Raw genomic sequence first — 288,358 nt, forward strand, 5'->3', positions numbered from 1 at the left:
CAGAGCTGTTTGTCTCACAACAAGGAGGCACTCTTTACAGAACTGCTGACAATTTTGGTCCCACAAACATTTAAAATCTCATCAGTCTAGGCAGAAAGGCTCACAGGAAAAGCAATGTTGGTTGAGACCAAAATTTCAGGGGTAAAACAACAAGGTGGGAATGTTATATTACAATATCTGCAGTTGACCATTTATTAGCCTAACAATCTGAACTAAAATCATTGCTCTGTCTAATTGCCCTTCCCTCAAAACCTACTGGTAAAGGGAAAGAAACATGGACCACATCCTCAACTGGCATAGACAGACTTTTCTAGAATGTCAGCTTTTACCAGGAAAGGATGCCTTTGTTTAAATATATGGCCTGATACACACTTAATGAAGACAAGTAAACAAAAGCACTCAGTTCAGTTTACTACATAATCACACTTGCAAAATAAGAAAAAAAAGCATTGCCACATAAATTTTTTCAAGCGATGTATGACAAGGCAGATTAGCCCCTTGAGATGTCAGAGTTCAAAGAAGAGCGGAAAACCTGCAGAGGAGACGAGCACATAGCTTAGATTTCTCCTAATCACGATTAGCTTCATACTCCTGTCTGGGAAAAAAAATTTTCTTCAGTAAATATAGGTTGCCCACTAGCTCTGGAATGCGTTTTTACACTCACTGTCTGGATTTGTTTTCTCTTCTGCTATGTCTTTGCTCAATGATAAAGCCCATATTCATACAGTGTGAATTGTGAGTGTACAACCCAATTTGTATCAAGGCCTTTATATCTATGGTCGCCCACTTCATGCAGAAAGTCCAGTGTGTGATTCTTTCTCAGGCAAAACAATTCATGCTCAAATTTACATCTTTTTCTGGACCTAGTGAAGAAGATCTGTAGCAGTGTGGAGTGCACTGGAGGGGAACCTGTGGTTACAGAGCACTGTAAGTCACGCTTACAGTGGAAGACTTTCTTGCCCATTTGTTCCTGGACCAAACATGCAAGACGTGCAGCATGCTCTGAGCTTGCTGCAGTCTCAGAGCTCTAGATGTACAGAGCACTATTAGGCAGTTGCCTCAACTGCATGGCTTTGAGCTCATTTCACACAGACGCATTCAGATAGTTCATATTATACTGGATTCAGTGACAGAGTGGTGGTACTGTATGCAGATTATTTTCATCTGCTCCTGACACATCTGACGGGTACTACCAGAGGCACAACATCCATTTAAAGGACTCAGTGGCTGGATGCAGTTTGGTGGGTTCCATGGACTTGTTGGTGATTATTTGGCTGAAGTCCTAAGCCTCTCTGTTGCCCAGTCAAACTGAGGTTCAGTCAGGAAGCTGAACAGAAAGAATAGGAAGGGAACACATTGCTCCAGGGAAATTTTTCTGGGGCAATTTCTCTACAATTGTCCAAGAGCCTTCCCTTGGAAGCCCTTGCTCAACCCCTAACTACAGAGGCACAGGTGTTCCTACAGAAAAAGGAAAATGGATTCCAAATCCAATTCCAATCCTTCCAAATAAATGGACAAACTGTGCTATGTGTGGTGTACACCTGGGAGACGTGAACATGCACTTTGAAGGTGCTAAGTCCATCTGCACTGAAGGCAATGGCAGACTTTCCACTGGCTGTAATGGATTTTGGAGTGAGGCTGCAGACAGTCCCAGAGCCTGTGAACTACAGCTTCTATATTAAATATGTGGTAGGCCTTAGCAGCACCTGCACACCTTGTAGTGGGTCATTTGGTAGCAAAGATGGGAATTTAAGACACTAAAAGAAGGCTACATCATAAAGCAGTCTGAAAAACTGTCTAGCATTGTAGTGTATCTCTGACTTGAATCACCCTTTCTAAACTTGCTCCCATACTGTAAGTTCTTTGCTGAAAACCAAGCCTAAGCGCCATCATATTTACTCACTTTTGTGAATTTTCTGTTAGCATGTAATGTTAGCATATAACAATTTCTGTAATAACTAATGGAACTAATGAAGCCCATAATTTCTTGCTCTGTATCCCTGTCTGCATCTTTCACTGCAATAAACCCATTTTCCTTCATCATGTCTCCTCTGACTTTCCCTGCAATGCTTTCTCTTTCTATCCCTTCCCACATTCACAGTGCTCACCATTTCACAGCTCTTGTTTCCTCAGCTTCCTACAACAATGCTTCCAACTGATCCGCACCCCTTCCAACTAGCCCTGAGCAAGAGACAGTTTGTGGTCTGGCTGGTCATAGGCTGTGCCCATAGCCAATTGACCATGCAGACAGTTGTTGAGCCCATTCTGGTGGCCCACTGATCAGTGAGGACTGCCAGGTTTGGCTGGAACTGGCCTGTGCCGTGAAAGCTTCTGGGAGATGGTGAATGGGAGAGGAAAGAGGATGGAGAAATGACTGATGGTATGGTTAGATAACTCATTTCTTAGGGAAAATCAGATAAAAAGTAGTCCACGGGTGGTTTTCTGGAATACATTGGGAAAAGTCAGGCCTTTGGACAGTCTCAATTGACTCGGCAAAGTGGGCTTGTGACCTATATTCCTGCTGAAGTCCATAGACTCAACATACACCAAAACACTGTTACAGGATGCAGCTCTGCATGATTTTAAGAACTCTTTGGGAAAAAAAACAAAGAACTCTAGCAGGAAGATCTGTCATGTAAGAATTGAACATCCTCTTGCTCTAACTTTTTATCTACAATAGGATCGTAGGATAATTCAGGTTGGAAGGGACCTCAGGAAGTTTCCAGTCCAAACTCGTCCTCCAAGCAGGGTCAGCTGTGAGGCCAGATTAGGATGTTCCGGACTTTATCCAGCCTAGTCTTGAAACCTCCCCAAGACACATTCTGAACAAATTCTTTTATCAGTTCACAGCAACATTGGCTTCTATTACAGTATAGCTTCCTGAGACAAGGGCAGACAGCAAAGGGTGTAACAGGTGATATGCCTCCAAGTAGGTGACTTTCAAGATCTCCTCTCCTTTATGCATCGGCAATCAACCAAACCAAACAAAAAACCGCTCTCCTAGGCGGACCTATTTTCATGCCCTTCCTCTTCTTTTTCCATTTACATTATTTCTAGGCATACTAGTCCTCCCGTAAGGCTCTGCCATTCTTTCATGGTAATTAACATAGAATAACAAACTTGTAAACTCTAAGCAGATTTGAATTGGAACATGTTGATATATTTGACACCAGAAACTGGGTCACTGATTATATTCCCTCCATGCCTCTGGTATCTGTTGTTCACTTTCTGCTACTGTGCCAGGAACGCAGGTGCTAGAAATCGAACTCTATTGTTTCGGATTTATGAGTCTACATTGAATTCAGTGCACAGTATCTTAAAGTTTCACTTTTGGCAGAGTTATTATGTAGAATTACTACTTCCTAAGGTGTGTATCTCTTCTCTCTAACCCCCGAAAAAGGAAAGAAGTCTTCTAAACAGATTCTCTGCATAGGCAGAAGATGAAACAGAGAATGTAATCACAATGCTTGTGCGTGGCTTTCAGACTGACATCTGTACATTAAGAATATGTAAAAACACCAATTTCATGCTCTGACAACTTATTCTGCATTGGTGGGGGATAACACCATGGGAATGCCAAATGTTAAAACATTACATAATGCAAAGCATTCACACACTGTCTCATGGTCCATCACTAACGGTTCTTAAGGGAAAATTTCCAGAAAAATGAGAGAAACAGACTGGGAGCTGCCAAAAGAAAATGGAAATCATAAAGTCAGAGTTAAAAACTATTGGCAGTGCAACATCAAGTCTTTGAGCACAGAGCCTTTTCTGGCTCTGAATTGTCCTTTCACTTCTGTCAAAAGAGGAAATTCACATGTGTTCATTTCAGAAGATGCAGATAAACCCAAAACTGTTTTTCGCAAAGGATCTGCCCCTCCTCCTTCTGCCACTTTCTTTTAAATAAACTGTTCTGGCAATCTTGAACGTCCTGAAATGTAATGCTTTTCCTTAAGCACAATACGCTTAGAGCAGAGGGCAAAAGGAATGCTGCTTTCTAGTGGAGGATTGATCCAGGTGCAAAGAAAACACATGTACAGCGCTCTCCTCATTCGCTCAGTCCATGTGTCCTCCACTAAGACAAGTGACAGAGCTGAGTGAGGGAGGAAGACCTGATGATTCAAAAGGCATCCATCACGTCCACAATCCAGCTGTTCTCACAGCCCTCCACCCCGGCTCACAGTAACTGTGCTCTCCTCATTCTGCCCATTATCTCATCTACGTTCCTGATGGCATGACACTGACACAGTTACAGGGATTCTGCTGTCCTAGGACTTTCCCAGTGTGACAGGGTACCTAGGTGCCATCCCTACAAACCAGAGGAAAAGTAACTTTATCTTCTGTTAACGGTTCTGTAATGGTTTCACAATCGGTAAAGCTTTGTGGAGCTGACAGTGCTCAACGGATAGAGCAGAAGGGGTCCCATGTGTGTTCCACAGAGGGCTTTGGCTTTTTATAGGAGAAAAAAATTTGCTTTTTTGCCCTGCAAACGCTGAATATTTTTATTTGCTTGAATTGAGAGAGAGGGAGAACAGCTTTGTAACTATTTGGTCTTCCAGTGAGAAAACTAGGATGATTTAGGAGAGGAAATATTTTTTCTGAAGCAGGCCGAAATTCTGTGAAAGCCATACTGTCGTCCGGAAACCAATCCCCACGCAATTAGACTGAAATGCATTCACTGACAGTGACTGGATTCTGCGCCTGGGTATTTACTTGCACTGCCTGAGAATGTAGGTGGGCATGGCGTGAAGTGCAGAGAAGAGATGGCTGTGCTTTGGTCATGTCACAGCACATTATCCTTTGGTGCCTTACCCGCCTCTCCATCACTCACCACAGATGAAGTACACTGCTCTCCTCACTCAGTACTTCCTCCCCTTTCTTTTCTTTTTCTTCCTCTATTTCCTGGCTGTTTCCCATTCCCTGCTGTTCTTTTGCCTAGCAGCTGGCCCCCTGGTTCCCCCGGCTCTCCCTGCCTCCCCCTCCCCAGCCCTTTCACTCTGGCTTCTCTCCTTTACCAGCCCTTGTGGCTTCTTCCGAACTTCACTGAGTTCCTCCACCTCCCACATCTCCCTGTCCCCCCACCTCCCACATGCTGTTCTGTTCCTCCACTGACTAGCACAGCTGAAACTGTAATTAACAAGCTATGAAGCACTGTAGAGCTAGCTCTAAGGAGCTAAATAATTACACTCCCTCCCCTCTCCCGCTGCTCTATCTGAAGCTGCAAAGTGGAGCATTGGGAAGAGGAGGAGCAGATCAGGTGGGGGGGGGGGGGGGGAGGTGGGAATTTAATTAACTTCTGAAGTGCTCCTGTCCCTGCTGCACTCAGCTGAGGATGATGATGGGCTGTACCTCAGAATATTGCATAGGTCCAAATGCAGTGTGGTGATGAAGTGCCATGTGGTCTGCATCCAGGAAGGAAGCAGAAGACCTGATCCAAAGACCTGAGAGCTGTGAGGAGTTTGTACATTGCTCCTAAGATCTTTGAAGCGGGGTCCCCCTAGGGCATGCCACTGACTGACTACCTTGAGGTCTGAAAGAGTTCATTTTCATGTCATTTCTGTGCAGCCTTTTGAAAATGGCACTCCTGTGACCTGGGCAAGCTAGCGTTCTGCTAGGTAAGATATGGTAAGATATGAAAACAGGGACAATAGCAATGACAGACATCTGCCCCCTCTTCCTTTTCTTTTGTTAGTTGTTCTTTTCCTCCTTGTGTTTCTTTCCTCCTCCTGCCCTCTCCCTGCTTCTTTGTCCAAAGTTCCACGAACCATTTCAGCGCTTCTGCAGCTCCAATCCCCATCCGCTTTTATATGGGGCCTATAGGGACTGCGCTGAATGTTTCAGCCTGGTCCAGTAAAACATTTCCCACTTGAAACAGTTCCACATTTGAACTTCAAGGAACATGAGGGGTTCATTACCTCAAAGGTAATGTATTTTGCTGGATCAAGACAGAAAAAAATGGAGTTCACAGGTCAAAATACCCCAAACAAAAAAGACGATGAGTTGCAACTGTAGCACAAAAACAGTAGGATCGTCAGGAACCAGCGTGTCAGAGACAACTTGCCTTAGCACAAGTACTCATACAAATACAACCCACCTCATTCATTGGGCCTAGGTAAAAACAGCATTCATTAAGATTGCAAAGTTAAGCTCTCAAAAGCTAGGATATGATTGCCCGTGTATATCTAATTTGACCTTCTTGCACGTCTGCATTCTTCAGTCATGTATTCCTATTTCTTCGGACTGGAAAAAGATCAACAAAAGTTTTTAATGTGGCCAAGAATCACGCAATTCTCTTCAGCAGTGCTCTCGGACAGGCCAACTCATTCTGGAACTTATCAAAGAAATGTCATTTCAAGAAGCAGCTCCCTGAGGCTATTTCACCTCAAAGGATTCACACCTGTCAAAGTTATAAGCAATAGCAAACAGGATCTTAACATAGACCCCTTAGTAACCACCAGCAATGCTTAACTCGAATTCTGGATTTCTTCATGCAGTTTCCCACAGCACTTAGAAACAGGCTTTAAAAAGAAGCAAATGAAAATCAGGATTTCTCTTTCCCAGGATTCCTCTTTGACAGCTCTCCATCAATGTGGCAAAGCCCTTCAAACTGCCTGGGTGGTCATGAAGAGAGCAGATGCTGGAGATGCCCAGATGTAGCCATTTCTGGTGGGCAGGTAGGGAGGCTCACATAAAGTCTATCAACAATGCTGCACATTCTTGGGTGCCACCTACTGGCATTTGGACCGTAAACTGCCAATTGAGACGTGCAGAAAATTTCCCTATTTATTTGTCCTTCTCTTTTTTAACCACATGAGGCTTGTGGTGGAACAACCACGGTCTCCCCTGGACTCCTGAAATCTGCAAAGAATCATGGGGCACTAAACTGTCTCCGAGCCAGTCAAGACACTGCAAATTCTTTTTCTGAAACTGGTATAGATTTCCTCATAGATTCTGGAACGCCTCATGTCTTTCTTAATATGTGCCGTCATTTGGCCACTACCTAAAGAGTAGGCAAGTAGGAAGGGGAAAGACAGTGCAGGGATTTAGGGCAGTATTCTAGGGCTTGAGAGAATGAACACACCTTGGTTGCATTCCCAGTGACTTCCTGGGTGAGCTTGGGCAAATCACAAAGGGAATGTGGTGTTGGAATGACTGAAACACAGTCACCTGCCTCCTGTAGCAGAACCTGCTCCTTGGATTTCAGTGTACACACCGTGCTGCATCTACAAACTAAGTTGCCAAGGCTGCACTACACTGCCACTGCAAAAGATGCTTTGAGCAAGGATTCAGCTACAGCAGACCGTTTCAGATAGGAAAGAAACAGAGATGTTTTAAATGCCACCATTCTCTGGGGCTTTGGAGCCCAGTTCTGGTCTGCAGGAAGATGCCTCCTTCCACCTTTAACAGCTTGGAATCTCTTCTGAAGGGAGGAGATTCCTTTCTTTTATAAAAACATAGAAGAGCAGAAAGCTGCAAGCTGTGAGTTGTGGAAAAGGAGGAAAGGAGAACTTTCTCTCAGGAAAGAGTGCAGCTCCACAAGCTGCACTCGTGTTCAAGAACACAAAAAAAGTCTCATGGAATGAGTGATTGGATAAAAGGAGGGGACAACCCCCTCTTCTTCTTCTGACTAGGCATACATGTCAGAACCTGACTCTCTGTGTTTTGTGTGAAGTCCTCTCCCCTGCTGTGTGAGTGAATCACTAGTACACCAAAAGGGCTGGGCTGTTCAAGGAAGGAAGTGGAGGAGAGAAGGAACACCCAGTCTTGAAAGTCTGAACCAGGTTCAGGTGAAAGGCAGCTGTTTATCATTTACACTGAGAAACAGCAATCCTACACAAAGGCAGAAGTAGGACTCAATTTGCCTGAGAGTGAGAGGATGTAATGGTGAAAACGTCAGTGCCTGAGGATCACACCTAAATTTTGCATTTGCACCCCATGCAGGCAAGACTGTCCATTTCTCTGGAGCAGCTAAGTGCCCTGAAGCACACCTCAAAAGCGAAGCCATGGCCCTTCCCCTCTAGGATGGATGGAATCGGACAACACGACCTAAAAGCTCGGATGAGTTCTGTTTCTTCAAGCAGAGATAAACAAAACAAAGACAGACATGTAGCCATGCATTTGCTATGCCATACAAAGCTTAAGGCAGAAATTCAGTGCAGCACCTACACCACTGTGCTGCAGTCCTCTCTTAAAGCAGCAACTGCTGCCAAGTCAAGCTCATTAAAAGTCATCCTGGCTCCCGATGACCTCATCTGCATGCAGAATTTGCTGGACTAGAGAAGTTACAGTGGAAGAGCTTGAGAAGATATTAACCCCAACTGAATTAGACCAATAGTAAATCCTGCTGGAACTCATTTGATGGAAAAGTTTGCATTGGTTAGTTTGAATCCACCTTCACTGATGCAGATGAGAGCAATAAAAAACAAATTAAGACCTATCTCCAAGTGTCCACCACAAGATAACAACATATACACTTATGGCCCAGGCTAGCATCAGGGAACTAACAGAAAGGAGAAGTACTGATTACAGATAGGCTAAAACAAAGAGGATGTACTTCAGAAAAGCTCTGCACTGCTGTTGTCAGCTACTTCTGTGCTCCAAGGGGGTGGTGACACACTGGGACTGGCCAGACAGACTCTCCCTTCTGCTTGTTTCTCTTGCTGTGTCATATAGCTGGCAGTGTGAAATGGGAAGTGTATTTTCACTTTTCATGTGTACAGAAATAGCCTGAAAGCAAGCCCTGGAGGAATTCACTATCAGAACGCTGCTAAAAAGCATTCAGCGTCCCTTGCTTCTAAAGGCATGCCCATTTTAAGTCAATCTTACAGTTTCAGGTGGTGAGCTTTATGACCTTTTTTAATAATTGGGGTTGGCCACACTGTGTTTCAGACTGACCAGAAATGAACTCTTCAAGAACAAAACCCAGGGCTAGAGCTTGCATTTGAGGCTACTACAGATCTTGTTATAAATACTGGACAGGATCTCTTTTCTCCTGAAATAACTACCTTGCAGCACAGCAATACGTTATCTTTCACAATTGCAATCCAGAACTTACATGGCATATCTGTCAAAAAGGTGAGTAACTAGGAACAATCAAAAATTGGACAGGCCTTAGACACTACTGATCCTTCATATACATGGGAGTGCAGAGCTATCTTACACCTAAATAAACTGGACAAGTAAACTGTATGGGAGAGAAGCAGTGGCTAATACCAAGAGAAGTAACTGATAGTACCACAGTGTCCACACCAGCTGAAGATAACATGAACAAAGGGGGAAAAAAAAGCCTTATGATACAGAAAAGGAAGAAAATTAAGGCCACGTACACAGGTTATTGTGAACAAAATAAGTGTAGAAAGATATCCTGTGAATAAGAAAAAAGAATAGCCCAGCCCTATCATAGCATATGGAATACATGGTGGGGAACTGAGTTTTCAATTGTCTACTTTGGAAGACAGTGCTATTCAGCTAATCTGACGTACAAAGATGAAATCCTGAAAGCAGTTTGAGAACAGATGAAATACAGCTTCTAAATCCTAGCCAATCCTTTTCCTTAGAAATCTAAGTCCTTTTGCACAAGCAAGGAGGAGAGCCCTCAGATCCATGAGAAATGACTTCTGAAAAGAGGGGGTGGGAAACAGGCTCTTGCACCCTGCAAAGCTAGGAGTGCTGCACACAATAAGTCATTCGTCTTAGAGAGCTTGTATTGCAGGAGAGCGTTGAGCTCACACTCAAGCAAACTGTACTCAGGATGCATCAGAGCCAGACAGAAGCAATGACTTGTAAACAATATATCTGTGTTTTCCTTTTCTTCTGAAAAGCTGTCCACTGGGGAGTCACTGGCTTTCCTCCGTGAGGCCACCAAGGAGAAACATCCTTTCAAGGTCAAATTTGGCAAGAATGAATTCTTGCAAATATAAAATATCTCTGTTGTTAAGCCTGAACCCTCTAATCTTTCTGCTTCTGGTTCTACAAATACAAAATTTTGTTTCTTCAAAATAATCTGAGAAAAGTTTTCTGACTTAAGATCTTTCTCCAAACGTGTATTTTATACCAGCTTAGTAACTGCCAGGCTAAAACATTAAACTAAAAATGAGTGGGACAGCAAGGAGAAATCCACAAGAACATTTATTTCCTTGTTTTTGCTAAATCTCATTTAGTAATACCTGAATACTGATTGTGAAAGGACATTACTTTTATCATCTAACAGATGCAAATACTGCAGGGCCATGTCAGGGTTGGACACCAGCACCGCTACAGCATCACAGGGCAGGGACTGACAGCCCCCTGGGGGGACCCCGGGGGCTCGTCAGGGACAGAAAGGGCTGTCAGTGCTACAGTTGCACACTGCTTATCAATTCCATTTCTTTCTTCTAGTCACATCAACAGCAAACGTCCTATCACAGTAATGATTTGATACATTTGAGACACTTTTCTGATATCCAGAGGCAGTAAAAACACTTTTGTTTTGAAAACCAACAAAAGTCAGTTATAGAGGAGTTCTGTCTACCGTGTACATCGGGCGTCATAGTTGTGTTTCAAACTCTTTCCAGAGTCTGCTTGCTGTCAGAACATAAAATCTTTCGTACTTATGGTTCATTTTTTGTTCAGTTTCCTTCTTTCTTGACCCACAGACTAATGGCTCACAGGAAAGCATTTAGTCCTTCTAGAGGCACACTTCCAATCAACACATGCTAACTATGCTAAATTTCAAAGAGGCAAAATTCAGGCTGTAATTATGTGCCAGTAATGTTGAAAATACAGTACTAGAAGGGTATTAAGGAAACACGTGAAGTCTGAAAGGCCTATAAAAAGAGAAACAAAATAAGAAAGCTCTGGGTTCAGCAGGTACAAATGCACACATATCTGTTTACACACGAGTCCTGTTCTCCTCTGTTCACACATAGAACAGTTTGAACGGAGCTAGGCATACACCTCAGTCTGTCCTGGATCCGTGCTTTGGCTCTCAGAGGCAGGAAGGAGGAATTGCCCCAAAGCTGCAGGGATGATCTGCCACATGATTTTCCTCAGCAGCAGATCCAGCCAAAGTCTCTCATATATCTCTCCACCTCACTTACTCCTTCCTGTCCTCTTCTCCAACTTCTAAGATATCCATGTCCATTTGCTTTGCAAACTCTTTTCATTGCTCTGCACAGTGACTCCTCTTCACTACCTGCTATAGCTAAATATTAGGCCTGTTGCACCCATGAAAGTCGAAGCACACTATGCAGACTCTACTACGAGCTTTTTGTGTAGAGGTTGTTTAAACTTGGTATATAGTTCAAACGAGAGATATCCACTTTCAAGAGCATCCATCGACCCTTAGAAGAACTTGTTTTAAAATATCTGTCTCACTTGACGCCTTTTGCAACTTTCACCAGTTTTGACAGTTCCCTGTTACATCCAAGTCCATCCCTCTCAGAGCAATCGGCTTTGCTGTTCCTTAAGGTCTTTTAATCCAAACGACTTGCATAGTCAGTTCTCTGCTTTCCTCCAGGCAGCCTCGCATGAATTAAATTCCATCTCTCAGTTAGTTTGTGAAGATATCACACCATCTTCACCAAAGTTCTTTTTGGAGCACCTGATATGGTGTTAGTATGTGGCGTGCAAATGCTTAGCTCCCACTGGTCACAGAGCTGTGGCTCATATGGTCCTCTTCAGGGAGTAAAAAGGAAGGTGTCAAAGAGAGGAGACCCTAGCACTGCAGCAGTTGCTGGGAAGCCACTTTGATCTGGGCTTTGTTTCCAATCAGAAAGTTGCAATTAGTGAGACATACTGCTTGCTCCCTCACTGCTTTTCTCACCTATTACATTCCTCCATTACCCCTGCCCTTCTTTGTCAAGGACTGGGACTTCTTCTGGCCCTGGAAGATACCTAAACTGAAACAAAGAAGGAATACAGTGAAAACCACTCTAAATGTTCCAGGTCTTTGTGAGGGTAACCCTTCTAACACCTTGGGCTTCATCCTTATTGTTGTACTACCATCAGCCAGTAAGAAACATCCAAGCACCAAACATAAATCCATACCCTCCCCTTTCTTATCCAGCAACAAAACATTTTGAAACTGTATTGCTGGAAGAAAGTAAACGTCACTCCGATCTTCAAAAAAGGCAAGAAGGAGGACCCAGGGAACTACAGACAAATCAGCCTCACCACAGTCATGGAAAGTCCATGGAGGAGCTAATCCTGAATACCACTTCCAGGCACATTAAGAGCAAGAGGTTGGTTAGGAGTAGTTAGCATGGATTCATCACAGGGAAATCATGCCCAAACAACCTAATAGCCTTCCAGGATGCAATGACTGCCTGGGTAGAGGAGGGGAGAACAGTGGATGTTGTCTGCCTTGACTTCAGTAAGGCTTTAGACACTGTCTCCCACAACATCCTCACAGACAACCTGAGGAAGTATGGGCAAGAGCATCAGACAGTGAGGTGGACTGGGAACTGGCTGAATGGGAGAACTCAGACGTTCTAATCAGGCGTGCAAAGTCTAGTTGGAGGCCTGTAGCTAGTGGTGTCCCCTAAGGGTCAAAACTGGATCCCATCATGTTCAATTTACTCATCAGTGATCCGGATGAAAGGACAGAGTGCACCCTCAGCAAGTTTGCTGATGATACAAAACCAGGAGGAGTGGCTGAGATATCAGAGGATTGCACTGCCATTCAGAGGGACCTCTCTTTCAGGCTGGAGAGACGGGCGGGGGGAACCTCCCGAGGTTCGATAAAAAGAAGTGCAGAGTCCTGCACCTCGGGAGGAATAACCCCAGGCACCAGTACAGGCTGGAGGCTGACCTGCTGGAAAGCAGCTCTACAGAAAAGATCCTGGGGGTCCCGGCGGACAACAAGTTAAACACGAGCCAGCAACCAGCCCTCACGGCAAAGAAGGTCAATGGAATCCTGGACTGCATTAGGCAGAGTGTTGCCAGCAGGTCGAGGGAGGCGATCCTGCCCCTCTCCTCAGCCCTGGTGAGGCCACACCTGGACTACTGCATCCAGTGCTGGGCTCTGGTAGCTCAGTGCTGGAACAGGCTGCCCAGAGAAGCTGTAAAGTCCCCATTCTTGGAGATATTCAAAAGCTGTCTGGACACAGTTCTGGGCTAGGTAACCCTGTTTGAGCAGGGGGATTGAACTAGATGATCTCTAAAGACCCCATCCAACATCAACCATTCTGTGATTTACGATTCACTGTGATCATGTAATCTGTAGGTAGCACTGTAAAACAGGATCTTTACAGCCAAAGCTGGCCTGTGAGAGAGAGATAGAGGAGGGCTGACACATCACGTGCGGTCTTTATAAAAAGCTCAAGACACCTCAAAACCACATATGGAACATACTGCTCATGACCGGTAAAGTACTGCAGAAGTCCCATGAGCATTTCAATTTTGTTTGAATAAGACAAATAACACCCATTTAGAAGAGCACAGCTGAGGGGAGAAGTCTAAAGAGCATTTGCAAGACAGTGTGAGCAAGGTCATGAGTTACAGCAAGCAAGAAACAAAGCTCCCTTTTGAAAAGCAATTCACAGGGGGCGTCAGATTTTGGAACCAAGTGTGTGGGGCAGCGGTGAGAAACAGAAGGTGCTGCCGAGTGCAGCAGGTGTCACCATGTGCCCGAAAGCTCTTTGGCAGAAAATGCCACATAGGTATGACTCCACAGCTAGATTTGCATTTTGCTGCTGGTTTTTTCTCCATGGACCCTTGCTTATGTTTTTGTCAAGAATGTCCTTGATGGAATGAATTCTACGTTAGCTTCACCCATAAGCCTGCCTGGATTTAGAAGCAAATCCACATACTCCAAGTGAGCTCAGCTCACTTATGTCCAGGTATGCAGTGAAAGCAGATAAAGAAGTACATGCAGTCAATGGCAGCTAGCATTTCTGGAGAAGCCAGGAGCTAAGCCTGCCTCCTTCCAGCAGACTATGTGCAATTGCAGGTGCTGAGCTTCAGAAGAAGCCTCCCTCCCAAAGTGCAATGATTTGCTGGGGGGAATCAAGCAGCACACATGTGAGGTCTCCCACTCCAATGCTGGCTCTAACTGCATAAAATCCACTGCTTCAAAAGAAAAGTTGCAAATTTACATCTTGCTTCTTCCCATAACTGTTAGATATGGTCAACTGAGTCTATCAGTTCTGTACAGACATACATTTCTTGGCACAACACACAAGTGTTTCTTTGTTTTTGTTCTTTTAGAAACAGCCACATTCCTGACCTATATCTCCAGTAAATGATTTTTCAACCTGTACCAGTAGCAGGCAACTTCTGATGTTTAACAGAAGGTGTATGTCTCCATACAGCAGGACGAAGTCTACAGACAATTAGTTTGTCTTCATCCCCCAGCAATCCGCAGACCAACAATTGCAAACCACTCCCGCATTGCACTGGCCTGATGTGAATTTGTCTTCCAGCTGCTCTTGTCCCGGTAATTAATCCTAGCAGGTCACTCTTGGTTATAAAAATCTTTGAAGTTAAAGCCTCATTTCTCCAATAGCCCAAATGTAGTACTTAAAAGGGACTGAGGAAGCCAAGACACTTCCCCCCTCTGCCAGCAACTAAGAGGTTACAGAAATTAGCGATTTATATCCTGATATTCAAGGGCAGCGGATAATAGACAGGAGGGGGAGGAGCAACACGACTTTTTAAGAAGATGAATAGTTCTGCAATAGTTTATTGTCTTCATCATTTCTGGGTACACAACCATTCCGTGACTTAATGCTGAGGTTATACCCACCTCTTGAGTCTTCCGTGCTGAATAACTGCTCTAGCGCTTAGCACATTAAAAGCACCGCTCCACAGAAAAATGGACTGGCAGTGCTGACCCTGCCCCCGTCAGTGTGATTTTTAATTGCTGATTAATTTGCATCTCAAAACTTACTCTACAGAAGGGAAGTGGGAAGAACTGGCAAAGAAGAACTGAAAAAGTCACGGACGCCCCGGGACACTTTTCGGCCATCTCCCCAGCAGCGATGCGGACGCAGAAGGCGCGCTCTGGGTTCCGCGCCGTACCCCCCGGGCCGGCCTCCGCCTCAGAGCACACCCTGCTGTGCAGACAGCACCGCTGCAAGCACCGCCCCAGGCGCGTTAACACCACCTGTACCACCAGCCCACACAAAACGAAAGCCACCACCTTTTCCATTTCACACGCCTCTTCCGAACCAGCCCGCTCGAAACGACTGCAAGATGCGAAGAGCGAGAGAGGGGGCAACGGCACAGAAAAGGAGACGCAACACCGGCAGGGAAGAGCAGCGCGGGAGCCCCGAGAAGACGACGGGCGGCCACAGCCGCTCCCTGAGGCCGGGAAGGCGCCCACGGCCGCAGACCCCACGGACCAGCGGCCGGCCCGCTGGCACTCCCGCCCCGCTGCTCTCGACATGGCCGCCGCCGCCGCCGCCGGGTCACGTGCCCGCGTGACGCCGCCGCCGCCGCGCGGCCCCGCGCCCCTGCTCGCTTCTGCTCGCCCACGGGGGCGCGCCGCGCGCGCGCGCGATGGGGGCGGGGCCGGAAGCACGCGGGCCGCCGGGCCCGGGGCGGGGAGGAGGGCGCAGCGCGTGTTCCGGCTCGGGGCTTCCTGGTTGGCGTTTCCCGGTGCGGCCGGCAGTGAGTACGCGAGCGGCGCCGGCGCCGCCTGCCCCGGGCCCCTCTCCCCGGCCTCCCTGTCCCGTCTGCGCGCGCGCCGGCGCCGCCCGCTTCGCCCCCCGGCAGCGCCTCCCGCAGCCTGGCGCTGCTCCCGCTCCTGGGACCCCGCTGCCTGGGACCTCCCCCGCCCTCTCGGCCCCCCGCAGCTCCCTTGCCTCGGCGCAGCCCCCGCTCTACCTCCCTCGCCCTCACTCAGCCCCCAGGCCCCTCTCCAAGCGGGCACGCGCCCTCCTAGCGCCCTTCGCCCCCGCCGCCCTCCCTTCAGGCCGCCAGTGCGGCTAGGCGGCCTGCCCCGCTCCCCTCAGGCGCCCCCGTCGGCCGCGGGGCCCCGGGCCCCGCTCTCCCTTCCCAGCGCGGCCCTGGTTTTCTCGCGGGCGGTTCTGGTCACCGCAGGCCTGAGCCGTCCTTCCAGTGCCGCCAGGCAGCCCCAGCCGCGGCCCTGCCCGCCGCCGGCGGGCTCCCTGCCACAGCCCCAGCCGCGGCCCGTTGATACTTCTGGCTGCAGAGGTGCCTGCAGAGCCCGTCGCTAGCTCCCCCGAAGTTCACTGTGCTTCAGTCACAGCGTTGCTTTTCCCATACACCCGAACTGAGCACCCAGCTTGGTCTCCCGGCCTTGGTATCCCCCAGCCCTTGTCTTGCCTGTCTCTGTGTCTGGGCTTGTCTCAGGATGTTCCAGCTCCTCCCTTTCCAGCTAGGCCGAAACTGCGACAGCTGTCCCTGAAACGTGCAGTGTAGTTTCCACGCCCGCCCCTCTTTATTCACCTCAACGGGAAGACCATGTGGAGGTAGCTGGAGGTCTGCCGTCTGTACTAGTGCAGGTTTTAAATGTCTTTAATTTACACCTGCTTGCCATTAAACAACTACATTTGTCATTTATGTTAGTGTCTGTCTCTGACTGCATTGTGTCCTAACCTTTAAATGAGCTCAAGGACCAAAGGCACGTTAAATCTTTAGTGGCTCCGGTCCTGAACACAGTACTCTAATGGAGATCGTAAGGAGGGAGTTTGTTTGGAAAGGAGTGGATGCAGTTTCGTGAAGATCTCACTTAAAGTTTGTGTGGTTCACTACAGCCTAAAACACGGTTCTCAGTAGTATGCATATGGCTTGAATCATCATTTGCTCTCCTGTTGGCTGTTCCAGAAACTCCAGCTCTCTATTTCTTTTACATTACAAACATTTTGACTGGTCCAGCTGTGCTAAGGTCATCAGGTCAAATTCATCCTTGATCTAAGGAAAAGCAAATCTATTTATTTGACGATGACTGCACACTAAGCAACACACATGGTTCTGAAGATTGTTTGTCAGAAGGGAAAAATCTTCCAAAAAGCTTGAAATAAACTTAAAAGTGTTTTGTAACTTTTTTTTCCTCAGGGTTTTGGGGGTAGAAGACATTTTCCTGTGATCTCTTGAAGGTATTATTACTTCTTGTTAGAAAAACATTAACCTGTTTTCCAAAAGCTTTTTTTGCTTCTTTAGACTCATTTGCACTGTAGTTGAACAAATTACAGAAGAGAAACACACAGTAAATTAACATCACAGGAATGAGTCTGAGATCCCTTGGCGCTGCGCAATGCAAGTTATCCTCAGAAGAAGCTGGTATCAAAGTTTAGCCAGAAGTAGCTAGTACTAAACTAAAAGCCAGTGTAACCATTAGATCAGCTTTATGGTGCTGTCTGCCTTTTTCTTGGCTACTTGAAATTGGGACAGTAAGTACCTTTTAGGGCTTGATCCATGGAATTTGGCAGGAATAGCTTTCATGACACTTATCTCATGATAGCTATTTTGAAATGTTTCTCTGTGAGAACGTTTTTATTCCAGATTGAGCGTGTCCATGCAGGGCATTACTGTAGATATCTCAAGGCTGCCTGTCTTACCTTTGGTGACAAAAAATATATATATATATTTCTTTGTTACCTGGCTTGAATGCAACTTGGTTACCCCTCATGCCAAAATAAGAACTATAATATTTCATTTGTTACAGAAACATAAGTGAAGTAGAACTACTTCCTAACATTAACCTCCTGTAATAAGCATACATCAATTTAAACAAAAAAGGTTTTCAGATTTGGCATTTGCAACCTTTATAGGATAACAAGAGAAATAAATATGTGATTTTTTTTCATTTTGGCATTACACTGTACTGTTTGATTGCTTATCTCTCACAAAGTGGGATGTTACTTCTGATATTGGATACAAAACAATTATAGCAGTTTAAATTAAAGATTTCATTTAACTGGTTTGAAAATTTAAATTATTAACTAAACACGGATGGCTACGTACAATCTTTAAACTTTAATAAGCTTATTAGATGGGTGAATCAAGTTTTTTGTTAACTGCAGACGTGCAATATCTGCCAGTCTAAAGTACTACTCAGTTTATATAACACAAATATAACCAGACAGAAATGAAAAAAAAGAAGATTTCTACCTGCACTAAAATATAAAGTCTGTTGATAACGTCTGAATAGAATGGTAGAGCCTTGTGATTTTAGGAAGTTTTGGTAAGTTCCTCAGATGATCTTTTCTATTTTTTTGTTCTTCCTACCTATAACAGAGAGTCTGATGCTACTCTTATGTTTTGTCTTTACCTTGTAAAACAACATAGGATGCATTTGTTGCTGTACCTTAAATGCAGCCTTTTTCATCAAAAGTTAGATTTAACATTAATGCAAAGATCAAGCAGAGAGCAAGAAAAATAAGGAAATTTATGGAACTCACTGATTCTTGGTGGCAATATTGCACCAGTATTCTGAAAAGTTATTTTTGCAACACCAAAGGATAAACAGGTTTCTTATTTGCAATTAGTATTTTCTGTAGCCTTTTTTTTTTTTTTTTCAAGTCCTCAATATGGACTTTTTTGAAAGGGAACTCGAGAGTTTTTTGAAAGAGGTTTTGAAGTTAAGCAGAATGTATATTTCATATGGCAAGAGGAAAAGAGAGAAAAGTTACTGTATGGGCTCTGAAAGTTTTTAGGAGTTGAAGAAATAAGAGCAGTGGAACGAAGTTAAGCAGAGGAAAGGAAGAAGCGGTAGGGAGAAATAATGTGTACGAAGCAGGGATGGCATGGGAAAGATTGGCCCAGGAATCTTACTGGCATTTTATGCAAAACACCTTCTGCACGCGTGTTGTGTCTGAATGTACTTGGAAATTTTGGCTAAGGAAGCACTTTCCCGCGTGCAACTTGAAAATTGCTTTGGGTATTTTCAGTAGCTTATGTGCTTTTTTCCCTGACCTTCAAGTCAGCATCAGCATCTTGCTTCTGATTGTGACCGTATTGCTGCCAATTTTTGTTATTTTACCAAGTAGTGATGATTTTATTTTTAATAGACTAGACAAAATATGCTGTCAGGCACACTTTGTACGTGCTCTGGGAAACATTCTTCGACCCTCTCTCCCCAAAAACTTCTAGGTATAGCCATCTGGAGTTCTGTTGAAAAATACTTTAAAGAATCAGATGCGTTGGCTTTATTTTTTTTTTTTTTAAAACAACAACAGCAGCCCTTTACTTAAGGTGTCTTATTTAGGGCCTCTCAGAGATATAGTCAGGTATTTTTAAAGGAAAGTCTTGCTTGCACTGAAGGTTGTGCTCTGGGTTCAGTCAGTGGTAGGACTCCTGCTAATGAAGGGATGGAGTTTTCCTACACGCTAGGCTTTGAAGGGTTTTTTGGTATGTTTTTTATTTTTTAAAGTGAGGTAGGCCAGTTCCAAAGTGTGAAACATCTGGGTGTTATGCTTTCCACAGCCAGTATTACCTATAAAATCAGTTATTCTGTGCAGGATCAGCTTAATTTTTTACATGGTTTTTGCACTCAGACATGAGGAATTACTTTGTCATAGTCTAGCCGGTAGCCAGAAGATTTAGACTACTGTGCATAGTCTTTCTGCTTCCGGAAGGAAATCTGAATAGCTGAAGACTAGAAGTCAGAAATGTCTTTTTCTATTTGAGAAAGAGATTGCTTTACCTTGACAATCAGAAAACAAGCAAAACTTTGTCAAGCTCTCTTCACCTTTCCTATGGACATTATTTTTGTCTGTTGTGATTAGCACTTGAACCAGATTTTTCTCACTGTAGCATTAGGAGGTAGGATGTAGTTATTTGATGATGGTGAAAGGTGGAACTAGATGACTGCAGAATGTTTTTGGTATAGGATGTTTAATAGTGGCCTGAAATACATGCTGAATCAGAGGAAAAGAGCCCCTCAGTGTTCTGCTGTTCGGTAGATGAGAGAGAAGGAAGAACCATTATCTAGCTTGAGCTTCTGGAGCCTTAAGAGGGTAGATCAAAGCAACTGCAGTGCAAGGCTGCCTCTTCTTATTGCTGTCTTGTTTATGAAGTGTCTGTGAGTCAACTACTTTGGCATTCTTTGACGCTTGAGATCCAGCAGTCGTGTTTAGATATATGTTTTCAGTAATACCTCATTTGCTTACTTTGCCTAACTTTACCCAAGGTGGGCCAGGAGTAGAAGGAAGGCATGTTTGAATTAAGAAGTTTGCTTTTTGAGTATCACTGAAACTGCTGCCTGCTTCAGGGGGATTCTTTGATTTCTGTGTTATGGAAAGTGTTCTTTTTTTCACTTCCCATGACCAGAGATTAATAGTTTAAATTTGCTTGATTGGAGCCAGCTCTGTTTCTCTTCTCACTCTGTGGACCGGAACTGGTTATGATCCATTTGAAAGGATCACTCCACACATAAAGATGAGAGAAATTTTTAAACGGGGGTGCTTATTTGGTCTGTCAGCTGTCTTTCTATCTTAGTTTTTACTGCCTAAAACAGTTTCGGTGACCTAGGTTTTACTTTTTTCTCATATATACAGCATATAAATATAACTACTAGTATAAAATAGGTTTGCCATGTCTCTTATCACTCAGTTCTGACTTCATTCTTTCATATTTTATTTGAGATAATATATATGGCATATAGCTAAAAACTCGCACAGTGAGAGAAGCAGAGTCTAGTAATTAGCAGATATATCCATGTATCAGATTATCATTGCATATATTATATTGCTAAGTAGAGATCCCTATCAGGAGTTCTAGAAATCTGATGAGTTTCCAGGAAATTAAAGGTGTCCGTGTCTAATTCCTTGGTCATCGTGTGGATAGGAGCACTTTTTAAAGCAGATATTAAAATCACCATTGTTTAATTTTGAGGGTTTTGTTGTTAGATTAGAAATCAACCTTTGTTGTCTCTGATACAGAGGTAGCAAAGCTGTGAAAAGGTATGAATGAGTAGGATTCTGATGCTGTTTGAATTTGATCTCAGCAGATTATTACCAAAGTGACTTCATAGCTGTACAAGGAGGACTGAGTAGTGCATGCTGATCTACTTGAAGCCTAAACAGGACAGGAGTATACTGTATGGACTGTTAAGTATGCTTTTTTTCCTGCTTGTCCACTCATGTTTGCAATTTTTTATTTTGTTTATTTCTATGGAAAAAGGTATGTTCCTCTCCAGTTTGATTTCCTCGATTTAAACTTTTGTACTTGCGTATCTGTATGTGCAGGGCACATGTATATGTGCTCTGTATTAAGCAATACTTTACCATTTTCTTCCATAAGCAAGATCTCAGACTGATCTGAGTTCAGTTTGGCATTTATTTCATGTCCAGAAAAGTTTGTTATCATCCCCAGGATTTAGTGTAGCAAAGAAATAAAGAGAAAGTATTCTTTTTATTCTCCTCCATACATTATGTGGTCATGTAAAATGAAAAAATGTGGCCCGTGAATTACACAAAGTAACTTCAGAGTATCTTTGAATTTTCTGTCTTGTTAGGGAATGTCAGTGACCTTTTTAGAAATACTCTCCCTTTGATTGGGACCGTGGAATCACAGATAGTTGAAGGTTAGAAGGAACCTCTGGAGATCGTCTAGCCCAGCCCGCTTGGCACAAAGCAGTGTCAGCTAGAGCAGGCTGCCCAGGACCATGGTGAGTCAGGTTTTGAAAATCTCCAGGGACAGAAACTCCACAGCCTCTTTGAACGAGCTGTTCTAGCGTTTGACCAAAAAGTTTTTTCTTACTTTTAAGTGGAATTTCCTGTATTTCAATTTATATCTGTTGCCTCTTGTCCTGTCATTGGGTGCCACTGAGAAGAGTCTGGCTCCATCTTCTTTACTCGCTCTCCTATCAGGTATTTGTACACACTGGTAAGATCTCCTCTGAACCTGCTCTCCTCCAGGCTGAACAGTCCCAGCTCTCTCAGCTTTTTCTCGTGTGACTCCAGTCCCTTAATCATCTTTGTGGCCCTTTGCTGTGCTTGCTCCGGTATGCCCATATATTTCTGGTACTGGAGAGCTCAGAACTGAACACAGGATCCCAGATGTGGCCTCACCAGAGCTGAGTAGAGGGGAAGGCTCACCTCCCTCAACCTGCTAGCAGCAGGCTTCCTAAAGCAGCCTGAAATGCTGTTGGCCTTCTCTGTTGCAAGGGTGCATTGCTGACTCATGATCCAACACCCAGATCCCTTTTTTCCAGGTGGTTGGCTCTCAGCATGTCATGATGCGTGGGGCTCTACCTTCCCAGGTGCAGGACTTTGTGTTTTCCCTTGTTCAACTTCGTGATGTTCCTGTTGGCCCATTTTGCCCGTCTGTCAAGGTCCCTCTGAATGACAGCACAGCCCTCTGGTGTATCACCCACTCCTCCAATTTTGAATCGTCTACAGACTTGCTGAGGGTATATTCTGTCCCATCGCCCAGGTCTTATGGCACATTTGCCTGACAAGCAGTATTGCTGAGTGGATGAGAAGAGAAATTTGGACTTTAATCCTAGATCCACCAAAAAAGCCAGTAGAGGTTGTATATAGTTATTGCACAATTGGTAGCAGTACAGAGATCTCACAGCTAATGCTGAGTTGGGCGATTAAGTCCTGATGGTGTCTGCGGGTGTACTTTCTTAAGATCTAAGAGGGTTGTTCGTGGCGTAGTAACTCAGTTCATAGGTTCTTCTAGGAGAGTTCAACGTTTTAGTGTATGTGAAGGCTGCAGGTTTGTATACTACCTTTACTTTACTTTTTATACTACCTTTAGACCTACGCTTGTGCAGCAAGTGTCTGGGTACATCTGTACCATACCTGTTGCGCGTCTGGTTCTAGGGTTAAATTACAAAGTGCCAGCTTAGGTGATTCTACAACCCAGGTGTAGATACACTCCAGGCTACTTCTGTAAAAATACTGGTGAATGTTGCTTCTATGTTATTTTGGGCATCTATATAAGACATTACTTAGTAACATAAGCTGCAGATATCCAAAACTGATGCTAGTTGGTGGAGTGATCAAAACTGGGATTTGGACGTTTCAGTTTGGTTCCCAGTCCATACAGGAACGCTATATTTGAACAAATGGAAAAGTGCTGGGGAATCTGAGAGCAAACTAAATACAACTTTGAGAAGTCAAAATAGTTCTGGTTACAGTAGTAGCTGAGATTAAACAAGATGCTGCCTTAAGTAGCTTTTCCTATTGTTGTTATGAGAATTTATTTTTGCAGGTAAAATCTGCACAGCCCTGTCTTCTGTATAGAGAGCTCTATAGCTTTTGCTTTTGTGTGAGAATTAATTTTTGCAGCTGTAAATCTGCTCAGTCCTGTCTTCTGTAGCTAGAGCTTTAAGACTAACTTTTAGCTATTCCTGTTAATTTCAAAAAGACCAAATGTATCACTTGAAAGGTGCTTTCAGACATACATTCTTGATCATACTGATGTGATCTTTTGTTTTTTGTAGATAGAGTCTGTTTTCCTTCCAGAATGTTTGATGGATATGAAGACACAGAAGATATTGAAGTGTATGAAGATGAACTTTATCATGAGGCGTCGTCCAGTGAGCAGAGTGTGGATAGTGAGGTAGAATTTCATCTTTACAGCCAGATCCACTATTCCCAAAATCTTGGAGAAAACAGCAGGCTGGAAATAAATGAAGAAGCTGATATTGCAGGAATCGGGGGTCAGAGTTCAGTTTTGACTGAGAAATTGCATCAAGACAAGAACACTGTTGAATGGACTGATCGTGATGTCGTTCAGATTTCAGATGGCCATGAGATCATCATCTTGTCTGATACACCAGATGAAGACAGTGTTTACAAAAGCAAAGCACAGAAGTCAACAGGCTCTTTAGATTCAGCAGGGAAAAAATATGTCCATCCAGAAATTTCCACCCCAAATCATGCCAAAGCTGCCGAGTGTAATACCCTGGATCCGGCTGAATCGGTCACAAAAGTTTCAAGTCAAAGGAAAAGGGCTAGTGGGAAGCTTAACTCAGTTACTTCTGCTGGAACTCATGTGAAGCAAAAGGTGATGGTAATAGATGATAGCTCAAATGAGGAGGAGGAGAGCTTGCTCTCTGAAAGTGATAATGTGGAGAGCTGGATGCTTTTAGGATGCAGCGCAGATGACAAAGATGAAGATATCATTTTGAACCTTGAAGGCTGTGGAACGTCTGTCAGTGAAGGTTAGTACTTTTTTATTACTTTTGTCCTTTCAGATGAGGAAGGGTTTGGCTGCAATGACAGTGATGCCAATATTTTAAAGGGAAGATAAATAGAAAGTAAATTGGAGCGTATAATGCTGGGTGCAAACTGTGATGAAGCAAATAACCATTTATAGCATTGTTATTTCAATAGTGTCATATATGTAAGCGTACTTTGTAATAGGCTATAAAGACGGTGTTCTTGCTGTTAGAAATTTAGCAGTAGTATCAGAGTGATATGCACTGTGGACTTTCTGACTTTCCTTTACATTCCTTTGTAGTAAGGAGTGCGGGGGATAAAGAGGGGATACAGTGGCGTATTACTGTAAACAAAGTAAGTAGCAAAGAAAAGAGCTTTGGGACTAAAGAAATAAAATCAGAAGTAGGAATTACATAACAACAACAAGTTTTCTGAAAAATATAGCCGGGTAGGAACATAATCAGTGTTCATAACCCAGGGAGCAGGGTCATTCATCTTTTTATGTGATGAAACCAAACTGAAATTTCTGCCTCTCTGCTTCCTGTGCCTTGGCTCATTGCCCCTCAGCTGTCGAGACGCAAATGCTTTTTAAGGCTTTGCTATATGTTAGACCAGAAAAATTACAGCTGAAAAAGGGGATAAACTGTAACAGGAGACGGGAAAGAATAGAGGGAAGACTTTCTAAGCTGATTCCGCTTCTTGAGAAAGAGATTCTATAACCGTGCTTTCAAGACTCTGTCAATTTGGGCTGTTTATCTAGAATTTACCCTAACTTCTTGTAAGGATTCTGCATTGAATAATTCAGAGAGGTTCCCACGCAGCAAGATTATTAATATCTAACATTTTGGTATTTTGCAAAATCTGTTTCCAAATCACTGTAGAGAAAATGAGTAAATGTGATAGTTTATGAAGTAGATTACAGCTCTGTGTTTGTAATAAGTCACTTCTGTGTGAAGTGCATGTTGCAGCATTGGTAATGCCTTATGATGTCAGTTATTTTGTTGTTGAGAGAATGTGTATCCTGGCACCAGTGACTAAAAACTCTGTTATGTAATCTTCTTACCTTTTTTTCTTACCCATCAGTTTCTTGATGCAAAAAGGTCATTTTCAGAAAGAGCATATCCTGTCAGTTCCCAAAAGATAATATTACCTTAAGAAACATTTATTCAGTAGAAAGGCTAGCCGATGAGCTGCGGCAGTTGGGGCCTTCGATAGACTTCAGCATTAAAAAAAAAAAAGGCCATAATTTTATTTGGTGCACGTGTGAAAGTGTTTTTGGGGTGCAGGGAAATGGGATGTTCTGTAGTTCCAGTCTGTAGACTGACACTAGTAAAGTTTTTTCTCAGGATGACTATGTAAACAATGATATTGTTCACATGGTGGTGGTAATCTCTTTGAGAAGGGACAACTGAGAGATTTTCTTTCATTCTTTTCTGGTCAGACACCTGTTTCTTGCCATTTCAGTAACTTTTTGCCTAGAGTGTTTCTTGTGTATGTTTTTGCTTAGTTATCCATAGTGCTTTGCTAAATAAACTGTACCATGCACTGGATCTCAGACGGTTGATTAAAGACTTTGATGTGGTTGCCCAACTGTCAGATAATTAAAAAACGCTTTCTATGTTCCCAGTGCAGTACCAGAGGAATGACTAAGAATACAGGTGCCGTTGTGCAAACCCAGATAGTCACATTATATTTAGAATTTATGTAACTATTTTTCTCCTTTTAAATGTTTTAAAATATAAATATAAATTTTAATTAACTCAAAGTTGCTAAATTTTATTGATAGTTTTCTTTTTATATTTTCTTGTTCTAACCTTTTCTTCAAAACCAGAGCTAATCATTTTGTAATTTTTTTCTTAAAATACTCTCCCTATTGCGGAACAAATGTTTCAGGCCATGTGGTGACTTCTGTAACAGGGATACAGTTTGTGTATTGCACAGTTAATACATTTTCAGATTAGCTTCTGTTTTTCTCATAACTATTGGACAAGCAAATGACCTTGGGTTAGGTTTCTTTTTTTCAGATTACTCTATATATCTCCTTGGGTTTATGTATGGAAATTGCTGACAGTAGCCCTAAAGATCACCCGAAAATAGAAAAATGTTTAAACGCTTGTTTGAGCTCATATTTGAGCTTTTAAGCAAATTTCAAAATTACAGATCCATATTTTTGGAAATATTTTGTAATTAATTTATCAGAAAGGTTATGCATAGCATGAAAAGGTATAATATGACAATGAAAATTGTTATCTCTATTCTTTGTGCTTTCCTAATAAAGGTGTGCAAATGCTACCTGAGAGCAGCTTTTAAAAATTAATGTAGCTTTAATTTACTAGGTTAGTATCAGTAGACAGTTTTGCCTTAGTTGCGTGTTTCCATAACAAATATAGTAATATGTTTCTTATTTTGGCTTAGGTTTTGACAATAACCAAGCTGCATTCAAAGCAGATAAGCGAGAAAGAATTTTCCTATCCTTTATGAACTTGTCGAAATTAACAGAATTTGAATTTTCTCATTTAGTGTAAGAGACGTATATCTGTTTTGAGCTCCTTGAATTGGAAGTCACAGACATTCACACAAGAGGGTCATAAACATAACTTTCCACTTCTGCTCTGTGATTTTTGTTCTCCAAGCTGTTCCAGAACTACTTCAGCATCAAAAACCCTTCTTGCGTTTTGTGTAACATCAGTTATGGTGTGATCAACAGTAATATTGTGCTTGGAGGTTTAAGACTTGCAGAACAGTCATCCGTCGTACAGAGCAGTTTTGTACCAGGTTCTAGATTTGTATACCCATCTTTGTTTTCATGTAAGCTTTTTCCTTTTTTACATATATATTACTTTGCAGAAAGTCTTAATGTTTGCACATTTTCTTCTGAGTGTGAAGGAGGAAGGTGATGATATGTTGGAATCTACTGTATGTGATGGCTGGAACACAGCAGCATGCTCTAATGCTAACCCCTGACATAAGAATGTATTCTGAGATGTAAAATGTACCGCTCAATTGAATTGTAGGTTAAATCCGTATTTTTCTACTGTGTCTAAAATGTAAGTGACTGTTTTTCAGCTAGCTCCATTGTAGAAAGGTTGGTTCAATTCTTGCTTCATTTCTAGCTTATACGGTGATGAGGATGCAGAGACACAGGTCAGAAATAAATTTATTCCATTGTATGTATGTAATCAAAAGCCAAAACATCATCAAAATATTGATAATTTTAAACCTAGTTGCTTGTTTTAGGGAACAAAAGCCAGAAGTCTTAATTATGTAAAGTAGCCCTGATTGGTTTATTGAGCTTACACAGCATTACATGCCAAGTTACATAGACTGTAAAGCAGTCATTTGCTGAAACTTAAAAATAAAAAATTTAAATTCAAGGAAGGAAAGGAATTTTTAAAAATTATTTGTTTTAGAAAATTATCCTTTTAAAGATATTCTCTGCTAATTCATATAAATTATTTTCAGACAAGTGTAGTTGTATTTCCAGGCTTTCTAAAGAACAAGATCAAATATTTAGCAGATTACACACTATGTAAATTATTACTTTAAGGCTTGAAATATGAGTAAAGATGTAACGTAAAATTTGGGGCCTGGTGAAACCTTGCTTATTCCCTTCTCCATGGAGAGTGTTTATGGCTGTGTAAATGGGATGGACCTCCCGTGACAGTTTCATGGTATGTATAGTGTCCGGTTTGCTTCACATTAAAAAGGGAACTGAAATGTGAACGATGCTCTGACTGTCAAAGGAGCCTGTTGTGTCAGTCATTTGATTAGTGTTTTCCTGTCTGAGCCGCTGCGACGCTGAGGTTCCACTGGAATCAGAAACAATTGTTCAAGGAAAGGAATCAAGTATATCTCCTCATTGTGTTAATTTTTCTACATCTTACTTGCCTGCGCTGCTTTAAAGTAATAGCCTTGTAATTTTTTAATATTCTTTACAAGCATACTTTTTTGAATCCTCCAATACGGAGAGACTCTTCTGTGCATACAGCCTTCTAGCTTCAGTGACCACCTTCTCCTATTGTAACAAAAAGAGGTGTCCGTTTGCCTTGGAAAACTGAGCATTGGTTCTTTGATCATAGATCAAGATTCACCTGTATCTTTCTATCATCAGTGAATATTTTGAAAATTGTGGCAAGTCAGATCATGCAGATGAAAACTTTTTCTCCATTTTCTGGCCTTCCTCCAAATTACTTTTTTTGTCTTTCACTTTTCAGTTTTGCTTGTCTCGTACCACATAAGTAAAACTGCTTGTTCTCATATTTCTATAAAATGTAACTTTTAGTCATACATCTACTGTTTTTTCAGCAAACCTAATAGATTTGCAGGCTTTCGTTATTTGCGATATGAAGATGGATGCTGGCTTCCTTGTTTCAATACAGAGAAATCTCAGGGAGCAAGGGGAAAGTAGTTACTGTGTCTGTAGTGGTTTTGATGCACCTTACTCTGAGTTAATTTTCTGTGATGAGATGATGCATAAATTTGGACCTGAACAAGACTCTCAAAATTACATGCGATAAGCTGCGATCAAAGACAGATGGGCTATACTGACCATACCTGTATACTGTTTGCTATGTATATCACTTATACCCAGCTTGTCATCTTTTTGGATTTCCTTATATTGCGTTTATAAAAGTACACCCAGCTGTTTCCTTTTACTTCACAAAAGAGCTTCCCTCCAATCTGTCATTTCAAAATCCAGTAAATCTAGGTCTTTATTATAATTTTCCTGAACTTTTTAAGTGTTTGGAGCCCAGAGTAAAATGTAAAAAGTGAATCATTACAAATTGTACCATTTATTAATGTACTGAATTCATTTTTAGTGTCGGAAAGGTTCCAGGTCTTTGAAAGAGGGTTCTCGCCTCCCACCTCTTTCCTTTTCTTTGCAATAAGAGTATATATGATAAGAATGTTAATCTCCTGTAGCTGGAAGTCTTTCATCCATTCCTTCATTAAAAGCTTCCTTTTAATATATTTCCTCTCCCTTGTATAGCAGCAATCCTAATCTCTGCATTTATTTCCCTCCCGGCTTTTGGGAAGACAGTTTTCAAAGCTGCAGCATCGATGTCCAGCCACTAAGGGATACAGAAAACAATTTATCTTCTCAGTGTTTTTTATCCTTTGCACACCCAGTACCTTCCTCAGAGACAACAGGCTAATTCTACAGCATTCTCTGTCTGGCAAGTTTGTGGAGTGCAATTCATAAGGTTGCTTTTGAATCCAAAGTTTCTGTAAAACAGTGTATACTGTTCTCTGCTGGGATATTAGAAAGGGAATGTTTGTTTTCTTCTCCGTTCAGATTTTTTTTTATTAACGCAAGAGTGGGGCTTTTAAAAGGGTGTAATTGGAGATACTAGTTCTGGCACTAGAAATTGCTAATAAAAGTAACAAATACTGGTTATCAGTTTTTCCTAGTAAACAGCATTCCATTCAGATGCCCTTTGTGGTCATTGCTCAGCAGACTGAAAACCTCATTAGAAGCTCTGGAACCTTCTTAGCAGCTTTGGCTGCATTTTAATAACATTTTGAGATGTTGACGCAACATGAGATAGTTTGACTAATTTACATGTGTTCTGCATGGAGTAGATACTGTTTGGGGTCTCAGCACATGATAGATAGTTCTTGTCTTCCAGCAGCTGTGCTGCGGGCTAGATATCTGACATCAAATTTTTGTTTATATATAGTATCTATTTAATTCTAGCAAATATCAGTAATGAAACAAAAAAGCCTATGTACCACGGATAACGTTCTATGCTTTTATTTAATTGTTTTCTGCTATGATTACATGAATGCTTTACTTCTTATAGCTTTAGCTTTGGTGCTAAATTCAGACAAATGAAGAACAGAAGACTCAACAGAATGTACAAAAGTCAGCTGAATCTTGTGGGTTGTTCTAAGAAATTTGAAATCTGTTCATCAAATTATCTTCTAACTTTATGACTATATGAAGTAAGTTTCATATTTTCTGACAGATCGACTTCTGACATTAGCTAAAATATATACATTTTTAAGCTTCTCTGTAAAGCTTCTGAAAGAAAACCAACTTCCAAGGGATAAGTTGTTTCACTTTAGGCATAGAATTCTAGGCCAGCTTTTGCTGTTTCAGGGCCTGTAAAACTGCCCTGTACAGAAAGAAATAGTGACCATCAAAATGAAGTGGTAGTTAGTATTTCTGAAGTGTTTTTTTCAGCTTTATCCTTTGGCATCCATTTCCATCTAATAGAGAGGGTTTCGGGACCTTTCTATGCACTGTTCTTTATCCATAATAATCAAGTCTCTCATGTAGACAGTGAAACTGTAACAAAAATTTGTGTCTAAAATGAAAAAGGAATTTGAAAGCATTTTATTTTTGCATCTCCCTTCAAAATAATATCTTCAGTGTGGCATGGAGTTTTCTATTTAGCAGCAATAGCGGCAGCTTATGAAACTTAGTTTAGAGTCAAAATGGAAATATCAGCCTCAGAGAAATTAAACTTATTGTTGTATATCTATCAGCCATGCTCAAAAAAGGAAAAATCTTTTATTAACTATCAGTGTTTAAAATTGATTCTTCTAGATATATAAATGTTTAATTTTCTTTTAATTCTTCATGATGCTGCAGAGACTATTAAGAAATCTGACCACATCTGTATTTTTTCTCTATGCTGTTATTCAAATCCCTTAAATATATTTTAAATGGTTAAAAAAAAGTGCAAGCTTCTTTCAAAAATAAAAACCAGAAAAAATTACAATAATGATGTTTTTATTTTTTAATTTACCTTTTTCCTTGACAGGAAACCTGTCACACTTGACCTTTGCAGGATGTAGCGTGCTTGTGTTCTAGAGCCCTGGTATTTGTAGCAACAAGTTATTTTTTCTACGAAAAAGTCTACAAGAAACTTTTCATTCTGTTGCACCATAGAAAAAGCATTTTAAAGGGCAGTTTTTTCCTTTTCTTTTGGATGCCTAAGTTTGCAGAATTAAATTTCAGCAAAAGTTGCTTTCAAAATTAAAAATAATTTTGGGGGGAAATTAAGAAACTAAATATTTGTATTGATAAAATTTAGTTGTGTATGCTATATACAAAAAAAAGCAAGGGTTTACTGCATGGTAATTATGAGTACCTTTATATAATAGCATGTTGCTGCACACAGAAGATTTGCAAACAGCATACTTACCGTTGTTTTCTTTTCTTCAGATGTTTCACAGAAACATTTTACCATGGAAGCTTGGTGAATATTGTAGTTCAGTAGCTGTGGGCCGTGTTGTATTAATGTCTGCTCAGCTGTCAATTTTAAGTTTTTATAATTTAAATGATCCACTTCAGCCCTGAGCAAAATTTGAATGCCACCTAAAAATATTCCCTTCTCAACAAAGAGATTTAACCACTTAAGACTGGGCAATTGGAGGGGATTGGTATAAAGAAAAGAAAAAAAGACTCTTTGATAAAATGAATTTTCATGTGAAATTAGGCTATTACCACTCTTATTTTTCAGTATAATAAAAATCAGTTGAGATACTCAACGTAAGCAGAACAGTGCCTTCCCTAACGTGTTCTGCAGTTTCACCTGGATTTTGTTCTTATTGCTGTCACAGAGGTCCATGTCTCTTGAAGGAGTCAGTGTGGTAAAGGTTTGAGGCCTGGAATCTATGTGTCTTTGCAAGTCATAGCTGAATTCTGAGAGTTGCCTCTACAGACCAGTTTGTGAGACTGGGGCTCAATTGTGTGATTATTTATACGGAGAGGCTTTTAAAGTTAAGATAGAAACTGTGGAGGTCAGTGATCTTCCTTTCGGAGTTTCTGTGCGTGTGCTAGTATGTTGGTCTTTGTAAAGGTGCACTGTAGTTAATTAATAGTTCTATCTTTATTTTTAAGTCCTGGATTTCCATTTTATACAGTGTTATTCATGCACAGTGACGTAGATTTTGCGACTATATACTTATTTCCACAAATAAGAATTTAAGTTAGCAGAATTATACTGGATCACAGCAATTAAATTTAAAATTAAGGTTGATGTCACAAACTTTGATTTTTGTTTGGTTGTTTTTGTATTGCTGAGGTTCTTTGTCAGCTTGCTTTCCCAAAAGTGGACAAAGCTAAAAGCTGACGCTTTTCATGTAAGTTTGGGGAGGAGGGGTTCTTCCTTTTGTTTACTAGAATCTTAACGTTACTTAAATGTAATAGGAGTTTTTTGTGTACGAATTATTTCAACAGAATGCACCCTCGAGCTGTTATAAGCAGTGGGAATACACCTACCTTTTGGAAGAGGCGTGCATATTAATATTTTGATTAAAGAAAGAAAAGTTCTTCTTTATGGTGTAATATGGCTACACTTGAATCTCTTGATTATTAAAAAAATAAAAATAAAATAAAACTAATAAAATTCCTTTGGAAATCTGAGAAGATCTATATAAAGTATACCTGCAGCCTCACCAGGCCCTTTTATCTGTACAGATTTCTCTGCCTATTGTGGGCCATAGCTCTAATTTAAATTTCCCATGGCTTTGGGTTGCTGACTAGGTTTTCTGCAAGAGTGCCCATGCTTACATGGTCATATATTCTGGGTGACTTTTTCACTTTTTTTTTTTTCTTTTTTTGTTATTCTGTTGATTGTTAAAAGGGAGATTTTTTTCCACTCCTCTCATCGTTTGATCTTTCTTCCTTGTCCCTATTTGTTTGAGTTTCTTACAGGTGGGGAAGAAGTCTCACACTGCAGTTGAATTTTTGAGGAGTGACAGGAAACTCGTTTAGTCTTTTCAAAGGAGAAGTTTAAGATTTTTAAGTAATTAAAAAATGCAAATAATTTAGACATAACAAAAAGAATATACCGAAGGCAACAACCTTTATTAGAAAGTAAAAAAGTGACATTTGAGTTGACCTACAAAGGGACAGAGTTCACGTGGGCATGTGCATGGAATAAGCACAGAAAAAAATGAGTTTATATTAATGACCTTTAAACAAGGATAAAACTAATACACTAAAGAAGGACTAATAAGAGTCATAAAATATATTTATTTTAATAATTTATTATATGTGTTCTTGTTTATAGAAATACCTGGTGGAACTAATTTTATGTTTTAAAGTTGTAGACAATTGAGATTGATAGGAATTTGCAAGGATGGCAAAAGATTTCATTTTGTGAGCTCTGAGGCTATATTGGCCTGCTTCTCGAGAAATCTAGACCTTTTTACAGTGAAGATTTCACTCCATTTTTTTCTAATAGGAATGTGACACACTGAAGGTATGAAAACTGCAAATCTGTGAAATTACTGTCTTGTCAAAACAGGCAAACATGCAGCATTTCAGATACTTTTGAACACGTATTACTAAAAAGTGAAAAAAAGTTATTGCACAGTGGTACTGTCACAGTGACCATTAATCATTTGAGTATATTTATAGTTGGTATTCTTTTTTTTTTTTTTTTTTAATTTGGAGATGATATGAAAGTATATTCTTAGACTGCTACATTATCACCAAAAAGCCAACAAGCTAGCATATCTTAAAATGAATGCAGTCCTAAACTCTTTACTTTGTTAATTGGCTTCTTTGTTTCCCCTCACAGTGTAGAGACAGTTTCTAATCTCCAAGTGTACATCCGAAGTAACTCTTCAAATCTCTGGAGAAACTCTGGATTAATAAGACTTTAACCCTGACTAGAATCTGTCCAGTTTTCTGGTCCTCAGTTTGTTCAAAACATTCTGGCTTTCTCAGAAAACTCTCAGCATTGACTAATTTCCCCTCTTTTGATGTATCAGTAAACTGATAGGAGTCCTGTCTATTCTAGAGAAGGTAGGAGAGGCAAGATTGTCTGCCACCTCTGTATATAAATTGAGAACAGTTGTGGACAGTGGTTGTTTGAGTAGTTTTATATAAACTGTCTATTGTTCAATTTTTGTTCTAAGCACTTCTAGTGAATAGCCACATTCCTAAACAATACGAAATTTGTATAGTTGTTGAATTTAATTTTTAATTGTTCCTTTTTTTATGTATGAAAATTTTTAGCACCAGGAACATTTCAGTTCTGAAAGGTTGCACCTTTTCTCACTTTGTATGATGGTGATCTTATTTGTCAGTTTTTTGTTTAAAATCCTTTCTAATGTCTGTGATTTAACGTTTTAGGCAGTAGTGGTAAGGGTCTTGAATTACTGAGAGGTAATGACATGGTTAGACATCTGAAAATAACAAAGAAAAAGCTCTGTATATTCAAGTGGAGTTGTCTGCTGAATGTGGATGATGTGTGGCTTATGTTAGAGAAACACTAAAGCCATCACACCCAGCATATAGAAAATAGTAAGTTCATAAGTGGTTGCAAAGATTGTTTTGTCACCAATTTTCTGCTATTTCTGTGAATTCCTTTTTTGTCTTTGTACAATGTAGTTTGATACCTAGCTGTTGTTTTTCTTCTTTTTGACCACTTTTTTCTTGCAAATTATAGGTGATGGGAATATGCTCACACGGGCTGAAAAGATCTTACTGGATATAGCACATTTTGGTGCCAGATGGTCACAAAACTGTGCTTTACTCAGTGTAGGTAGATTTAGCTGCAAACACTTTTTTGTTATTGATCTCGTTGCATAGGCTATTGTAGCATGTTGTACTTTATTTAGAGCCCTGAAACATAAGAAACAGCAAAGTCCTTATCAGGCATTCTAAATACTTTATAAATCTTCTACCATCAGCGCCTTTTAAAAAAAAAAAAAGGCAGAGGGAGATTGAGGGGGGGGGGGAGAGAGAGAAAGAGACTGCCAGATGCTTTTTTCGGTTTCTTTTTGAAACTCTGTATGCACAGTGAAACACTAGAATTTTCTCTCCCTTTTAAAGCAGAAGCTGCGAAACACTTAGGGTTTTACTGCCATTGTGGTGGCGGTAATTGCTTTAACATTGTAGTTACTTCTCAGTCTAGATACTGCTGTGAAGGTAAGCTAGTAAAGACTGATAACATTATATCTTATACAGTGAAAACTTCTGCTTCAAAGATGTGGGGATTTTTCCCTCCCCTCCTCCCCCCCCCCCCCCAGTAACAGTGGTGGGCTCAGAGCGTGTCTTGAAATGTGACTATTTACTGAGTTTTGTGTAACTCTAATTTGTGATGGTATATTTATGTGTATATAAGTGTATATTTACAAACATGTATACACAAATATATATAAACATATATGCACATCTATAAATATTTGTACGTTAAACTTTAGCTTTACCATTTGAGTTGTGTTCATGTGAAATATCTACTATGTAGCCTCACAAAGAACTACAGTGAAAAAAGTTGCCAACTTTGAATACAGATTCCCCTAAATTTGAAAATAATCTCTTTAAGACGGGAAATAGCATTTCCAGTCTTTATCGAGATATCTCTAAAAAATGTGAGAGCCCAAAACAGGACGAAATTCTTCCTTGATGCTTACCTTTTTGTGACATGCAAAATTTCTTCATCAATTTAACTGTACTTCTGATACTTAGAGAAATAAAAATGAGTGGGCATATACTATAAATTCAGCCTTACAGAGGGCTCTTCTCATTAGATTTCTAATTATTGTAGTTTTGTTTTAACAGAAAATTCAAAATAGCCAAGAAGATTAGCCATTTAAGAAAAGGAATGAGCAGAGTAAAAGTATCAGCAATCAGAGCAGAGAGGCAATTCAGGTTAGATTTGTTGTATATGACTTGCATTGTACATAATCCCACATGAGATGTTCTATTTTTGGTGGGTTAATAGTGAAGACAATTTATTCTTTGTGTTTTCATGAAATATTTCTGTGCTAGCCTTTGATTTTAAGGTGGTAATGATTTTGTTTATTACTACCTATTTGTATTTTATTTAATCCCTGATGTACCCTTTTTTTTCAAAAATATTTTGGAAACTTTTAAACTTCCAGATTGCAAGAGTAAATGTTTAAAATATTCTAGTGGTGGTGCTGTATTCTTTTGTCAAAAATGAAGCCCAAGAAACAGGCAGGCACTTCTGTGCGTGCACTTTTTTTTTTTTTTTTTTTTTAAACGCTAACCTTATGCAGGTAGAGTGGATGCTGTTTAACTTGAATTTTCTCTAAAAACTAAGTGATTTGGTTATGACTTAAAGTTATTATTTTAAAAAAATGCAAAAGCATTACAAAGCAAAGTTGAGAAGGGAAGAACAAAAGTAAATTAGTTGCTAGTAACAGTAATGTCTCATTTTCTTTTCACAGCAATTTGCTTCCAAGGTTCTGAGTATGCCTGTGAGCTATTTTTCTAGTGTGCTCATGTCACAAAGCCAGGAAGGATGTAGCCCTGTAAATATGTCTGTGAAAGGAATCTGAAATAAATAGAGTATTCTTACTCAATAGACCTCTTTGAATGTTGACTGTCAGGAGATCCTGAAAACTCTAATGTAGTGTATGTTAGTTCTCAAAGTTTAGTGTAGTGTGGGCTGCTGATTTGTTCACATACTATATTCATGTTTTTATTTGTCTATTATTATTGTGATTGGACAAGTGCTTTTTCACGGCTACAGTTTTGACGTTAGGCTTTCCCAGGCACTAACCTTCTCACCCTTCCTGTCTGAGATTGGAGATTTTTCAAGGCAACTTGGTACATGGTTTTGACTATTTTGGTGCCAACTTCCTGCATTTTATTCAGCCTAGTGTTGTCTTACACTGTTACTGTAACTGGAACATAATTTATACATGAATGCTTTTGCTATACCTGTTATGCATAGGAGACTGTCAAATGTGCAAGGCTAGCCCACCCCTTGCGGAGCAGTTGAGGAAAAATAGGTCTCTGAAGACTAGAAGGAATTCTTTAAACTCCTAGCAGGGCCAAAGGGTCAATGTCAGATTTAGTCATGCTGTTATTTTAGCCCAGTCGTCCAGAGAGATGGCTGAAAAGTGAGTCTTTTATTTCTTTTTTTGTGTGATTATTAACAGGATTAAATGTAAGCCATTGTGTACTTAGTACCAATTAGTTTCTCATCCAAGAGATTCATTATGATCTTTTTCTGCTCTTGTAATATTTTTTCACTGTTTGACTACATTTGTGAAGGAGTCAAAGAAAATATAGCTAGAACTGTGTCGTATCTATATTATTGTCTCCATTTCTACTTTTAGAGCTCCCAAGGTAGAAGCAACATTGCTAATAAGGACTTCTGAAGCTAAATAGTTATGATGTACCTTTAAAATTACTCTGTTAAAAATGCTATAAAGCCACCAACTTGGGAAATTTAAGATACTTAAGAGTGAATAAACTTAAGAAAATAGTAAAACGCAGCAAAAATCAAGTTTGGTGAGTTTTATTTATTCTCACTTTCACTGAGGTCTTAAATGTCAAGTTAGTTCATTAGCTGCATATTCTAGCCTTCATGTTCTCAAAGTGCAGTATGTTTTAAAATAAAAGTGATACCTCTATGATGTCACTGACATACATAATTTTTTTACCGTATTTATATTTATATTTACAGTCTCTTAAGGACAAGAGGTGAAAACTGTTTCTCTTTACATGGAAATACATATTTGAAAATAATTATCTAATGATTTCAAAACACTCAAAAGAGCACATGAAAATGTTTCACATGCTGTTGATTTCGTGAAACACAATTATATTAATATAAAAAGAAGGAAGCTGTAACTTCTTTTCAATTCATGTTGTTTTGGCACTGAAAAGTCTGTCTTTTCAGACAGACTAAGTGTGGGCTGAGAAAGCGTGGCAGTTAGCAGTAAACCATCCACTTGGTCACAGTGTGAAAAACAGTTAGCACATGCTGGACCTGAGGCTGAGAATGTATGCATATTTATAGGTAGATAAGACTGCCCTAGGAAGTAGAATAACTTGTTTTATGAATGGAATATCGATACATAAATTGATAACTTTTTAATTCTGAGATTTACTTATATCTAATGCAGTTAGTTAATTTAAAGCTTGCTCAATTGGCTTATTTACTATTTCCTATTCATCATCACTGAGAATGTGCCTTCACAGACATCTTTCACCCTCCTTTCTATTTACTTATTTATTTATTTATTTATTCATTCATTTATTCATTTATTTACTTTTACTTCAAAGCTTGGCTAAGCTTGAGTTGTTTTGTGTAAGTTAAAAAACTTTAAAAAGCAATTGGGCAGTTTGGAAAACAAATTCTTCCCAAAAGAAAATTTATTGTATTATTATTTTATTTATAGTGTTGCAAAAAGGCTTAAAATTTACTGATTACTAAGGATAACTTCACTGAACCTTTTTTTTCTAATGTGGCAAGTATCTTGAATTTTTTTTTTCCTCAGCTGATGTCACTATTCTGGTTTCTATATTAAGGAGAGAACATATGCTCGTAAAAAGTGGCATAAATGAAAAATACACCAACATTCCTTGTAAGCAACAACCTTTCAGTGTAGGTGGATTATATGCTCAATAATACCTTTGCGGTATTACACAGCCACTTCAGATTATGTGGAATCAAATAGCAAAAACCTAAACGGCCTTACTGTTGAAACTGTGGGTATTACTATGCAAAACTTTATTGGACACAGCAGTATCAACACTGCCCAAGTAATTAAAAACTATATATTTAGTAATTGCGAAGCAGAATAGTGGGAAGTTTGCTGCAGTAGAGTTGTGGGATTTTTTTTTATGTTTTTAAGGTGAACCAACATGCGTCAACCATTATTTGTAATTCATCTTCTCATATGTAATTATGTTATTTTTAACTTTAGGTTTGCCACTTGAAATGAAAAAGAAGCAGGATAGGATCAGTGACTTCTGATGTCAATTGTGGTAGCATTGAATTCTAATTTGAAATTGCTTTCTGCCATTTTATATATGTGGCTGACCAGACAAGCTCATCAGAACTTGCTAGGATATATCAGACTGTGAGACAACTGAGGTTCAAATAGCTGTTTCCTTTTTTAAAGGAACTGGATACCAGTTTGAATATTTCAGTTTAGGTGTGGTTATTTTTAAATGGTATACTTACTTACCCTCAATCACGAAACACAGAAATTACTGTTAAAGGTAACTAATTCAGGGATAAAGAGAAGAGAAAAAAATATTTATCCATTTTGAATGTGAAACTGAGACAGTAAATAAGGTTTTAGGGTTTGTTTTCCAAAATATAAGTTTATTATTTTAATTCTTCAGTTTATTAATAAAATGAAATACTCAATAGGACACAATTATATATGTGATGAATGAAAAGTCAGAGTGTGTTCAAGCAATACTTATTAAAAGAAGAAGAAGAAAGACAAGAAGAAAAAAGGAGAAAAACCAAGTGACGTGTAGGAATCAGTATCAGATTCTTTTAGGCTGCTTCCATACTTAAATTTTTAAGTTTTCATTATTAAGCTATATTGTGTTTCAGTGAACAAAAAATTAACAACAAAAAGTGACTGTTAGGACAACAGCATAAATATTACCATTGCTTAGAGCTGAGAATAATTGACAAATGACTTAGGTAATGGAATTGGGTATACAAGTGGCGGTTCTGAACCTTAGTGTTAAAAACCTTGATTTTTGCAGCACTTTGCTCTAAGCAGTAAAATCCAATTGTTTCTGTTAAAAAATATGGTTAGTCCTTTATTTTGTGGTATACTTTATATGTAGTAGAACAAGTGAAGCAGTATACTATAATTATAATAATATAATATTGTTAATATAATTATTATATAATTGTAATTATATTATATTGCTTCACTTGTTCCACTACATATAAAACCGGTGGTATTTTATATGTTATCACAGTAATTAAAATCACTAATACTACTCCTCCTTCAGTGATTCACACAGAATGCATTGTATCTTAGACACCTCACATCACAGAGGCGAGAAGAATGATGCGAGATAGTTCTGAGGTAGTAAGTATGAAACCATCAGGGATTTAGGAATATATCCATGATTCAGAAGTTAAGGGTATTTTCCTTTCAGAAACTGGGAATGGAAAGATCTGAAAGAGACATCAGTAGAAAGGAGGGAATAGCTTATCTTAGGGCCCACCAGACAGATGTGATACTTGCTAATTTATGTTGTCACAAATGTTATTTAAAGAAATTCACCCGTTTTTATATCATGATATGTTTCTATTTAAAGGTAAATCCTTATGTTTATGCATCCATGGTACTTCTAATTATAAAAATATTAGCTAGAAGAACATTTTAGATGGTGTGCTTGTTAAGAGGTACATATTAGTTATTTTCAAATTTAGATATAAAGCAGATAATTTAAAAAACTACAAAAAGAAAGTTGTGCTAGGTTGTTAACCTAGAGCTTGCTAAGAAAATGTTAACACTGGTAAGTTCAGCTGCATTCTGTCCTAGACCAAAGTATCAATAGCTGAAACGCACCAGAAAACCAAATGAAATGAATTTGCAAAAGAATAAGCTTCTTGCATTTAAATAATCTTCTTAAACCAGCAAAAATTGGGAAATAAGATTTCCAATTTTATTTCATTCTCATTTTCTGATGCAGAAAGATGAGATGAGTTTAAGTAGGAAATGATGTTACGGGATGTGTACTGCCATACAGCTATGGTTAGGGGGTGATTTATAGCTGGAAGAGCAGCTTTTTGGGATTTTTCATTTTTAGCACTTGTATATCAAAATCTTCTCCTTCAAAGGTAGTTTTATTACTGTATGAGATAGTTATCTTATGAAAACTTCATAGAAATCACATTATGACTGTTGTGGCTGTGCATGTCAGGCAGGGTTCTGCCAGAGCATAACATTTAAAACATAAGTTACATTTGCTATTTCTTCTCCATTTTAACTCATCTTTTATATTTTTGAGGGAGATTCTGTAAAATATATCAAGATCTTTAAAGAAGTAAAAATAAGTAAGAAAGAAACAGGTAAAATCCTTGCTTGAGTGCTAACTGCTAGAAACATTTAAAGAAATAGTAACTACTGAGTTTAGCAGAAGACTCCCTCTTTCCTTTTTTTTTTTTTTTTTTAAGTAGCAAGTAATAAATTCATGAGTAATCCCTATAAATTTTGGCACAATTTATTTTGAGGGCTGAAAAATCACTGAATTTCTAAGGTATCTACTGCATTTTTGAGAAATTTAAATTTGATGTCTTTTTCAAAAGTGACAAGGTTTTGATTTGGAAAGATGTTTTATATGTTAACATGGTATCAGGTTGACTGTTTTATTCATCTCTATACTACGGTTTTTACCCTTTGTGAATGAAGATGAATCTGAGGGAAGGAGAGAATGATAAAAGTTGTTGCTGGACTGTGTAGGCTGCTTAACTTTTCTTGAAGGTTTCTGTTTCTTGTATTCAACATAAACTGGATATATCAAATCTGAATATTTAAGGCAGAATTTCACAATTTGATGTGATAAGGAGGAGCTTTAAACCAGCTTTAATTATCAAAAAAGGACAAATGTGCAGGGACAGTCACTTACAAGTATTCTCTCATCTCTCGGGAACCTGAGGGAATTTGTAAACACACTGCCCTATTTGATTAAGTTCTTGCCATAGTTTGCATTCTCTTGTAACGTTCAGTCCTCTTTTCAACTTTCTTTAAAGCAAGATTATTGTTGCTTCAATGTGTTTCAGAATTGTGGCATTTTACCCTAGTTTCTTGGTTACATTGCTGTCCTTAAATTACTGATCATTTCCATGGAGAAAAATGAAGAGCACTTTAAAGAGAACCCATGGTAAATTTTGATGAGTGTTTTAAAAGGAACCACTAATTTTCCTTAATTTCTAGTTTGCAGAGATGTATGTTATCGTCTGCAGAGTAAAGACACATCAGAAGAGTAAATACAAACATGTTGATGATCGGCTTACTCTACTTATTTGCTTTTCACTGATTTCTTAAAGTATTCTGTGGACCCTCAAGGACAGGCACAGCATATTGAAAGTTGTCCAACTTTTTCACGGTGCTTTTCTCTCAGTCTTGAATCCTTTAAAAACCCTGCCTTTGGTTACCAAAATGTATAGGGTAGAGATTTCCTGAATGCTGCTTTCTGGCAAGTGCTTTGCACGGCTAACCTATTCTAATTACTTTTTCCTAGATATGTATATAGTCTTACATTGATCTATTTGATTATAAGAAGGTCTCCTCCTTTCATCGTGTGCTAAAGCCTGGCAAAACTAGAAACTGAACAGTGCAGATACAGGGACTGCTGGCTGACTGACATAGCAGGATGTAGTCAGTCCCTTTCCACGTACAGAATACTTATTTTTGCAGTAGAGTTCTGAAAGAGACGAAATGTTATTTCCAGTTCTTGTATGCCCTTTTTTCCCCCCCCCGATTCAAAATCTATTAACTTATTCCACGTCCAACAAGCAAGTTCTGGCATCACTGAAAGAACAGAAAATGGCCTATAGTCATCCTGTCAAAAGCTTTTCATTTCCGTCTTTTTCAGAGTTCAAAATACTCTGCTTGGCTTCTTTACTGCCCCTCCCCCCCCCGCCAGTAATCACATGCCATAATTTAAAACAATGAGAAACTTATCTTTGGAATTATACAGTGCTGAGATAACTGTTTTGGTTGCAAATGTGAAGGCTAGAAAGATGCAGTGAATTTTTTATTTAATTGCAATCTGTTAAAATAGTATTCGTTCAGGGCTTCCTATATTTCAAAAATTATGATAAGAGCTAGAAAGCAACCAGCTGTCTAGTGAACTCAGTGGCGCTAAAGTGTATATTATTTATCACACCCACCCACCCACACCCACAGAAACCACCTCTGTTAAATGTCATTTTGCAGATATAGGGGGATTTTTTTTGGCTCAGGAAAAGGAATCTTCTGCTGTCAAATTCATGAGGTAGCGCTGCATGTCTTACTGCTGACATTAGCACTGCATTTAGACTTGTTTCCTGATGTGTGGTGAGTGGAAATTAAATGCTTTTTAGTCTAGCTTATTTACCTTAGGGCTGTGGGGCATCCCAGCTAGAAGTGCAGGAAACTCCTGCTGGCAATGGGATATGAAAGTAGTGAAGTTGTGAATAGCATAGGCTAGGCAAGCACTGACTCAGCTAGAAGAAGCCGGAAGGCAAGGATTTGTTTAGGTAAGTGGAATGGCGAGATATTGAGGAAAAGAGGGAGTGGCCAGTCCAGAAAGTTTGAAGATTTTGCACTAGTAGCATCTTTTCTTAGCCACTGGAGCACTGGATCAGTGTTTGAGATGACTATATCTGTTTTGCGTTAGCTAAAATAAAAGCAGATGAGGTAACTGAGCCAGTGGAAAAGCGTTATGGTCAGATATTACAACATGATCTGGAAACAAAGTGCAAATCCACTGCCTGTGGAAATGCCAGTGCAATCCCAGCAAGATTTACTAGCTTTGGCCATAAGCTTACGAGATTTGCTAGAACCAAGCCAGTTTGGACAACCTGAATCCTTCTGCGCCATGCTACCCAGAGCTGTGGTTTTAGGATGGCTAATCAGGCACAGAACACAAATGCATAGATATGTAGAGTACAGTACTACAGGAGGTTAATAAGCCCTCCTGGAACATGGAGCACAGCAGAAATATCCAAGGGACCCTGAATGGTTAGCATGTGCAATCATTCCTCTTTAGCTTGATGATGACCTGAAATGGCTGTACGGCTGAATTGGATGTTCGGATAATGCTATGCCTTACCTGAATAAATCCTGCCAATTTGAGCTTTGACTGTGGCAATGGGTATCTGCACTTCTCATGTGGTTAAATTTGTGATCTAGGTAAGGTGTTCAGTGATAAGTGGGAGTTAACTCTGTTCTTAGGCTCAGGATGCAACACTATGTCAAGACCATCTTCTTACTGTCCTATCATCTGTACTATCTCGTTCTACATAGGATTTTTCTTTTATTCGAGCTTAGTTAAGAAATGTGTGCTCATTTCCAGTCACATGCCTTCGGAAGCTTTGTTTGGTCTATCTGGCTGTCAGCTATCCATGAAGTGCCAGATTGGCACCCTTAATGTGGTACGTGCAAATATGATTTAAAGTTGAATCTTAAAGGTTTTCAGTGTTAGGGAATTTAATCTGTTTTCTTTTGGTGTTTAAAGTATGCATGTGTGCATTGCTGGTATGTCATCCCTAAAAACAAAAGAGGAATAAATATGTAAACATCTAAATTTTATACCGCTATAAAATTGTAAATGGAAGCATTTCCTGCGAGCAGCCATTCTGTCATTTGGTCAAATAGATGAAGGCAGCTCCAGGAGTCCTACTGTAAGGCTTAGACTTGGAACAAAAAGGAGAGCTTCAGTGTTGCAAAGACTTGTAAAAAGAAGACACGTGCTACTCAGGAGCAAGTTTTCCAGGAAGGTCAGAAATAATTGGTATGTGTTATTTTATTCAAATTCTTTTTACAACATAGACTTTGATTGTGAATTGAGACATTGTTTTCCTGTCTAGAAGTCTTACATTTTAGATAGAAGTTTAGAGTATACTCAAGGGCATTTTTAAATCGTAGGTGCTAATTTTCTGCCTATATGGAGCAGTCTAACCCAGGCAGTTATCATTGTGAGGTGACTGTATCCAGTGTGTGTGTGTATGCCATGAATATAAGTAAAGTAAACGTGACCATTTCTAGTTTTTAGGAAACCACGTTCTGTGTGAGCAATCATTTTATCTAAGATAGTAGAAACCTGTGTTATGTACCACAGCCCTTCTCACTTGCATCCTTCTGTAGGTCATTTTTAAGAAGTATTTCAAGAGTCCTAACTTCAATGCATACAACCAACTCAATGTGTAGTGTTTACACTTTGTGGTAAAAGGAGCAGAGTGAAAATATTAGGTGAAACTGAGCAACTTCTAATTTGTCTGTAATTATGACAATTATTTTTGTATTAACCTGACAAAACCCCTGCTTGCATACTGCCTATTCCTTGGTACTGTGATGGTTCTTAGTGGAATCCTCTCCTCCCAGCCTTCCTGCTCATGGCTTGGGTAGTCATCACCATCTCCTGAACTATTGGCCACAATTTGTTCTTGCTTCAGTCATGAGTAGTTCTTGCTTTATTGTTTCTTCCTCTGAATAACTGTTTCCCTTTTCTCCAAACTACTTGTGTTCTACCAAAAATGAACTTTTAAAAATGTAGAGAGGAGAACACAGAAAAAGCTTCTCAGTGAATCCATACCCCTGATCCCTGTGATGCAAAGAGAAGAGTGAAAGGTTCAAAATAATGGCCAGAGAAAATTAGCTGGGCAGCAGCATAAAAGATGGAGATTAAAAGAACAGGCTGTGTTTGTCCAGGTCAGAAAAGAAAGCGTTGCAGTAATCAAGATGCCAGATGCTGAGTGTTTGGACAATAAGTTTATCTTTGTGAATAGAGGGGAAAGTGTATTGTGTAAGTAGTGCATGGAAACAACCAGTAACTATTAGGCATAGCTTGGCTATCTGGATGCCCAGAGCTCTTAAAATGACACTCAGGCTACTGCCAGGACAGCACTACTGTGCAAAAGCGATTAAGAAAGAAGAAAGTAAATGACTTTGGGATGGAAGGAAAAAAAAAAAAAAAAGACTTTGGAGTGGAAAGAAAGAGTAATACCTACGTTTTTGCCATGAGCTAATGGCTAGATAGCCATGAGAAGGGATTTTAAGAGTGATAACTTGATCTGGAGCAGAGAAACCGGAGGAATAACTGGTTGTGAGTTTTCATCTTTTGCTCTTAGCCTAAAATGTATCTTGCAGACCCCCTTCAGGCAGAATCAGTCAGACTACTAAACTTTGCTCTCTCAGGGGACTCTAAACCCTGGAAAGGTGTTTGGCCAGCACAGATGCTGAGCAGGGGAAGTGCTGCATCTCCCACTTCCATTGACACACAGCTAAAGCCACTGCAAGGAACTGAGAGGCAGATGGGAAAAGGTGAGCCACAGCCCACATCCCCTCTAGCTTCACTTTCTGGCATCTGATTTGCAGATGTTTCACTTCAAATTTTGTCAAGGCCTTGCACAGGGAATGCATTTCAGTTACCATAATTTATACAATTTCTTGTGAGCACAAGCCAGTCTTGAGGGTCACAGGGCCTCAAAGGATGCGAGTCAGATACCTGTGCTGGGGAAACTCAGGTTTATCCAGACATCCTATATCATTGCCTTAAGTCATGGTTACCTCGAAAAATCCTCCCTGGTAGCCAGTAGAAGTTTGTTTTTGTCGTTCTGTATGCTTTCTAATTTGTGAGGCTAAAAGTTCGTTTTCTCACTTTGTGGTGAGCTTGGATTGAGACATTTCTCAGGCTAGTGCTCGTGGTGCTCATCTGACACTTTTAAAAAAAAAAGTAATTTGCTTGTTTAATTAAAAGTTTTCCTTAAATCAAGCAAAGATGCAGAACACATGAAACTAAATATACCTGTAGTTCTGTTATTTTTTTTAATCAGGAAAACAATGATAAACCTGTGAAGAGCTTTTTTAATAGTATGTTGGTCTGCTGTGACAAACTGAATTTAACTATAGAAATTAAAAAGACCAAAATTTGTTGCTACTGCTTCACGTGTCCCTTGCAGAGTTCATACAACATCCATGTAACCATAAACTCCAGTTACCATGGAATTCTAGGAAATATTCATTTGCCATTTGATCCTTTATGCTATCTTGATCTCCTCAGTCATTCATGAAAACACAAGATGCACTCTTATTAGTTGTACTGTAGCAGCTGAGTATTCTGGAACCTATGATTTTCTATAAATTGCATTTCTTCTCTAAGCATATCTCAGATGAGGCACTGAAATTTTGGTAGCTAAAGGTTAGAAAGGAGCGATCATCCACTGCTTATAGAAGTGGGGAAAAATTACACAATGTCACTCATGAAATGCACCATTTTTATTAGCGTAAATGGCAAGTGTAATTCTATTGTTCATTTAGGTACAATAACCAGGTGAGTTAAATGCTGCTCAAGTTATGCTACTCTACTCAACATGCAGTTTGACTTTATAATCTTAAGTGCTTTACTAAATACAATGAAAACAGACTTTTCCTTGAAATAGTTAAGATAGTAACTTGAGCAGACTTACGTTCAGGTTTTCATTGTGACAATTCTTTGAAGTCTCTTCTGCTTCTGCTAATACTGTTAGAGAAGAACTCTGGTGCAACAGAAAAATCTTTGAAGTTTGTGTTTTCTTCTCTTAAATTCCATATTATTTCAGGAATTCTGCCTACCATACTTGAAGTGGGACAATATAGGTAAATGACAAGTGCACGATGAATAAAAATCTCATAGTTTCTTTTGGAATGTCAGAGTCCAATGAGGGTATGAACTATAAATTTGGCCAATTGGATGAAGTTCTTTTCTTTCATTCTTCATTGCAGAGATCCCCTTAAACCCAATACCGCTAGGTTTTTAGATAAAATCCAATCTATAAAAATGGTGCTGAGAGGAAGAGGGTGGGAGGAGCTCAGAAGGGGCCTGTGCAGTAGACAAGTGTACATGTTTTGATGTACTGCTTATATGAAGTGCTGTTCTTTCAGACTCAGCCATAACTGTAAAGTGGAAACGGTCATGTACTATGCAGAACTTTTCTCCAAAACCTTAGAAGTAACTTACTTCGAGTTTAGGATGGTCAGAAACAGGTTCTAGAAGCTAAAGGACTTAATTACAGTAAGTTTCTGTCCTTTATTACAAAAAGAAAAAAAGAAGAGAAAAGCTCCTTTGAGGAAACAACATTTGCTATCCAGCATGAGTTAGCCTTACGTTGTCTGCTGGAATTAGGCCATTTGCCATCATAGGAGTAAGTGCAACTGTAATACTGAAATGCCTGCGGTTGCACTTGTTCTCAGTATTATTCCATGCATATAATTTGAAGGTTGTATCCAAACCAAAAGTTGTCTTGTCTTACCTCCTTTCTAAAAGTACTCTACCTTTCTTTTTTTTTTTTTCCCTTTCTTTTTGTTCTTTTTTGAATAATTCAGACTGATAGAAAAGAAGCTCAGGAAAACAGGGTATGACTGTATGTGTGTGTGTGAATTTTTTTTTAAAAGTTTCAAAAACAAATGCTGCATTTATAGGAATGAAGTATAAACGTGAAAGCCGAGGAAAGCACAGAGTGTGTTTCCGACTTCTTTTGGAACATGTCAAATCATTTCCTGCTCGAATTTCAGCAGGCTGTTTTAGCTGTTTTGCAGTTCGGGCATGGCTTCTTAGTCTGTACATCTCAAAGGCATCTTTGCCCCCTCCTCCCCAGTTTAAAAAAAAAGCACAACATTGCTTTACTGCTTGGAAATACAAACCAATCAGAATTAGTGGAGCAACTCTTGCATTCTGCGTAATGTTCTCTTTCAGTGAAACATTCTATTTGAGGCAGAATAACTGTGAAAAGATAAGAGCCCTTCTTTTAAATAAATGAATTACAGAATTTGCTAGCAGATTTTTCCAGTTAGTGTTAATCAGAGTTACAGTTAATTTTATCATTAATATGTCAAATAATGCTATTTAAAATGTATTTTCAAAAGGTACTTCCTGATTTTAGAATGGAACCAATATTACGATGTAGTAAATTCCAAAGAAATTAGAATATATGCAAAATTCACCTTGTGCAATATTGCAAAATTTGCCAATATATGAAAGTTCAAAAATTAATTGCTTATAATTTTAAAATAAATTGTTAATTGTCTTGTATATGTGTGCTTACATCACCTGCGTTTTTATCTCTGTAATATGTGAAGGTTTCATCAATAATTCTAGCTACCTTCTATAAAAAGGAAATTTTGTGCAAAAGTAATCAAATCTCTAATATGGGTATAATGTTGAAGAATCAAGTTAATAAAAGCAGTTTTAAAAATGAATGCTCATCTTTAATAGCATCTTACATTTGTTTTATGTAATTTATTGCAGTATTTTCTTATAAGTTATTCAGTAATACACCAATCTACATTTTATAGAAAAACTTTACAAAATAGTTACTATATAATATATCTTATCTGAAACTTGGATTATTTTCCAAGTCTTATTCTAAAATGAATCTGAGTATGAAGGAAGCTAATTTGGTGGTATAAGATTTGTAATTATTGAGGCCTCTGACAAATTAATCCATATGCTGAAATTTGAAGTCAGCTGGACTAGAAATGAGTCTGTGTTTGAATTCTTGTGTGCTTGAATTCTGTGACAGTCTCAATGTCTGGTATTTCTTGCTGGCTGCGACTAGGTCTGCTGGAACGCTTAGTCAATAGGCAATTCTGGTTTTAAACAAAGGTAGAATATTGTTTTTCTAAATGTAGCTTGTGATATTCAAATGTTTGATGGGTGAAGTTCTAAATTTGGACAATTACAGACTTTACATTCATTTGCAATACAAGAATATAACGCTCTCCAAAAATTTGGTTTCTGCTATGTATATCTAAAATTTTAACACCGGTGTGCTGTCATCTGATTATATAGACTGGAACTATCACAGTGCAGTCAGGAAAAGGGATACTTATGTATGACCCATCTAGCGTATGCATTTTACTTGGGTTATAGCTTTCTCATTTCACTATACAGTTTTAACATGGTAGATATTTTATTTTTAATACTGGGAAAAATCATAAAAATAACTAGGACTAAAGAAAAATTGAAGTACTTAGAACAAAGAAAACCAATGTTAAGTTGCCCAGGCATTTAATTAATAATTTGAATAGTGTGCACTGAGTGAGACAGAAATACGCAGAAAAGCTTTGATTCAGCAAAACAGTCAAACGTGTTTAACTTTAAATGCATGCTTATGTCCTCTAGATTTAGGATTATTTCAGTTTAAAGCTAAGCACAAGCATAAATATTTTAGCCTTGTTTGTGGGCATATACTATTGGGAATTTCCATAGTGTTAACTTTGGATTATTAGAGGAGTACCTACCAATTTCATGAGAAATAATTCAGTTCATAGTGACAGTAAGTAACTGAATGAAAGGTACAGTCATCGAGTAGTAGTTTTTAAAAAAGAGAGATAATACGTGCTCCATTCACCACCTACCACATAGCCCATGACATAATCATGGGTAGTCATGTAACGAAAAGTATGCTTCCTCATATTCCACGTCGGGCAATGTAAAGGCCACACAGGCAGGTTTAAACTTTGAGAGATCCTGATTTTTGATTACTCTCTTCTAAATGCTTACATTCATTCATGCTTTTTTTTTTTTTTAATCTAGTAAATTATTTAAAAACCCAGCATATAAAACAGAGGCACTCTTTTTTTTTCAGTTGTTGCTGTCAAAAATTGGTCCACACAGCACATGACCACGTGTCAGAACAGCTGCTGAGTCAATATTAAGTTAGGATACTTCCTTATTTACATTTGCTGAATTGTATTAATAGCACCTAAAATATAGGACACTTTGGATAACAGTTGTTTTGCTTTCACTGCTTGACGTATTTGACACGGGGTGATGTTAGTGAAATCAGAAAGAGTACTATAATGATGTTCGTTTTTCTAAACCATTCCTATCTCAGGTTGACATGTATCGTCTTATCTCTTTAAGACAAATAAACAGAATTTGGACAGAACTTTTTCAGCTGGTGAAGAGTTACTTACCTCACAAAAAATAATCATATTGTTATCAGCTGTTCAGCAACAGTTAAATGAAATCTAGACTGCTCTACTGCTCTGATTGCATTAGGTTGCCTACCTATCCATAGCCCTCATAACATGAGTTGTGTCGTATGAGGAGAAAATCTTTCTAGCTACTACAAAGGATTGCACAAGAGATAATGAACATATTCGACAGCCTTTATAATACGTTCTCCTTTAACGTAAGAGGCCTTTTCACCAGAAGACAGGTAGAAACTTTAAGTCAGGGTTCCTGTGGCATTAGCGTGAAGTTGTTTCTTCTGGAAAGTACTGGTATCTAGGGGAAATAATGTTTAACTTCCCCTTCAACACATACACGGGCACTTTGCTTTGTAAGTGCAGCCGGCAGCAGCAGTGAAGACAGGGCTTCTGTGGCTTCCCACTTTATGCTGCCTTTTTGATCTAGTATATCTGTGCAAAAGCTTGATTCTAGTTCAGTTCAAAGATTGAGCAGTCACTGTTTGAGCCTTGTCTTTGTAAAACTCCAGCTACATTCCAGATAGCCACCAGATAGTTACCAGATATGTCCACCCACTGGACATAATTGAAGGGAGCTGTTGAAGCCCTGCCTGAAGAAAGAAAGTTGTGATGTGTAGATAAGTATAGTAGATGGTATGATGTATAAGCGGGTCTTGGCAAACCCAGTTTTCACCATAGGACTTTAAGAATTTGCGATTATAAATTTTGTCTTAAAGGTTTAAGCTCAAATTTTTAGTCTTGAGAGTTGCCATACTGTCTAAACTATTGGCTATGCAGTGTTTAAAACATGATAAGGTAAGTTATTGTATTAATTTTTTAAAACAGGATTTAGACAAGGATTGTGCTTGTCTAGACTCTAGGTTCCTTTGGTGAAATCCTTTCCTGAAGACACCGTATTGAACTACACAGTTAATCTTTTTGTTGTCCCAGGAAAAATAAAAAAAAAAAAAAAAATTGAGTGATGTATGAAAATAACTCAGTTCTATTAAATACTCAGGATTAAAAAAAGGAGAAATGAGTCTTAGTTATTGTTTTGTAAATCATAACAGGATAAGTGACGCAACTTTACAAGCATTCTACTTTAAAACCAAATTTTTGTCAGTCTTTTACATGTAGCCCATGTTAACCCGCCGCGGCGCATTAGGGTCTCTGGCTCTTTTCAGGTTATATGCTTATTAAAGAGAATGGCAAGTTTTAGCAGCAGTCTTAAGGAGTACTAGCATTGTATGGCTTAGGAGATCGAAATGCTCTACAGAGCTGTGCATTGTAGAGTATATGCAGTTTATGTATGCTCCAGTACTTAAAGATATTCTCAGGGACAAACTAACTCAATTATTAGAGTGGGCAATAGGGGTTATTTTTTAAGAATAGTGCTGCTCCTCAGAATAATACCATTTAGTATTCTGGGTTTTCAGTGCCGAGGCAGTTTGAAGTGGTCATCTGAAGCTTGCGACAGTAGAGTCAGAGTTTGTAACGTATACTGTTTTTGATCTGCTCGCTCTCTTTAATGTCAGTACTTCCGCATCTGTAGCTACCTAAGAGCTTTAAATGCTTTGAAACGAGAAAACTGACAGTCTTCCAGATATGTGCTGTCAGCTTCCATTCATCTTAACATAAATTAAAAAAATCATAGCTTGCATAATTTATAAATATCATGCATAAGACTATATGGATGTCATTTTAAAATTAAGGTGAAAGATTCACTTCTGGAATTTCCTTTGAACAAAATGTTTTGGGGTGCCTTTTTAGGCAGTAAGTTGTGGAGCTCTGCAGTTCATCTGTTTAGGTATGTCCTTTTCTTACCACAGTAGTGTTTACATGAACAAATATATCATGAGAAAACCTCTGAGTCAGCATATTAATAGTTCAGTTTTTAAAAGTGGCTGAGCTAAGGCGTAGCAAAGGTAAGTGATCTGCTCAAGTTTACAAAACAGGTCAGTAGCAGAGCCAGCAAATGGTTTAACAAAAAAAGCCCTGTTTTTTTTACTTGAAGATTTTTTTTTTAATTCTACTTTGGTAAAAATACTAAGGCTTTCACATTTTGTCTTGATCTCAGTATATCCAGACATGCTTCTTACACGAGCGTGAAGCACATAGGAGTAACCTATGTAAGTCTTTATTGACATGTTATAAGAAAGAGGTGGAGGATTTTTTTCTTTTTCTGTCAGTGTTAATGGTGTTTTCATAAAATATGATGGATTTCTAAATATGTTTAACATGCCTTTCCTTTTTTGTCTTAGTTCTTTGCTTCTAACTTGCAGGTGTAGTGGCTGAACAATAAACTGTGTGGTGTGACAGGTAAATTTCACAATTTACCTGCCGTAATAGTGTGCTCTGTACTGCCATTCAATCATCTCAAAATTTTACTTGCCTGATTAGTTGAGTGCAGTAGATTTTCAATTTAAATGTAACTTAATCTGCTTGATTAAAAATGTAACAGAACATTATCTGTTGCAAATAAATTTCAGAGGAAGAGATGATTTTGCCTGTTTAAAAATAACATCTGTTTATATTGGCTGGGAGCAGATGATTAATACCTCTCTAATTTCGAGGTTTACCAGTCCAGCTCACCTGTCTCTTTGCATGGATAGCTGAAATTGATGGCTGTCGAGTATAAACATTTACCTGTTGATGTTTATTTGATGGATTTCTCTTTTAAGGATAATACAGAATCCCATCATTGGGCATTCATTTATTTGCTGCTCATCAAGATGATTGACAGTTTTGCCAGCAACATAGAAAAAGGTTTTCCTTCTTGGCACATGCAAGAGAAATTTACTTCTAAGTGATAAGTGCCTCACAGAAGAAAACAGATTTCCAAGAGTTTTCACTTCCAGCATTTATTTTAATTGTGTTGAATGGAGGCTTAAGGCTGGCATGAATTCAGTGGGACATAGTGGGAGGTGGATTTCTGACAAATAGTAGGGCAATTGCACAGCTGTTTTTCATGAAGTGATGACTTGTTTAAGCTTCAAAGCAAAAATGGGAAAATGCTTGCAGACCTGAGAAGCAGTGGTTTTCAGCAGTATTAACATGAAAGGTTACATTTGTGAAAGTACTAGTTTGGTGAGCAAAGATATTTTCAGGGTTGATGTTGATAATCTATTGCATTGTTCTTAAAAGGTGTGTTATTGCAGTAAGTAATTGGAGCAATGTTAAAGCAGTTGTCAAGGTGCTGGAGGTATCTGAGCCGAAGCTGATGCTGTATGTTCTCGGGGTTGGCTGAGATGGAAACAGAGGGTTGCTCGAGCCTGGCCTTTCCTACTTACTTCACACACAAACACACTTCTCTTTCTCCCATGAAGAGCAGTGCATCCTGGCACTGGATAGGAAAAATTGTGATGGTTCATAGAGCTTTTCTGACCTCATCATAGTAGAGAGAGGAGCCAGAGGAACTTAAAACTCCAAATCTCAGCTGCCAACTGTAATTCATCTCCATTAGTATATGTTTGTTTCGTAGCTAACCTCTGTGTTAATGGGAAACTACATACTGTAAAATAAGATCTGCCAAAGAGTTGTCACTATGTTGACAAGCTGCAGATACTCTTTATTCTTCCTATCTGCACATTCTTATTCCTCATTGTTTCAAGATATATGCTCACATAATGGATGATTAACTAAAGTTTGAATTTTGCATGTCCAAAGGATGCAAAAAAGTCATAATTTCAAGTAAATGTAATAAATTAGCAGGACTAAATACAGAGCTTAGAATTTTGGTTGCAAACCTGGAGCATTCCAGGTTTCCAGGTTTCTTTGAACTGTGATGGCTATCTTTCAGCAAGTGCATAGCGTATTTTGCTTTAGCAAAATAAGCAACATATACGTTCTACCTCCAAGATTGTATCTGGGGCATAGTACAGAGAATCAAGAGAACTGCATTCGTGTCTGTTTTGTGAGACTGATTTCTGTGAGGGTCTGGATAAATTACTTCATTTCTCTCTTAATTTACCAACCTGTAACACATGTCTGAAAGTAGTTGCCTAGCTTTGTGAAGCGTATGTGTTTTATGAGTGTCCTGTTGTTTTTTTTTCTATTAGCAAAAGATATGGTTTCCTCAGATTTTTTTCTAAAAAGGTGAGAGATTAGAGATTATGGAAAGATCTACCGTGATTTACTCTTTCTCCTGTCCTGAAAGTATATGTGGGGTAGGGGGGAGGGGGAAGATTTCTGTAAGAAATATAGACATAGTTAAATTAATTTGTTATTAAGGTAGCTGAGAAAATACTGAAAAGTTTTTGTCTTTAACTAAAACTGAACTGTCATACTTTACAGTACATGAATTGAAGGCCCAGTACTCTATTATGTCTAAGTGATAGCCACGGGATAGCGGTTATGGCTTCTGAATGTCAGCCACTTAGCCATGGTGCCAATTTAAAACTGGTGAGTTTGCTATAAAGTCCATAAATGACTTTTTACCGCTGGAAGAAATAAATATCATGATGATCTGCTCTCTTCTGCATGCTTTTCACCTCTTTTTAGTTCAAGGCTCAAGGTAAGTTAGCACAGATGGCATTGGAGCATTTTTCCCACTTCCTGTTAGCACGGGCTGGCTATCTCCAGCTTTTTAAGACTAGATTATATTGTTGCCACAGCATAAAGTGATCACAGCTCTGTAAAATAATCGGCTGCTAAAATTCCAGTATAAAAGGTCTGGGTGAGGTGTGAAAATACCCTACATTCACATTTTCTAGGTCCTGATCTTGTGTTAAGTGGGGTCCCTTGTCTTTCAATCAACTTATTCAAACCAGCAGTTATACATAGCTTATCTGTAAATTTGTTTTCCTTTTTTCCTGCGGTCAGAGCATCTTGCAAAATTCTAGTAGAGTCAGAACTTCAGGGTTTTGTGGTTTTTTTTTTTTTTGGTAGATTTGAGATGTCAAATATTCATTTAAATAAAAGTTAAGATCTCTTATGTATTGCTTGACCTTCAAGTCATTGAGATTGGTAGCAAAATTCTTACTTCACCGCTGCTGGATCTGTCCCCCAATTATACCTTACTTTCTGACAAAAAGTAATTGTAAATTAGGAGAGCAGCCATTGTTATGCAACTTTTTCTTAATATGTTCAGGAATTGCTGGTGGACCTAACTGCACATGTAAATTTGTGTATTCTTATACAAGTATGCTCTTCTGTGAAGTAGGTTTATTCAAATACAGCCTTGATATTGTTATAGGCCTGTGTATTTATCAATTTGAGACATGAATTTATTTTATACTACTACGAAAATAGCCAAATCACATCTGAATAGCTTGGAAAAATGTATTTTTTTTTAATTTCCGTTTGTTTTTTTTTCATTTCCTAATATTACAAATACAGAATGTTATGTAATGACTGTATTAAAAATAGAGAACTGTTCTTATGCGCCGGGCATGGAAATAAATCTGTTAGATTATTTTCTTTACTATAGTATATTTCTCTTTATTATATATGAATAAAAGGTTATTGTATTTTTAGATCTAGAAACTTTAGACTAATCGAGGCTATATGGAAAACAAGGGAGGGTACTTCAGAAGATTTGCTGAAGTTGTGCTATTGTTAATCAGTGAGGTTTTACAGTGCTGTTTCAATAGGTCTAGATGACCTCATCTTTCCCTGCTCACTAATCCACAGCCTCTGTTTTCATAATGCCTAAGAAACTTGCACAGGAATAATGGGTGATGCTTTACATAAGTCGTACAGTCAAAAGTTAAATAAATACATCCAAGTTACACTAAGTATGCCTACTATTGAAGAAAAGATTACAAAATTGCTTTTTGACTAAATTTTATAATGTTTTAATTTCATGCAGTGGTGTAAAACTTAAAGCAGGCTCATACAAAACTAGTACTCTAATTTAATCTTTATGATTCTAGTCTCATTTTTTTTAAATGCGCAGACTTCCTTTTTCAGTCAGCGCTAGACAAAAAATTCTCAGACTCTTTCCATGTATCCTTGCTCTTCCATTTTAAACCTGTAGGGCACTCTTGTCACTTGATAGCGTTTTGATTCCTGAGGTACATGGTAGAGTTGTTAAAACAGGTCCCATCCTAAGCCAGATCCCAGCACCTGATTGCCGGTTCTGTTAGCAACACATAAATATTGCCCTTGAAACACTTGTGCTCTTTCATTGCAATTGGTGTTGGCTGAACAATCTCTCTGCTGTACGGACTTCTATCTGCTATTTTACATTATTACCATTAATTCAGTGAAGAAATCCAGGGAATTTTCAAGGAGCTTGAGTATACACTCTCATGCTTGCATGAAAGTTTACGTTTTTTGGAAACAAATGGAGACAGTTGCAGATGAGGAAGATGATAACATCTACCACTGTCTTTTTTTCAGGCGTATCTGTTGTCCCAGTGTTCTCCTCTGGGAAGAGGAGTGAAAAAAGTCTGTTGCCATAAGATCAATCTCTGTTACCACAGATGTGCTTAGATTCAGCGAAGTATGTGGCAAAATGCCTCAGATAGAGCTTCTTTGCATTAGAGTCTCAGAATACTTTGAAATCCTTGCATATATTTCTCCAGTCAAGACCTCCTGACATGTGTCGTGGTTGTAGTTGGGCAGAAGCGAAAAGCAGGAACAGTAGTTCTTCCAGTGTTGAGTTTTGTCACTGCAACTTCATGCAACAGTATGTCCAGGAAGCTCTCTTCTTACATTCCACTCAAGGCACGTAGGTCTCTGAGCTTCAGGTAGTAATGCCGAGGCTGTTTGCAACTAGCAGTACCTTAGCATTTCAACACCCTTTGAACAAACATACTGCATGGGCTTCTGAAACTCACCCCGGAAACTAAGTCTGCCAAGTTCACGTCTGCTCTAGTTAGTGAAAATACGCTATGGTAAGGCATCAGCATGAAAGAGTTTTGAAATCTGTGGAACAGACCTGATGTTATTCAATAGGCTATGTTTACATAATCCAGCAGCAGGAAATGAGTTCAAGTGAGACTTTGTCACAGACTTTGTTGTTTATGTGCCAGTGATGGAAAGCTGAATTACAGATTTAAAGAAGCAGTTGTCTGTGGATACCAAAAAATTATATCCTTCTCTACTGGTTATTACAAGAATGTTATGTCTTATACTTCTTCTAATTGAAAGCTTTAGTCTCGTCATGGCACGGAGAAGAGATAATGCTGTGTAGAGGTCTTTGCTTGCTTAATTTTGCAAGTAAACAGGAATCTAGCCACTTGCTACGTAAAACTACCTGTAGAAATTAATTACAAAGATAGGAAAAAGAGAAATCAGACCAGCAAAAATATTTTGAGGTACTACTCAAAGCACTGTTAAGGTAGCTGATTAGAGATGTGTGGGACCTGAGGTTATTTGACCAGTCATGGAGCCATAAAATAGGACTTGGAGGTTAAAGAGCAAAAAAGTAAGTGATGTCAATTAAAGCCAAATGCTTATGTTCTTATCTGTGATGCCACCAACTTCTGGAGCCATTGGATTTGCAGTCAGACCATGAAATGTTAGTATTCTGATTATAATAAATGTCCAGTGTGAAGCAAGGGAGGAATCCATGTGGGTGTGCCTTATTCCAGATTTGGCTACATCCTGAATACCTTATGAAAGCTGAGACTTGCATTTTTACTGACATCCCTTTTTCTCACCTCCGTTTCCTTCCTAGCCCTTTTTCATCTCTTTCTCGTCCCTCTTTTGATTTCAGTCAGAGAATCAGATTCAGCCTTCCAAGATGATGCCTTTGCAATATTGCGCTGAGCTCCTGTGAACAAGAAAGGCAGATGAAAAGGAAGTCTTACAAGCTTACATGGTACAGAGTCTCTGGCATTTGTAAACTGTCTGTCCCTCTATAGCAATGAGACTGCCAGATCCTGTACTAGGAATAGGGGCTGAAAGTCTATCAAGGTGCAATTCAGCTGCATTCAGATAGCTTGCGAGCAATCTAGTCTTGGCTTCTGTAGTGATGTCTGTGTACTTTGTTCTGAGTCTTGTTTGTGCTGCACAGGCTGACAGGGTAAGGGTGTTTGCAGCTCATTACAGTGGTTATGTTGCAGTTCCTGGAATCTAGGCACCAGTCTTTCTAGGCTGTGCAATATTTTCTTCCACTTGCTAGAAGACAAGGCTGAGATTTGCAGCTCTGCGCTCTTATGTCCTAACGTCTAGCCTTGTATGTTCCTGCAAGGGGCATTCTCTGTGTGCCAGCTAAGTCTCCCATGTGGGGGAAGATGGAGAGAAAGAGGCAGCTGCCAGGGGACACGAAATGACAGATCACAGAATCACAGAATGGTTGAGGTTGGAAGGGACCTCTGGAGATCATCTAGGCCAACCTCCCTGCTCAAGCAGGGTCACCTAGAGCATATTGCCCAGGAGATGTGTGGCTGTAGCAGAATTATGCATTCTGTTAAGAAAGGATGAATTCCATGACCTCTTGGAAAAAAATTAAAAAGCTTCAGACCTGTAGAGTTAAGGAATTTGAGATGAATTTGAGCATTCACACGTTCAGAGCGTTTTGTTTCAGACTCTGCAGACTTAAGGATACCAGATCCTTCAAATTCTATTTTCGAAGTTATGACTACTGACACTCCTAATTTTTTTAATTAAATTTAAGTATTGAAGGGGAGGTGAACACCATACATAACAAAATCCATGGATGCATATTTTCAGTTGTGGTAGGCCTTGTTAAATGTCACTGGTGAAGTGTTTTTCTAAGGATTTATTTATGTGATACAATTGGTTTTTAGTGTGCATGGATAAGATACAGTAAGCTTTTACATAGTTTGAATTGCTATTTTTTGAGCATACTTTTCTAGGAGTCTAAGGTAAGAAAGGTTATACTTAAATAATGCACAGCTATAGGTAGTTGATTGTATCCTTTTTCATTTTGCAGTCTTGAGCTGACATCTAAAGAGACTTATTTCTGATGTTTTCCTTACATGCTGCTCTTCTTAGCAACGCTAGGAAATTTGGAGATTAGAAGAGTGATTGTAGTCTTGAAATTTCTTTTTTACTTGTAATTTTACTTGTGTCTTCAAATAGTTTTACTAGTGAAAAGAAAAGCTACTTTAAGACTAGGATTTTACAACCCTTAGCTCATGAAGCAGCAGCATCTCTCATGTATGTTGTCTTTAATATTGCCTATTTTTACTCTTTAAGGCTTGTTTCCTCAACTGGAGTAATACTGTTCTAAAACTTAATATTTCTTGGTAAATAAGATTCTTTAGATGAAATTAAGTTACTGCTGGTGTTTGTCAGAAAGTTCCAGCTTTCCGACGTCAAGACTGAAAAATTTTTCCCCCGAGGCACCGATATTGCTTCGTGGCTTCACAGATTTACATGCGTTTCCATGTTACTTACAGGGGATCAGGAAAACTCATTTGTCCATTGCAAAAAGCTTTTTCTAAAATTCTGGGTGCTCAGTTTGGAACCATAACATCAGACAAAGACACTTTTTTCTTTTTTACACAGGAGTATTTTAATGTAAGATTTCATCTTTTCTGTTTCCCTGATGTCTTGACACAAAGAGAAAATAAGTTTTCAGTTAGGAAAGCTACAAACTGAAATTATCAGAGAAACATGTATCTCCTGTGTCTCACAGCTTTCGGTAGGAAGTTCAGCGGTTAAGAGAGACGTGGCATTGGGAAGCATCTGTAGGGATGCTGTACCAGCAATTTGCTATTCCTAAAAATTGGTGTTATCCTTAGGCCTGACCTTTTCAGATAACTCTGTGCAGATTTTCAGGAACAGGAGTAGCAGAATTTTTCTAAATATTCATCTTTATTCTGTGTCCTTCTGAATATCCAGATCTTTTTCATTTCTTGCTTACATACAAGCTACCATGTGAAAATCCATAAAAGGGAAAAACAGAAGTGGATGAGAAAATTACCCGTTTCTAAGGCTGACAATGTTTTCAGAGTAACTGATTGCCAGGATAAACAGAATTCATTGTACTTAATAGCTATGAGAAATGGATTTTCATAAACTTTTTATCCAGAGCAACTGGATTCTTCTATGCAGTGTAAATGATGTTATGAAAAGGTAAAGTTCATTAACAAGCTGTGCGTTTTTTTAACCACTTGAATGTAATTTAGAGATTATATACTGTAATAGGATTTATAACATTATGCTGTTTAATCTTTATGGTTTTACAAACACATCAAGTGCAGTTGGCAGAAACTACCACTTGCCTTCAGTGTGAGGCTTCTGTAAACTATGCAAACAAGCAACAAACTTTTACCTAAAAATTTTTATTTGCTTTTATTGGTATTAATGGATTTAAAGAATTCTGTGTAAACTGTATATAGAATGATAAGCCGGATGGTTCAGCATCTCACTTTTCAAGGATAATTTAGTACTAGTTTAAGGGAGATTAATATCAGATACTGAGTATATGTGTATTTTCATTTTAGCTTTTCTCTGTTGTCATATGTTTCTGTGCTCGAGGATATATTTTTAAAAGTGACTTTAAAAGTACTCTGTTAGGGAGGGAAAAGACAGTTTTTCTCTTGAACTGGAGGAACAGAAGTTCTCACTGGATTGCAGTATGCAGTGCTCTGCACTACATGCTTTGGGAACAGACCTGTTCTTGTTAGCAGTCTAGGATACAGCTAAAGTGAAAGCAACACAAATTTGAGAAAGTCTTTTGACAGGAAAGCACACAACATACTTTTTAATGTATATGAAAATGCTAGCCCAAGTCAAGCCATCCTTCCTCGGTACAAAGTATTTGCAGCCATCCTTTTTATGCCTCTATGCTTTCTAAAATACAACTTTTTAGAACACCTTTTTAATCCTTAAAAAAGCACATAGAAAAATAATCCTCTGCAGAATTTCATATTAACTACGGTTCAATAACTCATCTACTCTTTTCTTGTCCAGAACAACGCATTTTCCAGCAGATCTAATTTGGGGGTAAATTGACTGCCATACGTTTGGTTGGATGCAAACAGCTGTGCACTCATTTCCCATGTTCTTGTACTGAGAACTGTACATATTCTTGTACAGATTGGCCAGAGACTGCCAACATAGGTCATATTATGTTGTTCAGCCAGGTGCTATTGCCAGGTATATACAAAGCCAGGGTATTTCTTGTCCTTAATAAAATGCTCACTGTGCTTACTTTGTGATGAGTTGCAGTTACTGATAGGAATTAAAAGATACGATGATGCTTCATCTGTGGTTGTCATGTTGAGTATGTCATGAGTACGAGCAATCTTCTTTGGAAAAATGAAAACGTTCCAAACTCTTCCAGTGTTTATTTTGCTATTAGAAGTTTGATAAATGTGTTGGAGAGGAAGAGTTTAACAAAATGTGATAAGTACATTTTAATGCACTGCTTTTTGGTAGTCTGCCTTTTTCCAAGGACAGTTGTGTGCTGAGCTATAGGCCTTGTTTGTATGCAAACTAATTGAACTGTTAGTAATATCATAGTAATGGGAGAATATGACTTAAATTCACATTCTGTCAATATTGTATTTTCACAACAATTAAGCAGTCGTAAGCCACTGATTTTGAGACGTAGTACTATTTCTTCCTCCATTTCGCTGTGCATTGAAAAATCATAGGAAATGCTACTGGGCCACTGTAGGAGGATATTTCTGGAATAAGGATCAGAGACAAGCATTTTTGTGTAGATGATAGGGTATGTCTTGATAAATATAAAATGAGGTTTCAGTATTAATCCACTGCAGCTTACTAGAAGTCAGCTAATACTGATCTTAATAGCTTTGCCTGTGTGAAGGACAGGCAAAAGTTGCTCAGTTTTCACAAGAAGAAGAAAACAAAACAAGCCCTGTTTGTTCATCTGGACAGGCTTTTCTAAGAGCTGTTAGAAATTAAGGAAATTTAGAAGAGAATAAGTTTTCCTGTGCTTCTACCCAGAATGATCTACAGTTCATGAGCTTTTGATTTTTGATATATAGCATTATTTAATCATCTAGAAGTGTAGATACCCACTTTCCAAAAGTAAATGTCAAAAACATTTCTAGATTAAGAAAATGCATATACAGCATAAATATTTAAAATAATCAGAGAATACTATCTGCACGTTGCCTCTTTGGGAAGACTACTCTGTGTAAGTTAGATTTCTGCTTCCCCTATATCTTTTACAGTAGTAGTCTAATAACTGGTTTGAAATGAAAGCCAGGTCTCAAGCTTATTTTAAGTTTGCAGGATATTTAGAAAATAAATGACTTGCATTTTCTGAAACAGCTGGTACAGACAGTTGTCAGAATCTACTTGGGTAGTTGAACCCCTGGAGTTATCCAGTATGACAGTTCCATGTTTCTATCAGAAATATTAGTTTTACGTTGACTTACACAATAACTTTTCCTTTCCCTGCTCTGAACTGTGTGTTTCTCCACCAGCTCTTTTCATTGGTAAAAAGTTTCAGGTATGTTGAGGTTAGGCTCCCCACGTCAGAAGAAAATTAGTTGGAGAAAGACATTCAGAAATAAGCAGGCTGTGAACAGAGCACTTTCAAGAAAAATATCCATTTGTCAATAGATATCACCACATAAGTCTGCCTAAAATGTCCTTTTCTTTTCCTCGTTTCTCTGTACAGATTATCTTACAAAATATAAGCTTTTAACATTTGAGTTGTTCCTTAGGATGCATCTTTTCTTTGCACAAAATAAGTTTATGTTCAGTGAAACTGGGGAGAGAACAGTAATTGTGTTATACTAAAGAATTAATCCGTTTAGTCATGGGATGCCCTACTTAGAATATTCTGTTTTTTTCAGTGTAACTTACCATTTTAAGGAATTAGAACTTAAATTTAGAAGAGAAATGTAATTTTACTAGCGATATCGATAAACATGCGTACGTGCATGAAAGCCCCTTCTGCGCTACTATTTGTTTATTTTCAGAAGAAATGTGGCAGTTTGTAAAACCATATTTTTCTGCTTCCATGTAATTATAATTTTCATCTTTTAAACAGACCATCTCCTTGTAAAACAGACTCTTCTAACTATTTTGTAAAGACCGTTAAGCTAGTTTAGGGAATCAGCATTTAAGCTTACTGGAAAGAAACGTAAGTTCTTTCTTTCAATAGGTCTTGGGCTCTCCTATCACAAAGTATCTATATTGAAGAGGAATTCTTCCAAAACCAGTTTGTCCTGTGAGCCTTATTGACCATATTGGACATATCTGTTAGTTCTTCTGGGAAGTTTTCTGTGCCTGATGATTATATATGTAAGCATAATGCATAATGTTTGCTGTGTGTCTTAAAGTACCCCTCTATTTCTAAATCCAAAAAGGCAAGAAATTGGTTGTTTACTTCGCCTGCAAAATGTTTTCTGAAGTATGCCTCTGAATAGTTCAGGTGAGAAGAGTTTATGCTGGTGCCAGTCTGCCAGATTCTTGGTTCTTGAAGCACATTAAGTCACATCTCAGGGATTAAGAAGAGCTTTTTGAGTGTAGACCGTGAACTGATGAATGGGATTGTGTTGTCACAGAATCACAGAATGGTTGAGGTTGGAAGGGACCTCTGGGGAGCATCTAGTCCAACCGTGCTGCTCAAGCAGGGTCACCTAGAGCACATTGCCCAGGATTGTGTCTGGATGTCTTTTGAGTATCTCCAAGGATGGAGACTCCACAACTTCTCTGAGCAACCAGTTCCAGTGCTCAGTCACCCTCACAGCAAAGAAGTTTTTTCTTCTGTTCAGACAGAGCTCCCTGTGTTTCAGTTTGCGCCCGTTGCCTCTCGTGCTGTCACTGGGCACCACTGAGAAGAGTCTGGCCCCAAAACTTCCTACTGAGATTTGGTTATCTACTCACTACATCAGATTTTCTCTCCCTCTTTCCTAAGTATTTGATTAGTGGTTTTTTCTGCTTGCTTCTAAGTGAAATGATTTGTACTGGATTTGCATAGTTGCGACTGGAAGGCTTGCTGATTTGTTGTAGCAATGTAGCGAATCCTGGATTCTGTAACAAAATTCGCTCTGGTAGAGTCAGGATGAAAATATGAGTTTGTCAGACACTCCAAATACAGTCATGTTCTCTGGACAGCCTGTGGTGCTTGTGCCTTTGGTGGGAAAAAAGCTGACACAGTGTTCTGATGTATATCTGGAGTGTCCAAAATTTGAAGCTTGTTTAAAGAAGGTGGGGGAGGATGCACTAAAATCAGTCTCCCAATTATTTGGCTTGATTTAAAGGTTTAATATGGATTTCAAAATTTAATTTCCAACACTTGGGTTTGAAAACCTGACCATTAAATCTGATTGGATAAGGCTGAGTGTTATTTGGCCCTCTTCTTTACTGAAGGGTCACTCTGTTCCGTGCTGTCCCCTGAAACAAATAGCATTGTGGCTGAAAATATTTGACTTCTACTTAAGAAATGTATAGAGTGCTTACAAGCTTTATGCAAACATTATACTGGATATTTAATTCTTTTCCACTGTTCTGTCTGTTTTCTCATGCTCCCTACAAATACAGTTCTAGACAGTTCCAGCAAACCTCAAGAAAACAGCCCCCAGGTACAAACATACGAACTTTCTGACCTAAACTCTAACTTGTCTGAGAATCACAAAAGACTTTGTTGAACTTTTCTCAGACTGAGGTTGATTCTTTGCTCATAGATTAGATTAGCCTTGGGGCTCTGATTGTTCAAACATCCAGAGCTGTGCACCTGTTGTGGAGAATGGATGTAACAGCTACATTTGTTTCTTGAACTGTCTGAAACAGACGTCTTTAAACTAGGTCTTATTTTAAGTGATGGTGTTGAAAAATAGGTTATACATCTGTATCAAAGCAGAGCTAAGACAAGATAAGAGAATTCAAGGATGGAGAAATCCTCCCTTTTTGCCATTGTAGCAATGCAGTGAGGCAGACCTTGCCACAAAATCAAAGAATTTTTGAAAAGACAAGCTTTAAAAGTGTCTCTAAGAAGTCAGTGAGACATCTGCGTCTTGGGGCATGAATTCAGAAAGACCTGTCTAGAGATCACACCAAAATTTTTTCTCCTTCCTGCTCATTGTTTAGTTACATATCTTCTTAATATCTTTTTTCATCAGCAATAATTCCTTAAAAAAATTTATTTTCATGATTTTAAGGAGCTTTATTGGTTGTTTACAGATGGAACCCTCTGATTTGCTTAATAGAATTACAAAGAAGATGTGGCTGTAGCAGAAAATAAGCGAAGTAAGGAAAAGATGAAGTGCCTAGAGAAAAAAGTGCCAAAAATCAGTGGGCAAGAATTCTTTCTGCTTCCCGGCCAACACAGGAGATGGCCATCTACATGTTTCTTTGATGTTTTTGTCTGCAGAAAAAGTGATTTATCAGGTCCCTCATTTCTTCTTACTGCCCAGAAAAGATGTCTAATAGGATCTTAATATGTTCAAGCTTAAATAATTTGAATTTACCTGTGATTCCTTACTTGCAGGGAAAACTTGAAATTTTCACGATACCTAACTTTTACTTATCAATGAATGCCAACAGGAGAGCGTATTCAAAATATTGATTTGTTCCTCCATGTTCTGTTTTTCATTGAACGCTTATACCATACCAGTTTACCTTGACTGGTTGTCATTTTGGGTTTATTTTAGCCTATGAACAGTACCTAAGTTTTGCAGTACTGCAGTTAGCATTCATTGATGCTTTTCTGTTGAGAAGGGAGGTCATTCTGTTATTTATTCTGTTTTTTTCCAAAGACAGCAAACTGTAAGTGAGACCAAGTTGCAACTTGTTAAACACTTTAGAATCAGAACTTGTTTTTATCCAGCACTGATATTTAGAATGCAGCTGCTGCAGATAAACTCTGAGGCCCCAGATGGTGGCTGTCTAATCCTCATGAGAATTCATGTCCTAGAGGCAGCTCTTATCTCTCCAGACCTGACATTGTCTGCAAGTCTACTATAACGGGGAATAATATAAACATGCTATGCATGAGTTTCACTTCCTTGAATAACACAAAGACACAGGAAGTTAAGTTAAATGTTACAAGAATAGAGTTTGCATTACCGAAAGTCTAGTTATTTATGTTACACTAATAGGTAGCCAGTGGTTTGGGGGGTAGGGTGGATGCTCCAAACATCACATTAGTTGTAGTTTGTTATTCAGAGTTGTGGTATAAAGTCTGTTTTAAAGAACTTGTTTGGATTTCTTTTTTATTTACTGTTACATATAATTAACTCATCAATTTAACTTTAAAGAAACCATCTTTTCACTTTCTTCATTGGTACATGTGAAGTAGTAGGAGTGTTCCATGTCTTCAGTTTTCCTTATAGAAGAATTCCTTTGTTTTCATCCTTTCTCTCTGTTCTCCTGTGTCCATATATTTATTTGACCATCCTAACAAGTAGAGAACAAACAGACTTATGTTCCTTTCCAGAGCCTGTCAGCACCACTTCCAGCATACAGAGGAGCTTCTATTACTGACATAAATTATCTCCTGTCATTTCTTTATTCAGTGACCATGCTAATAACATAGTAGTGATAATTTTGCAACTTCTCTAGTATTCATTTGCATGCATGCATATAAAAATAGTTTTAAGGTTTTAAGTTTTAAGTGACTAAATTTTATTTTAAAAGATCGGTGATAATCAGCTAATTCTAGCAGACACTACAGGAATGTATGTTGTGTTTGTGTGTGACTTACCTTTATCCCCTCATCTTTAGGATTCAACAGTGATAACAGTTTATTTATTCACTGCCTAGTTAGGAGGTATAAAAAAATGGAATATTTTCACAAGATGCACTTACTTCATATGTTGAAAATTGCTCCCCATCTGGTTTAAAGAGCACGTATGCTTGTGAACAAAAGGAGCTGCTTAAAAAGGAATGAAATCTAGCGGAGCTATAGAGCTTAAAGACAAAGTTATATCAGTATGGCTGTCCTTCAAAGCGAGTTTTGAGTATTGAGTCAAGAGCTGTCTCATTAAATTTTAAAAAACAAAAGTTGCAAGAACAATATCATTGGAGACATTATCAGAGGTGAGATTAGGAAGAAATTTTGGAAGGATGACTAAGGAGAACACTCTATTAATGTTAGAAGAGAAAATTTACATTACTAAAAACCTAGCCGTAGTTACTACTTTAGTAACCAGCCTCTCTTGAAAAGATGTGTTTTTACAGAACTTTTCTGTAGTATAAGTATGATATAAATCGTAATTTTTTCAGTGAAGCAGAAATAGGCATATAATAGAAAAATTCTGTAGCCTGCTTTTACACTGGGCATATTGGTATTTATACAGTTGCTGTAGTTTTGCTGTTTTGAAGTTGCATTTAATTCATACTGTGCTGTATTTTTGTATTTCATATATGGAAAATTCAAGAGGCAGTCAGGTTTCTTTGTGGTGCTATAGGAGAGTGTCTTTTCCTGCGGTAATGTACTGATTTTTGCCCACTGCTCTGGAACTGAAAAACAGAACATTTCAGGTGGTTCTGCAAAAACATACATCTCTCCAAGGCTCTAAAACATTGCAAATGAAGTAATAATTTTTAATTCAGTGTCTTTAAAGCGACTGCACAATAGTTATTAGACTTTACATTCAGAAAAGAAGATCTTTTAACATCTTATGTCATGTCGAACAACAGCACAAAATCATGAAATAAACAATTAGGGACAGTTTTGGTCTACTTTAGGCCCAGCTGCAGCCAGAAGAGCAAATATATACTTTTTCATATGTTGAACAACTTGTGTCCTAGCCAATATCGTGTTGGTGAGAATGGCACATATGTTGAAAGTTTCATTTGTCAGACTTCTTTCAGTTGAAACTGTTTCATGAGGAACAATTTAATTTTACCTCTCTAGTTGAGTTTTGGAAAAACTGACAGTACACTCTAATAGTGTCTAACAAGAGTGGAACTAGCAAGCTTTTATACTTTGCATTTCCTGCCATGTAAGTTGTAATTAAACATAATCAAACAGTAACTAGACAAATTAAAATCCTGAAGTTAAAATACAATTGCTTTTTAACTCAGTATGTAGCACTGTCGATGGACTTCCTGGGAACTGTCGTCTTTCTGTTGAACAGTATGTTACCAAGGTTAGCAAGGTGTGAGTCTGTTGGAGCTGTTTCCAGGCGTACGTGCTCATTAACTTTACGGTGCTGGACAGGACGTTCTTGTAACGTTTGTATTGTATGTATAAGCTATTCCAGGTTCTTAGGCAAGCTTTTATATATGATTGTCTTAGTTTTTTGCCTATACACATAGAAAAAATTCCAAAATTGATTACGGTTTTACAGTTTGTTCATTCATGATTCTGTCTGGGTTCCTAAATAATTATTGTTAGCATTATTTATAATGCATACCAGTTTTCCTTGGTGCACATTGTTGCATCACAATAACTGTAAGAGCAAAACAGTCTGATAAACTCTCAAGAGCTGAACATGCAAGATAAATGATGTTTGAGATTAATATGCAAATAATTGAAAAACAATGGGAACAGAAGGCAAACTATAGCACTTTTTGAAGTTTGCTTTTCTGTGTAATAAAACATTCAAAGACTAGAATTGTAAATTAAATTAGTTTTAACTACTGGGAGCACAAACATCATAGAATTCTTACAATTTTAGTATGGCAAGCGAGCCAGGTGTAGCAGGGGTTTATTCCTGATATAATCTTAGAAAATGGGGTGCGGTAAGAATGAACTTCCCTGTTTGCACTTGAAAGATTTCTCTGTGTTCTCTTTGATTTTAATAGCATTGATATTCTGCTTGCTTTATGAAACCCTTTATTACAAACAGTTATGAATATGAACATCTCATTTGACTGCTGATGAACAGAGGGGAAAATCTAAATTAAAACTTTAAATACCACTATTTAATTACCCAAATGGCTTTGACTGTGTAAAAGAGTGCCTGGGATTATTCTGTTTTTCAATTTGTTTTAATGCTTCCTTGGTAAAAGCTGATGGATTCCCAGGCCCATTGCTGTCACTGATGAACTATATAAAGATAAATGACATTATGGTAAATTCCACTTAATGACACATTTTTAATTTTCAGAACACAGACATTTTCTGGCTGGTGAATGAAGGCTAATTACCTCAAGATCAGAACAAAATAACTCCTCATTTTGAAAGATAATAGAAAAGAAATGTTGCAGATTAATGATGCTATTTATCTTTAAAAGAAAAAAAATTCTATCTTTATCCAGATAGTGCTGTTCCCTGAGGAACAAGGTTATAAAATGATTCTGAAGTCGCAACTTAATAGGTTATTAAAATTATTTGAGTGTGGGCTCCTCTGGTTCAGCCTTTCCATAAATTTAAATTGAAGGCCTGCTATGTTTCTGAAGGAAGCAGCTTGTTTACGAGACTACAGGGAGAAGATAGGTTACTGACAAAAGATGCACTTAACCCCGTTCCAAATCTACTTTCTTTTTTTAACCTGAATGAGACAGATATGTTTCAGACATAGTTCAGAGACAAGTTCAAAATCTGTGAATGCTATTATACTTGTATCTTTTCTTTTCAGCATATATTATTAGAAGAGTAAATACAAATAAAGAACATTAAGGCAAATTTGCCTTGGGGATGTGGCAGTAAATAACATTAGTTACATAACATGAGAATAAAAGATTTTGTAGCTGCTATGCTGTTAGTTCTTGCTGAGAGAAACTTAGCAGTTTAGTTTCATAGGTAGAAGAACATTCCTCACCGGAGTATGAGTTATCTAACTGGCAATACTTCTTTTGTAATTTTAGTATGGAGTGCAATAATTGTGTCATGAAAGCAAATTCCTGTCAAACACTATTGTTCTGCAGATAACTAAATTCTGGCACTGTGAAAAATGTAACTGAAAAAAGAAATTTTCATCCATGAAAATATCCTTCATGTAGAATTGTTAGCTAATCATGAAAAGCTGGGCTCTTATTTATTTTTTGACAATCAGGTTACGAGGAAATGTGGCATAACATGAAGTATTCCTTCTCATACTATTTCTGTATAGTTTCCCCAGTGCCCTGACAGTTCTGCCAAATAAGCCTTGTCATTTGACCTTGGAAGAGCTTACTGTTATATAGGAAGATGATATTAGTGTCCTCAGTTGACCCAAGTCATATAAAAGATTTCTCACAGTTTCCAAAGGCTGGAAGACAAAAAAGTAAAAGGAGAGCCGCTTCACTAGCTTATGGGCTGAAATCATAACTTTTTCCTTTCTTTTTTTATTGAAAGGAAGAGAGTTGATCATAGTTTTGTTTCAAACAAGCGCTCTTGTTAAATTAATGCTGTTTTGCCTAGTGTCTCCCTCCGCGGAAAAGAGAGTGGATGTTACTACCACTTCATTTCTTTCTGAAGACAGCATGGTTGAATGTTTCCCTTTTTTATTTGCTCCTGTTATGCTAAAGTTTAAAGTTATGCAATGCACTAGTGTTTGTCCTGTGTTCCTTGAGTTGCTCGTCCTCTTCTGTCTTTGGATAGACAAAATAATTTTGTATTTAAGCATGATCCGGATTTCAGAGGAGTTCCATTCATTTACGGTAGTTTACATGTTTTCCATCCCTTCAAGCCTACTGATCTGTTCTTCACTCCATCTTGCCGTCAGTAGCGTGTGTAACAGACTGCCATTTGATGTTGCAGCAGGCTGTAGAACACTAGAGGTAGTACCAGCAAGCAATTTTCACTCTCTTTCTTTTGGGGATTATAATTACGCTTCCTTTGGAGCGCCTCTTTGTTGGCAGTCACTTCACAAGACAGTAATAGAGCTACCTTAGAACTAGTGGTATCATTTTACTTCTCTGCCAGAATCTGCATCTTGCTACAAAGTCTGTAAGCAAGTTAATGTAAAAGGAGGGAAACCTCCCTGCTAGCAAAAACAATTGCCAGTTTCCTGAGTTTTACCTCTAGCGTCGGAGCATAGTGCTTCTCTGTTAGGAACCACAGTTCAACCTGTCTTCTGGGCGGGCAGCTGCATACTTGCTATGTATCTACTTCTAGGTATGGGCCTATTCTCAGTAGTTTTCTTAGGCAGTGAACGGTACGGTTTCTTTGGAATCATGGTGTTTTTGTACGCTGGCCTGTATCCTGCTTAAAAAAATGCTCAGTGAAAAGGTTGGAACACCACCTATTTCTGTCTTGTGTTTTGTGACAAGTTTACCTTGCCTTAGTTGTGAAAACCAAGAAAAATACAGACAACGTGTCGGTGGGAAGAAGGAGGGTTGTGTCTGTTTTCAGCCTCCAGGACTCGTCCATGAATTCCTGAGCCCAGGCTCTGGTCTCTTACTCATTTCAAAACATAACCTTTGTTCATTTCGCAGGTGAGCTATGTTATACCTATATTCAGTTCTTTTACTAGCTTTACGTTTGCCATCTTTTAGTTTCATTTCATTTGTCCTCTGATAGTTTAGATAAGAGCCTCATTGATTTCTACACCTTAACTCCTGTTCTAATGTTCAAGTCTCAAACTCTTCTCATGGAAGCTTTCACATTTTCATCACGTATTGCTAAATACAGTTGGTTTATACTAAGCACCTTCTGAATTGGAACTGCACATGTAGAAAGAGTACCTATCCTTTTCTCCATAGACATGGTATGGTGTTTGTTCTAGTGGCTACTTCCTAGCCACTAAATGGTCAGTGACATTAATGAGTTAGAATTGAACAAACTGATCACAGATCTGAGTTACTCTGTTCTGTTCTGTTCTGTTCTCTTTCATGTGACCCGATTCCTCCTTCACTGTTTAGCCGAGCACCTATATTTATAGTGAATGCTTTTTGATTGCTGGAAAGTAGTATACAATACAGTATTATCTGGGTGATAATTTCAGTTCCGAATGAAGACAAGGTTTCTGTAAAGCGAGCAAGAAAAAAATGAGGAAATATAAAGGTATACAGTTTACTTTTTCTGGTCTTGTGGGTTTTTATCCTGTAAAATCTATATTTAAATAACTTTTCCAAATGCAAAAATACTATTTAGCCACTCTGTTTCATCAAATATTTTTAAAATAATTACCTGAAGGTAATAATAATCTAAATTTTCATTTTAAATACAAATTTTTGCTAAAATATTTGTATGTGACCTATGAAATGAAGAAGGCTATACTGTCTCAAGAAAGAAGTACATAATCTTGATGGCATCAGATAAATGTTTGTTCTGTTAGTATTACTGCTTCAGTATTATGTATTGCTGGAACAAATTGGCTTGTGCTTGGGGTTAAGCACTGAATAATTTTAAGCCCCTATTAGAAAAGTTACGCTTAAAATACAGTAGTTTTGTTGGTGACAATCAGAAAAAACACTTCTAGCGTGCTTTTACTGTATTTTCACAGTTCTGAGTACTCCATGCATATTTCTTTTGCTTACCTTTCATTGTAATATCTTTGCTCTCTGCTTGTGACTTTGCTTTTTTGGTTGCTCATCTACTTTGAGGAGCCTGATGATCTGTGTCTTGGCCTTTTGATAGCCAGAACAAAATTAAAACACTTGGTTACCAATGAGAGAGAGAAAAAAACGGGGAGGTAGGGTCATAAGCAAGTAATACATAATGCCCTAGTAAAGCAGCAAATACAAAGGAGTTTTATTTCAGCTGAGTCTTTAAAAAATATCTTAAGCCAGGACTAGTGCCTATAGTATGAGTCAACTATTTGTTGCTGTGGATGAATCAGCAATGGATACAATAGTATTTTCTATAAATTATTAATCTATTCAAGAAAATGTAATATGAGCATAATTTCTGTCCTGAAGGATTACTGGAGTTAAGTAATGCAAGTGAGCAGGGCTTACATGCCAAACCAATTTCAAATGATGCAGAAATCAGTGAAACCCTGGTGAGTTCAATCTTGGAAGAGTTTGAACTTAGAGTGTCTGCCAGATACTGACTGACACTTCTGCAGAACTTTTTAAGAAAAGAGTGTTCATTAGAGCATGCACATACTCCTGATTATGCATCCAAAGATTTTGGACTCTGTTGTCCTGTGATGCTCTTCAATGTGGATACAAAATGCAAAATGCAAAATGAAACAGCAGCAGATAAAAGGACCATAGGCTGGAGAGCTAGCTTTTCATTTCCCATCACAAATTATGGGTTTTCTTCACACCAAAAGACTTTGCTTCTCTGTGTATTCCTGCTGTTTTTAGGCCCAGCTTGAATGGTAACTTCACTCAGATTTTCATAATTACGTTGAAATTCAGCAGATACTTCGGAAGTGGGTGCTGATGGTCACTGAATCCGCAACTGCCATAAGAAAAGTTTTGCTTCTCGGAAGGTTAGGGTTGTAGTACTGACTGCAGCTGCTTCATTTTTTGAAAATGCTGTGTATATTATAGAACCAGGTGTGTCTTTGGGTGTTATCACTGTTCAAGCAGTAGATAGGCATTATTTGATGAACTTTCTGTGCGGAGAATAATCACATTGCTGCTTCTTATATTGCTCTCAATTTCCCATCTGTAAGTTTGCAGCTAGTTAGAGATACGACCATGCTATTACACTGTTATAAGCAAGGATACTTAGCGTTTCTTCAGTCAGATTTGAGAGAGGGAAGACTCCATGCTTAAGAAATATAGCAAAACTAGTTTTTTGACTGACCAGGATTTGTTTTTTACTTTTTCCAGCTTAAGTTTTTTTGAGATATAGAACAATAAGAGTAGTCTTTGGAAGGAGCTACTTGGTAGGTTATAATGTCAAAAGTATATGACTTTTAAATGTGTAATTATAATACTAAATTTATGGAACGTGAGTGATGCATATCCCTCGTGTTTTAACAAATAGCACAAATGCCTTATTGTGGAATTCTTAGTGTTAATTTTTCCTGGTATTAATTGTAGTAGCATGTAGAATATCAGAGAGAGAGAGATATCTACACTTTACCTACATTTCTGATGCATTCTGGCTCCAGAAACTACAAATTATGTTTTTAGGTTTTACGGCTTTTGATTTTCTATAATACAGCCAAATAAACTGTTTTTTAAATACTAAGATTGCATTTTGATGATGTTGCCTAAGACATAAGTCTTTCAAAAATAGCTGCTTCCATGGCTTTTGTGGCTCATATCTAACACCCATATATATATTCTTCCATTCTGCTAATGGAATCCTTGTCCCAGTCAGCAGCATTTTACAACACCACAGCAATAAGCAATGTCTGAGACTAGGAGTGTCTCTAAGAAGTTCTTTCATGCTGAAGCTAAAATGTGCTCAGCAAAAAGAAATGTAAATTTAAAGAAAATCTCCAATTTCCTATTCTAGGGGAAGCTTTGATTTTTTTGCTGATTCAGGGAGTGGGGTTGACACTGGAGCTTCTCACTGGAGCTCATTTCATCTGAAATAATCAGTTTTTACTTTGGAACAGTCTTTCATTTTTAGCAGCAGTATCTTCTGAAACAGTCCACTTTGTATGTATGAATCTGTTTTTCTCCAGATAACACAGAAAGTAAAACTATCGGAAACGGGTTCCCATCTATTACTTTCCTGAGTGCATAGAGAAATACTAATTTTCAGTGGTGCCCATTCGGGGACTTTTTTTTTTTTTTTTTTTTTGGCCTTCAAAAAAGACAAAAAAGGAAGAAGGAAATACATCTGTAGTCTAAATTGACTGTGCCAAATAAAACATTACATTTCAATAGCAAATGTAAAAGGAACATAGTTAATATTAATAAAGCTGTCAGTAAAAACCCTGTTCCTGCGCAACTATGTGTGAGCTATTGCTGTAACCCATACAAAAATCCATGTACATCTGAAAACAGTGTCTCTGGAGTCACAAACTTTACCTAGGGGTATCTATATCGCAGGAGTTATTTTTTAAGGGACATGGTGTAACCAGGCATGTGTTTTGTAAGTGTGACAGTTTACTGGATAATGTTGCCAATATCGAATGACAGTTGAAAGTCTGGCCCCGCAGATTTTCCACTGACGCACCACAATTTTAGTGCTTTTATTTTAAAGAGAGATTGCCATCTTATAGTGGTACAGTTAACATGCTCTGAATTAATATTTCTGGTTTTTCATCTACTACTACAGTATAACTTGTTCTGGCTTTTCATCTTCTTACAAGATCCAACCGCATGCTAACCACAAAATATAGTCGGGCTTGCTGTTGTAGTTCTTATACTTTAGTCAGGACTGACTTCATGGAAATCTCTGAAAGTTCCAGTTCAATTGGGCTTGTGACTTAGCTGTGTTGGAAACACACAGTTCTTGACTAAACATATCAGTTCCATTAGCTGTCATACTGGTCCAATCTCTATTTCCTGTTCCACCCCCGACCACCTGCCCTCCATCTGCTCCAAGTAGAGAATTTATAACTTCTTTATTTCATAACTTCTTCCTGGTGGAATTTCTGTTGCAGTGGCTTGGAACGTACCCCTGGCTGGAGGGGAGAGAAAATCTAGCTTACTCGTAGCCGCATTGTTTTGTATGCCTTGCCCGACGTGAGCAGCAAGACTTCTCTCACAGTTATATCTTGAAAACTATTTATTTTATATCTTTTACTGTTGCTGTTCTGTAACAGCCGGGAGACTTCTGCTCATTTTTTCACATCTTTTCATTTTATTTGTGCCTGTTCTAATACAGTACAAGTCCTTTGGGTCTGGACCAGTGGCTGCCTTACATTTATAAAAGCAGTGTGTGCACAAAGATGCAAGGCAGAAAGGTAGTGTTAAGGCAGTATAAGAATGTTTTGGTGACATATTGAAACGTGCAGATTAGTCATTTATTTATTAAGAAGATGCAAAAATCTGATTGGATATTAATCTGTCCGATAGAAATAGTTTGTGTAAGGAGGATCAGATAGACTCAGCAGTGCTGATGCTTATGTAGATTGGTCTTCAATAAGGGTATTTAAAGCACTTATTTAGAGACTAGATTTGAAAATAGTTAATGTTGTTTTAAATAGCAAAATCATAGGCTTTCCTGGCAGCTGGAAGGGGAGCCCAACTTTGATGATGTTTTATTTTTTTCTCCCTGAAAGTTTTGCTCCCTGTAAGGGTTTATACCATAGAGAGGGCTGAGAAGAGTAGCGTTTACCCTGTGATGATTTGTATAAACACCAGCAGATTAAGTATTTCTAACATGCTCTGCAGGAAGTCTTTTCTGGTCCTCAGCTGGAAGGATAACAGATATAACTTTGGAGCTTTGAGTGGTAGAACTGTGTTAAAGAAAGAAAAAAATGTTAATAAACTGTACTATGAGAAATAATGATGCTGGCGTGCAGTTCTGCTGTAATCATTCATAATATGCTAGAGGATAGATTTGCCAAATTTTGAAATTTTCGTGGGGCTAGTCTGATCTGCTTGCTCTTCTGGTCTAATTATTGCCAGCTTATTTCAAAAAAAAAAAAAATTCACCAATTCATTGTTTTTTAAAGGTTTGTTTTGGATTTGGATTTCCTGCTGTTGTTTCTCCTTTCTTGCCACTTCTACTGTTTCAATATCCTTTTTTTTTTCTAGAAATAAAATCCCTGAACATCCCTTCTGTCATTTCACTCTGCTGAAGTTCCTTCTGTATGGCTTCGGGTTCAGTGGAGAAATATTCTGTGCTGAGGAGGTTCCTGACTTGTTTCCCTTCTGATAATCACATAATAATTATTGCCTAGTAGCTTGGGCAAATATTCTTGGAGCTGCATTATTTTATATCCAAAAGGGGGGAAACAGCTAGATTCTAACTCTCACCAAGTGTTACATCTTTATCATAAGCCTGTACTACTGTGCAGCTTCAGAGTGTTGGTCAATTCACTGATTATTTCTGCTGAAACAAAAATTCTGGGAGTAGTTAGCACTCAGCTTTTGTCAAGGTTTCTGCTCCCAAAAGCCTGTATGGACTTGGAGCCACTTGGCACTCTCATGTCCTGACAGTAGGTTTCTGGCTTGGAATGCATGTTAAATCAGGATACTCTATTGCTGTTGAAAGTCATTTTCAGCCAGAAATATGGCAAAGTGCCTATTAGAACTGTTTCTTCTTTTTGACGGATATGCTTTACACATTCTGAAAGCCATTTTTTAATATACCTGTGGAAAGAAGGCACATAACTTAGATTTTCCTCAGCCGTGTTGATTTTGTCATTCATATTTTTATACCCTCCTACATTTAAAAGTAGCCTTAATGGCTGAAGTTAAGGTATTTCACAAGATACTTCTGTAAGAAGCAGTCTTTCTTCAAATATAACTTTCCAAGTATTCTTCCTGATATCTTTCCCCATTCATAAAATTCACCTTATCTGGAAAAGCACAGATAGCAAATGATATGTCTACCATTCTTGTCAATGTCATGGCCTTGTGTCATGATGCTGAAAGATATCTCCTCAAATTATTGTTCTTCAGTAGTTGTTTCTCTCAGAGCAGGCCTCTTGTATAGCTATTTGTTGAATTGTGTACCTACTGAATTAGTCAAAGACTTGGCTAAAACCATTTTTTTCTTTTCCTCTTAACCCCTCCCCCAAACTTGCTTTTGTTATGTATTGGCTTGCTAATCCTTGTGTTGAGCAGTATCAGACATCACCTTTCTTGGGGGCACTTAGTCCACTCTTCCGCTTTCTTTGTCAAAGGGCTCCCTTAATAGGAGAAGTCAACAGGGAGGACAAAAAGGATTGAAAGTTGTATTTAATCGGGGTCAGAGAGGTGTTGTTCAGAGTGACGGGCCCACAGGCAGGCTAGCCTTTTATGCGTTCCGACGCAGATGGTCCCAAAGCATTCAGCTAAGAGAAGAGAAAGCTGCCCAGTGAAAGCTATTGTAGGGCAGCATCGTTACAGTTGAGAAGGGTTGCCAAGGGTAACTAGAGAGTATCACCAGTATTGTGTGATCACTAGTCTGTGCCACTGAAAATTTTAGACCTAGGATCGCTTTGGGTCCCTGGGCTTCTTGATGTTCATATGTAAACGGTAGTATCTTACGCTAGCTTTTTAAATTTTAAGATCATTATTTTTACTTTCAGACACATAAACTGTAAGATCATTTGCATTTCTTAATTTCAGAACAGCTACCTCCTGAAAAATGTACAGCTACTTGTTTTAGAACATATTGCTTTTCTGTCCCTGGGGAACGGTCTAATAATATCTGAACTTATTAAGATAAGACTGTGTTTATGGAAACTTAATTTTTAAAAATATGTCTGAATGCAAAATAGCTGAATTTAAAAAAAAAAAAAGAAAAGAAAAAAAAAAAGGAAGGATACATTATTCAGCCTGTATAAAGCCTGTAAAGAAGCTTTTGGAAACAGTGCCCCAGAATAACCCAAGGGAATTACTATCATCCCCTTTTTGGCTTAAACAAATAGCATATTGCAGCAAGTGAAACATGTTCCTGGCGAAATAGTTGAATGTATTTTTTAAACAGAAACCCTCCTAATTTTGTTGTTGAAGCCACAGAGGTTCAAGATGTTAACTGTGCCTTAAGTCTTGCATTAAATGTCAATTGAAAGTGCAAATAAATGTGTGGACCTTGAGCATAAGTGCATGCTACTCTTGAGAGAAGGTTAGCACAGAAAATTAAGTAGAAGCTAAACAGCCCACCATGCATACCAGCAATATATAAATAGGTAGTGTTCTTGGATGCCCAAATTTGAGCTGTCAGGCACAGTTCTCAGTTGTTGTTTCTGAACGGGAAAGGCAAAGGTGGTTTGGCCCACCTTCACACTCCATGATCCTGAGGCTGGCCAGTTCAGCCTCTAGGGCAACATAGAGAGGACGCGGTGCCCAGCATGTCTCAGAAGGAGATGGCACTGAACCAGCTACGCCACCAGGAAATCTTCAGCTGGCTGATGAGGCTGGCTCTGTTCGTTACTTGTTCTCTCAGATAAATGAAAGGAGCTGAAGTTGGAGGTCATGGCCTAGCCTTTGCTTTATTATTTATGTTTTTTCACAGTCGTTATTAGAGTCCTCTGGTCCCCTGCAATTTTAACAATGGAAGTGTCATAAAACCCACATAAATTGTACAGGGAGTGCTGACATAAGTTATGATGTGATGCAAAATTAGTGGGAGATTAAATGAAAATTTCATGTGTACCTCATAAAGTAACTGGAGAGTTGATTAAAAAATTAGTCATTCCGGATATTTTAGCACTTTAGTAGATTTTTGACACTGAAAATATGGTATATGATGAAGCAATTCATGTTTTCCCTTTGTTTGCTTGTTTTTTTTACTGCTGCAGATGACTAATATATTTAAATCTAAGTATTCCCTTTGAAAATTGATAACGGTAGTGAAATCTGTTGTGGATTTCATGGACTTTCTGGTTTTGTACACTGTTTGAATATAAAATAGCTTTCTGTGTAATCCATATGATGGCTTTGGGGGTAGGGAGGAGGTTGCAGGTAAAAAAATTAGTGGAAGAGTGACGTGTCATATTTATGATGTTTCTGTAAGACTGCAATGGAAAGGAAGGTTTTGCAGGAGATATTCCCTTCTTAGATTAATAGTAACCAGATGACTCTCTCATTTTCGCAGATTTTTGAATGTTGCTGGTGAGTGATACAATCTATTTTGTTTACTTGGGTGTATTTATGTTGAGTAGGTGGTTTTCTACTTTTCTACTGTATTTTCAGTCTCTAAAATCATGTAAGGAGTCTTACAGGGTAACAAACTCCAGATTATCATTTCTGTTATACCTACATATCCACTTTTTTTCTTTTTTTTTGTTAAGATAACACCATTACATTTTTACCTAATTATCATTGCACTATTGGTCTAGTGCATATTCTTCGCTGATCAGTACAAGACATAGCTTAGATTAAACGTATGAGAAAACTAAAACAAATATAGGAATAATACATTTCAAATGTACAGTATTTACATTTTCTTGAAAATAAATGTTTTTTAAATTTGTGCAGTAGATTCTTTAATGGGAAATAAGTTTCTAAATTCAGTCATATTACATTTTCTGAATCAGTGACATGTAGTAAAAAGGGGGACAGAATTCTAGCATCCAGGAATTTATTAGTTGCTATCATGGCGAAGAATCGAAATAAGATTATTTGAAGTTGTTCTTAGCAGAGATCCTAACTGCCACCCAGGCATGGTAAAATTTCACTTTTTTTTTTTTACTTTAGGTTTGGCCTTCATTTTCAGTATTTTGGAAGAATAATGTGAGTCTGATTTTTAATTGATAAGTGTAGATGTGGATTATTTTTTCAAAACTACGTGCACTCAACATCAAAGCCAAGCCTTCTGATAATTCATGGCCATTGGAATTAGGCATATGTGTACAACAGTTTTAGTATTACGTTGCCTATTGATTGTGTGGATTAGTCGCTCTGGACTTTGTTGTATACCTTTCCCAGTACAGTTTGGTTTGTGCTGTAATGAAATGCAATTCCTGACTAGTGTAATCTGTGCTGACAACAGGCCCCAGTGTGAACAGTAATTCCAGTAAAAATGCTTTCTGCAGACATAATTTCATTTAGGCTCAGGTGAATACACCTAGAGCTGGATACAATACCGAAAACAACAATGTTGTCAGTAAACCACTTCTGTACTAATAGCATTTCGTAGTATAACTTATAAAAATAAAAAAGCACACTAAATAGACTAAATGCACGCTAAATAGAATAAATGTGGATATTATTTCATTACAAAGATAGTAACATGTAAAACAGGATTTTCACTGTTTTGTCTCTTTAGAAAGCTTCTTTAAACATGAGTGCTGTCGCTAATGCAGTATTCTACTGTTTGCTCATCCCGTGCAATACATTTCATGGCCAGCTGAAGAAAAAAAGATAGATAAGAGTCTTCCTCTCTTTTCTCCTGCACAGTGTAGCTGGTCTTTTTTTTGAAGTTGTGTGTAAATGTGTTCAGCCACTTCATGAGTATCTCATATAATGTTTGCCTTATTTCTCAGCTCTTCAAGACTGTATTAGAAATTGTATTGATCCTCATGAGATTTGTGATGATTCTACTTCCTGGTTCAAAGTCTGTGCCACAGTAAAGGGTTCAGAGTATCAGACCTGACATTTTATTGCTTTTCTTGTCTCATTCCTCCATACTGCCTGTTTAAAGAAGATGGGAGTTAGAGAGAAAGTCACTATTATTTTTTTTTAATGGAGCAATGAGCTACTGCACTACTCAGGAAATTTGGTTGGTTGCACATTTTAAATGAGGCATTGATAATTTTCTTCAATGATAGGACTAGTTGTTCTTTTCTGAGTGTTGCTAGGTAGTAGGAGAATCTATTTTGCAGCCAGCTCTTTAGTCATTGATTCAGACATCCATTGCCCTTCTCCAGATGATGGGGGAAATCCTGAATCAAAGATTTCAGAAATTACTGCCCTAACATGCAATAAGGAAAGTATATTTGATCATTTTGAGCAGTAGAGTCATAACTCTACTCCAGCGACCAATGTGAGGGACTTTTACCTGATTTATGTAGATGAAACTGATGAGATCATTCAGTCTTTATCAGAAAAGAATGACTTAAATCAAAACCTTAAATACATTTCGGCTTTGTCAGATTAATATAAATATTTCAGTTGTGCATGTTAAGCTGAAGTCTTATTAAACGTCTCTAAAAGTACTGTTTTAAAAATAATTGTATCCACCTTAGTCATACGGTAGCGCTCTTGCCTGATTCATTTTCATCAAAGGCTTGTTAAACTTTCAGAATTTAAATGCTTAAAATCAAATACAAACTTGTGAGCTATGCTTGTCCCCATGCAAATGTTTTATATCTTGAACTCATCAAAACAGGCTATGAAAATACTTGAGCAGCATCCCTGGAAGATAATATAGCACTTAACCATTCAAGCACTTCTTTTTTGCCCTCATGTTTATTTGCCCTTCTTTATTTATCCAAGTGCACAACTATTGCATTTTTAAAATTTTTTTTTTTTTTTTGCAAAGCAGGACTTTTGAATTTGAGTACAAATGGCTTGCAGTACATTTATTGGGGCTGTAACCACATCCAGCACAAACTATATTCATACTTGATTTCTCTCTGAGTAGAAAGGAGAGCACGGGATACATTATATACGCCTAAAAGTGGTATGGTTCTAGTTTAATGCCTATTGGTTATAGAAACTTGATTAGTAATGCATTCAGGGCATACATATTGCTATTCTGTAGTTGCAGTTCAGTGGAACAGGCCTGACTTTTTCCTCTGACTTCTTTTACGCATTCTAGTGTCATCACTGGTGCATGAATTCAAGATCAAATGCCATTAGTTTCGATATCAGTGTTTTGGAGTAGCTCCCAATAAAGTGCTTTTTACCAGTACTTGGGATCTTAAACAAATTTATCTCTGCCTTTCAAATTCTGATTAACCTTGACTAGTCTGACACACAAACTTTTACCTTGATTCCTGAGAAATGCATAGCAACCTTCCTGTTTGTACTAGGCAACTGCTGAGTGTGGGAACACAAATGAGTTGCACAGATACCAGTCTGCCAGCTGGAGCCATACTGCCCAGTCCCTGTGGCTCTCTGAAGTCCTACTGAAATGGTAGACCAAAAGGCCATATGGCAAGAAAAGAATAGGCACATGGTTTGCATTTCGGGATTTGAGGGTATTGATCACATCATTTCTAACATGCTTTCCTTACAAGTGGTGTGGAGATACTTTGAGAAAGTGTGCGGTTATCAAGGACCTTAATGTTTTGCAAAACTTATTTTGTTAGAGAACTTATGTTGTGGTAGATCCATAGGAAAGTTGTACTTCTTGTCTGTACGGTAATCAAGTCAGTCATTGCAGAAGTGGGAAGGCTTTTCCCATTGCTAGTGTATCTGCTTAAGGAGAAAAAAGAAGCCAAGACCACTGAGGCAAATATTCAACAGTGTAAGTAAATACCTCTTAAGTAGTATATAAGAGACCCTTTTGACACAGCCATTTAAGTGTCAGTTGCTGTTACAGTGGAACCTTCTCCATAATCAAAGGACACTAGCCTGTTTTCTGAAAGAATGAAGAATCTGCCACTAAATATACATGATCTTTTAGATGTGCAATCTGGAAAAATACAATATGCGGGTTTCAGACCGCCATTTTTTGGATCCATTTACGGAAGGCTGACATTCTGTTTCACTGGCAAGTCTTTGGCCACCAGTAAAAGCCATGCTCTGTGGTACAGGGGAAAAAAGAGCTGAAATCAGAGGCTCAAATTCATCAATTTTTTTTCTTGCTCCTACTGGAACATTTTTAGATAAGCAAAAACTGAAGTATCTCACTGAGAACTCCTTTTTGCTAATTATTTTGCATTTCTATGCCCTTTTCCCAACACCTTTTTTTCTTTTTTTGTTTGGAAGGAGGAAAGAGAGTGAGGTCTTTTATGCTTTGATCTTTGTAGCGAGAATGGAACTGTTCTGGACAAATGGGAATTAGTAGTTTCTTAGCAAGGCAACCTCATCTGTTGTTGCCTTACAGTTGTGCTTTTTAGTATGGAAAGTACATGTTTCTGCAGAACTCCATGTTTCCTGTTACAAGCAGAAAAATAATATTGAGAAGAAGCCTTTGTGTCATACTGAACAAAATATACTGAAAAAATGAAGACTGCCTTTGAAAGTGTTCTTTTGAGCTGCTTGCTGTATTTCTGATGCCTGCCCTTCAAACCACAATGTAAGGTAATTCTCAAAAAGTATGCATCTCAAGGCCTGTAGTGTATGTTAATGCTGCATAGTTCTTGAAGTTTGAAGCATCTGCAGAGCTTCACAGCTGGTTGAGGATAGCACATCATCTTTGCCAGGACAAATTAAGATCTTTCATGAGTGTGACTTTCAGAAGAGCCCGTGCAGTCTTGGTGCATGCTGTACAAGCCATGAAGATGGTGGTGAGAATACTGTTCAGCCTCTTCCGTGTTTGTTATGGATTCCTTCAGAAATGAACTAAAGATTTACCTGGATCATAATAAGGTCTTCAAAAAAACCAGGAAGACCAAAACTAGGGCAGAGAAAACTCATACTTGAGTTTTCTTCTCAGAAACTAACTTTATGATTTCATGCATCATTGAGTGCATCAGCGCTCTGTTACTACTCAATTTTAAGAATGCTATATTACTAGATCACTTCTCACCTCTTCATTTTCCCCACTAAGTGCAAGTTAGAAGACAGTTCAAAGCTGAACGGGTCTGCCTAGGATGCTGTGTATTCCTCTGTCTTGACAAATGGGGAGAGGTCTTCAGATATCCCTTTTGGTCTGTAGGAAATCCATGAAGTGACCTTAATCTTTGCTTCTGAATTGCAAAAGTATTGGTTATCAGTATGAATGTTTTTTCTAGAACTCCTACAGGTGTTTCCTATTCCATCTTTATTGTAGTCCTTAGGAAGATCAAAAAGAGGAAACTGGATATCACCTGTTGCGAATCTCTAGAGTAGCATTAGTCCAAACTTCAGTTCTGCTATCAGATTAATGTAGTCTTTTGCATCAGTCCAGATTCTTTAGGACTCTTTAATTCTCAAAATAAAAGACAGCGTAAGCATATGTCTCTTGTGGTCTGTTCTAGTCTAATTTTGGACTGCTCTTAGTCGCCTTCAAGCACTGAACTAACTTTGAAACCTGTAAACTTATTTGCTAGTATTTTTGATCTTCCTAACGACTATAATAAAGATGGAACAGCAAACACCTGCAGGAGCTTCCAGGCTTTGTACTTCCAACTGTACCCCTATGAGTGTTGTTGAGAATTTTCCTCATACATAGCTGTGAAACTACTGGTTGATGTCATGTAACTGTGGTATTTCAAAAATATGAAGAGTTATAGCTGCAGTAAAACTCTGTAGATTAACAGTCTATAAATTGCTCCTTACCAAAAGTAGAAGTGCCAAATTAGAATCAAGCAACTATGTCTGATACTTCTTATATTTTGTTCTCTAGAGATATATTAGTCACTACAGAGTTCGTTTGAATGTTCCCAAGAGTTACAGTTGTCCTGTGGAGAACTAGACCCACCTGGTTCTTCTTTTTGTGTTCTAAGACTGCATCATCTTCCGCGTAAACGTGTGGGAAACTATTTTGACGTTGAGTGTGGGAAGGAATTGGAGGAGCACCAGAACTGAAATGATTTAGCTCATCTTTGCCCATCGGGCAAGTTATCAGCATGAAAGAAAGTTGAACCCAAATTCTAGCCCATATTCACAGTTTGACAGCTATTCTGAATTGAAATATGATTTCTTTCTGGGATAAAGATTTTTGGAGTATGTGAGTAAAACTGGAGACAAGTAATAGCCCAGATTAAGCATGACAAATTTTAGATATTCAAACTCAGTAATGTAATTCTGTGTTTTATGTTACTGGTAGCATCACAAGAGCTGTGCTGTGTTCTAGAGTACAGCTGGCTTTTAAACATCTATTTTTAGGTTGGGAGTTCAGTTGAAGCATTAGTGAATCATTTTCAAGGAGCTTTAAACTACTGTGTGGCCCTTTACTTTTGAGAGAAGCAAAGTGTTGTTACCACATCTCTTACGCTGGTTCTTTTAGGCACAGTGACTTTCCCAGATCATAGACGGCATGCCTGAGGTCTAGAACAAGGTTTCACGCGCTTTGCTCGCCCTTTAGTGTTTGTATCTCCTTTGTTCTCTGTTGGTGCAAAAAGATGAGGTATGTTTGCCAAAATTAACTCCTAGGTTGTAACTGTAGTTTTCCTGTTGGAATAATTTTGGAGACCTGAGCCAACACTGCTCTTCAGGCTCCAGGCTTAACCATTAGTTAAGTGCCATTTTATCTGACTGCACAAATCATCAAAGTTATATGTGGGCATTGGCTGGGTTTCTGAGTTCTAATAGTTAACACTGATTACTTATTGATTAATATTGAGATGCTACTTTCTTTTCAAGGGCTGATTAAGAAATTATACCCAAGAGTGTCAGTATCAGACCTGATTATGATGATTCTTTGATTCTAACTAGGATTAGATTCTTTGATTCTAACTAACTTCTCCACAGGATAAAAAGCAATCTGTTGACTCAGAATCTGGCAGACATTCAGTAGTGCTCTGCAGAGGCAAGCAATAAAGCATCTGTGGCCACACCATTTAATAATCAGTTAAAAAAAATTAAATTCCGTCTTAGTTCTAAGCTTCAAGTTTGTCCCTGGAATAGTTTGGAGTTAAATTCAGGAAGAAAAAAAAGAACGGTTCTAACAAGAGTGTCTCAGAGGATCATCAGCAGACCTTTTAATAGCAAATGAATTGCCACAGATATGTTACTCAAGAAATAGAATGACTTCAGATATTAGCTCTTTGAATATAAGAATGATTATTGTATATTTTACACAATAGTAAGAAATAAAAATCAAAATATTTGATAGAAGAAGGAACCCAGTGAAAATACCACTCCACACAAACTATGGACAATAAATCACATGTTTACTTTTAGGCACCTGAAGATGAAGATAGTTAAATGGAAAGACCTTTGAAAGCCACTCATGATGCCTTAAGTCTGGTCCCAAGAAGCATGGATGGATGCGTATTTGGCATTTGTCAGCTGACTTTTTTTTCCAATACATAGGAAATTAGTCCACTTTCACTGGAGAAGAAGGGATCGTGTTAGAAAATATTACAGAATCTTTTTTTTCCTTTTATCCACTGTTTTGCAGAAATAACCCTCCCTCACCTATTAAGTTTGGAGAGGAAAAATAAATTGAGAGCATATTTTAATTTTAAAAGAATATTAGTCATTTCAGAGTCTTTTGTCATGTGTATATACATCATTCTGTGTTACTGATATTTTTAAGAATCTAATTGTCAGTCACTTGATGGCAAAATCCTGCACTCCAGAGCACTGTGCATTTTTTTTAATCATAGTTATAAAGATAATTTTAGATAATTTTAAAACTGCGGTCTTCATAAATGAACTGTTAACTTCTTAGATATGTGAATGATCTAGTTGATTGCTTTGAAAATAGTGATCTATTCCATTCAACTATCCATCAGTTTCCTTTGCTTCTGTAACCTAAAGATTATAATTGACAATGCTGAGAATTAAACTTCCCTGTGGTCATTTTAGCTGAATCGTCTGACGGAAGTACTCAGCCCACAGTAGGAACCATAAACTGTTTCCTGCACTTTCCACGACAGCAGAAGGTCAACTGGATGCTTATCCAGCTGTCAAAACCTCTAATGTCCTCCATGACTGCTTCTTTGATGAAGCTGTGTATCAGTAGTTAAAAAAAAAAAAAAAAAAAAGATCTGTTACATAATCACTTAAAATATAGAAGTAGCTTTGGTTATACTAAAGTAGATCGTACACAATCCATTCTTGGGATTCTGTTTATCTCTTGAGAAATTTAAGACATCACTTTTATTGAAGCTTAAGTGATGGGCACTTTCCAGTCTTACATGCTGGGACCTTGACCTGTATAGCCCAAGCTCTGAATGTAATCAACCATGTGAAGTTTTTATTTATTCTTTCTTATAAGGTAAGGTAGCATTCAGAGTGATACCAGAGTGAATAGGATAGGCTTGTTGTCAAATAAATGAGACTAGAAAATGAAAATCATTATCCCTATTTTGAAATTACAGTTTTATCTGAAAAAAGTTTTTTGTGAATAACTTATAGAGAACAGTCTAAGACCATTGTAGTCATTAATCTATCCTAAAATTCCCTTTATTTTATAACTGTATTTTTTATTTTACCTGTTTGTACATTTTTTCACATATCATCTTGAGTTACCATTTATTATTATTCTGTTCACTAAGAATTGTTGGCATCTAAAAGGTATTTCAGAGAACTTAATCACATACTTTAAAAGGCTTTCTCTCCAAAGAAACCTATTATTTCTTTTTAAGTCATATAGGAAATAGTCAAAACGTGAATTCTTGACATACTCTGTTAGAACAGTAGATCTGTTTTCAGGCTTTCCTTTTCCGAATCAGAAATCAAAATAAAGCCAACTGAATTTCTAAATTATACATTATGCCTTATTCTCTGGTGGGAATAAAATGTTCATATTTGCTTCCTTTTCTCTGTTTAACTTTGACTGCTATGAACACTAGGAAAAATAGCCCTGCAGCTGAGCTACTTTTTTTTTTTTTTTTAATCTATTCGTTTTATACTTTTCAGACAGATTTTTCCCTGGGGTGAAACAAAGGTTAACTGAAATTTCCTCTGTTGTGTACCTGAACGAATCAGCAGTTTGAGAAGGAAATCCCATTGATGGGTAAAGAGAGTGACAGGCTCTATTTAAAGAGTTCCCCCGTGTGTGGTAGACCAACCATGCCATGAATGTAACTGTTCCTGTGGTCCTCATACTTGTACCCACCAAAAAGGGAGAAAAACCTACTTTGTTCTGCAAATGTTTTGCTAAGCTTTTAAAATCATGAGCCGTTGAGTTTTGTGAATTAGCATTGCTAGCAATGGTCAAGTCTAAAGGAAGTAGTATTTGCAGCAGGACACAAAAAACAGATAAAAAATTTTGCTTCTTTATATAATAGAAAAGGCACACCATGTATTTGTATTTTAATGTGTGTATACTTTTAAATAATTTAATTGTATAGCTATTCCTCAAGAATATGAATTATGGGGTTATCTTTTGCTTTTTTCACTGTGTGTGTATTCCATTTACTATGTGAAATATCTTATCCATGCATAGTCATAAGAACATGTGGAGTTGGGGTAGGCGTGGAAAGGGTGCAAATATCAAAGAAGATGCATGATTTATCGTTAGAAAAATTGCATAACAGTTCTACTACACAGAAAAGAAATACATGGCTGAAATGCATGGGTGTACTGGATGCCTACCTTTCAATAAAAAAAGGCTATACTGCTAACAGTTGGGTGATTTTTATATTTTTAAATCACTGATCTAAATATCAAAGGCACGCCTCTCTGCTTGGATTGCATACTTTTAATTCATGTGTATTAAACTTCAAGATTTGTGAGCTTTCTTGAAACTCCCAGCTTTAGCCCTACAGCGGGCCCTAACAGTACATGCTGCCTAGGGATTGTGAGTACCATGTCATAGCCCCCAACTGTCAGACTTTTCTTTTTTGGCAATGACAGTTAAGTCTACTCCCATGGGCAAAGGCTGCTTAAGTTTGTTTAAAGTTACGTTAATAGGTCTTGATTTTTTTTCACTTGTATGGGACTATTCAGAGGTCTATTTTTTTCTTCTTTTACTCAGACATGCTCTTGGCCAATATTACCATTGTTTGAATCAACTTCTACTTTTTAATTAATTTCAAAATGAGTTAAGTTCTGCTGTTTGTTCACTGTCAGCTTTGGGATTTTATAATGCTTTTAAAAAACACCATGCTGGATCAAATAAAGATTGGTAAAAATAACGTATCGCAAGGATTTTCCTACCGACAAAAAACAGGCCTGTCACTGCTCATGTGTATTTATATCAAGTGAAGAGGCCAGAGAATTTTTCCTTGCCGTGAGAAAATTCTTAGACTGGAATTTTGTGAACGACTCGTTTCTCTGTGGGAATTTATAGGTGTCTTTTAAAGTATTTCGTGCTAAAGAGGTACTGACATATGACATGTAATCCATTGCAACAGCACATGTCTTCTTTTTACATAGATCACCTTTTCTCATTAAAGCAAAATTGCGAAATCCTTGAGGTGTCTAAGAAAAATAGAGCAGTTGGTTGCATTTCATCTCCAGAACGATTCTAGTTCAAGTAACTGAATGATAAGTATAGGGTTTCATCCACTGTGGCTTCTATGCATCACTTAGCTGTGATATACTGCAAAGAATTCTCTGTGTTCAGGTGAAGTTAGCATTCACCATTAGAACTGGGAGAAACCAGAACTTCGTGCTGTAGGTCTATGACTGGTCTCTCAAGACACAATCTGCCGATCGTGCAAGGAGTCACCTGGACCTCCAGATACTCTTCTTTCAACAGGCAGTGTTTTAGAGTGTTAAGCACCTGAGCTGCGCTTTGTTTAGATGATCTTTGAATGGGACCATTAAGCAGAATAATCAAGACTAGTTCTATTTTCAGTTCACACTTAGTCTTCTGTGGTTGTAGAGCAGATAGTGTACTTCTAAAAATGGTAGTGTGATTTTATATGTATGTGTGTGTGCAGATTTATATGTATGTATTTGTATGGGTGCTTGGATACATCTTCCTAGAAGAGAAGTACTAATCTATAGAAAACTTAATTCCTATGCTTTGCAAACTCTGTTGAAGAGAGGGAATTCTTGGCGCACTGCTTGTTGTTATCACTACATACTTTCTTTTTGGAAGAAGGGTTATTAAAACATTAAAAACTGGAGATTCATTATGATAGATTTCGTTGCAATAACGCTTGAATCACTTTTATTCAAACAAGAACAGGAATTTTTGGACATATGTAAAATGTCAGAACGTTAAATTCTTAAAATTCCAGATCATTTGTAGGCATTTAATGCATGTCACTTAAAATATTATTCATGCTCCAGTAGCAGCCAGAAGCTGTGTCCTGACATGGTAAATGTTGTTCGGAGATATATATCTGAAACAGTCCTTGCCATAGAGACCTTACAATAGAGTGTAACTAGGATTCTATATTCTGTAATGTCCTATATTAATTAGCAGTCAAAATCCACTTTTCAAAGCCCTGCTTTGAAACCTGTTCACCCCACAGGCCACCTACCATACTGCCACAGCCTGAAACAGCCTGTTTCAATGACTGGATTATACTAGATTAAACTAGATAGAATATATGGCTGTGTGTATATTCCCAGCAGAGGAATAGAAAATAACTTCCCATTTCAGAAAATACAGTGTTTTATTTGCACAGTTGAATATCCAAGTTCTACAGTCTTTCAGTATAGTTAGATGAGGTAACCAAAGAACCCTTTGTGGGATAGGATGAACTTGTGCGGAGAACAGGACCATTTTCTTACAGCTCTGCTGAATGGGGAAGAGTGTGTAACTTTTACCAGAGATCAAAATCTAAGCCAAACTGTACCCTTTATTGATGGACTAGTGTGTTCAATTGTTGAGATCTTTGGTGATTATACAACAGGTAAGGAAGTTTTCTGAAGTTTGTTGTTTGCCCTAAGTCATTGTTTGTTCTGTGAAAATGGGTTGTTTCTCTGGGCAATTTCAAGTTTTGAGTACTAGTCTTTCTCCCTTCTCCTCTCCACACTCCTTTCTGAAATGAAAAAAAGAAAACTTGAATGCGTATTGAACAGTTGTTCTAAATCTGAGTTCACCATGAGCCCTGATCTAAAATTTACATTTTCATGCTGTGCAGTAATATACGTGAATCTTAGTGGAGTCATCTTTAAATAAAAGCAGTGCTGTTACTTACCTACAGGGATGCAGGACAACAGAAGTGTAATATTGTAGGAAAGAAAATCTTTGTGCAGAGCTTTCATCTAAGCCATATATTATTATATATATTGAATCCTATGCATCATTTTTTTTCTAGCATCTTCTTTCCCTTCTCTTCTTCACTGCTCTGCAACTTGACAAAAGCATTTTTCCAGGTATAAATACAAGTTCATATGGCAAAGTCAGTCATAATTTTCTAGCTGAAATAAAGAAATTCATATAGACTCAAAAAGGAGAGCTTGTACGCTTTACAAGTGAAGATGAGAAAGGATAAAAGCACAAATTTATTGAAGTCATTGTGGGAGGGTTTTATTAATGTACTGTGAAAACTAGCAGGTTGCATTAAAAAAAGGAACTTTTTTGGCTGCAAGGTGAGGGTGCAGTGCCTCCACAGAGATGGAGGAAAGTCATGACAGAGATTGTCTGACTAGTTTTTGAACTGCTGTTACACTGAAATGCTCTGAAGAGGGAAAAGGAAGTACTCATAGCCTGATTTTCTGGAGATACACAACCACTTGATCGATGTCTTCCCTCCCATCCACACCTGCCTCCAAGTGAATATTCTGAACACATTGGATCATTTCAGCTAGGTATGGCAGAGATGCCCTTTCAAAAAATGGCGTGACGTGTTTTGTGAAAATAGGCAGCATGACAGAGTAGATAACCCTAAAATGCTCAGGCTGCAGTGTCAGTTCATGCGATATGGGGCATCTCACAGGTGGCACTTACTATTGCAACACATTAACTATTGGAAACATCTTAGGTACTGCCCATAATAAATCCAAAGGAAATCTGTTTTCCTTAGCTGTTGTGCTCACAGATCTGCTTTTTAAGAAATGAAACAGTTGCCAAGAATGACCAAACGTAGCAACTATATTTCTAGAGTCTTTATGAATTCCAATATGGTATGGTTGCAATTTAAAGATCTGACCTCAAAGGAACTGTATTATTAAGGGGAAAGGCCTTATCATTAGCAGCCCTGAAAATCTTATGAAAACCTAAGTTGGGATTGTTGGTAGATTGGTGATGGAGAACAGCCACCAATGAAAATTCAGCGCAAAGAGTCATAGTGGCTGAGGAAAGAAGACGAAAACCCTACACAAAGGACAGAAATAAGTGTTTGCATACTCTGTACATAAATAATTGTTATTTCAAAATTGTTTATCTCCTTAACCTAAAATTTTATTGTTAGTCTTAAAAAATCAAAATTAACTGAAAGATCAAAGTAATTTTTTAAGTATTATTTTATTTTAAAATTCTAATGAGAGAAAAATTTTGAATTTTATGTGTTTTCCTCATTATAGTGTTTTTATAGTAACAGGCAGAAAGTTAGGAAAAAAAAGGTTAAAATACGTTAACGGTATACTGACTTTGCCATCCGGGTTTGGTACCACAATAAGCAAATTTCATTGTACCAATGTTTGCTAGATAAATTAGCTTTCAGTAATTAGCACATGGGCTTTGTCCAAAACATTTCGGTGAACTAAAATGGCTTTTCCATGTACTCGAGAAGAGTAGGCATGTATTCTCCAGCTAGCCTTTTCCAGCTGCCTTGACTGTTTCTTCCACCTTGCACATCTCTGGCTCTTCTTCAAACTGGTCAACAATTTTCTTCTTCCTTCCTGATGCTGCCACCATCAGCAGGTCAGAAGGATCACCCGTTCATGAGTTGTAAACTACTAGGTCTGTCACCTCAGTTCTCCTCCTGATTCCTGCCAAGCAGCTCCTCTTCATTTCATTCTGACTCCCAGGCATGTTCAGCCAAAATACTCACGACCATCTTGTTTCATCTTGTGCCTGCCAAGCGTCTCTGATTGACCTAAATCAGCTCAGAAGCTCTTCAGAAAGAGACAGAACATGGTTGTTTGTGTGAGAGGCAAGAAAGTAGAAAAGAAACTGAGAAATCCACATAGACTTTTAAAAATTACCTTTTTCGACTTGGGAGGGAATCTTGGGCTGCTAATCAGGGTGTATGGGATGGAAACAGGATATTTCTTTGGGAACTTAACAGTGAGAGGGAAGGGAGGTGGGAAGGATTGCTAGCTCTGGAGACAGGTAGGCACGTAGGCTGCAGGCCGAGCCAAGTTCCCTCTTCAGAAGAAGTAGTATTTTGAAACTGTGGCCTCAAACCTGTCACCTAAGTGGCTGTCTGATTGGCACTCTGCACCTGAATATTAAGAAATTAAAACAAAAATCTTGGATGCTACCAAGCAGGGAGAGCGTAGTGCAAAGAAGTCTTCCACATGTTGGTTGGTTTTTCCACTGAAAGGCAAGCAGGGAGTAGGAGAATGACCGGTGGGAGGTACAGTGCCAGAAAGCCAGCTCAGAGTTAACTCACAGCCACCAAAAGGTTTGAAGTGTGTTTTAAACAAGTTAATCAAACTAAGCAAACTAAATTGCCAGCTTGTGGAGTGCCAGACAATACACTCTTGTCAATGAGAAAAAACATTTCATTTTTCTGTATGGTCTCCTCCACACCAAGATTTTTGTTGCTCTTTCTACCTATTTCAGTCAGCATTTCTTGTGAGTAAAACCAAAGCCTTACTCATTCTCTGGTAATTTGGACCAAATTTTCAGGTCAATGGACAGATTTAATAAAGATAGATTGTACTGCAATATTTCATTCAGCGTTAGAGTTCTTGTATTTATTCTCTGATCTGAGCAGTTCTAGTTTTCTAACATTTTTTTCTAACTGTAGAAATTTTTGAATCACTGTATCATGGCTTTCCCTTGTGAAGGTGAGATTTTAACAGTAAAGAAGACAAACTTTGTTTGTCCTCAAAAAGGTGTGTACATGCCCAGCAACTAAAAGAAGTTACTTCAGTGGTAATTTTGGTCTGTAGCCTGTAAATATGCCTTTAGGCATTCTAAAGGCATTCTAAATATGCCTTTATGTGAAACAAGGCATTTACAGTATTGATCGCCAGGCTACAGCTTTAAATTACAAATACTTTTTTCTTTATGAATGAATTTCCTTAACAGGCTTCCACGTAATAAATAAGGTACTCAATTTGGCTAATAGGTATATTTCTTTATTTTTTTAGGAATAGATACCAAAAGGTTTTATTTTGGGGTATTCACAAATAACTTCCACTAAAGAAAATTAGCACAGTTCTGTCCCTTCTGCCCTCTCTGTTGGAAATCCAGCAGTCTTGAAGAAGCTGTTTCCTGATGTACATTTATAAGAATATCTTTTATTAAAGTAATCACATGTTATTTTGTAGGATGCTTGGATGAAGTATCCATTTGAAACTTCCGCTGGGTTTTTGCTTTCCCAGTGCTATGTATCTCTTGATTTAGGTACTAGCCATCACTCAAAAGCACTCTGCAAATAGACTCTGCAATTAACTTATTTTTAACATCTCTGTGATGCTTATTGCAATGGCATTAGTGAGTATTTCAAATAAAAATTTTTTACAGAATGTTCTTGCGAGCAGAGCATATATTATTAGCCCCACATTTTGGATGAGGAACAGCAGCAAACAGGTATTATGCTTGAAAGCTCCCATTGTGTGTTTGAGTGATGCACCTTGTATCTAGATATTGCATATTGTATTCACTTGAGTTGAATTTATTGACTTTTTCAGTAGGAGAGGGGTTACACATTACATTATAGATGGCATTAATTTAAATTTGTAGTTATCTGCCTTTTACTGGAAATGAATAGTATGATCAAAAGCAGTTGGATAAATTCTTTCCTGTTTTTTCTCGGTGTTTGTAATTCTTAATATTGTGGTTTGTGTTAGTAACACATGTAGATGTTTCAGATTTGGACTGTGGGAACGGGGGGGGGGACACATTGCATTAAACACGTAGAATTTATTTATGCACCAGTTGTAATACTTACTGTATGAGTATAGGTAGGGTGAACACGCCTGTTGATCCAATCATTTAATGATGAAAAGAGTACTGTAGTTGTACTACTGTCTTTGCCCGGTAAGAGAAATAAAGCGTTGAGATAAAAAAATTGCAAACAGTTGTAGCAGCATCCATTCTAGGGATTCTTTCAGCTTATTGTCTTTTTTTTTTCCTTTTTTTTTCTTTTATTTCTACCAGTAAAAAATCTGTATATGAGAAGGTTGTGGTATGACAGTGGATAATTTAGTGTGTAAGTCCTTACTTATTGCTCACCAGCAAACCCTGTTTTGAAAATAGAGTTATTTTGCGTAATCTTAGTCGCTGTAGCCGATCATAAACTCATTTTGGCACGGAGGAATCACAAAGCAGTGGTGAAAGCATAGATTATTGTGAATTCACAAGGAGGAAAGGTGTATTTTGTGCTGTGTATTAACTTGCTATTCCATTTGCTCCCATTCAGTTAGGCAAACTGTGAACTGAGTTGCAGGTCCTCCTGTACGAACATAGAGATAATTCACATTGTTGGAATCAGAAGCTTTTGGGTCCCTGCCTCTGAATAAATTCAATCCGTACCTGAATTTATAACTTATTTTGGGGATGGTGGGGATGGGGTTCAGCAAGAGGGTGGTGTCAAAATCTGCCTGAATATGTGTCGATTTTAAGGTGAATCAGATCTGGTGCCCAGAAGGCTGATAAACTTTCCTGTACCAAAAATAGAATTAGTTTCTGTCCTGTGGTACTTTCAAAGTCTAGTATCAGTTTTAATAATCATTGTAGTTGAATATACTGTATAAATATATCCATATAATTTTAATAAAATTCATTGTATTTCTGTTTTTCAGGAGAAGCTGATGTGGACTGGTCCATCAGTAATAAAGATTTGGAGGTAACTGTGTCAACCAAATCATTCCATGGTGTTTTATTTTAATTTCATTGATTGTACATAACAAAACACTGAAATATAGATGTAGAAAACATCTTTGTACATTATTTCTGCACTTCTCTGTTATTTCTTTGAAGAAAACTTACGTGACGGAAAATAATTTTGAAACAACGGTTAGTTCTCCTTATTTCCAAAGTGGCATATTTTCTTTTTTTTAATAGCAGGAACATTTTTCACAGCGGCCAACTGTGATGCCGTGATTGCAAGATCAGATATGGAGTGGGCAGAAAGAATAGATGAGCTAAAAATAGAAATCATTCATGCAGATATTAATAGCAGGAGGAGGAGAAAAAGGGAGAAAGGGTTTTGTTCTAATTTCTTTTAAAATGTCTGTGATACACCAATAGCTATTGACCTAGTGGGCTACTGGAATCTAGGACTCTAAGAATAGGGACTGGCAGTCATAATTTAGACAATCTTTACTTTATTTGGTGGTTAATTAATATTTCAAAAGAATAGATACTACTTTTAAGAATAATCCCTCCTTAATGGGAATGCCTGTGTACAACGTATACCTACTGTTATTGCTTAAAGCCATTCTCCTTTCTTTAGCTTTTGTAGGCTTATTCTTTAAAATATTACACTTTATTATAAAAGCACTAAAGGATTTTTTGGCAAAATTGATTGCTAGCTGGGATGACTTTCCTAAGGTTGTCAAACCTGGAAGTGGCTGCTTCAAAACTTACTTTTCTAGCAGATGGTTCTTTTTTCTACATACCATTGGTCTATTTTGTCTTGCACCTTAATTTCATTCACCACAGTGAAGAGATACAGTCCAGTATTAACATTAATTGTTTTTAGGATAGGCCAAAATACTGTCTTCTGGATCCCTGCTGTTCATTTGTTCTGACTGAACATGAAAATAAACAGAATGGATCAGACCACAAGATCATTGCAGCCTAGAGTCCTCCTGATCATTGCTAGTATCTGATGCCTAGGAAAGAGCAGAAGACCAATGAATCATACAGTGGTAGTTTTCCAATATACTTTTCCTGTTTTCAGTAATCTGCAGTTCAGGGTTTTCTTGAAAGAGTGTTGGGATATCTTTGTGCTTTGGATGTATTTTTAATTTCATAGATTTGCATAAGTACTTGGCGTTCTATGCATCCTGTGACAAAGAAGTCCACAGTTTACGAACATCTTGTAAGAAAGCTGACTTCTGTTTATTTGGAGCTTTTTAACCTTATAATTTCATTTGATTTAACCTCTGGTTCTTGTATCAGGACAGACAGTTTTAAAAAACTGTTTTTTTAGGCTGAAAACTGCTGCTCTGCATATATGATCCTCATCTGGGAAGCTATTCCATACCTTTGGTCATCTAGCTATCCTTCTCTATTCCTTTTCTAGTTCTGCTATATCCTTTTTAAGAGGAAGGAACTTTATGTAGCGTTCAAAACAGAGGAGTGCCATGGATTTATATAACGGATAACAATGTTTCTTGTATTCTGTATTTCTTTCCTAAGAATTCCAAACGTTTTTTTGCTTTTTAAGTTACTGAGCATTACCCTGACACTTGATAACATCTATTTACTCTAATTTATCTGTCTTTTGCTAGCTGTGATCTACTGTGGTTAGTAGCCTTCTTGCAGTTCCAGAAGTTGGGCTCAACTTGGTAGTTGGTACAATTAGGCTGTATCCTGCATTATTTGTGTAAGTTACTGGAGTATCCAAGAACAGTAAACTTCCCAACTGGATTGTCCATCTGCTTCTAATTTCTGTTTCTGAGGTCCAATAAAGCTTACATAATCAGGTTACATTAATGATCTCTTTTGCTTAAGAGAAATGCTTTTGTGTTCCTCTCCTGTTCACTTATCCAGAATGTTATTTCATTTTTTTAAAAGCTATGATATTTACTAGGGGATACAATTTCAAGAGAGGATTTTCGATTCTGTCTACCTCTTCAGAAAGTGTGTGTGAGGTCATTGGAAGAGAGCGGTTTTCAGCTTCTGTTCGCTCTCTCTCTCTCTCTTCGTTATGTTTTTTAATCCTTCTCTACAATTGCAAATTGCAGATTTGATCTAAACTTATATAATATTTTATTTTGTCCAAAAAGTTTCCCTTGGTTTATTCAGGGAACTTGTAACTTGCACTTGCAGTTAGTGTTAGTTATATTTGCATTCGGGGAAAATTTCAGTTCATCATGAAATAGGATAGTGAGTGAAAGTGTCTGAACCCATCAAGGGAAAGCAAAACTTCATAGCTGTAATTTTAAGGAGCAAAAACGAATGTCCCAAAGTGGAAATTTGAACAAGACAGTAATTTTCTTCTAGTCAATATAAGTTTCTCTAGAGCAGAATTATCCAACTCAAACCTGGATACGTAAATTGTGCTTGTAAAAGATTAGATTTGTCACTGAACACTATCAGCAGTGACCCATTCAAATTTCCAATTCTATCAAGCATTAAACCACACAATCAAAAATGATAACTGCATTTTATGTCCTCAGGCCCAGATCTGTAACTATGCAACTGTGAGACGTTCAAGTGTCCGATACTACACAGCCGATAAAAACGTTACCTGTAGAAATTGCAGTAGACCAGGTCATTTGTCCAAAAACTGTCCTATTCCAAAGGTAAGTGCAATGTTTTAATTTCTTTCAGATGTAGCTGTTGTTTCTAAAGCTCTTTTGTGTTTGCCATTAGAACCTTTGCTTCAGTAGTTCATTATTTCATTGGAAGGTTGCTCCAGGCTGAAGGATGTGTTGTCTTGCACAAGATCAGTTTACTTCATAAAATGAACTCTCTTGTGAAGGTGATCGCTCTTGTCCTTTTTATACAGGAAAAAATCTGTAACTATAAATGGAGCAAAAAGAGACATAAGTATGAAGAAAGGACATATTTTTTATCTTGTAAAAAACAATTTTAATATGGAAAAATTGTTTGAATTTATTTTCCACAAGGAGAGCCTAAGGAATCCAAAATCACCCTTAGCAAACGAATGGAAAGAAAACTATCTGTATAATAAACCTGGATATAAATAATGTTAAAAGCACTAGGCAGGATGAAATTAAAATCAACTTCAAGGAGTCTTAATAAATGCCAGATATTTAGGAAGTTTGTCCAGAGGTTAGAGGTTTAAAAACCCATCATTATCTTGTGAGGAAATGACAGCAGTCGCATGAGAGTCTGGATTTACCAGTCCCCACAACAAAGATTTCAAAAATCCACATCTCAGTTTCTGAGGCACTTCCTCACACTGACACTTTGGATATCATTGTAAAGAAAATTTCTCTGGGATTACAACCCACCCTGTTGAAATGTAAGGCCTGAAAGTGATGACATACTCAGTCACTGGGGAAATTGCCTCTTAACAGATACAGCTATGGCCCAAGAATAATTTTCAGCATTCTACATCTATTGCTTCATGCAGGAGGCACTTATGCTCATTGGTGTGAACCACAAGGCATGTGGCTGAGTGGTCCATAGCATAGACCATATTTACAGATCATCCCGATACACTGTATTACGTACTATACAGCTTGTTGCTATGATATGGTTGTATTTTTAAGCTTTCAAGAAATGTCATCAAAAACAGTGTCCAACATTTCTACTCTTGTGTAAAATATACCATCTAATTTAATGTTACTTTTTGCTGTATTCACTGAGCAAGTAATACAAGTGCATGCAACATTTTTAGTGCTTCCAACACAAGGTCAGAATCCAAGAAGCACAGGGAATCTGTACAGTTAGAACATCAAGTTTTACTCTGTTTAGTCTTCCTTCACTACAACTTCTTCATGAAACATAATACCTATGCAGTTCATAGTGAGAAGCAGACATTTATTTGTGGTGGTTTCTTCTTTATTTCATCCTTTGATGTTTTTTTCTTATATATATACTCACTTATCATACTTCTTTTTGTGTTTCTCCACAGAAGATTCCCCCTTGTTGTTTGTGTGCAGAAAGAGGTCATCTACAAAACACTTGCCCAGCACGGTTTTGTTTGAACTGCTGCTTGCCAGGACACTATTCTAAGGAGTGTCTTGAGAGAGCCTATTGGAATAAACACTGTAACCGCTGCGATATGAAAGGGCATTATGCGGATGTGAGTACCGTCTGTAGCAAAGAACTCATTCACTGTTATTTCTGTATCTGTCAAAACTTGAAGCTACAACAACCAAAATCTTTTTATATTTTATATTAATTTATATAGTGAATATATGTATAAACATGTATGTATATACCTATAAAATGTTATAGCTAGTACTTACATAATAGCATCACAGTTTTTGTAGATAGTAGTCCAAAGGAAAGAAACTGTGTGTTTGTAAATGTCCAGTCATTAGTTTAGTTTTGTCCAGGTTAATTTTGGTAGTTAAAAATGATCCATGACTAGTGCATGAAGAATCACCTCCTCCTGTCTGTTCTCCATGTCTTAGCCATCATACTTGATAAAAACATTTTTAAACCTTTGCAGTCTTACTCATCACCTTTAATAGAAAGATTTAAAAGCCTAACAAATGCAGTTTGGATAGTTTCAATGTATTGGTTTAAAAATAGAGAAAAAATGCAGAAAAAATATTTAATAAACGTGATATTTAGATATAACACTTTAGCCTTCTGTGTGTGTGTGTGTGTGTGTGTGAAGAACCATTAAAAATAATAGCAACAGGCACACTAGAGAATTTTCCTCATTTCTGTTGAACCAGAGGTGGTGGTAGATTAAATTTAGGAGACATGGTATGCTTCCAGCATGCCAAGCAAGAGGTAAAGAATAGCTCTGATGCTCCAGCAATCCCAGATCAGTGAGCTTTTTCACTGTGATTACATATTCATGAACCATTATGAAAATGCTATTAGAAGTTTAAGCTAATATCTAAATAGATTTGGGAAGCGTTTATAACTGTTTTGAATTTTACATTGCAAGTATACTTTATGACAGGAATGGAAATGATACTGTTTATTTCTAATGCCAGTATAGCTGAATGAAAATTTTATAAGGAAGCAGGTTTATAATCATATTTATATGCCATAGCTTAGTTTCTGCCTTCTTTTTGGTAGAGTTCTCTATTATTTATAAACATGCAAGAAAAAAGATAACGATGAAAATAGTTGTCTACCTCCATGCCCCCATGGACAGGCCCATCACATGTATACTCTTACATGTGTTACATATGTAAGTGAGAGAATTTTTTAAAATAGTGGAGCAGTTGCAGAATTGTATACTGTACCAATAACAGAATAATATATGTAGACATGTTTAATGTCGGGAACCTACTGGTGTTTCTCTTAATCCCATGACAACCGAAATGGTATTTTCTATCTTCAGTACTATCATTCAAAACCAGGTTGTTTCTACTGAGAAGATCAATGTAGCTCATGCAGATTGGGGTGGACACTGGCCCTATTGCCAGTCACTCTGCTTCCCCACTATGTCAAAGCATTGGAGAGTGAAAAGTACTTAGTGCAAATACTATTCTCCATACCTTCCCTAACAAAACAAAATTTGCTAAGTGTTAGCAAGCTTGCATCTGTATTCACGGTATATAAATGGTTCTGTCAAATGGAAACATGGAAGTGCTTTCTTTATATATGTGTGAGATACTTGTGAAAAACAGAATGTTCAGTTTTTTTCCTATCAGACACGTGATGGCTTGTTTCAGGTTGAAGAGCAAAGTGGTAGAAGGGTTTCCATTTTACAGGAGGCCCTGTAAAAAAGTTCATTTTGCTGTTGCTGTTTTGTTTACTTTTTTGGATAGCATTAAACATATTTCTGGAATTACTGAACATGTTCTCTTTTTTCAATGGCAACAGCGGTTGTGAAGTGGACGTGTTGCATGTTCAAAGTTGTCCTTGAATAAATGAATAAATAGCTTTGTCATGAAAACATACATGCAAGCACTAACATTGTTCGAGTATTCTAAGAAATGTTTTTAAAAGTCATTCAGATAAAGGGTTGTTTGGGTTTTAGTTTTGGTTTTGGTTTCAGTTTTTTTTTGCATCTGGTGGTCGTTTTGGAAGAAGCTGGGGACACTCCTGTGCTGAAACCTTACTTGGAAATCTTGCTATGTGGAGGGAGTCATCAGAGAATCTCTCTGAAATTAAAAAGACAAAATGAACACTAACCAGTTTAAAAGGACTAGATAATAGTTATACAAAAGTATAACTGAAAGGTAAAATAACCGGATTACTGAAGGTAGTATGTGACGTGTTCCTTTATATCTGATTAGTAAATGAGAGGCAAACGGAGTAAAATTTTTTAAATGGGTTCCAGGGAGATTTGGGTAATCAGGTCTTGCAGCCTGATGTCTATACTAAGAAAATCAATAGGAACAGTAATAGCAAATAAAATGGTGGAACGGATGTAAAATGTGATATACTTGGGAGGATCCAAGATGGCTTTTGTGAAAGCCCACTTCTCAGATCTCTCAAGAAGCATATGTGTAAACATGATCCAGCTGACGTAATCTACGGTTTCCAAAAGGCATTTAACAAAGTTTCTGACGTAAAGCTGTTAAGAAAACTAAACAGACATGGAATAAGAGGATAAAGCCACAAGGTTTGGATGGATAAATGTTCAGTTAAAAGGAAAAAAGTGAAGAGAAAGTCCTTGCTTGCAATGGCATTCTGGATCTCGGTGTTCAGTATATTCAAGTGTTACATGGATGAAGGTGAGCAATAGGGTGACAAGATTTGCTGAGAAGACTGAATTGTCTAGAGTAGCAAAGATGAGAGCCAACTGTGAAGAATTGCACAAGGGCTGTAATAGATGGAGGGAAAGTGCAATAAAATGGCAGGTAAATTTTATTGTCAATAAATGTAAAATGCTATGCGTGGGGAAAATATTCCCACTTGTGCATGTGAAATGATGGGCTGTGAGCTAACTGTTACCCTCCAAGACTGAAATTTTAGAGTTATGAGAGATGGTTCCATAAAAATATCAGTTCAACATTCAGAAGTTAGGAAGAAAAAAGGTCAAGTGAGGAATTATCAGGACAGCAATAGAGTCCCTGTCTTCTGCATCCTTCAGCATAAGAAATGATTGAGTTAGTTAGACCTATTCAGCCTAGAAGAGAGATGACATTTGGGATGATCTACTCTATCATCTATAAGCAGGCTGGAGACAGTGGTTAAAGATCAATTTTCAGCATTTCTTCCCATAAACAGATTTGGGTGCATGTGACAACGGCCATAGGAGCTACGTTCAGAACAGACAGGAGGAGGTGATTCTTCATGCACTAGGCAGCAGACCTGTGAAGCTTCATATCAAGAGACGTCATAGATGCTGAAAGTCTACCCAGGTTCTAGGGGAGAGTGGACCAGTTCCTGAAAGAGAAATTCACTGAAGCTTATTGAATACATTGAAACTGCAACTGAGTTTGGAAAGTCATTGAGCTGATAACAGCTGAATGTAGACGAGAACTAGGCAAAGTGTGCCGTGCCTGGCCTGTTCTTAAACTTCATGAGGCATTGGCTTATGGCCACAGTTAGAGACCATGGCAACGTGTTCTGACCTAGTATAGTAATTATAGTTTTCATCCTATGTTAACTGTTCATAATAACAGACCTACATATCTGTGCCTCTGTTAATTACAGTTGGTAGAGAATTATGAGTCCTCTACAGGGCATTTTATCAAAAATATGAAAGTGTTTTACCAAGCCTGATAATTATGACTGTTCCATATCAGTCTTCCCTTTGCAATGTTTCTGCTGTCCCTATGAACTGAAGGCAAACCATAGCTTTTGCTCTGAGCCTGATGTTAAATTTCCCCAAGGGAGGAGTTCACCAGGGTGCTCTGAAAACTCTGGTGTAGCCTTCATAGAGCAAGTTGATTTAACTGACATTGATAACTGGTTTAAAACATTTTCAGGGTAATAAATTTGTTATCCATTAGGTCTGTCAGTTTCCCTAAAAGAACCCTGAGAACTCATGGAGTTATCGTAGATTTCTAAGTCATACTGGAACCAACTATATAGAGTGTGATGTCATCTAGTAGAACATAAAAGAGGTATGTAGCAGAGTTGTTCAAAGTCTCAGGTACAGCTCTCTGGCTATATACTGCCCACCCTAGGAAAGAGCACATCACCAGTGTGCAACATCACTGCCCAGTCTTCAATATATGTATGTATATATGTGTGTGCATATGTATACCTGAATATATAGGTGTGCGCATATATATTTACATATATATGTGCTAAAAATCCCATACTGTGAACATTCTTTCTTTGCAGATTCGTTCACTGTTCAGGTAGGTGTCATGAGGCATGATGCTCAACACATCCAGTTAGTTCTCTCTCATTAAGTCTTCCTCTGGTTTTCCAGGAGTGATTAGCTTCTTTCCCAAGAGTGTTGCTCTTAATTGTCTATGAATTTTTCTTGTAGAGCCTTCCACATTAAGCTAAACCTTTTAAATTTGTTTAGGAAGAACACATTCCTTTATTGAGTCCCAGTTTATGTATTATTATATATTGTCTGTTTCAGATGGAATGAATAGGATAATACTTTGGAATATTTATGGAGTTAGTATCCAAAGCTGGACAATGCCATTGTTCTGAAGATATCCACAGAAATAATCCTTACCAGGGCTGAACACCAGAGCTCTTGTGAACCTCCACTGCTGTGAGAGTAGAAGAAAAACTTCGTAAATAGGACAGTTTGGAGCCGGAGGCAAAAATGGTAGACAGAGCAAGATTTTCCTTTAGAATGAGGGGAAGCTAGCGTACTGAAATTCTGCGGGTTACCTGACCATATTATCCTTTCAGTTAGAAGGTGATGGGCTCCTGGTCTCTAACCAGTTCTTTAACCATGCCTTATCTACTGGCACTGTTTGTGTAAAGATATGTTTGCATGTCTGCACACCGCTAGCATAGTCTTGTTAGCTACTGTATCTTCACAAAAACCGGAAGCATATCTCGGTAGGCAACTTCCTCATTTATCTTGACATCTTTTCTGACAGTTTAAACCACCTTTAGAGTGACTTCTCCCGGAAGATTTTTTTGGCCTTTGTCATTTTCAAAATGTATACTGTCAAGTGCTTACCGTTAATGATATGCCAGCATCAGAGGGATTGCATGTGACTCTACACATACTGAAGCTGAAGTGGTGAAAAGTCTGTGAGGGTTCTGCTATGGGTGCGGTGATTGGATGTTTTTCCTTCAGTTACATTGTATACTCTCATTCTTCTTTTTATTTTCCTTTTTGTTGAGTCTCTTATAAGAAAGCAATGATTTTGCCCATTTTTCCATGTGATCTCATTCCCTCAGTGGCATTCTGGTTTTTTCGTGCTTGCTCCTGAGTCAATTTCTATCTAATCGTAAGCATAAGTAAACATTATAAAGAGTCTTTGTAATCCCTGTGGTTTAAACACCTTAATTCTGTGTGAGGTGGCAGGAGAGTGTGATCATGTGAGGCTTATTATGAGGAAAGGGTCTTTACATCTCGTTGTGTAAGAATGTTTTTAAAGTAAAGCATTTTATTCTTTTTGTGGTTGTTTTTATACAAAGGTAATGAAAAGTGTTCGTTTTATTAAATCTTTTGTTTCGGTGTGGTGACTAGCATTGGGGCAGCTCCTAACAGCCGCCGCTTTGACAAAGCACCAGAGGATTCTGTTAAAAAGTTGTGTTTAGTAATTGTAGTCGTCGTGTCAGACCATAACTGACTTGGAGCTGAAGGATTTTTGTGAGATGAGTAGCTGTGCCAGCAGGGACCCAAGTCTCTTGGGCCAGCCGCGCTCTCATTAAGATTTGCCGCTAGCCGTGGTGGTGTTCGGCAAGTATGTGACGTGCATTCTGTTATTGTATGCTTGGCTTGTCAGCCTGCAGCTTTCTGACACTCACTTATGTCACTCTTTATTCAGAGAGGAAGAAGCTTTTGATAATTTGACAAGACAAGCTCTTAAACGATCTAGGTCATGGCCTTCACTGTCTGTGATTGTGAACATATTTCCTGAAAGCCCTGTCACTCATCACAGCTACATTTTCTCCCGGGGAGCCATAGGCCCGTCCTGGTCTCTTGTCAGCGCATACATTTTGGTTATTCATATACCAAATACAGTAGTGGGGTTTTTTTCTTCACTTTTGCAAATGCTAGCATGTTAGTAAGGCTAATCCTTTCTCCTGTGTTGTGTTCCCAGCAGGGTTGTGTTCAAGGGTTCTCTCTAGTACAAGGCAGACAACTGGCCAAGGGGAGCTGAAAAGGAGGAAAGGCCGCTTAGTGCTGTTTTTGTGTTTGTTCATTGTTGTGGAAATATGAGAACTGGTGGCAAGGGCCTTGTCTATTGAACACTTGAGTCTTGGTCTGCTGTCAGGGGCTGTTTAAGATTGAGTGTTTTATTTTCTTTGATGTTCACATTTGAGAATAGGGAAGTGGGAATTAAACAACAGATGCATTAAGCCGTTGTTCTCGTAAAACAATAATTAGCACCTGATAAAATTCAATATGGGTTGAAATGCACAATATACAGGCTTGATTCATCTGGTGTGGCAAACTTAGCAGGTTCATGTTTGAATAGTATGAATAATAACCATTTCAAAGTACTCCAATATGAGTTTCAATAGAAATAACATTAATTTTGAAAAAAGAGTTGTACAGAACTTAGAGAAGGCACGGAGATGTAGTTAAAGATATTGGAAAGTGTACTTTGTGAATGTTTTGTGCAGGTGTAAAGTGGTGGCACTGCTTTTAAGAGTAGGCACCTTTTATGTTCATACATCTAAATGCTAGTAAGGTCAGACTACGGGGCAGGAAATAAATGCAATTTTATTTTAATGTAGCTCATCACACTGCCATCGTACTTGTACACCATAATAGCTTTTCTTTACATGAGGGCAATTTATGGCTAAGTACTTTTAAATAAATAAGAAAAATCACAGAGGTAATTGTAGTTATATTTGGTTATGCTTTCTTCCATAGCAAATCACTTTTCTTCATTTGAGAAGCCAGTATTTGGTAGTTAATTATACTTTGTTGTTATTCCATGATAAGAGATATAGACAATAGTTCTGAGCTGATGCAAAGTAATAGAAACTCCAAGTTAAAAGCATCATTTTTAAAAGGCCATTATTTAGCAGACACCCATTGTAGACTATTGTATTCCGATTCCAAAGCTTTGTAAGTGATTATTGTGATTATGAAAAGTATTACATTGAATGACTATCTGAATGAAAAAATATGCTGGGCCAATTTTCCTTTAGCTTCCTCTTCCTGCCTCCCTTAAGTTTTCCTACAGCCTTAAAACATGCTTAAAGATGATAATAATAAAGCCTACCTTTTGATAGTATTGCTACATGGTTGGGATTGTTCCCCTTTAAGTATTTTGTTAAGAGCTCTTCCAGTCATAATTTCCTGTTCTGAGTTACAGATTTTTGCTATAACCGATACATTTTTGTGTCCAAAGCAAAAAAATACTAATCAAAAATCAAGATTTTTTTCTTTATTAAATAGCTGCTGTGTAAGTAAAGGTCATATGGCAGAGTGGCATTTTGCCAGCATATGACAACTCATTGATTGCGATTTTTCAACCATATTAGTCTGGGGACACTGTGGTAATCAAAAACTATCCAGAACTAATGTATAAATAACTGCCTGCTACTCCTGTGCTAAACCAGCAGAAGTGTTATGTACAGTCAAAGCCCTTTATGGCTTTGAGGAAGAAGGCAATGTTTTTCACAGAATTCTTTTTATTGAATGGAGAGTGTTTATATATTGCATTTGGGAATCCTGTGTGAGTGCCAAACTAGGATCCATTTTGGCAAAGGAAGAAAATCCTTTTGTTTGCATTCCAAGACAGCCTGAGTGTGTTCAAACTGTCAAATGTAGTGTTTTCCTCTCTTAGAAATGGGATTTACTTTACAGTTTCCTTATAGAAATATTAATATAAAACTTAAATATTTACATGCATTATTTGAGCAAGAGGAGATATGTAGAACCATTACACAGAGCAGATTGTAGATTTTTCTCCAGAAAATTGTGTTACTGACAGAATGAATAATAAATAATATAATTTCCATCACATCCAGGGAAAACATACTGTATATGCCGTAGGGTGACTTGTCAAAAACTCAGATTATTTTTTGAGAGATTCTGTTGGTAATATTGGTGGTTGTTGCTGTTTTTTAATTAGCATGCTCTGTCAGTATAAAAGAAGGCAAAAATTTAGGCATGAGAGAAAAAATTACTCAAAATCTTAAGAAATGTTAATAATACTAATTTGCAAGTAGTCATGACACTTCAGCATTTGAAATTAGAGCTACAACATATTAAACAGAAACCATAGAAGCCATAGAATAACTAACATTCTAACATTCTTAAAATACTAGAAACAGAGATTGGCAAACCACATTTGTAATTGTCCAAATGACTGAGAAGTTTTTTTTCCTGTCAGTGTAAATATTTTAAACAAAACTGGAACACCTCCACTGAAATAAGTGTGTACACACTCTCTCAAATGCTAAAATGGCTAAGAGACAAAGTACCAGTATAGCTTTAGCTCTTTAGGGTTTAGGGAAGAAGGGTAGCAGCAGACAGAAATATCATAAATTTTGTAAAAGTATTAAGGACCATTGAGAAAATATCCCCTATCTCATGGATCATTGACACACTCTTATTTCGTTAAAGATGTTTCACATTTTCATCTTTCCTGTCTCTTATGTATTCTTCAGGTATACTGTGAAATAGTTGTGATTGAAAATCTGCTCAGTAAAATTTTTTACAACGAATTGCACTTGCAAGTTTTTGTGCGTGTTTGGCAAGGTAAAAAAAAAAAAAAAAGAATCAAGGAAACCATTGTAAAAATAGAAACATTATAGCAATCTGTTATGCTTCTTGTTTACAACTCCTCTGACATGAGGCTACTAAGGATTATTACATGTAACAATTATATTTTGATTAGGATAGAGATATGTACAAAAATACTAAAATATTCCTATTCCTACATGAGAGGAAAGTACCCTGTGATTTAATTTCCAAAACATTATGTAATTTTAAAATGTTAGAAAATGTAGTATGTCAATTTGTTTGTGTTTGCTTTACAGTATTAATACTTATTACAGTTAAGGGCATGTTACTCTCCCCAACTTCTAACCTTTAAAGAAGAAAGGGAGAGAGAAAACTGTTACTGGCTTTCTGACAATGGCAGGGAGTGTGTTAAACCAGTGTAAAATTCAATTAAACTGTCTAGCCAGGTTTTTGAAGCTGAAATGCAGACCCTTTCAGTTAAGCTTCTTATTTTCCTGTGACCGACACCGGTGGATACTGTGTTATGCCAAAACCAACAGGCTGTAAAGCACCTTGTTTCATGCTCCTAGCTGATCAATATTTTTATTTTCCAGGCTTGCCCAGAAATATGGAGGCAGTATCACCTAACAGTAAGTAGAAACACCTTTTTTATTTTCTTCTACACCCAGCCTATTTACTCTTCTGTGAACTGCTGACCATAAAATATAGACAAGTATCTTCTGCAAGAAGATAATAAACATCTGAAGAGTTTTTGAACTGAAAAATGCCATGAAACACTGTCACTATTTTTAAAATATCTTTAGAACTTCTGATTTAGTTTTAATACTGTAGCGATTAAATGAGTGCCTTGCAGCACGCTGTCCTCTCAGTGACATTTACTGTACACATGTTAAGAAGGTTAAATTTTAACTTGAGATACATAGCTAAAGCAATAGTCCCATCTCACATATCCCAGATTTTGTTAACTAATCACTATATATGACAAAGCTTTCTTCTTAAAAGAACAAAAGAAATCTTAGTCAGAGTAGAGATGTTAATTCTAGAAATACACGTTATAAATTTTTGTAGATAATTTCTAATGGGGAAGAAGATAGTTTAACAACTTCTTTGGCCCCTATTAGTTGATCTTTAATCATTTAAACAACAAAATTAAATTTACTGAACTGTACCAGTGTAATATTAAAGCTTTTTCCTCATATGTAAAATAAAAATAAAACAAAAGCCTGATATTGAAACTTGGCACAATATTTAACTGGTTCAAGACAACCATGGATTTGTATGACAAAGCTTGAATGTATTTCTTTTTAAGACTATTATACATAAAAATGTTCTTGAAGATGAGGGGTTTTGTTCTTCAGCTGAATCTTTGCTACCAGAACTATTCAATCAGGCTTATATGTGCTTAACTGTTAAATATTAATAGTTGATGTTATGTGTTCAAGGCAAAGTAGTAAAGTTTTTCGACAACTTTCCATGCCTATTCCTTAGTGTGGATTTCTCCTATTAAGCAATAAATGTTAGATATACTTTATAATCTGTCACCTCTACTACTTCGTCCCAGTCGAATGCTCTTTTTTCTGTTTTTGCTTCTAAATTTAATTTTTATGGAAACTCTACGGTAAAAACTCTTTTTCTTATGTAATGATTTTGAAACAAAGATCTGCTTTGGAAATCCTCTGCTCTCTCTGAGCAGTTACTTTTTTCTTAAACAGGTTTGGTATATGAGCAGTAGGAGCATTCACTCATTCTTTCTGTTGGTTTTTTTAAAAATGCATGAAGGAAAAAGCTAAATCTTTTCTTTCATTATAATCCCCAAGAGTGTATGTAGAAATGATTTCTGAAATGTTTATGATTTTTGGAATCAAATAATTAGATAGGCATATTAGATACAGCAATATGATGGATTCTTTTTTTTTTGCTGGACAGCAAGATTTAATTTTAGTCTTGCTTACCATTGAAAATGCCTCAAAAAGTGAGTTACAATCAATACTTCAAAATAATTATTTTTTTTTAAGTGCAAAGGAGCTGAAACCTGATCCTTCCAAGGAGTTAGTATGCGATAGAAAATTTTAGCAGTGAATTCTGTAGAAAGTATTCTGAGTTTACACTTTACGTAGTGTGAAGCTAACAGCATTTGTCGCAACAAGCTCTGCTTAAAAGATTGAATAGTTATGAATATAAGTTTATTAATAAAAGTATCAATTTGGAGGTTTTTAGTGCATTTCAGAGACTGTTTTGAAACGTGATTAAATATAGACACACCATGCTAAATTTAGTTTCTCGTTTACTGATGAAGGAGTTTTTACTTGCAGCAAGCTGCAGATTATCTGCAAATAATCCAGATTTCTGATATGTGGGAAATACTTTGCACTTACCCGTTTTTCGCTTGGGAAAACTAATTTTGACTCAATTCAGGTTACAGTCAGATTAAGACAAAATTTGAGTGGCAAAAGACGTACTTGATATTTAAAATGGGATACCACTAGAAACTATATTATCTGAGTTGCTTACATGTTTGAGCCCCAACTTTTATTTTTCCATTTAAGTATTCTCTTTGGTAGCTAAAGCAGAAAAGAGGTAGATAGTGTTCCTTGAAGAAATCTAAATTTCTCTATACAGTAATACATATTTTATATTTTTTATAGAATTGTAACTAGAAAGTAGTTTTACTGTCATATCAGCATAGTGGTATTTCAATACAGAAATTATTTTAAAATTTCCGTAGTTTAGAACAAAAATTTCTGTATAAAGGGGGCAACTGTTTAAGGAAAAATCGTAGAGCTAAAACAGTACTATTATGGCTGTTACTTTGGTGTATAGAGTAACCTGACTATAGCATACAGGCTGAGACTAAAATGAATTTTTCCTATGCTTTAGCCATAGATTCAACCACTAGATTTAAATCGATTTTGATTTTGATCAACTGATCATGATTACCACCCATACGGGTACCTATAGGCGGAAATAAAACAATGTATTCAGGTTTGTAATAAAAGAGCACTTATATTATTTAAAAACAGCCAATACAAAGTCTATCTAAATGCTTATGCATTATTTAAAGTATTCTTAGTTAATTACTGTGAATGATTATTAAAAACAACAAGGTCTCATACTTTCTCTTTGTGAAGCTTTTGGTGATTTTATTCATTATCTAGCTCTTTCCTAAGAGATGGACTGCCATCTATTGACTCCTTGTAGCCCATGCACTGAAACATAGATGCACTAGGAACAATGACTAAATAATAAATCCATTCTGCTGTTATGGATGGTAGTCGGTTTTTGTTTACACTAGTATGGTGACAAATTTTGGCACATTGCAAACACTTTGTAATGTGGGCAGAAACGTCTTGTTCTAAACAAAATTGACTGCCACTACAAGAAATCTTATGTGCGGTTGAAATGGCAAAAAGGATTATAAGCAGATTATTTTAATTTGTTCTTTGATAGAAAAAAGATAATCGTATTGTATTCAATGAAGCTTAAATTTTAAGGCTCCATGATAATCAAAGCTTTATAACTGGATGAAGTTAGTTTCTTTAAACTTGTTCCTTCAACTCTGTTAACTAAGATTATTCTGCAAAAACCAATCAAAGTTAGCAGAACAATCCAATTCCCACTGTGTGTTAAAATAATATTTAATGACCTCTTTAAGATGGTGATTTAAAACTTCTGCAAATTAATTATTTTCATTGTACCTGCTCTCTATATATTTCTTCTTTATCATAAAAGGAAAATAACCTTTGTGAAAACCTATTTTATATTTTCCTTCATATAGATGTCTATTTGCAATAAATAGATATGTTTTTATACCAGCTTATGTTCGTCAAAGAGGCTATTATCAATTCAAAAAAAAAAAAAAACACAAGGACTTTATTTGCAGCTCTGGGATAAACCGTTTTGATCATAGCTTGATAACATGTAAATAATAAAAAATGTTGTAATTTTTTCACGGACAAGGAATTTGAAGGTATTAAAAAAACTCATTGTTCTAGGTTATTAGGAAGCTTAGCTTATAACTTTGCTTTTCTAAGTACCAGATATTCCACAAACCCAAAATAAATATGATCTTTGCTCCAAAGAAGATGCCATCCTGCCCCTATTTCCCACAGGCTCAGGATATTAGAGGTACTCATAATAGCGCTTTTTCATACTCAGAATGTTTGGCTCTTTTTAATTCTTTTTCTCTTGTCTGTTCGAATTTCAACTATTAATGTAGATATGGTTTTTAATTTTTTTTCTACTCAACTACGATCTAATTTATAGCTCTTTATTCACCAAAAAAATCAATGGAAATGCCTTTGTGATTAAGGCACCTTAGGTTTACGGTTTTCATTTGTTCAGTTTTGCAGTTTATTCTTTAAAAAAAAAAAAAAAAGGATTCCTCTGAATCTGATTTGATATCTGATTGCATACCTTGTTTCTTGCAGCAGCTCCTATTTTAAGTAAATCTTTGCATATTGGAGGAAAAAAATAAATCTACCGTAACCTAACCTCAGGTGTCTTCTGTGGAGTATATGGTTTTGAATTCTGTAAAGAAAAGCCTTTCTGAAGTTCTGGAAAATGTATAACTAAATAGTAGCACTGTCTTAAATACCAGCAACATAAGGATCTTGGTAAACTGATATTATGTTGGAGCATCTTTTAATGGAAGAAAGTTTGTTTAAATGCTGTACATACACCTGTAAATGAGACCTTGGGTCCAGACCAAGTCCCCAGCCGCCCGCTCTCCTCTCCCCCCCCCCCCCACAAGTTCTGTGGCTTTAGCAGTTTAGGTACCTGATAAAATTGATGGTAGGTATTGTGTTTTAAATGAATACTCAGCGTTTCAGCAAACCGATGACATCACTGGAAAATAAAATGGAAATTTATTTTCAATGCATAGCAATCTATGTTTTCTTTAAGGTGCAAAACTATAAACGGTGTGTTCTTTCATATGAATCTGGCGGAAGTGTAATTGATAAGTGATAATTGATAAGGGTACTGAGAAGAGATCAAAATGGCCCTCTTGATACTTTGATATAAAATAAAATATGTACTGGCTGCGTGTTTATCTTCCCATGTATGCTATGTTGTTTCATAATTCAGAGGAATTAATAATATGCAGAACTGAATATAGCAGGTTCAGCTCAAGAGCAAAATGTAGATAAAATAATCAGATAGTAAGTGTGGCAAATATTAGTTTGTTCTTCAATAAATATATAAAGATGAATGAAATTCCATTCCGATAGTGGACAGAGTACAATTGCTGGGATTTTTCTATGCTTCTTAAAATATGTGCGTATGTTAAAAAACAAATCCTGCTCTTTTTAGGTTTTTTTTTCCAGTAAGGATTGCTTGTTTTTATTAACCTCTCCATCCCCTTGTGTTAACTGTTCTGGCAGTAAGGACCCCTTCCCCCATCTCCTGTCTTCACTAGTCTCATTTATATTAAAACTCCTAGGCCAAGATGGCCACCAACAGAGTTTTACAACCATCAGAATTTTTAACTAGCAGAAGCTATCATTTAACATGCTTTTTGACAGTTTGTTAATCTTACTTTTAATCTACTTACATAAAAAAGGTGAACCAGGAACTGACTGTTTTGGGCTCTACGCGTAAAAGACATGAAGGGACAATACATCTTTTGTGTTTAAATTTTGCGCTCAGATTTCTTTGTTTGCCATTATTAAAATTTCTCATGGCTTGCCACTTTTTTTTGAAATAAAAATGTAAGCAGTGTTGTTTATAGTCAATTTAAAGTCTTTAAGAGATGACTTTCAGAAAGAGAAAATTTGAAATATGACTCTGGTGAAAAATTTGTTTTCTAGAGAGACCTTTGTAGGTTTTATGCAGGGAATGGATGGGCTTAGAAGTACTTTCAAGAAGAGATTAAACCTCACGTTAGGGTCAGGGATGGGATTGTTGCAGTGGTTTTGAACATGGCTGCAACATTAGCTCTCCTAGTCTTACATGAAGTAAGATTGCCAGACCAGTAGTTTGTCACATTTATGTCAATTTTATTGGATTTTGTCATTTGAGCAGTTTGTCTGTAGATGTTTTAAACTTATTTGTGGTAACCGTAGTAAAAATACCACTTCATTAATGCTCTAAGACAGTGTATTTTTTCATATTTGTAGTCACACAGCAGAGTCATTTCTGTCATTACTCGAGTAGCTATTGAGAGGTATCGTTTACAAGTGAAGGCAGTCCAAAATTCCTTGTGATGAGAATTCAGAACAAGGATGACTCTTCTGTGAGACTGTGGGAAAACAAGAACATCTGGAATGAGATGTCCTCACACTTGCAATAGAGGGAGAGATTGTTTTTAATACTTGGGTTGAGTAAAGATTTTCTGTTCTCTGAAAATCTGTGGTGATACCTTTAACCAGAAGAGGAGGGAGAGCAGAAGATAGAGACTTCAAACTCATTAGCAATAATTGGAGGATATTTTATTTTTAAATTATCTGTATGTGTTGTCCTTGCCCTTTTTGTAAGTGCAGTTCTGTTCCAGAGATGTTTCTGAAATGTCTGCCTGCATTTCACAAGTTTTCTGTTAACAATAAACACATTAGAGATAGTTTGGAATGCTAACTGAAAGATCTTTTGGGTTTTATTTTACACTACGTTTCGTTTTTTCCTGTTAATTATAATTTCTCCCAAGTTAGCGTTCCCCTTCAAGTTGTGAGTATTTTGTTGTTAAACTAAACAAAATTTGTTTTTATTGCAAAGTAATCATATTTCACAAGAGACAGTATGCTGATTGCTTTTTTTCACACAAGAAAGAATTTAAATCCTGAAATGACTGTAAATTTATTAATACAAAATATGCGTTATACCTTTCAGTAGGGTAGACCATTAGGCAGAGTTGTTTCCCAGATTTTACTTTAAAATTGTATTTAAAATATTGTAGGAAAAACAGATAGCTTCAAAAACATCGTGTAAATACATCATGTGTACTAAATTGTGCTAGCTAGACTTTGTCTCTTCAGGAAAATGATGGTTCTTAGGTAAAATATCTAGCCACCTATGCTTGGTGGCCAAATAGTCAGGGTTTTTTCTTTGCTGGTAAAGTTGAAATAGAAAGTTCAAATTGCTTGCCTATAAATTGTCCCCGTACCTTTGCACTTACACCTCTTTTCGTGGGAAAAAGTTAAGGATTTTGGCACCTGCCTTTTGCTAAGGACAGATCTTTAATTGTTGTATATTATTATGTCATAGAATTGTGATAGTTAGTGCAGTTAAGCATCTGGCCCTTGCCACATCAGACAGCAAAGTTAAAACAGCTCTTCAGAATTCTAGGCTTCTACACGGACCTTCAGAAGCCTTTTTGGATGGACTATATAATTTTCCAGCAACAAAATCGTCAGCTGTCGCCTACCGTAATCATTTAAGCATGGTAGTTTCTTCCTGTCTGATCCCTCTTGTATTTTCTCCATCTCTTGCTCTCCCCCATCTGTCTCCCCAGACAAGAAAATGAACAGTAGTTTTACGCTGAAGGTTAAAGAGCAGTTACGCTTTGACCAGAAAGTGTATTGTGACATATAATTGGAAATCCAGGAATTGGGGGAAATAGAAAGCTTGGCCGATTGAACCAAGTCATCTCCATTTCTCTTGATTTGGGGATTCCAAATACAGTAGCCTCTACAAACTGTTCATCTTTGATAAATGGCATCCTTCAGAGACTCTCTTACTTTAATATGTATATTACAGTTATTTAAGGGACTCTGAATTTTCTGCAAAAACAATAGGTCCAAGGCCCTGCCTTTAAATGGGGAATGGAAGAGAAGAAAGGGAATAGAAATTAAGGCTTATATGTTTTAATATTCGGAATGTTTAAATCTGTGGTCAGTTAATTAACTAACTCCAGAATATCTTGGAAATTGTTTGTGTAACATACATTATTTGTGTACCCTTTTTCAACTGCTGTGCCACTTGCTGCTGGCGAGGTGTGCCCACAAGTGGAGAATGAGAAGAACCACTTCGCACCTACACAAACTTATTGGAAGGAGTTGTTCTGTTCTCATCATAATATATTCTTTCTTTGCCCAACATATATTATTTGTGTGATATGCTAGAACTGTAGTTAATTAAAGTAGTTAATTAAACAGAGAACAGGATAATCATGGGAAGATTCATTGCTGAAATGTCTCCCTGTCATATACATAAGTGCTCTTCATTTAATCAAAAGAATGAACATGAACTTTTCCTTAGTGCTTACAGCTTAGAGTTTTTAAATTCTTTTTGCTTTTATATAATTTGAATAGGTGAATTTATATGATCACTTACATAATTCTATTATTTCAAGTATTAACCATTTAAATAAGGAAAATAACTTTCAAACTAGAATCAGATTTGTGATACGTTTTTGAAATAGACTTCTGTTTGAGGAAAAAAGCCCTATTTCTCTGAGGCTTTTCTGCAGTAAATTTTATATGTAAATATTCATATTAAGGTATTTACATTCCTGAAAATTATTCTTGTGAGCTTGATGTAAAGGTGTTTTTTCTCAGTTTTGCAGGATGTTGGAGAATATTTCAGAATTTCCACATGCAGGCAAAAATTATGTATGATCTATTAGATTTTGTAAATATAAGTACACTTTCATGTAGCTAATATAAAACATGTTTTGCTGAATTTTTGTAGTACAAAGTGAGCAAAATATAAACTATCAGCAAAACATAAATATCCACAAACTGTTTGTATGTTCATAACTATAAACACTGTTTTGCTTGTCAAATGTCCACTCAATGACTATTTGTAAATTATATGCTTTATATTATTGAAACTGTTGCATTGTGTCATGCAAATACTTTGCATGTTTGAACATGCAAATACTTTGCATGTTCAAATCTGGCAGGCATTTGGCAATTACGGTATATTTGGCTATACTATGGTAGATGTATATGTGGTAGCCCACATTCACTGTTAGAAGCTGTTAGTTTTATCTTATCAGTGAGTCACGTATTAAGGAGCAGCTAAGCACTCAAACATGCTGGACCATAACTTGCTAAAGTTATGCTTGATCGTGCTACTAATCTATAGATTAGGATTCCCAAAAAGTATTCACTGATTTAATTCTGAGAGGGTCTATCATGTCAGTAATATTAACACATCACATTGGGCCCTGTCATGTGAATAAAATTATCCTAGTTTTGGTTTCATATTTTTTTTAAAAATCAAACATAAAAGGAATTAAAACAAATTAAAGACCTATATAGTTTGATGAAAAGGGTAGATCCAGCTTAAGTAGATACTATTTTAGCTCAGTACTGGAAGAGTCTTAGAGTAGTGGTAATCTGAGGGATCTTGCATGCTATAATACCTATGTATAGCAAAGGAAGGGATCTTCACTTGGAATTTTTTGGCTTCTGCAGATTGAAGCTAGGCTTCCAGCTTTAACTTATTTTTGAATGTTAATTTTGTTTTAAATAACATTTAACAAATGTGTTCCAAAAGCCATGAATACAACACTCAAATACTTGCCTTGGTAGGTCTTCAAATTGAAACAAATCATGATATCACTGTCGATGGCCTGTTCTTTTCATCTCCAGCAGAATTTGATAAATATTTGTGAAACTTATTTTTCCTTATAGTATGAACTGTATCTGTAGAGTTGAAGAAAAGGCATCTTTCATAACTTCCCCTTCTATGCTTTTGCAATACTGATAGTGCTACAGCACTGCTACTGCCAGTTGTAAAGCAGTATTATGTACAGGGGCATGGCTGAAGTTTTGACACTCTAGAGATACAAGGGAGGCAAGGTTTACAGGGTGAGATACAATTTTGATAGTAGACCAGCCGATATAATTGGAAAAATTGGGTTCAGAGTTCCACAGAATCAGCTTTGAGTCCGAAAGCTGCTTTTTTTTTTTTTTTTTTTTTGGTCCAGCTTATGGTTTCTGTGCCCGCAGTAACTCCTTATCTTGTTGCTAACAGAAAATATTTCATGCACATACGCCATTTCATTTTGTTTCTTGACCGTGCAACTAATTCTGTTTCTACAATATATTTGTAACACTCCTTGGCACTTAAAAAAACCTGGTGAGCGCTTGTGCATGGGCATACACATGTATATTTGCATAAAGAATTTCTCAGGACTGTGTGGTAGTCCTGTAGTATTTTCTGCTTTAAAATTAATTACACTGGATTTGCACATTATATATAGTCTCTATCTGGCTTCTTTTGATGGCAGGTGACAACCTGGTTAAATTAAATCTGCTTTTCTGATGACGATGTGAGGGGGAAAGGGAAAATGGTTGCACTGAGGTACTCTGAAATAGGTTTGGAGAAAACAATTTTGATCAGTGAGGTATTTATGTGACATGACGGAGGACAAATTTGAAACATGTTCTGATCCATTTTCATAAGCTATAGACTGTTCAGCGTTCCAAGTCTTATTAAACTAAAAACTGCTTATGGTATGCAGACTACTTTGAAAAAAATAAGTGTGTGAAATGGCTTAGAAAAGCTTTTGTATTTTGATGGTTATGTGTAGGTGATCAGACACATTTTTAACAGACTGATGCATCACTCTTGCAGCATCTCTTATACTCCAGCAGCATTATGTTTTGCTTGTGTTTACTTTAATTTTAGCTATGTACAGAAATCACTTCAAAAGAAATATTTATTAAAAGTTCTTTCATAATAGAAAGTTATTTCAAATGTGGTACTTCCTCCTTTTGCATCTAATAGTGAAAAGTGATTAGTACAGGACATAAAGGTTAAAGAGAGAGGGAGAGAGAGAAAGGAAGCTGTAAATCATTTAGAATGACAGTAAAAATTAAAACCTTGGGGTGTGTTGGGCTCCCCAGTGTATTAGCTAATAAATATAACCATGCTTTAGTTCTGTTCATCTTCAGATTTTACAGGCTTTGCAAATGTTTGTGTTCAGATTAATGTATAAAGGTATGTGTAAGTATACATATACTTAGTGTCATGAGTGTGTATATAATGTATGCTTACGTGTGTTCTCTATGTGCATATGTTTGTGTGTATAAAACCATTTGCTAAATCTCCTAATAAACATGCAAATAAAATATATGTGGATCCCCATACACTGGTTTCCTCCCCCTCCTCTCTCTGCCTCCCTCTCCATTGCTCCCACCTCCCCCACCCCACTTCAAAGCTTGTGGTCCTTTTTCCATCCTTGTACTAAAAGGTTTCTTTGTAAGCCAGGCCATTTGTCCATCATTGTTTGGGGTCCAAACAGTGGTAAAATACCCTGTCACCGATCCAGAGCGTTGTGAATGGCAGCTTCTCTCCGGACAATTGGCGGTGGTGCCGAGAAATATTCCTGAGAGGATTATTTAACCTTTCAATTTAGGGGGCACAAAGCCTGGCTGATTAATGAACTTTCTGATGGCCGCTGATAAGCGGATCTATTTCTTTATTTCCTCTAAAAGTGATTCCTTCTGTGTCCCACATTACTATAATCTTAAACATAAAATGTGGCAAATAGATTAAAAAACAGCACTAAAGAGTTTATCTGGCTGGCAAACTGAAGGAGCTAAATTAAAATTGGTAATGAAAGCAGTGGCTGAGCCCAGTATATGGTTTTTAAATGCGCTGTGTATTTTGAAGAGACTTATTCTCTAGCTTGCCTGGTAATGACTGCTTTTGGTGCACAGTCCGGGGCTGGCTTCTGTTATCCCCCCAAAAAAATGAGTTGTGTTATCTGGATGACTGCAGACACATATGCATCCCCCTTTCTCACTGCATGGGCAGACAAGGTCGATAGCATTACAAGGTATTTGTGGCAGTGCTTGTTTCAGTTTTCAGAGCTGCCAGTTTCCAGCTAGATTTGAATTACAAAAGAAGAAGCTGGCATGAAAATTGAAAGGGTTTATCGGCTAGTCTGAAGCCTCATAGCACATTGCTTATTTATGCAGTCCATTTGCACCAGGAAATGTAAAAAGGAAATACATTTTAAAAATAAGGTCATAAAGACCTAGATATGTTTAAGATGGCAAATAAAATATAGATACCTATAATATCTTTCCAGGAAACGATTTCACTTAATGTTGCACATTACTTCAGAGGACCATTTATGTTACTGTCATAAATTTGTGCATTTGTGTCACTATACAGATAGTCTCTGGGGATTAAGAAGGAAATGTTTGCTAACTTACTTTAAAATTAAAATAGAAGAAAGATAGGTTTGTAGTTTGAGAGCTACATCAGAAATAGTTGAAGTTTAATGCACCATCCTATTTTAATAACATTTTGCATTCCATGTGAAATTAGCCATGGACGACTGGATAGATGCCACCACCTTTGGAGAAAATCAGGATGCCTCTTAACCATGAAGATTTTGAAGCATTCAGGGAGTGTATTGTTGTTATTGTTACTATCTTGCATATATTCATCTTCTATACTAAGCAGAGATTTTGCGTTCATTTTTCAGAAGAGACTTCCTGAATTAGTATTTTAGTATTGTTTCTCTGCTTAGAAGAGCATCAAAAGATTGCATTCATTTCTGTTAAGTATATTATTTTGTACTTTTTGTCTCTTGCACTTGCTCTAACCCTTTCACACAGTCAATTGTAGATGCTATTTGCATCTATTTAAAATGCATTATATAAATGTCTTACTTCTGTAGAAAATGACCACATCATAATGCTTGTACTGTGGACTGAACAACTTGCATTCGTTGTTCTAGGAAAGACTTTGCTTTTTGAAACTATGCAATCAAAAAATAATACTCTGTCTGTTGATTCATGAGTTAATGTGTATCATTTACTTGCAAAAAATTCTAAAAGTCTGGTTAGTTCACTATTTTATTGGTTAATTCACTGTGTTTCATTCACAGCCAAGGGGGTGGGAAAGAATGCTGCAAGCACATTTAGTAAACTCAATTACAAATATGTGTAATGTGTAGTAAGAGACTGAGATGCAATTTTAAAAAGAATAGTTCAGTGTTTGGGAGACATCCACAACACAACAATTGTTTCTTTTGGAGAAACAATTTCTTTTTAGATGGATGAGGAATGAAGAAATAAAATTCAGGAAGAAACGATCCCATTGAAAATTGTTTGGCGTTTTGGGGATTTTTTAAATATTAAATTTATATATTTCTCATATTTTAGCATGCATCAAGCTCAGTATATTTCTTTCATGAATTTTCATAAGGATTTTTACTACGTAGCACGTGTGGCTTTAATGATGCAATCACCCGATAGACTAGGAAGACTCCAAAGGAAACGTTACGGTCTGTTGTGTACATATTGCTTGTTTCAAAAATCTGCCTAATTAAGGAATTACCCAATGGAGTGCAAGTCTACTGGGTGCATGACACGGTTAAAGAAAATAACAACAACAAAAACTCTCAGTATAATTACAATATGACATGATATTTTATATTGGCAATTTTGAATATAAGAGAATGATGCTTACCTACCATTGTGTCAGCTAAAATGCAAGTAGACTATGATAATTTATAAAGGGAAAATAAACTTGTATTTTCAGTGATACAGTTGTTTTGACCATTTTCCTGTCCAATTCAAATGACATCTGCAGTGTGTAATGATTCACTTGATGATCATCTTTCAGTAGGTCAAGAAACTTGTAAAACCTCTTCTAATGACTTGTAATTACAGTCTTGTTTGTCTCACGAGTTGTGCAAAAAAGACTAACTTGCATGCAAAACTCTTCCATTGATTTTGATGGGCCCCAGATCATGTGTTTGGTTTGTGTAGGTTTTTTTCCCCTTCCTTCTTTAATCTAGAATTTAATTATTTAGCACTAGAGTAAAATAGCAAGGAATAGTAATAAAAATGAATTGATAGATTAGGTGCGAACATAGCCGTTAATACAGTGGATCAGAAATAACTCTTCTCAGCATGAGAAAATAGTATTGGATGGCTTAGCGGTCATATAAGTAGCCTTACATTAGGCAATCCTAGGACATGCTCTGTGCAGAATTTGCCAATGTCACATGCTAAAATGGAGTTACCTAAGATATTGTTTGATTTAACCAAAAAAAATCAGTGCAAGCCTTAATTACAGGTGGTATGAGAGATGATGTAAGCTGAATGATATACAAAGGGCATGACCTTGGTTTCATCTGATTATGAGACTCTGGTAGGCACTTTTCCCTTTTCCTTAGCTGTCAGAATAGTTTCACTGCCTATGTATGGTGAAAAGTGATTTTTTTAAAAGATACCTCATCTGTCTGCTTGGATCAAATGCATCTTTGTGACTTACTGGAGAGGACACTTTGCACAGATCAAGTTCAAACTACATTTGACTGTTACTGAAGTTGGACTTGTGTCTTTGGATAAGTTTGAATCATGAGGTATGCTTTACCTTAAGGGTCAACTCATATGCATAGCTGTGAAATACATTTGTCCATTGTACAGACAGTTTGATTTGCGGAGAAGAATCTCTCACTCTTCTGGTTCTCTGCGTCATCGAGGTCTATACGTTGTATAATATAAAGGAGCTGAAAATACACAAAAATGGAGATCAGTAGATTTCCTTCAGTAAGTGAGATTTAGTCAGATTGCAGATCCTAAGTAGTAGTGAGCTTCATAAAACCAAGCCCTCATTGGATCAAAGTCAGTTTAGATAAGGGCAGTTCAAGGTCACAGAGGGAGCTGCCCAGCAGGTCCATTTGCATAAAAAATTACTGGCAGAAATAGGCCAGTGAGGCAGCCCTGGCATTTTGATCTCTTGGCCTTTGTCATGGAGATTCCTAGTTGAGGAGGGAGGAAGGCCAGTGTCCCAGATAATGATTAACTGTTTTAATGGCATTCATTCATTCATTCCGCACTAACTACTCATGCAGAAAAAAGGGTTATGTAAAATGACATTAGAAGAAAAATCATTTGTAATCGTTGCATCAGGCTGCACTTTGAGGAGACATTAGGAGTAAATCCATGGCGTGGTAGGCTTATGCTTTATCTTCTGATATTTACTGAGTTTACTGGTGCATGAAAAGCTTTCAGCAAGAATAGCAGATGGGATGGACCTTTCATAGTTAATGCTATCTACCAGGTTATTACTTCTATATATTGATAGTGAAGTAATCTCCAAGATATCACCCTACAAATATAGATTATTTAAATGTTTGTAACAAAAAAAACCTATAACATAGAGGAGCTACGTTCATGAATAGTTTATTTTGTACCCATATGGCTGGAGTCTTTAGATGCTTTTTTAAGCCTGAAATAATAAGAAAACAGAGGGTTTATAACATACAGGTTTCATTTTTTGTTTGGCTTTGGAAAGAAGTAAAGTTATGTAGAGTTGTAATCTGACCTGTAAGTCTTCGGTTTAATTTCTGTCCTTTAATGTGACCTTTTCTATTAGCTAAACGAAAGGAAATGTCATGGTGGGGATTGGGTGTGGGGGAGCTGGCTTGGGAGGGCACACCGAGTGGGAGAGATTGGGGTCACATTCCTAAGACTCTGAAGGATTCTTGTACAGTACAACAGAAATACATTAATATCTGTGTTTCTACCAGCTGAGTTCTTATGTGAAATTATTTCCTGATGAGGTAAAGGTTTTCAGATTGCACTCCTCTTCTATTAGTGAGATTAGGTACTATAGTTAAAATAGCATACTGGTAACACTGTGTATTGCCGTTAAATTTTCAGCTTGCTACATGAATCTCTCTTAGCAGCTAAAAACTTGAAGGGTTCAATAGTGAAAAGTATACCAGCCACAGTGTCAAGCATAACTTACTAGTTAGGTGAGTTATTCTTGTCTTCTGCTGTGTGTTTAATTTTAGGATTAGAATGAGACGCCTATTGAAGGAGTGTTTAAATGCTGTTTCCTTACTAATTTAGCCATATAAATCACTACAGTGCTCTGGTGAGCATGCTCAATTTCATGTCAGCATCCATATAGCTGGTATTTATTTTCAAAAGCCCAGTTGAAAATAGTGGAAGATCTTATTCATCTTTTTTAATAAAAAGTAATAGTGTCTTGAACTCAAGGTACATTCTAATAGAGTTTCAAAATAAGAACGCTAATAATAGCCTAAATCATCATTTTTAAGTTGTAGAAGTATCATTAAATAGAGGAAGGTGTAAAACTCTTCAGTAAGCGTTTTAGCTGACTATTTTGGCATTAAAATCATCGTGTCTCTGGCATGACACGTGTTTTTTGTAACTACATGTTCTAATTGTGCTGCACCTTACAAAGACCAAATAATATATCATTTTCAGAGTGAAGTTATAGTTCATTTTAAGGCCTAGCTTAACAGAATAGTAAAATAATGCTCTTGATTCTCTTGACAGCTGTATTACACTAGCATGCTAGATGCCGCGTTCTCTAGCAGACAGGAGCTAACTGGAGATAGTGACCTGTTGGGGTTTTGTAGCAGTGTCACAGTGTGAGCTTCCATTGGCATCAGCTTTGACGACAGGTTTAATACACATCAAATTCTACATGATGGAAGACAGAGGAAAGTATCATTTGTAGGATTTATTTCTGCTTTTAGGAACCATATCCAAAGTGGAGGTGATTTGTATGGCGGAAGACTGCACATCCCTCATGTTCAAAACTCATCGAAATAGAGATGATTCTTCCAGTAAATTGAACACACACATTTTTGCCCAAAGAGATTATGCAGATATTTTTGTGGGTTCTTTTATCCTTGTCTGCCCTATGTATTTATGATAAAAAGAATACGTGAAAAACTAAGATGGCTTAATAAGTGACTTACATAGTACTGTTAGATGAAGGTGAAGACCTCTCATTGTAAGGCATGGATGAAAAATATACAAATTGTTGGAATTTTTTTAATTATTTCCCTGTTTCCCCCCACCTTTGTCACAAATCATTCTTTTTTTCATGTCGTTTATTGCTGGCTGTGTCGTTCTTAGTCTTCCCCCTCCTTTCAGATGAGTGAAAGTGAATTAGTAAAATGAATCTGAAACACACATTTAAACCCATAGCTGAAGGAAGTTCAAAATAAGGTGACCCTGGCAAGTGTGATCAGGTTCATAAAAAATAGTTGTGGAAGAATTCTGTGGTTTCTGCATGTTTTACAAGAATTGTGGTCATTTTTCTGGAGACTATGCAGGAGAAGACAGTGGGTTTAATAGCAGATGAAGAGAAATATCTAATGATGAAAACAATTCTCATAATGAGTTTTAAAAAGTATTACTAATTTCTTTGAAATCTAGGGCATTCTTCTGTACTTTTCAAGTCAATGAGAAGGAAATGCATGGAACCGTAAAAGCAGTAGGTTGCTCTGGTGCTTTTTAGCCACAAGTCATACATCCCTTGTTTGAAGCTGTACCAACTCTTATTAGACACAGGCTCCATTGCACTTATTCTTCTCCAGTGAATGAATGTGTACGTGTGTGTGAAAAATAAAAGCATGCACATATGCTCACCTGTTCCAACTAAGCTTTAAACGAGGAAAAAAAAATTTGCCTCTTCCACTGGTTCAATGGAGTGAGCTAAATCTTTCTTTGCATTAGATAAACGTAAAGAACGTTTTGAATTTGATCAGCTAAACACCGTACTATAATTTTCTGTTTGAAGCAGAATCATATCCTCAAATTACCTTGAGAAGATTGGCAGGTTCTTCTTTAGTGAATATTTTTCCTGAGATTATTTTTGGAAGCGGATGTAGGTTTGGGAATGCGGTAGGTGAAGGTCTTGTATTCCTGTCAGATCTTTGCCATAGTGCTTTAAGTGAACGCTGCTGGGAGGGACTAGTTTAGCAATACACAAATGTGCCTATCCAGCTGGTGGATGTAATATCTGATGGCCCTGTCTGTCCCCTGGTGATAGTGGGGCTTCCCCCCTGGTGAAAGGGGGGAGGGGACTGGGAGAAAAAGAGGAGGAAAGGGAGATAAATCAGCAGCCTATTTTCTTGTATTCAGAGCTGAAATAAAATAGCCAGGTGGAACAGATACTGAGGTTTTCTCTTCCCACCTCATTTGCGATGCTCAGAGTTTAATTTGCTCTGCAAGATTACAGTAATATGAGCAAGTCGCTTCTTTTTCAAACTTAATATTCCAGCAGCAAGCAGGAATATATTGATTTAAGCATAATAAAATTATATTTATGTAATTTTAATTTATTTTTAATTCAGCATTCGGAAACCTGCCAGACCTAATTCTCACCTATTTCCATCTTTCAGACAAAACCAGGACCAATAAAGATGGCTAGTTCTCACTCCGAGCACTCTGCTTTAGTGTACTGCTACAACTGTTCCCGCGAAGGACATTTTGGATACGTAAGTCTCAGTAATCTCTGCTTCAGTGTAGAATATATCCGGGGTGTACAAATTCTCATCTCTGCCACGGTGAGTGGCTTGAGAAAAGAGCTGAAAGAATCAAGCTAATGCTATAAAAAAAGAGCCACTCTAATGGAATGTTTGTGAGTTTGCAGCAGCGATAGAATCATGGGAGGCCAGTTTAAAGTGATCTCACACATCTAATTTTAAAATTCTGTAAAAAAACAAATTACTATCTCAGCTTGACAGGTTTGTTGATTTGTTTTCAAAACCTAAGTTTTCAGACTGTCTCTGAAAGAGAATATTAATTGGAAAATGGGCAGTTGCTGAACATACCTCTTTTTTTCCCATTTTTACTGCGGCTCATGAGATTAAATATTAGGGCATTGCTGCCATGTTCAACGTTGTATAAATTCTTTAACCACAATGAGCCTAGCTGCTTGAAATTCCTGTTGGTTCAGACTATGACAGATGAAATCTGTTTAGGAATTCCCCATTTCCCCACTTCAGAGGATCATTATTTCTAACTTTTTGTTTTAATTCGTCACCTGAATTAGGTTAAACCTTATCCTTTCTAATGGTGCAAACCTTGGTGATGATGAAGACTGTAAGCCTTAAGTGGTTTCAATAAAATTTGGAGGTGTGTTGCACCTTGTAGCATTGGGAGTTTTTATCTTGATTGCTAGCCTCCTGTGCAGCCCTGCACCTGTAAATATCTAAAACAAGAAAATATTGTTGTTTTTTTTTCCCAGTGGAGCAAATCTAAGAGCCACCAATATTCCAGAAAATGAGTTACTCATGCATTGAATGGGTTATGCTTATGTTTTTGTACAGCTTATAGAGAGCAAAATCCAAGTAAATGCCTTCCTTCCTTTCTTGCCTCCTCTGTATGGCCACTCTTACAACTACTGAAGTTATATTATTAGTGCTTGCTGCTGTTTTTAACTTTGCTGTTAGAAAGGGGGGGATGTCCACTCCTAAATGCTTAATCTATGTGGGGAATAGTAGGATAGGTGAAGCAGTTTATTTCTCTTGGCAGAGTTGAGAAATGAAGGGAAGAATTTTAAAACTAAAATTTGCTTGCAGTCAAATTAAGATTTCTTTGAATAGTGCGTTGTAGCTGTGGTGTACCTGTTACTCCATTCTGGACACCTTGGAGCCTTGACAGATGGGTTGGAAGGCCCAGGAAATAAGCAGCTGTTAAAAACCTACATAATGCTACCTAAGAGAGGCGCATCTGTGAGCAGCCTGGTGTCATCTATAGGTACTACAGGCACTACTGTGGCAATAGTGACAGTCTGAATCTTAGACTGCATGTGCAAGACATCTGCTTAAGATACAGCTATACATCTGGTGATAGTGGGAGACCTCAACGCTTCAGTCTTGTCATACCTTGTTCTGTCCAGTGTTTGAGACCATAGTTAATAAAACCTTCAATGAGGAAAGCTTTGAAACTGATTACATTGCTATAGACAAGCAAAATAAAGCCCATATGAGTAATATATACACTAGAATGCGCATACACAATAAAACTGAATTGAGAGGCTTGAACAAAAAGTGAGAATGACCGTTGACAATTCATAAGGAACGTTTCAGGAAGGCAGCCACACATGGTTACAATTAAAGCTGCTGTAATAAAAATGTAGAAGAAGTTTATAGCAATTACTCAGACGAAAAAGGCAAAAAAGGTATAAGAACAGCAAGGGACTGAAGTAATTCAGAGACAACACTCTATGGCCATTAGAGTTTAAGAAGATAAGTTGATGTTTTTCCTAGCATAGAAGGAGCACAAATAGCCTGAACAATGACTGAATGAAAATAGTAGAAGTCAATAATGTCTCAACAGCTCTTTCAATATGCATATGGAAAAATATACATGTAACATATTTGGTTAATATAATGATAATTGAAGAATTGCCTTCAAATCACTGAAGCACTTTTTCTGTTCAAAAAAGGCCCAAAAAATTAGACTAAAGGCCTACCTGTGAATCTTTATCATGATCCTGCTGGACTGGAAATAGACTGGAGATTTGCAACTCTCACTAGCTAAGAAAACTGTGATAATGATCACTGTCCTTCTTCATGCAATGGGCAGCCCTGTCAGAGCTTGAAACTTCTGCTTATAATTTAAAGAAAATTTTTAAAAATTTGTATGTTAATCTATAAAAATTACTTAACATTACCGTCATATCAACATCTTAGCTTTCCTGTCTCTATATCTCAGGATCCGTGTGCCATTGCCTGTATTAAACAGTTAAAGCAGTCAATAAATTGACCAACAAGAAAAGACTGAGATTTATTTTGTATAGACCCTTCTCAATCAGTGCTTCTCAGTGCAGTCTGTCTATCTCTTTTGTGTTACCGTTAAGTCTAGCCAAGAAGTACCTGAAATTCCATTTCTTTGCTGGAGATCTGGGAAGACCATTTCAAAAAATTCAGGCAACAGCAAAAAAGTTGCTAAATCCAAGAGTTAACAGGACCATATCGAGTTAGAAAGTCATTGTGGACCACTCACTGTTGTACGCAGAAAAGGAAATAATTAGGACATAAGCTGGCAAATGTTCCAATATCTGACAGTTATACTTCCCGAATTTGATGTGTTATTTATTAAAGCAATAGTATTTTAAAATCTGCTTTCAATTAAACAGTTCATAAGGAGAAGAAAATTGTTTTCTTCAGTAGACTTCACATTTTATTCCTTTTCATAACACTGTCTCTCAGGATCCTACTGAAAACGTGGTCGGTTTAAGGGACATCCTGATAGGAAAGTTTAGAAATAAAAAGTTCATCAAGGGCAGCCCATTGCGTTATTCAGGCAGCAGCAGGTTTTTAAGGCAGTAGGGATAAGGAAGTAGACAGAATCTGCAGATGTGCCTTGCATTCACATCCCAATATGCCAATCAAACAGAAAATTTCTCCTCTGGGAGAATAATAAGGGTAATATTTTCTTTCATACATTCAATATAGACAGACAACTTTTTGTCCTGCCTAAAGGCCGCTCTTAAGTTTCAGTCATCTGAAATGTAGGTGTTTGAAGTGTCATTTTTCTGTTGTGCTTCTCTGTCCTTTTAAATCTGAGGGAGTTAAATGGAGAAACTGGGGGCGGTAGAGGGATTTCTTTGGGGGAAATACTAGGTGTTCAAGCAGCTCAGCTGTAAAATCCAGTTGGCCTTCCTGGATATGTGGCTTAGAGGAGTGTCTGCTGAGAATGGCATAAGGTGAGGAGCAGACTTAAATGGCCCCTCCTAGGTCTCTTTCAGCCTGATACTGCAGTCCTGAAAAGGCTAGAGTCCTGAAACTTACATAAATTCCAGCTACAAGTTCCGTTGTTCCTCTGCACTCCCTTGAGTGTGTGGAGACAAGCCTTTTATCACACAACTAACAATACCCTTTTGAAGGCCACCTCAGCTAATTACCTGATTCTTCGCTTAATTTCAGCCAAGCAAAGACCAAATGCAAGTTGAAAAATATGAAATACATATGAAATACATTTCTGATGTGTTGTGTCTCTGAAAAAGAGAGGGGAGCAGATAGGGTACATAGGGAGGTACTGGGTGGTAGAAGTAGCAAGTGCAGGAAAGAAAGCTGCTTAGCATGTGGTGTAGACATCAGGCTGAGTGAAAGCTCCTAATAGTTTCTTCTACAAGGCCCACAGTTCCTTAGATTTGGGCAATGTCCAAGAAGTAGAAAGGTCATATTAGGAAATGAACCAGCAATTTGCAAGGAAAACAGAGTACCAGTTAATATCACATTGTACCCTGGAAAAAAACAAAATCCTACCGAGCATCACAAGTTTAGTTAGTCTGGCTCACAAGTCGTTGCTAAAACTTAATATGTACAATGCTGAATAAATTCACATTACTGGATCAAATATTTAGGAAATAAGCTCACATACTCGTGACGTAAGCTGTTAGAACCAGCCTGTTTGTCTGCCAGTAGCTGACGGTTTGTGGTTCTCTTCCTCTTCCCCACAAATCTGATCTGTTTGCATGGCAAAATCTTCGGCAGGGTTTGTTTTGATTTTGTATCTCAGAGAAAATTATGTATGGTCAGCCATACAACTGTGGCTGCAGATGAGCCGTGTTAGGAGTCTGCTGCCTCTAGCTACTCATCACTTACTTTCGTCTTCCCTTATCTTCTCCTCCTGCCTTTTTGAGTCTGCCACCTTTCTGCACATAGAGTCCCCCGAAATGATCCAGGTCCAAAAAGCTCCCTTACATTAAGAAGTATTGGTCTTTTGACAAGCCAGGACTACTGCCCGTACAAGTAGTTGTGCTGGGAGACTGGAGGGGGCAGTAAGAAGCAGCTAAAGCAGGTAGCAGGAGAACCTGGCTCAGTTCCAGACAGAACAGTCCTTCTCCTCAGATTCAGTTTGATGTTTGCATTGTATTTATCAGTTGTTCACCTGATTCTAGTCCTCTGCTTTTATGAGCGCTACATATCTGTAATAATTGAGGGAAAATATGGGATTCCTCCCATTTGATACAAGAGAACTGCAGTTTAGCTCATTTAATGTTCATGTGTTTCTCTGTGTGCAGGAAGTATTACTGGAAATGAATAAATTTATGAATTAGATGAAAATAAAATGAATAAAAAATAAAAATTAAAAATTAAATTATTAATTAAGTGAATGAAATTATCAGTGTTTAAAGAATTGTTGGCCACATTCTTCATAGCTACAGATCAGCACCTGCTTTCAGTTGAGGAACCCTGTTTGCACATACTGAAGTGAAGATTCAGCCTGCAGAATGTGATGTATTTCCATTGCCCTAAAGTCATAATTCAACTACATCTAGTGACTTGAAATGTGTTTTGCAGGAGTGCTCAGAGAGGCGGATGCATGGGAGTATGTTCCCTACTTCTCCATTCATCTACTACTATGATGACGAATATGACATCAAGAGGAGAGCTAACAGACTAAAAAGAAAGGTTGCAGGTACAGTATGTTTTGAGAGATAGCTCTTAGCTGCCTCTCAGTTCTTCAAAATACTTTCTTCTATGCTTGCTGCTTTTTGAAATATTGTAAGATTATTTTTTTGTGTTGGGAAAAGCTGTAGGGCTTTGAAAAGGTAGTCTAGGGTTAGTAAAAGATTTATGACTTTATCCATTCCTGACTATTTATTGTTTCAAAGACACTAGATGGGCACTATCAGGTGTTTTCATCCAAAAATTCATTGACGTTAAAATTGCTGTACCCAGGCAGAAGATGATTAAACTGTAATTTGTTAGGTTTCTAGTCTGTTGGCAAAAAACGAGCACTGTGAAAGAATCTAAAATCAGAGTAAACAAGTTGCCTTACTGACTCCATACCATAAGGAAATCTGTGATTGCTCAGATCCTAGGTTTCAGGTTCATGAATGAGTACTGAAACAAGCTGTCCTATTTTACAGAACTACAAGAGGCTGGCCTTTTGCCAGTACAGTTAGAGAGCCCGTGGAAGGAAGAAAAGCATGTGGAACACAGCCATAAGAAAAAGAAAAAGCCCTGGAAAGAACACAGTAAACATCATAAAGATGACAAGTGTCACAAAAAGACTAAGAAGAAGTCTCGAGCAGACAAACCCAGAGCAAAGAAGCACAGAAACGATGCTGAAAGGGGGCATGCAGTGGAGGAGGACTTTCCTAGAGGGTGTAAAAAACAGACATCAAAGGGTGGCAAAAAGTGTCAGAGGTCAGTTCTCCAGGCACATGGAAGCAAGATGGAATATGCCCAGGAGCTTTTGGAAGCTGCTAAAAGAAAGAAGAAAAGGAAAAAGCAGAAAGACAGTAGTCTCAATATCGATGAGAATTTATTCCTTATAAAACAGAGGAAAAAGAAATCTAAACAGAAATCCATCTGCTAATGGGGAAGTAGACAGCCTGCCATGTTATTTACTAGCTCTGCCTATGTTTATTTTTATCCCTCTTTAACACATACGACTTTGATTCGATTTCTGAATCCAGACTGGCATGCCTAAGCACCAGTCTTAAATGAACTTCTGTCTCTTTTTCCAAAAGAGTATTCATGAACATGGCATTGTGCACTTGATAGGAAGTATTTAATGTCCGTGGGTGGAATGACTACATCTTTTTGGCAATTCCAGGTTAGGCTGTAAGTTTATTTTGTTTTCTTATAGTAGGGGAGGGGGCCTTTGTTGGGTTTCATAGGGTTGTATTCCTTAACTGGTGAGATGTTCCTTTACCTATCAAAGTGGGAACTGCTGTTGGGTAATTGTGATTCCTTTGCAGCTGAGATTAGAGAAGGACTTTCGCATTAGAAGGAGTCAGGATGGAGGAAAAGGAATGTTGATCTAAAATACATTCTGCTCAGTTACTCAGCCCTCTCTGGAGTGCCGGAAGCACTTTTTCATGTCTCTCCCTCTTGGAGGGTGTCGTGAATTTGTTATCTTGCACTTTAGGACATGGTAGTCTTTTACCTTGCAACCTGATGTGGTAGCATGGATCATTGCTACACCTTTCAGTATCAAGTGCAGGTGAGCTCTGAGGAAGCCCCGTCCTTGTCTTTGCTCACTAGCAAACACAGCAGGAGAAATCAGTTAAGAAAATGGAGCAGACACTCTAGTTTACATCTTGAATTAAATACGTCTATTTTCCATGGTGTGGAAGTTGTTTTTGAAGAAGAGAACTACGTAGCAATATAGCAGAACATGAAAAAACTATCTGATTCCAGGCATACTGTGCTAAAATTTAGTAATTTAATTTTTTTAAAGACAGTTATTTTTGTACTCTGGGGATAAACAATTATGTTGTTAAAAGCTTTTTAAGAATAAATGCTTGATCAAAGGAACAGCCCAAATAAAACTTCATTTTAGGGAGTTCCAAAACTACAGGTTTGTTCTACATTTTCTTGCATTGTGAGGCAGAATTACCAAAGAAGACACTGCTCTTCTGTCTTGTGTTGAAACTACATCAACTCTGACAAGAGGTTTTCTGTTTTTGAATAGGACGTGGATTATACTATAAATACATTTTATAGAATGTAGTCTATGCTATAAATGCTTTTGGTACAATAGAGATAGTAACTAGCAGCACATTTTCATAAAGCCACATGTCCTCTGTTAATTCTTCCTCAGAAAATGGCTTTAGCTACTACTGTATGTTGAAATTGGAAAGTGTTTGTAACCTGTGCAACTACAAGTATGTAGTTCTCTGGGGGAGAAACCAGCAGAGTGGCTTTTCTACCTCCAGTGATAACTAGGAAGCATGTTACTACAAAAACAGGAAAAGGAGAACTCCCCTAACCTGTGGATAGGCAGATTCTAGGGAATCTTGCCTCCCAGAATTGTTCTTCTCGCTATCTTTCAAGCAAATATTCAGCAGCTCTTTTTTTTGGTAATGTAAAAGGACTCTGTAAAATTGTGGCCTCATCATTCTCTACTGTAGAGTAATTTGGTAAGGACTGGTTCATGCTCTGGAGAGTTTTCAGATGCTCCATGCCTCTCCCTGACTGAAGATCAGGGAGTCCTCTGACCCCTCCCTAAGTACTGGAACTGCAGTATTTTCAACAATGTCCAAGAGGACCAAGGAGAAAACTGCAAACTGCAGTAGCACCTAGCAGAGATAGAGATCTGAGCCCTTAGTCAGTCAGTTTCTGAGGTGTTTTCTGGGTGCATGCGGTGTGTCATGAGTGAACGGGGAGAATAGCAGCCACTCTTAGAAATGAAGGTGAGAAGGGCATTATTTTTTTTACTGCTTGAGTAGCATGCTCTGGCGAGGTCCGCCATGGAGTACTGCACAAAGCCTCTATTCCTAAATGCCCTCAATCCAGCATTCCACTCATTATTTTCAAAGAAACCCACAAGGAAATGAAAACTACAATGCATTCCTTACCTGACCGTTATATGGTGGTGCTAATGTGATGATGCGTTATTTGGCAGCCTAGCCAATGTGAGAGGCGACACCAATAATGCAAAATATACATGGAAACACTCAGCACAAGGAAGTATAGCAACATTAATACTGTCATGCTAGTGAGGGAGCTATAAACAGTTTCAGGGGCAACACACTAGCCGTTGTGCTTAATAGATTCAAATGTTCTCTAAATTGCCTATATCCAGCGTTGAATGGTATTCTGATATGAAATGAGTGAGACTATTTCCTAACCTTTCCCTCTAAAGGGAAGGTGCCTGGCTGTTGTGATAGTAGTTACATCAGCTGGGAGTCCACAGTGAACTGTTTCTTAGTTGTTCAGGGACTTTTCAGCCAACTCCATTTTTCCATGAGTTCTTCTTCACTCTTTCCGTGAGTTCCAAGAGTTCTTCTACGATTTTTTCAAATCCTTATGTGTTGTTAAGCACAGCAACAAGTAATCTGAATTGTCTTGGGAAGGTAATGGTGGAAAGTTAAAGCAAGGTGGGTAATTTATACAAGTGTATAAATTCTGGTGTACCCCCAGAAGCCTGGCTGTACCCCCAGCCACTGTCTGTCACTTGTGGTGAATATTGCAAGCACTGGATCGTGTGTTTGTGAAGAAAGTATCTCTGGTTTTCCCCTCTGACTACTGCAGCTGTCCTGTCCTGCAGATATCTAACAAGGCTTTTGCTCTGATGGATATCATCTGTTGCTTCTGGTTGCAAGACTGAGTGAAAGCACAGAGAGGAAGCACAGAGAGGAATCTTTAGGAAGATTGGAAATAAAAAGAGGAAACAGCAGGGTTTGGGAACAGATGGGAGCTGAGTGAAGGAACTTTTTATAGCAGAATTGCAGGTGAAGGCTTGGAATTAACTGGCTGGAAACTAGCTCTTCAGTGAAGTCCCCAAGCTGAACAGGAGGCAGCAAAGCTGTGGTGAAAGAAGCAGATACTGCATCAACAGACAGAAAGGAGTATTAACCACAAATCCACTTAGGTCATTGCAGGTAAGATCTCAGCTCAAACGTTGACTTGCCTCAGGCATTGCACTTCAAGACAGAGAGAATCTGCTGCACCAGGGCAGAGAAGAATCCGTTTGGAGAAGAATCAGAGGGTCTAGGTAGTGCATCTAGCAATTAAAAACTGAAAGGAATGAGGCTGGTTTTTTTTTTTCACCCTAGGGAAAAGTGCATGGCAAATGCAAAGGACTGTTCTTAATATTGGGTGAGTAGGATACGCAGGCATAAGCTTAAATTACAGCAAGAAAGGTGTAGATAAAACACTGAGACAAAAGTCTTTAAAATGGAAAAGATGGCAGAGGACTACAGAGAGTTGTCTGAAAAAGTCACGATATCTGTTGATGCCAGTTTTAAAGGAACAGCTGAACAAACATCTACCAAAGATGACAAAGACAGCTGAGTAAGCAAATGGGGTGAATCAACTACTGGGGCCCTTTTCCTCTGTGGTCTCTCTGAGATTTGTGCTGTTGTCCCTTCTACATGAACGGCCATGTCCTGCCCTGCTGTTGCGCAGAGCATAGGTGAACATGTCACATGGCCAGGCACTGCTGCAATTAAGAATAGTAGAACCAGGCCACTTAGGTCACACATGGATATTAGACTCTCTTCTCATTTCCCAGCATGGAAGTGAGTGAGTGCTTGAGTGTCCATGACTCAGTGCCCCAGATCAGATAACCACTATATTGAACTGCAGCTTGAATACCGCCCCTCACACAGAGTGCTGGAACCTTTTCACACATGGGGAAAGCAAGGAACGGTGAGACGGAAAGGATTTGTCCTTTGTCAGCCAGCAGGGCTGGGACAGAATCCATGTTTCCAGATAGAGTCTTGGCCTAGGAGAAGGGGACCGAGCTGTAACGCTGTTACTAACTTCCTGTGAGGAATGCCCCAGGAATGAACCAGCCAATCATTACTAATGGCATCATTTTCAAAATTTCTGATAGCACGGCCTTGAGAGGTTAGATTGGCCCAGTTCTCGAGTTCTTTCTTTCTCCATTTACTAGGAATAGGATAGATGACCCTGGGAGCTGGAATTTCCCATTCGGACTTCGCCTCATCACCTTCCAGGGCAGCGGAGATGACCGTAGGGGACTCCTCCCCGATGACTGGAATCTTGTCGGCCCTTCCTCCTGCGGCAATCCATACCTTCTCGAAACCCACTGTGTTGGATGCTATATACACACAGTCACGAGTAATCTCTGCCTCCCCAAATCCCAGACTGTACAATGACAAGTCAGGAAATCACCTCTGCTTACCTACTGGAGAACCAGTATCAAGCGTGTCTGGTGAATATGCTTAGCCCTCCTTGACCATACTGTGGGGCTCTACTCAACAGGTCTGTTTCCTGTGGTACCTGAAACTAAATTGGCTGCATTCAGCATCAGAAGACTGTCACTGGTAATAAGTGCCTCCTATAACTATGAGTAAGTTTTCTCTCTAGCAGCAAATGAGTATTGCCAAACTAATTACAAAAATAATAAAGTTGAGCATGTTTCTGCATTAGATGGAAAGGACAGGATAAAGAAAATGACAAACAGGGTGGATGCACTTTCTACCAGCAAAAAATATTGTCACAGTACTTACTAATTAAAAGAAAGCACTGCAGTAAAATCCTGTAGCCCAGGTGACCTGCAGGCTGAATCAGTCTCACTGAGCTCCGTTTTATCCTATTAAACCAAAATGTACTTTAGCCTGTCATTCCTCCCACCTGCTTTTTTTTTTTCTTCCTTCAAAGAACTGACAGTCTTTACTCCAGAGATGCCTGGGACTGAAAAACATGCTTATCCCAGGAGAGTATGGTGTCTCAAGGTCACAGTTGATGTGCATTGGTGAAGCAGCAGGAGGGATCCTACACTGCGTAAATAAAGGGCTGTAGCTCAGCCCGGACTATGTGGAGGAAACAAGATGGATGGATCAAAAGGTCAGAGTCTTGTTTAGTAATGGGGGCAGTTATCCCAAGAGCGAAGAGGGGAGAAGAGAGGATTCAGTGATTCAGTCTATCATTTGTTGCAGCATGGTTGAAGATGGAATACTGTAATTTGAAGTCTACATCTTTGCAGTGTTTCAGCATGCATTGGCAGAATAGTTCAATGGGTCATTGTAACATCCTGGAACAGAGGGCTGGCTTCTCTTTTAAGGCTTTCTTTTCTCTAAAGTCTACCCTAGAAAAACAAGGCATGAGTTATTGTGGTGTCTGCTGGGAAAGCCATTTAACCCACCACCATCTGAGACACTGCTACAGTGTATTAAGCTGCTCTGAGCGCTGACCACTATTCAAGATGACTGCCGTCGCTTCTTCTTGTGTCCTAACAACGGTTGCTTATGCCTGTTACATTGCTGCTGCGTTCTTCCGTGGGTTCCCATGCACAACACAAGCGGAGGTCTGAAACCAAAGGCAGAACAGGGGATCTGCTTTGCTGCTTCCAACAATATGCAGGCCTCAAGCCATATCACCAGGAAAGCATGAGGCAGAGCCATATGCTTCTGAAAGAGTCCAAATTCAAGCCCTCTCCTGCTAGAGGGCTCTAGAGGTACTGCGTTCAGTGCTGGTCTAATATAGGCTGTATTGCATCCCTCTGGGCTGGCAACGCTCCTCCAGCACCACCGCAGAGCAATGCTATGTAGTCCTGGCCTATCATCGATATCATGGCTCTCCAGAGTGACGTCTCGTTTGTCAGAAGGTCAGCAAACACATTTTTTCCCAGGGCACCCCCTCAGTAAAACTCTGCCTCCTGAGCTCCCCTTGACATCAGCAGAGTCTGAGCACTACAGCAATTGGATGTGCCCCACTCCTACCTAGGACAGAGAGCAGCTGGAGCAGATTAGAGCTCTGGTGTGCCAAATGCTGTGCATACTGAGAATTTAAGGTCTAATGAACTGAGGAGGGAGGATTTACCACCCTGTTTTGTTAGTGTGGAGCCAAGGCCTGAACAGACTTAAGTGACATGCCTTAGTTCTGTTGTAGAGCCAGGAACTGAAAGCAGTCGTGACACTAGTGACCCCTAAAACTGTCTTCCTCCCTTCTGAAAAGTGGCTGCAGCTACATCTCTGTCTCTTCAGGCTTGGCAGACAAATGGAGCTTTAAGCTTTTGATATTTGCCACAAAGTAGTCTCTTTCTGTGAGTGATTTACATAGCATTAATGGGATTTGCTGTGCTTTGCAATGGAGCTTGCTGACTTTGGCCTTTTTCATTAAACATAGCTCACAGTACACCATTGGCTTTCCCCTGTAAAAATTCTATTACCAGTTTTTCCAATTAACAGTTCTTTTTGTTTTAAGGCAGCAAGTCTCTTCTCACTTGCAAAAAAAGTATAACCTTTGGTCTCTGCTGAACCCACAGATCTTCATGTTCTCCCAGTAGCCATTAGTAACTTGTTCAGTCTTTACTTGCGTGAGGAAGTTCAGACACTCCTACTGTGTTTATTATAGTTGTGAATGTGCATTTTAAGCTCAAATGCACATGTTTGCTGCTGCAGGTAGATCTTGACTGTCCTGGCAGACGTTACTGAGTGGGAAGAAGCTATGGCAGCAAGACAGCCTGAGCTAACAAGGTGGACTTGTAAGCTTTGCAACACTAAATAGGTCTGCAGAAGAAAGGGTAAGGGGAAGCATTCCTGGCTTTGTGACCAGGGTTGTGAACTGCCAGGAGTGTAGAAGTTACTCTGTGCTATAGAAACAGATGGAGGCAAAATCTAGTCAGGGAAGCTAACTGTTGTTATCAGAGCCGTAGTTCTAAGAGCATAGGTGATACATATCATCTGATGTCGGACTGTGCCTTTTCCTCTGGAGCTAAAATGACTATTTCCTGCCAGAGCACAGCAGAAGAGCTACAGGCTGTGCTGCTTTGGGACCATTTTTCTCTGTGCAGCAAAAAGCAGATTTGCTGTGTTCAGCTTGTCCCAGAATGCCATGGATTCCTGCACCTTCCTCAGAGGCAGTGAAGTCAGAGACATTATCCTCCTAATTTATCCGACCCCTGAAAGTAGTGGATGTGACTACAGCTGTGATGCCTACAGAGAGCAAAACAAAGTTAACCTTATCTTCACCTGCTTGTGGTAATTTTGCCTTCCCACGCTGCTCCCAGCCGTGACAAGTTGAGTCCCATCCATGGGGACCTTGTAGACCCAATAAGCCTGAGGACTGGTGTCACTATTATTAAATCTTGTTCCACATGAGCGTCAGTGAAGAGCTCTTCTAAAGAGTTAATTTTTTGCCTTGTGAGCTAACCAGTGCAAAAAAATTAAACCAGAACTCAGTTTGCATGAAGCAGTGGACTGGCAGTACTCAACAGATGAGGCTTTCACCAGCTGGTAAGAAAGCACCTTTCACACTTCCCTGTTTCAGAAGCACCTTTTAGACAGGACTGCAGTTTTCTGCCAGCAAGACAGCAACTCTTCACCAAATACTGGCCCCTTCTCAAGAGTTAGGTTTGTGGGGTTTTTGTCGGAGCATCTCTTCCTCATCCTCTCCTTACAGATGCTCTTTGAATACTCTTACCACCCTCACTGCATGGACTACAGCGAGGCTGGAAATGGCATAATCCAAAATCAGCAAAAGGACTTATCTTGATTTAAATAGGCTTGAATTCAACTCACAGGTTGTGCATCTGTTCAGAAGATTATTTTAGCAGTAACTTGAAATGCTAAGACCAGATTAAACCCTGTCCCCTTTCCTGGCAGAGGTGGAGCTCCTCTAGTGTCTCAGTGCAGGCCTGCTCTGAAGTTTGCCAGTTTATCTGGCAAATCTGCATAGGAGTTCTTAAACAAGAGGAAAAAAACACACTTTTGGCTAACTAAGAATCTGTGAAGAAAGCCACCTACATTGATGACACTGCTCTGTGGATTGCTCTAATTGTTCTTTGGGTGTACCTTCCAAACCAATGCTAAAGCAGGACTAACATCACCACAAAACCCACTCTCCATCCTTACGTTTCATCCTTAGTCTCCTTCCTAATCACTAAGTCCCATAAAAACACATTTTTATTCCATTCTTTAGGGCTTAGGCAGAACATAAGCTCCAAGAACCCTGCTGCATGAAAAATTCAGCAGCCTAAGTAAAGCTTTATCCTCCTCCTTCTCCTCTTAGCTTATGTGTTAAGATGTTTCTATTCAGCTCCTGGTGGATTTGCTATGCACCATGGTTTTTCATTTTGTCTTTTAATTTTTCCTTTAGTGATATACTTCCAACAAAAGAACAAAGCCCATACCAAGCTATAAAATAATAATAATGTTTTTTTTAAAAATACACTCACACACACAGAGGGCTTTTTTAAATTTCAGATTAACAGTAGCAAAACTGCTTCAGTTGAAGTTAGGAGGCACCACTTAAACCTCATGTTGTGCATAGATTATATTGCTCCTCATGATCTCCCCCTTCGAATGCTGATGTGATACCTAAGACCTTTTCTGTCTTCTGCATAGCTGAGAGAAAACCAGAGGTATTTAGATTAATGCCTAACCTGTGACATGACAATTAAAGGTGTCTCAGAACCACAGTGTGGGGTCCCAGAAGAGCTCTCGCTTCCAAAATGGGGCCAATCCCATTTCCGTCCTCAATCTATACTGAAGATTGAACCAAGGAGACAGACGTTGGGGGTTACAAGTCCCTTCTGCTAGTTGCCTCTGCTATGGACGAGGATACCCTGGAGATGGAAAGAAAGCCTCATAATTTTGGCATAGTTTTTCCAGACCTTTTGGAGGAACAGGAATTCACCAACAACAGCAACACCTGTATTAGCAGCTATTCAGCTCCTATTAACAGAACACAATAGAACAAACAGTTCATGTAGTTATAAAAGGGCAATGGTGGGAGAGCCAAACACTTGCTTACAGAGGAGAGCAGGTCTGCTGTACCAAGGTGCTGATCAGGAAAACAGCAACTTGCCAGGCGGGTGTGTCTCTGGAACCTTGGCTCACTGAAAGCGTGTGCTAACAGTGAGCATGTGGCAAAGATGGGGGGAAAAAAAAAAAAAAAAGGTGAACCTCCACCTTCCACAGCGTGAAAGAACCCTGTGGCCACCTGGACTGGCAAGCTTGGAAAAACAGGAACCCGCTCAATCCGACTCATTTAAACTGCTACACAGCTGCTTAGTCCAGCCAGACTTCATCCGTGGTTCACAAACATGGGGAAGAAGCAGACTACACCAGCTGAGCGCATGCAGCCCCAAGGCATGGCACAGCTCTTCCAAGTTTTGTTTCTATGACCCTGAGTAACATTTGAATGTGTTTAATGATACAGATGCAGCCTTTCAGACAGTTACAACTGACTGTGATACTGCATGGTATGATAGCCAGTAATTGCACTTTTTTGCATTGCAAAATGATTATTAGCACCTCAGTTCATTATCAAAGCAAATTTAATTTTTCAGTATAGAGGAGCCAGTTGTATTTATAAAGGAAACATTGTTGATATAGCCAGAAAAAATTAATTCATGACAAATGTAAGGAAAATTAATAGTCTTTAACCAGGACAATATTTGACTGTGTCTAATTGTGCTTTGCCAGGTAAAGTGCACTATCTTATAGAAGTCCTGACAGAGACTCTTGCAGAAGCATTTTACGCCTCTTCTGATGAAACTGCATTTAAAAGTTTTTATTTTTTAATTAACCTTGTACCAATCTAGTAAAATCATTTAAAAATATTGTGGAAACTCAGAATTCTCTAGTGTATTTGTGCACTGGCAGAGTGTACATTCAGGAAGGTCTTGTCTAATCCAAACCCAGTCAAGCAGAAAAAAAGAAAAGGGAGAGGAGAAAACACCAAAGACACAATGATCGTGGAGGGCAAATGGGCCTAGGGTCCGTGTTCTTGGGATGAAGGCAGCATAGACACATTGATACTGGTGGAATTATATTGACACAGAGTCCTGCTCAGAATTTAGGCTTTCTTTTCATGTCTGCAACCCTTCTTTATCCTAGGGCACCTGCGGGATCTATGGACCAAGACCTCACGCGGAGTCTTCAGGCTTTTGTTAGGATGCGGTGGGTGCCCTCTGAACAACAAGTTTGTCTACCATTGAGAAAGTCAGGCCAGCAGGCATACACGGAAAGGTGTGTGGATTTTGCCTTTTCAAGGCACTCGTTCAACTAACTGGGATAAAGGCTTACCTTAGTGAGCAGGACCTAGAAAGACTCTGGTTCCTCTGGTTAGCACAGGTTGCCCATTCACAGAAACCGCAGAATGAGCATATGTTGTGAGCTTCCTGCTCCAGTATGTATTGTACTGATTTTCACCTAACCATGCTTTTATGCATATTTACATGCATAAAAGAACAGACATCCTTCAAGGGTTGCAGCAGAGATCCCAGGAAGATTTAGCAGATATGATTGGGAATAGGGTAGGAGGAAATCTCACCGATGCAGATAGGGATCTTCTTTTCCGTTCAGAGGTTTTTCTGGAGAGAACATACTGGTAAACATGACATTTTGCATAATGGGCTGCTTATGACTAACAAGGAGAACAGGTCCAATAAGAAGTGACAGTTAAGCCTAACTGAGGCTTAACTGCCTCAGAGTATCAGAGACAATGTTCCTTCTTCGTCCTGCAAGGATTTCCACATAATGGGCCCAGCCCACCAGCCTCTGTGGCATCAGTTGTCTCCATCCATGTGACATGAGTGGAATTAAGACAACCAACAGCACAAGGAGAGCTGCATCATCTTTTGCATCATGAAGTAATCCCCAGTCCAAGTGGAGCAGAGGTGCAGACTTCCAAGGACTAATAGATCTTTGATAATTTCTACATTATACTTCAAAATAGACGTCTCTTCAGAGAAGCAATTTCCAGTGCCATTATTGCTAATGCCTTCACAGGCATTAGGAGTCTATTAAGGTCTTGACCCAAAAAAGTAGCATATCCAGAATTATAGGGTCTAGTGGATTTAAGGTGAGGCATCAGAGCTAGCCCTGGATCAAAGTTACGTCTTTGCTTAGTTTGAATCTGCACAGCCAGTGTTCGATGGAGCTCTGAGCAGAACGGGATTTGTACAGGCATTCCTGATGATGGATTAATTCTTTCCACTCTCAGGGAAGCACTGGATTCAAAGCTTTTCACAGGGGAGTTGCAAAACCAAACTGGCTGGCCTCGGTACAGCTCTTTATGTAAGCATCCAAATTGAGAGAATGGGCCCCCCCACTTTCCTTGCCAGGGTGCAGGTGACTGCAGGGGAAACACCTGGCCCTCCAATGCATAGAGACCCTGGAGGAAGGAGATTCCTTATGTGGAAAGCCATTATCCCTCACACTTGCTCTCCTTGTCCTCTCCTTTGCTGGTGCAACAGGAGAGGAGAGCCTTTGTTCTCTCTGTCTCCCACCAGCACTGCGTTTCATAGAGTTCACGTCAGTGCTGCCAGCTCACCCTTCTATCGCTCACTGCTGGAGACCAGATGCCTGAAACGAAAGAGAGATTTGGGGTTGTTGGTTTTTTTAACCACCTCATAGCAGAGAATCTCAGGGGAAGAAGGGGTCACCCCCAAAGCATGGGCTGAAAGAGAGAACAGCTGTATTAAAAGGCCAAGCCAGGCATAGTGAGCGCTCAGGTCCTGCTGCTTCTCCACCGCTGCCCCCAACCTTTGAGTGACTAGTGGGGAGTGCAAGCATTTTACCTGCCCAGAGCAACCAGATGGGGCCCCATGATAAAGCAGTCCCATAAGTATCTCAGCACAAAGTGCTATGATGGGCACAGATTACCTGCCCCAGAGCACTTAGCTCCACATGGCTGGCCCTGCCCATTAGTGCTAATACTGTCCTCTGAGCACGATGTATGTGAGGTGAAGTGTCACAAGGGCAATGAGGCACAGCTAGGCTTCATCAATGGCTGAGCTAAGGGCACCCCATAGCTGAAGTCTCATGGAACTCTGAAGCCAAAGGGACTCTGCACTGAGCAGAGATATGCCACATGCTGGTGCTGCTTCTTGTCAATCTGGAGCAGCAGAACACCTAGAACTTCCCCCTTGGTACCTCCTTTCCATAGCTTCTGCATGCACAGTCAAGGTGCCGTCTTCAGGTCAATGCTTGCAGGCAAGGATTTGTCTGAAAAGCCTTCCAAAGATACTGCATTAACAGTTGCCATAATGTTGTGTTCTCTCAAAGAAGAGCCTGGTCTCTGTCGCCTTACACAGCTACATCAAAACACTCACCCTGATCCCTTCCCTTGTGTCTTCCCTTCAGCCCCATGAATAGTCCTAGCCTTTCAGTCTGCCATTACGCACACTTACAGCTTCACTCAGCTTTGTTTAGGACAGCTTGGAAATGCTCTGTCTTTTCAATTCAGCCTGCCAATTTGAAGCCAATTTGCATTGGATAATTATTTTCAATTAAGTGATAACAATCCTGTTCTGAACAGAAATAATCTTGTCCAAAGGCCAAACAGTTTATCCGCTCTCAGAGATGAGGTTACAGCTTTGTGAACAGTTTCAGTGCCTTTATCATCTGAGCTAAGCTGAAGGGTATGACCTCATGGTCAGGGAGGGTTAAACAAAACCTCGTGTACTAATACAGACTTCTCAAAGTATCCCACCCTAGTAACCATTTCAAACTCCAAGGCTTCACCAGGACCTGCTTTTTCCAAGCAGGCTCTACCAATGTGTGAGGTGTTCCTTTATGCTCCCTTGGCACTTCAATGAACTAAGGGATTTTAAAACTCTGGCTATTTTATTCAGATCTCAGGTTGGGAGCTGAGCTGTTTCTTATTTACAAATCTCACCAGCAAACCAATTATCTTCCGCTGCTTGCACCTTTTGCAACTCTAAATGGAGGTGGCATGTACACTGTATAGCAAGATAGAAGAAAGTACAAGAAGAACTGTACTGGTCTGTGCAGAAGGTCTGTACTGAAATGCTGTAGATGGAGGAAAAGATCCTGATGGAAAAGATCCAGCAAAAACAACTGGAATATTTCTTATCGACTCTGTTGCAAAATTCACACTTTTCTACTCCGCAGCCCCCTCAACACAAATATCTGAACGCTACAGAAACTGACAGAAGAAGCCATTCAAGCGCGTTTGTGAATCATTATCCTCTTGGTGCTGGTTGCGTTGCAAGTGTCGGTGTTACTTGAAAACTGCATGATTGAAGCACTGATGGTCAATCATTCAGAGTGGGTAGTGCAAGCATTTTAATAAAATCCAGGTAAGGATATTTCTATAGTTTTTCAATCTTTAACTCAGCAATATCAGGAAAAGAAAAATAAGAGGGTCTACTGCCATTAAAATAAAGAATACACTGGGCTCTGTGCTTTTTCTTCAGTAGCAAGAATCCATCTTGTCCAAACTAATTTCATAGGAATCAAAATAATTCAGTTTTCGGCCATTTGGTTAAAACTATACAATAGACTTGATAAGTGCTGGTTGGAAGTAACAGAGGAGTAGAAATGTTGACAGATGAAAACCATGAGTTCATAAGTCTACTTTCCTTAGGGAAGCAGGCTAATACCACTCTCTTTAATGAACTGTGAGGGCCACAGTCAAATGAAGGTCCATCATCAGAATGCCATCAGGATGTCAAAGTGGTCCTTGTTGTCACTCATTTCACAGATGAATATTCACTCTTCCCCAGCATGCACGCTGTGTCTGCCTAGTGGTGCCACTCTCCTTGGCAGGTTATAGCTTAGATATGTTTCAGAAAACTACATCCCAGCACAGGAATTTGTGCTATGCATGCCACAAAAGAGCCTGAGCCACCTCACCATGGCCTTTTCCATAGAAAACACAAAAATAGAACTCAAGATTTAAAAGCTATGCCAGATCCCGCACAGGAAAGAGGAAAAACTCACTGAATAACTACCTAAAAACAGAAAATAGAGCTGCCAAGACGCCAACATTCACAGAGATCTGTTGAGTCCTACAAAACTTCCTCAGAAGGTAACAGACTTACTTAGACATGCAGTCTGAGCTTCATTTTTTTCTTAACAGTTACCATAAGGAAATCATCATTTTCTTAGTAGCTCCAGTAAAAAGCAAAACCTGCTGCCACAGGAAAATAAGATACAAAGTTGAGCCAGGATTCAGAGCTGAGAGAAACTAGTTTGGCAGAGTTACTTCTACAAGGCTAACTGTGCCTTATGCAATTCCAGGAATGCCACAGAATTCTTGCAGGAGGTCAACAAGTCCTATTTTGGGTTGTGGTCCTGCAGCTTCCTTCTGCTCATTTTTCAGTATTCAGAGCCGTACTCAAAGGCTGCAGCAGATAGCAGCCATCTTCAAAGCAAAAAGTGGTCTGTGTGGTGGTCTTATCTGCATGTCATACCCAGCATGCTGAGGAGCCAAACTGAAAGGTCTGAGGGGGACAGTTGTAAGCACACAGATTTCTATAGTGTGCTTTGGCTTTGCTCAATGAAAGTTGGGTTTGTTTTTTTTTTTTAATCCACCAAAGCCCAATCAGTTGGGAAGATTGGACTCCAGAGCACCTCCAAGGGGAAAAAAAAAGCAAATCCAATATCTTTTTTGTGATGTTTTTATATTCAAATTAGACATAATCTCCATGAATAAAATTACTGTTCCCAAAGGGATCATGCCCAATTTAAATGTATAAAATGTCATTAAAAGGGTGCTGGCTTGCTATTAAAATTTAACTCCAGGAAACCCCCAATGTCATTTGTATTATAGTTTTACTATTAAGCCAGAGATGTTGGAAACAATAGTTTTGATGTATAATCTGGTACTGTACAGTAAAAGTGCATTGTTTCTAAAAAGACTGCAGTCAGGCCCACTGTTAGAAGCACAGCCACATCTGAATTGAACACGCAACCACAGCCCAGCCTGCACAGCTCAGAGCTCCCTGAGAGAAGGTGGCAGTCAAGGCCTATGTTTAATAGATGTCCTATCGGGAATAAGCAACAATCTGGTGTCAAGCTGTGTCTTTGACTTCTGCTTATTAAGTGGTCTCGTCTGAGACAAATTGCCATGGCAATACTGCTATGGCATGGGCATATGTCCTACCAGCCAGCATAGGCTGATGTTCCACGGAAAAGACACGGCGAGTAAAGCTGCCACTGCAGCCCCCTTCCCCATTGCCCTTACTGCTTCAAGCCAAGGAAAGTGGGTGCTAGCTCATGCAAGGCATTTGGCTTTTGCAACTGAAGAAAGCAGAGGCTTTGCTTGTTCTGCGCAAGGGGGTTTTCAACTCCTGATTATAGTAACTCTTAGCCATGTGATACCCGGAGACCAGGAACTGGTCAGACTGATTAGCCCTGAGCTGTGCTATAATGTTCAAGGGCCGGGGGGGGCCACGTCTTGGCAGATGCTATAAGGAATGTGAATCGCCTTCCTTAAAATCTTGCTGTCTAACAAGCAAAACACACATGGGAAGGCAGTGAGGGATGGAGGACAGCACAAGTAGAGGGAATGGCTTTCAAACTAAGGCTGCTCAACTTGTATATTGATTTGTAGTCATCTGGATCCATCACAGCAATTTGTAAGCAGAAAATGCTTGCATCAGCAAAAACTTTGAGGTTCAGATATTCCTCAAAAAGAGGAGAGCGCTCATATTCTGTGATAGACATCAACTTCTAAATGATTTGAGCTACAAAAGACTTCCTCTCAAGCAGGTTCTGATTTACCTAGCTTATGTGAGAGATGGCCTCTTATGTGAGAGAAAGGCCTTTCTGCCTTTCTTGCTTATAGCTCTGAAATGCTGCTGCAGCTTGTCAGCAGTTGTGAGGGCTTTTTAGCCTGTATCTTCCAAGACAGCAAGGTACAGCATCTTGAAAGACTGGCGTGAATATGCTGGCTACCCCTTCCATGTGGTAGGAGGAGGGTTTTTCCAGCCACAGGGGCCTGAAAAGATGAGCAAGGCACGGTCAATTGTGAGAACAGTTTGTTTGTTCATGGTTTGCTCTGTGTGTGTGTGTGTGTGTGTGTGTGTGTGTGTGTGTGTGTGTGTGTGTGTGTGTATGTTCTGGTCTGGCTGAAAGCTGTGGTGAGGAGATAGATATTTGTTTTGAGTGTCCTGCTACATTCAAGGCCAGGTAATCTCTCCGGAAGGAATCTTTCCTGGGAGCACTGGAGTCTAAAGTTTGTGCAGCAAAGGAAACTACTGGAAGCAGATACACTAGAAAGTGAGATGGGCATGAAGAAGTCTGCCTGCAAGGACACAGTGCACCAAGAGGGTTACAGGGGAGATGATTGCTTTTCAAGCTTCTCTGTTTAAGCTGCTCGCCTAGCAGATCTACACCTCACCCAGGTAAAGATGTAGCTTATTTTGCGTTTATTAAAGTACAGGTTCAGTAGTAAGGAGCTGCTGGTTATGTTTTCCCCAAAAGCAGGTGCAGCCAGCTCAAGGTCATGTCACTAGAGATGGCATCTGGATGTATTTGAAATAAATGAAACAGCAATGAGGTCATTCTTCTTACTTTTGCCCTTGAAATCTAACTTGTTTAAAAGCCCAGATATCTGTTCTGTGGCTGCTTTTTGTCTCTAAATGTGAAAAAGGCAAGATGGTCACTGTGAAATGGCTAGAGGGAGAAGAATGCTGAGAACTATGTAGTAGCCCAGAAGCTCTGTCTCTGTAGCTATAGTACACTATGAAACCCCCAGTGTTACTGTAGAGCTCTACGAGACCAGATCACTAAATACAGCCTTATTGCGCACCATGATCTTAACAGATCTGATGCAGCATGCTTCCCAGAGTCAATAAAATATTGTTTACATAAACAACTATTCCCTAAAAGGGGATTTTTCTCAGAAAGAGTCCTCTCTCTATACCAAATAATTACTATGCATTAATATGTATAATACATATTTAAATGTTCATTTAACTGTTCGAGTAAGCAGGTGAATGAATACACATGTTATAAAAATACGTATTTAACTAACTGTAATTAATGGGGCAAAACATTCAAAACTACTTATTACTGGTGGGAACAGAATGCCTTTCAAAGCATTTGAATTACTGCAGGACTATTCTGAAAACAAAGATGGCAGTGATTTTGTTCTCTCTCTTTTTTTTTTTCCTCTGAACAACAGAAAAATATTTAGAACCCAGCAATCCTATGCGTACAGGAGAATTAAGCAAAAGAGACTCCTGGGATGATAGCAATCGAAGAAATGTCAACAACAGAACAAAAGTAAATCCCCTGGGTTCAGACTTCTTAAAAACAAATACATGATCTGGCTTTCAGTTATGCAAGGTGAAAACTGTAGCATTTAAGGACTACCCAGTCGAGCTGCCTGTCTTCCTGCCTGGCCTTCCCATGTTCATAGCAGGACTTTCACTTTTTTTGCAGAATTGCAAGTCAAGCTTACCAGCGGGCACCACCACCTAAAGCACAGTAAGGATATCCAGCATTAATGCAGAGACAAAGAGGTGCTGCATCCCAACTGGATTCTGAGAATTCCTTCAAATAGTCACAGTTCAGGCCAGGCTTTTGACCACTCCATTGTGAAGCAAGAGGTCCACCCCTCTCTGCCCCACTGCAAGCCCTTTGTGGGCACCAGCGACAGTCAGTGTGATGGTGTCATTTGCCAGTGTTGTTCCCTTGTCATCTGTCTGGCAGTTGCCTGAATTACTGCTGAACCTCATAAACTACATGCAAACAGCCGGCAAAATGGGAAGCATTCATCTGAGACGTGCAGCCCAAATGCCCTGCTAACACTGCAGATGGATCACTTAGCCTTGTCATTGTGTTTATGAGGGTGAGAGAATTTTTTCACTGCTGTGATATTTTCCCATTAGCCATTACAGGAGATGCTGCTGGAGGGAACACGGAAAAGGCTTCTCCTATGCATGACTGAGCTGCAAAGGCTAAATCAAAGGGACAGGTTGTGCCCTGGGTAATTCTTACCTTGATTTCCATGTTGAACCTTGATAAGCCATGTAATAAAAAGTCTGTTTCCTTCCCTGCATATCCATGTTCTCACTAGTGGACCCTGCCCTGAGCTCAGCTGTGCAGCCATAAATACTAAAAGAATTTCATTGGCACATCCTCCTTTGTTTGGCCAATGCTGTCGCTTATGGAATGTACCCAAAATAGCAGCTCTCACACATTGTGTTGTGGCTAACGTTAGAGCCAACAGCAGCAGCTTTCAGCATGAAGTGTTGTGGCTGGCTGCAGCTATGCATAGCACAACAAAGCTTCTTACATAGGACTGCACACTGGGTAAAGGAAAGGGCTGGGGACAACCATGCAGATTAGCATAAGAAATTGGTGGCTGTTTCTGCTTCTCTGGGCAGTAATGTGTGATCGGCAATCACGAGCACAAAAGACCTTGCCAGTACTCTCTGATGTCTCTGCCTGGAGGTCTCTTCTAGTACACGGTGGTTTCCCTCCAGCTTCTCTACCCCTGCTGATGGTGTGCATTTTTGTGGGTGCCGGGTGTGTGGGCCGAAAGGGATGAAGAAGATGAGACGGCCAGAAAGCTATCATCTCCTCAAACTTGGTCCTCCTCAGCCCCCCCACCAGCCTTTCCTCTGCCCTGTGTATGGAGTCTAGATCTGCATCTCTCCCTTATGGAGAGGGACTTACGGATCCTCACTGTTCTTGCTAGTCTTACCTGTAGCGTGTCTCCTTGTGGACCAGGTGGCAAGCTGTGCATAGCTGTCCCAGGGGATCCTCAGCCCGCCAAAGTCAATGGAAAGCATCCCAGGGAGTTTCTATGCTCATCAGCCCTTTCCCTGCTTCTCCCCTCCACAGGGAAACTTCAGCATCTTTGCAGACAGTCAGCTGAAGGAATCAGATGATAACTCCTTGTGAGGACCAAGAGGAGCCAGATGTGCCAGTAACGGTCAAATGCAGAGTCAAATCTACATCCTTACAGGCTTCTCATAGTGTGCAAAGTTTCATTAAACAGCTTAACACAACTTTAGCATATATCCAGAGAACAAGAACTGAGCACACATTCGAGATCTCCAATTGTTCCAGCTGCACAACCTCCCCAAGTACTTTCCGCATATCCTACCTGAGGGAGGGAGTGCTGCAGACTCCTAGGAACACACTTGCTTTTGTTGTCAAAGCGAAACAGCAATTTAATGAAAAATACATTTTTTTATTTTTTTTCTTTTAAATGAAGTTTCCAAATTTATGCTGAGCCATTAGATGGCTGAGAGCACACTGGGTCATGTTCTGCTTCAAAATATATGAATCCAAGATGAAAACATTGACAGATTTAGCATTCAGAAGTCTAGTGGGTAAATGCCCCCATCCAGGCATCTACAACAATAGATTGCATCTAAAACAGCCTGAATTCAGTCCTGACCACTAATGCTCTATGCAGTTGTATTAAAAAGGTCCTTTTTAAATCTTAAAGAGAAAACAGTTTAATCATTGTAAGAAACTATACCTTCAGGGTATCATTTTGAAAATACAGGCAGAGATTAGAAGGGATTTGTGAGATTGTGTTTATTCCCAATTTAGGTGCTTTCCATAAATTAATTATAGAAGCAAGCCAAAACCAGTCAGAAGTACACTGGGAAATTCTCAGAGTGTTAGTCATTTTCATGCACTAATATTCATGCCATCTGCCTTCCTGCTTTCTTTTTTCTCTAAATGCTCCATTGTTAACCATAGTTTGTTTTCTTTTACTGCATTTGATCCCTCTCGCTTTCCTCCTACTGCATGCAGTTACCCTGAGCACACTGTTACATTTTTATTGAAAATGCATTCAAAGGAGGAAGGCTTGTTTTTGTAATTGTCATTGATACATAGCAAACAGCACTTCACCGAGATACAGGCATGATTCATTCATTTTGTTTCTATTTAAAGGGTTCATTCCTGTGTGTTCTCTCACGGCTTTCTCAGCTGGAGCATTCAACTATTACACTTTGGGCCAATTCATCGAGCATCTCAGACTGAAGAATTCATCCCAACATCTTCAATGGAAACATGAAGATGATTGCTACACTAACCCTGCGTCTTTTCCCAAAGAGTGATTTTAGGTCCTAGACAGAGCTTTGAAGTCACTGGGTGAATGAGGTAGCCATCAAAAGTAGTAAACACTGCCTGTAACTGAGGGATGAAACAGAATAGCATTTTTAGTTTGCTCATGTTCTATGCCAGTTCAGTGTAGCCAAAGATTTACTTCTGAAACCGGTATATAATATAAAGATTAAAAAAAAAAAAAAAGGTGCTTAGAGTCTTCCTGATTAATTTCATCCAGGAGCCATTAAATGCCCAGAAAACAACACAAATCCAGCAACATTATATAGGGTGGAAAATCATCTCCTGAGCTCACAGAAGGATAGGTCATCTTGTGATTAGACGAGATCTATAACAAAATGGTTGGAAAGGGACACTGATCTCGGGGCCTTTGTTGTCACTGCAGCCTGCAACAAAGAGAAATTCTGGAATTAATGAACTTTCCATCATCTTGGGAACCTCAGATTCAGTCTAATGAACTCATTCTGCAGCTTTTTTTCAGGAAAAAGAGACCATGGGTGAACAGAGAAGGGGGTTCTGGCGAGAGGAAAGCCGTCAGTCCAAGGGATGCAGCAGGTTCAGCATCTGAATGAACTGGTGTACACCCATGGAGCTAAACACTGTACTGGGGAAGCTCAGAATAACAACCCTGGGCAGAGCCAAAGAACTGCAGCTGAGCACACTGTCCCTAAGAAAAGAAGGATATTGCTCACATCATCCTGAAACATGTTCTCTGCATGGACTTCCACTACTTCAGGAATAATCTCAAAAGGTTCCTTCTTTCCCTTTTTGCCTTCACTCCCCTTTGTTTGCCTTCCCTTCCCTTCTCTTGACTCGATTTAACTTGCTTTGCTTTCCCTCTCCCTTCCCTTCCCTTCGGCTTCCCTTCTGCTGCCTTTCCTTGACATCCCTTTCCTTGCCTTGCCTTCCTTTTCCTTCCCTTTTATCCTCATTGGGCCTTTCCCATCCATTGTAAACCATTCATTTCTTGCAAGAACAGGGGCCATTCATGTGAGAAAAATAATGGTACTGATTTTGTTTGTGCACCCAGTGGTGTGTGCCCTTCTGGTGCTTCTGTGCCAGTGAACCACAGTCCATGACCATGGGAACAGCCCTACTACCGACACCTTAGGACTGCTGCTGAAGTGGCAGTCACAATCCTGGTCCACGTTGTCTCTGCACTAGGTACTATCAAATACTGACCTCTGAGATCTTGCCCTGATGTGTTTACACCTCCGGCATCAGTGGGAACCTGATGTTAACTGGGCTGGATGGATTTGTAGCGTATCTGGCAGTACAGCTCCAATGATTGCAGCACAAACCATGCTTGGCTAGCTCCCTACCAGCACAGAGAACACTGAATATTAGAGTTCTTTTGTCTAAAAACAAGAGATGAGAAGCAATTTTTTTCTCTCTTGGAGGATTTGAATTTTAAGTGCAGTTTTTTAGTTTTGGTGTGGAAAATAAAAAAAAATTATTGATTAAAAAGGACATTTTTAGGGGGAAAAAAGGTCAAAAAAATCTACTGAACTGAAACAACTCCTTACCTCACACAGTCAACATGTGACTAACTGCATCAAAACCCGACCAAAGAGCAAAGCAGGAGCAAACTTTGTAAGGCCACACCCCACACTTTTTCACTCAGGCGACCTCCAGCAGACCTTAAGTCTGTTCATTTACCTGAACAAGGAAGAATGAAGCTTCTCAACTTCAAAACAGTGATTCAGCCACTGTCACAGAGACACTTCCAGGAAGAGTCCAGCAAGACACTTCCTAAATCCACATCTACAGTTTTTAAACCTTCTTTCCCCTGCAAGCCATACCATATGATCCAGTTTTCCACGTGCAGAATAACTCCCATTAGAAACTGAGGGAGTTAACCCAGATCATTATATTTCTGAATGGGTAGAAAGTCTTTTTTTCACATGCTGCCTCCTAAAAATTAGTAACCTAAGAGTCATAATCTCTGTTACTTCCCAAACAAAGAAGTAACTCTTTCCATTCATTCTGAAAACTAACTCCAAACATGTAATAGGGCCTGAAAAATGTTTCTCAGTGAGGAGAAAAGCTTAATCAGTTGTTCTACAGAAATTAATTTGTGGCTGTTTTTCTCCTGTATATGAAAATTAGCATGAATGCAATATCCTATTAACCAGATCTGAGGTCTGCTCTGTGCGACAGACCTTGCTGCACTGGGACTGTTGGATTAGGAAGGATGGAAAAATATTATCTGATGAAGAGTCATCCCAGGCAAACAAGCTCAGTCTCAGCTCTTATTGGCCAGCCTTTGTCCCAGTAGGAAGGCAACTGCCAGGCTGCTGGTTGCTGCTAGGTTGACATAAAAGCTCCTCCTTTCAGTGCATTTGGGGGCCTCTTCATTGCAATGGGACTTCTTGGGCATTTGAGAAGGCTGAAGCAGGTCCTGGTGTCAGTTTCACATCTGCTGTAATTTTGAGGCAGCCAGGCAGCAGCTGCCCAGAATCTATGTGACGAGGTGGATTCCTCCTGATAGAGCAAAGATCCTGAGACAGGTGGGACTGTGAGTATTCCTGCAAAAGGAAATGGAAAAAAACAGAGGAGATCTGTCTGTGAATAGACATGAACGTTTGCTGAGGCTCCAGAAGGGTTTTGTGTTGATTGCCGCACTGAGGGAATCATCAGCTTACATGAATGTAACATACTGCATTTCCTGTTGCTGAGCTGCAGCAGTGTTTGTAACATCTCCTTCCTCTGATTACTTAGCATGGTGAGGGCGCTCTCCGAGGCTGAAATCCTGCAGGCAGTTCGGCTGCCATAAAGTGCCTTTGCTACTCAGGAATTCTGCACCAACTTGGGCATCTCTCCTATGACCTGCTGCAGGTGTTCAGTGCACAGCAACTGATGACATTTAAAGCAAATGGGTCTTGAGTCTTATGCCTACTGTAAAACCCCTCTGCGATTGTGCAGGCTGGTATCAGAGAAATCCAGGTGGACTGTGGTGGCAGGTCACCTGCTGCAACTCACAGGGATCCTGAAATGTTAAATATGCAGTAAACCAATGCATGGAGGACAATTTTCACTACAACACCTTTCCTGTAAAACAATGAGGAGTGAAGATAGTTCTAAATTTTTCCTTAGCCCTTTCTAACAAAAAAAATCACAATGTTCTTAGGCACAATACCTGTCAGTGAAATCAGCTCTCCAAGTATGCATTTCACGCCCAGATCCAGCAGGCCTCCTACTTAGCTGGAAAAATCCCTTATGAGAATCGAGTGGTAAATGAACTCTTTATTTTTTCCTGAAAGAACCTATTTGTCTTTGAGAAGTTAAGTGGTGAATCTGAATTAGAGTCAATGGGGAATTAACTGCTGAGCAGCTGAATGTCTAGCTCACTAGGTGAAAGTAACACAGCAAAACAGAACTTTGAACTCCCACCTAAGCCCACAGCTTTTACTGTGTATAACCTTTTTGCAGGGACTTAGCCCAGTCCACAGTCCAAGCACACAAACACAGATTGGAAGTACTGCAGAGGCAAGAAAAGGCACTAGAAAGACTGATGAACAAAATCTGTGGCTAATTCTTTTTTTGGAAAAAATACTATTTTTTCTCAAACTGCTCAAAAATGCTGAGAAAACATAAACAAAATACCTGCAAATGTTGTGTGTGTTTTTTGTGTGTGTGTGTGTGTGTGTGTGTGTGTGTGTGTGTGTGTGTGTGCGCGCATATATCTCTATTTCTCTTATCAGTGTTTTTGTATTCAAATAACTTAATTCAAGGGAAGTTCTATTTGGCCAAGGCAATTGGGAATAAGGGAAGAAAAGTTTGAGAAGAGGGGCACAGGGTCTGTCACTGACTGAACTTCGGTGAGACAAGTCAGCAGGACTTTTGGCACATAAATAGACAGTGCTGAACCAGCAATACAAAGCAGAAGGAAATCCCAGTATGCATAAAAATTCAAGGCAAGTAAAATTTTAAGAGTTAGTTTTTCAAGAGTATCTAGCATTAACAGCATACAGGAAGAACGCAAACTTTCTTCCTAAGGAAGGCAATTTTAGAACTTATTAGAAAGTACTTTTCTAGATCTGGTATATTTTAGCTTCTTATTACAGAGGTCAGTTGCATCTCTGTTTTGAAGAAAAAAACAAAAGCGTTGGAGGAAAACAGAAAAACAGAATCTTTCTAGGAAAGTTTGCTTGTCAATAACGCTATTTGAGAAAAAAAATAAAACTCTTACAGTACCTATTTGGATGGGCTAGCAGTGATCCATTAAGCAATGACTGGAACTTATGAAGGTGCAAAAATCTTTACAAGGACTTTAAATCCACACAAACTCCAGCTAAGCCAATGACAGTTCACAGCCATGAATTTTCATAGAGGTGGCACCCACTGCTCATTAAAGCTCAAGGTACTTTGCTAATCCCCTTCTAACAGAGCATCTGTGGTTACTTTGACTGTAGAGGACAAGGTTTCCAGGAAAAACATCAGAGAGGCAGCACCTACCAGAAAATGGTAAGTTTTCTAATAAATTTGTGTGCTTATCTTCCCTCTGAGCAGTGGTGAAGGAACACCTGTTTTTCCATGTACTGAAAAAATAATGCACAAAATAATTAATATATTATTTCTGAGTCTATCAGCACTAATTTATTTTCAAAATTAGCAATGGCGTGTTTTGTGCATATTCTCAAGAACTTTCCAGCAAAGAATTTTGGGTCAAGCAAAGTGAGCTGCCTCCTGAAATTTCAAGCATTGTTTCAAATAGGTGGAAACTTATTTACATTTGAAATATCCTTTCAAAGCCAAAAGCTGAAACACAGCGGTTGAACTGTTTCTCCTCCAAAACAAAACGTACTTATATTTGCAGGAAGTTTGGGGCTTTGGTTGTCTATGTTAAAGGACCCTTGTTTTCTGATCAAATCAGCTTCAGTGAACTTGTGCAATTCTCAGCAATTTTTTTTTTCACCCAAATGAGTTTTCTACTGTCAACAAGACTGCCAAGTTCTGTATGCTCCAGTCCATCACTGCGCTGGCTGCATCTTGTATGCACGGCCCAGTCAGTTTTCTAACCTTTAGCCATATTCACTGGTAGCCTAAACAAGTAACAGGCAGAGTCTGGAGAGTGTGCACAGCTTCAGGAAGATACACTCCTACTCTCAGATGTGCCACCACTCTAGTTTTAATTAATTTACTGCTAGTTTTCCTTTTTTCCAGCTGTCCCCTTTAGGAGAATTTTTTTGTCGTTCTGTCAGCTGGCATTTAGCACCTGTCTGCATTTGATTTCTGTGTCTAAAATTTCGGTCTCTTTGGTAGGAAGCAATCTGATGCAATCACTTTCACAGCAGCCGGTCTTCTTGACTCCAGTGCAGTCTCTAAATTACTTATAATTAATGTAGTTCACACTATTTTCCCAAAACCACTAGTCCTGGAAGCCATCACTCATGTTGCAATTCACAAGATGCTGCCTTGTCACTGGAGCTACAGTTCCTCTGCATCTCAGCTGGCGTTGACATCTTGCCCATGAGAGCAAGCAAGAGCGGACAGTCCAGGTATGATACATCTGACTGCCCTACTTCGCTGCTGTTGCGCACCAGACTCTGCCTCAGGGAATTTGTGTAAATGAAGTGATTCTGCATCACTCCTGAAAGCAAGAGCCTAATCTGACTGGAAAGATACAGGCCTAATAAGAAGAAGCACTGTGTCGTCTTGAATGCACAAGGTCTACCAGTGCCTTCCCTTCTAACCAGATTGAGATGCTGTGTGGTGTGTGGCAGCTCTGTGGCACTGCTGGGGAGGAGCTGCCTCCTCAGCAGCAGGGACCTTAGTTGTCCATCACAAAGCACAGAAAGAAACCACGGAGGTGTAAAAGAAGCCAGCCGCTGTCTGTTTTGCCAGAAGCAGGACGATGGCAGAGCCAAAAGACAGTTGGAGAGGAAGATGCATCTAGAACATCCCTCATTCCATTTTGCATGATGGGGTTATTTCCTTTCGCAGTCCAGCCGTCTCTGATGCATGCCTGAGGGCAGGAGGGAAGGTTTCCACTGAAGTCAAGAGAATGGTGATTGTTCTCTTCAGAGATTTGAACAGCTTGCTCATCCTGTCATTGTATCAAAGCAAATGGAGACAGATTATCATTAGAAAATATAGAGACCCACAGCATTTCACCAGCAATGGAAGTTAAAGGCTGGGAAGATGGGGTCCCCTTTTCCCCATTTTCTTGTAAAACTTTCTTTCTTCTCTCCTGAGAAAAAATTCTGTAACATTTCTTAATACCTGAAGAATTTCTGATTCACTACAGGACAATGTTAATGGAAAATGAAGTGGTTTTACTTGAGGTCAAAGACTTGCATGCACTTTTTGTTTCGCAAGGATAGTAAAAACATGCAAACGCACTGTTTCCTCACAATTGTTTTTCAATCTGCAAGAGTTGTCTTCAGAAGGTAGAAGGAAAAAAAAAGCCCAGCTTCAAAAAGAATCATTGTCCTCCCTTGCTTCCTTCCCTCCACCACTCAAAATCACCCTGAAAAATTCATTTAGTTTTTTTCTTTAAAAAAAAAAAAAAAAAGAAAGAAAAAGAAAGAATCTTTTAATGAACCTCTATTTCAGGTGGAAAAAAAAATCCTTCCCCCTTCTTCCAGCAGCACAACAGGTGGGAAGTGCATTTGAAGCTATCCAGAAAACCACAATGTGGGCTGAAGTCACTCTAAAGGATTTGGCGGGTCAGCTGACTGAGACTCCAGGCCTGGACAGAGGGCTCAACCTCACACTCTCTGTTCATTATGCTGAGACTTGTTGCCATTCAGCTGCCCACGTGTACATGCTACCTTTTCAGTCTCGCCAGAAAAATGGCCAGTTGCTGTGAAAAACCCATGAAAAGCTCCTTCCCTTCTCCCCTTCTGCCACTTGGATACCCCAGCAGATAAACCATTGGCTGTGGTTTGGGCTTGTTTAATGAGCAATCTAGGTGGAAGTCAGCAACAACAAGCCACATATGAGCTCTCCAAGGTCTGACCCAGAAGGCTGAGGATTTGGGGTTGTGTGGCTCTGCTTTCAGACTCTTGGCTGGCACAAAGGTGCCCCAGCCTAGGAATGGATCCTTCCAGTTGGAGCTCTAACCTTTCTTTCAAACATGGCAATTGACTCTTTTAAGGAAGGAAAATTAAAATATTGCTCCTTGGAACAGTATCATCCAAAGATTTTGGTTGCTCTTAATCACAAAATCCTAGTTATGCCTTAAGAAGGACTGAAAAAACTGGTCTGGTTGAAAGCCCTAATGGAAACAACATGTTTTTCCTCCCTACAGGAAACCTCTGAAAATTTTTTAAAAACAATCTTGTGGTAATAGTCAAACAGGCCTAACACACTGGCCCTTCCGTAAAAACAGACTTTAGTTAAAAGACGTCTGAATGCCAAAAAATCTGAAGCAGTGGTGCCAGATTTTTGACCCCTATGCAAAATCTTTAGCAGTACAAATGGTAAAAAAAAGAAAAAATATCTCTGGTGCGTGCTGGGTGCACATCCTAGAAACGCAGGAACGCCAAAGAAAGAAAAACTTAGACTAGTGGCTAGAATCAGACTTGAAATGCAAAATTTAATTAAAAGCCTGGCCTCTTGGTGGCCTAATGACCTAGCCAATGTGGGTGATATGCTTCCATTTGTAATAGCTGTTTCCTCTTGCCTAGGAGGGAGATTTAGAGATTTAAGGGTGTAAGGGTTAAGATCACTGGGGAAGTAAGTATATTTGGTGGGGTGACACTAGGAGGGGCTGTGGCTCTCCATGGGGCAGGGAGGTCCTGACTTTATGTTATGTGGATGTCGAAGAGGCAGTGCAGACCAGTGGTTGAAGCAACAGTCTGGGAACCAAGAGATGATGAGTTTTGTCAACTTTGGAGGCCCCACGGGACCATATTCTGAGGTCATTTCATGCATCAAAAGCTTCTTAACATCAGAGATGCCAAGAATGGCAGGAAGAGTGACTGGTGGAGCAAAAAGCCCCGTCTCAGAGCACACCTCTGTGGGTTCTTGCTCCTGTGCCTCAGCTTTATTATCCTTACAAAGGCTGTAATACCTTTATGGAGCTTTGCAAATCCCTTACCCTACCTGCAGGAGCAGGGAGCTAGAGGGATTTTGTGAGTTTTGTGAATGTCTGATCCTCTTCACAGTCGCATCTCCACAGCTGCCACATCAAGCAATGGGATTCTGATGACCCGGTTCACCATTCAGAACTCCTGAAGAAAGTGGCTGGGATCCATGGCCTCTACTGTCTGCTGCCAGAGAAGATAGACGCTGAAGTTCTGGATACAGTAGGTATGGGTGGTTAAGCAGGGCTCTGATGTGGCAGATGAGGCGGAGCTGCTTAAGACAAGACCAAAAGTCTCACAGTCACATCCAGCTGTGTCCAAGTTTCCAGCCTGGTTTGTGTTTTTGTGCTGCAGTCACTTACTGGGAAAGGACGCTTCTGGAAGGCAGCCCTGTGAGGGAATGGGCATGCCCCTCTGCAACAAAGGAAGAAGTTCTGTCCTCACTTGGGTCATTTTTTGGCAAGGAAAGTGCCTTGCACCAAGTCAGTCATTGAATGTGGGTGTTAGTAACTGACTGATCAGGATCAGGATCAGCAGATCAGGATCTGCTGAAAGGGATAGTGGAGGTGCTGCCAGGCTGAGAGGTTCTGGTTAGGATGGTCACTTCTAGTTCTACTGGGTTTTTCAGCAATAGATCCAGGCTGGGGCTGCCAAACTCCTGCCATAGGAATCTCACCACTAGCTCTCTTGCAATGACAGGGCCCAGCCTGAGAGTGGTCAGCACTACATCAGTGGGATAGGACCGTGCTTCCCTGGAGGAGATATAGAAGAGGTGGAAGTTATAGACAAGCACAAGTAACCGCACATGCAGTCCCCTTCCTGCCTGGAAAGGGCAGCAGGGACCACTGAATGGCTCAGGACTTCTGACCAGCGCTGGAAAACCCACCCGGTCCTACTCTGTCTGAGGACAAGAGCGCCGTGCTCCATTTGGATGAGGAAAAAGATGAAGTCATGATCACAGATTCCTCTCACTTCTTATGGGCTGCTCTCAACGCCATTACCAGCCCTTCCCACCAGTGCAGGTTCAACTAGGTGCTCCCAAGGGCAGTTATCTGAACAGACTGAACACAGGCTGTACCAGTTCCCTGCTCTGGCCCTTTTGTCATGGGATCACCTCCCTGTGTCTGTGCCCTTGTGAGTCCTGGAGGAAGGCACATCTGTTCCCCTGAGGGTTTCCCTTCCACCCTGAAGCAATGAAGCATCTGTGAACTGAAATTATTCTCTGCTGTTTACTGCTACAGCTCCTGGCCACAGAAGCAGAGTGTGCAGTCCCCAGCTCCTCCCAAGAGTCAGGGTCGTTCATAATATCCAGTTTCTGACCCTGGAAACATACAGCAAATCCTGAAGTGGGAATACAGCCATGCCCCAACGTGGCGTTATTAATTAACCAGCTGAATCTAAACACACTGGCTTTACTTTAAGAAAGGACTGGTGAATTTGCTGGGCGTATGTCTGAGCAGATTTAATGCAACCACCATCCCTTTGGGGAGCGCTTTTCTAGTCCATGCTGACATAAAATCCCCATCAAATCAGGCTCTCGAGCCAGCACATTTCTCTCCCCCTACGCTCCCTGAAGAACCATGGCTCTTCCTCAAAACTCATGGTACGTTTCCAGGTCATGATGGAGACGCAACTGCTTTAGTCACTTTTCACATGGAATTGTCACATGTCTGTATTCCTATATTCTCTTGAAAGCTAAAAGCTTTGCCAGGGATGATTTATATCTTAAACGACATCAGCTTCATATATCAAAAGCTTGTGATCGTTTTCATCCTGCCCTGACATGCATTCCCAGAATCCCTTCAAACTCCTGACTTGCATCACCCAGTTTGTATCCTCATCATTCCTTGCAGAGGAATCTGATTAGGATATACAACAGACGTACTGAAAGAAGCAGCTGCTGAACAGTGGCTCTTCTTTTGGCAACATCTTGTTGGCTCTTGGAGGCTGTGGATGAAGCTAAGATGTAACTATCATGGTCACTTCCTTATTCAAACTGCCTGCTAGCCCTTTTTGTGTCGAGTCCACCAGGAGAAGAGAAAGCAAGATCAAAGCATTGGGAAGTAAACAGCCCCCAAAATGGGAAACCTGAAACAGTGTTCTAGGGGGTTATTCCCAGACCGCAGCTTTTACAGATTCTATATTACAGATTTTATAGCTTCTAAGGCAGAATCCTATAGAAAACAGCACAGGAGAAAGAAATGATGGCCCCAGACCTGTCTTTGAAGAATCCAGAGTCTTCAGTGCTCCTATGGGGAAGTCTGACCATATGTCAGCAAAGTGGAGGAAGAAGCAGAATCTGTTCATCTCTGTTATTTCTACTTCAAAAAAAAAAGCTTTTGCAAATTTCCTCAGAGTTTTGCAGAGGTAAAGTTGTCTGTAGTCTGAAACAAACCAGACAGTAAAAACAAAATTTATAGGTCAGTTTTCACCATGGTGTCAAGATAACAAGAAAGATGCCAGGTCAGGAGTGAAAGACTGATTAATCTTTTTAATGATCTGAAACTTTGGGGTGAAGTGAAGTGTAACAGAGCCAGAAGAGGTGAAAAAGGTTCTTCAGATTAGAAAGGCTGAAGGAGACTGTGCAGATTTTCAGAAGAAGCCAACAAAGGCAGGTTGCTGGGAAATATGATGGCAGACGACAGTGGCATATGCAAAGCAGTGAAGAGTGGGGAGGGACAGGTGGGATGTTCCTGCTGACCTCGCTGGAGCAACTTCTATTAACAGCCTGCTGTGGCCGAGAAGACAGCTGCCGCAACACAGCAGGAAAAAGGTCCAGAAGCAAAAGAGCTGGGATCAAAACACTGCAATTGCTAAATATGCCATGGCTAAGCCTTACACTGCCCTCTATTAAGCTTTCACAGCATACACAAAGGGGCTGAATGCTTGCCAATGAGAACAGTGCCAGGGATGCTGTGGAGAGACAGAGCAAACTGGACATTTCACCTAGAAGTGGATTTAAGGAAATGCATAAAATAATAAACGTAGATTATATGTTTGTATATTTATACACACACCTGCATATATATATAATACATCTATTTTTTTAAAAAAAGAGAGAGAGAGGAACTGTATTTCTTTCCAGTTTGTCTCACAACACAAGAACAAGAAGACAAGGTCAGGTAGAATGGCATCCAGTGTAAAGCTGAGAAGACAAAAGAGTTCATTCTTTGTTTATGGCTATAACATCATTGAACCAGGCAACAAAAGGATTCCCAAAGGGACCAAACGTTCCTTCACATAAGAGGTTGTTCAGGCTTAAATATAGTTACTGCTCGTGTTTTGTGAAGGGCACAATTTCTGAGCACAAGTGCAAATTAACAGGGGTTAGGATGAAATATTCTTTAGGTGACTTACTTCCATGCTCTATAAGGTTTCTGTAGTTATCTCTGAAGTAGCTGGGATGGGCTAGCCCAGGAAAAAGGGGTTGGAAACAAATTATCCCAGAGCCGAATAAAGTTACTGTACCTGCTGAGCTACCACACTCCTCAGCCATAGGAAAAGCAGTATGCCCATACGGCTTTCACCTGAAATAGATTTGGTCCCTGTTTTTAAGTGGTGGCTGGGGCACCTGGAAACTTCTCTGGGCGTGTGGCTATGGTCTGACTGGCAGCACCATGGGGATAGTGGGTCTTGGACGTGTAGGTGAGTTACAACATCCCCTGGAGAGTCTTCCTACAGGACTGTGTACAGAACTGGCCAAAATTTCTGCATTGTGAGTTCCGGATGAGACAGTCACACCCATAAAATGACATAATTATTTCAGTAGCATTAGGGCTGGTCCTAAACTACCTATGATTTTAAAAGTAAAACAGAAAAAATGCTATTTTCAAAACTCTTCATTTTATGACCTTTATAATTTTGTGTAGATATATATACATTTTCTTTTATATATCTAAAGCTACATATGTCTCCACACTTATGAAATTTCCTATTAAAAAACGGCCAGTCAAAATTTTGCTATTTTCCATATTTTCAATGTTGTTTTTTTTCCCTGCATTTCACCAGAAAAAGGAAATTTGTTGGAAAAGTTTCTGTTTGAACTAAATGTTCATCTTTTTAAATAGTTTTAATTTACCCCCACCCCCAAAATTCAGCACTTCCATTTTGTGATTTAGTCTTTGTTAATAACAGTTAATAAGTTTTAGCTACTAGGTGCAAACCACCTCACTGCTGTGCTGCCTTGTCTCTACCTGAGGAGATGGGAGCAGCAGTTTGGACTGTTTGCACTCCTTTTGCATACCCAAGGTGAGCTAACAAAATACAGGGCTCCCCTGTGGCTCTTTCCCTCCTGGAGCCATCACAACCTTGTCCAAGCTCACTGAGCTCCCCTCAGGTGCAGTTCTGCTCACAGTGAGACTTTTACCCTTTCAGACAGCCTGTGAAGCTAATCTGGTGTATTTTCTTGCACTGTCAGGGTGCCAGGAGAGGAGCTGGTATTTGTAGGTTTCTTCACTGCTGTCACCCTTCATTTGGGTGACAACCATTCATTCTGGGCTCCGTACAGCATACTGGTTTCTAAATGAAAAGAACATAGGTCTAGGAGTTAGGATGGAGACTGCAGTGTATACGCCTCCTTCTCCTAGCAGTTCCTCTGCCAGCACCCTGAGGCAAAGGACATGTGGAAATGAGTTTGCTCATTGTTCTTCAGCCTCCCCACACCAAGCCACACAGCACCTGTCTCTGCTGTAGACTCCTAGCATGCTCACAGGCAGGCCAGTGTGTTTCTGGGGCTCTTCTGAGATCCACAAAGCTTGAGGACTTAGAGACTTGGTACTAGCTTGTCTACTGTGCAGTACAGCCCCATCCACAGAGAGGGGAGAGAGCGCAGAGCAGCAATGCTGGGTGTAACTCCTCTCTTAAAGGAACAGCTGTGGCCACGCACGTAAAGCCTCTACACCAACACTGCTCCTCAGCCTAAAGTGGATGCTGCAATCCCAGAAGAGTTTGGTAAGAGGGTGCAGTGAGGGGCTCAAAGGTTGGGTGATAACTCAGGGCCTGTGACTCAGAGAGACCTCAAAGCTGCCTCAGAGTTTGTTTTTACCGTTTTTCTGACTAGATGTGGAGAGGATGTGAATCAACTATTGCTCTGTGCACAGAGGCAGTGCTTCTGCCTGATTTCCTATAGACATGTTCCCAATATCCCAATAGCTCACCCTGAAGCCCTTGTGAAACCCAAATCCCTTTCCTCCAGCACCCCACTTCATGGTCCTGCCCCAGTACCTCCAGTTCTCTTGCCCCAGCATGGGCAGGGACAGCACTCCCATTTCCCTCCTATATGCACAACTCCTGGCAGAACGAAAGTCAACTCACAGTCCAGCTGCCTTGGACCTATGCCTTTGCTGACTGGCAAGTTGGCAGCATCAGTGGGACAGGTAACTGTTACATGCAGGCATCAGCCTTCCCCTCACAGGGACCCTGGCTCTGGTCTCTCTCTTCTGCCCAGCTTGAGAAATCTGGACTTCTGCCGTGCGGGGGTTCACCCCAGGAGAGAAGTTTCAAACACTTTTGGGAAAAGCCAGCAGAGGTGGGTGGACAAGATGCCGATGTTATGACTCTCATCCCTGCAGGAAACCATACTGAGAGAAGAAATGCTAAGATTGCACTCCCCTACTCAAAAACTAGGCATTAGAGTCTGTCTCCCCCTCCTTCTCAAATTACTGGCTCAGAAATGTAAGGGTTTAAAAATGTTGTGCCACTTTTATTTGTATGCTTTATTTGGAGATGTGAGCCACATTTCTACAGCTATCATGCTAACAGGCAGATGCATAGAGGGCCAAGACCTTGCCAGTGTCCAGTGGAGAGGAAGGCTGTACTGCAAACTCTGATCTTATCAGATACCTGGGTCAGTGCCTTCACCTTATTCTTCCTCATCCCACGGGAACACTTCAGGGAGAACTTGCACTTCCTTCGACACTAAAGGCAGTCATCCATGAGACAGACCTCCACAGGGAATCGAACTCCATTTGTTCCTGCACTCACAAAGCTCCTGCCTATTAAAATTAAGAACACGATCCCATGACTCTAGGACCTTCGGCTTTAAGCAGAGCTCGAGACAGTGAGATACTGGGGTGAGAGGAACTGTGAGAGTTAGAAACAGTCTGAAGTGCAACCACATTGGTGCCTTGCCTGGTAATAACAGGGTTAGGACCAATTCAGGAGCTGAGTTCCATCCTGCAGAACCAGCAATACAAAAGATGCAGTCTAAGTCCACAACACTGACAGCTCCCTTGCATCCCAAAGGGACTGAAGAGCTATGACATCTCCAACATACAGTGAGTATCTCACCCTAGAGGGTCGTGACATGTAAAGTGAAAAACCATTCCAAGGCTAGACTGCAGCCAGCTCACATGCTGCAAAAAATCTTGTCGCCAAAACGTGCAGGTGACGTGACCCAAAGTGGTAGAGCTCAGGCTGTGAGTGAAACACTTTCAGGTTAAGAGTGAGGGGATGGCTTCTTATTGCTGGAACCAACTGTCAGCTGCATGCAGTGAAGCATGCATCTGCTTGTTCTTGGCTTTATCAAGCTGCCACAAGTTCCTGCCACTGAGCTGTGAGTATCTGGGACATCTTAGGACATGTACCGGGTGCATTTGGTGAGTGGGTCCCACAGTGTGGGCTTGGGGCTGGAATAGGTGGCTCAAGAAAGTGGTGATAGGCCAAGACATCCACAGAAATTGTCTCCACAGATTTGTAGTGAACATTTTGATGTCACACAGCTAAGGAAGCAGTTTATCTGCTCTCTGGATTTCAGTGTATCAATAAGCCCAGGTGTTTAGCAGTATTCTGTGTTTTACTTTGTAAATAAATCCTTCTTGGGGGTCTCCATTTTGCTTGCAACAGCACCACTGGAGGAACTGGCCAGGTGTTCAGACTTCATCATTGCATGTTGTGTGCTGACTCCAGGAACACAGGGAATCTGCAACAGCAGCATGTTCTCCCAAATGCAAGACACCACCATATTCACCAATACGAGCAGGTGAGGGTGACAAGAAAGGGAAAAAAAAAAATGCATCCACAGTGCTGCAAGATTAGCACAGAAATGTCATGCTGGAGCGCATATACTGCTGACACAAATCCTTACATGATTGGGGAGGGAGATAAGATGTCAGCTCTAATGATATCCCAGCTCAATAAAATAAACTAAACTTTCAAGTAATTATTAAAAATAAAAGGGCTTTTGTAGGCATAATCTGACAACATGCTGACGGTGGGAGCAGAGATGCATCATGATAAAGGAAAATCCCATCAGCAGAACACAGTCTCATTAGATAAGCTGATCTAACATATAATACAGTATGATTCATGCCAGAGAAAAGTACTATAAGTCCCTGGCCTCTGAGTTTATTATAAACCTGCCATTAAGATTAGACGGCTGTGCACTCCAACTCTATGCAGCCCTCTTGTCAAAGCTTTCACCAGATAATAAAGGCTCTTAGCTCCTAGAGAAACGGCAGAAAGAAGCTGCCCAGAAAGTGATAGATAGTCTGTTTTCCCTACAGGGGAGGTGTAGTGAACCAAGATGACCTATACCAGGCTCCGGCCAATGGTCATATTGCAGTTGCTGGTCTGGTTGTTACAGTGCCTGAACTTCTGCCTACAGATCATCCTCTTTTTAAACTTAAAAATTGTGGTGAGTGTGTGTTGCAAACTGTTCCTGTCTCCTGATTGCTACTAACTATCTGTATAACAACAGAAGGAATCAAGATTATATATCTTGCAATGTTAAACTGCTTTTGCTCTGTCCACTGGTGTTTTTGTGGTGAAATTACCTTAACTGGTATGACTCTATTTTCATTCCCTAGGATAATGTACCTGTTTTCTTTCCTCCACCTTTCTAAAAAATGTTTTATTTTGGTTTTTTTTTTTTTTCCCATTCCTTTTCCTACCTGTGTTTGTTTCATGGTCCTAAAGCAAGGATGAGTCAGACCCGTTCTCCAGCGATTTTAAATCGCACAAGATAAGGGTCTGGCCATCAGACTTTAAGTAAATTTTATCTTTATCACTGGGGGAGGATTCACTCTATCTTTCTCTGGCCATTGGAAACCTCCCACTGTAGTCACTGGAGGCTCCAGGGTGGAAATTCCTCTCTTCCTAAAACACCATCCAATATATGTAGCATCAATTGCCTACCAGCAGCAGCAGTCCTTCTCCCTCAGTAAAACCTGTGTTGAGGCAATTAGCTCAGCACAGACACTTGCAGTGGGGGTGATGTGTCAGAACTGAGATGCTGTGCCGTGTTCTTTGCAGTATCTGAACCGAAGGATCTTTAGAAGAAGAATGGTATTCTTTGAGCTGCAAGTTGGGCTGCTTACCTTTTGTTGGGTAGCATGTTCTCACTTTTGTTTTGGAGGTATACAATGCATAGCGATATAGTTTGGATCCCATCAGGATGTCTTAATATGTCTCCTATGTGCATCCTTGGTCAGCAGACAGAGAAGTGCTCAAAGGATGCCTCACAAGCTAGAAGGGAAATGGGATCAAGAGTTCAGACACCCATTTCAGTCAGGGACCAGGTTGGCTGACCACAGTGAAACAGAATCTGGGAGGGCCCCATCACCTTAAAAACATGTCCACAAACCCAGCAGTTCCCCCAGCAGAAACAGTATGGGCCATCATCAACCCAGTTTTAGTGACATTGGCACAAAGCCATGCCTAAAAACCATGCTGTTTGATGTGGTTTCCACCCCACCTTACTTCCTTAACTTAGCAGGTCCTTGGCTGGTTGCTAATTACATTAGAGCATAACACGTTATAGCAATACAGTGATCCCTCTTATACTAGGATATGAGATGACCACAGTGACACAGGACAAAGTTCAATGCCACGATGGGCAGTAGCTGGTAGAGGCCTCTGTGGCTGTCCTAGAGGCTCGTGGATAATAATTTGATGTAGCAAGGAATTTGAAAAAAATCCCTGTGAAGAACCCCAGATATATATGTGTGTATGTACATGCATGCAAACACAGACATGCATACACACATACACACATGTGTGCATATACACCATCTCCATATCTGGTTTCCCCCCTGGAACAGAGGCCTGCTTTACCCTCCATGTTGGCATGCACACATGTATGTATACATATGCATGCGCAGCTGCATGAGTGGTTGCTGCAGGGATGCTCCTGAACATTTTGTTTTCTCTGTCCTTCCGTCTGCCCACTCTGCTCTTGTGAGCCAGCAGAGCATTGATATCCATAAGAATCCAGCGAAATTGTAATAAAACATCTTCTTAAATTTAAAAATTCTTTAAAAACTCTGCAGGTTTCCTGTAAGTTTCAGTCCCCTGCCAGCTCACAGGAACAGAGCAGGCAGGCAGATCTATAGCAGGTGTGACTTGCATGAGACATCTGCAAGCTATAACACAGCTGGTAGGTCTAATCTGCCATCCACCAGTCCTCTTTCATTTTGTGAGATCTGCAGTCTCCACATCGAGTCTAGCTGAGTCTGTAAAAGGCTGCTGGAAAGATCCCTTCTCCCCATTCCATTATGCAGTCTGTTCTTCTCTCCTGACCCTAAACTTTCACTGTCAGCATCGCAGCTGGGTAGCTGCTGCTCCCCCACGGGGCTTCCAAACAGACTTTCTCCAGGTTAGGCAGTTCAGAAACCCACAGGGCTCCTCACAGACCCTTTATTCTCAAAGGCCCTTGATCCATCCTCTCTAAAGATCAGGAGCCTGTCCCTTCCTGAGGCCAGCACTAGGGCTTGGGGAAATCTGCCTTGTGCGAATCAGGGGTTGCTGGGGGAACATGCAAAGTGGTGTCTTTGGGTGAGGCTTATTAACAGCTCTTGCAGGACTTGGCATGGGGCAAATGACTCCTCCGGCTCCTTTCCTGTTTCAGTGGTTCTGCCGCAAATTGCAAGTGCCGCATGGAGTAGTAGGAATGCCATGGCTGCGTTAGCTGCCAACAACTTACTGGCAGGCCTGCCGGGAGATGCTATGGAGAAGGAAGTGTTTCTCTGAGGAGGCGGTGGTGCAGGGGGGCAGCTCTCACCTGGACCGTCAAACGAGGTGGTTCCTGAACCAATATAGCCTGCTGTTCTCAAAGGGTGCTACAGAGGTCTCCTAACTGCTCTCTGCAAGGGAGAGATCCATACCAAAAACTTGATCATCATTTACATTTTGTTTCAGTAACAAGCTGTTGGTCCACCTGCAAGCTGAATGCATGTCTTACTCTAGAGGAAGAAGAGGCCTGTATTAGTCATGTGGAAGGATGGAGGTGCTCCTTACCCATCACATCGACTGTGGCCTCTCCACATCGGGTTATCAGCCAGGCCCTGTCTCCTCTCTCTGCAAGTGCATTATATAGATGCCACATACCTCTTCTGTGGGGAGGGGTTCTGCTGGCTGTCCAGGCACATATCCTGACATTAACCATGAGGTCACTTATTGCTGGCAGTGAATGTCATGGGGAGATAGTCATCTTTTCAGAACATGACCTTTTTTTTAAGGGGAACTTGGCATTTGCTCTGGTGAGGGGAGAGAGGGCTCATTAAAATTATCTCTGTTCTTCCTGTGGGTTATACAATCAACAGCAGAGATCTCTCATATATTTTCTTTTGCAGAATGAGCACATTACTGAAATAAAACCTCTGGCATTTTTATCACCCCAGCACTTTGTTTAGTGTTTATTTTTCCTTTGTGAATTCAGGTTATGCTCTTCTTAAACTGGAACTTCTAAAAACAGATGTACGTTAAACATTTGTATAAAGGATCCTTCATTTTTAGAGCACTGAAAAATTTGGCTGGCAAACCACAGATGCTCTCAAGTCCTTTATTAACCAAAGGAGAAATCTTTCCATTCACCTCATCTTACTCCCTGCCTTGCATTTTTGTCCTCTTGTAGTAGTTTTATACTTCATCCATGCCTTAAGGTTCCCAGTTTTTCAACTAAAATTTAAGTTCCATTTCTGCCTTGTTCTAGGCGGTTCGCGTAGCTCCAGCCACCACAGGCATTTTCACAGTGCTGCCCACCTATTCTCCTGTGAGGAGATGCAACTCAGCATATTCTAATCAGTAGTTATTCCCTGATCATAACGCTTTTACAGGCACAAAGGGGAAAGGACCTAGAGCAGCAGTATTATCAGTAGAAAATATGCAGAGCAGGCAAATTCATCCATTCCTTGGAGAATGGTGGATCTTGCACATTTTCTTGTACTAGAAAATAGATGCAGGGAATGTAATTGTTGAGAACAGATTATTAAGCATGTCAGTTTGGCATTGGGCACAAACATCAATCACTCTGTTTTAAACAGATTTCTGGAGTGAGATAGATGGGTCAGTACCTCAGACCTGTTTCTTTCTAGGGTCTCCCAGAGCTGAGTTTCCAAATTACAGTAAACCCTTTGTGCATTTTACCAGCTGGTGTGCAATCCCTAAGCTGAAATTTGAATCAGTGGGTTGAACTGCTGTGGCTGGTACCTTCCTTGGGTCCCCTGATGAATGCATGAACAAGGATTTTACTGTTTCTTTGAGATCAGCATGCGCACATTACTCTGAGCTGTGGACAGCTGCCCTCTCCCCTTGGTGCACAGGTCTCTTCATTAGGTAGTTGACTGCAAGAGGGTCTCTGAATCGTGGTGTTGCAGCAACTATGCTAGAACCCTAGCACAGCCTTGAGAAACTGCAGTCCTTCAGGCTTGAAGTCATTGATGCAACTGATCTTCTCATCCCTTTTTTTCTCCATTTCTCTCCGATCGGGGCCAGGCCTGCCTGTTTCCTTGCCATAGTCAGTTGATGATGGGCATTCTGGGAGAAGTAAGCTTTGTTCCTAAAGGCTATGAAAATCTTGCATTTACTGATGGTGTGCAAGTTGCACTAGGTGTGTGCCTGGAAATTACTTTTCTCCCTGCTTCTATGGTAGAAGGACTGTAAGCACAAAGGCTACACTTCCAGACCAGGTATGTTCACTCCTCAGCTGGGCTACAGTCAGGATTTGTGACCCCGGGAATAAAAAGATATTAGTTTGGGTTCAACACTCGCAGCATGTGTGGCAGGACACGTGTGGCATGTGTGGCAGCATGTGTGCCTGGGAAAGTCACTGTGCCAACCTATCGCACAGCCCAAATGTATGGCCATTGGCAAAGAGATTGCCAAGTATTCTTGCCCTGATGGAAATTTGTGCGGAATTCACCTGATCAGGATATTGCATGAGTCCTTCTACAGCCAGTGCCTAAAGACATAGTCCCTATGTAGCCGGAGCACATACAGGTAGTGTAAGAGACCCTTCCATTGAAAGCATTACCTTATGTTTGAGCAGCAGGCAGGGATGGAGGGAAAGACCATCCAAGGGAATCCTGGGCCACATGTACCGTCTCATCTGTCTGAATTAACTCATTTCCCTTTTACAGTTGCAGCCCCTTCAGTTATTATCCTACCCTCTCTATCCCACGCTGGAGATGTAGGACAAAGGCAGTCCTCATCAGTAACTCTTGGGAGAGGTTTGGAACTGATTCCTGTCTCTTTCCCAGGCTTTGCGTAAGTCATCAATGGTGAGAAATGAGAGAGACAATGATGTTAATCTCCTTCAACATGCATGCCAGTAGGGAGAGCCCATGCTAGTCCCAGCCTGGATGACCATGTTCAAGAGCTATATGGCCACAAGCTGTGCGGTGGCAGGCTGAGCCTTAGATACAGCACATTCTGAGGATGTGTATGTCAACAATAGTGGCCCTCTGACACTTATAAGCCCAATTCCCAGCATCCTTGCAGTCCTGAGCCTGCTATCAGTGCTAAGCAGACTGCAGCTTCTAGCTTCTGCACACAGGGGTAATTCCTATGTACTGACAGGCCTGGGCAGGGAGCGGGGAGGGTGGCTCTGGGCAGCTGGCAGCTGCTTAGGAAGCAGCTGCTCTCTCCGTTGGAGAGATGGAGGAGAGAAAGGAAAAGTCAAGGCTGTTGTCCTTTCTGGGGCAGCAGTAAGAGGAAGGAAGGTGAGGGAGCTGTGAGGGTTGAGGCAGTTTCAACTCCAGGACAACGGATGCTGAGAAGATGGGGCCAGCGAAGTATGGGTGAACCAGCAGCCTATGCTTTTAGGAGTCCTTCCCTATGAAATTGTATGCCTCCTTCCTTCAAGGGCCTTCTACTCACTTCTGCAACCAATCATGAAAACGGTTAACCATCCCTTCCCTCTCCAAAACATGTTGCAGTGTTCCTGTGGTCTCACACTTTCCTGTACAACTTGCAAAGCCCTGCATTTGCTGACAACTGAGAAAGGCATGTGGGCTGGGAAGACCCCAGTCAAATGAGGTGCTGGTGCAGGAAATGTTCTCTGCAGCTCTGCTCAATGCCACACTGTTCCCAAGGAGCTCCAAGGCCTCAACACTACACAGTCATTAGGTGACGGAAAAGCTAGCCTTCTGCAAAATGTCTGCAGGTTTGCTTGTGAATGGCATAGTGGGTACATGTGGTTGTGGTCTAATTTGCTCCATGGGTATGCTGCAGCTGTTGGAGACACATTGCATCTGTGCCTAGTGACTTGCTCTAGCTGCAAGGGCCTACTACACACTGTCTGTGCTGTAGCAAGGACAGGGCAGTGCTGGGGAGGAAAAAAAGAAAAAGCCTTGTAATCTTAGACCCTGTGCAGGGAGATGTTCCCCATGTAGCTGTCCTAGCAAAGTCATGCAGCTCAGCAAAGGCAGCATGAGATACTGATATCTGGAAGTCACCCCTCACCGACCTTGCCTGGGCAGCCGACAAGAGAAGGTGCAAACAGCCCCCCAAGGCCCGCTGCCCCAGCCCTTACTCGCACCGAGCCACGTGCATGCAGGGCTGGCCCCGCAGTTCCCGGAGCATCGCCTTCCTACGTGCCACGCCTTTACGTGATGGCACCAAAGCCCACCACATCCCAGCTGAGCCTGCGCGCTCTGGGGACTCTCCGGGGCCACTAGGGGAAGGCGGGGCCGCGCCGCGCCGCGCTGCGCCACGCCAGCCGCCGGAGGGCGGTGCGGCTCCGCTCGGCGCGGCTCCGCTCGGTTCGGCTCGGCTCGGCTCGGCTCGGCGCGGCGCGGCGCGGCGGCGGATGCGGGCGGCGCGCCGGGCCATGGAGGTGTTCGTGACGCGGCGGATCCCGGCCGCGGGGCTGCGGGCGCTCTCGGAGGCCGGCGGGTAAGCGGGGCCGGCCCGGCTGGGAGCGGCAGGGACCTGCTCGCCTCGCCCTGCGCCCGGCAGCCGGGCACTTTGCCTCCGGCCTGTGTTCGGCCTGGGCCGGGCGCGCTGGAGAGGCCGCCGTGGGAGCGGCGTGGGCGGGGGGGGGGGGGGGACCTGCGGCAGTCGGCTCCCGGCGCCGTCCCGCCTGCCCCCGGCGGCTGGCAAGGGGGCCCCCAGCGGGCTGCGGGCCTCCAGGCTGCGTTTCGCTCGGTCGCGGAGCCGTCCAGGGCAGCCCCGCTGCGGCAGCCCCGCTGCGCGCCCGGGGAGCGCGGCCCCGCGTCCCGCGCCCGGCACAGCCCGTGGCTCTGGTCCCTCTGGAAGGTGCTGTGAGTCACTCCCCGGCCGGGACGGTGCGGTTTTGCGTGGAAATAGCGGTCAGCCGTCCCCGGTAACTGCCTGTGTTCTCTGCAGCTGCACTGTCCAGCAGTGGGATTCAGATGAGCCCATCCCGCGTGCTGAGCTGCTGGCAGGCGTGGCTGGAAAGCAGGGTCTGCTCTGTCTCTTGTCTGACCGCATAGACAAAGAGGTCCTTGATGCAGCAGGTGCGTACAGATGGGCTCCAGGGTAGCCACAGCCCCCCAGCGTTGGCAGGGGTCATCCCTTGCTGCCACACAGAACGGGGAGCCCAAAAATCCCATAGCCACCTTCCAGCTGCAAGGAGCATAAGGTGGGAGGGAAAGAGAATAGGGAAGATGAACAAAATGCTGGATGTGGCAGGGGGTGGAGGGACTGAGATGCCACAACAGTGTGTCCAGATCATCACATCCCGGGTTAATAGGAGGGGTTGATTTCTCAGCTTTTCCCAGGAACAACGAGTCCCTGATGAAGTTGCACTTCTTTAACAAAACTTGGTCCTCCCAGAATTACTGTGCATGTTCAGGAGGTTGGCCAGAAGCAGCCTGAAGTTCCCATGGTCTTGAGCTCTGGGAATGGCTCTTCAGATGTACGAAGTACATGATGGTGCTTAAAAGTCATTCCAAGGCTGATTTCTCTGTCCCTGCAGGCAGCAAACTGCCAGGATACAGGCAGCTCTAGACGGTCCTTGCAGTAGCCAAGCAGATGGGAGATGGGTGGGCCAGTCAGTGTTTCAGACAGAGTCTCCTAGTGCTGCCAAGGGGACACCAGATGGCTGGTTGCTTGTGTAGGGCAAGTGACAGCTGGAAACTGCTGCTAGATATATGAAATAAATTCCCCGGCAAAAAGGCCCACATTTTTTTCTTGCTAGTTTCAGCCCCAGCTATTGCTGGGAACTTCAGTGGGTGGAAAACCATGTGGATTTGAACTGCAGCCTGGCCACTCCGAGAGTTCTGCCCTCTCTTGGTTGGTTGGTTGGTTGGCTGGTTTGGTGGCTGCAGTTTGTTTTCAAGCTGGTATGATTCTGACAGCATTGTCCTGATGTTTTGCAGGGTCCAGCCTGAAAGTCATCAGCACTATGTCTGTGGGGTTTGACCACCTTGCCTTACAGGAAATTAAAAAGCGGTAACCTTTGTTCCTTGCTGGCTCCTAAATGCGTTGTTTCTTTCTGTGCAGCAGCCTCCGTCCCATATTACTGTCTTTGCCTAGCTGCATGCCTAGCTGTGAATGACAGGGTGAAAACAGAGGGTATCAGGCTGGAATGAAGGAGACAGAGGAAGGCTATGAAAATCTGGAATTCAATCCTGCAGTTAATGCAGTAGATCTGCAGGTTGCTTCAGCACAGGCCCAAAGGGCGGATTTTCATGGAAAGAGCTTTGCAACTTGCACTTACATCTTGCTCAGATAAATCCCCAGCTAGCAGTCTTCAGATTAAAGGAATGTCCTCTCATATGTGATAGCATAACTACCTTCAAGAGGTGTTACATCAGCATCTTTTCCGGAAAAATGTAAGTTAGTACCCCAGAGTTGGCAGTGCTAATCCCCAGAGACCTGAGTGCTCTGCTTGCCTTGCAGAGGGATCCGTGTAGGCTACACGCCTGATGTCCTGACCGATGCCACCGCCGAGCTCTCTGTAGCTTTACTCCTAGCTACATGCCGCCGGTTGCCAGAGTCGGTAGAGGAGGTGAAGAAGTGAGTATTTGCAGTCAAGTGCTGGAGTAAGGGCTGACTTTTGAGCTCGGTCACCCCAGGGCTGAATATTGCAGGGGAACGCATGTTACACTGGACAAATGAAATGAGGCTGAAGCCAGTGTTCCACTAAACTGGTAGTGAATGTCTGCAGGCTAACGTGGAGTCTCCTGCAGTTCTGCGAGTGGAGATGTGTTGTTCAAGGTCTGTTCAAGGGACAGAAGTGTCCTCTGAACTCCCCTGTGTATTCTAGCTACAGGATCTGTGGAAGTGAGCAACTGAGGCTGCGCCAAGCCCTTTGTGGAGGAAATGCAGGAAAGAGTTCGTAATATGGCAGCTATTCCCAGGCTGTGGTTAGCAGTGTTTAAATTAAATCAGTCCCAAGGCCTCTGCTGCTTACCCAAGATTTGAGCAGATCCCTGCAGAGGCCACAGAGGTAGCCTGAAACAGCTATCTCCGAGAGCCTGGTCATTTCCCCTTTTGTAAGATCACCTCTATCTGACAGAGAGGCGGAGACCTCTGTAGTGCTTGTAGTTTGTGGTGTACTTGTTCAAACGCTGGGCTGGGCTTTGAGGTAGTCTCTCCTCTGTTTTTTCTAACGTGCTCCCATCTCACTCTTTCTGCTAGCGGTGGCTGGACAACATGGAAGCCCTTGTGGATGTGTGGCTATGGTCTGTCTGACAGTACTGTGGGCATCATAGGCTTGGGAAGGATAGGTAAGTGCGTGTCAGGTACAAAATCTGTCTGTCTCCAGTTATGGCAGAGTACTTCTGGAACTTCAGCCAAGCTGTTTTCCCCTGTTGTGCCTCTTTAAAATCTATTAGAACAACAAGGAAGGCTAGATAGAGTGTCTTAGAGAAGTGATCTTGACTCGTCAGGCCTAGACCTTAAATTTTTAAGCATTCAAGTGTTCACGTTCCGTGTATCTGAATGTAAACAGGATGCTTTTCTCTGAATTTTCAGTTAAGCAAACATCCCAAACAAAGTTCAAAATAACATGCTGTTTTCTGTTCAGTTGTGGACTTTGTCAACAGATTGCTTGTTTTACTACCTTTTCAGTTTGCTCTCTAGGTTACCTCAGGCTTAACATCTCATGGTTCCCTTTGCTGCAAATTCATCGCAGCTGAGAATTCATTCATGCTCCCTAGAGGAGAGACAGAACATGCCTGCCCTTTATCCCCACTCTGGACATGCTCCAAACTTGAATCAAGCCTCACAGGAGCAATCCGGTTAGAGGGGCTGCAGTGGTGCCTAAGCGAGTGATATGTTCTACCAGTTGCTTTGCTTTCAGCCAAACCAAATATGAGCTTGCCAAAAGACGCTGCCTTTGGAACAATAGAGAGGCAGCGTTTGACCCCTGTGCCTTGCGTATTCGTTTCTCTGCTATTTGCCTCTCTGCAGAAGTTTGCACACAATGTGGAAGGTCTCGTCTCTTATTTCTAGGCCAGGCAGTTGCCCGCCGCCTGAAGCCATTTGGGATCAAGAAATTTTTGTACGCTGGCAGTCGCCCAAAACCAGAGATTGCTGCAGAGTTTCAAGCTGAGTTTGGTAAGAAATATAAATGAAGTTAATTTTTAGCCACAGGGTAGCAAACAGCACAAATGAGATGATTCTGGGAAGATGTCATCTAGAGGAGTGAAGGTTCAGAGCTGGAGAGTTCCTCAAGTCTGGAGGTTTCCGGGAGGATTTATCAGTATAGCTGGGCTAAACTTTTACAAAGACATCAGAAATAGCTGACAGTGAACCTTGAACATTTGTTACATGACAAGAGAACAAATTCTGATTCCCTTGACCTAAGTGACTGTTGTGACTCAGCCACTCTTAGAAGTAGGTTAGCTTGATGCATTTAAGCTTTAATTGGCAAACCTTGGTGGTTATTTCTATTGCTTTTGACTTTCATCTTTCCTGTGTCTGTTTATAATTTTCAGTTCATTTCATTCTCAAAATTATATAGAATGGAACAATGAAATTGAAGGGGAGAGTGGCAGCTGCCTTCAGGAGGAGGAGGAGTAGAAGTAGGAGGAGGGTTATGTGGACCCAAATGATACCTAAAGCTACCACGACAGAGGAGAAGTGGGGAGGAGGAGACAAGCTGATACTTACCAGAGATCATAACTGGCAATAGATGTTGGCTGCTGGAAACAAACATTGGCTTTAACCCTAGGTTTTAAAACAAATGTCACATGCAACCAAGCCTAGGGATATAGGGTAGCTACTGAATGGGGGATTTTTCTGCTGGCTGGCTTGAGTCCTGTGTCCTGCATCAAACATTAGTTTTGCAATCTGAAGCGAGGCGCATTTCCTGTTTGGTGCCCCTTTTCACTTTTTTGCACGTTCAGAGTTGTTGCTAGACTTTGTTGGGCACCCTGCGCTTTCCTTCCCTTGCCTCCAAGAGTGGAAGTTGCACAAGTCATTATCTGTAGGTACTGAAGAGAGAGAATTTAATGTTAGTATGAACTGTCACTGCAGTATTTTGCTGTCTAAATATGAAATACATACTAGAATACTGTTTTCATACTATGAAATACAGACCAGATGACTGAAGCCTTCCTAGATTTTCTTTTGGATTGATTTTTATTCAAAAGTGAAATAAAACACCACAATAATGTCTGTAGGAACATGGCTCCATGTCTCTGTGTGGTTTCTGTTTGGTGTTTGTCAGTCCCTATTTCTCCCTGTCCCTAGGGAAAGATCAGCCAAGTCTTTCCAAAGCAGCACTCTCTTGTTGCTGAATCTCATGAATATGAGGGTTTCTGAGATATCTCAGTGAAGTCTCTGAGCAGAGCTGTGATCTGTGTTTCTCCACTCAGTCCCAATCATGAGGCTGGCTGAAGAGTCAGACTTCATTGTCGTGACATGTTCTTTGACTCCTGAAACCCAGGGAATATGCAACAAAGATTTTTTCTGCAGAATGAAGAAAACTTCTGTGTTCATCAACACAAGCAGGTAACCCTGCAGGTTCTCCTACAAGGGCTGTATGGCTCTAGCACCTTGACAACAACTGTGGTTGCAGAAGGGCGTAAGCTGTGAGATATGTTTGTTCTGGGAGTCCAGAGAGCATGTGAAATTGCCACTGCTGCAGCCACATGGATAGTTTGTCCAACTTGTGGCCTGCTCCCTCCATCTCAAGGTCTCTTGGGATCAAGACAAAGGCATGATAAGTTGTTCAGGGGGCTACATCCTCTGTCTTTCCCAGGGCCATGTGTCTAGCCTCAGTGGGATGGATGGGGGGATGACTGTTCAGTCACAGGAAGGTGAGGCTAAGCAAGTCTTCAGCAAAGCACTGTGACCACCTGAACGATTCAATGGCACACAAGTTGCTCTTGGGAAGGAGGTGGCTGGGGCAGGGCTGCATGGCTGATCTTGGCAGTAGCTTCCAATCCCCATTGCCTTCTTACTGAGTACAATGCCAGGGCAGAACCTGTGCTGCCTGGTGCTTGTACCATAGCCCAGCCATTCTGGGCAGCCTCACACTGATTGCCTGTGCATGCCTGGATCATCTGCACTGTTCGTGCTCGGTAGCTTTTCATGTCATCGTGGTGCATTGCTCTTCTCACCATTGAATGGTGAACTATCAGTGGGCAAGTAAGAGCAACTCACAGCCTGCTTGGAGAAGTTGGGCTAGTACAGGCTGTTATCACAACTTTGAAAGCTGTTATCACAACTTTGAAAGCTGGCTCCTTGTCCCTGAGATAGAGGAAAGATGCCTCCTTTATTCCCCGCTCCCCAATAGACAAAACATCTCGGCTTATGTATATTTAAAATTCAGATGCATCCAAACTGGATCTGAATTCTGCTCAGCCAGCCAAGAAGCTGCCTGCCCCTGGAGACTCAGCATGGCACAGCATGAGGGTGTCAGGCATAGCAGGAACAGCTGAACGTCCTTGTGGCCTGTGTCTTAGCTTTGCTGAACAGCCCCCTCTGCCTAGGCTGCTGTGCTCATGTTCATGTGGGGGTGCATCCTTAGGAGTCAGCAGGACTTCTCGGGAGGGGTGTGAGCATCTGTCTGCTCTGTGTTTCCCAGGGGGGCTGTCGTGAACCAGGAGGACCTGTACGACGCATTAGTCAATGGCCAGATTGCAGCTGCTGGCCTGGATGTCACAACTCCAGAGCCACTGCCCACTGATCACCCTCTGCTCTCCCTCAAAAACTGTGGTAAGTTGCTGTAGTGGAAACTGTTCCTCTTCTTGCAGCCTCCTATTTGCAGTGTTTCCCATGCTTAGGGCAAGTGACTTCTTAGTTGATTTGACAAAGAATTTCAGTCCTTGTGAGCCTGTGGGTGCTGAGAAAGAGCTGACATGTAAAAGGACAGGAAAATCGTGGGTGTTTGTTTAAGCAGCTGGTTGATAGTACTGTGCCATACAACAAGGGAAGCCATTAGAAGGCCTTATTAATATAATATAAATTAAGTTTGGGAGGTATTTTAATACTGCAAAGGATAGTTGAGATTGGCTCTTTTTTTTAAAACTTCCTAACGGATTGATCTCTGCATTCAGCGAGATGATAAATTGGGCTTAAAGTCACGAAGGAGTCCCAATACCAGTAGGTGCATGAATCCAAACCCCAGAATCCCCTGCTTGTGGCCTGCCAAGCTCTGGAGTTGCTGTAAGTTCCAGGGCATATATTCTGCAGCAGAATTTGCCATATGGACTCTGCCTAGCAGAATCTCAGCCTTGGGAGCACTTGCAGGATTCACCAGCTAGGCCATCCACTGTGAGTCAGGGCTGCAGGATGCAGATTGCAGTATACATGTTCAGAAGCACAGTTTATTTAAGTGCTTGCCTTGTCCTGGCATGCAAGTTCGCCTGCAGATGTCAGTGAATTAGAGAGCCCTAAGCTGAAGAGTAAGTGTGCATGCTATGGGATGAGCAGAGGTTTCTTTGCAGTTAGTCCAGCTGCATCCCCTGGAGAGCCCGAGGTCTAATGAGCAGCCTTGCATGATGCAGCCCAAGGCAACATGTTACTTGGAGCGAAGAGCCACAGCTAGCTCAGACTGCCCATTCTGTGGCTAATAACAGGCATCAGGCACATGGGAATGTGCCGGGGCTAGGACAAGTGCATATGTCTGCTCTGGAGGAAGGTAGGATAGATTAGGAGGGGTGGTTAAGAGGGGAGGAACTCTGCCTGTGGTGTGCTCCAGCTTTCTCAGGCTGTTGAGGTAGAAGCAGGAGCATCTGAAACAGAAGCAGTAGAATTAATTGCTATTAACTCTCCAGTGCTCTCCCCCAATTGCATTTCATGCTGGGCAGGATGATGCTTTAGTGCTGCAGCAACCACAGAGCTGCCCACAGCATTTTCCTGGGGTGTCTGTATATTCCTGGTATTGCCATCAATGGGTTGTGCTGGCGGGTGCTTTACCTGGCCTTGTAGCTCAGCAGTGCGACTGCTATCCCTGCAGACACAACAACAGGCTTGCCAACAGCCTAGGATGAGTTGGAGTCTGTGCCTGGTGTGTTCCCTTGTGTGACCTTCAGAGAGTTGCTCAGCCCTTCCCCTGCAAGCTGGGATCAGTAGCACTTCCCCTCCTCCTCCAAAGAGGGAAGCACATGAATCAAGTTAGTTGCAAAGAGGGACTTACTCAGACACCAGGTCAGGAGATTTGCTTGTATGCCTTGAAGCAGAAAAGAGACAGACAGAAATGCAATGCAGAGCAAACATTTGCTTCTAGTTAAAAAGTAACTGCCTGCAATTGCTTGCAGCTTCATTGCCTGTTAAAATGCCAGGAAAGTGCCTTTCCCTACCTGAATGTCTCTTCTTCATTGGTGTAGTCTACCGTGTTCCAGAGTTGAGGGCTGTGACCTGGGCCAGGGCAGCTTCCTGTTGCATACCTGAGTTGGTCAAGCTGCCTCAAGTGTGAGATTTTGTATGTGCATCTTCATTTGCATGGGCAAAGTACCAGATTGACTGTGCAGATGGCAACAGAATGTCCCCTTTCAAGGAAGTACGTTTTAGGAGGAGGAAAAATCTGATCTATAAAGAAACTGCAGGGAATTCCAAGTGAAAATTTGGGATTGTCCATCCCTGGTTAATATGTTACTGAAGTATAGGTTCATAGCTGTTACTTTGATTATCTTTTTGTTAAGAACTTGTTTTCACTGTGTTGTACCTGGGTCCCAGAGTAGATAATGTGAGCAATGATAAAAGGTGAGACTTTCCAGAAATAATTTGCGGGACCTCAGAGAATGTAGAGCTTTGGAACAACACCAAACAAGAAAAAAATAAATACATACATTCTGAGTATATTTATTTTCACAGAAATGAGTCTTTGATGAGTCTGAAACTTTTTGCAGATTTCACGCAAAACTGCCAAATAGTTTCAGCAGCTGGAAGAACACTGGATAGGTAGAGAAAGAAGAGGTGTGGACATTGCTTTTGTGGCTTACAGAGAACCCAGGTGCAATCCTTGTTTGTGGAAAAAAGGACTTGGCTCCACAGTTGATCACAGCAGGACCTTTTCCCTCCACACCAGCAGGATGCTGAACAGCTGTTCAGTTTTTGTGGAATGAATGGAGGCTAGAAGGCAGGCTTTTCTCCACACCCTGAGCAAGTATTTTCCATTATTAACTTTGTAACAATTTATCATTAAAGCAGCAGTGGCTTGTTTCTTTACCTTGCATAAAGGTAGCCTTTTCCCATAGGTGGAAAAAACCTTCTGCCCTGACTCTGCTAGAACTTTCCAGCTCCTTTCTACAAATACCATTCAACTTTAAATACACCTTTCCAGTGTACCCAAGAGTAAGAGTCTATAAACCATGATGTTTCAGAACAGGCTGCAGCCTTTTCCTTTGATATGTATTGTTTGGAGCCTGTAGCAGGGCAGAGCCTCCAAAAGCTGTGTGGGAATCAGATCCCAGTGTGAAAATTTCACTGCTGTGCTTGGCTGTAAAAGAGAGAGTTTTTTTTAACTCTAAGACCACTGACTGTTTCCATGCAGTAAGGTAAGTAGGAAGCCTGAGGGCAGGAAGTAAGAACCACACCTAACTGACTGTCTTCAGGCTGGAGGACTTTAAAAATAGATTAGTTAAGCATTTATCCAGTCGAGGCAGTTGATGGTTTTGTTTCTTGTTCTGCTGTTTGATGTCAGCTCCTGCCAGAGATGGCTGGTGCAGGAATCTATTTGCTGATCCCTTGGGAAGATCCCTGGGAGGGGTGGGACAAGGGAAGACTGCAAAAGGTCAGTGAACATAAGAAACCGAGTGAGATAACCCTTCCTGTCCTCTACAGTGATTCTGCCGCACATTGGGAGTGCCACCTATGCCACGAGGAACACCATGTCAGTGCTGGCAGCTAACAATCTCCTGGCTGGTCTGAAAGGGGAACTCATGCCAAGCGAGCTCCTGCTTTGAAGCAAAGCCCAGAGCATGGCTGCCTCTGCAAGGGCGCAGCGTAGATTTTGACATTACCCTTAATGCTGGAGAAGCTTCACAGATCAGTCTGACCCTGTTTCCCTCTGCAACTAACCCATATTAAAGATAACCAGAGTAAGAAAATTGCACAGTGGTTATTAAAGAGAAGCACTAGGTGTGTTGTGTTCATTTAATTTGAGAGCTCAATGGCTTTGGGTGTATTGTGGAGCATGCAGCAGTTTGAATAGGATAGTGGAGTCCTCCAGTTGCAGGTTCTGCTGATCCTGTGGTCATGTCACAACTATAGTCACAAGCTGATGGATTGTTTGGCTCTGTTTCAGAAAACGCTTAAAATGTAAGGACTGTGATTGAGTATTTTGCTAGCCAGCATGTGTTGGATCACCAGAAAAGAGTTGCTGGTGGAGCTTCCACTCTGAAAGTCTCTTCAGGTCAAATCAAGAAGTTCAGGTGGTTCTGCATTTGAGCTGCAAGCTCTTAGCCAGAAATGGGAAGGAGGAGTTATTAAGCAACATGCACAGGCTTGCCGCTGTCAAGCAGGCATGTGTTAAAAGGCTTTGCTAAATCAGTGCCCAGGCATCATTTTTCTATTTTTCAGGTGGGTAAAGAAAAGCAAAAAAGACTTGTACGGCTTGACTTGCAGTTCCAGCTCTGCCCTTTGTATCTGTTATCAGTTCTGAACATAGCAGTGGTTGCTGAGCTGATCTCTTGAGAAGACTGCAAATGGGAATTCTTAGTGGGAGGTTCTGGAGGTTCTCCCCAAAAGAGCAGTAATTCTGACCTGACTTCTCATCAGCCCTTTTTTTCAGACATGAAACGACATCTTCTAGCATGAAGGAAAAAGTGAGCAGGTCCCAACTCTCTTGCTCCCAGGAGAGGCCCTACAGAGAAGATTCTAGGGAATTTTGGGGTTCAGGCTCTCCTGTGGAGACTGTCACACTTCTATAAATAGGGACTGGAGCGCATCTCTCCCTGTCGTTTCTCCTTGGCAAGTCCCTGCTTAAGTTGGTGAAACAATTGCTGAGATGTGCTCCTTGGATGCTCCTTTATGCTGTTTAACATGCCTCGTTTAAGTGGAACATGCACAGATGACATTGAGAAAGAAAACAGAAAGGTGGCTGAGACATCACATTACAGTCATAAGAGGGATTTAACGCCTATTTAAAAACAAATCTCCCAGAAATCTGGCTTTGATTGTGTGCACGTTCAGTGTGATTCTCCCAGAGCACCTTCTTTTTCCAAGGTAGGAAAGGATGAAAACACAGGTGGTTTTCATGTTCTTTAGGGGACAGGTAAAATCATTTCCAGCAGGGTCTTTCCACTGTGAGTGTGCGAGTGTGGAGCACCACAGCATCCAGCTGTAGAGCTTGGTCCCGATTTTCTTCAGCTGGGGCTCACCTATGTGCTTGGAAGGCTTTGTTTCCCAAGAATAAGAAACAACAGCATCCCTTCCACAGTCTTCTCCCCACTTCTTTTGGAGGCTTGCTGAAAAGGAGTTCAAAAGCAGTTCTTCAAACTCAGGGTCCTGTGCATCTGTGACAGCCTCTCGCTCCCCTGCTGCGAGCAAGCCAGGTCAGGGGTCTGCATTTTCCCTAGATAAAAAGCAAGGCCTTTCTCCAAGGGGCTTTAGGGGTAGTTCTCTCCCATTGGAAACTGTAGTCTCAGCTTCTTTCTGGCTGCCTGATGCTGCTGGTGGGTGTAGAGTTAAGGCCGTCACTTGCTCTCCTAACTGATGTTCTGTGGTTCAGTGCCTCCCTCCCAGTAGCCCAGATAACAGATTAAGTCTCCTGTTCTCAGTATTGCTTGCAAATGTAAACAAAACTGAGTGTTTTGGGTCCTACCATTTTTTGAAGCTGTAACTCTAGGGAAATGGGAGTAGAATAGATCTTACCTTGAATGCCAGTATGAAAACCTGAAGTTTTAATAAAGGAAGAAATAAAGATGTGTTATCTAATAATAAAATTATATAAATGTAAATACTGTGAAAGAATGTGCGTGTGCTCTGTTGGCCTGCTTAATGTATCTTAGGCAGTTTTGCACAAAGGGGCCTTTGTCCCATGTTAATTTTTTTGGCTACTGAGTTTGGGGACACTACATCCTAATTTTTAGGTCATTTGGACAAGAAATAGTCTGAATAGTATTAGGCTGAATCAGTCTCTCATTGGCTTTTTCAGAAGAAGATCAAAAGGCCAGACTCCAGTACAAACTTTAGGATGTCGTACAGTGCTTCTCCTATCACGTAGCATTAGCCTTCTTCCTAGAGGCACGCTCAACAGGACTTGTGAGCTCAGCATGGGATATTTATAATAGCTGATCACAAAAATAAATGGGTTCCAGCTTGTGATTAAGCTTCTTTCATTAATGCTTCAGACCAGCACAGTTTTTCCACCCACCTATACAGCCAGCATTCATGGAAGAGTTCTGCAAAGGTCTCAAAGGAGAAAAATGCTAACTGAAAGTGTTTTCAGAATAAAAGGAGATAGTAAGATATATAAGATTCTTGCATTTTGAAGTCAACAGTAAAGTATATTACACTGGCACAATCAAGTTACTTATAAAAGACCTCCAGGCTTTCTTTGGAGCCTTACTGAAGATTTTTCCTGTATCTACTCTTCCAGCAATAGCACTTGTCAGAGCTGGTCACGTCTGTGAATTATGAATTTATATTCCCAAGCGCACATACAAGGACATAACACATAAAACACACACAAAAACAGTTTAGTTTAAATTCTGGTTATGACTCTGCCAGACAGCAAAGAAGCCTAGGCAATTTTAGCTAGTTAGAGCCAGCACACTGGATGAGACCAGCGGTCCCGTTAGCCCAGCCCTGTCTTATAGCGGAGAGTCTATTTAAGGATAGCAGGTCAGCCTTACTCCTTTCTGTGGTCCCATCCCCTCATATTCTCCAAGCAACTATACCCACCGGACTAGGGGTGGTAGAGGGGACAGCTTTGCTGGCTTTCTATTTAGGGGCCTGCTGGCCAGGTGCTGGTCAAGCACCTTTGACCCTGCTGATCCCATTTGCCTCCAGTCTGCCCTTGCCGCACATTCCACAGATTGCCTCCCTGCTGAGTGAAGCAGAATGTTATCTATCATCTCACCTGTTTTAAACCAGCCTTTGCCTAGTTTCACGTGCTCCCAGTTCTCATACTGGGGCATTTGGTGAGGAGATCTGCACTAACCTTATCCCCTTCCTTGAGATTCATGACTGCTGATCACACCCCTTTCAGCCTCCTCTCCCAGGTGGAGAGTCACAGCCTCTTCAGTCTCTTCTCCTAAGGCTCCAACCTTTAAAGCAATGCATGAAACAAGTTACAGCCTTGTTTCCAAGGCTACAGAAGGTGTGCGGGTAAGGGGAACATAAGTGAATTTGCCAGCCTTCTTGACACCAGGGAAATCCATTCCACAGACACATAACAAAGCACAGCTGGTATTTGCAGTAAGACTACACACTAAAATTATTGTGCATGAAAGTGTAATATCACCGAAGAGCTCTGCCAACAGTGATTTTTCTCAGCAGCTGCACTAAAGACCTGGCCATGGTGATTACATGGTGACCAGATAATCATTATGTAGTCATCTCCACCCTGTGTTTCTTCTAAAGCTGTGATCTGAGCAGCAGCAGTATAATACCTAACCTGCAAACATAACCCAGGAGACTGTGGCCTCAGACTAGCCACCTGCAGCCTGGATTAAGCATTGTTAAAAATGGTGGCTTGCAGCTCAAAGCAAGGTTGGAAAGCTGTCCTCAGCCCAAGGTGAAGCATACATATTTCTGTTCCGTGTGTTGGAGTGGGTGGAAGTAAGTTCAAGCACTACCTCCTGACAGCCAACAGCTGACCAGGGCCTTCATTCATCTCCCCCCACCCTCTAATTCAGTACTCTCAGTAAGAGCAGATAGCTTGGCCTGTGCAAGGGTTGCTATAGCTCCATACTCACGTCCCCACCGCTGGTACTACGCAGCAGCCTGGTAAACACCCCTGGGTTAAAGGTGTGACAGGCCCTCTTCCGCATTAGGGTTTGAGGTTTAAATAGTCCCACTGAATGCAATTCTTTGGCAGCAAAACAAGATGAGGCTCCCCCATCCCAGGTCGGCTGCTGGTTCCCAACCTTGTCATTTCAGCCAGTTTAGCGTGTGAAGAAGATAGGACATGTGTTCCCTGTTTCTGTCCTGGGGTATTTTTCAGCCAGCTCCATCCCCTGAGCCAACATGCACACACCTCAGAGATGGAGAGAAGCCCACGTGAAGGGATACAGTCCAAACATTATTGCCATTACTGTGACAGAGAAGCACTTTCCCTGATTGGCCTAGTTTCAGACTCATAAACATGGACACCTCTTTGCGTGCAAACCACAGGGGGAGGTAGTAGGAACAAGGTCTTAAAACTGAAGACAGCCCTCTCCTCCTCATCTGCCAGTCATCTGTGTCTTACAGTGATTTAGGAAGCTGTAAGATTCTGCAAATGGTTTAAGAGGTTAAGCCTAGAACAAACTCTGCTCCCCCACTTACCTTGCTGTCTCTGCCTTTTACAGTTGCACAGCCTCCCTTTCTGCCACGTCACTGCCCCATTATGCTGTGCTCCCCAGGATGTGCCTTCTCACCAAGGAAGGAAAACAGCCTTGTTCATACAACCCAAAGGGCTTAATCATACTTCAGGTCTCGGTGAGAACGGTTCATGCCTGTCAAAGTCCTGTTCAAAGAGACAGCAAAGGTAACGCAAAACATTTACTGCTTAGAGGACATGTAATTGCTACTTTTCTAAAATCATAGTGTTTGAGGAAGACAGGGGGAGTGGACTTCAATATGCAGGAAGAAAGTTTTTCACTCACAGCTTAAGAGCTTGTTTGTGCTGCCCCTACATATCTTTCACAACAACCCCTCTCCACCAAATAGCTGCTTGCTGGGGTTAGGTACTGCTCTCAGCACTTAAGAATCAGAAGGAAAAAGAGTCAAATGCTTCTTCTAGCAAGGTCCAGCCCTGCAGGATTCCCTTTGGGACTCTTGTAAAGAACTCTAAGCTCAGCTTCACAAGCCTTCTTCTGAAGTAAATAAGTTCAGGCAAAATATGTGAGAAACACATGAGGAACCCAGAGAAGATCTGGAGAAAAATGAGGGCTATCCTTCAACAAGACAGGCTGAACTGTCCAAAAAAAAGAGTGAAAGAGAAGGGCGTATTCAGCACCAGGTGGACAAAGAAGTTTGAAAGAAAGCCCAGGACAGTAACAAACCATAACATGCCTTTATTGTTCAATTTACCATTCATTATCATACAACAGAGGAAGGTTTCTGGCAAGGGATAAAGAAAGTGGGCAGTTCTGTGTATCTAAAAGCAGCAGTGTAGTGTCATCTCCAACTTTAATTTCATACAAAACCCAATAGGGTGCTACCTAATAACCCAAAACATTTCTTGACAGCAAGATGAAAGGGGAGAGGAAGTAGCTGACAGAGCGCTATGCTTTATGCACAGAAGAAGCTTAAATATATGGAAAAAAAGTCCATGTTCGAGGATTTAAGTTCCATCTAATACATTCTACGCTTCTCTTCCTATCCCATGGAAACTATTCTTCAGGATGAATTCTGTACTTGAACTTCTGTTCGTGTTAAGTGAGCCATACTCAATAACAGTAAAAACTATTGGAAGGTGTTTGCTAATTAGTTATTGATGCTGGCTAGTGAAAGAAAGATATTTGCTTCATGTCTCAGAGAATATATGACGTTTGTCAATACATTTTGATTCAGAAACCTTGTTCCTGCTGCATACCTGCCTATTAAAAACAGCAAATATTTGGAAAGTTTCTGAGACCTCTGCTGACCAAGGATAGATTTGTAGCTGTGATGTAAGTAAAAAAAGAAGTGTGCTCCTGAGCATCTTGGATGGAAATTTTCAGATTGGTGCAAGAGAAATTAGAGTGAAGACCTTTATTAAATAGATAGAAATCCAAAAGGTTAGTTTATTGGGCTGCACACAGATTTTTGAGACCTGTTGGTTTTGACACAAATGTTTTTGATATTGGTGAAGTTACTGTAATGGTTTTTGACAGGTAGGAGCTTGTAAATAAGACTGCCTAAGTGACTGAAGCACATTTAAGGAATTGTGTATTGGAATCATCTTTAAGAATGACACCTTCTGCAGCCCTTGAGCATCTTGTTCTGTTACCAAGGAGATTGCCAGTATGCCCTTACTAACAAGGTTTTGCTTTGTAAAAATATTTTTAATAACATAAATGATAGAATAACGTTAACCTTCTCTCTCCATCTCTGCTTAATGGAGCCTGGAGCTTTTTATAAAAAGTCTGGGCATGACTGATTAGAGCTGAGCCAAGTGACATTAATACATAATCCTTACCCGTTCTCAAGTCTAAGGGTCAACCACTCCTAATAGGATTTCTTACTCAAAAAGTTCTGGACATCCTCTGAATCAAAAATTATTAGTCAAACTTTTTAGTCGTCAGCAAGTTATTAAGTGTGACAGTGTAGTGCAATAACCTGAAACAGCTACCAGGGCAGAGTAGCCATGCTATACTTTCAGATCACTGTTTCAGCATCTTTCCATAATGTATTCAGAGAGCAACGACGACAACGGATTTTGGATACTATAGGTGTTGCATCTCAGCAATTTCACAAATCAAATCAAACGCACTCTTTAAAAATGAAAGACCAATTTTTAAGCTGCCTACCTGAGAAACTTAAGATTTTTACATGAAAGTCAGTTTCCTATATTTTCTCTCCTACATATATATCTCATTCTTTCTGACTCCCTGTATCACAGTAAAGAAACTGTACCTTGGGACACGACTCTCCTGCTTCTTTCAGATAACGCCAAAGACAGCTGTTCAATACCTTGGCTGGTCAATGCATTTACACAGGGGTAACTAGTCCAGCTAACAGTCTGCTAAGATGCAAGATAAATTATTTTCAACACTCATTCTAGTGTGTAAAGACAAAAAAAATAAAGAAAAAAAGCTGTGATATTACACTTAAAAAGATCACGTCTTCTTGTTTCCATTGTTTCCATTTTGTTGATAAGAAATAACTTTTTCTGGCAAATGCTCCTGCAGCAATGATGAGAGTCTCTCTTTGATGATATTACTATTATTTTAATAACATCCATAATAATAAACTCTTATAAAAGTAGGTTCTACAAGAACAAAATTGCCTTTTATGATTAGCTTTTGAAAAGAACCAGTGTTTCTTTAAAGGCTGGCATAAATAGTAGATGATGACTTTTAAGAAAGATGCCTTTTAAATGGCCTGTGTTGGTAGTTATTTGGCTGACAGCACTGAAGCAAGCAGAGAGACTCCCACCAGCTGTGCTATGGGAGAAATAGCATTTCAAACTAGCACAGCTATTTCTTCATTCAGTATTCATTCACGGTCAGAGGAACAGAACCTGGAATCTCAAGTGGTAATATGGGAGCACAGTAAGGAACATGCATGATAAATCAGCAGCTCTAGACAGGCAGTTAGTAGCTGTGAAGCCACTTGTCATGACTGTTCTCTTCAGCAGTTTGCAGGGGTCACGGTTTTAATCACGTCACACAATGTAGCAATGGCGGTAAAACTGACCAAGTGAGAATATCAGTAGTAGTAGCTCAGCATTTAAGGTACTTACTAACACTTAAATAACCATTGCCAGGAATAAAACCTTCTCCTAGCAGACCAGGAGAAAGAAGAACCTAAAGAGAAGTATTACTGTGTTGATTTGTTGTTATTTAATCAGGTTGAATTATAAAAGATGCTTGTGGATTGAGCTGGTAACATTAAGGTACTCTGCTGGAATTCATCTAGATAAGCTCAAGCCAGTTAAACCCAAGTGACACACAGTGGTCATCTGCAGAGACAGTTAACAGAGGACAGAACACATATTCTGATTTCTACCCAAGTTTTTCAGTATGCAACTTTGCACACACAGTCTTTCCAAGACTGTCTTCTCTGGCAGGAACAGTGAGATTTTAAAACTGATGAATAATATCAGCAAACACAAGCCCTTAGCTAAGTACGCATCCCATAAAAAACACAGTTACACTGATGTAATATTCACACACAGCTTCCACCAACTGACATCTTAAATTGGTTCAGGATCTTTCCCTTTTATAATAAGCTCCAGTCCTACTACTTCCACAGAGTTATTTTTCATACATTTTCAAGAAAAACTAAAGAGATAGAAATATAGCATTTAAATTACAGAGTGACTGGGGCTGTTATGCTTTATTTAAATCTAGGTAAATCTAAGTAACTGTACTGATGTCTATTCAACATAGTTATAACATAGCATAACATGAGTTATGCTGTCCTAGCATGCAATACAATTCAGTCTCCTCACATTAGTATAATTTATCAAGCAAGTCATCAAACCACCATTCATTCTTTAATACTGATAACTTCAGATACACTGTGCGGCAAACCTCGAAAGTCACTGATTTGCATTCAAATATTGTCAAAAATAAGCCTTCCTTTTCCTGGCTACTTATTCTTGCTCCCCTGCCAGCACAAGCATCGGTGCCATCATATCGTTAACTCACCCAAGAAACTGATCCAGCTGAGAAACTGTCATTATTTCCATAAATGGGTGGAGACAATTTCCAGAATCCTACGACTTTCCCAGAGATCACTTTGCCAGCCTTTATTTGACAAGGGAGATTCAGGCAAGGCATCCCTTCTAATCAAGGCTGCAGGAGGGGACACAATCCCCACAGGTGCATCAACCAGCAGTAAGACATGCAAAATAGCATGAATGCTATTCATACTATTCATTTCACCTCCAAAGCAGAGAGGCTGCCAGAAGAGACCTCAGCACATGGAAGAAGTGCCTCCATAAGACAGTAAATCCGGCTGCAAACCGCCCTGAGCCTGATCAAAACTATCATGGTAAAGTGCCGAACTGAGGCCAACTTATTCTGTTGGTTCAAACTAGCGCACAAAATGCTCACTGAAATCCTGAAACTGGCAAAACCTCAGAGGTAACACAGAATAAGGGCAGGAGGCCTGCATGAGCAGTACTACATGTTTTGTCTAATTTGGAAGAAATGCAAACATACACCCACATTTCAATAGGATTATTGTGTACTGTTAAGTAATGCAGTAATATACAGAATGCAATTAGTGAACTCACAGCCATTACTTGTTTAGCGAATCTGCTGTACACTATCAGCAAATGAACCACGATAACATAACCAAGTAAATCAAATCAGACACATCAGCACAAAACGCAGCATTTATTTTCAGATGTTTCATAATACTAACATACTAACACCTTCACATGGGATCTCACTGTAGCACTCAGAAACTTAAGTTTCAAAAAAAAAAAAAAAATTGCGGTGATAAGTTTTTTGACCATTACTAGGCTTGGAGATGAGAAGCTTCCCATTTTACAGTGCAGGAAAGCTAGAGTGGAAATACCATTCAGAGATATTGCTTCATATTGGAAGACTAAGAGAGCAAAACGCCAGACACAAATGCCTGGATTTGCAGGATGCCCCCTCCAAAAGAACTAGATAGCAATGAATAATGAAAATTCCAATTGCTACTTCCAAAGATGTTCCAAGTTTAATTTTTTTTTTTTTTTAAAAAAAGACAGCAGTCTTCCCTTACAAGTTGACATTTCACAATGCCATTAAAATTTTATTACAAAAACAGATCCAAAAGTACAGTTAAATACGTTTAATTCATCTGCTCATGTTAATTCTTAATTATTCTAGTCTCCTTACTCACATATCTTCTTTATTCCTATGCATGATAGGATTTCAGGGACTTCAGATGCTATTTTTTTTTTTTTAAGAAAGTTATTTTTTAAAGAAAACACTAGAAAGGCAAGAAAGATTTAAAGAAAATCAATGTTACTAATAAGGCAACACATTAAAAATAAAATATCAAAGTATGAAACACTGCATTTTATTGATGGTCCAGCAAGATCATTTAGTATAGCTCAATGCTGTTAGTCCCCTGATATCAAAGTGATTATCAAACATAATGTGGCATTTCCTAATCTTTTTATAAATGTGGTATATTTATTTAATGCTTTAAAAATCAAGAACCAGAAATAGGACCATTAGATAAATTCTATAATGGCATTTTAACATTTTAAAGGAATTAATCAGGTCATTCACTATAGTTCCATGTTCCTATTTACCTTGGATGCTCAAGCTGCAAACGACACATCGACAGACACTAGGTATTTTTTCAACATAGAGAGGAGTAATAGAGATGAAGACATGTTTCTTCCGTAGCTATTTACTGTTTCACATAAAGCCAAATGTAGGAGTTCTATTTTTCCTTTGGTCTGACAGTGAACATTTGGTTTCTGTGCTTCAATAGTTTTGATAGCTCACCCTGCTAAGTTACCTACAGGACTGTGGATTAAGATTTTATTTTTAACTTATCCAAATGCAAGATGCTTAAGAAAATGCAAGATGTTTAAGAAACCTAACCATCAGATAGCACAAGTCCTCAAAACTGCTGAACATCACCACACAGGATACATTTGCAACACAGACAAAGAGGAGAAAGTTTCCAAAGGTTTTTTTTATATTCATAGAAGCATTTGCTGTGTGATTTAGTCACAGAAATGTTATCATCTGTCTCTCCTGAGTAGAACAGACATGCTGAAATCCTGACCCGTCTCTTACATAGCAGAGTAACATTTATCAGTAGAAGTGCTCCCAAACGTTATTTAGAAACCTAATAACCCAAAAATTAATAGTTAAGTTCATGTGCATCTTTAACAAAGAAGAAGAAACTACAAACGGTATTAGTTACAGTGGTATCAAAGAGGAGGAAATTAAAAACAAGATGTATGTGATTCACTTGAAGAATAAAGATCACAAACTCCTTTACAAGGTGTACAGTGCTATTTTTTAAAATTAAATTTATGCTTTTTTTTTTAATTTATGTGGAAAAAGTACTGTTACGACTCTACTTTAAACTGAAGGCCTGGATTTGATAACTACGTTATACAGAGATATAAATAAGTACGGCAAATGAAGATCATTCCTTACTGCTTTGATCCGAGAAAAAAACCCACAGTTGGAAAGGAAAGTAAGTATATGGAGAAGGAAATTAAAGCTCAAAGATAATAATATGAGAAAAGGATAGTCATGTGACGCAGTAATGTGGATCAGATTGACTATCAGCATCTAGAAACAGCAAGACACACAGTAGAAAAAGCCATCACAAATTGTATCTCTCATTCAGACTAACAAAGCAGGCAAAGACAAGCTCTTTTCAGACTTCTGTGTACATGGAATTTTAACATATGAAATACAAGTTGGTTAAAATACTGCTAAGAATAGCACTAACAAGAAACAGTACTTCACTTATCACTTAATACAAGTTTTTACAGAAAAAAATTGGTGAAACACCCAGATCTTGGTGTATTCAAAGTACATACGCATCTGGCAGACCAAAAGTTACTTGTCTCGGATTTAATTTAAGCACCTTCATTACACAGTGTCCTTTACTACAAAACAGCCAAACATACATTCAGAACTCTAAAACTATTTTTATAATCAACATATTTTAAAGCATTTTATGGCAGACAGGTGCATCCAAAGTTGTCTTCCTTTTAAAGATATGCAATTTGCATTTTTTCCATACCCAAAGAGCTCTTTGCATTATTTTTCATACACAGTTCATCAACCTATTTCACAAGTCATTTATTTAAATGCTTTCACTTTTACAAAATACCTTAAAAAAAAAAAAAGAGGAAATTTGCACTTAAGTTTCTCATTCTTGAAACATACGGCTTAAACATAATCAGGAGACAACTATGTTCTCACTCAACCCCCATGCCTCTGCCCTGCAAAGGAACTACTTAGTTTTAGGGATTATATCCCTGTGAGCCCAAGGCCTGCATGTACATAATAATAACGCTTAACATAGAAACAGTGCCACCTTCTGAGGATCTCAAAGCACTTCACTAACAGTTGTTTTAGCCTCACAACACCCCTGTGAGGTAGGTATGGTATTATCCCCAATTTACAGAACCTTTTGTGTGTGTGGCACAATCACACTTAAAACGTTCGCTGATCTACAAGGGCAGCTTCTTAACCTGCAGCCTTGAGCAAAATAGTGTTAATGTTCCTGAAATACTTCAGATACTTAAAAGTTTGTACTGGCACTCTCATTCAGGCCAGCGGGTGGAAAAAGATTAAAGCAAAGTGCTAGGTAGATTGCTGCTCTGCCACCTCAGGCAGGTTGTTTTGGAATGTTTATATAGATGGCTGGACTGGCTGAACCGTTTGCCACACTTTAAACAGGCATAAGGCTTTTCTCCTGTATGCACGCGGATGTGCTTCTTACAGTCTGTTAGGGTCAAAAAAGTCTTGCAGCAGATCTTACAGGCATATTTGCGAGCACCTTCTACAACCAAGACATTGTGCTCAGATAAGGCCTTCTTACATTTTGAGAGGACATCTGCAGATGCCCTTGTCAACTGTGGTGGACCAGGTTGTGAAGGATGCCCATTTTCAAAAGAAGAAGTGGTCCCATTCATTAACAGCTGGGAACTGGAAGAGTTATCTTGCAGCTGGGAGCTCCTGACAGAGGTCACAACAGGCATTTTGGGGGCTATGCGACGGTAGCCAGGAAAGCTACTAGCTCCACCTCTTACAGAGCCCATCATTGCCCTTGACAGAGAATGCAGGCCCAAGCCTGACCTTGGAAAATCCATACCAAACTGTTCTGCAGCCCGGTATCCAGATGTCTGTACACAGGGAAGACCCATTACATCCTGCATTGGTCTAACAAAGTGAGAGTCCGCAGGCTCACTAAAAGGATTCTCTACATGAGAGACTGTCGCAGATGAATGACCACTCGCAGACCCGGATTCTGGACTCATTAGGTAAGAGGCATCACTGTCCATTCTGCAGTCACTTGTTGTATTTGGAATGTTGTCATCATTATTTTGACTAGCACCAAAGCTGCCACCTCTGCTTTTATTCAGAAAATTAGAGATACTGAAAGTGGACTTGTGTTCCAGGTTATTTGACACTTCCATAATATGGATGTCTCCCACCCTATCAGTACTGGACTGAGGATCAGAAAAGCTACGATCACTGCTTTCAGGACTCAGTTCTATCTTCTCTGCGCTCACTACTCCTCCTTCCACTTCAACAGACTCACTGCCTTCTGCTTGGGAAGTGACATCACTCACTTCATCTTGAGGCTCTGGGGAACTCAAGGGCTCAGATTTAACCACCACTCTCATATGCTCTTTCTCATTCAGGCTGACCTCCGGATTCTCACACGGGAAGTTGTTCTTCTCAGAAGTAGTGTCTTGGTCAAAGCTGGTTTCCACCTGCGTTGCCTGGGATGCCATGGACATCTGTGAAATGTTTCCTCCACTGTTGTCAGATTGGCTGGGCAGTTGAGCATCTTCCTGAGCACTGAAAGACTGATCAAACATAATAGTATTATCCTCCTGATTATCAGTTACAGCATCAGCCTTAGAATTGTCCACAATCTTCAGTGAATCTGGTGAAAAGAAATCTTCCCGTGAATGAACTACTGACTGTCCACTCTCTGGAGTAACATCTGTAACGGACTCATCTATGGTAGGTCTGATTCGCTGCCGGGCCCGATCTTCAGAAGACTGTTTACGCTTGTGGAGACGCCGAATAGGAAAAGTCGTGCGCTGCTCTATGTTACCTCTCATCGATGAGCTCATGGTACTTGGTTGCTCCTCTGTGCTCTGAGTGGAATTTAATGCAGAGCTCACAATGCTCAGTCCAAGCTGCTGAAGCATGAAAGATCTTTGCATGCGCGCATTTTGTTCTTGAACTCTATCATTAGGTGGGGACATCGGCAGTGTCCTGGTAGTAAGGTAGTGTTTACATGCTTTAACAACAGAGTTCAAATGTAAGTGAGAAGCAGCCAGCAAGACATCCATAACATTGCTCTCTCCAAGCATTAATGTGGAAGTGTACATCATGTCAATTAGAGCAGCAAAAGCTTCAGCTGTCACCACTTCACTGTCCAGCTGAATCATGTTCATAGTTTGATCTCCCTCTGCAACAGTAAAGAGAGCTCGGAAATGTGTGCTACACGCTGCCAGAACTGAACGATGGGCTTTGAAATGCCTGTTTCCCACCACAATGACACAGTCACAAAGCTGGCCATGAAGTCTCTGGTAGTTCAGCTGCTGAAAGATTTGCTCAAAGTGTCCTGGAAAATCCATGATCCTACAAAACAGAACAGCAGAAACTATAATACTAAAAATGGCTGGAGTTCTATTTAAACCACAGTGAGGACAACTTAAAAATCAGAGACAACGGCTAAAAGACAGATGAACGATACCTGATCTTAATTTACCACTACCATAATGGTATTAAATCAAGGCTAGCAATGAGCACAGTGCTGCAAAGAACACAAGGAAAAAAAAAAAAATACAGATTCTGTCATAGAGCTAACCTAGTACAGCAGCTAACGCAGCATCGAACATGACACAGATAGTTCTATTATGAACTAAACTACGCAAGTCATGTCGCTCACGTTAACCCTCATCCAAACTAAAACATACTCTTTAAACATCTAATCCTGACTTACAATGTTCTACTTGTGAAGAATCCACTGCAACCTTTGAAAAATTGTTCAGATGATTAGATAATCTCACTCTGAGAAGTCTGAACTTTAATTCTGGTCTCATGTAACCCAACTTCACTTTTAGCAACTGACTTTTTGCCTATTTTTCTCTGCTGCAATGCAGAGAAATATCTTCTTTCAAATATCTGCCTCTTAAAAGAATTCAGAAAATAGTTAACGGAAAAGGAGCACGGCACTTTTGCATTGGAATGAGTGGTCAAGAGCTATGAGCGGTCACAGACTTCCACCTTTAGCTATCAGAAGTGCAATACAATTTTCACCTCCGCTACAGTCTGAGCCAGAACGCACTGACCATCCTTTGTTTCTCTCGTGAAATAAATAAAATGGTAGTGAGACAGAAAAGTAAGAAGAGATGGCACACTAACGTAATATTGCAAAGACCAAAAGTGTTAGGTCACACAGAAGCCAGCTAAATACTCCCTGCCAGCCTCATCAGACTGGAGCTAAAGGAAGTAGAGCAAGATGCTGTCCCCAAACCAAGATGCAGCTGGCATTCATCTGCCTCCTATTCCTCTAGGATATAGGACATACACTTTGTAGGTCTTAGCTGGAGAAAGATTTCACCATTACTTCAGTGGACTAAGAATCTTGTCTCTATCCAAAGTACACAGGCTAGCAAAGAACAGGAGTTGTAAGTAAACACAGAAAGGCTGAAATTTCTGCTGGCAAAAATCAGAGGCAGCTGAGAGGCATTTGCCTCCAACCGTAATTGGTTCCACTGCATTTTAAAAAGGGCTTTCACCTTACGTCTTCCAGCACTGGTGAGGAACCACATCTACCAGGGCATTAAAAATTCCCTAATTTGGCAGTACTAAGGCTGTGGCATCAGCCCAAAGAACGAACTGCAATGAGATTGAACTAAGGATTCTGTCACAGTCCCCCTTATTTCTATAGGGGAAGGCATGAGGAAGCAAAAGAGTTTGAAAAGTTATTTTTTTTAAGACATGGGAATACAAAAATACCACGAGATGTTATTTGAGAGTAAAAATAAGACATGTTCAGATAACAATAAATTAAACAAGACATACTTCAGAATTGCAGCTTTAATTTACGCATCTCTTCTCTGAGAGAAGTATAACACATGGGAAAGTGAGGAAATCCTTCCTAGCATATAAAAGAAGAGGGGAGGAACAAAACAGGAGATCCTGAAACTCACTGACCTCAGACAGCTGGACAAAGGGAGCACTAGGCAACTGCGAAAAGAACCACTACTCCCAATACAAAGTGCTCCAAACATGGTACAGGACGGGGCTGTTTCGTGAACATGCCATGTAGCTGTCTGTCTTTGCAGGAACTCTGCCTCTGCGTATGCATATGCCTCGTTAAACTAACACTCTCCTCTGACCACTATTTCCTCTGTGAGCAAAACTCCCCTTCAGCCAGACTTCTGGGCTGGGACAGGACTACCAAGCAATTCTTTTGCTCGCCTCTGAGATGGCCAGGTACTCTGCTAGAGCTAATGCTCTGTTCTTAGCTTTGCAAGACTAACATCCAGGATCTAGGGGGAATACAGGGAAAGGAGGAGGAAATATGGAGGACCAACAGTTGCGAAAGCAACAAAGCTAGCAATGCTAGCATTTTTTTTGTATCTTTAAAGACAGTTGGAAAACATATGCGCACATGAGATATTAATTTGACTTCACTTACTAAGTATGCATTCATAAAAGCTAAGGCCTATCTCAATGAACTGTATAAAACGTTATCTGTACTTTCGGGGGGGTTTTAAAATAAACTATTACATGTATGTTCAGGAATAATGCATCCTAATTTAATTCTCTCTGAAACATTATAGTTAAGATCTTTTACATAAGCATTTGAAAACTGCAAAGCTAGATTTCAGTTATATACACTACATATTTTTCACATACAGCGTTCAGTGAGATAGCTATTATTTCAAGTTACTAAAACCTGCAATGCACTTCAGTCAGTACAGAACATTTCTGAATTGATTATTTCCAGACACTCGCATTCAATCCATTTTTCCCTTCCTGCTTTAGGGATGCCTCACCTTTCAGCAACAGCTGGCCATAAAGACTCTCCTGAAATACTTGTGGGCTGTACATCCCAAATAACTCTCCTACCAACTGACTCAGGCTCCAGCGTATGGCTGAAAGACATGCATCCTCTCACCGGGTGCTAGATGAATTTTTCTGCTGAGTCAGATCCAGTCAGTGGGCCGTAAGTCAGGCACCGGTGGTAAAAACAGCAGATATTCAGTTCAGTGGCCTTTTGACACCTTAGTATTATAACTGAATAAATGACTACAAGTGAAAAGAAAGTAACGTTATAACGTTTTCTGGTTGCAAGTATTTTACTACAAATACAAATGGGTCGGAGCCAGGGCAATTTTAAAGACAAGAAATGAAAGCACACCTAGGAAACACGGAGTGGAAAACAACTGTTCTATCTCCCCACAGGCTAGGGCTCATGAAATGATACTAGCTGGGTCAGAACCAAAGGAAATGCTTCTTTATGTAATATAGAGTTAAACTACAGAACTCCTTACCACAGGCAAATTTATATGAATTCAAAAGCTATCATATAAATCTGTTGAAGAAAAAAATCAACTGAGAGCTAATAAATATTCTAGCTCCACCAATGCCTCAGGAAGTCACTAAACCAGAAGCCACTGGAAGCTTAGTTCTGTATACATTTATTCCTGTGACTTTCAGTTTTACAGCTTGCTTTGATACTATTGAAAGAGATTTTGGAAAGAATGATTAATATTTTTAATTTAAGATTGATTTATTAAAAATGATTCTGTAAGCATTTCCTTCCAAACATCTTGATTATACTCTTAAAAAACAATTAACTTTTGAATAAAAGGTGTGATCAGTAAATGCTTCAATTGTTAACCTGCTTCTTCATTTATGTCATGTGGTAAAATATCTTCATCCACATAATAGTAGGGATAAGTCTTGAATGTTTAAACTAAGCCTTCAATATTAGGAAAGCTGCAGGTATAAATATATGAAATTGTGAAGAACAAGTACAAGCATTTTGAATTCCTCAGAGAAAAAAAGAAAAAAAGAAAAAAAAAGGGCTTACAATTCCACTACCTGTTTATTCATCTCCCTTCAGTTATTAACCGCTGAGTCAATTCCAACCAAATTTAACACAGGGGACAATAGATATTGAATTCCTAAGTTTGTTATTGAAGTCGGTGTCTGGTTATGGAAGAAGCCAAATGTATAAAGACCCATTTCTCGCAGAGTCATAACTTAATTCCTTATTTGCAATGAAAAAGGAAAAAACCCACCAGCTGGTCAGTTTGTGCACACTGCTAAAAAGCCACTCATGTTGCCATCTGCCCAGCCAGACAGGTATGGACTACAAGAGACAGCTGGTAACATTAACCACATTCGGGGAGAAGGCATATTATGGAGATCCCTAAGGGACTAAGGGATTCAGGTTTTATTGGCACTGGTATTAATGAAATAGTATTTCTAATACCTTTAACACAAAGAAAACAAGAAAATTATTACTGCTTCTTGAATGAATGGTATTGATAATACTAGGTAGATGTACAGTCCGCTCTTCCCATCAAATCTTTCAGCTCTAAAGTTTAAGCTGCAGCAAGATGGGACAAACGTAGATACTTAACAAGCACATTCGCACGAAACCACTGCAGAATCAAAAACTTTTCTTTCACTTATTAAAAAAAAAAAAAGCACTTAGCATAACACACTGTAAAGTCTGTGAAAATAACAACTTTGAGTAAAGATCTATTTAATGTTGTTACTGTATCCAGCATTAAAGGACACAGTTCAGATTAAAGACTGTAGTTCTGACTCACATTCAAGATACTAGTTCAAACAGAAAGCAAACACAAGTTCCCTCTGAAAAAAAACTTGAAAGTTTAAAGGAAAGAGGGTGCGGAAAAAAAGTTGAAGTCTCAGCTTCCCCTGACATTTTCAGCAAGCTGTATCCCTTCAAAGCCTGCAGTTATACGTGTTCTCTGCTGTAAGGATTTTTTCAGACTGAATCTAAAGTGGAACTTCAGTTACTGGTAGTTAAAATTAGGTAGTACAATTAGTTGTATAGGGTTTGCCCTATACAACTAAAAGCTTAAGGCATGACAGTAGACTCTAGCACTACATTGCTCGTAGATGCTGGCTACAATTTTGTGAGTGCCAGACAAAAAAGGCATTTTATTTTGTGCCTGACAAGATACAGAAAAGTATCAGTAACTAGTGACTTCACTGACTGACAGCTGATTTTACAGTACTATATTTGAGGTGTCCATTTAGCCAGGCTTTATGTATAGTTCAGCTACTCACAGCTCATGCATTACAACTTGTCTAAGAATCAGCAGGGATAAACCGCTTTGCAAAAGCTGCTGATGGTTGCACCAGCCCTCCAGAGAGGAGTAAGAGATTACCACATGACCTAGTATTTTCTCATCATCTGAAAGGTACTGTAAATGCATGCTACGACCTACAGCAAGACCAGTTTGTAACTTGTACAATCATTAGTAAACAGTAACAGCACAGCCTGTCAGCTGCAAAGAGCATCTTTAAAAGGAACAATACAAAGTTTCCTAAAAGAAATTAGATTTTCTTAGATTTTCTTTTCTCGGTTATCTGAAGCAACTGACTCCACCTGTGAGGGCAAGATGCATGCCCATCCACCTGTGTTCCTTGTATTGTGGCTCACCTAATCTCAGCCCTATCATGCATCTCTCAGACTCTAAATCCTGCAGCAGAGCACCGTACTTGAAAGCAAAGATACACACTGAGAAGCATCATACTCCTGCATTTTGATATGCCATTCCAGCTTAAGACACCTAGGAGGTTGTTTCTGTGTATTACTGTGTGAGACAGAGTAGCCGTCTACTTAAATGCTATCGCTATTTGATGTATTTACAAAGGGAAAAGCAGGGAAGACTGCCACACAGAACTGGCAAAGCCAGTTAATAGCACAGAACTATAAACACCTACCAGCGAGAATCAACCTGAACTTATGGTTACCCTGTCACCATTTTAGAAAGCCTTACTTCTGGTTCACGATATTGTGACCCTGGTACTGGTCATTTGTCCTGCGGAAGAACGCCCAACATTGAAAAGAAAATTCAGTTGCCAGCTTTTCCTGTCTAAGAGTCATTCCCCGTTCATGAATCCAACCACAAATACTAGACAGAGCCAAAGGGCTGCACGCAGGAGTCCAAAAGGAAAGACCAGCCGCACACAGCTCTAATGCCTGCTTGCTCAATAGGGAATTAAATTCTAAATCTCGGTTTTCAAAGTCACTGTACTGGAAGTTTCAGGATTTTACACAATTCCTGTCCAGTCACCTTCCTTGGCGATTCCGAAGGTGTCTTTCCTAACCTTTTAAATAACCACTTGGATGAAACTAGGGTTAATTCAACTCTTTATTGAAGAGATCTGTTTTTGCTAGAAAATGGTTTAGGTCAGAGTAACAAACACTAGTAAAGCCACCTCCACAAAGGCTGCATTAGTTTTATGCATATGTTTAACTTCAGCAAATAATTATCCACATAAATGCTTCAACAGATCAATATTCCATTCCAAATAGGAACTCTCAAGAGTATTTGCTTCTGATCTCCCCAAGCTCATTCTGAAAACTTAACAATATCATTTTATACTGCTCAGAAGAGAAAATTCCTATGTTACACAATCTCTACACACACCTATTATACAATTCTGTATATTTTACTGTGTACTAAGGAAAAGTTTAAAAAAAGTTCTTTATCACTGTTTGAAAGTCACACAAGAACGTAACTATTCAAGTTATTCAGATGTATGACAAATAAACTAAATTCTTTCCGAATAACCTTTAAAGGAAGGGAAGAAACCAAGTAGTTTTTTGTCCGAGCAAAGACGGTACATTTCTTGCCTGTTTTCACAGAGATCAGCCTACCTCTCCCTTTGCTGTAAACCGATATGTTATAAAGCAAAGTGCAACAGCAGCAGCATGGTTACCAGCTTGACCCTAGCAGAAAGTGTCTTCGTTCATGTGAACGTGAGAAAACTTGTCATGTAACCACACCAACCCACAGAGATAATACATGCAGTAATAAGAAACAATTAGTTGGTACAAAACATCTGTACGCCAGCAGTACATGTAACATCTCTCCATTTGCGTGCTACCCTCCACAACATGGACCTGTTATGAATAATCTGACAAATATACCAAGCACCAGAAAAAAAATCCTGCTTTCTAACCTGTCAAGTAAAGACATTTTTCTTTTAAAACTCCAAAATACTAAAGTACCTGCAGAGAAGAACTACTAAATGCTTCTGCAGTCTTTCCTGAGTGTTCTGAGAGGCATTGCACTGAAGGATCAAGTTAGGGCATCACCTGGAGCATCTAAGTTTTGAGTCTCTCTCTTAAGACTCAAGGTTGCTTCTGCACTTCATCCTTGCAATATTAATAGCTAAAAATACATCCATCTATTAAGATTATATCTTATACAACTATCCCCATGCACAAAACAAAACAAAAAAAAAACAGTACCTCATGCATAGGAACGTGTTTTTGTATAGGATGTCCTGCTCAGAATCAAATAATTTCAAGAATCCTGAAGCAGAGGCGAGATGTCAGCTTCATTTCACTAGATTCTGTTAACTGGTAAATGGTGTGCCTGAATTCTGCGCTCTTTGACTTTGCGCTTGCAAGATGACTAGTATCTTGAAAGTGACATGCTTGCATAAGCCTACAAAAACTTTGACTCCAACAAAAGGAAACCCGTGAACAGTACCAGAACTGCAAACAGAGCCTCCACTGACCCATAAGAACTACGTGACCCCCTTCAGTTACTTCTCAACACAAACAGGTCACGCTCCCGAGTACCTGACAAAGAGTTTATAGGCGGCGCTCGCCACTCCAGCTGCCCCGGCCGCGCGGGCGGAGCTCTGCCCGGCCAGCCTCTCACTCACACCTCGCTGCAGGCACCGCGACGCCTCGCTGCACGGCACCCCGTTGCTATTTTTTCCCCCGGTGCGTTCAGGGCCACCTCGCCACGCTCTGAGAGCCGCGCGGGGGCTGTGAAGCAGCGGCAGCCTTTGGAACACGACCACGGACACAGAGAAGCGCGATGGCTTCTCCCTCTTCGCCCCCCACGCACAAACCAAGCCCTGAAGACAAACCTCCGAGACGCCAGCATCTTCCCGGCGCCCCCGAGCCGCTAGGCCCCGTCGCAACGGAGCGAGAGGGGACAAAGCGGGAGCGGCTGCGCCCCCCCGGGAGGGGCCGGGCGCCCGGCGCGGCGCAGCCCCCTCCCCTCCCCTCCCCTCCGCCGGCGCCCAGGGCCGGGCATGCGCAGTGGACACCGCCCCCCGCGCTAATGTAGCGCACACGTCACCCGCCGCCGCCGCCCCGCCACGCGCGCCCGCTGCCCCCGGCCGGCCGGCCGGCCCCCTCGCGCTCACCTGTGTTCCCCTCCCCACCCGTCGCTCTTCGTCGCCGGGCGGGAAGGGCCGGAGCGGGGGGGGAGGGGGGTCGGCGGAGAGCGGGAGGGGCCGGGAACGCTCGTTGTCCGCGGCCCTGCTTACCCTGCCTCCTCCCCCCACAAGCCCCTACTCTCTAGCGGCCGCGCCGCCAGCCGGAAGTGACGCCATAGGGCTGCAGCCCACTCAGCAGGGAAAGGGCGGGGCATGCAGAGGAGCACGCTCGCACCCACAAGGAGACGAGCCGGCCAGCCAACCACAGGGCCGACAGCCTCCTTCTAGCCAATCAGCGACCTCGTTACTGACAAATAATCAGGTCCCCCGAGACTTGCAAATAAACTGGCCCCTGATTGGGCCGCTTCTGCTTCCGCCGAGCCCTCGGCGGGAGCGGCCCGCGCCCCTTCCCGGCCCAGCCGGCGTGTGCAGCCGCCGGCCCGGCCCGGCCGTAGGCCCCGAGCAGTGGGTTGGCCCGCGGCGGGGCTAAGGGGGTGATGCTGAGCGGGGGAACGGCTCGCAGGGGGCGGCCCGCTCGGCCGGGCGGGCGGTTCCTCCCGCGCGGTCCCGCCCGCCCTGGCCGGAGGCGGAGCCCCCCCGCCCCGCCCCCGCCGCAGCACGCTGCCGCTGCCGCCGCCGCGCCATGGCCGCCGCCACCTGGCGATACCGTGGGGATCCCGAGGCTGAGCAGCCCGCGCTGCTAGGTGAGGTGGGCCTGGAGCAAGTGGGGGTGGGGGGGGAAAGGGGGCCCGGCCCGGCCCGGCGCGAGGCTTCTTCCGCGGCAGGGTGGGGAGCGGCCCTAGGCGGGCGGCTGTTGGTGGCCCCGTGCCTCACGCCAGTCCCCCGGTCCGCCCCGCAGTCCAGTTCTCCAACGGGAGGCTGCGGGAGGCCGACGACATGCGCTTCACCGTGTACCGGGATAGAGACAGCGCCAACCCCCGGAAGAGGCACCGGAGGATCCTGGTAAGTGCTGCGGCCGCATCCCGGGTCACCCTTTTTTAACTAGCGCCTGGCCTTTGTAAGCTTTGGCGGTTTTGCCCAGAGGAGTCGCCGGGAAAATTTGGAAACATACGTGTTTCTGTATATGTACGTTTTTAAACTTACTGTTGTAACAACTATAGTTCTAAAAATTACCCACTTAATACATTTTAGCTTCTATATAATAACTTACATGTTAGCAGCAATGAGTTGTGTATCAGAAGAGTCCCCAAACTGCCTCCTTCTGCATCCAAGCTCCTGTTCAGCTGTTAGGGATCAGGGTGAGATTCCACCTGACACCTGGCCTAGGAAGCATAAGTAATCCCATCTCTGCATATTTTGAGGTTTGGGTATATTTTTTACACCATTTTCCTCAAGGCTCTGGTGCTGACAGCTTCCACAAATAAGAACTAGAAACCCTGGTAAGATAAAAAGTGTTGTCTAATATTTAAGGCACCTCTCTCCCTCTCTTCAAAGCATTTCTTGGTTTCCTATTTGCTTTTGCAAATACAAATACAGTGAATGAGCCTCTGAAAATCAGTAAGGACTTTATTTTGTAGACTCTTTTAAAAGTGATCAGATTTTGAGCCCTTCCTTCCAATTTTTCCAAAAAATCTCTATGTCCTGATATATTTTAGGGATTTCTGGGCAGTTCTAGTTCTGATATTGGCTCCCATTGTAGTAGAGAGAGGAGTGATGGTGGTGGAGGTAGGGTAGAGCAAAGTTTAATGTGCAAGATAGCTCTGCTTGAGGGTGAGAAGGGGATAGATACTTGTTTTCTTACTGTGAAGTTCTGGTGAGTGAAGTTCCCAGCAAACGCAGTTTATAGTTTCTCTAACAAGCCACAAGATGTCAACAGTACTGCAGGGAGGTAGTACCAAATATTGGTATGCTGCCAAGGTCTCAAAGCATTAACTGTCCTCTTTTGAGCATTTCAGGATGAGACAAGTGAATGAAACAAGCCTCGTGCTCTTTCAAACATAGCATTATTGGGCTGTGACTTTTGGAATGGAAAGGAACCTGAAACACACAGTATAGTATATTATACTGATAGTGACAAATGAGAGTTAGTAACCTTTCAGTCAAAACTGAATACCTGCTTAATTAAATAGTTTTGATTGATACACAGTGGTGTATTCTGAAGCTCATGCTGATATACTGATGTTGCATGTGCTTGATTTACTCTAGTAACCCAGCTAATAAAAGAAGTAATGCGTGAAAATTAAAAGCTGCTACTTAAAAGATAACCAGGTCCATGCAAGTACAAAGTCTGCACATTGTTTCCTGGTTTCGTTGTGTTTACACAATGAATCCAAATTCTTTGCCAAAGTCTTTTTTTGATTAGATTACATTTTAAGGAATTTTTTCTTTCTTTCATTGAAGAGAAAGCAGAGTTCCAGGTCAGAAGGTGCTTTTGACTGCTCTTGTGACGTTTTACAGCTGTTTACATGCATGGCTCACTCAAGGAATATGTGGTGGTTTTCAGCCCAAATCCTCAGGAGAAGGATTTCATACAGTAGAGGCACAGGCGTTTAAAATGTATTTAGGTGCTACCTCATAGTGCTTGCTCTTTATCAGTCAGTTACGGTCACCTGGCAACATTAAATCTTTAAATGGCTCATTCACAGTTACACGGAAACTTTTGGCCATTGCTTCTGGATTGAAGCATGGTTGTCAACCCAGCCAAGTATTTTAATTGTTGTGACGTGTGGGTTTGTTACCGCCATGAACTATTAATTTAAAGTATGAGTCTCATGATTTCCTTTTAATGATTCTTTGTCTTCTGGCTGCTTGATAGAACAAGTAGGCCAAGAAAGAACAAGTACTTGCAGCTTCAGAAGTGTCTTTCTTTTAAAGACTTTGACCTGATGCAAAATGCTCCCAAAGAAGACAAAATGCACTTTATCTACACATGACTAGCATCTGATGCCTGGGAATGCAGAGCTTTGTGGTACTTGGGAAAATAAAATGGATATAGAGGTTAGTCGCAGACAGATGGCCGCCCGTTAAGGTAATTTTTCCTGTGTTTTTCAGGTCTCGGAAACTGAAAGGCTTTCATATGTGGGGAATAACTTTGGCAGTGGAGTTATGAAATGTAATTCCCTATGCAGGTATGGGCTGCGGGCAAACCTGTGGCAGGGACCTGGTGGCGGAATCTTGCCTTGTGTTGGCGTACCCATCTTGTCTTGCCTTTGGGCATACCCAAAGGTGCTGCTTTTTTTTCTCTCCTTTTAGTGTCTGTTTCTGCTTCTACTAACTACAGAAACCTGAAACGTGTATTATGCATGTTGGATCCATAGTCCCAAGTGCTCTGCTCCACAGATCTGCTCCAGTTGTTTTATCCTGTTTGCTGATGTAGCCGGTATCTCTCCTGTAGTGTGACTGCACTGACCTGGTCATGTCTTATTAGTTAAAGAACGGGTGCGGAGAGAGAGTGAAGAGCAAACAGTTGTGTAAAACTGTCAGCAGCAGGAGGTGCTTTCAGACTTCAGTGTCCTGGTGCTCTTAGGTTCTGAGTAATTCTTTTAAAAGCAGTTAGGCTTACTTCTGTAAACAGCCTTTCAAGAGATGCTGATCCCTGTGTCTTTGTTTTTCTCTGAGAAGTGAAGCCGTGAAAGCTGGGTCTTCAGTTTTAACAGCTGTTATTTTAAGATACTGTAGCTGAAACAAGGCTCCAAGAGGATTTTCTTCTCGAGTTTGGAGGGTTACGTTTAGTTTAATGAACACTTATGCTACAAGTACTGATGCTATGCTGTTTTTGTACAGATTTAGACCTCTTAGCTCTGAAGACTTCACATGATTAAGAGCTGGTTCTAATGACTTAACTGATGCTTGCATGTGGTTGTGGAGATCCTGAGGCCTGTGTCCACCTAGTGCAACACTAGTACCTGAAGTTGGACAGATATCTGCATCTAGGTTGGCTTGTTAGTCTCCCAACTTCTCTCCTCTGCTGTGGGACTCTGGGAATGGATCCACTGGAGAAACCCCTCATGCATGCAGAGGAGGAAAGAGGTCCAAGCACAAGGATGGAGTGGGAAAACTTGGAGGGGGAAAAAAAAAAAAAAAAAAGAAACGTGGGGCCAGGCTTCTTTTCAGTGGCACCCAGTGACAGGATGCAATGGGCACAAATTTGAAACACAAGAGATTCTGCCTGAACGTAAGAAAACATGTATTTACTGTGAGGGTGGTCAAACACTGGAACACGTTGCCCAGAGAGGTTGTGAAGTCTCCCTCCTTGGATATACTCAAACCTCAACTGGGCATGGTCCTGAACAGCCTGCTCTAGGTGACCCTGCTTGAGCAGGGGGGATTGGACCAAGTGATCTCCAGAGGTCCCTTCCAACCCCAACCATTCTGTGATTCTGTGAAATGTAGGGTGAAAAGGAATTTATCTGAGATAAATGATCCCATTTTAGAGACAGCAAAGTCACATTTCTGTGAAACTCTGAGGACTTAGACTCAAAGTGGTTCTTCCTAAGCAGAGACGTGGCCCCAGGGAACCCCAAGTTTGAGAAACAGAAGGAACTACATAGAAGGACTGAGAAAGCAAGCACTATGACACGTCAAAAGAGACGGAAGAGAATAGAAACCAGCACTCGGACATGGATACTGCATTCTGTGCATCTTGGAGCTAATTTCTTTGTCTTAGGACTTCCACTTTTACATGTAGCAACAAGACTTTATGTAAATGTGCCTTGGAGGGAACTTGTTTTACTATGAAATTCTGCGTGTGTTTGGAAAATCAGTGTTTGCAAGGTAGAAAAATTGGCAAGGGATGGGGAATACACGCAGCTTTGCACCATATTATTGTAATAACGTCGCACTGGACTATCTCTCACTAATAGTCTCCTCCTGTGTTCTCCCCAGGTATTTTGTTGGTGTGCTAGACAAGGACTCTGGGCAAATGGAAGTCTATAATGCTGAATTATTCAACATGCAGCCCTTGTTGTCAGGTAGGAAAATACTGTGTTTAACTCCAGCACCAAAGTCACAGTGCAGTAGTACTCTGCACGCGTTCAGCTGTTGATTGCTTGGCCGCTGGCAGCAGCGGTCTCTGCTTCCCCCCTCCTTTCCTGGCTCCTGCTTCTTGTTCATTTCTGACTGCTAACATTAGAATGCAGGAGGGAGGAAGGAGAATACATGCACACTCCTCCTGAGGTGCTGCAGGATGTAGAAAATAAGGGAGAGGAGAGCAAGGTTGCGTCTGAATGCAGCTGAAACTTAGGATGGAAACGAAACAGGAAGCATTATGGGAGGGAGGGTGGAAGTACCAGAGTTGATAACAGAGTTGTTTCTGCTCAGAATAAGTGCAGACCTGTCCAGGTACGCCCTGCTGAAGGAAGCCTCAAAATAGTCACGTCTAGGGACTGAATCGCTGAAAAATAGAGCAACTTTTCATCAGCAGAACTGTCTTCTAGTATATGACCCAAAAGGATAACCCAAAGGGTAAGGTCGTGGGCCTTGGGGAGCTCATTTCTTTCGTGTGCCACAGGACCTGGGTATTACTGCAATCCATTGGTGTATGCCCATACACTTTACAGCACAAATTGGTCACAAGTTCTTCTTCTTTATTCCAACTTCCTAGAGTTTTATATTTTTTGTGTTCTTTTAGCTGGAGAAGTCATGATGTACCAAGTCTTCCTATAATGGATTGGAGCAGGAGGACTACCGAACACAGGTGTTTTCCTGGTTGCTGCAAGCTAAGCATACTAATTTTTGGTTTTTTTGTAGATAACTTAGTAGCTGATGACACAGAGGATTATCAGAATAAGTCCTACAGGGAGAAGGTAAAGTTGAAACCTCATATCCTATATTAGTGTGGTTATCCAGCTAACAATGGCAGATATTTGTCGGAGATTCATATGTTTAGTTTGCCACCGCAGCGTAAACCTGTGTAGGTTCAGCGCTTTCTGTATGCATTGAAGATCTGTGAGACAGCACATAATTATTGCCTCACTTAGCCGTATTTTTATAATTGTCTTAGCCTTGTATACAGCTTCAGAAATTTCTGTCCCCTTACAGATCAGTGCTTGCTCTGATCTGTATCCAGTGATCTACTTAAAGTTGTCTTAGAGAATGTGATTATGGGGCCACGTGGTGATAGTTAGCTGAGTTTTACCCTTACATGCAGAGTGTCTTGAGTTCAGCAGTTTCCTGTAGTTTGCATCTCTCTCCCACACAGATGGATTTATGTATTGAGGCCTTTGGTACCAGCAAGCAGAAGCGAGCCCTGAGCTCTCGACGAATGAATGCAGTGGGCAGTGACATCCTGAATACGGCAGTGACAAAAGCGGCAGCAAACATTATAGATGCAAAAGGAATAACAGGTAAGAAGCAGACGTAACATAGGCAGTCAGAAATACCTCTTTCTGTCAGTGTCTTCCCAAGTATAGACTAGAAGCGGTGGGAAGGAGAAAGTGTTTTTCCTTGAAGCGAGCAAGGAAGCAGTTGGTTGGACAGGTAAGAAGGGCACATGCTGAGGAACGTACAGATCTCTCCAAGCACTTCTTGCTTCTGGTCCTGTTAAAGTGAATGGGAGAGCTGCCTGACTAAAGGAAGGTCCCTGTGGCATCTGTGTCTCCACACGTTTTTGGGAGCTCATTTGGGAGTCCGTGGATGTCTGCTTACTGGAATGAAGGCAGCAAATTCACCTGGCCTAAAACGAGACACTTTCGGTGAGGTGAACTGCAACCTGATTTCACAGCAGCATGTGTATGGAAAGTGGTCCATGCCCCAAGCCAGGTCACAGCCACCTCCAGTGCTGTTGTGCGAAGCTGAAGGGCCTGGTCCTTTGCTATGGAGGAATCTGCAGCAGAGAGATCTCTGCCACGGCATTAGTTATTGCCACTGCTGTGGGGAAAGTTCGTTTTCTAAGGCCTCGCTAGGCAGGCAGTACAGCAACAGCACAAGTGGCAGTTTGGAAAGTGCAGATCAGGCATTGGGGGAACCTCTTTGCCCCCAAGGACTGTGCAGCCCTGGGACCCGTCACACGGAGGTGCTGAGATCTACGTCCCTGGGGACTTCCAAGCCTTGGTGGGACAAAGCCAGTGCTGCGCTGATCTAATGCTGGGGACGGTCCTATTCTGAGCGGGGGGTTGGGCTGGAAACCTCCAGAGCTCTCTTCTACCAGCCCTTCTGCAAATCTAAATTTCTTTGACTATGAATGGGAGAGACCTCTGCTGACTATAAAACCAGTCAGTTCTTATGGAGATGAGAGAACTCCCATCCTTTGTGTTCCAGCTTGGGTATTGGCTTTCCTCCGAGAGTTGCCCTATGCCAAATGGATGCCCCATGGAAACAAGAGCACCCAAACCATGTTCCCCTGCCCACCCTGCAGGATGCAGCAGCAGAAACCAATTTGTCTTGATGTACTTCTTTCCTGAAGTTTTCAGTTTTATTTCTTGTTCTCAAGGAGCAGGACGTTTTTGATAGAAGCGATGACGCCGGTGTAAAACCCAGCATGCTGAATGCATTGATGTGCGTATCATAAGTTCTCAACCAGCGCTTAGTGGAATGCTCTCTGCGTGGCAGTAAGGAAACAGAACGAGGAAGAGCTGTGGCCTTTCCTTAGTACCTTTCCAAGGGTCAGATAAACGTCTAAAAGTGCAATTTGGCTTCTGCTTCCAGCTATAACTAGACTAGTGTTCACCCAAGCACCCCACTGCGTAGACTACGTTTAAAGAAAGCATTTGCTTTGTAGTCATGTTCCCGATGCTCTTATCTGTGTGATTCAAACGCTCTCTTCTTTCTTCCTTTCCCCTGAAGCTTTGATCCAGGATGTGGCCCAAGATGATATGCAGAACATCTCCATCTTCCTGCCTCCATGTAATGAAGATGCTGACAAGCCAGAAAATGTCTACAAGTTTGAGGACAGTATCTTTTTCTGTGGCCAAGTGTGGTTTCCCACACCTGTAAGCCTTGGTGTCAGTGGTCTGTCGGGTGCTAGTGAGTACTGTCAGGCATGTGACAGCAGAGCTGAGCCTTCTCCCTGATGAGAGCCTTCTCCCAAAAGCTGAGAGCAGAGAAGTGCCGTGCTGGGGCTGTAGGCCGGCAAGTCTCACATCCTTCCTCCTTTTTTCAGAGAGGAGGATTCTGTCCCTGCCTGTTGGAAGCATTTCAGCTAGGAATAGTAAGGAACTCAGAAACGTAGGAGAGAGACTTGGTGACAGAGCCACAGTGCTTTAGAAAGCTTTGTCCTTGGCCATCCTTCCAGTGCTGTGGTTATGTCCTACTTATTTATAGTTTACTCGCCTCCCTCCCAGCACCACATGTCCTAGGCGAGAGTGAATAAAGCATAGGTCACGGTGGGCTGTTCACACGAGGAAAGAGCGCAGTGGCACACTTGTTGTTTTCTTTAAAATCCTTCCAGTTCTCTCCCCAGCAGAGTACGAAGCGTTGCAGGTTCCAGCAGCAGTCTTCATTAACATCACTCCAGAGGAAATCATTAGGAAAACAGAAGAGAAAAGGTAATGCTGCAGACAGGCTTCTAATAGTCAAGGTTGGCCCAGGGAGGCTTTAGTTTTTTGAGGGGCAGGATGAATACCGCTACTTGCTCTGCTGTACCTAGGTGATCTTCTCAGTGCAGACAGAGGACATTTGTCAAGCCTGGCTGAGCAGCACTTGCCTTTGGGCAGCCCACGTTCCCCAAAGTGTTTGTAGCTTTATGACAGAGGAAGGTGTGTGTACAGCAACATGGCTGCCCTGTGGGGAATTGATGACAGGGGAGGAGGGGGAGAAAATTCAAAACTGGATGTGGAGGTAGCTGCCTAGAAGAGGGAGCGCACAGCTGTTCTTAGCATGGTTTCTGGACACTGTCTCAGCCAAGTACTGACCAGAAATTTGCTTGACAAGCTGAGACAGACGATCAGTGAACAGTGTGTTACGTCCTGGTGCGGTCTGAGAGGCTGCACACCGAAAAGGGCTGGGTTAAACGTGGTGGGCATTGACAGGAACGTGTGCCCATAAAGCTGCCTCCTGGGCTTTGCTCTGTCAAAGTCCTGGGAACTCTTCTTCCTGTTCTGTGATCCTCATGCTGCCCCTCTCTCCCCTTCAGCCATTGCTCCTTTGTTCTAGAGGAGCTGAAGTTCCTGCCTCTTGATGAGAAGAGCAGGGATCACAAAGCCCGATGCCTCTGGTTCCTGGACATCCTTATTAAGTTCAGCTTCATGAAAGTGATCAAGAAGAAGCGTAAGACGCTAGTGGAAATCTTCCCTCTCCCCTTCTCAGCTACTTGCTGGGACTTTGTAATAGGAATTCTCAGAAAACACCGTGGAAGATATTTCATTTGAGATTTTCAGGACTTGCCATCTTGCACAGAAATTGTGCCTCTGAGTGTCCTTGTCAGTGCTGAAAATGTTTGTTAGCATTTTCAAGGGGGGAGGGGAGGGGAATGACAAGTCCGCCTGTAAACATCCTCCTGCATTGCTGAAGACACAGGAGTCGCTGTGTAGGAGTTAGTCAGAGGCTTGAATTAGAAGTGGAACTGGCTGGTCTAGGCAGTAATAGGAATTTGTTAATGTTGTTTCAGTTCTAATAATCTATCCTGACAGGACTGTAGCTAAATAATTTATTAAAAGTAGCATGCATAGGTGTACGTGGCACAAGTTTATTTCAGATTTTCTAATACTGAGGTGGGTGGTCCCACCTGCAGAGAAAAAAAGCTGATAGGAGGCTGTTAGGAGCCTCTGTCTGCTCTAAAAGTTGAGGAGACCTAGAAATCAAGTGCCCAGATTCCTTTTACTTTTCTTATATTGCTAGGAAGAAGTAATAAACGCTGTAGTAATAAATATCTCATTAGGATGACTGCAGATAGCCTGTGTGATGAAGAGTCTGAATATCTCATTTCATTGCAAAATGCCTTTCTGCCCTAGATCCAATGGGCCCTGAATGTCCACACATCATTAGCAGGAAACTCATGAAGAATTTCACTTCACTGACCTACAACAATGGCAGGTGAGGAACTGCTTTTATTTTGATGTTCTTGAAGCTGAGATACAGCAGAGTTCAGCTGGAAGAGCCATGGAGACGTTATCAGGAACTCTCAGCATGTACTTCCTTCTAAAATGTGAAACTGCAGTACCTTGTCTCACTTAGCACTTCTGGCCCTTCTAATTTTCACTATAAAACAGTGGGTTATGACCTGTGGTGGTCTGTGGACAGTGCAGTGAACACTCAGTAAAAGCTTTTATAGGATTATCAGCCAGGAATCTGCTGTATGTAGATGGTATATTTGAAGAGCTTCTAGCAGTTATACTGAATACCCTCAAATCAGCTTCATTTCACTCTCCTCTTACAAGGGACCAATGCGCCACAGAGCTTGAGATGTCATTTGTCAAGGCCATGCGGTGATTAATGACCCCAGAATCCTGCGCTTTTGAACAAAACATAGAGGGTTATGTGAGGAGAGCAAAGTCTGTCAGGCCCTGTGATCAGAGATATCTATTGCATTCAGCTCTTTTCAGGTGTGTAGGAAAAGTCAGTCCAACTGGGACTCCAGTTCTGTTGGGGGTTTGTATTTTGGGTTCACTGAAGCGCGTGTTCTTCATGTCTTCTTTCTCTTGGCATTCAGTGTCCAGAATTTAATCTCTGCATCAATGAAGGCTAAAATCACAGCATACGTCATCGCATTGGCTCTGCACATTAACAACTTCCAAATAGACCTTACTGTCCTGCAGAATGACATGAAACTGCAAGAAAGCAGGTGAGCCATTGCATTTATTTGTATCTGCTGGGATATGCTACAGCCCTTGTACAAAGAGGGTCTAGGGGATAGACTCTGGAGCCTACCTCAGATTCTGGCGTAACAGTGACACCTGCCACCACTCCCCCTTGTCTAAGCAGCCTCTCTCTGTTACGAGAGTGTGTTGAAGCTGTATTTTGAAGCCCTGCTGCTTGTAAAGAAAGGTGGTTTTACATCTCAAACTTTGAAGTGCCACTTGTCACAAGATGGTTCTCAGGTGCATCATGAGGCTCTTCAGCTGTTTCGCAGAAAAGGAGACTGATGATGCAGACAGCACCGAAATGGGGCAGATTCTAGCACAGGACCTGTCTGCTGTCTTCCAGCCCCCTCTCTTGCATGACGAGTAACATTGCTTTCCATCTTCATCTGCACTGTGCCCTAGAGCTCTGCCGCTAGGTTCCAGTCTGGGTACAATTGCAGATTTGCAACTCTCTGCAACAGGAAGACTAGAAAGTTTTTTTTTTTTGTCTCAAAATTAGATTGTGAGCATGTATTTTGTATTTACATGGAGTAATCCCAGGCTCCTGAAGTTTCACCACCCTAGGCTTGGCACCAATAAGATTGTTTTATTTCTCAAATTCTGATGAGTTTGGGTGATTTTCTACAAAGCATCGTGGTGGGAGGGTGGGGAGGAGTCGTAGACAGAGCTCCTGGCTATAGTATTTGAGATGAAGATTTGCCAACTCAGGGTGAGTGAAGATGAAGGCATGGAAAACAGCTTGCAGTACAAGCTTCCAGGCAGACAACTCTTGTTGTGTTATCTTTATCTGGAAGTTTCTCTCTGGCCTTTAATTTGTCATGAAAAAAATAAATATGCTTCCGCCAAGTGTTTTGCATCTAGCATATTTTGCGGCTGTAAGAGACGTCTTTACCAGTAGATGTCAATCGATGCACAGTCCCAGGCTCCCTTGGCCCTGTGAGAATTCTTCCACTGGTTGCACTGTACCATGTCTCTTGCTCCTGCAGAGTAAATCAGGGATTGATCAGAGCTAATGGAATGATCTAGTGAGCTTTCCGGGACATCTCCCGACAAGCAGACATTAGCTCAGCAGACAGCTTACTAATACGATCTCAGAATCGATCAGGTTGCCCTATTGGCAGTTGGAGTTCAGCTGTGCTTATTAGTATCTCTTTCCTTCCCCATCCTGTTCTGTGGGTGGTGATGATTCTGAGGAGGTGCGCTTCCTAGTGCAACGACATTAGTCCTTCCCAGTGGGATTGTGAGAGGTGATGCTGCTTAGTGCAGCCCTTCCCTATTGCTATGAGAAAGACATTTCTATCTGCAAGATTTTGTTGCTGGGAGTATCCTGTGGTTTCTGGCTGAGGGATGTAATGTGAAGCTGCTATGATAACCGGAAGTTATCTGAGCTGTTAGTCAACTCTTGGGTGTGGGTGCTCTGTGATCAGCACTGATGCAATGAATCCTGGTTTTGCCTCCAATTCTGATCTTTGCTCCTTGATGAGGAATAGTGGGTTTAATAGCACCATTTGTTGGTTTCCATCATTTTTTTTTAAGCAAGCTGTTTGGAAATAAGCCATGCTGTTTTGGGGGATTAACATGCATGATTTGCTTTTAAGTACTGTATTGGGGCTGGGAGCGCTGGGCAACCTATACTGGTGTGAGCAGGCTGGAGGAGGCTGGGACCTACTGAACAAATTGAAGCGTGACACAAGTCCCTGAGCCATCTGATGTAGCTTTGGGGTAATGCCTGGTTGGAATGAGACGTTTGATCAAAGAACACCAGAGATCTCTTCTATGTGAATCCTTTTGTATTTCAAGGATGTAAAGTCAGATGGGAGGATTCTCTGACTTGTATGTTCTCAGGACCAGAAGGAAGGACAGAACACTTATGTCCCTGCACGCTGTTTTCAGAGGTGCTTTGTTTTCTCTGACAGGCCTCCAGGTGTGTTCTGGTCTGCACTCTCTTGCCCAAACTCTTCTCATTACATATCTCAGCCAAGCTCCTCTACTTACAGCCAGGGATGCTGAACTGCAGCAGCTAAGAGGAGTTGCTCTTGAGCTGTACTGCGTTTCCTCCATCATACCATGCGCAGGAGTTGAGTGCCTTGGGAAGTATTTGCATTTGAAGAACACACATGCTGGGGATCCAGGCCTGCTGACCTCCCTTTGGAAACGGAGAGCAGCATTTTTTAAAAGTTAGCTGGCCATTGAGTAAGACAATATGGGTTTATAACCCTCTCCTGCTTGTGCTCAGGTCAGTAAGGTTCTAGCCACTACAGCAAGGCTCCACCCCATAGCCTTTATCTGAATACCTCAAGCTTCTGTCACCATGGTGTTTCTGAGACCCAGAGAAGACACCCTGCTCACTGCTGCCTCCTGGCTTCTACCAGGAGGGAAAAGACCATTGCTCTTTTGCACCATGCCTGCCATGCAAGGTGTATCCACCCCGCTGACATAGTGTTTCTCTGATATTTTCCAGGATGATGGACATAGCGAAGGCCATGCGGTTGAAGGTCTCCAAAGCAAAGGGGCTGCCCGGACTTGAGGCTGACCAGAACCACAAGCTGGGCACTCTCTCTCTCCCTTTGCCCGTGCAAAAGGCATCAGGAGGCCAGCGGAAGCGCAAGAAGATGAACTAAAATACCTTTGAAATCAGCTTTGAACTCAGAGCAGGAGTGAAGCAGTTCCCTTCTCAGCTGCCGTCATGCACACAGAGCATTCAGTGGGCACTTTAATCTGTTGGATTTGGCTGTGCAGTGTCAGCCCATGACCCAGCTGAAACCCAGTCTTGCTGCTGGGCTAGGACAGTTATAGACTTCATTAAACTGCTTGCTTTTTTCTATAGATGTTTAAAAAGGCTATAATAAACCCTTAACCCTTCTTCATGCTCATATGAGGGAGGATGGATGTGGATGGGCCAGAGCAAGGAGGGCAATGTCCGAAACCACAGATTTTTCCACTGAGTACTGTCAGGTTAGTTTTGGCATCCTGACCCGTTTAGCTTATGGCCAGTCTTACCCGTTTTGACACAAATTGTGGGGTGAAGAGCATAGAAAGGGAGAGGCTAAGCAGTGTTGGTGAATGTACAATTTCAGTGCTCTCTGGGTTTGTTCAGAGTTTCAGTTTAATTCTATGTTCAAATAGTGTTAAGTTGTAATAGACAAAAAATTGCTGCCACTTCCCGTATCTTGGGAGGAGGAGGGGAAATTTTACTGACTGAAGAGCTGGAGTTTGACTCAGCAGCTGTCCCTTGGGAGAGAGACTTCTGTGCTAGTTTCCCTGTATTTTCAGTTTAGTTTTAGGCTGTTGGGCTGTGAGTCTCATTCCAGGTGTCCATTAAGCAAGGTTATAGGAATCTGGGGCTTGTGAAAAGCTGTGGATCAACTCCAAGAAGAAAAGCTTATGTAAACCAGGAGGATTACAAGATGACAAGAGCAGTCTTCTCTTTGAAGGTTTGTCTTTGCTTCAGACAGTAATTCAGGTTCAGATACACCCATGTACCGCCTTGGGATCTGTGGTAGCTCCTTACTACACTCGTTTGAGATCTGTGAATAGTCGGTCATTAGAAAGCAGCACAAAGCATATCAGGTTTTCTGGTAGAGGGTAGTTAACGCCATGGGGATTACAGGCTGCAAATAACCAATAATAAGGTTTTTGTGGCCAGTTTGTTACCCTCACTGTGGAAAATCTAATTGGGGAAAATTTGGAAGGCTTTAAAATGAAAAGATGGCAACAGGATTAGTTAGGCACTCTGACAACTCTATGTGGGCCTTGTTTGGAGAACAAGAAGAGTGAGTTCTTTGCAGTGCAGAGGGCGCTAGGTCTCCATCTGTTGTCATTGTATGCCTCAGCAGTGAGGCCCAGAGTCTAGGATAAAAACTCTCAACCTGTCTCCTAACTCTCAGCCTCCCTGTCTTGTTTTCTCTTCTGGCCCCATAGTTCTTCCATCCATATGCAGGAAGAAGCATATCCCACTCTCAGACACCCTGCAGTCTCAGAGATGATGTCCCCAGAGGGAGAGAAGGTTCAGGCAGTAGAAGGCACTGAGCTTAGGCATCAGGAGAGCTTGGTCCTGCCTCACCCAGTGTTTGGCTCCCTGAGAGGGTTAAGCAGTAGCTGGGTGTTTTTCTGCCCAGTTTACAGATGTGTAGGACAACAGCACTTGTGATGTGCAATATTGGGGCTCACGCACTGGATTTGGGAATCTCTTGACTCGCCCAGCTCTTGACTCACCTTGTTCTCAAAACTTTTGAAGAGTGAACTGGTTCAGGGAGCTAATCTGGAACTTATCATTTTTCTTATTTTTTCAATTCTAATTATGATGTCTTTTGTGTATCAGAGCTCAGTGGCTCTGACTTAGACTGATATGAAGCACTATTCTGAGAGACGTATAATTAGTTTATTTATAGTTCTGGCTTATTGCTGCTGTGTTTTGGATGCTTGATTTGGGGTACTGGAAGGGGAGCAGACATGGTCCACTCTGAGAGTGCCATAATTTTTTGGACCAAAAATTAAGTGCTATTGCAAAGCCTCTTCCTGCATGCTTCAGTGAGCAGAGATAGGTGCCCAGCCAACCAAGCAAGTCCTGATACTCCTTTCCAAGATTTGTAGCCACTTGCAGCAGAGAGGAGAATGTTAATAGCCTCTCTTGATGTCACTGCGGTGTGCACTAGAACCTGTTGGCCAATACCAGAGACCAGCTTCCCTGATTCTGGGAAAACGAGTGCTGATTTAGTCCAACGGGGGAAATGATCATCTGCAATGTGTCTCTTACCATCAGCACTGGCACTTTGAAAAGCAATCATTTGCCTTCTCAATAACACAGCAGAGTTCTTCACCGGTGAAAAAGATGTCAAGACATGGACTTGGCTGTGAGGGCTCTAAGACTGAAATCTAGTCTTTGGGCCCAGAGAGATGCCCCAGGCATTGTGTGCACAGAGCCTGAGAGCAAGCCCCGTTCACCCAGGGAACACAGGGCTGCTTGCAGACAAGTCAGGCTGAGGGGACTGTCAGGTGTGAGTTACAACAACTGCTGTGGGCAGTCTAGTGGGACTCGGAGCCCTGCCTCTTCCTGCCCGTGTCATGGGGAGGAGACGAAAGGAAAGGTGAGAAGGAAAGACGAGGAAAACTCAGTAGCGGTAGGGAAGGATGCTTCTCTGGGAAGAAGGAGAGGTTTGCTAACCCTTTCTGCTGAACTTTTGCACCTTGCTCAAGAGCGTTTCCTAGACATCAGGAATGCAAGGAGTGGGAAGCAACAGAGGCTGGGAGAGATGGAGAGTCAGTGCCCTTGTCTCTGGAGGCATGTGTATAGGCTGTCAAAGAGGGGACTGAAAGGCAGAGCAACAGATGGTTTGAAAACCCTGCTAGAGCAGCACCATCGTATGGCATAGACAGTCTAGGAGCAGGAGGACCACAGGCCACTGCTCTTTTTAAACGGTCTCTAATGAACTAATCTGAGGCAGTGCTATGTACACACCATACTTAGCACCATTTTCTTCAAACAACTGCCTTAACAAGCAAGTGAAGCAAAAGCCTATATTGTAATATGGAAACGTTTGCTTTCTCGGCAAACATGTCAGCGTGTCTGAGCTATGAAAACTAGATGAGGCAGGAACTACAACAAATTGTATATCATGGTCCTTATCTGAACTCCTCTCCTAGTACAGTGAAGCATCCTCACTGAAAATCAGTGTGGAAAATAAACTGTGCGGTGATGCATTCTCACAGTACTGTGACTTTGGGGGGTGGGGGCGGGAGTTGAGGAATTTTATGAGCAGGCAATAAAAAGCTCCTGTCAGGCAGTGATGCACTAAGTGTGTGGTCAAGCAGGGCACTCTTGCAGTAGCATGGAGGTTTGTGTGTGTATCCTGGGCCCTAAGCTGTGTCCACTGCAGAGTGACTCCTATGGATCCCCAGTTTGAAGGTGACTAGCAGCTCTCCTTGCTGCTCCTCTGGCACAGCCCCAGGATCAGTCCAGTACTTTACTAGCATACAGATGGCAGTATTGCCTTCTTGAAAGGGTGTCTAGGCACCAAATGAAGAGGCCCTGCATTTTACGCCATGAAAGCTACCAGCCGGCTCGCAGCAGGCTGCTTCTCACATCTAAGATAGAATGTGCCACTCTGTAGGGCCCTGAGGAGACAGCGCTATAGGGCACAGCTTTTCTTGGTGGTGTTGGCATCTTGTCTCAAAGCTGGCTCCTGCATATACAGCAGAAGGACAAGCAGAGCAGCAGCAGGGAGGCACTCAGCTCTTGCCAGTGCTGCCATTGTAGAAATGAGCTCTAATTAACTTACAAGCAGACAAACGTGCTTTTTGAGCAAAGCAAAAGGCAAGGACTGTGCCAAACACTGGCCACATAAGTCCTGTAATTTAGCTCTGGCTTTGCACCGTGTTCAGGTGGTGAAAAAGCCAGCAGAGCTCCAGATTATGTCAGCGAGCTCCTGGGCTGGTGGCAATAACCCAGTTTGTAACAAAGACCAATTGCATTAAGTATTTGCACAAGTGCAGCAGCACCCCAGCCTTCCCTTATGCTCTCACTGTGCACAGCTTTCTGTATGGCTGCTTGACAGCATGCACACCCTCCATGGATGTGCTGTTCCTGCCCTGAAGAGCTACAGGCACAGAATGAAGAGGGTATTAAATCTATTTTGAAGATCCCAAATCTCACTGTGTTTTGGGGGTCTGGTCAATGGGCTTCAGAAGCCTCTGGGAAGTGCCTGAATCAATAGGTGTTCCCCAAAAACCCAATGAGCACAGAGGCTGCTTTGGCTTGGAAGCGACTAAACCTAGTGTTTCTGGGAATGCTGACTCACTTCATTCCCTGCCTTTATGGGAGAGCCAGAAACCAGGCACAGTGGGGTCTGCTTCTTTACAGAGCCTGTTCCAGCATGCTCCAAGCATCATCTGGAATGCCAAAAGAGCCAAAGATTGAAGAGCTCTGTCTGCAGAGGCTTTCAGAGTTTTGCCCTCAACTTAACTGCCATACCGCACTCAGCACCTTGTCGGCCTGGTTTAGATTATTTTTCCTTAGAGGCTTACCTTGTTACCTTGTTACATCTACAGTGGACTTAAGTGGCCGCTCTTCTGCCCGTTCCATTTTGAGAGGATCCTTCTGGAATCAGCATAGGTGTGACTACTTAACATAGCTTAGGTGCATATGTGAACATGGTGAGTTCCCTCCCTTCTCCAGATAAATGTGATAAATGCACACAACTGGTCCCAGCAATGGTTTCTGAGGCACCCCACAGCCAACTCCTCTCCATCACCACTGAAAAAATGACCACTGACTCCTGCCCTTCAACTCCTACCTACGCCTTTGTGCCCAGTTCTTCCTCTAACCACCTGGTGACTAGTTCTTTCCAGTAAGCTTTTCTGTGGAACCTGTCAAAGGCTCTTTGGAAGTGCAGGCCTCCCCCTGACTCTACCACCAGGCATGCTGACCCCTCAGGGGTGTTCAGCCTTCAGTGAGACGTTATTTCTGCTGACAGAAGCTGTGCTAACACTCTCCCGGTGGGTCACGTTTCTCCATGTGCTTAGAGATCTCATTCATTATTACACATGCTGCCCCCTTCTCACGGATGGGAATCAGACTCACCAGTCTGTAATTTCCAGGATCCTTTCCGGGGCCCTTTTTGTAGCTACACTGGGTGTCAATGCCGACAACTCACCAGCCTTCTGGCTCAGTGGCTGTTTGTAGTGGCAAGTTACCCACCCTGATGAGCAGTTTGGCAGTTTCATGTCTGAATCATCCAGCCAGGTCTCCTGGTACTTTAGGACTATATCAGATGTGGAAATCCCCCATAACATAAAGACTAGTGCAAAAATTAACTGACCTGGTCCCCAAGTGTGCCTTTTATATCTTGGTCCTCCTCACTGATTTCCTAACTGATACCTGCAAATGTGTTTTCCTGTCCTTATGCATCCTTTCCAACATGCTCTTCACATCCTTTCTTTTGCAGTCTTAGTTTTCTGGTTGCATTTGACTACTCCTAATGCTGTGCACTCAGCCATACAGAAGCCCATTGGAACACTCCATTCAACCTGTAGCTTCTAACACTGTTTTTGTCGTTACCAGTCCAGATTGTGGACTTCTGTTTCCTGCCTTGCAGTGTGAATTTGGGTTCTGTTTGTTAGCTTTCTTCCACCAGGTGGAGGGCTCAGGCTCATAATCATCACTGAACATGGGCTTCACTGACCTCTAGAAAATACCAGAGGAGCCCATAAACAATGCTTGCCCTTCAAAACAAACTCGGTTACTAAAATATAGACAACTTTTAAAATATAGCACTTTATTTGTGGCATATGGCTTTACTTACAAAAATGGTATAAAACAATAGTTTTCCTTTAAAAAAGTAACGTGGATCATGTCTTCCAACAGCCTCAGTCTGCAAAGAGGCAGAAACAGCAACACAGTTAGGCCAGCTTGTACCAGACGAGAAACCTGTCTGCACAGATCATTTTGTGACACAGATAGACAGATAAAAATCCATCAGGGAACCTATTCACAGGGAAAAGAGCTGCTCTTGAGTTGCTGGGCTTCTCCAAGCATGTATCCACTGAAGAACTGGTTCAAAGTGAAGAATGGAGAGGTGCCCGTTGCTGTGTGTGTGTATGTGCGTGCACACGCAGGATACCGCGAAATACAGGTAAAAGCTGTGGTAGCCAAAATGGCAGCCAAAGCAGATCTGCCTGTTTCTAGGTTTTGGTATTGCACTTGCACAAACCTGAAGATGACCCTGTCATGCTGGCAGGCACACCACCAAGGGAACCAGCTAGAGAACTTCCTGTCCCTCCTGAAGATGCAGTGGTCAGAATTTGGGAACTCTTCCACAGCATCCATCAGCTGAGCTACTGGAGCACAGTCCAGGATACAACACCATGTAGAGCGGTGTCAGTTTTATGCAAAAAGACTGACACGGTGGAAACCACTAGGTAGTAAAGTTAGGTTATGTATGTGATTAAAAAGCTTGTCTCCACGTGCGTGAAGGAACACACAGGCACAGCGGCAGACAGGGAGCCCTAATAACTCACGCAGAGAAAGGACACCCCACCCCCCCATCCCAGCTGCATGGACCGAGGGGTCACAGCAGCAGCTCTCCGGGTTGCCTCACACATTGTGTGTGTGTGTGTGGGGGGGGGGGGGGTCACTGCCTAGGAAATATGGGATTCATTACGGGATGCTGGGGAACAGCAAGGAAAACAAGACTTTTATGGGATGTTAAGGAGAAGACTCAAGGGTGGGGAAAGGGAAGGATCAAGGTGGTTTGGGTAGGAACAAGTATGGGAAAACAGAACAGTAAAAGGGGATAAAAGGGGGCCCCATTGTACATAATCAGGTTGTTGGTCAGCATGCTTGTCTGGCCATACCCTATGCTTGATCAGCACAGCCTGTCCTGTCTTCTCAGTAAACTCATTTTTAACTATTTTCCTGGGTGAGACGCGCTCTCTCTCTCTCTCTTGGGGGGAGGCTGGAAGCCTAAGTGCCAGCAACAGGTCACAGGGGGTCCATGTGTCTGCGTTGTCAGCCCCTGGAGTGAGTGAAGGTTTAGACATCACTGTGTGATCACTAGTGAATATCTAGCTGGACTACCCAGCAAGTTGGTCAAGTGGCTTGAGAGCTAGGGATGTGCATGTGTCTGGAAGTGACAGCAGGAGGAGCTGGCTACCAGAGGGAACAAGAGGTACAGGCCACCTGGCAGAGAAGCTGCAAGGTCTGGGGCGGGGGGGGGGGTTGCCTGTTAGAGGTGGGTGGGTGGGGGGGGTGGTCTGTGTGTGTAGGGGGGGGGCCCTGTGTGTGAAGCAATGAGGGAGGACAGTGAGGATCCAGGGACAGCCACTGGCTGGACTGTGTGTCTAAGCCCAGTTACTGAAGGGAGCCACAGCGTTTGCATGTTTCAGGAGTGCTGTACCAACAAGAGGAGTGAGGCTGCAGGACACAGGGGCTTGTATGTCTAGGTGACAGCAACTGGGGAGACAATTCGGGGTGGGGGGGAGGGGGCTACTGGATACATGGAATGTTTAAGTTCAGCTACCGGAGGGATCCACATTGTGTATATATATGTATATATTTCCCATTATGAGACCTTCATCCTGATCAACCAGTGAGGGGAACAGGAAGAGGGCTTTGGTGCTGTTTGTATGAGTATGTTTGTATGCGTGCTGAGTGTTCCTATCCGCAGTGATTTGTGTGACCTTTCTGGGTCGGAATCACTACAAACAGGGAAATGAACTAGAACACACAGGGCATGTGTTCTACCTATGTGAGTCTTCTGCCACAAATGCAAAGGTATCACTGACAAAGCAGCTTCAAAGCAAGAGATTCCTAAATAAGTAAAGTTGCAGTCCATGCAGGAAGAGAAATGTGCTCTGAGCTTCTTCTTGGGAGGCCGGACAAGGCTGATTGCTAGCCTTGCTATTAGTGTATTCTATCCAAGGAACTTCGGCATGTAAATTGCTTCAGCAGAGATCTCAGTGGGCAAAGAGGAAGAAACTAGCGCCTGCTTTCCTAGCGATTTTTTATTTAGTGATGTGCCACTGAAGTTGTAAAATCTTTGATTCAAAAAGGGAGTACAGTCCAATGGAGTTCCCTGCTCCTGAACTGTAAGATCTTCCCAGTGACACCTCTGGAGAAAAAACAGGCTGAGAGGCAAGTGAAGAAACTTCCCTGCCTGGTCAAAGAATAGCACAAAAGATACTCCCTTCATTGTGGCAGCCTCTGTCCACCCTGATAACATTGGAAACCTTCTGGCTGCTGGTTGTCATGGAGGAGCCATGGGCGATTTCTTCGATGTGAGGTCGTGCTGGGGGGTTCATCAGCATACACTCCACATCAAACCTGGGAAAAGGAGAGAAACCCCACATGTGGCTATGACTGAGGGGTGGCAATGCACTTCTGGAGCATCTTTTAAAATGCTCCTTGAAATTCACTCCTCAAGTAAGAAACAAGGAGCTAGCCTGTGCTGATATGTACGCAATGCTCATCATCCAACTTCTGTTCAGATAACCAAATGGGACAGAAATAGTCTGAGATTTGAGACAGAACGCCTTGTTTTACTGCAAAAAAAAAAAATCACTTTCTGTGATTTCCCAGCCAACGATTCTGTGTGACTTCAAGTTCTGGGGATGGGACAAGGGCTTGCAGAGGGAGAGGCAATGCTGAGAATTAATCTAATGCGGGGACTTTCAAGAATTGTTTAAAGGGGCTAGATCTGAAAACCTAATAGAGGAGCCACTGGGCTAAGGGAACTGGAAGAGTTGCCCAGAATCCTCCCTACTGCATTTTACTTTTATGCTACTGGAGGACAAGTGACAAGAGCTTCATGTCCCTCAAGGACCACATGGCCTAATTTCTCTCCAGCAACACAACGCTTCCAATTTGACTGTGTCTTCTCCTGTACCCTGGAACGAGATTCATGCCCCAGAGAGAAGAAGAGGCAAGCTCATATTTCCAGTTGAAAAGAGCTATCCTCTCAACACCCAGCCATAGTAAGGGTGATGGGCCTGCCAGCTTATCCTTCCTCAGAAGAGTGCTGCAGAGCCCTGGTCTAGAATGACCTACTCTGAATAGGCCTATAATGTGAATCACTGAGATTTAGGTGACAGTTGTTAGCTAAGGAATGCTTCACACTACACATGAAAGGCTTCCAGGTAATAGCAGTACCTCTGAAGACCACTAGAGAATCACTCTTACTTTGGCAAAAAGACCAGGAAACCTAAATCCCTCCCTGGAAGTATAAAAGCTCTGAGATTCATTCTCCCACTTGTAATTCACATTGCTCTGGTAGCAAAAGCCTGGACAGGCAATCTGGTGGCCTGAAGCTACCCTTCCCCCGGCCAGCACAGAAATATAGTATAGTATAAACCAGGCTGTGAGTCTGGCCTTCTCTTTTTGTCTTCTTTCACTAAGCCCAGGCTACAAGTGCCCTGGGGCTGTCCCTGCCGCAGGGCTGAAGCAGGCTTGCAAATGCAGCAGCCAGATCTCAAAGGCAGTTCCATGTAAGAGAATGTAAGTGAGCGAGCTGGCAAGGCCACAAGGCAGATGTCAGTATGTTCAGAGACACAGTGAGGACCCAGACTGGCCTTACAAGGAACAACTTAAGCCTCTTACTTGGTTTTGGAAGTATCATCTCTCTCAAGAGGAACCTCTTGGCTCTGCCTTGATCTTCAGTCCTGGCCTGCAGTGATTCACCAAGCACTTGCTGGTGAGGCCAGTGCCATAGGTAAGTGTGTGTGGGCATTTGGAAAGAAGAGGGGCAAACTGAGCCTTCCAGGGAACCCCTAACATGAGCACAGAATGGCAGCTCCAAGCTCACGACCACACCCCACGGTGCAGGAGGCCTCACCTTTTCTTCAAGGTGAGAAGGATGTTGTTTTGGATGATACAATCCTCGGTATTTGATATTGGTTGCAAAATGGATTTCTTGGACCTTCCTTGGAAAATGAGGTTTTCCTGCACCAGGCCTTTAGCTTGGTCAACGAGAGCAATCCCGTAATCCCGAAAGGACTGGATCCTGTTCCTGGTCACCTGAAAAATAACCTTTAGACGGACGGCCCAAGCAAAAGGACTTTGGCCATACACCTTTGTTCAACATAAAACCAAAACCCAAAGCCTTTCCACATGCTCACTAGCACTCTCTGGTAAGCTGGTAACATACCAAGTGCATGGTCCAAACATGTGTAACCATGAGTGCTTGGAAGACAGGGAGTTGTTAGCAGGAGCAGCACCATAGCCCCGAACACACACGCTTTTCCCTACGCTTTCCACATTTGGCCAGTGACCACAGTTGGCAGTTCAATTGCTGGTCAGTGCTAAACACTACTGGCTTCCCCGAAGCTGGTGCACAAACCCACTGTGAAACATGAGCACAGATGCTACTAAACATGAACCTGCCACCATTCCTTGCTCTCCAGGTTTCTCTGCTGCATTTAAAGGCCATCGGTTCTTCATATCTTAAGAAAAAGAAAGCACTTAGGAGTCGCCTCTCCCAAGGCATGGCCACAGCTCTCACTGTGCCATCATCTGAAAGACCAGTACAGCCCCTTCTCCTCCCTAGAACCACATCAACAGTTTCTGCAATGTTTCTTGTCCAGGGTTCCTCCCCGCCAGGGCCACACATAATGCTTACTTGTTCTTAGGCACCTCCGAGGCTCTGCCAGTGGGTGAGAAACAAGAGCACAGCAACATTGCCAATGTTTCAAGAAGCATCTCTGCACTGCCCCCCCCCCCAACTCCTCAAATGAACTCAGTAGCATGAACCTACCTGTGTCCCTCAGGAGACTCAAGGCTGGGAATGTGGAGAGTCCAGTCTTTTTTAGCTTCTGGTCCACAACACAATGTTTTGCTGACCAGCACGTTTTTCAAAAGAAGTTTGCAGCCCTTGGCCAGACTCAAGCAGAGCATTTGTCTCTGCAGGGTTTTCTGCATGCTCATTTTAGGGCTCCTTCATAAAGAGGAAAATTGCATTCATCTAGCATTTTGAGGTACCATAGCTTCACCCCATCAAAGAACAGAACAGAGGAAACCCTAAGCCAGATGCTAACCTTAGGAATATGCTAGATGCTGGAACACTGCATCTAATCTGTATAAAACTTAGCTCAAACCCCAGCTACTCCAGGACCCAAAACTTCAGCATAGCCCACTCAACCTGGGAATCCTTATGGACAACAGAGGCCTATGAGATTATCCACTTGATATTGCCACTCAGCCAAATAAAGGGGACAAGCTAGGAAAAAGGTGGAGTCGGCACCAAAAATGCATGGGATTGCACCAAAATGTATGGGATTGTTTGCCGCTCTCAGGAAGAGAGCTCTCTCCTACCAGCAAACTATGTATCCACTATGGGAAATGACTACTAAGCTGTCCTTTACCAAGGCTTAAAAATCAGCAGAAGTGTGACAAGTCATCCGTGGATTAGTTTCCAAGGTCTTGAACTAGAACTTCCAAGATTCATGCTTTTCTTTGCCACTGAGAGGTTGCATGAGCTTGCACAACCTCTTCATTTCTATGTGACTCTGCTTACCTGTCTGAAATGTTGCTGCTGCTAATAGTCCATTAAAGATCTACCTTCATATTGCTATCAGTGTGCATACTCAGCACTTCGGGGCCACACAGCAAGCCTCAGCTGGCGCTTGTTTGCGTTCATGCTGGATGTGAGGATAAAAATGGATAATCATGACCCAGCAATGCTGAGGCTAGAAATGTTCTCATCTTTCCCCTCTGGGTTCTACACAACACTTCTAAACCTCTCTCAACCGATACCAGTATGGTGCACTCTTCACACCCACTAGCGCTGGAAATCTCAGGTTCTTCTCAGCAGTCTATTCTACTGTTGCACTACAGGGCTTATTAAAAACAAATGTTTACCTAATTCCCACCTACATCTTCCTCAAACAATTTCAGCTTGTCCCCCAGCCCAATCCCCCAGCCTATTCCTAATGACAGCCCAGGAAAAACCTGGAATTACAGGAGTGCTGGTGGGAGCCCTGAAGATCTTCAGCCCAACATCCTGGTCAGAGCAGGACAGTCCCTAGCACTAACTAGATCAGGGCAGCCCTGACTTTGTCCAGGCAAGGCTTGGAAGTCCCCAAGGATGGAGACCTCAGCACCTCCCTGTCCCAAGTATCATCCTCTAGGGCAAGAAGGTTCCCCCAGCGTCCAACTTAGACCTCCCAGACTGCAATTTTGTGCCATTGCCCCTTGCTGTACTGCCTGGCACTGCTAAGAACAGTTTGGCTCTAACTGCCCTTCAGGTAGCTATTGGCTGCTGTTAGATCGCCCCTGACTTCCTCTTTGCCAGACTAATCAAGCCCAGCTCCCTCAATCTCTCCTTGCCAACCGTGTGCCCCAGGCCCCTGTCCATCCTCGTAGCCTACACTGGCCCCCTCTCCTTTTTTTCCACCTCTCACCTGACCTGGGAGTCCCAAAATGGGCAGAGCATTTCAGGTGCAGCATCATTAGGGCTAAGGAGATGGAGCTTCCCTTGACCTATGGACCACAATTCTAATGCAGTCCAAAAATTATACCCTCTCTAACAAAGGGAAGGTGGGGATACGATTCTAATTGTATATTTCTCCCGGCAGTAATGCCAGGGCAGTCTTCTTTCTTGCTTGCAAATCAGAAGCCTACTGGCTCAGAGAAGCGCAACAACAGGCTCTGCTCCACTTTTTCCACTAGCACACCATTGTGCTCTCCCCAGCTGGGGCAGAGCAGAACAGATGCAGGATACAAGGATCACAGATCCCCACAGATCACTCAGACACACACCTTCATATCCGATGCCTGGAGAAGCTGGAGGCCGCACCTGTGGTTGCCTATGATGTCGTTCTCAATAACGATGCCATCTCCCTTGGAGACAATGCCATGGCTGCTGTTGTTATAGATGCCGTTGCCACGTAACTCCACCTGGCACTTTGCCTCAACCAGCACGCCTCCCGAGCTGTTGCAGGAGATGCTGTTGTGTGCAATGCACGTGAGCTGCGTGCTCTGTAGGACTGCAACCCCACTGTTACGGTTGGCATGAATTACATTTGCAATGATATCGAGTGCTTCGCTGCTCCTGACATACAACCCAGCAGCTGCCAACGAGAAAGAAAGAGCGTAAGTGTCATGACAACAGCCCACAGTATGTTCTTCTCAGGGGAGTGGGTTTCTGTCTGGAGCCACAGAGCTCTTTCTAGAGGACCAGCAGGACTATGCAAGCAGTAGTGCCAAACCTAACGCAAGCAGATAACTTGTCTGATCAACTCCAAACGAGTAAGGTTTACAGAATAAAACAAGGCCAAACACAATACCCAAAGCAACATCAGGGCCTCTTCGCTTGCCCTTTTGGATTTGGGTCTTCAGGGTGTACCAGTTAAAAACTTACAGCCTCAGTCACGGAGACCAGAAATGTATTGCTCTTTCTGAAAGCTACTGAGTTTCTTCTGTCATAATATATGATAAATCACAGAGACTAACTTGTTATGACTTCTGCAGTGTTCCTAAGACCTCTCTCCCAGGTTGAACATAAGGTCTGTGCACCACTGCCTTCTGAGTTTCTTCCAAGAAGGAGCAAGAAATGGGAGGTGTGATGGAGCACCTGGTGTGTTTAACCCTGTGTCGGAGCACCCTGAATTCTGGCCTGCTCACACAGCTTCTCTTGCAACGCAGAAGAGCTGCTGACCTCCACCTCCACCTAGCCCATGCAAATCAATCTTTGAGCGACTAAGCTGGCCTCACTCAGAATCCTGCCATCTGGCTAGGAACAGAAACATTGTATGGGAAAGACTGCAGAGGCCATTTCTACTTCTACTTCCCTGGCAGCCTGAGGTTACCTTGCCTAACAGGCCAGGGACAAGCTAGGGGTCTAGGCCCCTCCTTTTCCCCAGGGTGCTCTTGGCCTGATGTGTGAGGATGACAGACCTTTCTGCACATCATCCTTTTTGGAGCATGGGGGAGCCAGATGGTTGAGTGGCGACCTGAGTAGGATGAAACCTTGGGCCCTGAGCTCACCTCCATTGTGACTGATGCTGTTCAACTCCACCAGTGCCACGCTGATGGGATGCCGGGAGGCCAGGTTCTCATCCTCACTGTCACTGTCCCAGCTGACACCTTCTCTCTCCTCATGGAAGTTTTCATTGCTCCCTTGGTTGGCAGGGTAGTCACTGGCATCATCTTTGTGGCAGAACACTGCAACCCCATAGATGCTGTTGTGGCTGATCTGGTTGTTGGTGACATGAGGGAGGCTGGAGGACATCATCCACACGCCACAGCCTTTGTTCCCTGCAAGGCAGGGTCCCAAAGCCCATGTTATGCAGCAGCACTTGCATAACAGACCTCCCAGCCCTGCTCCGTAGTGGCTAGTATCTCCATGTGCACTGCAGATTGGATGGAGGGGATCCTCCTCATTCAATATACACAAAGACCAATCCTACCTTACAGGGACCCAGGGCTATGCTCCAGCCCTGACTTCGTCCTGCTGGTTGAGCTCAGTGCCCAAGTTTCCCCACCTCTGTTTCTTCCTGGCTCTCCAGATGTTTTGGAAGGCACTGAAAATGCTCTGACCTCATCTGGAGTCCCTCAGTTTAATTCACACAAACATGAACCAAATCTTCTTTGCACCGTTGCTCTGTTGGATGGTCAGACATAGCCCTGTGCCCAGCCTTCACCTCCCATTGACTCCACCATGCCTAGGTGATGTCACCACAGATGTGCATTCACAGCGATGAAAGTCTCATCCCTGCATGCTCCCTCACTTCACCTGGCTCCAGCTGAAGTGCCCTTCCTTGTGAATCTCTGACAACAAGCTGAGGCTGCCTGACTGGAAAAACTCTTAAAATGCTGTATCCCTTCCTCCTCCCTTACCGCTCTGTTGCAGTACAGCTGGGCCTGTTTTTCTCACGGTATACAAGACAGGCTCCCCAGGGGGAACACAGAGATGGACATCTGCTTGCTGAAAAAGAAAAAAATCCCTCCCTGGACTAGGCATGCTCTGGTTTCTCTTTGTCCAGGGCTGGAAGTCCTTGCGGACTAGAGAACAAGCAGCTACAGGAACACTGAACCAATGGAGTCTGGTTTCTCAAAGACTTGTGCCTCAGGGGCCGAGGTGTATTCTCTGGTATCTGATCCAGGTTGAGCTGCAGCTTCTCCATCCCCAGGATGCATGGGCCCTAAGACCAACCTCCTCCTCTCCCTGGCCACTGATTTTCCAGAAACCTCTAGGAACTTCCTGTCTTTGTACCTTAACCCTCTTTCAGGGTTGAAACTGGCCATGAGCCTCCAGCACTGCTAGAAGGACATACACACACATGTACACACAGAGTCATGCCACATGCAGGGCATGTGTTGTTTCCATCACAGACGGGACTACAAAAGAGCTGCAACCTCTCTCAGTGTCTCAGACCTGCACCAGGGCAGTGGGTGACTCTGCTGTATCACTGTTTCTCTGCAGCCATTTCAAAATGCCCTTAAAAAAAACAAATCCCAAGTTTCTAAGCAAAGCACGTGGGGAGTTTATTTCCTATCACACATTAGTTTAATTGTTAGAGTACAGATCTTGTCCAGCTGGGAAAGCTTGTTCCATCCTCCCCCTTGGGTTTAACTGCGTAAATGAATGCCTCCCTCATTGTCTAGAGAAACTCAGATTGTCCATCCTCAACTAGAACCCTGCCTATTCTTCCTGGTCCCAAAGGACACTTAAGTTTTTGACCTCCAACGGCATGCAACGAGCCTAGTCCATTGCTGTCAGACTACAGCTACAGCTATCTGCTCCAGAAGGCCAAGAACTTTTCCTCAACAATTATTTTCAAGGCTCAAAACTCCAACACAACAGCACACAGACAAGCGGAACTGTTGCCATCAGCAGCTCACAGCATCTCCCACAATGGACCTGCAAGGATGGCAGCACAGGAATGTTGTTTTATTAACTGAAGAGTCCATTCTCTACCTGCTCCTTGCCCTACACACAGGTCCCACATCAGCACAGAAGTGTAGGGTGCAAGACTGGTTTTCCCTTTCAAAGCAGAGCCTAAAGGATATACAGGCGCTTTTGCTGGGAAGTTGCTGCATGCCACTAGGGACAAAATGGTTGTCTCTTGAGCAAATAGGCGGTCCCTTGTGAATCATAGCCAGAGAACGCTGGCAGTGTAGCCTTCAGACTGTCTTCACTTGGGCCAGGCGATTTTCCTTACTAGTAACCATTACAGCCCACCACCAGCTTATGGAGCAAACAGAAGCAGAGAGCAGCCCAGTATGACCAAACAGAGGAAAGGGGGTGGGGGAGAAGATAACAGAAAGAAGAGTTCTTTTCCTTGGTTTGCTTCCTTACCATAAATGGTGTTTCCTTCAATGAGACCCTTCCCGCACTCGCCCACCACCACGCCATCTGAATAGCCACAAGATATCATGTTGTTCTTGAGGACGGGGTCACCCCCTCGACGGATGTCTGCCCCACCCCACTGGTTCTCACAGATGATGTTCTCTATGGCCAAGCAGAGAGGACAGAGAAGATCAGGAACAGGACAGTGGTGCCACCTCCACCCCAGGCCTTATGCTCACAGAAGAGCTGCTCAGCAAGAGAAGACCTGGCTCCAAAACCTCAGGAGCCTTTCTGGTTTCCCAAGCCCAGTCTTTATCCCGTCACATAGGCAATGCTAGTCCTACACACAGGACAGACTCCTGACATTTAAAAAGATGATTAGAAAGAAAAGGTAGGGTTCAATCTTAACATGTTTCCCACTACTTTGGGGACTGACTGCAGATTTTTCACCTGTTGATGGCAATTCAGTTCACCTAAAAGCATGCAGAACATACAGACTTTCTGTATAGAAAGAGACTATATGCATATCCTTCTGAAATATCTATCTTGGAAAGGATATTTATCTTTGAGGATCAATTTGCATTTCCTTCTATTTACTTTCTGAGGAAAAAAAGTCTTGTTCTATGGAAGGGAGAAGTGTTTCACTGGCATAATCAAATGCAATTTCAGGCATCTGTTCTAAAACCACATAGCGGTTGAGAGATTGAACTTAAGGTCACTATCAGTTCTAGGTAATCATTCCCTCCCCTCATTCCTAAGTGTAGGGCAAAATGGGAAGCCACTCAGAGATGCCATAAAAGTAGAAAAAATCATTAACCACTTCAGCTTGCAATGTACACTGGAAGATACAGGAAGGAAAAAGGAAGTTCATGTGGCACGCTTCCCTAGTGCACAGTTCTGTCTACAAACTGGGACGACATACTGCAGAAATACATGCTCCCTCTGCCAATGACACAAATGCCAACGGGTGAGAGGAAGCTAGGGGATTATTGCATGTCACCCCAGAATCACAACAAGGTAAATTTTGCAACTAAACAAACAGACAGAAGACTTAAGAGAGAGCATTTTCATTTTCATTCACTAGGCATTTACATTTTCATACCTGTGATTTGACCTCTTCCATTCTCATTCACTGCTATTCCAGCAGCCAGTCCCTGGAAAATATGGTTCCCACTGAGGTGGAAGAGGAAAAGACCTTTACCAGAAGTGCCACCCGCTCTGATTTTCTGCACAGGCACCTGTCTCTGGCTGACTATAAATCACAATGTATCGCCTGTTCTCTGCAATAACAATGCGTCACTGTCTGTAGCACTGGGACAGTCATACAGCAAAGTGGAACAAGAGAGGAAAACACAGAGGGGAAGGTACATGCAAAGCACAATGGAGCTACTGAAAACAGGTCCAACTTTCAAGGCAGAAAAAGCACAAAAAAAGTCATGGAGAAACACAAAGAAGTAAGAACATTTGAGGAATGGGACGTTTCTGTGACTATCTGAACAGCCACTGCGTTAGACAAATTGTCTCTCTAGCCCAGGGTCCAGTCCCTAATAGTGAGCAGCTTCAGATGTCTACAGGAAGAATATACAAACAGGGAAAACAAAGAGACTCTTCCTGCAGCATGGCCTGCCTGCTTTACCGCTGCCTGAACTGATGGTTACATCCCCACTTTAGATGGACTTCTTTTCTACTTAGAAATAGTCAATTGCTTTTCAAATTGTTCTACATACTAGCTTTGCCAATGCCCCACAGCAACGGTGTCATCCCACAATGAGTTTTCATCAGGCCTGTGCACTGAGTGAGCCCAGCAGGGACGCCGACAACCCTACGCTGAGTTGTGTGGTGTTTGTATTTAAGTTTGCAGCATGTAGGAGGGGGCTTGCAGCTGTGCAGAGCTGAGCTGCCCTCCAAAGCATTTCCCAGATGCAGAAGAAAAGACCTGCATGTCCCTCTGGAAAAGCACTGGACATGCACGGAGTAGCAACTGGAGCCAGCCTACGTGAACACTATAGAGGAATTTGCTAGAACTGCAGACTGTTTTCCCCATCCTTCGGACTCCCAAGAAGGAGGAGGGAGTGCTTTAGCAGTACCGCTCAGGTGCTCTCATGGAACGGGACTCCTGCTCTGAAAATTCTCAGCATTAGTGAGAGAAGTTCTAAAGCAAGCAGAGGAGACAACAACTATGGGAAGAAAAGGGAAACGTTAAACATGGCGGAGAGAGAGCCAGAAGAAAACCCGTAAGCCCAGTGCTGCATGAGTAGAAGTCTCCTGGGTTGAAGAAAAAGGGACTCTACACATCACTTGCAAGGAGGAACAAAGCTAAGGAACCCCCAAGCCCATGCTTAGCTCCTCTTCTGCAGCGTGACAACACAGAGGACCCTGAATGTCTGGCTTACTGCTGAGATTCAAAGCGGGGGGACAGTAAGTTCAATAACTAAGAAAAACAACCAAACAACCAAAATCCCTGACACAGATTGTCCCTTGACACTCGCCTAGAAAACTAATCACAAGCAGCCTGCCACATGTGGAACCTGATGCCTGGGAGGGCCTGGCTCCTCTTCTCTCTCCCAGCTATGAAGAGAGCTTAAATCTTTTACACAACTGCGCTAGGGTGAGTGAACACCACTTGGGACATACGATTGCGCATGGCTAGCCCACAGCAGAACTGGTCAGTGAGGATATGAAGGGTGTGGCTGGAATACTTCATTCTTTGCAGTCTTGCTCGCAGGCAGGGGTTGAACGCTGAGCAGGGAAGGACTGGATTCTCTAGAACTGGGTCACAGTAAACAAAACTCAGCAACACACTTTCTAGGAGGATAGTGAACAAGTGCAACTGGAAGCGCAGGTTAACTTTGCCTAGTTGGGCAACTAACTTCTCTAGTGGCCTCTGATTTTGTAAACATGGGTGTTCCTCTACTTGTAACTGTGTAGTCTGACTCAAGAGCTGTTGCTCTCCGCTCAATTACACCTTAATGCTTAGGTAGGATCGTTCAGGTTCCGCAACTAAATGAAGCCTCCATTGTTCCGTGAATATAAGAGCGACACAATAAGCGGCGTACAAAGAACTGAAAACTCTAGTTGCGGGCTGCTAGATTCAGTGTGACACACATTCCTTCCTCTTGAAAGGAGGGACTCGGTGGGAAAAGAGTATCCATCAACTCCCCCTCCTATTCTTTCTTCCTCATGCCTAGCACTGTCAGGGGGAGGATTAGCAGTGCAGCCCAGCACAATACATCTGTATCTGATGTACATGGGTTGCACAAACAACTCAGTGGCTAAGGAGAAATGTAAGTCATCCTCCAGGGTCAACCATTCTAAAAATACAAGGAGCAGAGCTCTCTGGTGCCCACTTCTGAACAAGCAGCAAACTTCCAACACTGTACCTTACCTACTTTTGGAAACAGGCAGTAGGTCTTGCATAGCTGAGCAGCGTCACACTCAGTACCTTTCAAACCTTGGCCTGCCCACAATAGGAGAAGATCCTTTTCTTATCCAGAAAGCCTCTTTGCTACTGCAAAGGGTCGTTCTGACTGAAAGAGGTATGCTCCCAAGGAACTATAACATTTTTAAAAACAGTACTCTGCTCCTGTGTCACAGGTGAGCTTTTCAGAAATACATACCGCAGCTTTTCCCCATAGCCCATCATGAAGCCCACGATGAACAATGAACCCCATCCCTGGCCAAGGAGCAGCAAACAGCCACAAGGGATTGAACTGGGCTTACAGGTCTCAGGAAAAGGCAAAATATTTCTCTGTGTCCAGCTGTGGAAAAGTTACCTAGCAAAGGATACTACTGCTATTATAAACTATCTTCTGTTAACTTGCCTCGCAACAACTGAATACATAATCTCATAGGTGAAACAGGGCCTTGCTGGAAGTTCCATATCTAGAATCCACATGTTTAACACATGGCACATCCAGGAGACCGTGGGTAAGTGCAGCCTCAACCAGCCCCTGAGCAGACCTATTGAGACAGTGCATCAGGAACGCAGCACAAGATGGCATTCACGAGAGGAGGAGGTGAGCTACCACACCATGGGATGGGAGAAGGGGTGGGAATACACCTTAAGTAAGTGCCTTTAACGTCTATGACCAGTAACAGTTGCTATCTCATTTGTAGTCTAGGAACTCTGAGTGGCTGATGGCTGAGCCACAAGAAATTTCCCCATGGGGGTAATGGAAAATATCCCAATAAGGAAGGTGCAATAAGCAGTTTGGAGAGTGGAAAGGGTACACAGCAGCAGGGTATGCTATTTCTCCTGCAGCATACTGTCTCCATGTGCAGAACACTTTCTCACACCTCCTCGGCTAGTGTTACGGCACAGAGCCCATTCCTAGGAGATGCAGTGCCAGTGCAGCAAGCCCCAAGAAGGAACTGGGCTCAAAATACCAGTTCAGCTGAACGTAAGAGAGAGTGGTTAGTTTGTGTCTGGGGTTACTCAGTAAGAACTGGGACAGGTTTGGAAGCTGGAGCTGAAGGTGTATTAGGATGAGACGGAAAGCGTGGGAAAGACACTGGGGTGTTAAACAGTTTGAAACCAGTAATGCTATCTCTTCTATTCAGTTACCAGTTGATACTACCAGGTAAAATCAATGGTACTGATGTGAAGAAAGCCTGCCAGACTCTTTGAGTGGCATTAAAAACAGACAAGTCAGTGGCTTGTTTATTACATCTTTCTGTATTTAAAGCAGAAAGGTGAATTCTATGCTATGAGCATAGACATCTGTCTCCCAATGTCCTGCAACAAGCACTGGGATGTGTATTGTTCATTCTTCACAGAGCCTTTTTCCCCCAAAATCCAGGAAAAAACACCAGGATCAGCACTTGGCAAAGGCACCCAGCTGCAGCAAGCAGATCGAAAGAAGTAACAGAAAGGCACTAGCGCACAGTGGTTCTACTTCTGCTCTATCATGGGAAAAAAAAAAAAAAAGGACAAGTAGGCACAGTAGGAGGACTAATTCTTAACAGACAAAGGAGAAGAGAGATAGGTCATCGCTCGCTAACATACCTCACAGCAGGGTTTCCATTATACAGAATATAAATGCCAGCTTCTTTATTCCCATAGATCTGATTGCTACGGATGATGCCTTTCCCGTTGCCAACGACAACAATGCCTGAGCGAAGGCCGCTGTGTATCTTGTTGCACTGCAGTTTTATTTTGCACGTGTAGAGGGAATAAAAGCAAAAGGGAGAGGGGAAGGTCACTTACAAAAGTAAACAAGATGAGACAGCAACTGCAAACAAAGTAGCCCCTCCCCACCCTCTGGGGAGAAGGGCAGAGTAGTAATTAATTCAGCTGCTAAGAGATCACTCTCAAAGGATCAAGGCAGGCTTAACTTTTACTTTTCTCTGGGATTCTGTTATATAATGCCAAATTTCCCTTTCCACTGTGACTGCAGCCTCTTCTTTAATCAGCAGCTCCACCTGCCATCTCAAAGAGTTGCCCTTGGGTGAGGATCAGACAATGCTTAGTCCTCTTCCGCCAGTCTCAAACTGGACAGGGCTACAGAGCCTCACGACCAGCATGACATGAATCTGTGTGATGGAATTACCGTTCAAGGCCTCTCTACTGCCTTCAAGAGGAAAAAGATCATTAGTGGCAACCTACAGGAACTGGATCCAGGAATCTAAGGAGGAAGCTCAGTACAGCATGGTGCCTTTTCTTCAGCAGCAAGATAGTGCTTTACATTCAGCCCCTTCCAGGACATAGACAGGAGATGTCTGCCCACTACCAGCGCAGCCAGTATTACCATTGCGTAAAACCAAATGACTGCTTTTCACCACAACAGGGGTCAGTATCACCTTGGGATCCTCCTGAGCAGGACAACAGCCTAATATATTCAGGGGAGTAATAATCACAAAACCCAAGCTAAGCAAGAAACAACATCTCTGACAAGGTTTGCAAACAAGGCCAGACACATACAGTCAGAGGCTCAGCAGGAGCTGGCATCTCCTACTTCACGCAGTTGGAGATTGTCTGTCACATCTCCCATGGGCAGATTACAGTCTGATGCAATTCCAGAGAGGGTCATTCAGACGGTAACTTTTATACATGTTTCTGCCTGCCTGCCTGCCTCTGCCCGTCCCCAGCCCCACGTATGAGGCCCCTGCTTCTTCAAGCATGACATACAGATTCAGCCTTTGTTAAACAATGACAACATCACCCACTACATAGCTGGAGGCACTACAGATCAAGAGGAAATACCATGGTGCTGGACGGCAGACTGCTTCTTGCTCTCTTTCTGCCTGCTGGCTATGCAGAGTTGAGGCCCTCCACTAAGTCTCAGGGTACAGAACCTGATTCAAAGTGTAGGATAAGTATAGTTTATAATGTAATGCTGATCCATTAACTTTAGGGATTAGGGAGTTTCATTTGATGGGGGGACATTCCCTATCCTCTATGCACAGCAGTTTTAAGATAGATGTCATGAAACAGAGCAAGAGACCATGAACGTGCTGTCAGCCACTGCTTCCATCATGCTTTGCCCCTGGGATTAGCCGTGGTCCAAATCATCAACAAAAGCCTAAAAATAAACAAGCTTAAGTTCAAAGCTAGCAGCAAGGTTAGCGTTTTCAGTAGTGGGAAGTGGATCCTGCTGCCTCTTGGAGAGAAACAGCATGTGAGAGAAAGAGAGCGCTGTCCTCCAGCTCGGCTTAGAGGGGCACATACCAGAATAAGAGGATTGGCTCCCTTCCGGATGTCCACTCCTGCCTCACAGTTTGAATGAATGTTGTTATTTGCAATCAAGCCTCCTGCCGACAGGCGTAGGAATATCCCTGATGCTTTGCAATGGTGGATGTCATTCTTCAGCATGATAACCTGCAGGGGAGAGAAGAAGCACCTGTAACTGTAATTAGAGGGATGAGGAAGAAGATAAACTGACCGAATGATACAGATCTTTCTGCCACTTCTGTGCCTCTAAACCCCCTCTGCCTCTACCACCAAGCTGTGGTGTGCCAGACACTCTGGTTTCAGCAGCTGAATAGGTCAGCACATGTTAAGAAGCACTAAGGCTGTTGAGCATTATTCACTTGCATGGGTCTGTCTGGGGTTGGGAACCCAAGGCACCTGGTGTTGCACAGCCAGAACAAAGATATGTTTTTGACTTAGAAATCCTGTCATTTCTTAGGGCTCAACTGGAAGGATTTCATTAAAGTGCCTCCCCAAAGGTTTCATTCACTACATCACATTCCCACGCTGTCAAAACGGTGAGCTACCATTCCCCCTTAATCCACCTCCAAACGCTTCACGGTACCACAGATCCGCCCCCTCCCCTCTCAGGCAGTCCTTTTCAAGCTGCAGTCCCCATCCATGTCAACATCCTTCCCACATATAGATGGCAACTAGCTGGCTCCTCACTTCCCTACCACATGGAACTGCTCAGAGGTGAGATGAACAAACTTAAGTGCCACAGAGCCTCCCATGAAGCTGACTGGGCAAACGTCCTACAACATGCACACTCAGAACACAACTCACCTCCTGTCTTGCGCCTTCAGAGAAAAGTTTGTGCCGCTTGGGGCTGAACCAAACCAGCAAGTAAATGGAAATCACTGCTGTACTCTTCACAACCAAGTTTCATCTAAGCAAACAAGCAGTTAACTGCTTATGCAGTAGCAATCTTCAATACTTTCCAGGCATACAAACTCACGTCTTAAAATCACGTCGTACAAACGGTGATAAATCATCTACAAATTGCTTTTGCGTATCTCACTTTAATGAACAACACAGATCAGAAAGTAATTAAATTACACTTCTTTTTATTTGCTCATTCCAGAAAGGTGCTTCACACAATCTCTTAACTAAACATGGAGCTCAGTGGGACGTGACAGCTGCCTATCTTCACCGGTCTTGGTTGCCAGACAGGGAGCTGAGGAAGGTAAGAAAGGCAGACACCTGCTCCACAGAATGCTGCCACAGGCAGTGGTGCTGGCAGATCAGAACCTGCTGCCAACCATGGCTCACGTGTTCATAATACTGTGCTGCAGGCTTGGCACTGCTCACAGACCAACCAGACAGTTCCCTGCCTGCGGTGGCCAGACTTGCTGAAGGACATGGAGGAGGGAACCTGAGAAACAACCATTCATGTCTGAGCTAGAAAGACACTTGCCTACTCATCCATTCCACTCAAGGATCTTGTCCAAGATGGAGGCACTTATGTTCAGTACACATTCCTGAAGCACAGCAGTTGCTGTGACACCTAGGGCTGACCTAGAGCCCTTAGCCACAGCTGAGCCCCCACTAGCTGGCTCCTTGAGATCCAAGTGGAGGAGTCTGGCCACATCTGACTCCCCTCTCCAGGGCAAAACCCAGAGCTGGGGCTTGGTGAAGCACTGCAATGCTTTCAATAACAGTCACTGTGAGAAACTGGGGAGCCATGCCCATTCTTGCCAGTAGGACCTTTGCTCCGGTTTGCCACATGAGAAAGGCCCAAAGAACTAGGATCCTCGCTTAATAAGGAAGCCAAAGTTTTGTCCACTCTCAGAACATAACCTGTAAGTATTCCCAATTCACTTGACACCTTACTCCATTTACAAGGCCAAAGATCTCAGAGTCCCACTGTCTGAAGCTCTGATACACCAACCCCTCAATGAAAGCCTCTGGGCTAACTTCTATCCAAGCAAACTCTCACTGAGAGCGGCAGCTGAACTAGCCTAATCCCCATCCCATTTGTTGTCCATTAAAACCAGGCTATTGAACGAACTGCAACTGAACTGAGAGGAATGAAAAAGGACAAGTTCAAAAGTGCTTGAAGTGCACTTGACACTATCACAGGTCACAAGGAAAATGGCACGTGAGTGACTCAGATGGGGAGAGCAACATATCAAGGGCCTCACCAAGTGCTGTCAGTCAGCAGAGGGGAGAGCACCTACTGGAAAAGGAATTCACCCATCTGAATATCTCTCCGAAAGAAACTTGCCGTTCTCCATTGCCAAGAAACAAAGCAATTCTGCAACCAGCGCTCTGCAATCCTTCTGCAGGCACTGCAAACATAGCTTGTGAATTAGCACAATTGCAACAAAATCCTTTGCTCAGAACTGAACAGAAAAACATTTCTCTGCTTTCCCCTACAGTTTTTTTTTAAAGCAAGAGAGTGAAAAATGAGATGCTCTGGCTCCAAGCCAAAACACGTTAATTCTGACAACGCCTTACAGGCCTTGCAGCTCAGGTGAGCCAACTCTCTTTTATCCGTTCAGCTTCCTGGTGAGATCATGTCTCCCAGGAGGCACCTTCTATTTGGAATACTAAACTAACGCTCCTTGGGAGATGTATTCTGATGAGGAAGACAGCAATAGGGAAGAAAGGGGGGAGAGGTCAGCTAGACTACACATTCTCTGAGACCCAGAGTAATATTCTGACATCAGGAAAACACAGATTTGATGACAAAAAGATGATTTAACTTTGTTTTTAAAGAGAGCAAAATTCTGCTGCGTGAAAATACTTCTTGTGAGAGAAAAAATCCTTGTATAAAACCCAATTTTCGGCTGAAAAAACGCTGACCAAACAGTTCCCCCCTTTCTTTGATTCATCCCTATTTTTTCTACCTATACCGCGGCTGCTCCGTTCTCTGCTATCTCCCCCTCCTCTTTTGACACTTACAGAAAGACTTTTTTTTAACAGTTGTGCGTTACCTCAAGGATAATTTTTTGGCTCTCTTCAGGAGAACTGGCCAAAGTCCGGGACCAGTAATTATCTTCTTCCCACTTAACACCTCCATATCAGTCCAAGCCAGGGTCAGGAGAATTATGGGCTGGTATGTTCACATAATCAGAGTTCTAGACTGTGCTGAAAAGTTTTAGCTGGCCATATGAGACTCTGGTTGAGGCTGCAGAGCACGATCTCTGCATTTGTACACTTTTCCTATGCGAACACTCTTACATGTGAGAAGTATGAGCATAGAGTGCAGCAGATGAAAAACCTCTGAAGAAACATAGCTAAAGAGGTGGAAAACGCTGGGCAAACACAGGGTTAGATGAAAACGTTGTAAAGTGAAAACATTCATGTTTTAGCATCTAGCCACATGGTTCTAAACAAAATCTCCTCTTATGCCTCATCCTCGGCTGCTACAGAGATCCCCAAAGGCTATTCTGAAGCAGCCAGGACTGGCTGCAAAGAGAGACGATCTTTACCTAGAGTCTAGGGGACTGTCGTGGCATCTCCTAAGGCCCTGAATTTGTGGTAGGGATTGTATTGGGAACAACAAAGGTGACGATAACTGGGGCACCTTCTCACAGGGTGGAGAGTTTGATTTACAGGCGAGGGGGACTGAGATGCTTGACTACACAATCTTAACGTGCCACCAAGTCAATCTTAACGTGCCTTCCAACTGCAATTATGATGTTACTATAGGCAGAAAGCATGAGGTTGCAAGCGACCTGCCCTTCATCTGGGCCGGTTAGGCCAAGCTGTGCATAGGAAAGGAGACGGTAGAGCAGAAGGAGGGAGAGGGAAGAGGAGTCATTAGCAATTTTCACAGTACCTTACTGCTTTGTATGCACCGCACTGCATAGGTCAGGTCCCTGAAGATGCTTCCTTCCAATTTTGCTTGCCCTCGTGAATAAATGAAGATGCCTCCTTTCCCATCCCTGAAAAGGCATTGCCGGATGATGCAGCCTTGCAGAGAGTTGGCCAAAGACTGGGCCTCCTTGTCCTGTTGCAGCTCCTGCTGAAGAGACTTGAGCTTGAGGTCTCTCTGTAGGGCATGCAGCCTGTTGCTTTGAAGCCTGCTGTGCATAACGCTGGTGGTGAGCATATGTCCCAGACTGTGGGCTTGGCATGGTAGTTTGTATACAGCCTGATCACCCTCTTCATCTTCACTATGTAAGTCACTGTCACTAGAATTTGAGTCAAGGGTTGGGTATTCCTTCTCCTTTCCTGCATGGAGGTTCTCTCCGAATTCAGCATCCTTGCTGGCTGGGTCAAACATGGCTTGAGCCCTTGAAGCAGAAAGGAGGTTGCTCCGTTCCTCCCCTACAACAATCTCATATGTTTTCACTGTCCCCACTGGTGACTTCCCCCAGCATTCCTGCTTGGTCGTGGTGCAAAAGGCTGGGTCTGACACCTGCATGGAAACTGAGCAAGACCTGGCCAGCCTGGTCAAGTGTTTGCAGGCCCAGTTCCAGTGAGAGGTTGGGCAGCCCTCCACAGTTACCGAGACATTTTCACTCCCAGTGAATTCACAGTTCTCCAGGATGCACAGGGCCACATTGTAGAAATGGATGCTCGACTGGCTGAAGGTGCAGAATTTCACCTGGCACGTCCCTGGTGCATGGATCTGCAACTGCCCATTTTCAAAGTTGCAATTGTCAAACTGGATATAGCCTGAGGTTGTCTGATGAATAAGCACAAGGTGACATCACTGAACATTACAAGAAAAAGCTTCCCGGAGCTACCATAAACTCCTCATACAGCACACAGCTCACACACACAGTATGCGTTCAGGTACAACAGACAAGAAGTTCACATAAGCACAGATGCGATGCCGCAGGTTGAATTAACAAGAATCAGTCTTGCAACAAGTGACATCTACCAACTTCTCCCCGCTGGCAACTTTCCATCTAACTTTTCTGCCAAGACGTGATCTCAGCAAGGCCCAAGGGTCACCCAGTGGTGCAGAAAGGCCTAAAGGATGTGCTAAGATCACTAAATCTTAGTAATGCACCCTGCAGAGAAGTTTGCAGCCTTCAGAGACATGTGCTTGCCAGCTGGCATCATTAATGGACTCAGAGTTTACTAGGTGAAGTATCAGGTGAGATGACATCAGATATGCCTAGAGATCTACAGTTCTCTCTGGAGTCATTAGGGTACTTGGTGGAAGGATGCTGCACTCATGATACATAAAGTCAACATGAATGCGTCAGGATACAGAGGGACCACTTAAGAAATGCTAAATAGTGCGCTTGGAATTTCACCGTGTTCCTAATTTGACTATAAATCTCCTGAATCATTATTCTATCTTCCCTTGTTACCCCTTGATCCCTACTGGATCGCTTTAAAAGGCAACAGATCAACAACTTGTGATATGTGAGCTAGCGTAATTTATCAAGATTTCCAGTGTTTGCAGCCAATACGCTATCCCGACATTTGTTTTCCGCCTTGAGCACTCCCAAAAGTGGTCACAAAAGGGTTTTGAAATAGGTTTCCCTGTATTCAAAGATAACACCACAGAAATCCCTCCAGACCACTAGCTTGCTCCACACTAAATCATATCTTCCCTTTTTTTAATTAAAAAAGTTAATTAAAAGGGACATAATCACATCAACTTCTGCCTAGAAAAGCTGCTTGTAAAAGCCCTTCTGAAGTTGCAGCTCACAAGGCTATGACTGTAGGTAGGTTGCAGTTTGTTTGATTTTTAATTTTTCATTTTCAGATTTGGGAGGAAATATTTTTGTTCCACTCACAGCAGCCAAAATGCTTTATCACACTGCTGAGAACAGGAACAAGAATAACAATATGAAAGATGAAATGCAGTAGCTTTTACAGCCTATAAACCAAGTACAAGAAATAGTACAGAGTAAGACATTATATGCTTGTTTCAGTAACTAGCACATTGCAGCAGACAAACAGGGATTTTCCAAGTACGCTTGTCAGTGTTTTCCCACCAAATGCTGGTGCATTATCTGGCAGGGACGAAGCCCTGCCAGGACAGCATTACAGCTGTCCTGATCCACAGCGTACAGTGGGGAATTCTGATACATCTGTGAGTGCTTCCCTGCATGACCAACATCCCAGGTAGTTCAGCCCTCACCTTACCAATGGCCACCCCATGGCCTCCCACTGCATAGATGCTCACCTTGTAGAGCACAGGAGTGAACCGGGCTGGCATGAAGACCACATTGCAAAGGCGAGTAGTGGGGCAATGCTGGTCAAAGCTCACCAACAGCACCACATCCCCCAACTTTCCCTGCCCCACAATCTCCACAGGCACCTTTAGCACCACCTCACTGTGCTCCTCATACACGCCAGGCAGCAGCACAATGCGGTCATAGGGGCTGGCAGCGGCCACGGCGGCTCTGAGGCTGTCAAACTCACATCCTGTTCCAACACAGAGTAGACGTCGATCCTTCCTCCTTCGGAGCAGGTAGAAGCAGTTGGAAGACTCCAGCTCTTGGCTGTTTTTGGTCCAGGTTTTAGAGGCAAGGTAATGCTGTTTGAAGGTTTCTCTCCAGGACCGTGGCTCCACATCGGGCTGGTTGGGCCAGTTTGGATGTCTGTACTCAGTGCAGCCCAGGCACAGCTGTCGCCAGCGTGTTTTGTCCAGGCTGAGGATGAGTTTGTACCATGCCCTGCACACCAAGCTGCAGCGGCCCAGGTCAGGGAGATGTAAGTAGGACAAAATGAGTTGCCACAGCTCCTCCGGGAGGCCACTGTTCTCCATTACCTACTAAGGATGGGACACAAAGTCAGGGTTAGCCAGGAGCTCTAAAAGGCCATGCACATCTCACTTTGTGAGGCACAGAAGGGAGGCAACCCTGTGTCAAGAGGGACATTTAAGTCCCAGCCAGACATACCTTTCAGGGGACAGAGCTGTACAGAAATAGACCCAGATTAGCATGTCTTCCTGTTCAGCATACCTAAAGCAGAGAGGAGAGAACTGATCAAGTCTACCCAGCAGCTTCAGCAGCAACACTACAGTATCCTTCTGCCATCATCATCCACGCTGGGTCTGTCTCCCTTTCCTGTCAGCAGATGTTCATAGGCCTAGGAAGGTCTGAAATAAGCTTTTCTGAGATCTCTGTACCTTCAAGGTAATTAAAACTTTGTTGTGTAACAATGGAGCTTCAAGACTGTACATGAACAAGCAAATCCTGCTGCCTCCAGACGGCTGTGAGAATTGCAGTGTTCACTGCTCTGGGTTTCTACCTGCAATACTTAGTCAGCTTTCCACATACACCCGCGTCACAGCAGATCTCCCAAGTTGCCCCAAAAGTGTGACTTTTCACACCTGTGCGTACCCTGCATCTGCCAGGCAAGAGGGACGTGAAGGGAGGAAAACCAACAGCCCTCTGTCTCTCCCTGTCCCAGTACGATGACTATCAAAATCAGAGAGAGGAAGAAGGCCACAACCAGCACAGCCACAGAAATATAAAGGACATGGAGTCAGGGCTGCAGAGACCTATACATCTTTGCAAAAATCACAGTTTACAATCAGGAAGGGAGAAAGTGAGGCCAAGGCTTCCCAAGAAAATATCTCCCTTGTGAGACCTGAGGAAAGTCTCTCAGCAAGAAACAGGCCGGTTTCAAAGAACCAACAGCAGCTCTAGGAGAGACCCAGACTCTCTGGATACATCCCTTGCAAACTGTTCATTAGCTTCCATCTAGTGACATGGGCGCAAACTCCCCAGAAGCAAGGGGTTGCTGATGTGAGAAGGGCGAGCTCAACAGATTTAGCATGGGCAGGATGCAGGTCACACTGACCTCTAATACGTAAAAGGCACTGCTGGGGGAAGTGCACAAGAAAGGAAGCTCTGTATGACACAGCAGCCACTGCGAGAAATGGAGAGTCGCATAGCTAAGGGAACCAGATGAGGCTTCTGCCAGTGATGGATGTAATAAGACGAAAATGCAGCAAACAATGGTTGAGTGGGGTTTCCAAGTCCTCAGCCAGAGCCTGTTTTTTAACATTTGGGATATAGGGCTTGTCAGGAAAAGTGTGAAGCTTTTTCTACAGACTGAGTTCACCCCGTTGCCTATCTTTTTCTTTGGTGAGCAAGCAGCAGTCATTCCACATATTTGAACTTCTGCTTCATATCTGAGAAGTGAGAAATTATTCCATTGTTAGGACTCCACTGTGTGGGAAAGAGAAATCCTCAGAACTCTGCTTCTGAGCTAAAACTGACTTTAATTAACAAAATAACCTCGTAAAAGGGCTGGTCCTAAACAGGCTGGTACATTTCTAGTCAGTAGACGGGGAATCAACCATGGGGGCCACTGAGAAGCACAACTCAGAAACCATTATTGGGCAAACTATGATTAAAGGTTTGCTGTCGTATTAAAGAGGCCGTTAACATGCACCAAAAGCAGACTTTACAGTCCCCCAATAATAATGGCACTATACAGCATGAACAACCTTGTACCTAGAGGAGAGACCAATCCAAAACCCAGGGATGCCAGTGGGAATCTTTGGACGCACCAAGCAGAGAACAAGAGATCAAACAGAAAACATTCAAAAATCACTACTGGCAAAGTAACTTCAGTGAAACAGGAAGAGCTCATAAGATCGAAAGACATTTGAATCCCAAGCCTATATGAGGCTGCCCCTAGTGAGGGATCATTCCTCAATGGTCATTTCTCATTCTGCTCCAGCTCATAGTCCCACACGTCCAGTGTAGTTCCCTCTATCCCACCCTGAGGAACAGTCGCTGCCAGTGGCATAACCCCCTGCTGATTAAATTCTGTCCCTGCTGGAGTTTCTAGCACAAGGATTCGGTGGTGCACGATTTCACTCTCTGCTCTTCATGCTCACTTCCCACCCTGGTGCATGCAGCAACAGAACAGACCCTCCCCACCCCCTTTTTTCTCACAGCACCTCTCACAGCTCTCAACAGAACAATAAATGTTCCGCTTCAGTAAACAGAAAGGTATCTCGTAAAATTTGCCACTTAATATTTGAGACTAGAAATGTTATTATCAACGACCAGAAAAATCAGTCGTGAAAAAAGAGGAGCTACCATCATCCATCCTCACTCACCCTACAGCAGCCCACTGCCTGATTTACTCATTTTGTGTGCATTAGCGGCACACGGGAGCCCAAGATTAATGCTCCCAGCATGTTAGGAGCTGTACAAACAAAATCAGAAAATATGCATCTGTGGGGAAGGTCAGTTAAGCTGCTGGGACAGCCCTTACCAGCTGCAGGGCTCTGACCTGCAGTGCTACACTTAGCACTGGACAGTTCTGATTTCACTGTTTCCCATTCCCATTCCCATGAATTTGTGCCCATTCATACACTCAAAAATAAACTCAGGTCTTCACCTGAGCTTACATGAAACATTCAACGTACATTCTAATGCCAGAATTCATTTCACATATGATGCTGTTAAAAGCAATCAGGAGCAATCCTTATTTACTCAGGGATACGCACTGGCAACACAGACACACCATTTAGGCATCACTGCTTAGAGTACTTGCTTGCTCTTTGATCACCTACCTTTGACCAAATGAGGTGAATTTTACTTCTCTTCACAGGCAGCTTCACTTCCATTTATACTGTAACTACCATGAGGGAACCTCTGTGCTCAGAACAGGCTCATATTTGCCTTGAAATTTAATTTTTAGGTTTTCTTTTACAATACAAATGACTTTTCCTCCTAGGTTCCTTATACAAAGCCCAATTTTTAGTAACTAATGAGGAATCTCTAAGTTCAACTTTACTAAAACTATATAGCATATTTGCTGTTACAGAGATATTCCCACATGCACCAGTCCACTTGGTCTATTCAGAACAAAGGCCTTGCAACTGTGGTACAGTGTCCCTCATGACCTAAGTCTGCGGAACACAGTAATTCTGTTTCTGTCTCCTCTTATAACGTCCCAGTCTTGGCTGCCACAATAAAATAGAAACCAGACATACCATACCTAAAGAAAGAGACTTATTCGCACATATTCTCCCCTGTCTCAAGGGGTCAAAAAGCTCATCAGTTTCTCTTGGCTGTTCCCTTTGCTTTTGTGGGCTTATAATTATAGATTAAATTTTAATAATCCTTACTCCTAACTTTGTGGTAGCAATGAAAATACTAAAATAACAATAAACCATTGTTACTTACCACTAAAATTAATCAAAACCCACAATAAAATCAATAAAAATAGGGACTCTCTCAGTACTTTAACTCTTCTAACTCATCTGCTGTAATACATGATACGGACATCAAGCCCAGCCAAAAAAAGAAGATCTCACCCTCCTCAAACTGATATGGCAAACAAGTCAAACTTCTATGAGGTCTCATCTACTGCTTCACACCCAGCATGCAACAGTCAGGGTTTGAACAGCTAAGTCCTTCAAAATCTAACAGCTACTGTATCACGCTGCCCCATAGGCACTCTGGGATCACTAGAATATTTTCTTGATGATGTCCTACTATGGAAAAGTACCTTTATTTCTCTGCTTAGACTATATCTCTGAAATGTGTGTACCTGATCCTTAAGCAGCTTCTTGAGTTAACTATGAACTACAGCCATGATGGTTTATCGACCCAAGGCAATGCTCTCAGTCGGAAAGCTGCAAAAAAATCACGCTAAAAGTTACAACGGTCACATCTCAACGGTTACTCAGTTACATCTGAGATGTTCTTCCCTCCTTCCTTCCACCCTCAATCCGTAACTTTTTTTTACTGCCATTCTCTCTCCATAATTGATCTAAGAAACTCCCACTGCACCAAGGGAACCCTGCTACACAAAGGGAAACAAAGAGATTGCCAACAAAAAACTGAAGAAGCTCTAGAGTAACGAGATGGAAAAACAAGCCCCCCCCATCACCACTCCTCCTCTTCCAAGCTTTCCCTAAAAGCCATGGTCAAGTAAACTGCACTTGATGGAGCTCAGCATGATTTATAAATTGGTGGACTCCCTGTGGCAAAATCAAATTCATCACTGGGGATACTGTGGAAAGACGAATAAATATAACCATGTCACCTGCGAGAGTTAATCGCGGGCGGGGGCGCGCGTCGCTCCTCCGCTTGGCTCGCTGGGGCGGAGGCAAGACGGCAGCTGGGAGCAGGGCGGACAGCAGCGCAGCGAGGAGCAGGTGGCGCCGGGAGCCTGGCCCGCCGCCCCGGCGCACGGCGTGGGCCCGGCGGAGCAAAGGCCGCCCCGCCGCGGCTCCGCGTCCCCGCACCCGCGGATGTGTCCGCCGCCCACCCCGCGCCGCGCGACCTGCTTTACTGGGGCGGCGAGCGGCGCCGCTGGCAGGAGGGAGCCCGGTGTCGGATGTGGCCGCTGGCCGGCTGCCGTCCGCTCCCCCGGTGCAGTTTCTGCGCTGTGTGACAGCTCCTCGCGAATCCAAAGACGCAACTCGCCGGCGCAGAAAGAGCCTGGCTCCAGCAAGGCTCCAGGCCCCGATCAGAGCCCTCAGCCATGGTCTAGCACGTAACACGAGCTGCGTAAGTTTTAACAACAACAACAACAAAATAGTAGCAACATCAGCTCCGCTGCTGGTGCGCAGAGCTCCACCCATTGCCTGCTGGGCTCCGGCTGCCCGCACTTGGGAGAGCTCGGCTGCAGGTTAGCTGATGCCTATGTCAATGCACTCCAGGCAACCATCCAGGACTGGGCATCCACCCTGGAAGCCTCCTCCCGCCTCAGACACACACTGCATGGAGATGAGCACCACAAAAGCAGGGTTAAGCTATTCCTCTTCCTATCGGTGATCCACCCCATGTACATCCTGGTCAGCCCTGAGAATTAGGAGTCAAACGCCATGGGAAGAGGCACTGGACAGTGCTGGAGAATATTCATTTGAGCACCTTTATACACAGCTGCAAAGAGCGTGGATGTTGAGACGTACACAGGGCAGAGAAGTTGTGTTTTCTTTACATCTAAGCATTCACCAAAAGGAGACACACAATCACTATTAAAATGAACAGATTAACTTACTCCTGCTACAAGGGCTGAACACTTGTGTTTTACAACCCCACAATAAACTTGCCTATGCTACAGGTATAAACATGGAAAGCGTTTGGCTGGGAGGGACCTCTGGAGGTCTTCAGTCCAATCCCCTGCTCCAAGTAGGGCTCAACCCTCAGGTTGTGCAAAGCCTTCTTCAGGTGAAAGCTGAGTACTTCCAAGGATGGAGAGCCTCCTAATGCTCCAGGCCTGGTCCCAGAGCTGCACCAGTCTCACGGGGAAGCTTGTTTACCAGGAACTTCTGTTGCTGCACTGTTGCTGCTTCTCCTCTTACAGTGCACATCTGAGAAGAGCGTGACTCTGCCTTCTGTGTAAACCCACTTCAAGTAGTGGAAAACTGCAATTAGATACCACCCCTCCACCTTCTCTTTTCTAGACTGATCAAGTTCAGCTCTCTCAGCCTGTCCTTGTACATCATGAGCTCCGGCATCCTGACCACCTCAGTAACCTCGTAAAGAACTCTCTCCAGCTTGTCAATATCTCTCTCCTACTGGGAGAGCCGGAACTTTTTCAAACTCTCGTTAAGAAAGGATTTCAACATTCTGAGAATCTCTCTTCTTCTGGATGGCTTGTTTTGTCTAAGCCTCACTTCAGGAGGAGTTCCCAGCACTCCCTAATTTATAGTCTACTGACATAAGTGCTGTTTGTTAGCTAACCTTGGCAGCTTTCACCGAAGAGCAGCTGCCCCGGTGAAAGCGTAAGCGGTAGGCTAGAGAGCTGGCTGCAGCAGGGATAAACAAGAGGACACGAGGGCCACCTGAATGGAAACTTCCAGCAAAGATAGATGCATGCCTGGTTGAACCAGAAATTCACAGTGTTAGATGTTGGTACAGGCCTCTAAGACTTGCCCAGAGAGGCTTAAGAAATTATTACAACACAAAGCAAAGATATAAAGTGCTTTTGTACTGTGTTATATATGCGATCATAGCGATCCCCCAACCCTAGAGACACAAGTTTAGCACTACCTCCCTGAAAACAACAGAAAGAGCTTCATCAACCTGAAACCCTTGGCACAGGCTCTTCTGCAGATTATTCTCACAGTATCTGAGCAGCGGTAGTAGCAGAACCCCTGCATTGTAACTATTACAAACTTCCTGAAAAATCCCTGGGAGGGGGACACAAAACCCAAGGCTGGATATAGAGTTGGAGTTGTTTTTTCATCTGAGAACTGGGGTCTGGGAACTCAGTTCCTAGGCAAGCTGGAATTTCTCCAGTTCAACCTAAGGGAATCATGACACTTGCAGCATAGCATCTTTGGTCCTTGCAGCAGCGTGGGACAAGGAACGGATCAGATGTGGTAAGGACAGTGGCATAGGAACAGGGCTGAGCATCAGGCTCTGGAACACCCAGATGTGATAAATCACAGAGGTAGTTCAACAGCCCAGCACTTTTAGACTGCTCTATGATCTGATTTTTCATTTCTAGTTCTGAAATTTTGGATTTTTCCCCCACCAGCATCTTTCCAAAACAACTCTTTTCTGTTTATCTGCTGGGCCTTGGAGACAAACACAGAGCTGCTTTGCTTCCTAACTTAAGCACTGCCCAGCTAAACCTGCTGGCTGGTGGCAACAGCCTGGACAATCAAGAAGTAGGGGTCAAATTCCTAGCCCTGCCACTGGACCTCAAGATGACATCGACCCACAGAGCCTAAGCCTCTCCAAAGAAGGTTAACGATGTGTCCTTTACAAGATGGTTTCAAACCTATTAGTGAAAAACAATGCATTATTCATTAGCTGTTGAGCAGAAGCTCAACACTTCGTACGAATTTACCTTCTGCCTTAATTCAGGTCGAAGATGCACAAAGAGTACGGGAAATCAATCTTCTGCGCAACTTTTCAAAGTATTTGCCGCAGTAAAGCTTCTGCATTGGCCAGCAGCAACAGCACACTAACCGCGTACTTCGCCGCCTGCGCTGCGCTGCGCTGCGCTGCGCCACCCCGCCCCGCCCCGCCCCGCCCCGCGTCCCCACCCGCGTCCCCGACCCGCTCGGCGCCGCGGGCGCGCCCCCGCCCCAACCGCGCCCGCGCCCGGACCGCTCCCTGATTGGCTGAGGGCAGGCACGCTCCGCCAACCGCGCCGTCGTCACGTGAAGTTAACGCCAGCTGGGCTTTTTTCGTCTCCCCTCTTCGGTTGCGTCACCCTGTGCGCGAGCCGGCGGAGTTGCGTCATACGGAGGCGCGTCGGCCCGGTGGAGGCGCGTCGGGCCGGGCCCGGCCGGCCGGCGGCGACTCCCGTCCGCGTGCCGGCCCGCCTTGCCCCCGCAGGCACCATGGCAGCCCGAACAGGTGTGTCACGGAGGAGGGCGGGGTGGGGGGGGCGGCGGCCGGTCGCCTGTCCCTCTCGCCTTGCTCCGCCGCGGCCGTCCCGCCGCCCGCGGCGCGGGGAGCGCCGCCGGCGAGGCAGGTCGCGCGGGTCTGTTGCGCACGCGCGCCGGGCGGCCGGGCGGTGGAGGGGGTGCGAGGCGCAGCCGAAGCGACGGCGGGCGGGCTCGCGGGGCGGCCGCTCCCCGCCGACCCGCTCCCTCGGGAGGGCCTGACCTTGATCGAGCCTGAGCTGCCGGGCGGCTGCGTCGCTCCGTGCGTGGCCGCGGCGCTGCTGGGGCCCCCCGGCAGCGGAGGGCACACGCGCGGGCGCTTTCCGGGAGGGGCAGTCGCTAACCATTTCAGTGAATGCCTTCAGCTGTGTTTTGCCTTGCTTGCTTCAAAATGACCGCTTAAGCGACTGCCCTACTTACTGTTTGCACCTTTATTTTGTTTGTATTCGCTTTGCATTGCCTCACTTCTTACACCAAAACTGTTACAATTGTTATGAGTGTCTTGCCTGTGTCTTCAAAATATCGGTGTCTCTAATGGGCCTTATGTGACAGGTCTTCATGAGCATCTTCAGGAACACTGAGGGTGTCTCCATTATGGTAAACTGAAAACATCAGCCTTTTTCCATGTTTCAAGTGGGTTCGTACTGATGAGACATTACTGTCTGGTGACTCTGGTAATCAGACACGCTTATAGTGGCAGGTAATCAAACTGAATTGAATCAAGCTGTTGAAAAACACAAACAAAACTATAAGCCTTCAACTGGCAGTCTGTTTGGCTTTAGACAAAGCATAAAGGCTAAATATTTAGGGCCAATATTTGCCATACTTGATGGTGAAAGAGTGCAAGTTTGTAATACTGCTCTGACTGAGTGTTCAGTCCTCAAGATAATGTTAAGCAATGAATGGGCTGTGAGGACTTTCTAGGTAGCACATTAACCCCACAGTGGTCAGTAGTTGGCAGTCAAGATTGCAAACTTTGTGATCTCCTACCAGTATTCCAGATGCGAAGGAATACTGGGTACCAGATAACGCTTCCTCTTTATTCTCTCCCTTAAGTTTCTGATCTAGTGGGTCGCGTGTCAGCATTTTGAAGAGCGTGGTCACTTGGCAGGTAAATTGGCTCAAATCATAATTAGAAGGACTAGATGCTATATACCACAAGATGATAAAAGTGGCAGGCACTGGAAAGTATGGACTTTGCGGTAGGGAACATGCTATGAGAAAGAATTGCATGTATCCCCTTTCACAGTGCTCTGAAATTTACCTACGAGGTGAGGGGAGTTCCTGTAAAGAAATTGTATATTGTAACAGCTCCAGAGACTTGTACATATTGGCAATGCTGTCGATCAAAGCTTTTTTTTCTTTTTGAGAACTATTTCCTTTCTAACAAATTTTAACTAGGAAGCGGCTTGTGTACCCTAGTACTTGTAGGTAACAAAGGCCTTATGAAATACGGCTGAAAGAAAATGTTCTGTCATAAATGCCTCTGGGAAAAACTTGCCTGTCTCTTGCACCTTCCCATATTATGAGCATGAGAACTAAGTTAAACTTCTCAAGGGTTAACAAGGTGTCTCTGCAGTTTTAAATGCTCCCTACTTGACAAATCTAGCCGTTCCACCAAAGGGAACATGTAGCTTGTGAAACTAAACTAGGTGTCTCTCTTTGTTTTATTATGACTGTATTTTGAGGAAAAAATGGCATCTGGGCCACAGGCAGCTCTGTCACCAGTGAAACTGTGACTAGTCAAACGCCTTCGCTAACTGTTTTGTTTCTAGTGATACTCTTCCCAGCTGCAGTAGCAAAATTAAGCATATCCCACTCCTCGCCTCCTAGTACAGAAGTGCGTGAGACCAACTTGTCTTCAGATGTGGCTATTTAGTATATGCAAATTGACCTAAGTGGATCAGAAGAATACTGTAAACTCGTGTATATAAAGCAATACAGGCTCTCTAATAGAATTCCTCTCGGTGGCATTACTCTTTGTATCAGGCTAAACACTTCATCTTTGTTAATCATTTATGTGGTGCTTTGCCTTGGCAGACCCTAATAAAAATAGGGAATAAAGAAGGAAGTGCCTATGGGAACACGTTATGGGGAAAGCTCTCATGCCCTTTATTGAAAAGTCAGTGTGCTTGGGTGCCTCTCTGAAGTGCCTGTATACTAATGCATGCAGCGTGGGGAACAAACAGGAGGAGTTAGAAGTCTGTGTGCAATTACAGGGCTGCAATCTCATTGGGATAACGGGACCATGGTGGGATAGCTTACAAGACAGGAACGCTGTGCTGGATGGATACAGGTCCTCTAGGAAGGACTGCTCAGGAAGGCAAGGAGAGGGAGTTCTCTTTTATGTGAGAGAGCAACTGGAATGCACAGAGCTCTGCCTGGGGTCAGCTGAGAGCTTATGGGCCAGCATTAGTGGGCTGACCAACATGGCTGATGCTGTAATGGGTGTCGAGTGTAGATTGCCTAAGCAGGAAAAAGACAATTGTTCTTCAGAGAGTCGGACGAAGCTGTGTGTTCAGAGGGCCGGGTCCTCCTGGACGATGACAGAGATATATATTCTGTCTCTCTCTACGTGTAAAAAGATAGAGACACTATCCAAGCATGTAGGGATGGGGTTAGGAAAGCCAAAGTCCATCTGGAGTGAAACTGGCAGGGGCATAAAGGGCAAGAAAGGCTTCTGTTAAGTACACAAGTAGCAAAAGGGAAGCTAGGGAAAATGTGAGCCTACTGCTGAATGGGGCCTGAGCCCTAGTGAAAACAGACACCAAAAAGGCAGAGGTACTGAGCGCGTTCTTCATCTCAGTCTTTACTGGTAAAAACTGCTTTCAGGAATGCCGAGACCCTGAGATCAAAGAGGAAGTGGGGAGCAATGACAGCTTACCCTTGGTGGAAAAGGATCAGGTTAGGGAATGCTTCAACAAATTGGACAGACAAAAGTTCACTAGTCCTGGCAGGATGCACACACAAGGGTTGAGGAAGCTGGCTGATGTCATTGCAAATCTACGCTTGGTTATCTCTGAAAGGTCATGGTGATCAGGAAATGTTCCTGAGGACTGGAAGATGTCACTCCTGTCTTGAAGAGCAAAAAGAAGGATCCAGGGATCTACAGGCTGCACGGCCTCACCTCAGTCCCTGGGAGGGCAACAGAGCAACTAAACCCTGGGTGCCATTTCCAGACTTACAAAGGACAGGAAGGCTATTGGGAGTAGTCAGCATGGATTCATAAATGGGAAATCATGACTGACCAACCTGATAGCCTTCTATGATGAGATGACTGGCTTGGTGAATGAGGGAGAGAGCAATAGATGTTGTTTTACCTTGATTTTTAGAAAGGCTTTTGACGCTGTCTCCTGTAACATCCTCTTGGCAAGCTGATGAAGTACAGGCTAGTCGAATGGACAGTGATCTGGACTGAAACTGAACTTAACTGCTGGGCTTAGGATTATGCTCAGCAGCACAAAGTCAAGCTGGAGGCCAGTCACCAGTGATGTGCCCCGGGGTTTGATATGGGGCCGGTACTTTTTAGCATCTCCATTAATGGATGATGGGATCAAAAGCAGCCTCAGCGAGTTTGTTAATGACACCAAACTGGGAGGAGTGGCTGACATACCGGATGGTTATCCTCCTGTTCAGAGGTACCTCACAGGCTGGAGACGTGGGTGGGGAGGAACCACATCTTAAGGATAAAGTTCAACCAGGTGAAGTGCAAAGCCCTGCACCTGAGCAGGCATAAGCCCATGCACCAGTACAGGCTGGGGGCTGACCTGCTGGAAAGCAGCTTGGCAGAAAAGGTGGTGGATAAGTTGAACGCAAGCCAGCAATGGGCCCTCATGGTAAAGAAGGCCAACGGTATCCTCGGCTGCGTGAGGCAGAGTGTTGCCAGCAGGTCGAGGGAGGTGATCCTTCCCCTCTATTCCACCCTGGTGAGGCCATATCTGGAGTGCTGTGTCCATGATGGGCTCCCCAGTGCAAGACAGACATGGACCTGCTGAAGGGAGTCCAGCGAAGGGCCATGAAAATGATTAATGAACTGGAGCATCTGTCATAGGAGGAGAGGCTGAGAGAGCTGGGACTGCTCAGCCTGAAGAAGAGGAGGAGTGGGCAGGGAAGGAATGCTACTGGTGTTTATACGTATTTGATGGGAGGGTATATAGAGGATGGGACCAGGCTCTTCTCAGTAGTGCTCTGCCACAGGATGAGAGGCAACGTGCATAAAGTGAAACACGGGAAATTTCCACTGGAACGCAAGAAAACGTTTTACTTTGAGGGTGGTTGAGTACTGGAACGTTTTGCTTGGAGAAGCTGCGGAGCATTCATCCTTGGAGATATTCAGAAGGTGTCTGGATGCAGTCCGGGGCAACCTTCTGTAGCTGCTGCAGCTCCTGCTTTGAGCAAGAGGATCGGACCGGATGATCTCCAGAGGTCCTATCCAACCCAAACTGCTCGGTCATTCGGTGATTTAAATAATGTGTAACTGAAGAGGGAAAGCCAGTGTGTGTGTTTTCTTTCAAAAACAAGTTGCATACTTGGTCAAAATAATCCACCAGGTTACTTCAGGTAATGCAAGTTGTTTGTGTTTAGCCTTTGCTGTGCATCCTTCCTAGCACAGCCTATAGTGACTGCACATTGAGAAACAGTTCCTCTTGCCAAGCAGGGGATGTACCGAAAATGCCTTTTTTCAAAACCTTTTGAAAATTTGGTTTATTTCACCACCACGGACTATCTGAAATTCACAAAAACTGCACTGGCCTTACCTGATTGATACTGACTTTAAGCCAAGCTGTGCTATAATAGAAGTTGGGATTCTGATCAGGTACAGAACCAGAATTTAAAACTTGTTGAATAAGTAATCTAATTGTAATTAGAGATCATATATTGCCTGTTAATGGTTACTTCAGGGTTTTCTCTGCTTTACTGAATAGGACTGTCTCTGTTCACTGTGTCCTTCATAGTCTTAGAACTAGTGGAGTTGATTGTCTTCTCAGATGTCTCTATAGACAATTCAAATCAAGTGTGGGTTCAGGATGCTCTCTTTCCTTGCAGATGAGGCTGTAGGTCCGGAGCTCAAGGTGCTGAAGCAGTGACTCAATATTCTCAGAAACTTCCTTAGAAATTTTCTTGTCACTTAATTTAATCCTGTTATTAAAATTATTAAAAGTTATCTGCTGTTTTCTGCCACAAGGAGAGGCAAGTTGGAAGAACCAGAATTTTTGTTGCTGTTGTGTTTTGGGTTTTTTTTTTTTTTTTTTAATCCTCTTCTTAAGAACCTCTTCCAGCCCCCTTAATGATTTATATTTTATTAGTGTGAAAGTAGACCTTTCAGTATTTGAATTCCTTGAAGTACTGAATGGGAAATCTAATGTGTAAGATTCCTATTTATCTTGAAATTTTCAGCTGGAATGTGGTACTGGAAGAGGTTTATATCTCAGTTTGCTTCCCCATTTAATTTGATTTTAATTAAAAAAAACATGCAAAGAGAAAAGATGCTGGTTATTCAGGTCCTTGAGACTTATGTAGAAAATAGTGTCTCTGTGACTGTCAGATATGGCATTCGTCACTTTTCTCCTTCAAACGTTACGGACTTTGCTCAGGTGTAAGATACTGGCTGTTATGTGAATGATCCACTAGCATGGGGGAAAAGGCTGCAATTTTTTCCATGTTGTTTCTTTTCTTCATGTAGGAAAGGAGAACTGAGGTACAGTACAGTAAGACAAACAGTATGATGGATTCAGAAGGTTGTGCCCCAACAAATTCAAAGCAAGATCTAAGCCATCACATAAAGGCTACATCTGGTAAACATTATCTTTGTGGCTATTGTGCTGCCTTCACAAATATAGCAGTCACTTTTCCCATCCAGAAGGTCCTCTTTCGTCAACAGCTGTATGGCTTGAAAACAAAGGACGCAGTACATCAGTTACAGAAAGATGGAATTCGAAATCTCTATCGTGGCATCCTTCCGCCGTTAATGCAGAAAACGACTACTCTGGCTCTAATGTTTGGGTTGTATGAAGATTTCTCCTCACTGCTCCATAGCCACACAAGTGCTCCTGAGCTCTTCACCCGTAGCATAGCGGCAGTGCTTGCAGGGACCACTGAAGCTCTTCTTACACCTTTTGAGCGAGTTCAAACTTTGCTTCAGGACTACAAATATCATGACAAATTTACAAACACTTACCAGGCTTTCAAGGTACTGAAAGACTATGGGATTAGAGAATACTATCGAGGATTGGTACCTATTCTGCTCCGAAATGGACCCAGTAATGCACTCTTCTTTGGCCTACGCGGACCCATCAAACAGTGTCTGCCCGAAGCAACTTCTTACAGCGCTCATATGGTCAATGACTTCATCTGCGGTGGGCTGTTGGGTGCGATGCTGGGATTCTTATTTTTCCCAATGAACGTTGTAAAAGCTCGCATGCAATCTCAAATTGGTGGTGAATTTCAGTCTTTCTCGAAAGTTTTTGTGAAGATCTGGCTAGAACGTGATAGGAAACTGATCCATCTTTTCAGAGGAGCCCATCTGAATTACCATCGTTCTGTCCTGTCCTGGGGCATAATCAATGCAACTTATGAATTCCTGCTAAAGCTGTTATGAAAAATACTGTCTACCTTTGCAGTCCTTCTGTTCACTTGGGTATTGGCACACTTGAGGTCACTTAACCCCCAGGGAACAGATTAGTTTATGAAACTTTCTATAAATAACATGGAGTATCATGAAACATAAGAGAATTCAAGGCAGCAGTTATATTTCAGTAGAGATGAGTGCCTGCTTAGTGTGAAAAGTGATTAAATAGTCTTGGCCTTCAATATTTGGGTGAATGGTGGTGCATCTAAACCTTGATGTGGTTGAGACTAACTTTTTGAAGTATTTATGCACTGGCAGGTCAATTTGCCCATAAGGGAATTACTAGACAAATGCAAGGTTGAAAAAAAAGAACAACATAAAAACAAAAAGCTTGTGTATTAGTCCAGTAGCTTATTCCATATCACTCCCACAATTTTTTTTAACACTCCCAGTGACTGAAAGCGTTTCACTGTGTGCATCGTAGAACATGAAAGTCAAGGAGGGGCTGACAAAAACTATTTCTCTTGGTTGATATACTTCACAACCTTGATGTAAGAACTACATCTTCAAATGCTTGGGGGTTCCAAGTTATCCTTATAGTTTAAAACTACATGGATGAGTCCAGATGAGAATGACTGACTTTTTGAACCTCAAACTTAAATTAAGCCTACGCAATCTGTTCTGCCAACTATTTTACTGCTTGGCTTTAACACAAACAGTTCATTCAGCAATGTAAAAGCAGTTACTGAATGTTTAACTTCAGTGTAAGCTGACCCCAGTTCAGAGCGGGATTGTGCATATGTATGTGTGTGCCTTGATGTGAAAAGGGAAACATGGAAAGAATGAAACAGCTATTTTACTTAAAGCTTTAAAGTGTCCTTCCTTGTTAAAAAACCTTTTTGTGAATGTGGAGTACTTGATTTTTTTTTTTTTTGTTTTGCTTTGTTTCTGTTGTAAACAGCTACGGTGTCAGAAAGATGGCTCTTTCTGTAATGTTAATGCAATAAATAGTTCAGCTTCCCCTTGTTGTGAAAGTAGTTCATGAACAGCTCTTTTTGTACTGAGGTATCTTATGTCTTTTGCATTTTTGCAAATTATTTTTGTTTCCTTTGGGCTGTGGTATAATGGAGGCATAGTTCTATCCACTTTCTGCATACTCTGAACAGTCTGTAAGACAGGCCTGTACATCAGCACTGACAAGATGAGATTTTTGGGGTAATAACGACTTAAGCAGAGGTTTGTAAGTATAGTGACGCGATAATAAGTGATTACTTATACTGATGATACCAGGAGACAACCAAAGAAGACCTTAGAAGCAGCTACATAGGAGGAATGCAGCGTTTGGAGAAGTTGGAGAAGCCTTTAAAGGACTTTGGTAGGCTTGAGTGCTGGGAAACATTTGTGGAAATGTCAAGTATTATAAACTTGGGAGGTGAGAGAGGTAAGACTTAATGCATTAGAGAAGGGGATGGGACAGCAGGCATGATCAACAAGCAGATGATTGTCTTAACAAAAAACATTTGATTCTCTTAGGAAACTTTCCCTTCTCCCCACAATTTCATGGCATAGTCTATATTTGAGGGGTGAACAGGAAAGCTTTCAAAAAGAGTTCTGAATTGGTCTTTTCTTAGCCACTCTAAAGCTTATTACATTGATTTTTCATTTGCTGTATCTGTTCCTAAAGATTATTATATCCATAATGTACTGTTTAGAATCATAGTACCTAGCTTCACAGTCAAAAATGGCCAGGCAGAAGTGAGCATTGTTTTTATCTGGATGTTGTGATTATATACTTTTAAATAAAATGTCTGTTGAATGTTTGTTACTTGCAGAATCTGATTTTTACTAGTGTGTTTTTTTGTAATCACTCCTTGATGGAATAAAAAATATGTAAATCCTGTTTCTCTTGTGGAAGATGCTATATGCTTCTCTAATGTTGGGAAATCTGAGGAGTTAAACATCAGAGTTTAACATAAGCCTGCCACTAATTTATAATGTGCATTACTATAGCAAAAAAGAGTAAGTTCAGGGCTTCATCTATGCTATTTCTGCTTATATATTTCATGTTTAGATGGAACACAGTGAAGGTGTTTCATGATAGAAGTAGAATCTTTGTTTTGTAAAATTCAGTTATGCAGTAAAGGAATCAAAGGAATTGTATGCTTAAATTATGGATGTCTTATGTGTATTGTTTTGACACAATAAGGATAAACACAAGTTGAAGGGATGTGAAGTTTGTAGTTTAATAAACAGGGGAGTAGTAGTTTGCTAAACAGTCCTGGAAGAGAACACAAAGGGAACAGCACTGCTTCAGCTAGACTGAAGACAGCTTTCCGGTCTAAGCAAACTGGTTATAACCAAGCTTGCTTACTCCATACTTCATGAAGTTGGAATATTAAGCGTACAACTGCTATTTGGCAGCAGTGTCGACTGCTCTCTAGCTAGGACCAGGAACGGTGAGCTCTTCAACTTAACCACTAGCTAGCAGCGTTTCTATGTGTTGTCATAGAACAGGGTGAAAGAGAAAGTTTTACAAAGAAAGAGGCCTCTTTCACCTCAATTACCTTCCCTGGCACTCTTTTTCCCTGGGATAGTTCAGGCATAAGAGCCTAAATCTTTTGTTGACTCTCATCACTATCCATGCAATATATCAGATGCAAGTGAAATGGACTTTGTTACCCTTATTAAAACAGCATCATTGGACATTGCAGAACAGCTGAAGAGTTTAGGCACCAGTGCTGCCTTCTGTAAAAAATATGCAAATATGCTGCCAGGTGCTACAGTCAATCTGTAGCAAGGTTCATTATGATCACTGGCCTCTCCTCTGTTGTTCGTGGGGGACAACAGCAATCCCTTCTTGCTAAAGGAGGGAAGGGGAATGCCACTGATAATTCTTCTTCATTACTACAGCATTTCTGTTAAGTTGGAATTTGGGTAATAACCACTTTGAGCAAAGGTCAGCAATATTACAATATATTGCACTATCCCTTTGAGTTTTTTTTGTTTTTAAATGTTTTTAAATGTTTTTTGTTTTTAAATGTTTTTAAATGACAAAGGTCATTTAATTTCTTGCATAGGAAAGTAAACTCACATAAAGGAGATGCTGGTAGCTTTCAGCAGCTCTTAAGTGACAGCATGCCTGGAAAAGGTAACAAGCTTCAGTAACAGTTGTGTGAAATAAGCATCATATACCAATTACATGTTGTCATTGTCATATTCCTAGTTATTTTTTCTCATAGAAACTAATGCTATTATTGATCTAATGAAAAGACAGACAGCTTTCCCATCCTTATTTATGAAATCTTTAATGAGGGGGCAGGGAAAGCCACAAGTGCTCTCAAAACTGAGAAGTATTTTTCCAGAGTCAGGGTAAAATAAACTGGATTCAGTGCATTATTTTAGACAGGGTACAGACTATTTACCACTGCCTGCTTTGCAGGTTTGCCTCAAAACCAAGACTGTTCTACAGGTAAGATTCAAAATTTGACTCTCAGCCTGGCTTTTATCTCATTAAATTTCAAGGAAACTCAATGGAAGAACAATGCAAATGGTACAGTGCTGCATGAGCTTGAGCACTGCCTAAGTAGTTTAAAGATACTATTGTCTCTATAGCAAAATCAGGGCAAGAGTGTGCTCGTTTCTCAGCTGCTTAGCTAGAATTTCTTTGCCTTGCCCTCCAAATCCACCTTATAATTTACATTCAAGTGGCATATTGAGCAGCAGCAGCTCAGGAATACAAGTGCTCCTGCCTGCATCATGGCCTTATTTACTGTGAACACAACAGTAAGTAGTTGTGGCACGCAGAATACGTCCTACGTGCGCAGTGAGGCAAGTACATTACTGGCCCGGCTTGATACCCTGACTTTAGTCAGCTCTTCAGGTGATGTTGGAGGCAGAATTAACTTTTCTAGGTGCTGTTTTCACCACAGCCAGTGGCAAGTGGCTTTACTAGAGCTCCACCCTTTGCAACTGAAAGGGTAATACTGCAGAGAGCAATTTGGAGGAAAAAAATAAGAACAGGTACCATAACACTGGCAGTGCCTACCTTCATTCAAAGTCGGGTAGAAATGCCTTTAAAACAAAGCAAAAATAAATAGACATTGTTCCTAGCGGTGTGTGCGCTTGCTGCCCATTTTGGCAAGCAGAAGACCCATAATTTAGTTTGCTCTCCAAGCTGTGCTTTGGCAGACCCCAAAACTGTTAAACCGGGTATGGTGTCAGGCATAGAGGCGGCCTCACAACAAAGGTGATGTTACATGATTACACCTGTAGAAAAGGATGACTGTCTGAGGCAGTCTTTTTTACACCAAACAAGAATAAATCACTACCTCATGCACACCTGTCTCCCTTTGCTCTGCCACGTATAATTTTCATCTCCAGTTTTACACTGTTCCATTTGAGCTGACATCTGCCTGCTCACAATTGCAAAACTCTCTCAGCAAAATTTTGAGAACAATGCCTTTGGTGTGCTGCTTTCAAGAGTTAATGTTGGAACAAAAGAAGCTCTGTAAACCACAGCTGTTTTCAGTCAACAGAATGATTAACTAGTCTTCCTTTGTCATTATCATACTAACCTCAGCCTGTTACCTGCTTTCTAGGCTTCACCAGTCAGCTGTTTCTTCGCCCAAGTATGCCTGATGGTAAGGACTGTAGTAGACTGATGGAAGACCCAGACATGTTAGATACACAGATTGTTTTGTTCTAAGTACTCCTTTTTCTCTTAGTAGTAGGGAGTGGGCAAGAACCAGTTAGCACTACACAGGATTGCTCAGTGTAAGATAACTGCAAGAGATTTTAATCCACTGAATTATTAAATGCTTAGTTTATTATGCAACCAAGAGAAACTGTCCACAAACAGTAAATTAGAGTATGGCTGTAAATACAACATATTCAGAACAGTTTTGATACTTTTAGTATTGCATTAAATGGCTAAAGATTTTTACTATGAAATCTCAGTATTTCAAAATATTCCACATGCACAATTTATTTTTGTATTAAAAAACCTTGCACTCGATTGAGAATACTTAGTGCTTAAAAAAAAAAAAAGCACCATCAACTAATATCCAGAAACGAAAAGGTTTATTTTTCGTCCAGGACAGATATTATGGGCACTGTCAACGCTTCCCTTCTATCCCAATCTATTAATCCTGTAAATTAAGATTTCTTTTTTTGTAACTTCCATTTGACGAGTGTATTTTTGTTGTCAACAGTCAAAATTTCATAGAGCAACAGACCTGTGTTTTTTGCTATCAGGACCCTTTTTCACAATGTTACCTAAAATCCCTTTACAAGCGATGTCCACATTCCATCTCTGGTATTAGGCAATAAAAAAAAAAAAAAAGTCCTTACCAAGACTCCAAGACTGCCCCTACAAACCCGAGGATTGGGGGGCAGTCTAAACAACTGTGCTTTTTCCCCACCACCGACTGCTTTTTTGAGGCATACTAGCTAAATTTTTCCCTGAACTAACCATGTTCGACAAGCATACTGATTCTCCACGGCTGTAAGTGTATGTATATATTGAAATACACAAACACACCTAATACAGAGAAAGTACATATACAGAAACATCATTCTGTAATCCCATTAATGGTTTCTTCTTTCCCTCCCCCAAAAGCTAACAGTGCTGTAGCGATTTAAAGACTGACCTCTAATGGAATATTCACAAAATGCATTTAATTCCAACAATGTCTGGTCCCTAGACTATTAGAAAAGGATAATCGCCTTCAAACATACTAGTGCTGTTCCTGTAAACACTGCTAAAAGTTGACTTTCCTACAGAGATCTTACTATGCAGCTCATCTGCCTCCGCTGATCAGACATGCTGAGAATGGAAGAATTATTTTACTACAATACTTCATGAATGTGAAACCATGCATTTATAAAGCATGTTACATGTTTTACAGTCAAACTAAGAGTTCTATCTTCAGTACAAATACTGTAAAATTTATCAACTGGTGTAACACTTGAGTGATCTAAAATAGACCAAAGAGAAAGTGGAATAAACCACTACTGCATTTTGCTATTAGTGCAGTATTCAATCTATCATTTGAAATATTTTCTTATAGATGACAGCTTTTTTTTTTTTTTTAAAATAATTCTGCCTCTTTGAAGTTGAAGGGTTGATGGTTAAGAATTTGCTTTTTGAAATGTAAGATGTAACTTTTTTTTGCTATCTAGAAATAATCCAAAGCTCACCCATAAATTACTTCATTAATTCCGTTAGGCAAGATAATATGATTTAGAAAGACAAAAGCTGCAAATTATTCCCTCTCAAGATATAACTGCAAGGCATATCAGTTGTAAATTACTGAATACTGTTTCAAGGTAACTGTTACGTGAACTTCATAGGTAAAATGAACTAACTTTCATTGAAAACTTCCAAGTATTGGTACAGAGAAATGATCACTCATAACTTCAGATTATCTACTCATTCTAATTCCAACTTATTGCAAATGTAATTGGAAGAGTTAGGCAACCTTCCTCTAGTATACATGGATGGAATGTGTCTTAATATAAAATGCACCTGCTCCTTTTCCTGCTGCACACAGTACCAAAGCATCAACACATCAAAAACCTCAACCAGGTCAACTTCTACCATGTCTCGCACTTCTCACTGGTCTTGGTTTTCAGAGCTATGACGAAAGTTGGTAAAACTATCACTCTTGGTGCTCTACATGATACGTAGTGTTTAGATACAATGACATGTGCCACTTTATTAATTAACAGTTCTTTATACAGCAGAAAATGTCTAATATTTCAGAACAATACCCTTATAAAAAAATAGCATGTCATGAGGTAGAATCAAAAAAGTAAAACTCAGTGCATATTAGCAGGCATAGTTTAAAGTTACAAGCAGTTTACCAGTTGGGGGAAATCTTACTAGGAAAAACCAAAAACAGCCATGAAAGAACCAAAAATGGTTTTGTCTTCACAGGTGCTTCTTAGCCTCCAAAATGAACATGTTTCAAGTCTCTGAAAACAGTATTTAGGAGCTATTCAAAATGTTTCCTATAGTTCCTTAAATGATGCTTAGTAAAATATTACGTAAGCTGAGAAAGAAGCCGCCTATAAGGAGAGATGGCCTATGGAAAAAGACCTCATGGTCCGGAAAATGAGAGGCTGCTATTTTTAATGGAGAGCAGAGAAAAAAAAAAAAAATCCATCTTCCATTCTCTTTTCAAATTACTTGAGACGCTAGCTACTTCTCCTGGGTTAGTCACAGTAAATTTAACATTTCCACTGGATTAATTTCAAGAACACAGTATCCAGCATTTTTTCCACAAACAACTTTTTTTTTTTTTTTTTTTAATAGCCTGGCAATTAGAAATACCTTGTACTTAGGCTCCTCCTTTGCATAAGAAAATTGCTTTCCAGCACTGTCATCGTTACTTGCACACTTCACTTCCGGTACTTTATGTCAAAGACCAGAAAAATCTCTCTCAATTGTTTCTAACAAACCAACAAATCTAAGCTGCCTGCAATTTGGATTTGGCTTTGCAGGCCCTCCTTCACACATAAAAGGAGGTGGATGCCTCCTAGTCTGAGTAGGCTGGTATATTTCTACACTATTATGCAAACTTTATTTATGCAGTCACTATTCCCCATTTTTCATGACTTGGCCAATTTGCTTGGAGTGAAGAAAGTACCTTTTTATGAATGCCTTCCTACAACTCTTCTGAAAGTACTTAAATATAGAAGTGTTTGAACTCGAGAGTCATGGTGTCCATTTTAAAAAATGAGGGATATCTTAGTTTATGATTTCCCATTAGTGTAATTTTGAGTTCAAGGCAATAGTTTCAGCAACAAGTGAATTGCTCAAAAGATATATGCTACGGGACATTTGAGTCATTGAGATGATCATGAACAGACGTCTGCATTTCAAGTTAACTCAGGACATTTACTTAAAAACAAAAACAACCCCCCCCTCTCCCCCCGCCACGATTCTGCCTCCTCCAGCTGAGGAGACATTCTGAGAGACTACCATAGAATAATTCAGGTTCAGAAAAACAGAAGACTGTAAAATCTTGGACATTTATCCAAGAATTGGATATGCCTTAGTTGCAAACATTCACTTATTTCCATTTAATCCTCGATCACTCAGTTGCTGGACACGATGAAAACCCAAGTGAGGAGTAATTAACTAGTCCAGTGCTCAAGTTAGCAAATACCCAATATTAAAGGCTTTTTATTACTAAAGAAATTCACCAACAGAAATAGAAAGTTTAAGATTAAATTTTTCTCACATTGCAGAGAAGTCTTAAGTTTCAATGACTCCTGCACCAGCACCACAGAGAATATTACCTACATGAATTCAAAACCACATCAGAGGATTGTCAGCTTTATGTATTTCCAGCTATTTTCTTCACAGATGTCTCCTTTTTCCTCAAACAGCAAACACAATTTTTGCAAAAAGACATAACATTCAGCCTTCAACAAGCATCTTCTGTCAAGTTGTAGATACTAAATCTAAATACCAAAATATGATGGTCCTTTTTAGGCAAAGCTTCCTGTTGTTTTCAGTGTGTGTTTTGTCAGTAAAATCTTAGTGAAATACTCAAAAAATTACCTTACAACCTGCAAGTGGTGAGAATAATATAAACCGATATGGACGTAAGAGACTGAAATTACATTTACAAGGTTAGCTGTATTAACTCAAGGAGTGAAATGTGGCATTCGTACCTAATACGTGAATTAATGCTAAACATTAACATTTTTCATATCTTGTGATAAGTCCAGTTAAACCCAAATAGACCTTACTTTAGACAGGTATACTTTTAATCTATTCCAAACTGACAATACATTTGAATAAATGCTTATCTGATGAAGCTATGGACACTTCCTAGACCAATTCCTCTCATAACAATGGTGTATGCAAGGTACAGAAGAACATTATGTACTTCAGTTGGGATATGGCTTTAGTATCAGCTGAAAATTCTGTATACTGTTAAGTGTCACATATGTTATCAAGTTTTATATTATCAATGCGGAACGCTTCCCACAGTAAAAGTGACAGAACCGCAGTAGCTAAGGAGTACAATTTGCTCAGAGGCCAGCTAACCGTCCATTTAACGAGAAACATTCTGAACAGTTAATCTGCAGTGATTATATGAAAAGATTTTTACCCATTCAGCTCTTGTTTGTTTCCCTGCCCCATTCTTCTCCTCCTAAATTCTATTTGAGGAAAATGCAGCTACATCTCCATCCAGAATCTTTTCCTTCTGGCAATAAACACAATGCATACAATTAAGGAAAAACAGCCTAAAAAGATTTTAACTACAGCAAAACATTACAGAAAGTTTACTATTTTTTTTCTAGCCAATCACAGATAACCAAATTTGTATAGAAATGAAAACTTTTTTTTTTTCTTTTTGTGGCAGTAACTAATCTAGCGTGCACAAAACCAGCTCCATTATCCAATAATCATTGTATAGTATTTTCAGCAAGAGAAAAGGCCAAGCAAGTGTATGTGAGGAAGTCCAGTTCCTCTGGAACAAACAGGTATCGTACCAGCAGGACCTGGGTAAGTTTTGGCTGAACTGTTACCCATGCCCCATCTACATTTCCTTCAGACAGCCCACTTTTAAGTTATGTTGAAATGAACCAACCAGAAAGACGACGCAATGGCACAGGATCAGCAGGAGCAGAGGTCTGCACGGAAGGCTGAAAACAAAATGCACAGAGCCTTACTTCTGGATGCAGTATCAGAATGCATACAGTGATGGACTGGGAACTTGTTTCACTGTTATGTTCACAGACCATAGTAACTATGATCTTATCTGAATTTACACAACTTCAAAAAGAACACACTTCAACTAAACTGAAGTAATTATTAACACAAACATCTGAAGTTCCTGTTGATGTAAGGATGCGCCTAGAACTTTGGCTGATACAAAGAAACACGTCCACTAAGGCACCCCGAGGCAATCTGACAGTGTGTTGGAGAAAACTTTGTTGTCAGTACCACATCGTTGTGAGAGTAGAGGGAACGTATTTCCTGTAAGGGACCAGCTTCTCTGGGCAAACAGTCAACAAGTTCGCTGCACTGTGTGTCAAACCCCAACAAGCGGATCCCATAGCCATGTGGGGATGAAATCATCCGACCATCAGGACTGAAACAAAGTTCTTTGATGTATCCCCGGCCTACGTTGGCTTCTTCAATGCAATGAGTCAATCGCAGAGAACAACGAAGTGAGACAGGGCGCACAGGGGCTCCTTCCTGGAATTCATAGACACAGGTCCACTAAAGAGAGAGGCAGAGAAAAGAAGATTGCAAGAATGTCCAAATATGCATTTGCTCCTGCTGGAGATGAAGTAAATACACAGAGGAATGTCCAACACAGTTGCCTATCTACTCTTCGATAAGCATTTACTATGAACCACTGAAAACAGATATGTCCCCTGGCACCTCTTCCCCTTTGAACTGTCTATGCAAAATAGTTATTTAGGGTCAAAGCTACTTTTTAAATTAAGTGAGGTATCAGGCATGTCTGCTAGATGTAATCATTCAAATCTGATTTTTAATTGGAAATAGGAGTGCCTAATCCTTTTGACAGGAGTCTACTCTAATTTGGTAAACACTTAAATGAAATCTAGAAAAAAGCAGAACGCAGCCTACAGTAATTTACAGTTGCTCACTGGTATTTTGTACCCTTAACTTAAAACAGAAAAACATCTTCCAAAAAGACAGATGCAGATTTTAAAGGAAGGTTACAAACAGCTCTACAGCCAGTTCGTAACACAGGAAACAACCTGAGATTTTAATACAGAATGTAATCGTGTAAATTACAAACCAAATACAAATCCATTATTACAAACTACGTTTACATTGTTGTGATAGATTAGAGAGTGTTGAGGATTTCCAGCTACAAGACAGAAGAAATGCTCTTAGTTCTGTTCAATGTATTCTATTGTAGTAAACACAAGGAGAACACCCACCTTGAATGAATGCTCATAGAAAAGAATAAGGTAGACACCAGGACTGTAGGAAATTATAACTAGGCCAGTTGTCAGTATTAACTCAATTTAATATTTGCATTTTCAAAAAATTGTGTTTTGCAGAATTCTGTTTTTTGATAATAAGTTGATAGACTCGATACTGAAATTGATAATAATCTGCTAAGTTTCCACTCAGTCACTTATAACACCTCTGTAGGAGGCTATGAAGAGTGACTTTCTTCCGTAATAAATCAATTCATGTCAACTCTCATATTAATTAAACTATTTAGCACTCATTAAGTATTCATAGGAATCTTCTGGGTGTTTTTTTTTTTTTTGGAAAACAAATATAAAATCTCAATGTCTTTGCAGACTACACAGAGGAGTCTGAACAGCTGTCAGAACAATCATTTTGAAGTAACCTTAAGAGAACAAGATGGTCAGAAGAGAATCATCTGGTGGAATCCAGATGTTCTGAAGGTTCTGGCTGGGATTTAAGCTATAAGCGAACCTGAGTTAACCTGGAAGCTACTTCCTGAAATGCAGGTGCTCCCAAACCACAACCTTTGGGCTCTTGCTTTTTATACGTAGTCCATGGAAAAGATTTTTTCATTATTTCTGAGCGTGACTGGAGTGTATCATAGTCAAATCTATAACGCCGGTAATTTTAAGAAGATGTAAAAATATGCCATGAGATTTTTCACAGCAGTATAAAAGCAGCCTCTAAAAAACATTCATCAACACAGCAAGAATACTTTATCCTTGGGACAATGATGGACAAGAAACATTCTGAAGGCATGTGAGGAAAAAACATTCTTGAAGGAACTTCAGAGGAGATGCTTTGCTCAACTTAAAAACTCTATACCCACAATACCCAAGTCTATAATTTTGTGTCTTTTCCAAGTACCGTCCTTCGATTTTTTGATAGGTACATATTTCTAAGTCACATAGCTGGAAGCACAAGTACTGTCTGAAACCTTCTAGCAGAACTGTACATTTTAAGAAGTATTCCCTGGAAGAGCTAGGCAACAAAAATATAAATGCAAGATACAAAGTCTTACCAGCAAGCCATTTAAAAAAAAAAAGCGCTTCATAGTCTTAGTTTAAAATGAATGCACTTGTAAGTAGAAATAATTAACTAATTTATTCAGATTCAATATTTACCTGAAAAGAAGGAATTTTCAACATAGTTGTATGATCAATACATTTTATTCAAAGTATATTTTAAAAAATATTTTTGTTTTACCTCCTGGTCATCTGTATTACTTGAGCACCGCAGAAGTGTAGCCCACCCTTTTGGATGGAGCTGTAGTGATGTAATGCAGTTCCCACGGTCTCGTTCTCCAGGAACTTCTGGTGTTAAGACCTCCAGACTATTTCTAGGTGATCCACCTAGGAAGGAAAGTCAACTTTAAGACTAATGCACTCTACTCTGTTCAGTCTACTCTGAGACTAGTCAAGTGTGTGAAACCTGCATCCAATGGCTAGAAGGGATGGTATTAGCTTTAGGAAAATATAAACCAAAAAAGAGGTTATACTAATAACTGAAGTTAATACAAAGGGCTCAGTCTCGATTCCAAGTAGCTTCTTTTTCAAAATCATCTTCAAAGACCAAAGTTGATATCCTCTCATATCGTGAACTAAGTCAGGGATAACTGTCCACTCATGAACTTTTCATCCTCATTAAAACAAAGTTTAAAGAGTGCTGTTCTTGTAAAGAACTACTGATTATGAAACTTGCATGATGTCCTTTCCAAACTCTTGCCAGTCTGCTCAGCTATGTGGAGTTTGCCTCCTTTCTACACTAACCACAAAGATGTTTTTGCGGATAAATCATGGTCTGGGGGTTCAGAGAACCCTCCTTCTTTTGCAACTATGATCATCTCACAACGGTAAATAGTTAAAGCTTAACACTGTCCTTATTTTAAAGTGGCGAGTGAGTCATAAATACTTGCCACTTTGTCCAAGTTGATGCTGACTCTCTGAAGGGCTCTCCAAGACCAGACTCAGCCTGCTAAGCACAGGTTCATTACTTTTAATAATGTATATTTAGCTAGGATTCGCCTTGCAAATGAGAACTTCACAAATAATTCCATCAACCCTTTAAGAACCTAACCCATTTACGTACTCTTTTTCCATGTTACTGACTCTGCATGGAGAAACAACAGAAACCTATTTCTATCACTAAGGCCAACAAATAGCAGAACACAGCTGTGAGGGCTTAGTTCTGCTGTTTTTTTTTTTTTTTTTTAAAAAAAAAAGATCATGCATGTGAAATTTGTTGAAGGAAAGAATTATTTATTTTTATAAAGAAAAGGCAGTACCTCTGCATAATAAAGATAATGTACTAATACAAAATAAATATCTTGTTGCTTTCTTTTAGATTTCTTGGGGAAAAAAAAAAAATCAGATCTCCAGACTCTGCTGTGCAGTGATATTTATTGGTTTTACAAAAGTCATAGCAACACTTTTCTTCTAAAAGCCAAACAAACAAAAATGTATTTTTCTACTACTATACTCTGGCCTCTTTTGATCACTGATTTCTTTACCTACCTTCTCGCTGCGAGGACCGTGACATATGTTTCTCAGACAGTAGACCTGAATCATTCTGGTGACATGGTGAACCAACAGCTCGAGGACCAGATGAACTTGTAGATGTTGTATCTGCAAAGAGCATCAACCACATAAATATACCATTAAGAAGAGCCTTTTTAGCTGTGTAAGTCCCTCACTTAAACTGCCTTAGGAACGGTAAGTAAAGCCTTGGGAGCGGGGAAGGAAAGGGGTATATCTTCTTAAGAAAAGACTTTCCAAAAAAATGTGGACAGCTCTATTTACAGCCTAAAAGTACCACTGCCTTTGCACCTAACACAAACAAACTACCAGCGCAACAAACTCTATTGCAAATAAGAGGCAAGTTCCGTTTGTTCCTTCTTATGCACTATCACTACTAGAAGCTGGAGCATAACCGCCTCCCCAGGCCACTCCCTTTATATGTAGACACCCCAAATGGCAGAGTTTCTGGTAACTGTCACTGTTTTGCTTTGGCACTGCTACACAGCCGGATGAAAGAAGCAGTAAAATTTCAAAGCACGTAATTCTACCAGGTCTGCTGTTGAGAATTAATTACAGCTCTACACAACAGTCATTAGTAATTGTTGGAGAATATACACATCCAGCTTACTCAAAATGGCTTAAGTTTCTTTTATTAGGGGACCAAGGATGTTAGATAAATAAAACTAGAGATTACCAGCCAGAGGCAACAGACTTGCACAGGCTCTACCTTATATATTACTAAAGTCTTGATATCAAGAATCACCCTAGACGCTTTCTATTCACTGACTCAGAACGTGTGTCATACAACAATACAGATGTATGTGACCCTAGAAAAGAACAGCTACCATTATCAGAGTTCCTCTTCAGAATCTGACTCCACCTCTAACTTCTTTTGTTAGCTAAGAGTATCACATACACCACCTCTATCACAGAAGACCGTGACAGATTCACAAGAGCATTCACCTGAACTTGATGTAGTTCTCCTAGCTCTTAAAATTGGGTAGCTGCCAACCTCTAAAGATTTGTTCAGATCAAGGTCATGCAAAATCAGAAGATATCCAGAGGAGGTTGAGATCAACATTTTGGAACAGTCTGGTGTCAACCTCATTCTCATAAGAAAGCGGGTGTGAAAAAACTTCTTGTGAGGACACCCATCTTCTGTGCACCTGGACAGTGAAGGAAAAAAAAAAAAAAAAAAAAGAAATAGCTGCAATGAACTCCCACTCTAATCCCTAATAACATCTAGAACAGTTCAAGATGTGCTGAGCATCCTTGTCCACCCCAAAACTCCTTTTATGCACTACTTTCTATCCTACTTGAATCAGATTTTAATGACAGGTCAGCAGTCACATTTTCATACCGCCAGGACAATGAAGACAGAACATTTTCAGAAAGGAAGAACTGAATTCTGGAGTCTCAGCAAATAAAATCCCCTTCTCTTTCTACCTTCTAAACAATTACTATATCAAGGTGATGTAAGCTCTTTACAAGGCCTATGAACTAATCACAGTATTTAAAAATGCATTATGACATCCTTCAATGAATAGCGTTTCCATCTTATGTAAAAGAATCCTATCTTTGCCTGTTCTAGAAATGTAACAGCACGCATATACACACATACCTGTTTGTGTCCCAGATGATCACATTTCCATCAAACCCTGATGTTACTAGTAGTCTTGTATTCGTATCATACTCGATGTTCTTAACCCAGCTGGTGTGACCATGTAAAGTGCACACTTTTGTATTTAGCTTTCTCAGATCCCAAAGTGCTATTGTAGTGTCATCAGAACACGTTGCAAACAGTCGATTATCTAGAAACCTGCAAATTGGACAGAAATACAGCTATGGCTGCTAAGTACCTTTTCTAATTTAAGTGTTTAGAAACTTGGATTTAACTCAGAAAAAAAACACAGAATGACCAAAGAGATTAATTTATGGGAGAACTGTTTTTTAGCAGAACTGTAAAAAAACAAACTATGCCACCACTTCATATCCCAGCATTTCTAGGAATGAACAAGCAGTCCTACAGAAGCAGAGCAGGGGATTTCTTTTTCTTTTTAAGTAAATAATTTAAAGATTGGACAACCACCAACACGGAATACATGCTCACACAGAATCCCTGTGGTAACGAAAGCAGCTGCCCAGCCGAACTGTATTCACTTTTAATTAAATTTACCAAGTCTGAATGAAGCACAATCAACCTATGGCTGGCCAGTTTTTAGATCACTGACTGGCAAGATATTCCCACTGACCGGTTCAGCAATCCCTGCAATAGAGCTCTGATATCCTAGACTACACCTAAGTTTTATCTCTAGTGTATTCCATTTTTGCCAGATCCCTTTTGGTACTCTGGATAGGCAGCGAAAAACACAGCAATCCTAACTTTCGTTTTAGTCTAAACAAGATCCTACTGGCTCTTGATAAATTAAAACTATACTTTTTAAAGCTATCTTCATTTCTATCCACATAGCCACCCTCATTCTTCCTATACCCTTCTTTAAATCTTCCTCCTTTTCCCACCACAGACAGAAGCTCCCTTCATTCCAATTAGATCTTTTTTGAAAAGGTTGATTTTGTTACTCCCATTGGAAGTCCCCTACTGTTTTTAAACCTTGCTGCTCCACAGAGCACACATCCCACCAGCTCAGCCAACACAGCGCGTGTCCAAGCTTCCTTTAGTTAACTCCTGAACTTTTCAGTTTGAAAGGGTCTGCCTCGGTTTTGCACCACACGTTATTACTTAGCACTTGATTTTGTCAGTTAGAAAAGCAAACAGAGAAAGATCTTACCAGATCTTGACCCTGTTACAATAGGTAGAACACAGCATTTGTCCCAAAGCTTGTGACATAAGTTGATTAACAAAACCTGCTTTCAGAAGTGTCCTGCCTTATCCAGTTTATGGATATCTGCACAGAGAATTGGTGGAATCTTGCTGGAAATATTGCAAGACTTCACTTGACAGGGCCCTGGATAAGCTAACGTAAGGCCCTGGTTTTAACAGAAGGTTGGAATAGATGATCTCCCAGGTCCCTCTGAACTTACACTTTTCTTTTATTCTGATTCTATGATCTGACCACAGCTTTGCACAGATACCTGAGACAAACTGCACTCCTGTACAGAATACCCCGAAAAGCCAGTACCATGCTTCTTACATAGGACATACAATGGTGCTTTTTTGACAGAAAGTTAATCCAGCAAATAGCTTGGTCTATACATTACTCACTTAAATATCCACTTGTTTTACACTACATTGCCTTCTTGCAAATGTTTACTAGATTAAAGTCTGAAAACAGCCATTGTGTGCATATTTCCCTAGAACCTCAAACAAATTTAAATCTTTGTCTGCCTGTCCTCTGCTTCAGGGCCCCTCCAGCTTCACAAAACCCTAGGAACGCTGTTCACTGCAGCTACAGAGCCCAAAGAAGGTGCCACTTGAACTTACTGCATCCAAGAATTTTTATAGCACCCGGAACAGTCTCGATCTCCATCGTAAAGCAAGGGGTTTGCTCCCACTTTTTTGCCCTGCCCTTCCGCACCCTACATTTTGTGTTTGAATTCTGATGCAGGCACCTAAAGTTGGGCTCTTCAAATACACAAAACCAGATATATACATCAAAGTGCAAACACAGAGAACTGTCTAGCATGGGACTTCCAGATCATCTTTGCAAATCTCAGTGTATTAGGATGTAACAACTGAAAAGTGGCAGAGTATGTTCTTAAGAGTTATTAAGCAGTGGACTCCTTCACTAGAGATGTGCACTTGAAGAGGAAGTCCATGAAATTCTGTTCAATTCAAATGACTTCAAGCAGAGCATACACATAGCTCTGTATTTCACAACACAGTTACAGTCTTGCAGTTCTACAGTCAGTTCTACGCTACGCTTTAATGCGGCAGTGAATGTCTCTGCATACCACTCCATATACCTGCTTACATAACAGTGATGACAGGTACACTAATGTCACATAAGGAGATTTGGAAGATGAGAAAATGGAAAAGACCATGGCTTGTACTAGTTAGATTGCCACAATCATAAGATTAAATACTTAATACAATCAGTAATTGTTTATGCTGATAATCTCCAGCCTTTAGCCAAAACTCAATATATATACACCACTCTGGCCGGCAGTAGTTTGAGTCCAAGGATCAGATATTGAATTAGGGATGTATAAAAATAATAATAATAAAAAAAACTAGCTTGCCTTTGACTTCAAGGTATCTTGACAGCATGGCTTTATTTGTCAGCTAGCTTTATCTGTAAACTAAGCACATTTAAATGAGAACCACTGACATAACATCCAAAAACCTGAGATTTCTCAGCAGAAGAGCAGTTCTCACTCTCCCGTCCTCTATTTGTGTCAGCTAGCCCCAACATTCACATTAGCCTTTCTGGAAAGGCATCTAACTGATGTAAAACTTCAGTCTCTTCTTCTAAAAAGGACAGGTAGTTTGTGAAAAGCATCAATTTATCTCAAGAACTCAGGAGAACATTAATACCCCACGTTTTATTCAGGTCCTTTAGGGGGAAATGCTCAGAAGGCTTCTGTACAGCTCTTTGCCAAGCAGAAGTGCAAAACTGACAGCTGTCAGCAACCTCACTGCACATGACAGTGATTTAAAGACAGATAGTCTAGAATTGACTGATTAGATGCTTTCATCCAGATGAAGCTTGGAGAAGCTCAGTGAAAAGAGGCTGCAATACTACCCACAAGGTTAAAAAAAGGGGTTTCAAGTTTGAATGTGAAAATCCATCCTGAGACCCAGAATAAGTAGAAATAGCACAAATAAAAAGGAAAAACATCACACGACAAAAATATCGATGATTTAGGTTCCTGTGTTTGCCAGTCACCCTCTTCATCCTCAGAACAGGCAAAAGGATTTAAACCATAAAGGCTTAAGCTGAAATGCAGAAGACATTTCACTTTCCTGGCTCTTCAATTTAATACCTGCATTTCAGCCACCAAATCTTTGTCTGGAAATGTCTATGTGTCTATGGCAATTACTCTCACAATCCAGCATTTCCACTGCTGCTGGCCAAATATCAAGAGCCAAAGGAGGCGTGGGATGATCTGCCCAGTGAAGGCTGCAACCTTATCTCTGAAATCAGAGCTCAGTCAGAACCCTTACAACATGTTACTCCTTATATTCCAGTTTTGTATTAAAACTCATTCAAAATATCAGCCAAATTCATATAGATGTCTGACCTTTCTACAGTCTTGACTAACACTTTAAATGTAAACCATACAGTTGCATTCTGATTTACTATGTTCATTCAGGGCGTTCTGAAGACTAGTTAAAACAGCTGATAACACCTTGAATAGTCTTCCTCTCCCATAAACTGCAGCTCCTCCATCAAAAGGAACGTCTGGCTGCATTATATACCACTACCACCATCAGAGTCCTTCTTATTCCCCTTGCAGGCCTCCCCACTGCCAGTTGTGGAGGAGAAGGAAGATGGCACAAAGCAAATTGCAGCCAAATGGCTGCACAAACCCACTCCCCTCCCCCAAAAAGTGCAGATATAAAATTTAATATACTATCATAAAAAAAAAAAACACCAAACACTATCATAAGGAAAAATTAGGCCTTTTATTCCCTTATAGCTTACCTGATATTATTTACACAGTCTTCATGAGCTTCAGAGAGAGTTTTTATGTGCTTTGAAGATATCGGATCAAAAAGAAGGACTTCAGTTTGTTCACAAGCAACAGTCAGCACTGACCTGCAGAAGAATAAAGCAAAAAGGAAGCATTTCAATTTAGCAGAAGAACATGACATCTATGCCCACCTAGCTAACCCCCATTCCCTAACCTCATGGGAACACCACTTCCTTAGGTTGTTATTTACTTAGCTTGGTTTTCTATTCACGGTGCATAAAGCCTACAACAGCATTTTTATTTTTTAATTGCCTTTTTCCAGATGACTTCTTTCAAGTGCCCTCCAACTGGGAAAAAATGTAAGAGAAACTAACTTGTTGGTTTTTTCTTTTGGTTCAGTTAACTTCTTTACATCCTTTTCAAGAGAGATGATGACTCTTTTCCGACCTGGCTGTTGTAATAAATTAATGCACAGCTGGTACATTCTCTGGATAGACCATATGATCTTTTAGTTCACTGTTTTTTATGCAAGATGACTGTTTTATAACGTCTGTGTACTTCATAAGATCCAGTGACCACATCACTCAATTCACACAGTTAAGTTGATTTACTTCACTTTAAAAAAAAAAAAAAAGTTATTTGAGGGTAACCTATTCCATCAATAGCACTGTGTTTTAATTCAGTCATTCTTGTTGAGGAAAGAAAAAAAAAAAAAAAATCAAGTTCTGGTATGAAACCCGCCTGTGTTCATGTGCACACATTTGCTGACTGCTGCAGGAAGGAAAACAACAGATGAAGGTACCCAAGAATAAGAGGAAAGGAATTCTGTTCTCAAATTCTACTGCAGATTTCCCATATGAGTGTGTCCATTTTGTCGTCTCCCTCTATCCATTCACTGGTAACCGTTTTTGGAGGGTTCTGAGATATTACAGTAATTTGCATTTCAGAGTGACAGATCACCAAGTGAAAGGCTCTGTAAAGTATAAGTCTGACAGAAGCTATACTAAAACAGAATGCTTGCACAATGTTAGGAGTACTGGAACACTGGTCACATGTTGTGAACCAATTATTTCTAAGTCATCTTTCGGATAACTCACACACTGTCGCTGCATTAGCTCTAATATAGAGAAGGTCAACATATGAAAACAACTGCTTTGATCTGCTTCCTGATCAACTATGACACTATTCTGCTAAGATCTTTACAGTTTTTTTACCTAAGCTACATGACTACTTTGTATCAGGCAGCTGGTGCTAGAAGTACAATGATTTACTTCTTAAGGCTAAACACGAACATTTGCTCCTCTCATTCCATAATATTGATTGCACGGCTATTCACTTGGGTGTCAACCCAAAAGCAGCATAAAGATGACACTCAGACCACATATTCAGAAGAACCAGTATTTTTAGATCAAACTGAAAAGGATCGTGCCCTTTATCAATAATCGGACTATTCAAGGCACTTTGCCAGCTGCATTCTTCTAAATCAAAATAGCGTGAAGCCAGCCCCTGCTCAAGGCAGAAATGATCCAAAAGTTTATTTAAAATATCCAGCCACTTCACAACTCAGTCATTTCTCACTAAAACTATACAAGAAGTTTAAATGTAGAAGTTAATGTTAATTTTTAAAATAACAAGAAGTCAGAGGATTGCTATCCGACATCACACAGAAGAAAAGTCTGGAGCAAGACCTAACATCTTACTACTACACTAATTCGTTACCAAACAACAGGTCAGCTTTTAGGAACTACACTTTGAGGGACACTACCCACTGAAAAAAGCACCTTTTCTTCCTCATATGAGGACAAGACCTCCAAGTATCCATTCACAAACATCAACAACTATTGAAAGCTTCTCCCAGGAGACGAAAGTGAAAGACCTTTTCCAGAATACAAACTCCTCGTGAACGAGAACAAAGCCAAGTTAGCAGAAAGTTCACAGAGGTCCCCGACAGGCACAGAAAACATCAACAGTTCACAATTTTGGGAGGTAGCGCAGCTCCACATTAGGTTATCCTAGTACATTAATACTTGCTTGCTTTATATATGTTGACACAGCCTGATTTTAAATACTGCTAACATTACAGCGACAGTTTGGTCTGCTAAAGTAGTGAAGCTGACCTAAAACAAATGCTAAGAAGTTCCCCCAGCACTGCAGCAACTCTGATTAGTACTTAACAGTTATGGCAAGAGGGCAGCATGCCCCACCAATGCTCCTCAACCAGTCAAATGAGTTCTTGAGCAGCAACTCTCCATAGGCAGCCCACTTCTAACTGGCAATGCACAGACAGCTCCAACCCTAGCCTTGGGGGGTAGAACAGTACTTTGAGGTGGCAAAAGCAGCTATAGGATGGGCAAGGAATAAGAACACAACAGAGCAGATCATTGTCAGCTCCCTTGAGAGAGGCTAAGTCACCAGTGCAAAGCACTGTTCTGGTCAGCATCACTCAGAGCCAGGTCTGTAATTGTTCTAACTTGAATCTAATCAGCACCGAATTGAGGAGAAGTAATAATGGGTATTAAGATAACAGAAGCCTGATCCTAATTTAAGTCTAATACCACTTCTGGTGTGTTGGCCCAAACACTCAGCCACTCACACAAAGTGCCCGATTAGGGACTACATTCCTTTCCCACCAGGATCTTTGGGCTGGATTCATTTTCAGCTGGGGAAGGTCCCCAGTCTAGCTTCCACTGCAGCCTCACAAGTATCAGGCACAAGCACAGCAGGAGGAACACAGAATTACACCTTTTGATAGAAGGTGTACAAAACAAACTTTAAAACGCAGTGCAGTTGCGCAACTACTGCAGTCTACACTTTTTACACTGATATAGCACATCTACACATGGGTATTTTTCTTCATTATATCACTGTAGCTAAGCTAACGGAACTGTCGTAGACTAGGAAGATCTTAGCCTCTTCCCTCTACGCCATATAACTGAAGACAGAACGCGGTACTTTGGGAAGCTTGTGTTCCAACCCTAAGTACATTTTGCTGGGGAGCTATAAAATAAGTTACTTTCCTGCAACATGATAATTGCCCGAGACTGGCTTTGATAATTACTGCAGCTTAACTCTGTTCTTCCTTGAAAAATGGAAGAACAAATTAGAATTTGAATATTGGCCTTACGGTGCAAACAAGGCAAAATCCATTGAGCTCTGGTGTTCAGGGAAACCAGAACTCTGTTTTGACGAAAATTCACTGAAAACAGAAAAGCTGACTAGCTGTCATAGGCAACATATATTTCAACTTTTGTCCAGACCAAAAATGTTGTTGGAGACCACTCCAGGATGCAATCTCCTTCTGCCAAGGAAATGTAACAAGAAGGCATACTACAATATACAATTATTATACCTGCTGGAAAGTAGCTCTACAGAGAGGGACCTGGGAGTGCTGGTGGACAACAAGTTAAGCATGAGCCAGCAGTGTGCCCTTGTGGCCAAGAAGGCCAATGGTATGCTGGGGTGCAAGAGGCAGAGTGTTGCCAGCAGGTGGAGGGAGGTGCTCCTGCCCCTCTCCTCAGCCCTGGGGAGGCCTCACCTGGAGTGCAGTGTCCAATTCTGGGCTCCGCAATACAAGAGAGACATGGTGCTACTGGAGAGAGTCCAGCAGAGGGCTACAAAGATGATGAGGGGACTGGAGCGTCTCTGCTGTGAAGAAAGACTGCAAGAGCTGGGCCTGTTCAGCCTGGAGAAGAGAAGACTGAGAGGCCATCTCATCAACGTGTACAAGTATCTGAAGGGGGAGCGTCGAGAGGATGAGGCCAGCCTCTTCTCCGTGGTGCCCAGCAACAGGACAAGGGGCACCGGGCAGAAACTGAACCACCGGCAGTTCCACCTGAACCTGAGGAAAAACTTCTTGACTGTGAGGGTGACAGAGCATTGGAACAGGTTGCCCAGAGAGGTCGTGGAGTCTCCTTGGCTGGAGATGTTCAAAACCCGCCTGGATGTGATCCTGGGCAATATGCTCTAGAGGACGCTGGCTGAGCAGGGGGGTTGGACTAGATGATCTCCAGAGGTCCCTTCCAACCTAAACGATTCTGTGATTCTGTGATTCTGTGATTATTATACAGACATCTCTGAATTCAGCTTTAGCTGAGTTGCCATGCCAGGACTTCTCTTTATTTTAAACGTGTCCAATTCTCACTTGAGAGAATGTTTAATTTTGTCCAAACTGTTATGCAAATCTTGAGAAGTACATTTCTGATCTCATTTGTGGGTGCAGGCCCACACAATTCATGTAATCCTAAACTAAAAGGAAACAAAAAATAAAAGTCTCATTTCAAAACCATCTCACAGACAGTAGCAGCTTAGCACTCTGAGGACATCTAACATGAATATTTTTGCTAGTTAGCTTAAGACATGATTCCACCAACTCGTTCTTATCATTGTGTCTTATTGCCTCCCCTTCTCCTGAAGGAAGAGCCTGAAAAGACTGAAAGTTAACAGCAAATACAACCGTTTTAGGGGTACCCACCTCTGTTTGTCCCTACTCTTCTGCTTTATCACTGCTGTTCAGCACCTATTGCTTGTAATACAACTGCTAACCTAGAATGAAAAAGCAACCAGACAACTGAAATTGAGATAGCCGTCCCACTGCTAGCAAACACTAACAGTGGAGCGGTGTAGTTGCTTCAGCTGCACAGGACTTTGTTCCTAGTCCTGATGGGTTTTACAATAAAAAGCTTTCAGCCTCTCTCAGGTTTTGTCTTGATACGGCCCTAAAAGACGCCTGCCAAGTGTTAGACCTGAAGCTCCCCGTCCGCCCATTTACATGAATATACCTCCTCACTGCAAGGGTGGCAGCACCGTAAGAAAAAGCTGTGGGACAGCGGGGGTGCACAGGGCTTTCCTAGCCTCCTAGGGGGGAGCTTGCGGACCGCACACACGACCTGCTCGGCCACATGCACCAGCCAGGCCAGGCTCTGCTCCCGGCGGCCGCCCCGAGGGAGGAGGCGCTCCCGGCTCGCACGCAGCCAGGCAGGCTGCAGAGCGGAGCTCAGGGAGCCCCTGCGGCGCAGCCCCGGCGAGGCCCGGCCAGCGCAGCGCGGCCCGGGGGCCGCCGGCGGCGAGAGGGCCGCCCCACCAGGACCAGCGGCGGGGGCCCGGGCAGGCGGGCCGCGCGCAGCCCTTACCCGTCGGGCGAGTACTCGAGGTTGAAGACAGCACCGTGCGTGCGCGTGCTGAGGTAAACGGAGTCAGCGGGCTGGATGGAGCTGTACAGCCCGGTCATGGCGCGGAAGGTGTCGCGGGCCGGGTCCACCGCGGCGCTCCGGCCCAGGCAGCGCCCGCGCAGCCACCCGAACAGGCCGCCCCCCGCCGCCGCCCTCGGGGAGACGGCCGGCGGCGGCGCCTCCATGCCGGCAGGCGAGGCGGGCGCCGGGGCCAGGGCCGCCAGGTCGCCGCGAGCCCCCGCCGGGGGGGCCTCCGCCTTGCCGCGCGGCGCGCTCATCCCGCGCCGGGCCGGAGCCGGGGCCGGGGCCGGGGCCGGGGCCGGGGCCGCAGCAGGGGCCGGGGCCGCAGCAGGGGCCTGGGCATGACCGGGGCGCCGCGCCGGCCTGTGCGCGCCCCCCGGCCGCGGCCGCCCCGCCCACGTGACGGCACCGCGCTCCACCCACGTGACTCGCCGCCGTCCCGCCCACGTGACAGCTCCAACGCCCCGTCCACGGGACCCGACCCGCCCACGTGACAGCACGACCGTTCCTCCCCTCTCCCCGCCCCCGCGGCCAGACCGTCCTTCCTTCACGGAGGAAGCTCTTCGCCAGCCCTCGGACCCGGGCAAACCCCGGCCTTCAAAGAAAAGTTCGTTAAATAGCGCTTGGCCCAGGCTACGCACCGCCATGGCACATACTGCTCTGCTCCTGCTCCCGAGGTAACTGCCCGGGGATTTGCC

The 288,358-nt window shown here is 41.4% G+C and overlaps 8 protein-coding genes across 35 annotated transcripts; 5 read left to right on the plus strand and 3 right to left on the minus strand.

Annotated features, from left to right (window-relative positions):
* The first annotated feature begins 15,483 nt into the window (after positions 1–15,483).
* Positions 15,484–134,329, plus strand: ZCCHC7 (zinc finger CCHC-type containing 7). Of its 19 annotated transcripts, none has more exons than XM_068928668.1 (11): positions 15,484–15,579; positions 17,002–17,042; positions 20,897–21,000; positions 23,342–24,064; positions 96,129–96,172; positions 98,676–98,801; positions 100,103–100,273; positions 109,498–109,533; positions 126,984–127,079; positions 131,898–132,015; positions 132,470–134,329. In XM_068928668.1, exons 3-11 carry the CDS (start codon positions 20,946–20,948, stop codon positions 132,919–132,921), a joined length of 1,821 nt encoding a protein of 606 aa, XP_068784769.1. In that variant the 5' UTR covers positions 15,484–15,579; positions 17,002–17,042; positions 20,897–20,945; the 3' UTR covers positions 132,922–134,329. The 19 variants fall into 19 exon arrangements, with proteins under 19 accessions (XP_068784769.1, XP_068784771.1, XP_068784766.1 ...); XM_068928665.1 differs by having other exon boundaries at positions 15,502–15,591; XM_068928673.1 differs by having other exon boundaries at positions 15,526–15,591; positions 20,897–20,986.
* A 22,287-nt stretch (positions 134,330–156,616) lies between these two features.
* On the plus strand, positions 156,617–171,454 carry LOC138064768 (glyoxylate reductase/hydroxypyruvate reductase-like). 2 transcript variants are annotated; one of them, XM_068928683.1, is made up of 6 exons: positions 156,617–156,732; positions 157,205–157,282; positions 160,944–161,074; positions 167,692–167,827; positions 168,351–168,481; positions 170,693–170,814. In XM_068928683.1, the coding sequence occupies exons 1-6, from the start codon at positions 156,716–156,718 to the stop codon at positions 170,812–170,814; spliced, it is 615 nt and encodes a 204-aa protein (XP_068784784.1). In that variant the 5' UTR covers positions 156,617–156,715. The 2 variants fall into 2 exon arrangements, with proteins under 2 accessions (XP_068784784.1, XP_068784783.1); XM_068928682.1 differs by lacking the exons at positions 156,617–156,732; positions 170,693–170,814 and adding an exon at positions 170,983–171,454 and having other exon boundaries at positions 157,045–157,282; positions 160,930–161,074.
* Positions 171,455–174,770: 3,316 nt separating this feature from the next.
* LOC104144080 (glyoxylate reductase/hydroxypyruvate reductase) lies at positions 174,771–184,564 on the plus strand. The gene is made up of 9 exons (XM_068928687.1): positions 174,771–174,957; positions 175,411–175,541; positions 176,406–176,478; positions 176,929–177,045; positions 177,670–177,758; positions 178,486–178,590; positions 179,853–179,988; positions 181,067–181,197; positions 184,267–184,564. The coding sequence occupies exons 1-9, from the start codon at positions 174,872–174,874 to the stop codon at positions 184,386–184,388; spliced, it is 990 nt and encodes a 329-aa protein (XP_068784788.1). The 5' UTR covers positions 174,771–174,871; the 3' UTR covers positions 184,389–184,564.
* A 9,039-nt stretch (positions 184,565–193,603) lies between these two features.
* ZBTB5 (zinc finger and BTB domain containing 5) lies at positions 193,604–206,593 on the minus strand. 3 transcript variants are annotated; one of them, XM_068928685.1, is made up of 2 exons: positions 206,397–206,593; positions 193,604–198,584 (listed from the first exon to the last, which is right to left on the minus strand). In XM_068928685.1, the coding sequence occupies exon 2, from the start codon at positions 198,578–198,580 to the stop codon at positions 196,553–196,555; it is 2,028 nt and encodes a 675-aa protein (XP_068784786.1). In that variant the 5' UTR covers positions 198,581–198,584; positions 206,397–206,593; the 3' UTR covers positions 193,604–196,552. The 3 variants fall into 3 exon arrangements, with proteins under 3 accessions (XP_068784786.1, XP_068784785.1, XP_009673170.2); XM_068928684.1 differs by lacking the exon at positions 206,397–206,593 and adding an exon at positions 206,115–206,228; XM_009674875.2 differs by lacking the exon at positions 206,397–206,593 and adding an exon at positions 205,483–206,164.
* Positions 206,594–206,992: 399 nt separating this feature from the next.
* Positions 206,993–219,978, plus strand: POLR1E (RNA polymerase I subunit E). Its single transcript, XM_068927351.1, has 12 exons — positions 206,993–207,112; positions 207,268–207,371; positions 209,421–209,497; positions 211,254–211,339; positions 212,118–212,173; positions 212,569–212,713; positions 214,152–214,259; positions 214,756–214,852; positions 215,440–215,573; positions 216,257–216,338; positions 216,955–217,086; positions 219,567–219,978. The coding sequence occupies exons 1-12, from the start codon at positions 207,052–207,054 to the stop codon at positions 219,724–219,726; spliced, it is 1,242 nt and encodes a 413-aa protein (XP_068783452.1). The 5' UTR covers positions 206,993–207,051; the 3' UTR covers positions 219,727–219,978.
* A 6,896-nt stretch (positions 219,979–226,874) lies between these two features.
* Positions 226,875–256,413, minus strand: FBXO10 (F-box protein 10). 6 transcript variants are annotated; one of them, XR_011137755.1, is made up of 13 exons: positions 256,271–256,413; positions 249,391–249,453; positions 248,673–249,263; positions 246,360–247,211; positions 242,552–242,701; positions 240,890–241,026; positions 236,987–237,057; positions 235,894–236,046; positions 233,580–233,849; positions 232,353–232,663; positions 230,350–230,529; positions 229,432–229,613; positions 226,875–227,924 (listed from the first exon to the last, which is right to left on the minus strand). XR_011137755.1 is itself a non-coding variant. In XM_068927347.1 (12 exons), exons 3-12 carry the CDS (start codon positions 249,255–249,257, stop codon positions 227,762–227,764), a joined length of 2,874 nt encoding a protein of 957 aa, XP_068783448.1. In that variant the 5' UTR covers positions 249,258–249,263; positions 249,391–249,453; positions 256,271–256,413; the 3' UTR covers positions 226,875–227,761. The 6 variants fall into 6 exon arrangements, 4 of the variants coding, with proteins under 4 accessions (XP_068783448.1, XP_068783449.1, XP_009673169.2 ...); XM_068927347.1 differs by lacking the exon at positions 230,350–230,529; XM_068927348.1 differs by lacking the exons at positions 230,350–230,529; positions 256,271–256,413 and adding an exon at positions 253,013–253,590.
* Positions 256,414–256,600: 187 nt separating this feature from the next.
* SLC25A51 (solute carrier family 25 member 51) lies at positions 256,601–265,202 on the plus strand. The gene is made up of 2 exons (XM_068928228.1): positions 256,601–256,785; positions 262,498–265,202. The coding sequence occupies exon 2, from the start codon at positions 262,537–262,539 to the stop codon at positions 263,410–263,412; it is 876 nt and encodes a 291-aa protein (XP_068784329.1). The 5' UTR covers positions 256,601–256,785; positions 262,498–262,536; the 3' UTR covers positions 263,413–265,202.
* A 4,216-nt stretch (positions 265,203–269,418) lies between these two features.
* Positions 269,419–287,917, minus strand: DCAF10 (DDB1 and CUL4 associated factor 10). 2 transcript variants are annotated; one of them, XM_068928940.1, is made up of 7 exons: positions 287,601–287,917; positions 282,483–282,596; positions 278,498–278,695; positions 277,840–278,042; positions 276,874–276,984; positions 275,567–275,712; positions 269,419–273,625 (listed from the first exon to the last, which is right to left on the minus strand). In XM_068928940.1, exons 1-7 carry the CDS (start codon positions 287,915–287,917, stop codon positions 273,257–273,259), a joined length of 1,458 nt encoding a protein of 485 aa, XP_068785041.1. In that variant the 3' UTR covers positions 269,419–273,256. The 2 variants fall into 2 exon arrangements, with proteins under 2 accessions (XP_068785041.1, XP_068785042.1); XM_068928941.1 differs by lacking the exon at positions 287,601–287,917 and adding an exon at positions 282,846–286,140.
* Positions 287,918–288,358: the final 441 nt, after the last annotated feature.

The sequence above is a fragment of the Struthio camelus genome, chromosome Z (assembly GCF_040807025.1).
Source record: "Struthio camelus isolate bStrCam1 chromosome Z, bStrCam1.hap1, whole genome shotgun sequence".
In the NCBI taxonomy this organism is placed as follows: domain Eukaryota; kingdom Metazoa; phylum Chordata; class Aves; order Struthioniformes; family Struthionidae; genus Struthio; species Struthio camelus.

What these genes read in the sequence shown, in the direction of transcription:
- FBXO10 (XM_068927347.1), bottom strand. Translation starts at nt 249,257, where the DNA reads ATGGAGAACAGTGGCCTCCCGGAGGAGCTGTGGCAACTCATTTTGTCC. An exon ending in GGTGCATACAAAGCAGTAAG is followed by an intron (nt 242,702 to 246,359) that starts GTACTGTGAAAA and finishes TCTCCCCTGCAG; the next exon opens with GTTATCATGCTGAAGAATGA. An exon ending in GAGCCAATCCTCTTATTCTG is followed by an intron (nt 241,027 to 242,551) that starts GTATGTGCCCCT and finishes ATAAAACTGCAG; the next exon opens with TGCAACAAGATACACAGCGG.
- DCAF10 (XM_068928940.1), bottom strand. Translation starts at nt 287,917, where the DNA reads ATGAGCGCGCCGCGCGGCAAGGCGGAGGCCCCCCCGGCGGGGGCTCGC. An exon ending in GACTGTGTAAATAATATCAG is followed by an intron (nt 278,696 to 282,482) that starts GTAAGCTATAAG and finishes TCCAATTTGCAG; the next exon opens with GTTTCTAGATAATCGACTGT. An exon ending in GAGAACTACATCAAGTTCAG is followed by an intron (nt 276,985 to 277,839) that starts GTGAATGCTCTT and finishes TGCTCTTTGCAG; the next exon opens with ATACAACATCTACAAGTTCA.
- ZCCHC7 (XM_068928668.1), top strand. Translation starts at nt 20,946, where the DNA reads ATGCTGATCTACTTGAAGCCTAAACAGGACAGGAGTATACTGTATGGA. An exon ending in TGGAACGTCTGTCAGTGAAG is followed by an intron (nt 24,065 to 96,128) that starts GTTAGTACTTTT and finishes TCTGTTTTTCAG; the next exon opens with GAGAAGCTGATGTGGACTGG. An exon ending in TCAGTAATAAAGATTTGGAG is followed by an intron (nt 96,173 to 98,675) that starts GTAACTGTGTCA and finishes TTATGTCCTCAG; the next exon opens with GCCCAGATCTGTAACTATGC.
- LOC138064768 (XM_068928682.1), top strand. An exon ending in TGAAGTTCTGGATACAGTAG is followed by an intron (nt 161,075 to 167,691) that starts GTATGGGTGGTT and finishes TGCTTGCAACAG; the next exon opens with CACCACTGGAGGAACTGGCC. An exon ending in ATATTCACCAATACGAGCAG is followed by an intron (nt 167,828 to 168,350) that starts GTGAGGGTGACA and finishes TTTTCCCTACAG; the next exon opens with GGGAGGTGTAGTGAACCAAG.
- LOC104144080 (XM_068928687.1), top strand. Translation starts at nt 174,872, where the DNA reads ATGCGGGCGGCGCGCCGGGCCATGGAGGTGTTCGTGACGCGGCGGATC. An exon ending in GCGCTCTCGGAGGCCGGCGG is followed by an intron (nt 174,958 to 175,410) that starts GTAAGCGGGGCC and finishes TGTTCTCTGCAG; the next exon opens with CTGCACTGTCCAGCAGTGGG. An exon ending in GCTCTCCCTCAAAAACTGTG is followed by an intron (nt 181,198 to 184,266) that starts GTAAGTTGCTGT and finishes TGTCCTCTACAG; the next exon opens with TGATTCTGCCGCACATTGGG.
- SLC25A51 (XM_068928228.1), top strand. Translation starts at nt 262,537, where the DNA reads ATGATGGATTCAGAAGGTTGTGCCCCAACAAATTCAAAGCAAGATCTA.
- POLR1E (XM_068927351.1), top strand. Translation starts at nt 207,052, where the DNA reads ATGGCCGCCGCCACCTGGCGATACCGTGGGGATCCCGAGGCTGAGCAG. An exon ending in AAATGTAATTCCCTATGCAG is followed by an intron (nt 209,498 to 211,253) that starts GTATGGGCTGCG and finishes TGTTCTCCCCAG; the next exon opens with GTATTTTGTTGGTGTGCTAG. An exon ending in CTGACCTACAACAATGGCAG is followed by an intron (nt 216,339 to 216,954) that starts GTGAGGAACTGC and finishes CTTGGCATTCAG; the next exon opens with TGTCCAGAATTTAATCTCTG.